Source organism: Mchenga conophoros, linkage group LG16, assembly GCF_057382185.1.
Source record: "Mchenga conophoros isolate Kocher_MC1m ecotype Shallow Benthic linkage group LG16, M_conophoros_male_GT1.1, whole genome shotgun sequence".
Lineage (NCBI taxonomy): Eukaryota > Metazoa > Chordata > Actinopteri > Cichliformes > Cichlidae > Mchenga > Mchenga conophoros.
The window spans coordinates 8,507,116-8,752,449 of NC_140541.1; the positions used below are offsets into that span (position 1 = coordinate 8,507,116).

Here is a 245,334-nt window from a genome sequence, read left to right on the forward strand (position 1 = left end):
TGAGTGCCAAATTTGGCCCTTTTATTTTGAAGACTGCCCGTCATGGCCTAATCTTCATGTTTTGACCCAGTTCTGTTGCTAAAATCACGCTTTAGTTTCACTCTTAAACCGCCCGTGTATATATGCATGTGAGTGTGTTTTCTTTGGCAGTCGGTGCCATATAGAGGACGCCTGTTTCTGCAGTACAGTAATGCAGTTTACAGAGGATCCAGTTCAGGTGTAAGAATGTACTTCCAGGGCCAATAATAATAATAACTGATGAGGAGGAATCTCCACAGTATTTTTTTTTTTTTTTTTAACACAGGCATGACGCTTGACTCATTTGAATTTTAGCTGCAGCTACAGTAAACCTCAGTGGGATACCTTCCTCTGTGGATTGAGAGTGTTTACTTTTAAAAGTCTGAAGTCAATCAAAAAGCACCCAACACCACTGAAGCTAAACTGATTTATTGAGTCTGTGAACTGAATTTTAAGCTCTTGCACATGTCCACTGGTTTCACGGTTAGGACTTACATATACAGGAGAAACCAGGGAGTATAAAATCAACAGCAACATGAGTGTGACCTGATATAAATGATATCTGAATACATCTGTATTTTTGTGCCACTGCGGTGTGTTTCAAAGCTTTAAAAAGCGTTTGGCTCACCTGGAAGAACATGTAGGTACCAAGTCGTCTTTCTTTCTCTTCTTTGCCTTGCTGTCTATGAAATTCCAAAGCTAAAGAACAATAACGGCCCACTGTAGACCATTGTCTCTCCTGCACAAATGTAAAGGTATGCAGTGATTGTTCCATCTTATCTGTCCTGTGAAAAGTGGCATGCATCGAATGATAAGAACACATTGATAGTGTTTGACCATCCTCTTTGATCACGTCACGAGCTACGTGAGACAGCAGCCGGGGAACCTGGATTCTGTCTAGAGAAAATAGCTTGATGCACAAAATGCTGCATTCCTTTATTCTGCCACTAAATCAATGCTTTTATTCCAGAACAGAGTGCGGCCAAGTCATATTTGTCCCTGAACCTAAACTGCACTTTGTGCACTCTATTTTTTAGGGGTTAAATGACTGCCTTTGCTTCCTGCTGTTTGGAGGGACCCAAAGCAAAAAACAAACAAAACAAAGAAAAAAAAAACACCAAAAAAAGAAAGAAAAAGGAAACAAAAAGAAAAAAAGTTAGACTAAATTGAGGGTGTGTCAGAAATGTGGTTGGAAACACCAATGGTTGACCATGACTGCCTCTGCACTGCACTGCACTGCTTTTTCTTTTACCACCTAAATGTTCCACTTTAGATTGCACCAATAAAAAGTGTGCTTTGGATTTTGTTTTTGGTAACCATGGCAAAGCAATACATTTCTGCACGGTAGCTCAAAAAGCACACTTTTAATTCGTGCCAGAAATCCAAATTGGGTCACGAATCTCTGTGTCAGACGGCAGCCCCAAACTCCAACCAAGCTGAACCAAGTTTGCCCAAATGGCTTCAGGTCAGAAGAAACAACTGGGAGCTTAATCTGCTCTAGGGATTCTGTCCTGGCATGAAACACAGACCTTCAATACGTGTCCTTGAGAATTTCATCTGACGTTTTCTTTGAAGTGTGGGAAGAGGGAATGTCTCTGTCACACCCAGGAAGCTGGGCTATTGAAAACCTGAAGGCGAGGAGAGTATTGACTTGGACAACAAACAGTAGATTCCTGAGAGAGACAGTGAGCTGGAGAGAGTCCAGGGTTTTGACAGGAGCTGTTTATGAAAGATTCATTCATGTCTTTGGAGGGTTATGGTGTTAGGCTTTCACTTTGCATTTTAAACACATAGCAGAGTGTCTATTTAAAGAGCTCACTTACAAACACACATATTCGTGTACGGGGAGGGGTTGATGACAGGCTCTAGTGGATAAACGGATAGACGGATTCAGGGACAGATAGATGTGTGTTAGATGACGGAGACACTTCAGGCAGACAGGGAGTAACTGTGACCCAAAACGGCATCCACCACCGTAGCCTCGACCGCCACTGCAGCAGCCACTGTCGCTGCTGCTACTTTAAAAAGCCAGACTTCCACGTGGCTGGAATCTTTCTTGAATAATCAATTATTAGTGAAAAGGAAAGTTTTCACAAAAATCTATTCAGTTATGTGAGAAACTAAGTAAAACCTTACAGCTTCTATAGGAATTAAGAGGGTAAGTAGCAGCCAAGTGCAGCAAATCAAATTCGCTCAGTTAACTGATTACCAGTAGGTGTGAGCACCGCTATAAAAGCAGAAATGTTGACAGTTTGTTGCTCTGGAACATTGTGTGTGACTTAAAAGATTGTGCATTGCTCATAGAAATTGTAAAAACAAAAAACATAAGAGCTACAGCTCAGACTCTGCAGACCTCATTTAGCATGTGAAGTGTTAAAGTTAATAATAGTACAATTAAAAAAATACTGAACAAGTATGGCTTGTTTGAAAGGGTTGTCAGCACAAAACCTCTTCTCTCTAAACAGAACATAGTAGCACAGCTTACTGTAGGTCTGCAAAGTTGCACCTGATCAAACCAAAGGACTTCAGGAACAATGTCCTTTGGACAGACGAGACCAAAGTGACGAATTTTGACGATAATGTGCAGCATGACGTTTGGTGAAAACCGAATACAGCATATCAGCACAGAGACCTCAAAACACGTGGTAAAAAGGGTGATGATTTGGGTTTGTTTTGCAGCCACAGGACCTTGGGCACCTTGCAGTCGTGACTGACCATGAACTCCTCTGTATGCCAAAGTTTTCTAGAGTCAAATGTGAGGCCATCTGTCCTAAAAAGCTAATGCTTGGCTGATACTGGGTCATGCAACACAAACACAGCAGTAAATCTACAACAGAATAGCTGAAAAAATAAGGAATCAAAGTGTTGCAATTGTCCAATCAAAGTCCCGACGTAACCTGATTAAAATGTTGTGGTTGGACCTTAAGAGAGCTGTGCGTTAATGAATACCCACAAACCTCAATGAACTGAAGCAACAATGTTAAGAACAATGGGCCAAAATTCCTCCACATTGATGTTTGAGGGACTGATAAAGAGTGATACAGAAAACAAATATTTCTAATTATTAGTACTAAAGTTGGTACTATGGGCCGGCTGTAGCTCTGGAAGGAGAACAGGTTATCTATCAGTCAGAGGGTCAGTGGCTCAACCCGCGGATACTCCAGTCTGTATTTCATAGTATTAGTAGTAGTTAGGCAAGAAACGGCTTCATTTATGCAGGGAAAATATTGTTCATGGAACAAGAATAAATTTTGCCAGGACACTGGATTCAAACCATTTAAATCAAATGCTTTGCACACCCAGCATTTTCCATAAGGCATGTTTCTTTGTTACAACACTCTTGGTGTTTGGCCTTTTCGTGTTCCTGCTAATATGTATATTAAGTGTTTGAAAAAGAAAATTGTGCTCTCTTTTTTCAGATGAGGACAGGCACAAAGAATTTAAAACCCCTAACTCTATTCTGATTAAACCTTTACGGGGGAATTCCTAATATGTTTATAGTGAAAGCTCATCTACAGCTGAAAGTGAAAGCTAGTTTTCATTTCCACTGTTTGGGTTTTCCCATACTGAGCCCATCATCTGTTTACTCCTATGGGATTTAACCATCCAGTCTTTAAAGCCTCTGAGACCAATATCAGGATTAGTTTCAGAGAAAGAGAAGGCAAGAAATTTTAGCATCTCTCTTTGCCATAGTCAGCGTGTCTCTGTGCCTCTCGGTTTGTCTAAACACTGTGGCGTGGGGAGGCCGAGGCATATCAGACCTCGGAGACATGTGGAGGAGACAGACGGAGGCGGCCTGGGCGAAACAGACTGTGACAAAGCCTGCGGTGAGAGAGTGAGTCAGGTGGAGGAGAGCGAAGAAAGACGTCTAAACAATATTGTGTTGGAGATGGAAATTGTGGGTTAGCTGGCAACTGTTTCTAACAGATCTGTCTCAAGTGGTGCGCCATTTTCAGGGCTGATTTTAAGCTTTTTTAAATTACATAACAGTCAGGTCTCAATCACGTTAAGGCCACGTTAAAGCAGACTATGCCCCACAAGTTGTACACCAAAAGGCTGTTTGTTTTCTTTGTTTCAGGCCAAACTGAGAACTTCCTTTGGTTTTCTATTTGCCTGTTTACTAGATAAAAGACAGGGTTTTTTAATCATAGCACTTTCACATTACGGCACAAAATTAGCTGTTTTTTAGGACAGTATTTAGTATATATATCCAGCCTATAATCCTGGAGAAATTGTTCTAAAAGTTACTTATGCTTTCTATAATTATCTTGTGTGTTGTGGTTCATACGTCACATTTCTTCTCGTTTGGAGTAAAGCTGTTATGCTCAGTTCTGCCACATGCGTATGTTCAAGGGCTCTACCAGAGTAAAATTCACAGTAACTGACCTTGATGTAGATCCTCAGTTCACACTCCATCCACTGTCTTAAACATATTGTTTCAGCTCTCGGATTGGCTGCCTCTTGCGAATGAAAGGTTGGTCCAGCAGGTGGGTGGAGCTGCCAAGTTCACAACCTGAAGCCTAATATTTTGTTGGTCCCCCTTTTACTGCCAGAACAGCCCCGACCCATCGAGACATGGACTCCACTAGGCCCCTGAAGGCATGTTGTGTGTATCAGACTAGGCCACCTTCTCCCATTGCTCTCTGCTCCAGTTCTGATGCTCACTTTTCTATTGTTGGTGCTTTTGGCAATGGACAGGGGTCAGGATGAGCACCCTGACTGATCTGCAGCTATGCATCCTTACATGCAATTGAACCCTTTGTCAAACATGCTCCAATCCTTATACGTGCCTGTTTTTCCTGCTTCCAACACACCAACTTTAAGAATAAAATGTTCATTTGTTTCCTAAAACCTCTGTCAGTGCGCCCCAGGGTGGCTGTGGCTACAATGTAGCTTGCCATCACCAGTGTGTGAATGTGTGTGTGAATGGGTGGATGACTGGATATGTAAAGCGCTTTGGGGTCCTTAGGGACTAGTAAAGCGCTATATAAATACAGGCCATTTACCATTTACCATTTAAAACATCCCACCAACCAACAGGTGTCATGATAAGAGAATAAGATTTATTCATGTCACCTGTCAGTAGTCAAAATGCTATCTCTGATCGGTGTATAGCTTCAAAAACAGAAGTTGCTCAACTTTATTTATACGTTATTACATACATTCCCTGTGTAGGCACCTCTTAAACTGTTTTTCCCCTTCTAAAGCCACATTAATGTAAAAATCTACATGCTGCTAATGGAGAGATGCCAAACCCATTGTTTTTGTAACAGTGAAAATAAAGATCTATTCTGTTCTATTCTTTATTAATGAAAAGAGGAAGAGTTTAACTAATCTAGTAGAGGTATGGTGAGTGCTGTAGAGAGACTGTGGAAGCAGCCATTTATAAAAAAATTTTTTGCCTCACTCCCTTTAAGCCAGCTTTCTTCTTACTGGCGGCTCTTTGCAAACAGAGGGTCTAAGGACTGCCTCTCCAACTTGTAAAGCTGTTTTCAGTACATTAAAAAAGGTCAAACAATCCATTTTGTTGCCCTGTCCTGGGAACAAGCATAAAACTCTGAGACAGAAAGCAAAAACAACCCAAAAAACAATTTCAATTGATTGTTGAAACAAGGAGGATGTGTGAAAAATGCATTTTTTTTAATGGCCATTTTGAATTGTGTGAAACCTTCTGTTGTCTAAAACGTTGCTGTCTGAGAAAAACAGACAGACAGACAGACTGTCATTCACTCAGTCAGAGATACTGAGACTGAAATCAGAGAAACAGACGGTCTAAGCCTGGCTGCTGGCCTGCTACATCTGCTCTCTAGTTAGGTGCGCGCACACACACACACACACACACACACACACACACACACACACACACACACACACACACACACACACACACACCCTCCTGCCTTCAAACCCTCTAGCCCTTGTAATCTGATTAGCACAGTATCCCTACAGAGTGAAAGATGCTACTGATGCACTGAAGGTTTGTGCTTTATAGTTGTTGTGACGGACTCTCTGTCACTATATCACTCGCTTAGTTTGCAGTGTGCATTGCATCCAGTATCTTAACAATACGAAATATATCAAGCTAAACTCAGATCCAGAACAAAGAAGCCATTTAGAATACATTCATTACGCTTTAATTTAATTCCGTTTATTTTCCGCAATTTGGACTCATTTAGCTTTTGAGACTTGGCTCATAATCAGGGATTCCTTTTTCCTGCGTATATGGGAGAGTGTGCACATGTTTTGCTTACATGTGTTTACGCGTGCTCGCCCACAGATATCTTAAGGATGCAGCAACACGGGTTAGGTTATTTAATCAGAACTCAGAACTTGTGCGTGGTGCAGATTCAACCACACCACATTTCTGTGTTACAGAGCCAGAGATCCTCTGTGCACTGGCGCTGTGGATCAGCCAATGTGGTACTGGGATGTTGTGGCACACGTGCGCCTATCCCTGGATATCCCCCGTTTCTATAAAATCAAGTATTAAGGGGCACTATCTATGTGCACCTGTGTCTTAAAGTCAGCTAATTTAAGTAAGTTGGTGTGGCTTCATCACATTCCTCCAAACTTAGAAAAGGCGCGTATTCCTCTTTTAAACGTCTCCAGGGTGTGAGTGACATTCTCTAGTGTGAGCTATTCGAGGTATGCAGCTGTTTCAGATGAAGCCTACCTGAAAATTTGCACGTTGCGCTGCACCCCACCCATCTGCTGCTCCTAGCATCTCGAAAATTCTCGCTCTGGAGAACGCAAACTATAGCCTCAAAACGCTGGTGAATTTTTAAAACCCGCTTTCTATTGAATGATGGATAAAATCGGAACGGATTACAACACGCATTGTGCTGTCAGAGGCGCACACAGAACTGCTTTTATAGGTACCGAGTCTCCAGCATCGCCGATATCGATACCGACACTGATGTGTTTTTAACGTATAGAGGTAGCTCATGTAGGGGACAGCAGAGTGCCGTAATTTATGAGGTGAATCATTCTGAACACATTTTAATGACTATTAAATCACATAGATTTTTTATATCACATTGATTTTTTATGTCCACAATAATGACTTAACACAAGAAATACACCTTTCAGCTTTTCATGTATTTGAAAAAAACTGTCGCTTTTGTGTGTCTGTCTCTAAAGCATCACTGGTCAGTGCCTGCTGTATAAATGTGACAGGGGCTATAAAAAAAAACGCAGATGTGTCGATCAGTACAAAAAGGTTCAGACACTTTTCATTGTGAATGATTGAGTTATATTTGTTCATTAAAGAAATAAAATAATTTAACACAATTTGTGGATGACATGCTAAAATTAGAGGATAAAAAAATATGATTGTGTCCTATTGTGCTGGTATAGCTCTGATACCAATACCTGCATGGATATTAATACTATGGATATTTGGATCAATCCACACACCTCTAATTCACTGTTCTCTTCAGTTTTATGTGCTTTACACATTATTTTTTCAATTAAATTGCAGCTTCAGGATACCACCTGTAGGCAGTGAATGATCAGTTTTGGCTAAAATGCCAAAGAAGGCTAAAAATCACCTTTTTCCAGATGTTTATAGCACTGTTTAATTTGAGTGTTTTACATACCTGCAGCATCAGGCACCAGCAGAACCTTTCCACAGGCTTCTCCAAAGTAGGAGAGTTGTGCACATTTACGCCCGCAGTCTGGGTCAAAGATTAAATATTTATAAATTATACTGAACTTGGAGAACTTTTGATCACAGTGTAATATAAAAATGTCTGATGGTTATACTGAAGCTTCCAAAGTGTTGATTAATCCATAGAGTGGAAAACCTGAAAGCGTACTGTTCTTATTATTCCAGGATCGCTGCAAATTCATGGTCTGCACAGTTTGATACACACCAGTAATACAACCAATAACACTTTAATCATACATGTTTAATAAAAATATTAGCTCTATCAATTACTGCTCTTCCACTCTTAAAGTAATGAAACCATTGCACTTACTCAGCAGTCTGTTTCGGAAGCACATACTGGAGCTACAGGCTCAGATCCCTGCAGGCTGACCCTCACGACCCCATCCACTGAGCAATGACATCTTCAAACAAAGGTAATCTTTTAACTGCACTTTGCAGCCATATTCTTCCATAAACAGTGAAAAAATGCTTCAGTGTAAAATCCATATCTGATTCTTTTCTTTCTCAGTCAAGAAAAGGAAAAGGAGTTACTTCAGAATTGTTGATACAATATATCACGAAGCTGCCAGGAAATGTTGCATCTATTTTTGGCAGTTTCTGACTGTAATGTTTTGAAACTTTGTCATCTAAACAACACGGGAAACATCACTTCAACATGTCTTTTTTTAGTATTTTTTTAGGGAAAAATGTAGGAACAAATCCCTCCGGGAAATGACTATGACGGGTATGCGCAGAGGTCACCCTTAAATCAGCTGAGCAGCATATTTTCCCAAAGTAAACACGATCACGTTTGACCCGTTTGCACAGCAACACAAAGAAAGGATAATGTACAATCAAAGACAGCAGATAGGATTCTGGATAATTCCTAAAATGTGAACTGTTTAAGTAAAAACGTGGTCATGTTTACCCCCGTAAGTTATGGCACTCCCAAAATATGAGAGCCTAAAGCAAGAATTGCACTCAAGCAGTTTGACCTTGGTGCAGAGGATCAGCTGGCCAGAGATAATGTGCATGAGATAATTCAGTGCACGACTTTTTCAGGTTGCTGCACGTTTTCTTAAAACCTGTATATGACGAGTGGATTGCCAGTAAAGAGCAAGCAGAACAACTTTTTGGGCAGATCTGCTGGAAAACAGCATGTACAAGCACGTGTCTTTGTCCATGTCAGAATTGTCCAGAACTTGATGTCAAACCCTATTTGCTAGTTATTCTTGAGCCTGAGGGTCTCTGTGCCACTGAAAATGTATTATCTTTGCATGCTAGACTATGGATAGTTAGATAGTTAACTTGGGTTACCACCCGTTCTTATTCTACCAGCTAGGATTGCAGTCAGTCTGCCCCACCCCCTGCAAGCCAACACTGTCGCTCATCAGGCATTTAATATCTGTTCCCATCCGGTCCATCAGCTGAGCCCTCTCAGCAGGACTTGAAGTGCTGACCCCATCAGCCCTGCCAGCGACTTGTCTGACAGCTTGATGAGGTGGAGCGAATAATACAAACTCATTGGAAAATCTCTCTCACTTCAGTATAATAGCTCCTCTGGTCACATTTGAGTGTTAACAGCAATTTGTGTCATTTCCTTTTTAATCTGACAACTTTGCTGTATTTCAGTTCTCCATCCACATTGTTTTAATGCAGCGGCTGTGTGTTCTGTTTATGCAGAAACTATACAACACTATACACACTGCAGGTATCCATCATTTCCTTCCACTTCTAACGATTTTAATTGTCATCTGATATGCTTTAATTGAGTTAATAACAACAACAATAGATGGAAAACTTTCCTGAACTGGTACCCAGCTAGATACTAATTTGCATAAAAGATCTGAGCATCTTCTTTTGAAGGGCAGTGAACAGTGCTGACTCACATTAGATTGTGAATAATGTGTCTGGAAGCTCAGCCGGGAGACAGGAGGAGACAGAGAGTCACTCAGGGATTCATAACACTGGTTGCTCTCTCCTGGAGGAGTCAGACAGGCAGCAGAGAAGGAAGCGCTAATCAATCAGACACTTTCAACTGTGTTTATGTACACTTCAGTCAGCAGCCTCATCCTTTTATCACCAGAGGCGTATGTGTGTGTGTGTGTGTGTGTGTGTGTGTGTGTGTGTGTGTGTGTGTGTGTGTGTGTGTGAGATTGTAAAGTCCGTCTCCCAGAGTTTGGATGGATTTGTGCACATTGCTTGTGTGTGAGAGTCACGTCAATCAGCGCATGCTTTCACAGCATAAGCCAGGATCAGTGTGTGAGCCCCTATCACTACCAGCCGAGTCTTATCAGCCTCGGCAGGGGTTAAAGGTCAGGAGGTCAAAGTCTGCATTCCTATGTCCAGGATCCTAAACTCATAATGAAAAATGAAATCGGAGGAGGGTTCCTCTGGGCCTTGAAAGTTTCACATTTACGGACAGTTAAGTGTTCCCCAGAGGAAAATTTAACAGACTGAGTTTCCTTTTGAGGTTGAGGAACATCAGGTCAAAGGTCACTGGAAAACAGCAAAAGACTGTGTGCTGAATATGAATGTGAATCAGGGCTTATGTAAGTGCTAATCAGTCACTGGTTGAAGAATTGAAATCTTCACCTTGGAAAGTGTCGATAAGGTATTAACTGAAGTATTGTAGCTACAGTAAGATTACAGTGTTATATTTATGATATAGACTTGCTAATAGGTTATACGGCATAACTAGACTAATCCAGTAATGTGTTAGCAAGATTTTCAAATTAGCATTATCAAACTTTTGGTCAAATACACCTAAAACAATGTCTAGAATGTGAAATGTTGGTATAATGGTGCTACTTGAAGCCTGAAAATGATCGCCCATAAAAAAAACCCAAAAAAACGAGCAAACAGCAGTAGCAGGCGTCCTGACTGGATTCTACGTTAGCATAGATCCCTCCAGAGTTTTGTGCACACGGTTTAGGTAAAAATTAAAAAGGTTGAGGTTTTACATTTAGTTCAGTATTACCTGTTGCCTGTGTCCTTGTCTTTTGGGAAAATACTTTACACAAGTAATGGCTCAAAAAGGATTCCTTTTTTTATTTTACTGAGCTGCAATTGTTTACTGGATTATTTGTGCCATTAATTAGTGTCAAATAATTTTTTATTCAATCTCCACACAGGATATGCTTGTGAAGATGGAATATGGGGGAGAGCAGAAGTGCGTTGAAGTTCCACAAAGAGATGAATGAAGGACATGCATATTGTATTGAAGAAATAAGTGTTGAGAATGCTGTTATTTGCATTTACCAGCTCACCTATGTCAGACCTTTTGATAAACAAAATTCTAATGAAAGTGAGAACATGTATACTGTTACATCTTTCAGAAATTGTGGTGCACAGTTCAGAATAAATGTTTTTCAAAAACCATTGCATCTTTTTAGTAAATGTTTATTCCCAAAAGAAATTTCTAGAAGTTCAGAACAGTAAAATTCCCGCTTTTTTAGAATGAATTAGAAGATCACTCTTACGTAGTTAAACTAAAATACTCTTTGAGAGTTTATATATTAACTCTTAACACCAAGTGTTAAATTATCAACTCCAGACAGATTTGGTGTTTAACACTAAATCAGAGTTAACGTACCAACTCTCCAAAAAGAGTTAAATTAACACTCTCTGGTGTGGACCCATATAGACACTTTAATAGTGTTGAAATCAAATCCGACAGTGTTGATTTGGACATGCTGGATTTGCTGTGTAGACAGAGCACTTTTATAATAGTTTGTATGTGTGGAAAACAATTTGACTGGACAGAGAAGGAACGGCTCCGTACATCTCTGTTGGAATTTGATGGGATTTCACCCCAGTGTGGCTTCACTAACCCTGCAATAACCAGCAAAGCAAGGCCTGGATTTTATTAAAAGGCACGATTGTGTGTGTGTGTGTGTGGTTGTGTGTGCATTTCTTAATTAGACTAGATGGCACGCCTTGGCTATGCAATGCCAGAAATAAACCAGGATCAGGACCAGAATTATAATGTTGAACTTTTTCCAGTTTCCAGCCACAATTAACCCGCCCTAATTTAAGAGCACTCTTCAAACACACACACACACACACACACACACACACACACACACACACACACACACACTATGCAGACAGATGCTTATTAGTCACATGCTAACTTACACACAATCACAAAAATGTGTTGGTTGGACTTTGACAGACACACGGAGCTTTCTCCCTTCTGCTTGCAGGGAACGCCTGTTGCTATTTTTAAGCGGGCAGCGGAGCTGCTGCGAGCCACAAGCACTGGAATAGCTTCTTGCTGCACATTCAGTCACGTGCTCTGTCAAAACAAAGCCTGAGAGAAACGTGTGCATGTGGCCAGGATCCCACTGTAGATAGAACTCTGGACTGATCCCTGAAACACAACCACCCCACTGTATCAACATCTGTTGGAATATACAGAGTTTTATGTCTGTGAAGGTTCTCAGTCATCCAGGTCATCGTAGTCAAAGGAGCTTGCAAAGAAAAGCGTCTGGACTTCTTTAAGTTACTTGAAGACGTTTCACCTCTCATCCGAGAAGCTTCTTCAGTTCTAAGGTCAAATGGTGGAGAGTCCCAGATATAAACCTAGTGGGAGTTTCCCCCCACAGAGGGACAAAAGGACCCCCTGATGATCCTCTAATCGCCTGAGCCAAGGTGTGAAACTGGGTGTGGGTCCCAATCAGCCATCTGCTTCTGTCTGTGATAATTTATTAATCCGTATGGCAGATTCTGTGGCTGTGATGAGGTCCACTATGGGCAACTGTTGTGGAGAAATGGCAAAATTGAGTCCTTTGGCTAATACTCTCTTTTCAGGTTCAGTGAGAATCCTGTCTGAAAAGTTCTTAACCCATTTCTCCTGACTGACTTCAGGTGTGTTTTCTTCTCTGGGTTGTGTAGGTTCAGGATGAGGAGTGTGTGTTTTTGGAAGCAAGGTGTGAAATTTCCTGCGTTGTCTTTCTTTTCCATTAGAGTGTTGGGCACAGAATCTGCCATACGGATTAATAAATTATCACAGACAGAAGCAGAGCAAATCAGGATGAAAGTCTCAGCCACGCTCTCCAGTGCCAAAGTCCCTCCATCCAACCTCACGATACAGGAAAAGAAGGCCGTCGCTTCCCTGAGCAAAGACCACAACATCACTGTTTTACCAGCTGATAAGACCTGACATGGGCTGCCCACATTCAGGTCCAGACCAAAAAGGCTAGGCAGCGCCTGTATCACCTACGACAACTGAGGAAGTTCAGGGTCTCTCCAAAGATCCTCAGGATTTTCTATACAGGCGCTGTGGAGAGCATCCTCACACAGAACATGACATCGTGGTTTGGGAACAGCTGTGTGAAGGACCAAAAAGCTCTCCAGAGAGTGATCCGTACAGCAGAACGCTGCTGCAGGATTGCTCTCCCCCCGCTTCAGGACACCTACACCAGGAGATGCCGGACTAGAGCAGCGCAGATACTGAAGGACCCGTCCCATCCTGGCAACAAACTGTTCCAACTTCTGCAATCTGGTAGAAGGTTCCGCATCTTCCGGGCAAGGACAGAGAGACTCAAGAGGAGCTTCTATCCCCAAGCCATCCATGCTCTAAACACACACACCCGCCCTCTCACATCATCTATAATTGACTGAATCAGGACTCTTCCAGACACTAAACCAAGGCACAATGTACATGTCATGATCCTGGGTCCTTTTGACCCAGCGTTTTGTGTTTTCTCTTCGCGATTTTGGTTCTGTTCTCTAATTGGTGTTTACCCTGTTCCCCCCCGTGTGTTCCTGTTTTATTGTGAAGGTCTGCGTCTTATGTGAGTGTTTTCAGTTTGCCTCCCTGGTCTCGTCATGTTAATCACTCCCAGCTGTGTCTCCCACCTGTGTGTAATCTCCCTGTGTTCTGAGTGTATTTAAGTTGTATTTTCTGTCTTAGTAATTGTTAACTCAAAAGACACGACGTCGTACTCTCATTCACAGCGCTTTATTCGTTCCGCCATTTTACATACGGACCACAACAACAACACTTCGCGGGCAACCGTACTCTCGCGATAAAACAGAAAATAACAAGTTAACAATCTCCCTCTTTCTTAAAAAAATAAAATAAGAGTATAAACACACCCCTGTAAACATTTGTATACATATATGTATATATTTATATAAACAAAAAAAAAATTTCAAAAGTGCTTTGCTTTACTTAAAGCATACTATCATTGCACACAATAAACAATGGTACATTTGAATGCAAAGACAACTTTGTAGACAAAGGATTACAGTATCCAGAGTCCTTCATCTAGCGCCTTTAGAAGGGTTAAAGGTGAAACTCCCTTTTTCGTCAGACAATCAGCAAGTTGAGATTTTGAATCTGACCAACAAACCTGTCTGATTTTCTTGGCTTGTATGAGCTCTTTAATGCTGCTCATTTCTAGCCTCAGTCTCTTCTCTGTAACCTGCTTAGTAGACTTGAGTGCATCAAACAAGGAATGATTATCAGTCACACAGATCAAAGGAAGAGCGTTTAGACCAGTGTTACCAGTTGTAAGCTCAGAAAAAAGTGTTGCCAGGAAGACAGCACTGTCTATTCCATCTGACATGGCAAGAGTTTCTCCTGCCAGTGTACTTCTGACCACGCGCCTGATTTTTTTAGACTGCCAGAAGAGAGGACAAAACTTTCCTCCTTTACCCATAAGGACGATTAATGCCCCTCCTTGAGTACCGCCATCAGGAAGGTTGCCAAATGAAGCATCACTGAAAACAACCAATGCCAGATCCTCACTGTTACCCAAGTGCTGAAACTTAAGAGTCACTTTCTCTGCCTTAAGTTTACGGATAATTTTGTTCACTTCATGAATAGACTGTACAGTTGCATCTTTGATATTAGATCCAAGGCTACATGTGTCAAACATAACATCAGGCCTTGTTTGTTTGGCAACCCACAAAATCTGTCCTATTTTTGACCTGAGTTGCTCACGTTCTGTTTCACTTAAGGAAGCCTCCCTCTGTACAGCCCGTGCTGCTTGTAGCTGAACCGGTTGTAGGTTGTCAATGTAAAGTTGTTGATGCACCTCTATTACATCATTAACTGTACAAATGTCCATACCAACATAAGAAAAGCTGTCATGTTCTTCACGGCCCACAAGGAAGGTAGATTTCAGTACAGGAATGATATGAGTTGCAAAGTGACTTGAACCAGCCCAAAGGAAATCATCAACGTGACATGCAAGCACTCCTGTAACCTCAGATTGTTCATTCTGCCAATAGAACACTGCAGGATCATCCTGTGATATTTTACCACCAGTTTTGAGCATAATGTCTTTGACCTTATTGTACCAATAAAGTGAAGCATCTGCAAGTCCATAAACACACTTTTTCAGTTTCCATAGAACATTGTCCTTGCCAGCTTCAGGTGGGGGACGAAGATAGATGCCTCTTGACAGTTCCATTCCCTGCAAGAAGGCAGATTTAATGTCCATTGAATTTACTCTCCACTTGTTTTGACATATCACAGCTAGCACCAGTCTGAGGGACTCAGACGCACATGTTGGAGAGTCTTTCTGTAGTTCTTTAGTATTTACCTCTTCAAACCCCCGTGCCACAAGTCGAGCCTTTGGGACAACACCATTAGTAGTTTCTTTGAGTGTACAGACCCATCTAGTAGACACACATTTTTGACCCAGGTCTTTCACTTCATCAAACACACCATTACTTTGCCAGCTCTCAATCTCCTGCTGCTTAGCAGAATCAAAGGAAATATCTTTTGTTATGAGTACATCTGCATCTCTGTTTTCAGCTTCAGTGCAAAGACCATCAACAAGTGACATGTCTACAGCTTTCTTTTCACTTTCACTACCATCATGCTCAAGATATTGCACATTGTACCAGTTTTTGTATTGCCCTTTTGCTTTTCCCGCTCTGCCTAGCACTCTGGCTGTGTGTTGAACACCGTTGTCTCTGTTGGTAAAAGCAATCAGCTGTCCTGATCTTAACTTTACATTTGCAGAGACATGATCAGTGGGTGTAGAGGGCTCATTTGCAGTTTGTGTGACAGACATGTTTTCTGTAGTGTGTGTGACAGACATGTTTTCTGTAGTGTTAGTTTCTCTGTCAATAGTGATGTCTTCTTCCTCACTAATACTCTGTTCCCCATCGGGTGTGTCAGTGTCATCATTTTCAACTGCGTCTTTGTTGTCATCATCAGTAGTACTGTGTGGTATTTGTTTATCTCCAGTCCGTGAATCCACTTTAGTCAATCTTGACTGGTGTACTCTTACAAGAGTCCCCCCATGTCTTACAAATACAACAGTTCCATCCTGCCCAATAACTACACCTGGACCCTTCCACTCTGTACAGTCGACTCGTTTGTAGTATACTTTATCTCCTGCCTCATATTTGTCATCTGTAGGCCTAAGTTGTTTGCGTAGTGCTCTCCTGATCCTTTCTGAACACTCTGCCTCAGTAAATGCTTTTCTGGAAGCATGTAATGCTGAGATATGTTCAGCTACTCTTGCACTTACAGTTGTGCCCTCTAAGGCAGGTGGCTTATCCATCAACACAGAAGGAAGGTTGGGGTTTTGGCCAAACACAAGTTGATGTGGACTATAACCATGTACATTAAGCATACTGTTTTTGGCCATAAGGGCCCAGTCTAGCGCAGTGTGCCAGTCACATCCTCGTTCCTTTTTTACCTTCAGGAGGATTTCTGTAAGTGTCATGTTATGTCTCTCCAGTAGTCCGTTGCTCCAGGGACTATACCCCGCCGTTGTTTTTACCTCAATGTTGAAGTTTTCAGCCATGTCCCGAATGTCTGTGTTGTTGAACTCTCCGCCGTTGTCTGTGTAGAGCCGTCTGGGGGCACCGTGAATGCTTATCCAGGTGTGAATGAAGGAGTTGACAATCTCTGCAGCTTTCTTTGTCTTTACAATGCTGCCAGCACTGAAGCGTGTGAAGTGGTCGATGATGTGAAGGTACCACACATTGGGCTCCAGCTCATGTAGATCCATCGCTACTGTCTCATTATACTCAGAAGCCAGGGGTAGACCAACAGCAGGTCTCGGCTTGGTTTTGCAATATTTCTGACAAATGTCACAGTTACGAACTATCTCTTGTAGAATAACTGCACATTGTTTATCTGTATTGCCAGAGCTTTGGATGAGCCTCAATAACCTCTCTGCAGATGCATGACCAAACTGCTTATGAAGTTTCACAAGGACTTTCTGTTTCTCTTTTGTAGACATTTCAGCAGTTACCATGAGAACTTCATTTTCATTGCAGCTTTCTGTAGTATTTTCATCTCTAATGTCCACACAATAGTGTCCCGAACTAGTGAGCTCTAGGGGTTATAACGCTGTTCAAAGTCTATAATGTAGTCTGCCATGGACACGCTGTGGTTCTTTGCAATGGAGTCAAAACACGAGTAGGCTTCATAAGCGCGGTCTTTCTCTTCTCTCTGAAACACCGCGTCAAGTTTTGCAAGTAGTATTTCCATACCGTCATCTTTGTCTAAATCTTCCGCGGGTATCTCCATGGCCTGTTTCTTTTTATCCAGCTCCGTAACCCGTCACCAGATATTGACTTCATTCTTCCAGCATTCGTATGGCCTGGCTTCATCAAGCTTTGGTGGTACTTTGTAATTGGAAACCATCCTCTGCTACCAATGTTAACTCAAAAGACACGACGTCGTACTCTCATTCACAGCGCTTTATTCGTTCCGCCATTTTACATACGGACCACAACAACAACACTTCGCGGGCAACCGTACTCTCGCGATAAAACAGAAAATAACAAGTTAACAGTAATCGCTGGTTCGTCTGTGTTGTTTCCCCTCGGTCTCCCTGCGTCTCTTCTTGTGTATTTCCCCGGACCTCCCTGCATCCTCGTTTCTGAGCTGCCGCCTTTTGGGTCCTTTTCTACTACTCCACACGGCTTGCCCCGCAAACCGTGACAGAACGAACCAGCCACCATGGACCCAGCGGCAGTCAATCCATCCGAGGAGCTCCAGGATGACATCGGCTACAATGTGGAGATCCTCCTCGGGCTGTGGCTGGAGAATCCTCCGTACGAGCTTCGCCGCGCCGTGGAAGGTCGGCTACAACGTCTCTTTTCCGGCTACTGAATTCACTTCCTCCGACCATACAGGCTTTTCTCCGGCACACACCTCACCTTCTCTCAGCCACTCCTGCCTCGCTGCCCGACTCGCCGGATGTGATCTTGCCCGGCCCGTCGGAGCCGTCTGCGGGGAGGAAACGCCGATCGCGCCGCAAGCGCGCCACCCCACAGCCGGACGTCCGGGCTTCTAAATCGCCGGCTGTGGTGAGTGAGGACTCTTTTTCATTTTCAGACTGCATGACTGTTCATTCAGGGGCTGCGTTTTGTGTGGCGGATGTCAACGCGAGCTGCTTATCGCCTGTGCAGCTACCGGCAGCTCAGTTAGCTCCCCCGCAGCCACTCTCAGCTCGGTTAGCTCCCCCGCAGCCATTCTCAGCTCAGTTAGCTCCCCCGCAGCCAGTGCTACTCTCAGCTCAGTCTCCTGTGCCTCCTTCAGCTCAGTCTCCTGTGCCTCCTTCAGCTCAGTCTCCTGTGCCCCCTTCAGCTCAGTCTCCTGTGCCCCCTTCAGCTCAGGCCCCAGTAGCTCCAGTGCCGCCTGTAGCGCAGGCCCCAGTAGCTCCAGTGCCGCCTGTAGCGCAGGCCCCAGTAGCGCCAGTGCCGCCTGTAGCGCAGGCCCCAGTAGCTCCAGTGCCGCCTGTAGCGCAGGCCCCAGTAGCTCCAGTGCCCCCGCTACCCGTAGCTCTGGCTCCAGCAGTACTGGTTCCACTCATTCACTCCATGCAGGGAGGAAATTTAAGGTCCAGTCAGGGAGTTTCTCGCGCTTTAGCTGCTTCAGGCACCGTTCTGCACTCCAGGGCTTCCCCAGAGGCTAGGTCTCAGTCCCCAGCTGATTCTGGACCCCTGAAGATTAAGCAGCCCTCAGAGAACAACTCCGTGTCAGTGCTGTCTGAGCAGGGCCAGTGCTCAGCACAGCACCCATTGCCTTCATGTCTGCCAGAGGACTCCATGCCTGCTGGCTTTGTGATGGCTTCTGCTGGAGGGTCCAAGGGGCCCGTCCAGCCTTCGTCTCGTGTCTCCGCTGGAGGGTCCGAGGGACCGCTCCGGCCTTTGTTTCCTGTTTCCGCTGGAGGGTCCGAGGGACCGCTCCGGCCTTTGTTTCCTGTTTCCGCTGGAGGGTCTGAGGGACCGCTCCGGCTGTTGTCTCCAGTCTCCGCTGGGGGGCCCGAGGAGCCCGTTCAGCCACCTGTCTCAGCTGGAGGGCCCGAGGAGCCCGTCCAGCCACCTGCTGCAGCATCATCATCATCAGCCTCGTCTGGTCCAGCCTCAGAGCCTTCAGCCTCGTCTGGTCCAGCCTCAGAGCCTTCAGCCTCGCCTGGTCCAGCTTCATCCGAGTCTTCGTCCTCGCCTGGTCCAGCTTCATCCGAGTCTTCGTCCTCGCCTGGTCCAGCCTCATCCGAGTCTTCGTCCTCGCCTGCTCCAGCCTCTGCAGCCTCGCCTGGTCCAGATCACCTTCGCCTGAGTGGCCGCCGTTGCCTTCCGCACGGCCGGCCCCCGGACCGCCATCGCCTGAGTGGCCGCCGTTGCCTTCCGCACGGCCGGCCCCCGGACCGCCATCGCCTTAGTGGCCGCCGTTGCCGTCCGCATGGTCGGTCCCCCGAACTGTGTCCACGTCGCCGCCGTTGCCGTCCGCACGGTCGGCCCCCTGAACTGTTTGGACTCCTGTGCTGTCGGCCCCCTGGACTCTTCTGTTTTGGGCTCTGTTTTTTCCTTTGTTCTGGTGTGCTTCGTTTCTTTTGGTTTTGGGCTCGTTTTTTGTTTTAGTCTTTTGGCCTTCTGGTGCTCCGGTTTTGTTTTGCTTCGAAGAAGATTAGATAACCTCATCCTCAGCATGTAACTGCTCTTAGTAATGTCAGAGTATGATTTTTAAATACAGTCGTCAATGTTTTAAAAGTAGTTTAATCGTCCATTTAACGTGTACTTCATGGTAAACAGGTGGACCAGTGAGTGTGCATTTTTATATGACACTTTGACATCACACACATTAAGTAACGCATGTCAAGGGGAGTTTTGGGGATTTGGTATCTTGTTCGAGGATACTTTGACATGTGAAGCTGACCTTACAATTAACCTGCTCTGCCTCATGACTAGGGCTGCCACGATTAGTCGACTAATCACGATTACGTCGATTATCAAAATCGTCGACGACTAATTTAATAGTCAACGTGTCGTTTGAAGCTTTGTAAGATCCCAAAAGACGCAGGAATAAGTAGCAGGATTTAAGAGTGTAATAACAGACTGAAACAGAAGATGGCAGCATTGCATGTACAAAGATGCCAGCTGCCGTTAAACCCCGAAGAAGAAGAAGTTGTGTCCCATAATTCATAGCGCAGCCCAGCTCAGTTTCCAACAACGGCGGCAGCTAGTTAGTTTTAATATTACTCTTATTATTCTTTCTGGGTCACAAAATAAACGTTTAACATGTTTTCAGGCGAGAATGTAGCTGTGTAAACCTCAAATATCTGCTCAGTTTATCAAGACATCACATATTTTCAAAAGCGCTCCGACGTTTTCGGAGACGTCTGTTACCCACTAGCTCGATAGCTAGCCGGGGTTCCAGGCTCACTAGAGCCAGTGAGAACACCGGACTCCCGGCAAATCGTTTTCAAATCCACCGCCGTCTTTCACTACTCAGGTTAAACATGATATATAAATCACTTGGATAACTTTAAAATGTTATTGTTTGGCTTTTTTTTATTATTTTATTTGTTCCTGAGTAAATCGGTTTGGCTGAGATTAAAGAGATGCTCGAGAATATACTCCGGTGTCCTGTTATATTTTAGATAGCAAGGAGTTTATTAAACTTCACCGAAACAATCTGCAAATTTCATTAAAATTTAATAAACTATCATCTTGTCTTTATTTTTAGTTAGCACATACCTTAAACACTTCAAGCTGTAAGATAATAATACTTATATAAGAGCAGATGCATGCTGGTGCAATAATCTGTACGTTTATGTCCAATGGATGATGATCTGATTAGTCGACTAATCGCAAAAATAATCGGTGACTAGTCGACTATCAAAATAATCGTTTGTGGCAGCCCTACTCATGACTGAGAACCTCATGAACCAAAAGTTATCAGCACTGATAACTGAGCAGCACTAATAGAATCCTTTACACTCCGTGATGTTTCACCTGTTAATAAAATCAATAAAAAATGGTTCTGCTTGGTTGGCACTGTGCTGTTTCCCACTTCAAAAAAACGGTCCTGTATCAGTTTCAGCTCAGCTTGAATGGCTCTGATCAAGGATGTCAAACATAAGGTCCAGGGGCTAAGATCAGCCCTGCAAAGACTCTAATAAAGTCCACTGGACAGCTTCGGAAAATAAGACAGACCATTCTCACTTCGTTATATACCGACGATTTGTCACGTCCCGATGCGCTTCATGGGAACGCAAAAAGTGACCTTCTGCGTTCCTATGCTACGCGCCGATTTGTGGATGAAATCCAGTAGAACAACGGTCCTGCAGTAATAGACATTCCAGCCATGTATTCAAGCCCTAACCATAACCGCCACTCTAATGACGTTAGTGTTTTCCAAAGCGATTTAAGTAAAATAAACGTACATGTGTAGATTCATTCCAAATGGTTCTCATGTGTCCTCATTTTTCCAATCTCACAATAAAGGGACGTGTTGGGTGCCTGAAAGCGTGATATACTGACAATTTGTCACAGAGCGTAAAATGTTACGCTTTGGGAGTGAGAACGTGTTGAATATGAAGGTTATAATTTTTAGACTTTTAATTGTATTTTATAAGTTTTAAATTTTTTTCCATGATAACGACCTTTCACACGGACACTCATATGACGCCATAGTAAAAAAAACTAACAAACAAAAAACAAATAAGAGGAATTGTCCTGAATTATTAATTTTTTTTACTACTATAGAAATTTCCATTGTTGTTGTTGTATTTTAGTCCACAGCAATTTAAAAATAGGACATTTTCTGTGAATTAACAAAAAATTTTATGTTTTGTACTAATAGTGAAGTCTGAGCAATGAGTTACCAGAACTATTTCTGTAATGTTACACATTTATTTCCTAAGATTTAAGGCCCGAGAGTTGTGGTGACAGATTTCTTTCCTTTACTGGAGTTGAACTTTCCTGTTATGCAGAAAACATGAGGTTTACTGTTGAAACTGAACATATTTTTCTAATATTCAGATATTCCTGGGATTAAGTGTGCAAGATCAAAGTGTACAGGGAGTGCAGAATTATTAGGCAAGTTGTATTTTTGAGGAATAATTTTATTATTGAACAACAACCATGTTCTCAATGAACCCAAAAAACTCATTAATATCAAAGCTGAATGTTTTTGGAAGTAGTTTTTAGTTTGTTCTTAGTTTTAGCTATTTTAGGGGGATATCTGTGTGTGCAGGTGACTATTACTGTGCATAATTATTAGGCAACTTAACAAAAAACAAATATATTCCCATTTCACTTATTTATTTTTACCAGTGACACCAATATAACATCTCCACATTCACAAATATACATTTCTGACATTCAAAAACAAAACAAAAACAAATCAGCGACCAATATAGCCACCTTTCTTTGCAAGGACACTCAAAAGCCTGCCATCCATGGGTTCTGTCAGTGTTTTGATCTGTTCACCATCAACATTGCGTGCAGCAGCAACCACAGCTTCCCAGACACTGTTCAGAGAGGTGTACTGTTTTCCCTCCTTGTAAATCTCACATTTGATGATGGACCACAGGTTCTCAATGGGGTTCAGATCAGGTGAACAAGGAGGCCCTGTCATTAGTTTTTCTTCTTTTATACCCTTTCTTGCCAGCCACGCTGTGGAGTACTTGGACGTGTGTGATGGAGCATTGTCCTGCATGAAAATCATGTTTTTCTTGAAGGATGCAGACTTCTTCCTGTACCACTGCTTGAAGAAGGTGTCTTCCAGAAACTGGCAGTAGGACTGGGAGTTGAGCTCGACTCCATCCTCAACCCGAAAAGGCCCCACAAGCTCATCTTTGATGATACCAGCCCAAACCAGTACTCCACCTCCACCTTGCTGGCGTCTGAGTCGGACTGGAGCTCTCTGCCCTTTACCAATCCAGCCACGGGCCCATCCATCTGGCCCATCAAGACTCACTCTCGTTTCATCAGTCCATAAAACCTTAGAAAAACCAGTCTTGAGATATTTCTTGGCCCAGTCTTGACGTTTCAGCTTGTGGGTCTTGTTCAGTGGTGGTCGTCTTTCAGCCTTTCTTACCTTGGCCATGTCTCTGAGTATTGCACACCTTGTGCTTTTGGGCACTCCAGTGATGTTGCAGCTCTGAAATATGGCCAAACTGGTGGCAAGTGGCATCTTGGCAGCTGCACGCTTGACTTTTCTCAGCTCATGGGCAGTTATTTTGCGCCTTGGTTTTTCCACACGCTTCTTGCGACCCTGTTGACTATTTTGAATGAAACGCTTGATTGTTCGATGATCACGCTTCAGAAGCTTTGCAATTTTGAGACTGCTGCATCCCTCTGCAAGATATCTCACTATTTTTGACTTTTCTGAGCCTGTCAAGTCCTTCTTTTGACCCATTTTGCCAAAGGAAAGGACGTTGCCTAATAATTATGCACACCTGATATAAGGTGTTGATGTCATTAGACCACACCCCTTCTCATTACAGAGTTGCACATCACCTAATATGCTTAATTGGTAGTAGGCTTTCAAGCCTATACAGCTTGGAGTAAGACAACATGCATGAAGAGGATGATGTGGACAAAATACTCATTTGCCTAATAATTCTGCACTCCCTGTATGTAGCCTAAAAGTAAAATGAATTTGACGATTCTTCATTAGATTTTTTTCAATCATAGCATATAATCCAACAAATAAAAGAATCTGCACCATTTTCAGATTCTAGTTTTCATGATGCATTTTCAACATGGAGAAAAATGGCACGCTCCATCAAGGCTAACATCCCATCTATCACTTTTTAAAATGTAAAATAAGGAGAGTGATAAACATCTCTGTCACACTTTTAATAGTTTAACATAGGGCTGTTTTTCAGTGTTTTTTGACCTGTCTTTCTATCAGAGAGAAGACAAGACTGAAAACACACCTTCACCTCAGCTCTCACCTTGGACACATCACTGGGACATTAACAGTGGAAGCTCTAAAACTTTGCTTGATATATAAAGTTGCTGAAGTTTGATGTTGTAACATCAGGGTAACCCTTGGGCAAAGTTGCATTTTTAATAGTAAGCAAAAGGCAATTTTGTCTGATGTCCACATTTCTGGTCTGGGTGGAGAAACTTTTGTTTAACTGATTCCTGTTTTCTTTCAATTGCACATTTGGAAATATGTCGCAATGACAGAAATAGCACTGAGGCAAAGTCTCATGATTTATACAGTGTGCAAATCTTTTTGCTCATCATGTTCTGATAGACATAAAGGGGCACAGCAAGTAATTGAACTCTTGTAAAAGTCCTGAATATTGTTCAGCTCATTTATATTGCATGATTTTATGTGTGTCCTTTTGAATTTCCACTTATAATATTGATATTTGGATCTATGTTTTTTTTAGTTTTGGTCCTCTGGGAGTGTGACTAGAACACAGAAGCTATTTTGGCTCATTAACAGTGAACAGCTGAATGTTTAGAAGAGATATGAAAGAAGACTTTGTTATTATCGTGTTAGAAAGAGTGCATTTGTTTCACTTTTTGTTCTGAGAAGCTGATGTTAAAATACAGTGTTGCTATGCATTGTGGTTTGAGCACAGTCCTGCTTGATATGGTGCTGAAGGTTTTGTGCTTTGCACCAAGTCATCTTCAACACCACAAGACCTTTGAAGATCATTTGTGGTTATTAGCAGCAAAGTTTGTGTTGTGTCATAAAAGTGCAACATTATTAGTCATCCCCTTCCTCTGACTGGTCGTAATGTTTTCATGGACGATTTTTGTCTCATGCAAATGCGTGTGTGTGTGTGTGTGTGTGTGCGTGCGTGCGTGCGTGTGTGTGTGAGGAAGAGAAAGCGAAAGCTTGTCTGATTCTTTTAAGATGGTCACACAGAAACTAGCAGACAGTTCTGTTTACTTCTTAGCAGAGTACCATAAAGGAGCAAAAACACACACACACACACACACACACACACACACACACACATTCACTTAAGTCATTAAAGCCTTTGTTGCCATAGCAGTGCTCCAACTACTGTGGAAGAGAAATAGTGGTATCGGATAATGAGCACAGAACTAAAATTAGCTCAGTTTTCGATCTTTGTCTTTTTGTTTCTCACTGAGTGTTATCAACACATTGAGAGTCATACTGTCTTAGTCTTCATATGTGAAAAGTCTTATCTGAAGTTCTTACAAGTCTAGCTGAAATGCATATGAGCGAAGTAGCAGATTGCGTTCTGGAGATGAGATTGAAGTATTGATAAATGGGCATACAGAATAGATGTGTGCAGACGTGAATGCACAGCTTTCGTCAAACTACGTCAAACTGAGTAACTGAGAGAGTTATATATGATTTCTATATTTTTAAGTCAGTTTGGGATCAAAAAATAATTGATTTCAAGTCCAGTTTGACCTCAGTTCTGCTTTTCAACATGTTAATCCGCACTGCCTCTGACATCTTGCCCACAACAAAGATAAGTGCAATGCATTTGCTGCTTTATTCCCGTTATTCCCTTCTTGCAGCTGCATTGCAGGGCATCTTTCTGCAAAAGAAAAGATGCCTTCCTGTCACTAAAACAATTAACCACGATTTATCTGCTGCAGCAACCGCAAACCGTGACCCAAACTCATATCAGCCGCCGCTGCTCTCTACTCACCCACAGTGCCAAGAGCTGTCAGGGCTGTGGCGTTTCGCAGAGCGTGGCTATCTGTCTGATCTTCACCTAGAAAGTATCGGATAAGATTTAAAAGGCACGGTGACGATTGCTGGTTAAAACACCGGCTCTCATCGAGCAAGTAACACAGGAAGCTTTATGTGATATCAGAAATTATGCATGTCTCATCTTTGCACTGTAATTTGCTGAAGTTTCAAAATGTTGAGCAAGTGCAGAGTTTTGGCCCGCATTTAACTTTTTAAGATTCACGAGGTCAGAGACGTAAATGAGAGGAGAAAACAACCTAATTAGAGCCGGAATCCAACAAAAACATGCAGCCAGAGTCATAATAGCCTTGTTCCAAATACAGTATTTGTATTTTACTTATCATAAACCTCTAGGAGGTTGAAAGTTTGGAAGTCACCATTTCAGCACACTGTAATCATTATGAAGCTTGTACAACTTTAACAGAAACCAAAAAGCTTTATGGCAATTAAAGCAGACTAAACACTACAGAGCAGCTGAGACTGTTTTACCTTTACATATTGCAATCACAACACATGCGAGTTTGACATGGTTACAGTGCCCCTGCATCAAAGTCTGTGCACTTGTATAGAGCACCAAGGAAATAATTAGCGGAAAGCTGACCTAAAATGTTTCTACCACATTTTCTTGCGTGCAGTATATATATATCAATCCACTCTTAGTTTTTTTTTTCAGTTTCTTTTCCCTTTATAATCCACCAATCAGCTGACGTGCTGATGAATCACAGATTGTTTTCTTTTCTTCTTTTTTTCTCTTTGTTTTTGTCAGCCTGTCCACGTTTCCTTCCTGCTAGCTGTGTTTTTTTCTCTATACAACTCTTTCCCATCTGTATCTCTGTTAGCCTTTCTGTCTTTTCTGAGTGTTTGCAGCGTGTGCAATAAGTGTGCGGACAGACCCGTGCATATTTTGCACTAGGTCACCCTCAGAAACCCATAATAATAAGCCAACATAATGACCAAATTGCTTGATGGATGGCTTGGGAGAGCAAACCACTTGTACGTGCACAAACATACACATTTGTGCACACACTAAAACAACAAAGCAACAAAAAAAAAAGCCCAGTCTAGGCTTTTATCTCCTTTAATGCTCTGGAAACCATCTGGAGAAGCTCCGAGGCTTTCTATCAGCAGATCGAGGGAAAGCTGTGTTTGATGGTTGCTATAGAAATGCAATGACTGCTGAGTTGTTTCCATGCACACATTGATTCTTCACTTCTCCTTCCTTAGCTTCTTTGTCATTTTAAAAGCTTTTTAGTGCTGAAGTGTTGGTCCTGTCATACCTCGGACTCTAAGAAGAGTTTCAGGGTTAGCCACTATATTTGATAGATGAATTCAAGTCTATTATTCAGTCCCTTCAGGAGCATGTTGTTACTGAACTAGCAGCTTTTGCATTTGAAGGTTGATGGCCGATGCATGTTATTATTAACATGCATGCAAATTATTGTTATTATTTAAGTTCATTTATGTCCTCAGCAGCCCCGGACACAGCAAAAGCTGTCATCCCCCTGCTTTCTGCTTTCAAGGTTTTTATTGGTTAAATATCTTCACACTGCAGACGCTTCATGTCACAGCGGAAGATGCTTGTATCTAAAAGCGCATGCTATTAAACATGTCTGCTATCTGACATCACAGAAACAGTAACAGTGCCTACTGATTCACGATACTGAGGCTAATGGATGGTCTGTTTTTGCCAACACGTTGTGGACTTTTCTATCATTTTTTTTCTTTATTTCTTTTTTAATAGAAATAGAGAAAATCTTTAGAAAAGACTGTGGCACTGCAAGCATGTAGGATGCCCTGTAGACAAGGTCTCAGATAAGGTAACCATTATCAGAAAACTAAGTAAAAGCTGCACTAATATTTATATCAAAGCATGAGTACATTAGAATCTTTGTCTAGAATCACCTTATTTGCAACTAATGCGCTGTGTTTACATTTTTATTCACATTATAGAAAGGTTCAAAGTTCTGCGTATTCTCTCTGGATTTCACACTAGATACTTGTTGCCATCCTGCAGCCACAGACCACATGACCTGGTGACAGGGGGTCATTTTCTGGCGACTAAAGGCACAGTGCGTCTATTTTTGTCAGTTTATTCTCGGTGCATTCAGCAGAGGGAGCTGCCTCGTTCACTGTAGCTGTAAAAGTTTTTCGAGTAGCTGCCAAGACCTACGAGGTGCCATTTCATCAAAAACTTTATTCCCTTTCTCCTTGGATCCTCTCCTTTCTACCTTTCATCTTCCGTCTCTTTTCCTCCCTCTTTAATTACCGACGGCTTCTTTTCTTTCCGCCCTGGTCCCCATTACCCGTCACCTTCTCCCCCCCTCCTCTCTCTGCTCTCTAACCTCGGAATGCAGGGTCGGTGAGACATAATCCACCCTCCCCCTATGTGCGTCTAGCCTAATGCCTCCTGCTACCACCATGACGTTTCAGACTTCACAACCTTCAGTGTCATGCCGACTTTCTGAAGCTAACAGGAGGTAATGCAAGCTGACGTTCAGTCGCATATTCTTGCTGCTTTTAGAGAAGCAAAGGCCTGATGATGGCGTATAAGGAGGCCTCACCAAGCCATAATGGACCCCCATGATCAGGTGAGGCTTGAAAAGAAATCAGGCAACTCCTTGGATCTGAAATGCTTCCTCTGTTGAATGCCTCACACAGAGTCTCAAACACTACATCACAACATTAGCGCTCACAATATTAGATCCAAGTCAAGTCATAAGTAAATCGATTCAAAAATCTTCTCTGCAAGTCAAAGATCAGCCTCTTCAGTTAAATGTATGCTTTTAGGACAGACTCTTGTCTAGTCTCAGGTCTTTGGTAACAACGTTTGCCTTCCTGACCCTGTTTTGTTTTGACACTTGAATGTTATTGTTCTCACGTCTCAGGTCTTCAGAGAGCTGAGTTCTCAAAAGGTCACGGTGTACAGCAGTCTAGCACATGGAAGGTCTTAAAGGCTTTTTTCTTTCATTTTAAACACACTGTCTAAAGTCTGAAATTTGCATGTCTCTTTTTGCAGTTTTGTTCTAACACATTTAGCTCAAGTTGTTAAGCATGTGTGGGTCACTTCACAGAAATACTGCGCTCATATATCAGTTGGTGCAGTTACTTGTATTTTCTTTACTCTTTTCAGCTAAACATGCTAGGGGCGATCGTGGCTCAAGAGTTGGGTGTTTGTCTTGTAATCGGAAGGTTGCCGGTTCGAGCCCCGGCTCGGACCGTCTCGGTTGGGCAAGACATTTCACCTACCGCCTACTGGTGATGGCCAGAGGGGCTGGTGGTGCGATATGGCAGCCTCGCCTCTGTCAGTCTACCCCAAGGCAGCTGTGGCTACAACTGTAGCTTGCCTTCACCAGTGTGTGAATGTGAGAGTGAATGAATAGTGGTATTGTAAAGCGCTTTGAGGGGTCCCGAAAAGCACTATATAAATGCAATCCATTATTAAAATGCCAAAACTAGTCCACCAGCACCACTCTATTTTTCTAAGTTTGCTTGCTCTCTAGAAGACTCTGGGAAGATTCTCTTGCAAAATAAGAAAACTAGAGGAATATATATTTGTATTACTATTCCTTCTAAACTTATTTCATTTTCAAGCCACTTACTCCCACCTTAATAAATACTTCTGTTTGCCCCATAATAATTCCTATCCGGTCTTTAAGGCTACGTCCACACGTACACGGGTATTTTTGAAAACTGAGATTTTCCGTTTTCGTTTTAAAAAATAATCCCGTCCACACATAAAGGCAGAAATGAAGGAAAACGCTGCTATGAACATGCCAAAGCAACAGGTGGCGATATATTCCTAACCGTGTAGAAATGTTGGCCAATCAGAAGTCTAGAAGCCTTGGTGGCAAATAGTAAACAAAGCTGGGGCATAGAAGCAGAACCGAGTCGTATGTGTGGAGGGACAGTAACTGTGTGTGTATATGTAAGCATTTAAACACTGCAGAGAGTACAATTAACAGTAACAGTATTGTAGAAATTCATTTCACCGAAACAATAACGTGGCGCATAGTGTGACGTCAAAAAAGGCGCACACCTTTGACGCTGCGTTTTCTGCGTTTTTCTCGTCCACACGTAAATGCAAAAACGGAGTTTTCAAAAATATCCACCCTGGCCGGAGTTTTTAAAGATCTGCGTTTTCAGTGACCAAAAACGCCGTTTACGTGTGGACGAAAGGTGCAAACGCATAGAAAAATCTGCGTTTTCAAAAATACCTAGGTACGTGTGGACGTAGCCTAAGTCTGACGTCATTAGCTGTGCCTGGGCCTAAACTCTGCTGCAGGTCCCTAAGTCACACAATCACTGCAGCATCACTGAGAGTTTAAAAAAAAATGTCTAAAATAAAATGATCAATGTCGCTGCTCTACCAGGTGTAACAATTAAGTTTAAAATACAAGCATCCATGAAAATGTATGAATCAAATGTATGAAATTTAACGGAGTTAGACATTAGCAGGGAGTTAGCTCACTAGTTTCCATATAAATATAATATACCATGTTCTGACTGAGGCATTTCTGAAAAAAAGTTAAGACGTACAGCTCTGCTATCACTTCCGACATAAATAAAGACAGAAAACTAAACAGCAGTGACTTTTGTAGAGTTACTGAGGTTTGGCTAGCTGCTGATCTGCTACGTGATCGCTAGCAACACAGCTAAGTTAGCATAATATAAACAGTGAAGCTGGAGGATGAACGCTAACTTTTTCCACTCGATAAAAGTTAACTTGAGGGTTCCCGAAGGTTAGGGACAAATGCAATCGCATGGCAGGATGCTGTAAATGGACCAAACTTCAGTCAGGAGAACAACTGAGATAATCCATCCATTCATAATATGAGGTTAGTCATTCATATACTGCTGCATGGGTTGGGCTGTAGTTGCATCATAAGGTTTTAAAAACTGAGCTTTAAAATGATCAGCGGTAATAAAAACCGAGAGAGGCCGACAGTGATCATTGACTGTTTTTAGGGGCTTTTTGAGATTAAACAGAACAAGAAACAAAGCATTAAAACATGCTGCCTTGTCATGGCTACACAAGATGGTACTTGTGATTCCCCCAGGCACAACACAGCACCTGTCAGAAGTGTCCCAGAATCAGCTATCTGCTTCATGAAAAAAATATTACTGATGGAAGATTCAGTAAAATTATGAGTAAATCAGTAATACAGATGAGATGCATCCCCGGGGTGATTCCAAGCTCAAAACAAATCTCAACTATCAACCAACCATTTGAAGGTCTGCTCCTCACTGAGGACAAACCAATAACTTTCCATAAATGCCCTCACTCACTTCCAAGGCCTTAAATTCAGATGAGTCTTCACAAATAAACCACACACAGAAAAACACTTAGATGTTGGACTTATTCACTCAAGAGAAATTAGATATTTTCATATACTATGATTGCTAACTCCCCCTGAATCCTCACATGGACACTCAGGACTGAACATATACACAGGCACCATACACGTCTAAATGCATATACAGTGCATCAGTAAGGCCTGATTTGTTATGACTTAAGGGCAGTAATGATATACCTGGAAGAGTCAAGAGATAACTTTAATAATACACTGGACTTCATGGCTACTGAACTTCAAACTCACTGTATGTGTGTATGCGTGTGCGCATGCTGATGCCTGCATAACTGATGTAGCATCAGACAGCTCACTCATGGTATGAGCGGGCTGTGTTGAACACAAACAGATCGCCCCCTGGCCTCTGCATCACGCAGCTTTGCTCATGGCTTTCCTCCTCTACCAGAGCAAACGTGTTGATGTTTCGAAGCGTATTTTGGAAAATGTATTTAACCTCCCGCTGGAAGGACTGCGTGTTTGCAAACTTTAGCTCCTTATCTGCAAATCACGTATACGCTCCCTTCTTTCAAACTTTTTTGTTTTGAATGCATGTTTTAGTTTTTTTTTTTCTTGTATTTCGTCAAATGCGCAGGAAACCGTTCGCTCAGTAATTGCCGTGCAATGTTACAACGAGCCTCTTAAAAACGCGCCTAAGCTGTGTCATCCATCATCGTGAACATTAAGCCTGTGCTCCTTTTTTTTCAGTATTACTTCATTGTTGGACGCTAAATGCTCTGTGAGTGGCTGATTTAAAAACTCGACACTGTGTTCACTTGTAATAACATAAGATTTGACAAACTGCAGACTGGATATTTACTGTAATGGTTTGTACAGCTGATGTAAGTTTCAAAAGCACACTAATTATTTTTTCACATTGTACTAAAAGACAGAATTAAAACTGAGTAACATTGTTCATAAAACTGTTCCCTGCAATATAAAGTTTATGTGACTTGCAGTATATGAAGGAAGCTTTTAAGCACCCACCAGCCCAAAGCACTTTTTCCATGCATTACGACAGTTGGTAATCACCTGTATACTTTATAATCTAAAAATCCTGTCTATGAAGTTGATGTAAAGTAAACAATATCCCATAAACTCTCATGCTGTTGCATGGCCCTTTAGCCATAAGGTATTACACTCTATTATATTCTACTACATCTGTAAAGAATGATTTATTATAACAGCTCAGGGCTCATGTGGGGTTTTTGTTGCAGCATGTTGCACTTTTTTAATCATTATATAATACTGTACAGTTTAGTTTTCACTGGGCTGGCACTGTAGTACACTGTTGGGCAATGAGCATCCACACATTGTGAAGATACACAAATTCTAAACCCATAAGTCTGGGATAAACCAATGTTTTCTTACCAATAACGAAGCCCAGATTTCACAGAAAATGCAAATATACATACATTTATTAAATGCTAAGCAAATTAAAGCAATATTTACTTACATAGGACATCAATATTTAACACAGCTGATTTTACACATTGGCTAAATATATAAAATAACCCTGAAACTGATGGCCTGTCATGCTTTAAGCCTCATTTCTTACCAATGGGCTGTATCACTTAGGGATGTTTGTCCAATAACTTCAGCAGGTTTAATGCAGCTTAAAGACCATTAGTGTGCTCTGTTTCACTGAAAAAGCTGCCAATTTGTTGGGCTTTGTTTCTGTTTTGGTAGAATTACTGTCAAATGTTATTTTAAAGTTCAATTGCATCAGAGTTACTAGATTAACGTTCATGGCTATTATTGATGCTTTTATTTACTATATTAGAAAAGATAAAGGTAAAATATTTAAGTCTAAATACTTTGTGCAGTTTTTCAAATAAAATGCTTTTATTATTATTTTTGAAATAATAACTGTTTTCAACACTTGGATGAAAATTCTTTCCAGTCAATGGCTCCCTGAAGTCTAGATTCATGGGCATCACCACATGCTGTTTCCTCCATTGAGATGGTCTGCTAGGCCTTTATGGCAGCCACCTTCAGTCGTTGCCTGTTTGTGGGTCCTTCTGCCTTCAGTTTTGAATTAAACAACTTTAAATCACTGGACTGAGATCAGATCACTGACCTTGCCATTGAGGAATATCCAATTTATTTGCCTTGCATAATTCTTTCAACGCTTGCTTTGGGTCATTATCTGTTTGCACTGTGAGGTTCTGTCTGATCAGCTGAATCTCACAGTGAACACTTCATAATTCATTCAACACTCACATCATCAATAAACAACAGTGGTCCAGTATCACTGGCAGCCATACCACACCCATGTCGTAACATTGTTTCCACCATGTCTGATAGATGTGTTATGTTTGGATCATGAGCAGTTTTTCTTCTTCTCCATATTTTTCTCTTTGAAATTTTTGTAGTTCAAGTACATCTTGATTCCATGTTTTTTTCCTAACCGTGCAGATTCTTATAGATCTTACAGAACTTAGTGTAACCAGTGGTTTGCACCTATTTCTAAACCATCTGTATTTCCACTGATCTCATGTTGTAGACAATGATCAGACTACCACTTCGAGAGTGTTCTTCACTTGCTGTGAAGTAGAGCTGGGCGATATGAGATTTTTTCATATCACGATATGTTTTTTTCATTTCAGGCGATAACGATATCTATCACGATATAAGCCAAATAACTATATTTGTAAGATTTAAATGTGCCGTTGCTCACAAGTAAAATGTGAAATAATCAGCAGCTTGTTTTTATTTAAATATTTATTTCCCATAATAAGTTCAACAGGGTAGATGTACTTAAGGAACATGAGACTTTTTCAGATAAATAAAGGCAAATATTGCAAACTACACAAAAGGCAGCCGCTAAAGCGTTTAAGTTTCAAAACAGAACAAACGAAACAGACTAAATTGTCAATTCCACTTAGAAACAAAATATTAATTCTAAAAATAAATCTTAGTTTGTTTTACAGAAGAACAGACAAAACTGACTAACTTTTGTCAGTATCAAATAAACTGAGAACTAAAAGGAAATTCTCAATCTCTCCTTGTTGTATAGCTGAGCTTTTCAAACAGTTGTAACAGTTACTTTAGTCTGACAAAAGCCGAATGACGAATTAGCGCTTCCAGTCAGAGACTGAGGCTACATCCACACGTACACGGGTATTTTTGAAAACGGAGATTTTCCGTTTTCGTTTTAAAAAATAATCCCGTCCACACATAAAGGCAGAAATGAAGGAAAACGCTGCTATGAACATGCCAAAGCAGCAGGTGGCGCTAGATTCCTAACCGTGCAGAAATGTTGGCCAATCAGAAGTCTAGAAGCCTCGGTGGGAAAAAGTAAACAAAGCTGGGGCATAGAAGCAGAACCGAGTCGTATGTGTGGAGGGACAGTAACTGTGTGTATATGTAAGCATTTAAACACTGCAGAGAGTAGAATTAACAGTAACAGTATTGTAGAAATTCATTTCACCGAAACAATAACGTGGCGCACAGTGTGACGCATGCACCAGTTTATTGTATTTCCAGACTTGCTTTCGGCACAATTTACAGTGCACGCTACTCTGTTTTTTGTCAGACTTGAAATAGCCGAAATACCTTCACACTACGGAACTTCTATGGCTCTTCCGTTCGACAATCTCTCCGGCATTGGAACCATCATCTGTTTTCTCTTCGGTCACGCTCGGTTGATTTTTCTAGTCGGCACACTCATTTCCTCCATTACCCGCTGGCTGCTTCCCAAACAAACACACGTGCGCCTTGGCACTTGTGCTGTACGTAACAAGTCACGCGACATGACGCTGCGGCTGTGATTGGTTCGGCTCTGCGCTACTTAATTTAGATTGGCTGACCTTTTTTTTTTTTTTTTTTTAAGAGGACAAGAGCGGCGAGGTCTATCGCGATACATATCGTTATCGTTCTATCGCCCAGCTCTACTGTGAAGTTGTTTTTTTGTAACCATGATGTAACCCAATGATGGCCTTGCTCACCTACTCTGAAATCTCTTTGGGCCGAATATTTCAAATTACAGTGGAAAGCTATGTGTTACAGTTCAGCACTTTGAATAAGTTTCAGATTTTATGTCTGCTTCATTTGTCCCAGAATATCAAGAAAGCAGGTTTCAACCGACCATGCAACTGCTTTCAGTGAATTGTCCAATTACTTTTGAACTTTTGGCGGAGGGGGGGGTTCAACATATTATTTTGCTTTTTATCTTACTTTTATCTCACTCAGAATGACATACAGAAAATAGTGTCAGAAGAAAATGTTTGTGTCTGAGCACTTGTTATACACGCAAATTAAGAACATTTCTATGCACATAATAATTAATGAGTCCTGATGTTTGTGTTCCCAGTGCTTACAGAGATCATTCAAACACAAAGTTTCTGTTCAATTCTTATTGGCCCGAAATGTGACGACTTTACATTAGGCTACACTATGCTAATTTATCTCATTTTGCATTTGTAAAATCAAACCCATACATAATCCATATATATATAAAAGTTGAGCTGCTAAAACCAGCTCTATTATCTGTAGGGGGATACAATAGGACTCCTCTCAGCCAGGTTTCTGAACAAAGAGCAGGTGGTCTCACAACACACAAAAACAGCATTCCTCTGTGTCTGCCCAGTCTGTGGGCCTCACATGATGCCACCTGACCTTCTACTGTACACACTAACTCACATTTACACTGCTGTAATCCCATACACGCAAATGAGTGTGTGTGTGTGTGTGTGTGTGTGTGTGTGTGTGTGTGTGTGTGTGTGTGTGTGTGTGTGTGTGAACACAACACAGTTAGAAATTAAGGGCAACCAGCATAACAATGGTAAATGTAACTTTTTTTTTACAGCACAGTAAAATAAAGGAAGAAATAAGAATGAAAAAGGCAGGCTTCCTGTGCAACATTTCATTGCTGTGTTTCAATGCTATCCACGTGACCCTTCTTAAATTGCAAGTTTATTTACTGCACGGTAATAGAATGAGAGAGATTCCTAGGTGTGCAGCAGACCTGCTGTTGAGTCAGTGAGGACAGGGCTGAGGCCAGCGAATGACACCTGGATAGTGCTACATTAAGTTATAGTACAATATTAGTAATCCTTGAGAAAGCTTGCAGGGTTTCAGCCAGGATTCAGGTTTAGATGTGTTCCATGTGTGCAATTTATCAAAGGTAAGGTGGAGTCATAAATGACATTTAAATGCAGTACTAAAAGGGTAACATATATACATAGTCATTGTTTCTTTCCAAAAGGATTAAGACTGACAAATGCAGCAAAGTTAGAAGCCTGACTAATTTCTGCCAGAGCTGATCTAAAGCAGACCTCACCGTGGTTATTCAGGCTCTCCGTATGTTCCAGCCTGTTATCATTTCCAGGGTGTCAAAGACTGTAGTTTTTGTTTAAAAAGGTGCTGGTGTTTCAAATGTATGCAGATGTGCTTTGGCATCTGTGTTGTCTCTAATTTGCATTTGGCATTATGCTGTGGTTCTGGGAACTCCCTACTCTAACATGTGCATACATGAAAAGCCAAACACTGAAGAGAGGCATTATTAACTACAGACATGTCACAGACAAATGGTGAGGTGGTGCACTGGTCAGCATTGTTGTCACAGCAAAAAGGTCCTGGGTTTGAATCCAGTCGGGAATCTTTCTTTGCAAATTCTCGGCTTGGGTTCTCTCTGGGTACTCCAGCTTCCAGGAGGTACCTTACTTCTTGTCCTATGGCATCTGGGATACGGTCTGAATTAGATAACTGGAAGAAAATGGATTGCTGACACTGATTAAGTCAGAGACAGAGCTAGAAGGAGAAGCTTGAATTGACATGGATTGGCGCAACAGTGGGCAAGCTAAAACAGCTTAATGCAGATGTGCCTATCTGAGACATAGATTGATATCAGCTGATGTAGGCCGGCACTGAGATCAGCTGACTTCACTGGACTGCAGCTAAAAGATGTCATGGCTTGCAAGAAAATTTTTTTTTCTTGATTTTATAACCCAATATTTTTTTTCAAACCATGATGTTTATCCAAATCCAAACAGGTTTAGTGCCTAAACTGTAAATAAAGGTGAAACTAAAAATGTTTAAAATGTGCTTGTAACTTTCAGTACTGCCAGGCTTTCAACATCCAGAACATTTTTCTGTCTAAATAAGAGAGATTTACATTTCACATGATGGAATTGGGAAGAACTGTGGTAGTTGACATCTTGGGATGAGTCAAGTTCAGTATTGCCAAAAACATCCTTCAAACTAAATCAGGCATCTCGTATTTTGAGAGTAAAAACATGTAAATGGTAAGTGTCCTTGGTGTACAAAAGTCTTTATTTTAACTCTTTTTAGCTTAAACTTTTTCAGCTTGCTATATTAAATCTAAATTTTATTGACCTTCCTTAAAATAGAAAGTTGTTTAGATGTAAGCTGCAGAGAAATCTTAAAGTGTCAAAAGGTGCCATTAAATAAAAACTGAATTTACTGTTTTACCAGCTGCTGTAAGACTTTGAGGCCATTAATGCAGTGTAGAGCTGTGCAAATATATTTACATATATATATATATATATATATATATATATATATATATATATATATATATATATATATATATATATATATGTCATGTTCGGCTGCATTTACTGACAAAGAATCTGGCAACATGTTCCAGACCCTCCCCAAACCGCTCACCTCTTTCCAATCATATACAGATCTGTTCTGGTCTGCTGGCTTTAACAGAGGCAAAGAGAAGTAGCTGCAATAACGACCAAACATCCTTCTAAAGACTGAAAATGTTGTGTGTACTTTACTGAGCTGCAGAGATTCAAATCTGCATTAAAACACATGGTTATGAAACAAAACACTTTTGGAGAAGTTTTCGGCATGTGTTCCCCCACTACACCTGCAGCAAACATACAGACTGATCAAAGGGTTTTAGTGTGTTGGGCTGTTAGAATAGATTCAGTCCTCCTCAGCACTGATTCTCCAAAGGTGAAAACAGGTAAAACATTCTTATTTATTCCTGTGACAAGACCTGTGAAATTCCCAAACACAAAATATGCATTACCCACTGTGGTGTGTTATTTTCGCAGTGTCATCATAATCTACAAATACAATTTTCTGGAAAGGCTGTTGATCCCAGAGAGCTTGAAAGCAAAAGGAAAACTTACCTTGATACTGTGAAACTCCACACAGCTCCCAGCCCTGCTCCTTGTAGTGTCAACCTGCTCATCCTCCATCCCCACTAACATCTCCATGTCAGTAAACCTCTGTGCTCCTGCTGGCATTGTGCATCTCTGCTGACAGAGTGAACCAGCTAAACCGACGTCGACCCTTAATTTTCCTCCTCCTTAAACTTTAATATTTGTGTCTTCCGTTTTATTCTTTGTCCTGCGGTCTTTCTCACAAGTCTCAGTCTCCACCCCTGCAGCATGCATGTAGATCCACTGAGATATACCAACAAGAAGACAAGCTTTAATTACAAAATGCCCATTAAATAATAAGAAAAGCCAAATTTTCTTAAACTAAGTTTCAACCCACTACTCTCAGGCTCTCTACTTGTCTGTCTGGCGGGCAGGGTGTTTGGTCCTGCCTGGTCAGTCATTCCCACCCCTCCTTTTGGCCGTTCATTCCATACCCAGACTAGTCCGTCTGGTGCCATTGGCTAGTCAGGTGGAAAGGGCCAAACGGGAGGAGGGGCTGAGGGCAAAAGGAGGAGAATGATAGAAGAAAAAGATGACTGGGGGTCATAAAGAAGACTGATAGTGTCATCCAAACTGTCACCAGTGGTGGAAAAGAAGGAAAAACACCACTGGTGTGCAGACAAGGAAGTGTAATTGACACATCCTTGTTTTCTTTTTAAATAGGACTAATTTCCACTGCCTCCTAATCTCTATGATTCCAAGGTTTAGGGGTCAGCAAGAGAAGGGAGAGAAGAGGGGGTAGCAGATCATCATAAGCCTCTTTATTGGTCCTGAGGCTTATCAGAACAACCTGTCAAAGACAGTTTAAGTAGCAAAATGACAAAAACAAAAAGAAGAGTGTGAGAACCAAAGATAGCAAACAAACTAAGGCAAAGGATCAAATAAACCGTGCTTCATATGTGTGTGTTTCTGTCTGTCTGAATGGGTGTGTGTCAGTGTCACCCACTGCTCTTCCCACAGACAGACCGCACACTGGTGTTCTTAACCTCTACCCTCTGCTGCCACAGCAGACTGTGCTATTCAAATACACTATGCTGAAGTGATAATAGGCACCATTATAAAGAGATATTTAAGCCTTGTATGGAGGGATGCTGTACACACACTCATGTATTTAAATAGAGAGCACTCACATGTTTAATAACGCAGAGAACCGTTGTGCTACGTACATATACATATATACATATATATAAAACTGTGGGTGGGGCTTAACAAGTTGCACATATAAAATGTGTTCTCCCAGCAGAAGCATTTTTTACTATTTTAAACCGAAACTCTGAACATAACTTCCTCTCAACCAACATAGATTGTGAGTCTAATCCAGCCAGGTAAGCAGAGAGTCACTTTTGTGCCAGAAAACTGTCTTTAAGTTGGCTCAATAAACCACGAAGCCTTCCTAGAAACATTACAGGCTCTACAGAGGTTTAGGCGTAAGTACTCCAACAGCACACCAAACAGGAATCTCTATGAAGGAGGAAACGGAGAGGTAAATACAGGTACGCAAATACAGAGCAGGCAGTTTAACATATCATTAATCAAAACTGCAAGGTTACCCGCGCTACGCTACCATGTTTGGTAGGTTAACACCCTGACAACAAGCGGAGATGAGAGCCAGGTTTAAACGCTGCCACTGACTGGAGATAAAAAACAGTTTGTGTGCCTGGGTCCTCGCTGGACCACGACTACACTGAGAAGAGAGTTGTTAGTTTCACCCACAAACTCATCCACACACAGAGAGAGAAAGAGCGACCAAAAGACCTGCAAACTAAGGCAGGTCTGCACAAAATGGCTTTTTTTCTTTTTTCTCCCACAGTGAACAGCACCCATCTGTGTAACAGCATAAACTGACTAATCTGCTAAGCAGCAAAGGTTTGTTCCAAAAGCTCTAGATTTGTCACTCGGTCCGTTTTTGGTTTTTTTTGTTATTGTTGTTGTTGTTTTGTTTTGGCAAAGAAAAAAATGTTGAAACAGTCAGAAAGTTCACAGCATTAAAAGTTGAGGACAGGGTTTGTGTTACAGTCCTTTCAGTCAGCAGTAGAAATGAATCAACTCAGTCAATGTTTGCTGTGGATGTTCATCAGCAGTTTGTCACTGTGAGATGCGGCTACATTCAGTCTCCATAACAGGCTTTCCACTCATTTTTGTCTTCCTCTCATTTCCCTTCCTCCTCAGATGTGGTCCCAACTCTGCCAAGTTCAAACTGCCCCACTGACATCCTGAAATATCCATGAAAGCAACCACGATACAGCTTCAACACCTGGATGAAACCATGAAAAGCTCCCTGCACCCAGAATCTTGTTTTTTTCACAGTGAATTTTCCACAAAAACACAATGTGTTCAGTAAGAAAAATTTGGAAATTTGCATCACTTTTTCGCAACATGCTTAGTGTGAATCAGCCTTTAGTATAATTATGTGTAGAGGATAGTTTTTGTTTGTTTGTTTTTAGATGTTTTGTTAATTCATTATCAGGGAAGAACTGGGACACAGCCTTTAGGAGGACCTTAGATTTGAAATGGGTTGCAAAGTGGCCTGCAGACGTTCATTCACTGTAATCAGGTCGATTTACTAGTGAAGCCTCTGTTAGATCTGATAATGAGACGTATAGAAGGCAGGTCATAACACGAGCCAGCTGAGCTTCATGACCCGCTTGAACCAAGAGCATACTCCAGTCTACAATGATACTGCAGTTTCCTAAAGTAAACGTGTGAGGTACTCTACATCTGTCTCTGGGTTCCTTGCTCATCCCGTGACTGGCAGGGTGTACATGCTGAGTTATTTAGAATGCAGCATATTTGGCAAAGCTGTCCATCTGTCTGTGTGTTTCTGAATGTCACAGCAGGATTATCATTGCTCACACTGCCACGGTTTAGCCTTGGTTACAGGTTTAGGTGCGTGGAAACCAAAACAGAAGGATGCCCGACACAAAAAAAAAAAATCTTTCCACCGCTCCGGGAAGGACATTAGATGCTGTTCCCGGTAAAGGCATGGTTGAAAGGATTATGGTCTTCTGAGAATGTTTTAATGGGTTCAGTCAAAAATCCAGAATAAAAGAAAAACAGACATGATAAATAGCATGGCAAACCATAACAGTTGTAAGACCCAGACCTGGTGAGTGATTATCAGGCTTCAGTTACAGTTTTGTTCTTGTGTTACTTTCATCCTTCAGACATGACTTCAGCAGGCCCGGAGCAGTGTTTGTTCACTATGACAATCATCAGTGCCATAAAGGGTTCAGTCACAAAAAGACCCCCCACTAAAAAGACTCAAATTATTAACCTTGTTAAGATGCTGATATGGCTGACAGAACGATTTAAAGTCATGAAGCTTTAGTGTATCACTGACACTCAAAAACACAGATTTAAACAGCCAGGGTTTCACATGTTAAAAACATGAAGAGGGTAGAAGTCAAATCAGGTCAAAAGTTCGTGTTATATTTGTGCACTTATATTTCAACTGATTGTGAGATAATCTACAACTAAGAGGCCATTCTCTGTGTGCAAAACAGAAATAAGTGAAGATAATGTTGCTTGACTTTACAGCAACCTTTTGTATCACTGAAAGTGCAATTAAAGCTCCTCCAATAACAACTAATCAGTCTAAATGCTTCGTTAGGAACGACAGTTTTGTGTAACAGCATATGTTGTTTGATTTTGTTAAAGGTTAATCATATAAACAGTGATCCTCCTACGTTTTTCTATACTATTACTTCTAGTAAGGAAGAAAGAAGTACAGTCATCTGAAAAAGAAACTTTTCACATGACTCTGTGCAGTACAGAAAAACTAAGTACAGCTCATGATTTAATAGCTTGCGGAACCACCTTTAGCAGCTATAGCTTGAAGTAATAATTTCAGTATGACTTTATCAGTCTCTTACATCGTTGTGGTAGAAATTTTGGCCCACTCTTATTTTCAGCGTTGCCTCAATTCCTTGAGGATTGCATTTTTTTAAGCACAACTCTCTAAGGCAGCGGTGGGGAACTCCAGGCCTCAAGAGCCGGTGTCCTGCAGGTTTTAGATATCACCCTGGGTCACCACACCTGAATCAAATGATTAGTTTATTATCAGCCCTCTGGGGAACTTCAAGACATGTTGATGAGTTCATTTAGCCATTTAAATAAGCTGTGTTGGATCAAGGACACATCTAAAACCTGCAGGACACTGGCCCTTGAGGCCTGAAGTTCCCCACCCCTGCTCTAAGTCTTGCTGCAAGACCCATTTTTTGACCAGTCTTGGGTTGTTGGACGATAGCCTCACATTTGACTCTAGAATACTTTGGTCGATGTTCGTTTTAGAGAGAAGAGACCTGGAAACTTTCCTAAACAAGCCACACCTGTTCAGGCTTTTTCTAATTGTACTCTCATAGATTTTAACATTTAACATTAACTAACAGAGGCCTGTAGAGTCTAAGATGTAGCCCTTCAAATTATAGACATAAACACACTGAGAATTATGGTGTCTGTCATGCTGCCCTATTTTATTTGATAAATTTGTGAAAGGAGACAGAGCCTTAGATGTTCTTTAGGCGTTTAAATTATGGTGAAAACATATGAAAGTAGTAGTGTGAGTTTAAAAAAAGGATTTTCTGTGATTCTATTAAACCTGTGTTGACACTCTGCCCCCCACCACTCCCCAGAAATCCAACCGCTTGTTGTGATAAGCTGTGAACTGCAGGAATCTGGCATTAAGATAAGATAAGATATTTTGACGGCACATGATCACTTATTTGGACTCCTTCTCTCTCTCTGTCTGTTTAGATCTGGCTTGACTCCATTTTCAGCAGTTTATATAAGCAATACGTATGTATATGAAAGGATTATATTCTGATGTCATGGTAGAAAAACTATCTTTCTATAAGATATTTAAGGACATTTATTTTTAATAGATATGTTCATGTTTTCTATATTTGGCATTTTCATTTTGATGTTGCAAATGACATAAATAGCCTAAATATTTTACAATTTTTCACATTTAATGCAACCTGAGCAAAAATGTGCTGAAAAAATGAATCCTGCACTCACCATACAGACCATACACCATTAGAGGCCAACACATCTACTGTTTATCTTGGAACTCTTGAACTTTGATGCAGATAGCCCCTAGCCTTTATGATGATGAATAGATATTTAATGTATAAAACGCCAGCTGTCACATCACACTGGATGACTGTGTACAAAGATGGCAAAGTTGCATAAGTCCAACTTCTTAAACACTGGCCAATTTTAGGTCTGGGCTTAGATTTGTCTAATTGGATCATGACTCACTCAAGCTTGCATAATGCCAGACAGACAACTGACAAAGACAAGCAGACAAAGAGTTTTTAAGAAGGTAGAGTTATACAAGCGTCTGCTTTGTTCTGTCCACAATGAAGTGTCTGAGCATTTGAGACATCATCTGCATGGACTTTTAAAAATGTGAGTCTAGGACTACTCCCCTTTATCTCATTTTGACGGATATTTTAAACATTTTTCTATAAGGAATAATATCGTCATCGAGGTAAAGTCCCTACAATATTCTGGAGAAAACTGCAACGATCAAGCAACCCATGTTGAGGAAGCGCTTTGCAACAGTGGGAAGGAAGAACCCCCTTTTAACAGCAGAACCAGACTGTTGTGGCAAATGCTAACGTTTGTTTGACGCTCTGTAAACAGATGCACAGGCTGAGGTGCTTATTTTTTCCTTCCACTAAGCGTTTGTACACATATTGCTGTGATATCAATAGAAAATAGACCCCCATCATAAAAGGATTTTGAAAACTGATACTGATACCAATATTTTGCGATTTAAAAATCTGATAATCCAATGTATTGGCTAATATTTTTTATTTTCTTTCACACAAAACATAAACCAATTTCCCCTCACATTTGTTATATTTAGTTATTTCTTTCCATGTTTATGCTCTGCTGAGCTCTGCCCAGATAAGCTGGCCATGTAGCTACATCAGCGGTTCAGTGTCAGCACTCATAACATTTTTAAGACTGTTATAAATGAGGATAATTAAGTATTTTTCTCAATCTTGTTCTCTAGTTTATTTAAGTCTTATTTTCTATTAGGGCTGTGCATGGCAACTACAGAAGGGTTATGTTTATGGAAAGTTACACTTTATGGATATGTTGTGAAAAGCATGGTCCAGGTTGCAGAAGAAAAAAAAAGGTGACATTAATTGCAGTGTGTGATTTGGTGTGACAATGAGTTTCCCTCACATCCATCTGCATGCATACTTTCTTCTTTTGCTCATTTTGCATAAATCATGAAGGAATCATCCCACATCTGACAGACAACCATTCACACTCACACCTATGGGCAATTTAGATTAATCAATTAACCTATCCCCACTTCTGCCTGACAGAAATCAACAAATGGTTAAATAACAATTTTCTCCAACTAAACTCTGATAAAACAGAAACTCTAATTATTGCTCCAGACCACATGGTCCCAGAAATTAGACAGCATATCAGCTTCTTAGACCCTTATGTAAAGTCAAGCCTTAGAAACCCCGGTGTCATATTTGACAGCTCGATGTCGCTCGAGCAGCAGTCTAAGCAGCTGGTCCGAAACTGTTTTTATCATTTACGGAATATTTCTAAACTCAGACTAATGATATCAAAGCTTGAACTTGAGATGATTATTCATGCTTTTATTTCTTCTCGTTTAGACTATTGTAATGGACTTTTTACTTGTTTTCACAAATCAGCCTTAAAGCACGTCTCTTAACAGGCACCAAGAGAAGATCGCATATCACTCCAGTCTTGGCCTCCCTTCACTGGTTGCCTGTAAATTTTAGGTTTCATTTTAAAATTTTAGTTCTAACCTTTAGGGCCCTACATGGTCAAGCTCCTCAATATTTATCTGACCTGCTGAAACCACATACATCTTCTCGGGCTTTAAGGTCATTAGATCAGAGACTGCTGGTGGTACCGCGCACTCGTTTTAAAACTCGTGGTGATCGGGCCTTTCAGACTGTGGCACCACGGTTGTGGAATTCTCTCCCACTGTCTCTTCGCTGCACGGACTCCATTGATTCTTTTAAGAAACAGCTGAAGACATTTTTATTTAGAAAAGCATTTGATTAATTTCTTCTTATGCTATTTTTATAGTTTTATTGTTTTATATTGTTTTATTTACTGTTATATTGTTTTTATATTTCCATTTCCTGTGTTGTAAAGCACTTTGTCATTTTTTTATCTGTGAAAAGCGCTATATAAATAAATTTTACTTACTTAAGTGCATGTCTTTGGATGGTGGGAGGAAGCCGGAGTACCCAGAGAGAACCCACGCAAACAGAACATGCAAACTGAACACAGAAAGATCCCAGCCTGATGGTGAAATTGAACTCAGGACCTTGTGCGGCAACAGTGCTAACCACCGTGCCCAGTCCAGTTTATTGTCTATGTGTACTCCAAGGTATTTATAGTCCTCCACAATTTCCACATTGACCCCGTGGATTGAAACAGGGGTCAAGGGTTTCCTAGTCTTCCTAAAATCCACAATCAGTTCCTTGGTCTTTGCCACGTTGAGCTGCATATAAGTGGTCGAAACAATATATACTCAGCTCACCCCAGTCTTACAGGATAAAACTGAAAAGTTCACTGTAGCGTTTTGTGTACGGAGTGCCTCACAACCATGTTTTCCCCCGTGTTCAAAAATAATACAAGCATACATTTTCAGGAGATATGTGAAAGATTTATTAAGCTCCACTCCCATCACAAGTTTTTCTTATTAAATTCAGACCAAACCGAATTTATCAAACAAAGTGCTGCATCCTCATGAGTGAAGGATTTGCAAACATGGGTCCGAGATGTTTGTGTAGAATGCAGTAGTGACTGACAGCTGATATCACAGAGCGCTCGAGGCTCTGCCAAGTAGCTAAATGTGCAATCGGACATCTGGCAGGAAGCCTAAGGACTCTAAACCTGCACCCTCTCCATCTCTCTTATTCCACCTCTTCATGTCTTTTCACCCTCTTCATCTAGTCTCTCTCAGATTTCTTTGAAGCAGAGATCTATTTTTGTTTCTGTGAGCAGTGTTTAGCCATGAGATGTTTCACGCTCACTCCAATGAGCACTGTAAATCACAAAATAATAAAGCACGGAGGAGTCTTGGTCAGATGGTTTCAAATTTTGTCACTATGGTGCATCATGTCAGTTTCCATAAGCACTGAACTAGCCCAGTCTACAAACTGAAATACCACCAACCCATCCACACTCACAGATATGCAGAGTGTGCACTCCTTAAATACATTTTTCAATAAGTCAGTTTAGAAAAACAAATATCAGTCTTCTTGTTTTTTCTCTCATGAAGCTGTGGCGTGCAATATAATGTGTCACGTTGTTTTATCAGAATTAATAACCTTACAGCACAACTGGCCCTCACAAACTAAACAGGACTTGAAAAACGAGCAATCTCATTCCAAAAGTGTCACGAAGCTGCGTGATTAATGTCTCAGATTTTACAGGTTAGAGGATAAATTGGTTGTTTGCAAACTAAAGAAGACAGCCAGGTTTGATTTATACTGAGACAGTCAACAATTAAACCTCTCCTTAAAGTACTTTCACATATGGCTCTTAAATAATATAGGGCAAATTATTTATCTGTTCAGGAAAGCATCAACAGCTTTCGGGTTAATATTGCCACTGCAGCTACTTATTTAAACAAAATTGAAATTTTATTGAAAACCATAAAATGTAGTGAGTTTATTTTGTATTGCTGATTTCTTATGTTATGATATCTCTCTTGGTCGTAGTCTAGGTTTTGCCAGTTTAGGTTTTAGTTTTCACTCTGTTCGCTATGTTTTGTTTTGTACTCATGTTTTTCAGCCTAATAAACGACTCGCCTTTTTTTAAAGTTCAGTTCTGCCTCTTCTGTGTCTGGACTTCCACACCACAAACACACTAGCTACATAGTTGTGACAACACTGATGGTTTAAAAAAAGACAAGAGAAGATTGAAGCTTTGAAGACAAGATGACAAATACTTAATGTGAATCAAACAGCAGGTACAACAGAAAAGACACAGCCTGGGGGAGTAGAGTGCTCAAAGGTAATCCTAATCAACTGTGTTTGTGTGTGAGCCTGAGGGACAGAGAACAGTTACTGAGCTTCATGATGAAAGACCACAACACATTCAGAGTTTTTAAATTTGATCGGATGGATTTTTTTGGTTGTTTTTCACAGCTGCAAAAGTGTCAGTCACAAAGTTGTTGCTTGGAAAGCATTTCTGGCAAAAGAGACGTATACAAGTATACTTTGTCAGCTTTTATTAAAGGGAATGTGGACCTTTGCTCGGGAAATCTGTAAACATATTTATTCGTTGTTCTGATATCTGCTTGTTTAAAAAAACTAGCTTAGCAAATTATGTTTCTCGGTAAGAGGATCCCAAATGCAGGGCTTGAAACAATAAACATATGAAGAATACAAAGAACCAGGATGGATGTAGTTATTATATACAGTGAAAGGAATATATTTCTAAATTAATCTGGCTCAGAGACCTGATATGTAAGACAGTGGTCACCTGGTTTAATGACCAAAAGGATGGAAAGAAATGTCTCCCAGCATGTTTGTTCAAATTGCATTATGTCGCTTGTTAAAGAGTTCCTGAATTTCTTTTTCCATTTTTATTTCTTAATTCATGTGATCATTTTCAGTTTTTATAATTTGTGTTGTTTTTAGATGATATGAGAATGCACGGGTTTCTAATTAGTCACAGACTAACTTCTAATGCTCTCTCCAAATGTGAAATTATTTCAGTGATGAGCTAAATAAAACGCTGGGGAATTTTGGACAGCCAAATGAAATACAAAGAGCTTGTTGTATTCCCAACTTCAGAGATAAAATTCCAGCTCACCCTTTCAGGCTTTAGCGATTGGGCACTTACTTGTGCTTTCTACCAAGCCTACATCGACTTGTTTGTTTGACCTTCACATCCAGGATGCAATAAAGTGGTAGAGAAATGATAGTGGAAAAAAATCAAGATCATTAAGTGCAAACCGCAGAAAGATAACAGAGAAAGAGCTGAACGTTTAACCAAAAAGACAAAGAGGGGATTTTGTGCCAACACAGACGTGGCATTGGATTTTTTGACCCATATTTGAATGCACCGACACACATGGTTGCCTCTTTCTTAATAGTTCTATAGAAGATAATGCTTCACCCAACACAGTCCATCAGAGAGATATAAGAACACTTTAAGCTTCCCAGAAATCATTGCAGCATCATTCTTCTCCAGCCTGCAATTCCCAGTTAGTTTTGGAAGATGCTGTTGGGTCCAGAAACAGACATGCCCATAAGACTCCAGACTTATCTGTTATTTTCAAATCAATGCAAAAGCTCATTTTGGACGTGAGATGAACTCCTGATTGTGCACGAATGCAAGACAGAGATGGTCTGACAAGCAAAACTCAAGCCCTCCCAGTAGATACACATTCCTCTGCGGTGATCCAGCCGATGTCTGTCCTCTGAGTGTGCGTGGAAGGGAGGCGGATGTAGGAGTCAGGAAAGCATTCATCCATTCAGTTGAGTAAGTACGCTGCAATCAGATGTGTACAAGTGAAAGCAGAACCGTAGATGTGAACAAGCAGAAAAAGCTCTTTAGCCTACCATCGATTACCCTTTGTGGACTGCAGGACCACAGACACATTTCACCCAATCTTTAGCTGCATATAGGCTTGTGCATTTACTCAAGTCTTTTTTGGGGTGTGTGTGATTTTTTTGTTCTCCTTGCAAGAAAAGGCAAACGCACAGGTGATATATCTAAAGAATTTGTTTTCATCCCAGTCACCATTATCACAAATCTCCTCACAAATACTAACTAATCCCACTGCTTCGGGCACAGCACGATCTAAACCACAGCAACTCAGCTGCCAAGTCTGCGGTTAGTGTCACAATGCTGCAGCTGAAAGATTTCACCCAGAACATCTTTATGCGGGGGTTCAATTCAGAACCCATCTAAGAAAAGGAATTTAATCCCACTGCATAGGTGCATGTGCAGGGCAAACTGGGGTGCAGATGAGATACATGTTATTGCTACATTGTTGTTAGCACTGAAAGCACTTTACATTGTTCTGTTGAGCAACAATTAGTACAGTAAGTATTCAGTATTTACCATGTGACTATGTAGCATTCCATGGATTAGCAAACCTGATTGTTCATATTTCTATAGTTGATTCGTTTCTTTTTCTTGTTTTTCTTTTGTTGTGCTAGACACCGAATGGTAGACATGTAAACATCGACTTAGTTTTCAAGACTAGGAGGCAGATACTTATCATGGTAGAGAGGCTTTTTGTTATTTTAGGGGGCATTCTTGTGATGCCAATGAAGGGCATTGCAAGAAAGCCTTTGGTCCTGGTCAGACTGCAGGTTGCTGCCATTCAAGTCGTGTCTGTGGAGTAGGGCATTTAAGGAAACGTTTTCAGGATGCAACAACATGCCTCTTCCTGGTAAAGGGGAGTTTTTCCTTCCCACTGTCACCAAGTGCTCGCTGATACGGGGTTGTCTGATTGTTGGGGCTTTCTCGGTCTTATTTATGTTTTACCATACAATATTAACCTCCTGGGACCTGGCGTCCACATATGTGGACATCACATTTTGGGTTATTTAGACCAAAATACTCAATTTTGCTCTACAAGGGGCTGATATCCACTTACGAGGACATTATACTGCCTCTGTTCTATCAAAATTTTAAACGAATATCCTCATATGTGGCTCTGATTTTTCATAAAAACAAAAATAAGGTAAAAAAAAATATCTGGAAATTCTTTGTTTTTACATTCATCGGGCCCCAATATGCCCAAATATCAAAGAGAAATTAAAAATGCATGCTCTGGAAGAGTTCGGGTCTTAGGAGGTTAAGCACCTTGCGGTTATGATTTGACATTATATAAATAAAACTGAATTCAATTCAGTTAAAGACGTTGCTAGAATTTACATATATACTGGTTTCTATTAAAGATTATGTCTCAGTTATTATGCAACACCCTATAAATATTTCAACATAAAGAGAACTCGACAGGTGGACAAGAAACCTGAGGCACCATCCCCCCAACCCTCATTACGTAAGTGGCTTCTTCCTTCATTACTGCCACAATACCCATGACGCTGTTGATATAGCAATGGCTGTTTCTGACATACCACACATCTTACCAGCTTGTGACTGGTTTTTGTAGAACCGTAAAGTCAGTGTTATACTTGGAAATAAATGAGGTTGGGCTCAGTTCATATTGAGCTACACTGAGCATTTTTATAGAAAAGGAGACTAATCTTACATTCATATCTTGGCTTGTAACAGAAGGCAAGCACTGACATTGCCAAGTTTCGTTTTTCTTACGTTGACATGCCTACAAGCAAAATGTGCACGCACAAACAAGAAAATTATAAGTTACATATCAGCTCAACCCTCAAGTTGTTTCTAACTGCAGGACATAAATTGCGCAAACTGAGAGTTGAATTTAATTGTTCTCAGGAGAACTTACCATGGAAATGTAGGTCCTTAATCATACAGTGACATCCAAGACGGATCTATACAGCCAATCAGTGATCGGTCTTTGGCTTTTACAAGTTCTGGCCCTACAGCTGATCAGTCCTGATGTCAAAATTCAAGTACGTTATAAAAGTGGCTTGTAGGAAGTTGAGCTGAGGCCTCCATCCTGAATTTGTTCTGCTGTGTGGTTTTCAGGTGTGATAAGATACAGGACAGATGCTGTTAGCAAGGCTTTGATATTTGATTTGTACCTTTTCATTTTCCTGTCATTTTGGGGGGAAATGTGCGCTTCTTATCTTATCTGAGTTTTACTGCTCTTGAGTTTTCTACAGCCAGAATAAAAACAAGCTGGAAAGACGAATGAAATGAGAGAGAATCGGCGTCTCTACTGCTTTGACTCTTGGGAGGACTGAAAATGTGACTATTGCTGTATCATTTACCAACAGCTTGCTACAGCTGGCAACCATCAATGGGAAAAACTCATCTGAATGTCCTTCAGACAGCTGCAGAGTGATAACAGTACAGAGCAGTAACTCAATACTTACTAAGTCCGATACGCAGCAATCAGTTACGCTGATGTGCCTGCGTTTCAGGAATGGAAACGAAAACATTTTTTTCAATGATCGAGGCTGTTTTCCTGAGAGTAAGAGAAAAGATGAGAAACATGGGGAAATAAGGGTCTGATATGCACAGAGCTGAGGATGTTGATTGTTCATGTTGTGAACCATCGAGTGCTATATTTGAGCGCTCAAAGCACTTTCTTACTACAAGCATCATCAAGATATACAAGCTCTCTCAACCCAAAGATCACACGGTCACACTTGGTTGCACTGGGGTAGAAAAACAGACAGTCGAGTCATGGATTGGCCTCCTCGGACCGCTGAACTCAACATTATTGAAGCAGAGTGGGATCATTTGGACAGAGAGGAGAACCAAGATCCAAAGAAGAGTTTTCAGTGTCCTTTAGGAAGCCTAGAGAACTATTCCTGAAGACTACTTGGAGAAATTGCTGGCTTTGTTGAAGAATAAAGGTGATCATACTGTGTCAATTTCTGACTTCAACCCTGTTAGAATTTTAAAAACTCTGTTTTTTTGTCTTATATTCTGTATTTTTATGGATGTTTCTCTTCTCTTGATCTTATTCTCTCTCCTACCAGCTTTGAGTTTTCCACTGTTGAACACGCTGCTTCTAGTTTCATCTCAATGTTTTTAGAGCAGTGGCCATTAAAAGCTGATTAAAAGTGTCTTTAATCTAATTTACAGTGACAATCATTACACAGAATGTTTATTTGGATCTGACTGATTAGTATTACCTGGTCCTCTGTGCCAATAAGGAACAGTGGAGCAAGTATTGCAAATGCATATTATTCAATTAGTAAGAGGAAAATTGAACTTTGCCACAGTTGTCTTGGTTACTGTTATGCTCTCTATTTCTCTCTGTTTTTTCTTTTGTGTGTTGTCTTTATGCGGCACATGCTGTTCATTTAGTGTGTCTCTGTTTGGTTTTGCTTCCTGTCATTGTGGTTTTCCCCCCGTTTTGGTTGTCTTCCCTGATTTCTTTAGTTTCAGATCTTTTCACTCAGCTCCTCATGTACCTGTAGGCCTGGAAATTCTTCGTCATTCAACTTAACTCCTTGTGCTACAGTATTGTTCCCACTGGTCCTATTGTGAAGCCTTCAGATCAGAACCGTTGCCATTTCGCTTTTGCTGAGTGAGATTTCATGAGCAAGAGCTCCAGCTGACTGAGATAATGTTTCGTGCTCATAGGCAACGTAGGCCATCTCAAAAGCCAAGAAAATTTACAATATGCAATGTGTTTATATAGCTCTTCCTTAGTCTTAATGACCAACTAAAGCACTTCATACTACAAGATGTATTTACACTTACAGCACCTACTTCTTTACACTTAGAAATACTTTGTTCTGTACACTTAGAAATACTATGTAATCTAATGTAGGAGTACTTAGAGAGAACCCTTCCAGACATAAATTTCACAGTGAAAGGCTGAAGTCAACCAGGACATTAGAACCAAGAACCCTCTGACTGTGAAACAACAACACTAACCATGCACCATGTGTCACCACAAATGGATACTATAGCTTGACACCAGAGGCGGTTTCAAGTATATTTACTGAATATTGCCTCTAGAGCATAGGTGTCAAACTCTGGCCTGCTGCCTAATTACATTTGGCCTGCAAAGCCATACCAAATTATTATTAGAGCTGGCCTACTGGTATTATACAGCTAATATATATATCGTTTAGTATTAAGCTTTGCTTGTTCCATATTCAGTTTTTCAGCAAAACGTGTTTGCGTCCAGAAAAGATTCATTCTTATATCTGGAGGAAGATTTTTTTTTCAATAAATATTAACGTTAGCCCGCAACTTTGTTCCAGTTTTGAATTTTGGCCCACTGTGTATTTGAGTTTGACTCTAGACACTAGGCTGCTCTAGAGGAAGAGCGCCTGTTGGCTCTTAAAAAGGATTAAGGTCTAATGCAGTCACAAAAACTACATCCATTCATACGTGGTCTTTGGTCACTTTCTGGATTCACCCCTGACTTCCTGTTCTTCTTTGTTTTGACTTCTTTGTTACCATTTTCCATCTTACCTTGCAGCCACCCATAGTTACTGAAGTGTCTAGTAAAGCTCCACCTCCTTGTTGGTGATTAAAAATATTTTCACACATGAACTCCAAAATATGTTGGGACAATCAGGTCAGGCAATTTTCTAAAGTAGTGTTTTTTTCACATGTGAAACATCTCTTTCATAGGTGGCAGAAGAAAGGCCACGTGATGTTTGCTTCCTAGCTCACAGTTACCTGCTCGATTTCCACACGAGCACAGCTGGACGTCACACAGACTATCAACAATAGAGCCAAGACCATTTGATGTTTGACATGACACACGGTAGGTCAACTGATCCTGAAAAAATTCCTCTTCAAGTTTTCTTGGACAGTTTCTGTCAAGCTATGTTTGGGAGGTGGTCGGTTGTTATCGGGTATTTTGATGAAGTATTCCATTACACTAGCATTAGCTGTGACCTGAAGGCAAGAAGCAAGTCTAAATTAAAAACAAACAGTGAAAAAACAAGAATGCAAAGGATAACAAAGCATCATTTCAGAGAAAAGCTGTGTTAAGCTGTTGGGAGGGGCCATAGTTGCTTTTGGCAGAGGTGCAGCAATCCGCCCATGTTGCCTGTTAATAAACATCTGGTTTATCACTGAGATATAAAGCATCCAGTAAAGTGTATGAAAAAATGGCTATCTTAAACCTACCTGATGCTTAAGAGCACCAGAGAGCTGTAAAAAGACACTTGGAAATCCAATTGTGGCCAGTGTTCTGTATTTTGTTGTGATTGTCTTGTTTTGTGCTTGTTTGTACACTACCAGCAGGATGTTGTAAATTATTTTTTAATTTTTTCGATACTTGACTTCGACTTTTTTCCCCCTTTTTATTTCCCCGATACTGACTGAACTGAGGAAAGACGACACAATGAACCCAAAATTGAAAAACAAAACTAAAAAAATTATTAACTGTGTTGTCTTTCTTTTGCTTTTATTACGTTGGTCAACTTTTATCATGCATGTATTTGCTTAATCAAACTATTACTTTTCTAAAGTTCCACTCACTGTTGCTTTTTTGCTTTAGATGTTTCTTTGGTCTGTTGTGCTCTCTTATCTGTGCCTCCCCTCTTTGTTTTGTGACAGTTTGTAGTCACTGCCTGTTTTAATTTGGAGTCAGTTTAGGTTCTCTTTTCTTTATCGTGTAGCAAACCCGAGATGGTGAAATTGCAGATATTTTTCTTATACTAAGAAATATGAGGAATTAAATGTGTAGTCAAGCTTCTTTACTCTAACAGAAGTGGACGTTTCACTGATCCGGGTCACTTAAGATCACAGTGGGTCTCTCGTGCTATCCTTTTACCCAGTTTGCATGAAGGCGAGTTTTGGATTTTGCAAACAATTCTTGCTTTAAGTTTTTAGTTTTTATTTCTCATGTTTGCACTCTGAGCCTCTTGAACCACACACAGCATTTTCAGTCTTTCTTATAAACATAACCGGCTCATCTAAAACTATGAAAACGTATGATGCTGCAACTTTTTCAGTGTTTCAGTAATCACACCCACAGAAGTCAAAGTCACAGTCAAAGCTCTGACCGATTATGATGGCTTGTAGCACTGGACAAATCTCTGAGAACAGTTGGTCACGTCTGTCATGTTCATCCATTCTTGCAGTACTGGATTATTGTAATTCTCAATCCTATTTGGTTAATTAGACAGCTTAGTATGTGTAACCCCAATTTCCTGGTTTCGCTCAAGCTAAAAGTTCATGTTCGTTATATCCTGTTCCACTCCACCCAGACTCGATGAGTCTCTGTTCTCTGTTGGGCATTTGATCATCTGAAAGTAGAATTAGACTTTTCTTTTAGTGCAGCTGGTCTTCCAGCTCATTCTCTACGCTCTTTATGATTTACAGTGAAGTAAAGAGAAAGTGAAGCTGTGGAACAAAGAGACCTCCACTAAGGAATACGCTGAGCTCACACTCCCACACCTGAATCTGAGTTGGCTTCAAGCTGGCAATGCGCACACTTTGTACACATTTGTGATGACATGTGTGTGCGTCTGCTGTTGCATTATCAGGGTAAAGTGCACACAGTTTCTGTGTGCAGTGAGGTGTTAAGCTGATGACTCAACAGCTACTGTCAGCTATCATCGTCTTCTGCTTATTTACCTTCTTCTTTGTAGTCTTGAACTTACCCTCACATGCTTATACAGACTTCCTGATGGGTGCAATAAGCAGTAAGCCCAGTTATCTTCTAGAACTACAGAACAATGGCTCTCTCATAAGTATGGTAATGACATTCATTCATTCATCTTTTATTCTGACTTTCTCCACACGTGGAAGAAATATCCAGTTATTTATTACAAACATCTCTAACTGCTCACACACAATTGGTTGTGATGGAGCATTAGAGTTGATAAAATAGCTAAACATTTAAAAGACTGATTTTGCTTCTTTATGCTACAGTCCCATTAAAAGAAAAGTGGTTGAAGGCTGTGAGATACTCACAATTATTACAAACTGTGCAATTAACTTTAAAATGGTTCCTCTGCAGATGGAGACAAGGTCTGTTACCACTCACAGGCAGTTGCCATCTTCAAAGTGTCTGAAATTATACTTTTGATTGTCCTCCAACCCAGAGGTTCATTTCTGCAAGCTCATACTCTGAGAAACCAGCTGATCACCAGTCATGCAATCGGCAATCTTTCATAATCACAAGAAGGTTGCCGTCCCTTTTTTGTTGTGGTGTGATTGATCCATTAATGCTGTAAGCAATCCAGTTTTAGCCACACCTGGAAAGGTTAAGATATTCTATTCCATTTTTCCTGGAATTACATACGTAAGTCAACTCTTCAGAAAACCAGCAGTTTTATGGCACACTGTTGTAACGTGCTTTTTCTGTTTGCAGTTCAAGATTGTCTTACAGTCAAGCAGGAGATGTGTCATGGGCATCTGTTAATTCATAAATGTTTGTAGAAGATCCAGTATGCACAAGTACAACATCTCCAAATAACAGGATGCTAGGACGCTGCTGTGCGTGCCAAACAAAATCAAACTTCCAGGGTGGTGGAGATGAGTTTGAAATAACAAATAAAACTGTGTTTACATTCTGCAATTATTTGCCATGCCAACCTCTTCGAATGGCATTTCAACCTTTTACAGAAGCATGTTCAAGCAGAGACCTCAGCCACCAATAAATGTCCTTTTAAATAAAAAAGTAAGTCTTTGAAAACACACTGCTCCTCTTTAATCTTACTGAAAGCCCACAGTGATTATCACACCCAGGAAAATACTGCTACAGAGAATGTTTCCCTAAGAAGAAAGGTAAGGTCTTGGGCTAATCTCGGTCCAAACAACTCCATTTGTATTGAGACCAACTCTTCAACCAAAATAAAAATTTCAAATATGTGTTTATAGTTCTTGGAAGCTCCTCCGAAAAGATGTGAACTTTTGTACTTGAGAAGAGAAATGACGCAGAGAAATTTGGAGTTTCATATAAACCACTCAGAAAAAGATATCATCCAAAATCAATAGTTTCCTCTGTGATGTATATGTGCTCTGTAATTACTTTATGCTGTGCAGAACCCCATGACTCGAACATGCTGGGATGAGATTAATTAGCCACAGTTACTGATGTTTGCTTTATGAAATTAAACTTGAAACTCTGACTCTGTTACACATGAAATGTTTTCATGTTAAACTTAAGTGGAACCCATAACACGCACAAAAAAACTGGATTTATTATAGTTTACTATCAGCACTACTCAGAAGAATGCGTAAAGAAACGATGCAAAGGTAACAAATCACTGAACGCAATGATTGCACTTTCAAAGCAAACCATCTTTCATCAGTAAGAATAAACTCCAGGTCACCAGCTGTCCTCATGGTTACAACACCTTCTGACCAGCAGACCAAGATCTGAAGTTTCAGTGGATGTTCCTGCACTGCGCTGATCGCTCCTTGAGGGAAAATTTTAAATTCAACCAACTTACAGTGGCAGTGTTGCTGCTCTGCAGCTGACATGTGAATCCACCAGAGAAAAAGACACTAGAGAGATCAGGAATTCTCTTCAGGATCCAAAACTGCAACTACAAAATTTACATTTGTCCCACATTCCTGAAATTATTAGCTTTTGGTGATCATAAAAAACTGTGTAAAGACTGATAAACAAGCCGGATTCCTGTGGAAAACTTGGTGGGAGAGGTTTCTGAGAGCTCTTCAAACAAGTGACTAAGACAATGTGGTCGTTGCCAGAATATTTAATTTATTTAAGATGGATCTCGAAAGCAAAGATGATCATGCACACATCCCCCTCGCTCATCTGTAACGCTGCTGACAGTAATTTGTGTGTGTGTGTGCGCGTGTGTTTAAAACATGTATCTGTTCTTCGTTTAACGCCCCCAAAAAGCATGTACAGTAAGAAATGTTCACTCGTAGTTGAAGCACTTCGATGTCTGCTCTGTAGCTAATAAATATCAGCGCACACACTCACATAAACATATGCAGGTTCCACTTTTAAATACACACATGTATAAACATTTACTTACTCATCTGCCACAGAATACAGTGCTTCAAAAGGGTGTCTGCAACAAAACTGCACACACACACTGACTCACATGCTCAGAGGCCAAGTCTCACACACAGGCAATGAAAAGCAGAAGTCTCAGATCTGGATGGAGTTTGGAGGAATGAAGGACAGAGCAGAACCACAGTCAATCCCCCTGGGTGCTCAGCTGAAATCTCTCTGTGACTGGCACAAAGCTCTGGTGGCACTAAGCTTTACTCCGCTAACCTTCCACTTGAAAGCATTTCCCCCAACGTGAACGCTTGGGTATCCGTCATGCTCACTCTACTCCTCCTCCAAGTGACCTTTATGAGCTGATGTTTTACTTGAAGCCTAATTTTCTGTTTGTCAAAAAAAAAGGTTATTGCAGTTCCAAACAACTGATCCTTGATGTCAAGGTTAAATTAAATAAATATTTAAATGTTACTGGGAAAGTTGCCCTCTAATTTTGTTGCCTTTGAAATGGCTGATTCGGAGTCGATGACAGCAAGTCCTCCTCATTCCTAAAATTGATTGCAACATATTGTCAATTTGTATGGATTTAGAAATTAGACAGTAATTGTTTGCTAGCAATCCTTTGCCAGTTTGTCAAAGAGTAACTGTTTAGACCAGGGGTCTCAAACTCCAGGCCTCGAGGGCCGGTGTCCTGCAGGTTTTAGATCTCATCAGGGTCAGCACACCTGAATCAAATGATTAGTTCATTAACAGGCTTCTGGAGAACTTCAAGACATGTTGAGGAGGTAATTTAACCATTTAAATCAGTTGTCTTGGATCAAGGACACATCTAAAACCTGCAGGACCCTCGAGCCCTGGAGTTCGACACCTGTGGTTTAGACAGAGGTCGCCTCCCAGGTGGTGATCTGTGGAATTGCATTAGCATAACAACACCCGGAGGTTTAGCTGTGTTTCACACTTAAGCTCTGGGTGTGCAGCTGGCCACTTCAAGAACTTATAATCAGAAATTTAATGTGGAAACATTTTATGCAATTACCGAGCAGCCACTGATTATTTCTTGTCGCGAGGAAGTTGTTGTTCTATTTTTACTGCAGAATAACTGAGGCTTTATGGAAAACTGACTGGATGCAGTATCTGTGCTGTCAATCATTTTAGGTAAGAAATGATCCATGAATAATGTGGTATAGCGGTTAATACATAGAAAAAATAGAAAAACGTGTTACTTGTTTTCAAACACATGCATTCACTTATTGTGGTGATCCACTGTGAAGAAAGGAGACGCTGAAAGAAGCTTTTACATAGCGATCGTATCTTCAGCAGATAGCTTGTCAAAAGTAGAGCAAGCACTTTCTAAAGTTTTCTGATAGGCATAATAATGATGTGCACAGATTCAGTAGATTTTTTGTACACCATGTTGTTCTCAAACAATGTTTATTTTTAATTTTTTTCTCTATTTATTTGATATTTCATGTGGCTCCATCAACAAAGTCGTTCACTCAACTGAGGAAAGTACTTCATGGACTCAAACGACAACAGAAAACAAATAAATCAAAAAGTTCTCAAGATTTTCGATTTATTTTTTGATTAATGGTTATAGGTTTGCACACAGGCAAAGCAATTACTATTATTTATGGTAATGAAAAAAAGGAATTTACCCAATAGGCAATATTTTCAAAATCAAAATCTTCCCCTCTTGCTGAGTGTATACAGAAACTCTTTTTATTTTAAATATTCTGCACACATTGATAACAGAAAGTAAAATTTCAGATGCTTTAGCATCTTAGTGTGTCAAGGAGTAGGAGTGTTCATTTCTGACTATGTTTTAATCTCGTAAGCACGACCCAGATGTGCCTCAGCAGATCTAGTTTAAAGTGAAGACTGAGAACGACACAGCAGGGAATCTGGTCAAATTTTCTAAATGGGGTTAGTTTATTCTAAATTGGCTCTAGGTGTGAATCTGAGTGGTTCCATGTCTTCGTGTGTTGACCCTGCAGGAGACTGGCGACGTGTCCAAGGTGTGCTCTGCCTTTCATCTGTCGTCCCATGGAAAGCTGGAATACACTCCAGCCCACCTCTAAGACCGTGAAATGAATAACTAGAAGAAAATAGATGGCTTAGGAGTTGGAAAGAGTTTCATTTTGATCATGTTTCACTTTGCACTAACAATTAAACTACTCGGGGCCACAGCTTGATTCATTCATCGCCAACTTAAACTAGTAGGACCAAAAGCTGTAAACCTGCAGAAAACTATAAGGAAGAAGAGAAAAGTCAGCAGAGGCGATCCACGCCCACATCCACTTACACTTTAGTCTTATCTAATTATTTTAATCAGTGTGTTATTATCTTTCCCTGTGTGATAGAGAAGCAGCTTAGAAACAACTAGATGAGTTTTTAATGGTATTTTAAGTTTCTTAATTTCTAAATTTAATAGAGACACATGACAACATCTATTTAGGACAACACTCCAAGTCTTTGAATTTATTATCAGGTAAATGCAGCTTGTTTTGTTTTTTGACCTCACACTCTCATCTTCTCTTCATTTGAGATGTTCTCTGTCTTTACTAATACTAAGGCAAAAGCACTGCCATATGGTTTCTATTTCATGGTGGTTTCTCCTCTTATTATTCAGCTCTGAGAAAATGATAACAAAACAAAACCTACCCCTGAGATGACAAACACGTATCAGATATGCTTGGAAATTACCCCTTAGCACAAACATTAGTCTCACAACTAAAATGACTGGCACTGATTGTTATCATCTTTGAGAAATGATGCTCAGTCTGTCACTTGTCTTTCACCTTGCTTTGGTTTCAGCCTTCGCGTTAATAAAGTATTCTGTCTGTAAAAGGATTCTTAGTAGTTCAGTGACAAAAAAGAGAGTGTGTGTGTATGTGTGTGTGTTTTGTCGTTGCTTTTTTTCCCCTTTTAGCCATATCTTAATTATGATTTCAACCTCTTTTAATCTCTAGATTTCTAGTTTAGCATCCAAAAGTTACTATGGTTACAATAATCCTTCAGAGACTGCCACATTAGTCCTCTTTGTACTTGCTGTAAGTGATTTGCATGTTATTTTACAACTTTTGTACTGAATGTAACCAAGTAATTTGTGCAAAAATAATAACAATTTCGCTTAAAACACATATTTAATGAATTCACGTTGAAACACTTGACATTTGGAATCCTTTGAACAATGTCTCCTGTCACTCACAACCTAAAAACAGGTAATTCTTTCTCCATTTCAATCCACACATGATGTTGTGTTTCAGTGTTTCCAGTTTGCTAAGTTTTTCCAGTAAACACACATCTGGAAAACATAAATTCAATCATACAACAAATAAAAAAAACATTATGGAAGAAATAAATGGAGACACTCAGTCCAAGACATTGTTCTCAGATGTCAAATGTATTAGTTTATGAATATAAATCAGCTGCTTCTCTATTTACACATATTTGCAGGCTGGATTCATATTTTTGATTAATTCCAGGATATGTCTCAAGTTGTGTCTAAGGCAGTTTTAAGTCTTTGAGGGAATGTTAGTGTCAGCATATTGCAAGTCGGTTTTAAGGGCTCATCTCATCTATGTTGTTAAAGTGACATCAAATGAGTGAAGGGCTGGTTTCTTATAGACAAACTATGACTCAGGGCTGGAGCAGAGTAATAGGCTTCCATTAGATGAGGTGATCAGCAGGTATGATGGTCACGGTTATAAGTTACCCTTAGAATATCAGGTGTTATGACGACACATGTCATCACCCAAGTCTTTATAAGGAAATTATAAGTTGGTTGATTTCTTTCTTAATATTTTTGAACTTTATACATATATATAGAGGAGCAGGTAAATTCAATGATGGGTCAAAACATCAATCTCTAACTGAATATATATTCCCATTAAGGATAACGTACTTCAGTCCCCACAGCACCATCTTGGGCCACAGCCCTGAGCTGAAGCTTATTTCAAAAATTGAAAGTAAACTCCAGCACCTAGAGGACACTAGATGTCTGTAAACTGTGACTGTTTTTTTTTTAAAGCATACAACAAGCACGTTATGAAGCACCTTTTCTTACAGTTTTCTGCTGATCGAATGTTTTGTAGAAACATCTGAGGCATGCTGGGCATATTTGGCTGCTCTCCCTTTCTTTTCCTACCTCTGTGTCCTGGCCTCACTGCTTTTCCTGTATTTTGGGTGTTTCCACTAATCAGCATAACCACAAACCAGGACTTCTTCAGGAAATCCTGCATATGGTGGCACTCTGATTGCTTAAATAAAAATAACCCTCAGATTAGTAAAAATAAAAGTACTTATAAATGGAGAAACAGCTATGTTTCTGGGTGACACTGTGGCCTCAAACGATGTCTGAAAAGTTTTAAACTCAGTTGCATTGCATGAGTCTGCTCCTCTGCTTCCTGTACAAACGGGACTGCAAGGCCAAGCCCAGCTCCAGAGTCTTAACAAAATATGTGGAAGATGCGACTGAGCTCTCGTCATCATCGTGGATGAAAACACTGCTTATATAGTCAAGATCAGCCGTTTGACACGGTGCTGTCAGGATAACAACGTTGCCCTCAATGTCAACAACACCAAAGAGCTGATTGTGCACTTCAGGCAGTCAAGCAGAGATCGTGCACCCATTTACATCAACAGAACCCCAGCTGAGCAGGTCAGTGAGTTTAATTTTTTTGGCATCACCATTGCAGAGGACCTGAAATGGTCCAGATAAACCACAAATGTGGTGATGAAGGCCCAACGACACCTGTTCAACCTCTGTTATCTGATGGAATTCACTGGATCAACAAAGACACTCACCACCCCAACGGCAACCACACCTGTAAGAACTCGTGAAAAATGCTGCAAATGCATTCTCAGTCAAACTTGAACAACAGAATGAAATTATTTTTAAACTGACATTCCATGTTTGTGGAAGAAATAAAGCCTTTGTTTATGAATTATGAACCATCTCAATATTAAAATCATCTGACTCCAAAGCCGCCTTTGCCAGTGAACCGTTACAGTCAGAGATGGGACCACAAAGCAAATGAACATAATAAGACAATTTACGCACTGACACTATGTGACTCATGTGCTGAACTTTCAAAGATGAGGTCAACCGCTACATTATTCAGACACAACAAAAGAGCATTTGAATATTTGGGGGGGGGCTGAGAAAGGGGAACGGTTTTCCATGAATCTTCTTGTGCAATCAGGCTGTACATAGGGCACATATAATCATTCATTATTAGCAGCAGATGGAAGCAAGGATTCATGAACATACAACACAATTACTGTATTTACACGCATGGTAAACAGATACAGTGGGGCAAAAAAGTATTTAGTCAGCCACCGATTGTGCAAGTTCCCCCACCTAAAATGATGACAGAGGTCAGTAATTTGCACCAGAGGTACACTTCAACTGTGAGAGACAGAATGTGAAAAAAAAAAATCCATGAATCCACATGGTAGGATTTGTAAAGAATTTATTCGTAAATCAGGGTGGAAAATAAGTATTTGGTCACCTCAAACAAGGAAAATCTCTGGCTCTCACAGGCCTGTAACGTCTTCTGTAAGAAGCTTTTCTGTCCCCCACTCGTTACCTGTATGAATGGCACCTGTTTGAACTCATCATCTGTATAAAAGACACCTGTCCACAGCCTCAAACAGTCAGACTCCAAACTCCGCCATGGCCAAGACCAAAGAGCTTTCGAAGGACATCAGGAAAAGTATTGTAGACCTGCACCAGACTGGGAAGAGTGAATCTACAATAGGCAAGCAGCTTGATGTGAAAAAATCAACTGTGGGAGCAATCATCAGAAAATGGAAGATATACAAGACCACTGATAATCTCCCTCAATCTGGGGCTCCACGCGAGATCTCATCCCGTGGGGTCAAAATGATCATGAGAACGGTGAGCAAAGATCCCAGAACCACACGGGGGGACCTGGTGAATGACCTGCAGAGAGCTGGGACCAAAGTAACAAAGGTCACCATCAGTAACACACTACAACGGCAGGGAATCAAATCCCGCAGTGCCAGACGTGTTCCGCTGCTGAAGCCAGTGCATGTCCAGGCCCGTCTGAAGTTTGCCAGAGAGCACATGGATGATACAGCAGAGGATTGGGAGAATGTCATGTGGTCAGATGAAACCAAAGTAGAACTTTTTGGTATAAACTCAACTCGTCATGTTTGGAGGACGAAGAATACTGAGTTGCATCCCAAGAACACCATACCTACTGTGAAGCATGGGGGTGGAAACATCATGCTATGGGGCTGTTTTTCTGCCAAGGGGACAGGACGACTGATCCGTGTTAAGGACAGAATGAATGGGGCCATGTATCGTGAGATTTTGAGCCAAAACCTCCTTCCATCAGTGAGAACTTTGAAGATGAAACAAGGCTGGGTCTTCCAACATGACAATGATCCAAAACACACCGCCCGGGCAACAAAGGAGTGGCTCCGTAAGAAGCATTTGAAAGTCCTGGAGTGGCCTAGCCAGTCTCCAGACCTCAACCCCATAGAAAATCTGTGGCGGGAGTTGAAAGTCCGTGTTTCTCGTCGACAGCCCCAAAACATCACTGCTCTCGAGAAGATCTGCATGGAGGAATGGGCCAAAATACCAGCTACTGTGTGTGCAAACCTGGTAAAGACCTATAGTAAACGTTTGACCTCTGTTATTGCCAACAAAGGTTATGTTACAAAGTATTGAGTTGTATTTTTGTTATTGACCAAATACTTATTTTCCACCCTGATTTACGAATAAATTCTTTACAAATCCTACCATGTGGATTCATGGATTTTTTTTTCACATTCTGTCTCTCACAGTTGAAGTGTACCTCTGGTGCAAATTACTGACCTCTGTCATCATTTTAGGTGGGGGAACTTGCACAATCGGTGGCTGACTAAATACTTTTTTGCCCTACTGTAAGTAAACCATTTAATCTTGCTGTGCACAGGCAGACTTCTTCCATTCACTTAAGCTTAATTTAGTACATAACATCAAACTTTGTGCTTAGCAAAGCTTGCTTTGAAAAAAGGAGATCATGTTGTGGGTGTGCACTATAAAACTTTTTTTCCACTGTGACACAGATGTTCCCTCTCTGCTGTATACTTAACAAATATAACCTAAAATTAGCTGAACTGTGACGTCAATGCATTCCTCCCTGCATTTTTTTATAGCTTAGTGCGTGCACGCTGAGCATGTGCTCAGGTTCACTATTTTAATCATTCGCATTCTGACATAATTAGTGCTTTCACACACGAGTCCCTCTGAGCTGTGGACGGACGGTTCAGAGAGAATATCATCTCATGTGTCACGTCAGTTTGCATGCATGCTCTGCAAACTCTGCAACAGACTTCCTTGCAAGCTTAATGCTGCTACTAATCATATTGTCATAATTTGCATATGAAAAATTGTAAAAAGTCATCTTTGGATCTCTGGGAGATCATGGATCAGCTGCACCTTCGACCAATGTATATAATTTACAGTCTCAGTACAGACCTTTTGGAACAACTAGGTCTCCTTGTAAAATGTCCTGTGTGAGAATCTCTTCAATCAGCTACATGTGATCACCTTTCTGAATATTAATAAAATACATTTGGACACATTTAGATACATTTAAATACATTTTGAGTGAAAAACAAAGGGGTAAAAGAGATGATTTCTCACAAAATGTAGAGAATTCACAATCTTAAAGGTCATGTGACATGAAACCTTTAGAAACACCTTTTAGGATGGACTCTCATGGTCTTGACTACTCTTAAATTCATCATTTACATGTAGAAATGTTGTGCATATTCCCAAACACAGGGACAGCACAAATATAGTGACAGTGGCAGCCTGTTTCCTGTTTCATGCTGTCTCTTTCCCCTTGAGCATTGCTGGATGGTCACCAGTTGGTGATGTTTCCCTTGTATGTATGTCTGCCATTGTTTCAGTCAGAACTCTCAGCATCAACAGCTAAAAATGGACTCCAGGGTAAAATATCCTCCCATGCCCTCTTCCATGTCCCAGTTACATAAACCTCATGCCCTCCAAGAAACCCTTCCATAGTTGGCCGAGCAGGGATCGCACTCAGACGTACATCCTGCAGTTACGCAACCAGGCAGCTTGGCAGGAGCGACTAAGAGAAGCCCTTGGCCAGGCTCAAACGTATAAAGATACTATTCCTTTCTTTACTAAATGAAATCTAAAAGCCGAGGCTCAGTGGCTAAAGCTAGCCTCGGGGGGTGAGGAATAAGCTGAGCATTTAAACCTCACAAGTTAACTACCGCTCACAAACAAAGTCTATGCCTCATTGTCTTTGCATCATGACATCAAAATCAGCTTTTTAGACATTTATGAGATGTGTCTAGTTTGCAAAAAAGCACTTAAGATGAAGTAGTTTCTGTGCATGAGCCAACAATAAGTTTCAATGGATTGAACAACCAGACAATGATCCGGAGACCTAAATACAGCAGCAGCTTTTTAATATATATATATATTGTTAAAACTGACATGTACCTCAACCTTATACAACACACAATCCTCATATTGTTTTTTTTGTATTTGGTTGTTTACATGTTATTGATGACCTTATGTGTGGAAAATATATGTTGTGTACTTTCAGGAATTGCTAACAAACATCTAGAGTCATGAATGAAGAAAGAACCGGATATTTTAATTTAAAGGTTCTGGTTGCACTGCCATGCTTCACACCAACAACCTTTGGTACAAAACTAAAATTAAAGATTAGAAAAGGTTTTGTCTGATTACATCACTTTCTGATAGAATCACTGCTTTAGTGCCTTGTTTTCACAACATAGACTGTCACGCATGGATTTTAGCAGCATCCTAATGGTTGTTAGTTAATACAAGATTCCTAGCAGGGCTGACCATATTAAAAACAGATCCAATTACAGTACTGTAAGGCACCGAGGATCAAAGCATCCACAACATGGCAAGTGTTATGTGGTGCTCATGTTGTATAATATTATTATGAAACTCTTGTAGAAAGCAAACAAAGGACATTCTTTGGGTTTATCTGTGAGGCCCGTGCTGGAGAACTAAATGCTGTTATTGTGTTATTGATCTAGTTATGGACCTGAAGGATGAACCATTTTTCAGGTATGTTTCCAGAAGAGAGGCAGTAAATGAACTGGGAAGAGTTCAACGGTTGGACAAAGGAACAATGACCTGAGAATGTGCTGTAATGTCAGGGAGTCAGGAGATCCATCCTGCCTTGCATCAGTGGTTCTTGGCACTCTTAAGAGAGCAACCTGGGGCTAGAATCTTACCCAAGGACATTTAACATGCAGACTGGGATCGAACCAACAACCTTCCGATTAGGATGTGACCAACTCTATAACCTGAGCTAGGGCCACCCCGCAAACAATCGGTAGTAGCGACAGGCGGTGTGTACAAAGGGCAGAGACTGAGTCAATGTGAGCTTACTGGGAATTCCTTGTTCATGGGTAATAATTGCAATCCCCAATCCCTGTCACGAGTGGGGTTCAACGGGTTACCCACGCATCTCGGCGAAGGGTAGACACACGCTGATCCACTCAGTGTGGCGTGCGTGCACCCCTGGATATCTAAGGGCATCACAGACCTGTTATTGCTCAATCTCACGTGGCTAAACGCCACTTGTCCCTCTAAGAAGTTGAACTGGGACCGCACGGGGTCGAGTAACTAGTTAGCATGTCGGAGTCTCGATCGTTATCGGAATTAACCAGACAAATCACTTCACCCACTAAGAACGGCCATGCACCACCACCCACCACCCACAAGTGCTTTGTACTGTACGGTAAAACCCTACAATAATAGAGAGAAAACCCCAGCAATCAAATGACCAGTTTGAGCAAGCTGTTGGAGACAGTGGGAAAAAACTTATTTTTAACAGGAAGAAACCTCCACCAGAACCAGGTTTAGCTATTACAATATGCATATTGCTATCTGCCATACCGGAGGGAGCGACAGGGGGAAGACGTGATTATGTGAGTATTGACCGAACTCTCTGACGAGCGTTTCAAGCACCTTTGCTGAAAACATGACCTCAAGAACTGAAGCAGTTCTGAAAGCCGGTGGCGGTCCAATCTGGTACCAGCAGTGTTGGGAAGGTTACTTTTAAAATGTATTCCACTACAGATTACAGAATACATGCCCCAAAATGTATTCTGTAACATATTCCGTTACGTTACTCAATGAGAGTAACGTATTCTGAATACTTTGGATTACTTAATATATTATCATGCTGTTTACAACTACGTTAATGTACTATTGCTGTGATATTTATTACTATTACTGAAGGTCCGCGGCTCTGAATCATAGCAAAGGGACCTCTGGCTAATACATCGGGTTCCGTGTTGGGCTCGTAGCTGAAAACTAGCTTTACTTTGTTGTCTGGGTCAAGTTTGGTAGCGAGAGACAGAGAGAGGCGTTGAAAGGCTGCTGAAACGGAACTTATTGTTTCGGAGGAAAACACGAACACGGTGTACAGTCGAGTCTTAATAGCTTACTTACAACTGGGCTCGTCAGGCACTCTTCTTGGCTGCAGTGGTTATTATTATATTTACATGCTTCCAGCTCCCGTTTTTGCTCGGTGACAGCTCGGACTTTTCCACTCCCCTTTTTCTCCCTCCCTCGCTCACAGACACATAACGTGTATGGAAGTCCATTCTCCCTGCAGCACGGACTACACTGCCTATGATGCTACGTTCTTTAGGGCTATAGCTAGTCTGTAGCATTCTGCCTATTAGCTTAGCATAACAACAACAACAAAAAGGCGCTCTCTCACCCAGGAAACACGAAGAGAGAGAGCGTCACCCTGTAACCATGGCAACCTTAGTGCTGCCGCCTGGAACAACAGAACGTAGCTGTCAAACAAAACCCAAACAGTCCTGACCCGCGACAATATGAAACAGGAAAGTACTGCTGTGTAATCCATTTATTTCAACAAAGTAACTGTATTCTAAATACCACCTTTTTAAACGGTAACTGTAACGGAATACAGTTACTCATATTTTGTATTTTAAATACGTAACGGCGGTACATGTATTCCGTTACTCCCCAACACTGGGTACCAGCAAGGTGCAACTAATAAAGTGTCTGGTGTGTGTCGAGTTTGCATGTTTGGCTGTTATAAATGGAATACATTCATGGCTACAATTTTTAAGGAGCCTTCTGATGGCATACCTTTGGCTGCCTGATATGGTTTGTTGAAACACTTTGAAATATTCTGCTTTTCCTGCTTTTACAATTTAAAATCTCTGCTCTGAAATAGGATGTTTAGTGAGCTGCTGACATCTATTTTAACTTTTAAAACACAAATCAACAAATTCACTTCAACATCTTAAGCAACTGAAGGTGTGAAAGAGGAATTGAAGCATTTAGAGATATAGATAAGGGTAGTTGTACGTGTTGGCTTTAATATTAGACAGTGGATGTGGCTTTTGTTCACCATGAGGAAAGGAGTGAATAAAGGTGGCAGAAACCTCAGACACCACTTGTTTTAACTAAACAACTGTAATCACCTCAAAGTTATGACTAATCGCTCTGCATACAAAAGGTCTTGGTGAATTCAATCAACAAATGACATAAAAATGAGTGCCACTTACTGATCTACAGCAGATGTTTTAAGCCACAAACCACATTGTGTCAGAAGTTCACCACAGTAGAAGGTTTTAATGTGTTTCTGATGCTTGATTTCCCAATCAGCCTTCACTACAGGGAATCTAAAAGGACAACACACAGCCATGTTTTCATGTTCACTTCCATTCAGCTTGTACTGGTTTAAACTTTATGCCAAGATGCTCATATTTGTCCGACAGGTCCCTGCTGTTAGCAGATGCTGCCTCAAAAAAGTATTAGCTTGAATCTGCCAGAAATGTGTGATGAAAAGAAAAATCTAAAGTTTCTACTGTAGTATTAGTAAGTATTAGCCTTACAACACATATTATTAGCAAGCAATTTTTTGACAGCCATAGCAATAGTTTCATTTACGATCACCACAAACCTGCCATTTTCATCTGAAAATCAGTTTTTATTTAATTGATCAAAAGATGCCCAGAAATACAGGTTTGGGTTGTTTTTTATAGCTTGGCCCTATAATTATATATATTATATATTAATATATCATTAATATAAATTTAGCCCACGTCGACCGCATGGCACATGCTTAACGTGTTTAGATAAAACAGTAACATCAAGCAAGTGTGTTCAGCTTCAGTAATAGTGAATTGGAGATGAATTGTTAATGGGCTATATTAGACATAGCCTGACCACAGTTGTTAAGGGGGGAAAATGTTCAGTTTGTCGGTTTGTCAGTGTCGGCTAAAATAGATCTGACATTAAGATGTTTAAAAGGTTAAACGCCTCAGAGTAATATTAAAGTGTTGCATAACAATCTTAACAATACACTTTATTGTGTATTTAAAAGTGAAACTGCAGCAATACTTGTAATTTAGTAAAAGTTTTCATAATATCAGCCTTTTTTTTACATTTTTGTCCTGAAAAGCCATTTAATATCTGTACCTAATACAGTTGCAGAAAATAGAGAAATGAAAATTTTAACACCCTGATACAAATGTGGTTTTGTTTTCTAGATAAGTTCCATATTTATGACAACTTTACCTACTACCACTAATAACAATAATACCTAAAGTTTGCATGGTAAAGAGGGCCCTTGTTGACTGAGCTATAGCTGTCTGTTATCACCTTTAAGATGTGCCTTTGCTAAGCTAGGTAGCTAATGATACATCATAACTTAAAACTCAAGAAAAAAAATATATGATCTAATTTGATCTAATTTCCAAACTCAAGGTTTCAAAATACAAACCACTATGTGGTGTGTCATAATGGCTTTTTCTGTTTTTTTATATTAAGTCTATGCCGATTACCCATGGTGCAACACTGATATTGAAGATATTCCGATGTTTCTTGCTTGTAGTGCTGAATGCAGCATTTACCCAGCCTCAGGCACAATCCTTGGGTTGCAGAGGTCTTGGAAAGGGCAACGTTTTAAATTTTAGTACATTAAACAGGGCAACTATGTGCGAATGCTGTTTGTTGATTACAGTTCAGCGTTTAACACAATAGTGCCCTGCAGACTGTTTACAAAGCTCAGGGATCTGGGACTTAACAGCCGTCTGTGTGCATGGGTGTTGGACTTCCTCACTGGCAGAACTCAGGTGGTGAGGGAGGGCAGGTGCTTCTCCAACAGCATCACCATCAACACAGGAGCACCTCAGGGATGTGTCCTCTCGCCACTGCTCTACTCCCTCTACACTTCAGACTGTGTGGCCAACGATGGCTCCAACACCATTGTGAAGTTTGCTGACGACACAGTGGTGTTGGGTGCCATCTCCAACAACGATGAGGCGGCCTACATGGATGAAGTGAAGAATCTGGCATCGTGGTGCCAGGACAACCACCTCCAGCTGAACGTCAGCAAGACCAAGGAGCTGGTGGTGGACTTCAGAAGGGGTCAGCACAGAGACTACAAGCTCATTATCATCAATGGAGCTCCAGTGGAGAGGGTGCAGTCCTTCAAGTATCTTGGTGTCCACATCTCCTCAGACCTGACATGGGCTGCCCACATTCAGGTCCAGACCAAAAAGGCTAGGCAGCGCCTGTATCACCTACGACAACTGAGGAAGTTCAGGGTCTCTCCAAAGATCCTCAGGATTTTCTATACAGGCGCTGTGGAGAGCATCCTCACACAGAACATGACATCGTGGTTTGGGAACAGCTGTGTGAAGGACCAAAAAGCTCTCCAGAGAGTGATCCGTACAGCAGAACGCTGCTGCAGGATTGCTCTCCCCCCGCTTCAGGACACCTACACCAGGAGATGCCGGACTAGAGCAGCGCAGATACTGAAGGACCCGTCCCATCCTGGCAACAAACTGTTCCAACTTCTGCAATCTGGTAGAAGGTTCCGCATCTTCCGGGCAAGGACAGAGAGACTCAAGAGGAGCTTCTATCCCCAAGCCATCCGTGCCCTAAACACACACACCCGCCCTCTCACATCATCTATAATTGACTGAGACAGGACTCTTCCAGACACTAAACCAAGGAACAATGTACATTTCAAATTCCTTTAATTTTAAATATGTTTACATTGTCTATCCTGTAAAATAGTCAGATGTCTATTCTTATTAATGTACAGAATTCACCTGCTTGCTGCTACTACTGCACATTCACCCAATGTATATACTATATATATATATATATAATGTTCTTCCTCTACAGCCCCCCCCCCCCCTTTTTGCACATGTCGAGGAGCGTGTCAGGCTACATTTCACTGTGTGTTATACTTGTATAACTATGCATGTGACAAATAAAGAACCTTGAACCTTGAACCTAAAGGTTTGGGAAAAGCTTTAGTTTGCAAGTTGAGGTCTTCCATGATTCTTGCAGCATCATTTATGATTCTGATCGCACCCTGATGCCACCCTTTTCTCCAGTGAGGCTAGGGAACAGGGCTCTCCTGTGAGGAAATTTGGAGGTGTTTAGGGTCAGGAACATTTTTTTCTCCCAAAACAGGTTCACCTGACTTCTTTGATTTCTCACCACATTACATCATGAGATGTTCAGACATCTCTCATACACTTGCATGAGTCTTGTATAACCAAGAATTAATTAAGTTGATTCTGTTCATCTGGACGTAGCCTTTTCACCACTGAAAAATGAAAAATGAACAGAATCAACTTTTGGAGATTTACTTATCTGGATGATTGAGAATACATTACATTTTGTACAGCTCACCTCTGCCTTCTGGACCTGTGATAAACCAGGAAGTGGGCAGAAGTTTGCTTTTGTAAAATATTATAAGAGCATACACACATGGGTGTGTGTATTTTTTCATTTATTTGTATTGTTTAAGGTTTTTATCATCTAAAGAAATCTAAATTGCTAGAGGTCAGCTGACCTGTTCATAATTGGGCTGCAGTATAGCCTGCAATTATTTTGCACCAGTTTAACCTCCTTAGTATTATTCACCCTCTTTATCTTGCTTATTCAGTTTCTCTTTATCTATCCAGCTCATAAAATAAATAAATAGATAAAATGCTCTCAGTATAAAACATCTACATGACCTGATACTTTCCCCTCAAGCCAGAATTTCTGCTGTTTTTTTCGCTTTTGTCTTCACAGCACAGAAGCTGTGGTATGTCAGACCTAATCAAGTCATGTGGATGTTTGCTGTTAGATGTCCACTTGTACATAAACATGAAATGTGGGGTTGGTCCTTGTAGGTTGCATTTTGTGGTTAAATTAAATAACAATACAATCATATGATGGTGACCTGGGTATGCAAAGTCTTCACAGAGTAAAATGGGAGATATTTCAGGCTACTGTTTTTTTAAAGGTTAGGGTTTGGTTAGGGCATGTACTGGTCAGGTAGGTCCTCCAGGGAATGTAAGTCAATGCAATGTCCTCTGTGTGCATGTGTGACTGTGTGATAAATGTGTGCTGACAACATCAGCAGCCCCGCAGTGTGTGGGGGCTTTACATGTGTGCTGAAAACACACATATACTGTATACACAGACAGACAGGAGTTGCTGCAGGGTGAGTGTGGCAACATACAGTATGACGTCTTCATTAAAGGCATTTCACAGGTGTCAGCGAGCATCGGCTCATCTGTCATCATCCATCTACATTTTGTGTTTGGTGTTTTCTCTGTTCGCCTGCATAAGGTGTGTTACATTACTACACGTATGAGCGAAGGTGTGCTAACCAAAGGAAGATGTGCGATTGCACTTTGCTCTTACTTAAAGGTCCATAATAAACATGTGGTTTAGAAAAGATATTAAGTTTAAATATTATTTTTTTATTTTGATAAGCAACTGGAATTATAAATGTTCACCAAGAAGCTCTCCAGCTATGCTTTGTATGCACATACAGTCACAGACATGATCTTATCTCTTGCACATTTTCGTTGATAAGATGCATTCATACTCTTTGCTTTTTTCCATGAATTTTTTCTCATTCAACACTGTTTTGTACCAAACATCCTCACAAACACGTACACCCTAATTCCTTGCGCTGTCCTGAAACCACATTCCCTCGTTTACTTCCTGTCTTGAGTCTTTTACTCTTTCAGACGCATGTCTTTGCACCTTTGCATGGTTTTACTGTTGTTGGCAGTACAATAAGTAGACGAGTAATTGCACGCATCTGTCTCTAACCAGCTTCACGTGCTGCGTCTTATTGTAATGCACATGCCTAAAAGGGTCAGATTTGACATGGAGATTGGTGGATGAAGGGGAAAAAAAGAGTATTTTGTCCCTTCATTTAACTGACAGATTTAATAAGAGGGATATATTTCAGTTTCCCCTGAATCTTTTGGTACACCATGAGGCTAGATTTCGTCTTTTAACCTTAATCCTGTGGGTAATTACACCTATACGTTTCACTGTCTAACCTAAATGCTGCAGCTAATTACAGGGATATATTTCATAATTTGCTTTAACAAGCAGAATGTCCTCTCAGCGGCTCTCAAATTGGCTCTTTCAGCAAACATGTTACAACTGTTACAAGAGGGAGGGAATGCCACAACAGCTTTAAAAACACACTGTAAAATAGTAAGTGTCTGAACTTTTCAGACTTGACAAGTAAGAAAAATGTCACGGGAAAACACTCTCCTATGACCCTAACAGAGTGACGAGTTTGTTAGCACTCCCTTGCTGCAAAAAAAAGAAGAAGTTTGCATCTTTTTTCATCTCATGTGGGGCAATATGTTGTGTTTCGATCATGGTCACGGTAGCAGAAATTTACATTAAGCATCTTTTCTACCATGTATAGTTTAGATTTATTTAGTTATTACCAATGATCACATTTGTAGAAAGGTAAGTGGAGTTATCTCTAACAAATTCAAGCATTTTAATTATTTCCTTAAAACATTAAATATTCACCATTTAACAACTTGCTGCAAACCAAATAGCAGCAATAACATTTGCTCCTCTTTTACATACATTTAGGTGTTGTCCAGCACTCCTCAACTTTGCTAGCTCACTTTTACTTTATTGAATGATCTTGTCATTCAATACCAAGATTATTTGATCAAATAAACATCAAAATAAGATATTATTCTGAATTCCCCTTGTTTTTGCAACACGTTCTCATCCCAGCGCGTAACATACCGACGCATGTGACAAATCGTTGGTATGTTACGCGTTCAGAGGCATGAGAGCCGGTTGGAAGGAATCTATACTTGTAAATGTGTTTTACATTCTGATCATGAATCACTTTGGAAAATAGTATGTGATAGGGTTAACGTTATGATTGGGGCTGGAATGGACGGCTGGAGCCTCTGCTCTAAGCGTGTCTTAGCACTGCGAGCGGCATTCAGTTGAGAACCTCACAAGAACGTGGAACCTTGGGCCGTGATAAATTGTCGGTATGTTACGTGTTGGGAATGATAATGCTTTTTGAGTGGTGAGGGTTTCATTTCCTAAACTGTTATAGCTTTATGTAATATACAAAGAAAACTAACATCATTACACATCTAAATGGGTTTTATTCTTTATGGGATCTTTTTGACTCACATTTGTTTTACAAGAAAATGTTTAGAAATCAGCTTCACAGTATAATTTGGTGCATAAATAAAAGCATGAACTTTGCAGCCAGTGGCTCAGCAGCTTGGTGCTCTCTGACATATGGACTTGTGTGTTGGCTGCTCACCCATTGCAGCTTTTTGGCTGTCATGTGCAGTACACTCGTGTCATGTGTTTGCACTTAAATATAACTTTGTCTTTGCCAACCAGAGACATCAAGCCATGGTAAAGCCGCTTTAGCAATGTGATTAATGTTTTAGGGCCATGCCAATGGCTTCAAAAAAATCAGAACAGGTAAGGAGCTCATTTATTTGAAATTGAATGTAAAAAAAAATAAATCATTAGAAATCTAAAAACAAATGTTGGTGAAGATTTAATAAAATGTAAGTATGAGACTTGCCAAATTACTTTTGGCAAGCGCAAAATAATTTTAAATGTTCAAGATTGTAAAACTAGGCTACAAAATTATCTTTGGTGTTTTTGTTCCTCCTTAGTTGCAACTGGACTGTGCAGGTTTAGTTTTCCAAGATACACTGACACTGGTTGCAAGGTATGCAAACATGTTTTGAAGCATTTTTGGCTGCTGGACTGTCAGGCTGACAAACAGTTCCCACATTGCTTGGTTGATAATCAAGCTTGGCAACTTCCACGGCTTCTATTGAAGCCAGTGGGCCATAAGTATTTAGTTATCAAAAGATAGATTTTCCTCTAAACCACCTGGAGAGCATTAAGACGGCTGTGGCAGCATGCAGAAAAAACACAGCTTCAAGCAGAATCACTGTGCAATATCGAGCATGTTGTTACAGAGTAATGTTCTTCTGGGGAACTTTGGGTTCTGGTATTCATATGGACATTACTTTAATGGGCCCTGTCACCTAAACATTGTTACAGTCCAAGCACTCCCACACCCCTGACATCAGTGGTCTCCCAGCAGAATCCCCTGCTCTACCAAAATGAGCCCAAGTCCTCTAAACTCCCTGGAACTTACTCCTATTATTGATACTTGAGAACAAAATAATACTCCCACAGCTTAATGGGTGGGACGTGTTCTCCAGAACTTCAGAAAGATGGTTTTAATGCAGAGGCAGATCAGACAAGAATATGTTGTCTATAAGCTGCTCTTCCACTATCTTTTAAACTGTTAACTTGCTCATTGCTAAGGTAGATTGTAAAAAAGTAAACTTGAAAAGTTTCTGGGGTTTTTTGGACAGGCTAGAGAATGGCAGCCTTTCCTGGGCGTTCAGCACCTGTGGGATTTTCTTGGCCCTGCTGATGTGCAGTGGTGAGCAATGATTTTGGTTATCTGTGAGGAATTACAAAAAGTAGCCAACCACAGCATGATTAGTCATCGAGAGAAATGTTAACGAGACACATTATAATACATCTTGGTGCGGTGTCTTATTTATCATCCGTCAAATTCTTATTTGTTTTACTTTCACTGCCAGATGTACATCAGATATGAGAGTGACCCTCCCACCGATGGCAACACGTCTCATAATTCTCTCCTTGTGCTTTAGTCCATTTATTTTAGGGAGCATATTTTTTTAACCGGTGTGTTGACTCCAGGCAGTGGCCACAAACACATTCTGACAGTGGAAGAAACCTACGATATATTTTCGACTACAACACTGTGTTTGTAGGAAAGGGAACATGACAAATGAGCTCTACACAGACAATTTAACGTGTCCATTTCACCTGAACTCACCCACTCAAAAAGAGGCCCGTCTGAGAGCGCTAATCACTGAAGTCTGGCCACCAGTGGTGGATGATGCACTCTTTTTAATATTATCTCCATGTGATGGGGAAACAATCCACAGCAATCCATCGTCTTTGCAGTGAAATGGAGGCCAGCAAGGCCTGCCAAGAGGAATGCTTCTTTTTTTATGAGAAAACCTGTTTTGCCAGCTGACCGTGTGAGAGAGCCCCACACTGTTGGATTTTATGTTCAGAGCAACTATTTAATTAAGTAGTTCTATTTTTATTAATCAGATCAGTAAAAAATATTACTCAGTGGCAATTTCCAGCAAAAGGAAGTATTCAGCCAGAATAAAAATAAAAAGAGGTGCAGGGATCACATTCTGTTATTTAAAAACTATGAAAGATGCTCCAAACCATCAGCTGACAGTCCCGTCCCATTCTGTGAGGGTTGTATAACAATGATGTAACTTTGTGTGATAGAGCGTTAGATAACCATTTAGAAAAAGTGGACTTGATGGTTTCTGTGTTGACTGCAAACACAAGCGGTCACTGTGTTTATCAAACATGTGGCTCCCTGGGGAATTTGTGTATTACCTAACCTGCAGGTGGTTTTAACACTTCCGTATGACCCCCAGATTAACTCAATAATGTCTTCTTCTTCTGCTGCTCACAAACAGCAGATTGTTGAATATAATAAGATCAGAGTAAAACATGAACTCTCTGTAAACGTGTCAGTTAGTTGACACATGAATCACGTTGGTTGTTATTTGTTCTGTAACCATTTTGCGTGGCCTGTTTCTGTGACAGGGAGGGAGAGGGTTTGGTGTCTCACTATGACTTCTGAAAATCATCCATCAGTTTTATAGGATCAAGTCTATGCTATTTTTATGTGTTCTAAATAAATCAGTGAGAACACTTTCAATCACGAGGCACCTATATCCTAGTTTGTGCCCATACCTTGATTTCCTGTCAGGAGCATGACAGGGATAGGTAAAGGTGCTGCTGGCATGTGCAGTCTTTCTATTCCAATTATAGTAATCTGTGAAGTAATCTATAGTAATCTTTTGTCAGGCAGAAAATACAGGGGGGGAAAAACAAAATCAAAAACTATTCTGCACAACATAAAGAAAAAACCACAAATTAAATTTAGCTGTCTACATGTTGGGAGTTGTTCTAGTGCTCCTATTATGGTTGGATCGAGCCCTTGAAGTCACGTTCAAAGTATACTGCCCCTTTGTTATTTTTACTATATCACCACTGTGTTACAAAAGCAACAGCAAAAAATATATTGAATGTCATTTTGTCAGGGAGGGAAAAACTTTAGGCTCACGTGGAGCCAAATCCGGTCAGCAGTGCAGGAAGTGAGCAAACATTGTTTTGATGTGGCCACAGAACTCCTATCTTGTGCGTACACTTGCAAACACCAGTTCCGGTCATTTCCACTTAATCTTCTTCCTTAGGTGCCTTGGGCAAAAGTGACAGTCTGACACAGGGGGATAACCTCATGACTGCCCCTCCAAAAAAAATCCCTTCCACAGAGAATTTAACCCTGTCTGCGCCGTCCCTCACAGGATGCCAGAGGCTCTTCTGAGAATTGTTCTCACATAAAAGCTAAATATTTGACATCTTGATGTCATAGTAGCTTATTAGCATACTAATATTATTATATTAAAAGAAGACTAAAAGTAGAGGTGAAGCTAATGAGGATTTCATGTGTTGGTTAACCAGTCATAATCCTTAGTGATAGTGACGCTATAAAAGTCAGAGGGCCCCAAAGTGATGTCATTTATCTCAAGGAGTTGTTACATCGTGACACAAAAGCCATCTTTCATTCAGTTAAAATCATGAAAACTAATCCTGTCATGATATTTCATCCTGTACCAACATGCCTAACCAACGAACTCTTACCATGGCTCCCCCAGAGGTTGTTGACTGAATTGCAAGCTGATAGTTGTCCCCAAAACCAAAATTATCCAAGCCTAATTTTTAAATTCTGGAGATTTTTAAGCATTTTAAGGATATCAAATATCTCAAGCTTGATTTAAAAAGAGATTTTAAGACAGTTATAATATCAGAATCAGAAATTCTTTATTAATGCAACAGGAAATTATCTAAGTCTTTGTATGTGATGAATAACAATTTGAAAAAAAAGGAAAACCCTGGCCCGGGGTCAGCAGAACCTTGAACACAGAGAATCTCTGTCAGCATGTAAAAGAGTCCTTTGATTACACTCAAAACTACTGATATTAACCTCTGTCTCTCTTCCACAGCATGTCTTTTATCCTGTCTTCCTTCTCTCACCCCAACCGGTCGCAGCAGATGGCCCCCCCTCCCTGAGCCTGGTTCTGCTGGAGGTTTCTTCCTGTTAAAAGGGAGTTTTTCCTTCCCACTGTCGTCAAAGTGCTTGCTCATAGGGGGTCATATGATTGTTGGGTTTTTCTCTGTATCTATGAAGCGCCTTGAGGCGACTTTTGTTGTGATTTGGCGCTATATAAATAAAATTGAATTGAATTGAATTGAATTGAACTGAATTGAATTGAATATTAAATTTAAATTTTTGTGAGCTTTTTTCTGTTTCTCATTTTCTTTTTGTTATCAATTAAAACTCATGTGTGGCTTTTTTTTTCTTGCAATTGTTTCAGCATTTTTTAATTACTATGTATAAAACACGCAACTGAAACTAAGTCACCATACATTGCTTTCTGCTGTGCTGGGCTCATAAAATCGGATTAATTTAAACAGGACAGGTCAGAGCAAACCGTGTGACAGTAAAAGATCACGGAAATGCTGGGAATAAATGCAGCATACAGTTTAAAAATGGAAGTCACGCACAGGAGCAGTGGGTTTGTGGTTGTTTTTTATGGAAAGGGTTGTTTTTTTATTTTAAGAAAGACAGAAAAGGGGGTTTATGAATATAAAAGGAGGGAAGAAATGGGAGTGATAAATATGAAAGGGGTGGCAAAAAGGGGGATTAAAAGGAAGAATAGTGCAGAAACTAGGCTGAGAGTAAGGAGAGAAAAAATAGACCTGAAAGGAAAAAGTGGCCAGGTTCTGTTTTGAGCAACACTTGATTTAAACTCAGATCCAGTCATCTCCAGTTAGTGATCATTCATCTGGACACGGCATTTGGAAAGGCCTGGAAGCAATCTTTCCTGGTCCAGTGATCTGTCCACCCACTACTCCCCACCTTCTGTACCCTGAAAAATGGGCAGTTGTACCAACCAGTCTTCAGGGTTGAGTCATCCAGGTCTTCATCCACACGGCATTAACATCACAAGACCGTACTGTAGCCCTGTCACAGTGCAGTGACTCAGCAGGCACGGCACTGTCCCTTTTAAATTGATCAACATCATTCTTCTAACAGCAAAGTTAAGTATTAAACACAAAAAGGGTCAGCTAAGGAATGTTCATTGTGTTCCTCTTAATCAGCTATGTTGTAATCCTAATCTATCAACAGTCAGACCCACTTCTAAATGTTTGCTTTTCACAGAGCTTAAAACCAAAGTCAACTCCTTTTGTGTGTAAAATTCCTCAATGTGCAGCAGCTACTCGTTACAGTTGCATCATTTCTTCGCACACATAGCAAAGATTCTTCTAACAGAAGAAGTCACGTATCATTTTGTCTTTATTTTGAAAGGCATGTGAAGTATGCTGGACGTGCAAGGGTTAATTATAGTTTGGGGCTTCATTGTCATCTTGAGTTTGAAATAGGGGATTACAGGATATTCTGGTTGAAGAATGTGTTCGCACAGGCACAGAGTGGGGCAAAAGTTTTCATATGACACGAGTTCTGTTAGTTTGGCAGCCAGCCCGACCTAGATTTTAGCAGGACGGTACTATAATGTGACATTATTCACACAGTAAAGCAGGGTTAAAACACACACACTTTGCTCAAATATTTACAGTCTTGTTCAAGTCGCTTCAACAAAACATCGTGAGATCATATGGTTGCACCCACGCAGGGCTTTTCAAAGGCTATTCTTTTTTTTCTCGCCTCTGATAGTTGTTGCCTTTGTAAACAAACTAATCCATTTCAGCGATCTTGCAGCACTAGTTTGACAGGAATGCTCCGATTGAGTTTTAACACGCATTAATACCTTAAGCTCATTAAATCTTTTTTTTAAACAGTTTTCTTGGCATGTGCAAGATGATATCTGCAACATATCACATTTTGACACAGCCTTAGTAACTGCAGAGAGGCGGGCCAAGACAAACACAGTGACTCTATTTCTAGATCATGTGCATGTGCGGACACTGATGTCATCCTTACTGTGTTTCCCTAAAGCTCTGCTTTGCCCATAAACTCAACTTTCTGTGACTGGTCACTTAAACTCCTGCTCTTTGTTAAATTGTGGATGTCTCCAACAGCACCTGTTGCCGTAGTAACAGATTGCTTTACAGGATGATGCTGCTGGAGCGATCCGGCAGCCTTTCGTGGTGTTGTGCACAGATAGAATGAGTTCCATGTGTGGACGGCCGTGGCGGGGCCGGAGCTAGGGGCAAGTCATCATTGTCAGTATAAACAGGGAGGGTGTGGGCCTGATGTGACTGGCTCGTGTTTATCCTCAGACTAACAGACAGTGAAGGCTCTGGAAGAAAATGAAGGCAAATACATAAGGAATTAACTAATGCAAGAATTCCAGCTGATTCTCCACGCTGGGTTTCATTAATCCAGAAATGACAGAGCGCTAGTATTGACGTTCCCTACTTTGTGCAAATTCAACATCTGAGTACATCAAAGAATCCCGTGGTTATTAGGACGACAGTGTGTCATTGAACTTAAGGCAAAACTTTGGAGCTCAATAATGCACAGACAAAGAACCATCTATAAAATCCAGTAAGAGCTCACATCAAATAAGAAAATCTGTTCAAATAAATCACAGTCACTTGTGTCTGCAAAAAAGAAATATGTACGGTGGCCCTGGGAGGTCAAACGCACTGAAACTTAAGAATACACCAGCGAACAAAAGAAAAGGTGAATAAAACATAATGAAAGCTGAATAAAACACAGTCTAAGCAAAAAAAAAAAAAGAAAGAAAAAAACTCAAAAAGCCACAACTGAAGGTAATTACAGAACAGTTGGAAAGGCGACCAAATCCAGTATCACAGCAAAGCGTGTAATAGACATTCCAGTCCACCGTGTGGATGTCACGCTTTGTCTATATAAGCGTGAAGTTGCAGCAAACTGCAGTACCAGCAGAGGTAGATAATTTATTTCAAGCCAACGTGAAAATAATTACAGGACAGTGTTTAAATAGACTTTTCTAACACATTTACATCTAAGTACATATTAGCCACTTAGCTTGAGATAGTTTAAAAGGTTTCTAGCATTGAAGGATGCTGCCACTTCATACCTTTCTTGGTCACTGCTGACTTCTTGCCTTATATTAATATATTAAATGCAGTATCTTAAGCATACGTGGAGAGGCAAAGTGTGTCTCTTACATGCTTTGCCTCGCACTGAGACACGCTAAAAAGAAGCGGAGGAATCGTCTGTATTGTGAGGAAGGAAAAAGATGCAGGTAATGTGTGTTTTGATTACATGATTCATATAATACTGTAGATACATGTCTATTTTTTAGCTATTTACAGTTAGCTTATTGCGTGCACAACTGTCCAGTCCAGTTAGCACCCAAAAACACTTTTGGGGTTTTAGTTTTGGGGGTTTTTTGGAAGCTTTTGCAGCATTTTTCCTATTTGTGGGTGTGTGGGTTTTGTTTGTTTGTTTGTTTTTTACTTTGCAGTGCATTTGACCTCTCAGGGCCACTGTAAATATGTAGCTCTACTTGGTTCAGTAAGTAACCACTGCTTCTAAAAGTATCTAATACTCACCCAGTGTAGGCTTGAGTCTGCAAAAGGTGTAAGGTGATAAGTTTTATAGCAGCTGCACTGAGCTGGATTGACAACATTGTATTTGAATGCTGACCTAAATTCGCAGGATGGAAAATATGAGCACATTAAAAATATTAGCATATTTGGAACAGATTTTGGAGCATGCCGCAGGCAGCGGGGAATCTGATAATGTAGCAGGACTTACTCGGCAGGTTTTAGTGGCGATCTGAATTCACGTGTTTTTGAAGCTCAAAAGTATAGTATTTCAAGTTAGTCACAGGTTTTCCCGAATCCTCTTCTTTTGATGCAATGAGAAGTAAAAGCATTTTAGTAATGTGTCTGTTTTCCCCACTAAGTATCTTGGTGTTGATCTTTTCATTATACTGACATCCATCCCTCTGAGTCATATTTACAATATGCTTGGCTGTGTGTATCTGCATGTCCATGCGTATTAATGCATGCATTAGTGTCACACAGCAAAGCATTGTGTCTCCCATCCTCTGTGCTTTAGTCAGTGTTGAGTGTGGAGCCTGGAGCCTGGAGCGGGCAAGCAATAAATTGTACACTGAATTTAACATGAGGGGACGTCTAGTGGCATCATATTAGGCATGTTAGCTGTTACACCCGTGTCAGTGGGTGATGTGGACCCATTTATGGGAACATATGAATCATAAAAGGCATGGAAGAAAGAAATAACTGTGAGCTGCAAAGTAAGATGGAGCTCTTTTATTGAGTTTTAGGGTGTCTGACATTCCTAGCTTTCACCAAGAACAATACCTTATGTCTGATCACCTTGGTGACTTAAGCAAATTTACAAAAGAATACTTAAGGAGGTAAATATGGTATTATAATGACACAACCATTGGCAAAAGCTAAGAAAACAAACCCCATATTCTGTTCCTAATACAATAGATAAATGAATACATGGACTAATGGTGTCAGTCAAAACTACAATGGAAAAAAAAACAAGTTCGACTTTCTACCTTTCCAACTTTTAAATGATATTTGTAAAAAAAAAAAAAAAAAATTAAATAAATAAATACAATTATTAGCCATTCTTTTATAACATTACACTGATTTAGTGAAGGTTTATTATTTATTTATTCTCCTATAAATTGATGTATGATGGTTTACTGTTATTCTTGGAACATTCTAGGAAACCTGAAAGAGTTCATTCCATAAAAGAAATTTTACATTTGTATGTATAGCATTCAAAGAAGTTTACAGCCTTCTTTGAATGCTATAATGTTTGTTACAGCATTCAGTGTTTTGTTTGTTTTTTACATTGTTTGACCCAAGAGGACAGGAGAGGAGAAAACACTGAGTACAAGAATATAAAACCACAAAGCTGACATTTCAGGAAGTCATCCTGCCGCCCATTTCCTTCAGATTACAAGGCCATGAGTGTGCCCGCGGCGTGGCGCCACACTTCACTGCCACATTAGTCTTTCTTCACCTCCGAGTCATTCATGCAGGTGTTTCGCTGCAGTCACTGTCACGGTTTATCGTGGCCCTGACTGACAAGAGGCGGGTCGGCTCTGTGTTAGAGGTGTAATTATTGCTGTGGGTTTAGGGGCTGATGGCATTGTTGTCATCATCTGTCTGCAGTGACACAGACGGATGAAGGGCAATAACAAAGACTCACTGTCTACCAAAGTGAAGAGGGGAGAAGAGGACAACTGTACGGTATTTTAGAAGGATGTTTGTGGTGACAGCAAGAAAACAAGTGAATTCCAGCTGTACTTTGTTACATACAGAGTTGTTGTTGTTTGTGTGTGTGTGTTTGTGTGTAACTGCTGTTGTGCACACGGTCACGAGGACCTGCCTTCCTTACTGGAACACAAAGCAAATGTGGCAAGCAGTTATAGCAAGAGTTATAAGTGGGAAATAAATGGAGGTCGAGAAAATTTCTTCTGAAGTTATGGAGACACGAATGTGTGTGTCCTCGACCTCATTTGTGCTTTGATACTTTTTTTGAATTACTAACATGCCAACACTGATCTCACCTAATCTTTATTCAGTTCCACTTAAACCCACAACAAATCCAACACCGTTCACACTACCCAAATTATCCTATTGGGATAATCTATATAATATTAATATTATTAATATAGACCAAGCTCTATCAGATTTATGCTCTTCATACTGGACTCTGTGCTTTCCACTAAGCAGTATTTACATGTGTCATTAGTGAGTAATGACAGAAAAATGTGCGAGGTCAGTGGTGAAAAAGTGTAGTTATTAATCAGTGAACATAAAGCATGAATACAGTGAAGCCTATTTCACAGTCCCCCCCTGCACACAACATATTTCATGTTGCTACATAGGAACCAGAATAGATGCATTAATTACCTTCTTAGGCTTTTTGTCTTTATGCGCTCACAACGCCAACTTTCCTCTCATTTGTCTTCAACACTCCCAATTCTGGCCCAGGTGAGTGTGTGTGTGTTTTCTGTAAGTCCCAGGCTATTTAAAGCAACAGTTTGATGATTAACAGAGTTTCATGTGCTTTCAGTATACACTATAGTGACAAATAGTGGTTTTAACAGGCAATTCTAACCTGATCCTTTTAGGCTTTTCCAAGCAGTGCTTTGAAGCAGCTCACCACTTCATAGGAAAATAAATGGTGATGGTAAATGCCTGCCAACAAGCCCAGGTGTGTGTCATCTACCCCAATTCTGCCAAGTAAGGGAGATGTGTGTGAGTCACGACTGCGATGTGCGAGAGCATTAGTAACTCAATTTTCGTTGCCAGCAGTAGTTAGTTTGAAGTGCAGCTCTTTCAGCACTCTTAAGCCAACTTCTGCAAAAATTAGATGAGGTTGAGGAGCTTCCTTATATGAGACCTGGTGTTCTTGTCGGTTCAGATGATTTAATTTTTACATCCTTAAAAAGAACATTTGGAAGACTCGATGTACTGTTAAAAACTATGTTTGAAAATCAGAAGTGAATACATGAAGCACAGTCCCCTTTATTTGTTACACTTAAAGACATACACGCACATGAAGAACCTGATTTGCTGAGTCAAAGCATTTTAACTGTATCAGGCAGGCATGAAACAAAATCACAGTTCATCAGCGCAGTATGTCTCGCTGTTTCCTGCCAAAGTATTTCTGTTTTAAATTCTCTTGGAGTCACCCGAGCAGCTGTTCCTCCATCTGATTCATGCAGGAATAATGAAGGTGGAAGAGCAGCACTTCTGTGTATGCCAAAGACCTGAATGTGGAATGCATCCTGGCTGAATCATGTCTCCTGACAGATGTCACCTCTTGAAAAACAAAAATCTGTCAGCACTACATCAACCAGAAGGCAAAACCGATGACGTTAAGCTTTACATTGGGACCAGATTTTTCTTTTCCTTTTGTCTTTTGTATCCTTGAGAGTCCTTTGGGTCCTGAGGTCATTCATCTCTTTGCCCTTGAATGCTTTGCTTCTTATATTGATTTTTATTGATTTTTATGCTGATTTTTTCCCTTTTTTCCGTGTGAGCTTACCTGCGATAACTTCTGGACACTTGTAGATCATTAGGACTAGAGTGTTCTTAACAGAAACAGCAACATTTTATGGTTACCTTATCCTCAGCGCTCCGTGTGTCTGTGGCCTAGACACAGCTGAAGCCTGATTACAGCGTCTGGGCACCGAGCAGCCTCAATAGCCTGGAAAGGTGCTAACCGCTAGGCTAACTAGCAACAAGATGCCTTCCCTCTCCACAGATGACTACCACAGCCTCCTGCAGAAGATTGCAGTACTGGAGACAAAAATTCAGAAGTAAACGTGGAGGTAAATGGACTGTGTGGAAATGAAACAACCTTGCCTTTGATTCAAAACAATGGCGATGAGCAAGCTAGTACACAGCTAAGGAGCACAGATAACATGACCAAGAAAGTAGACTCTGTGCATTATTATAAATCCTCAAGTGATAATCCCCCCCTAGACTGTCTTGGTGCAAAACCAAGACATAAATCATGTCTCCTGGAAGGGGGAGGACGTATCACAGGCAGGGCACAGCGAGCTGAAATCTCTGAAACCGACTGGCCTTCACTTCCTACGAGACAGAGAAGCTCTTCTACCCCTGTATACGGGAGGAAACAGGACTGGACAACCATGAATAGGAAGGTTAACAACAAACCTCCAAAACAACTGAATGTGAAACTGCAGAACAGATTTGCTCCACTATCAAAGGACCCTGGATCTATATCGGACAACCATCCATCTAAAAGCAGCGAAATAAGGTCTGAAAATCTGTTGAAAAGTGAAAGGCCACAGGGAAAGCTAAAGGCTAGGCCTGAAACTCTGATTGTGGGTGACTCTGCCGTAAAGGATGTACAAAGGATGTGCGGTAAGAACACTAAAGTCCTCTGCTTTCCTAACGATATGGTCAACAACCTGAAGGAGAGAATTCTTCAAATTGCAGATGAATATCCAACTGTGACAAACATTGTTCTGCATACAGGGTCAAACGATGTGTCCAAACAACAGTCGGAGGTTCTGAAACGGGACTTTACTGGATTATTAAATACTGTAAACTCTCTGAATGCAGCTGTATTCATCAGTGGACCTGTACCGCCGGTCAGAGGAGGAGACGAGAGATTCAGCAGGTTGTTTACACTGAATAAATGGCTTATATCAGCATGTGCTGACCACTCAGTGCACTTTATCGACAACTTTAATATTTTTTGGGAACGCAGGCATCTGTTCAAAGCAAATGGATTTAATTTTAACAAGTCAGGGGTGAAACTGTTCACCTCCAACTTGTTTTATTCCATACGTCATCCATCCGTGCTTGGTGCCAAGGCTGAGATAAACGAGGAGTTATCTCATAAAGAGGAACAAACAGTACTCCAAGAACAGACAAAGCCCAGCAGAAACCTTGAGGAGGAGCTCCATTTGCCCCCACCCGGGAAGAGCCTCAGAAAGGAGAGACATCCATGGCATCTGAGGAAGAGCCTCAGAAAGGAGAGACATCTAAGGCAAGAAGAGGGGTCCCTATTTGCCTCCAACTCTCTCAACAACACCAACGACCAGGACAAGGGACCACGACCTTCCCCAGTCCCCCAAACCCCTGACAGGCCATCACCCTCCTCCCCCTCCCTTTCTCCCTCCTCCCCACACCTGAAATTCACTGAGGAGATGATGGAGCGGGTCAATGCTGGGCTCAGATCTACCCCCCGTCCCAATCCCTTTTTGTCCCCCATAAACCCCCCACCAGAGCGGCCAAAGGTTCGCCATCGAGCCCCACCCTCAACAGAGCAATCGAAGTCACATTGCCCAGCCTCGCCCCCCTTAGTTCCTCTTCATGCCCTGTCTCCGCAGTCTGATGCGTGATGTGTGGAGGGTCCGGGCTGTGAGGATTATGGCAGTGATGACTTTTCCCAGGAGAAGCTGGGACCCTGTTTACTAGAAGGTTTTAAAATTTCTGTACTTTTAGGTGACAGGAGACATGTGGCCTGGTCAAAACACAGAGAGCTGCACTCTAAAAGATCTTTAAACATAGTAAACATACCTTGTGTGCCACAGACTGCTCCCAAACACGAGGGGACAAGTAATACCTCTAAAACACTTAAGTTGGCTTTATTAAACATTAGATCTCTAGCTGGGAAAACATTTTTAATTAATGATTTAATCACTGAGCACAGCCTTGATTTTATGTTTTTAACTGAAACTTGGTTGGACCAAAGTAACAGTGGAGCTGTTCTCATCGAGTTACTTCTTAAAACAGAATAATTGCTACGATGCCTTCCAGTCAGGTTTTAGACAGAACCACAGCACTGAAACCGCTCTGACCAAAGTGTTTAATGACATATGTCTGAATACAGACAGTGGAAAAATGTCAGTCCTAGTTTTACTGGATCTCAGTGCAGCATTTGATACAGTTGACCACAACATATTACTCAAACGACTGGAGAACTGGACAGGTCTTTCAGGAACTGTACTAAACTGGTTCAAAACATACGTAGAAAACAGGAAATACTTTGTATCAATAGGTAACTTCACATCTGAGCAGACAAGTATCACATGTGGAGTTCCCCAAGGTTCCATCTTGGGACCCCTTCTGTTTAACATCTACATGCTCCCACTGGCACAGATTATAAACAACAACAAAATAAACTATCACAGCTATGCAGATGACACACAAATATATATCACAATGTCACCAGGAGACCGAGGCCCTGTACAGGCTCTTGGTAAATGCATTGAGGAAATCAATGACTGGTTGTGCCACAATTTTCTCCAGCTAAACAAAAACAAAACTGAGGTAATAGTCTTTGGCGCCAAAGAAAAACGATTACAGGTCACCAGAGAACTTCAATCTATACATCTAAAAACCACAAACCAGGCGAGAAATTTGGGTGTAGTGATGGATGCAGACCTAAACTTAGAAAAACACATTAAGACAATAACAAAGTCAGCTTACTATCACCTCAAGAATATATCAAGGATAAAAGATCTGATGTCTCAACAGGACCTGGAAAAACTAGTCCATGCATTCATCTTTAGTAGGCTTGATTACTGTAACAGCATCTTTACAGGTCTACCTAAAAAATCAGTCAGACAACTACAGCTCATTCAGAACTCTGCTGCTCGAGTCCTCACTAAGACCAAAAAAGTGGACCACATCAGTCCAGCTCTGAGGTCCTTACACTGGCTGCCTGTCCGTCAGAGGATAGACTTTAAAGTTCTGATGCTGGCCTATAAAGCTCTGAATGGTTTAGGACCAAAATACATCAATGACCTCCTGACCCAGTATGAACCATCCAGATCCCTCAGGTCATCTGGATCCGGTCTTTTATCAGTTCCCAGAGTCAGAACCAGACACGGAGAAGCTGCATTCAGCTTTTATGCTCCTTATATCTGGAACAAACTCCCAGAAAGCCTCAGATCAGCTGAAACACTCAGTTTATTTAAATCCAGGTTGAAGACTCACCTGTTCTCAGCTGCATTTGAATAAAGCACCAAATCCACACTTTAAGCTTAAATTTCAAAACTTACATTTAACTACTGATTTTATCTACTGTTCTGATTTTATCTGTTTTGATTTTATATACTGTTGTTTGTTTGTTTGTTTGTTTGTTTGTTTGTTTGTTTGTTTGTTTGTTAATTAGTTAGTTTATTTGCTTGTTTTAATCAATTTTAAATCATGCTTTTTATTTGTTCTTGTTTCTAATGTCTCTGTAAAGCACTTTGAATCACCTTGTTGTTGAATTGTGCTATACAAATAAACTTGCCTTGCCTTGCCTTTCAAAGCAGGATTATAATACTGTGTTAAAACCTAGGGACCACTGGCAGGAAGATCGGAGCAGATTTTTTATTATGCAGAGAGACGAAGCTTGACAAATTAAATATACCCCTTTCATAGCAGGCTTCTTGATTTGTCAGAGCAGTAAACGCGCAGGTGAAACCAATTTTGTTAATTATTCCATCAAGCGTCCCAGTGAGCCAGCGTTTACAACACAGAAACCTGGAAGCAACCCAGCTCAAAGGAATGCAGTAATTTTAATGTCATTAGTATCACCTCTTCCTGCTGTGACAAATCGAGAGCACATTCCATTAACTGTACTACCATATTATTTACTGTGCCAGAAATGATTTAATGTGTCCCAACATTTAGTGTGTCAAACGTAGTATGCTAAAAGTGCGGAATGTCCAACTTCATTGGGTCATATTTTGTTGCAGCACACCAGAGCACTTTTTATGCATTCTGCCCAAGTATCATTTGCAACAGCTATATGTCTAGTAGGGCTCAAAGTTAATGGTACGATGTTATGATGAAGTAGTGTGTCCTAACTTTAGCAATACTGTTAGTACAGCAGTACTTTTCAAGGGCAGCTGCATCATCATCATCATCTTTATTTATAAAGCACTTTAAAACAACCACAGCTGACACAAAGTGTTGTATATTGGAACTGTAAAATAAAATTACATGAGATATAAGTAAAAACCAAATAAAAGAAGAGTGAAATCATTAATTAAATAACTGGTTAGTTTATTTTCACCACATTTTACTTAAATTTAAATTTAACTAACTCAAGCAAACAGCTGGAAAAGTCAAAAATCATGTATAAAGATTTCTGTGATGTCATCTATTGTTTTCTGGGCTATTGTTTTAAATCAATCTTAGTCTTTTAAGCAGACATCAAAATGTATTTTGTAATGTGTTATAGATTACTATTCTAAAAGAAATGCAAGTTACCTTTCTTTTCACCTGTAACATGTCCTGAAATGCACTGTCAGATAATTACCAGTTAACAGTATAAACCTCATGCTACAGTCACACACACTGGCACAAATCCCTGTACGACCGAGGACGCATGTACCATTTTTACAGTGTTTCAATTTAAACACAGAGCCAACAACACAAAGCAAAGCTGAGAACCTGCCTAAAGAGACTGATGCATTCACCACACTGATTCAACAATACAAACATGTAGAGTAAATATATACAGTCCAAATAAAAACACTCGTTAGGCTACATTTAAAGACATGCAAGCAAGGAAAAGCATTTGTATTACATCAGACATTCATAAAATATTTTATCAGCATAGTGTGTTTAAATAGAAAAACAGATCTTTACTACTCCCCACCATAAGGTGGGAGGGGTAAAGTGGCAAAAGTGGGGCATGAAACCTGAAAAGAATTAATGTTACATGGTAAGTGTAAGAATTGACTAAAAACCTTAATATTACCTTAACTAAACTTTAATGTGTATAATTCTATTTTACATTTATTTTTGACCAATTTAAGGACCTGTTGCCTGATTTGAGCCTAGTTCTGCCTCTTGCCTCACAAGAGTAAAAAGTAAATATGAAATAATCGTTGTGCATCATTTAGCAAACATTTGTTTCAATTGTTGATGAAATCTTTGCATTATGGCTGATGGGTGTAACTGTTTGAGTGCTTCATTAATGGTTTATTGCTTATAGTTGTATGCTCCAACAAATATCTCAAACAGGTATATTTGGTGGGCTAAACGTTGTACAGTTTATGTGCTGCAAACCAGACGTTGTTTGGAGGATCCCCAAAACTTATTCCCATAACATACATTAATCCAGTAATTAACTTTGTAGCATTTTCTTTTCAATTTGGGTCTTGTGATAAGGCAAATCACACAACACTTTGATATCTTTCCAACTTCTTCACCCCTTCTATCGCCCACCCATGAAGACCAAGACTCTCAGAGCCTCTGTCACACCCAGGGCAGCCGAAGCACACCATCACACTTACACATGTTCTCACTCACACAAAAAACATTTCTCCTTCATGCAAACTCCCACATAGATCCAAATCCTGTGTGCCAACTGTCCCGAATTCCAAATATTGAGGATGAGTCCAAAGCAACAATGGTCCAAAAGAGTTTGGTCAAACAATGATTTTATTGAACACACGCGTGGGGAGAGGTACACTGCAACACACTCAGCATAGGTCTCCGCCCAAAAATACACTTCAGAATGCTTTTAATATATCAGGGTTCCGCCCCTTCATGCGTCAGATAAGAATATGACATGCATCAGTTACAGTTAATGATTACTAGAAAGCTAAAAACAGACAGAGAAGTTCCTCTTTTCATCACATTCTTCCATACATTGCAGTTTGTTTCGCCCTTCAGATGGTCCCTGGGGACTTACAATTTTCTTGACTCTTCTTCTGTCACTCGTTACTAGGCAAACTCAAATGCAGTTAGAAGCTAAATGAATTCCAGGCCTTCAGCCTGGCCTATCTTTTAAAATCATTTGTGTTTGTAAGCGTGTATGCTTTTAACCTTCTGCTGCTCCAAGTCACTTACACAATAGATCGTCGCGCCAAAGAAGCTTAAGACCTTAAATAGACTGAGCATCAACTCTTCATGAGCACTATTTGCAATGTGTGTATAAGATGATTATAGCCGCACCTTTAATAAAAGTTTTAGTCTAATGCCAGTGGCTTTAATAAACATTTTAATGCAATGCTATTGATGAAAGCTGTTTAGCAGTTAAATATTTTCTTTATTCCCACACAACCCTATCCTCACCCTGACAAATGTGCCATATCAATGCTGAGAAGCAGGTCAAGCATTCTGTAAGTGCAGCAAAGTGAGATAATTACAACACAGACTGCTCACAGCTTCCTATTAAAGCACGCGGCCCCATCCGCACCCAAAATGATACAGCCCCCTCCACCCACCACACACACACACCATCCCGCAACTTAAAACATCCTGTTTTGCAGAGGACAGTGGCCTCTGGTGCAAAAAGCTAAGTGGCAGAGGTGCTGAGCTCTTGTTTTTCTTTTTCCTTTTTTTCTTAGGATGGACAGGTCATGAAATGCTTAATGACAGACCAGTAAGTCAGTATGGCTAACGAGATGATCTTTCATTTTCCCTCCCTCTCCCAAATCCTTCTCCTTGATGTGATTTTTAGCTGGTCTAAAAACTATGCCAGCTTTCCAAGTCACTCCCAATGACTGGTACCCATTCATCCACCGCCTACACCTCCTAACTACGTCTTTGAGCATAAAGGATTAAGGTTTGAGTGTGAAGAGAGCATGACCAAGTGTACATGTGAACGAGTGCAGGTGATCATGTGTATGAGTAAGGAGGATGGAAGAAATAGGGAGAGGCAGCAAGACTGAGGTAGGGTGACTAAGGGTTCATAGACATAGACACTAAGCCTGACTTTGAGTTGTTTTTAACAAGGGCTTTTTGGGATTATCTGGTTCTCTCTTAAGAATAGCTGTGCACTGCTGACACTAGTGTTATAGTACAACACCGCAGATTCTACTGTGCGCAGTGTGAACAGAAAAACGAATTCTGCAGAACAATCCTGTAATAAAAACTACCTAGTTTATTTAAATCATGATTGATTATGATCAAATTTTAAAAGCTATACCAAATATACCAGTTGGTTTTCAGTCACTGAGCCTTTAGACTGTGCTTCACATCAGAAGCATCTTTTTTCTACATTTAAAGGGTTGCGCATTGTGAATTTGTGGGCTGAAACTGACTGTCGGTAAAGAGTTCTACTGTAAAATCCGGACAAAATTTATGACAAAAAGTGGCCTGTGGCCTGTATCAGTATTACATATGTACCTGCAAATCATTATGCCGTCATGTCCTGAAGCACAGTGCACACTTTAACAGAAACGTTCCTGCAAATTTGTCCACCTTCCACTAAAGAAAAGTCAAATTAGAGGGTTGTTGCTTTGATACAATGCCGAAGCAAAGTTATTAGTAAATAATGTCGAATTAGAGCAAGTTTCGGATACAAAATTTCTGGGTGTGATAATAGATAACAAAATCTGCTGGAAACCTCATATAAAGTATGTACAAGCTAAACTGTCAAGAAGTGTCTCCATACTGAGTAAAGTTAAATATTTTTTGCCTTCCAAATCACTCCGGGTACTTTACTGTTCACTTATATTGCCATATTTGGAATACTGTGCGGAAATTTGGGGAAACACATATAAAACTTCACTTCAACCAATATGTAAAATAAAAAAAAAAGCAATCAGGATGATTAGTAAAGCTGGATATAGAGACCATACTAACGCCATGTTTTTGAAATTAAAAATATTGAAGTTTATGGATCTTATAAAATACAAAACGGCAAAAATTATGTATAAAGCTAGATACAATATGTTACCAAGAAATATACAGAGGATGTTCTATGACAGAGAAGGAGACTATGAACTAAGGGGTAAATTGAATCTGAAGATTCTTAAAGCACGGTCAAATGTTAAAACCTTTTGCGTAACTATTTATGGAGTAAAACTGTGGAATAGCTTTACTGCAGAATTACAGCAATGCTCAGGAATTGGCAAGTTCATAAAGACACTTCGAAAATTACTCTTGGAAGGATATGATATTGAAAAAGACAATCACCCATTGTATGTATAAATATGTCAACTCGTATTTAAATTATAAATATCGTGCCACCCTTGTTGATATAAGTTTTCTTGTGTATTGTGTGGAATATGTGATGAGGAGAATTAGGTAAATATGTGGGATTAATAAGATGTTGAGCAGGGGTAGGAGTTAATAAGTATGTGCATACTTCTTCCTACTCCTTTTCAGACCAGACAACTGTTATCTCATGTTAGACGAATGTGTTTTATTTTATTATATTTTTCTTGTTTGTCTGTACAAATACGTGTGTGTGTGTATATCTACACATATATTCATATTCGTAAATGAAAATACATGTAGACGAGTATATATTGGTTTTTTTGTTTGTTTTATTATGTCTGAAATAAATAAAGATACAAATACAAATACAAATTACAATCACAGAAGCAACTCTTCAGAACAGCTCTTAAGTAGAGCGATCTAAAAAACACAACAGTGGCAGAAGTAGTACAGAGGGGTGCAAGGACAATACATAAAAGGGAAGATATGTCCACAGTTATGGGTTTTAGTTTTAAAGGTCAGAGTCATGAAATACACCTTGTAAATATAGCTGATAAATGGAAAGAACAGTCTTCATGTCTCCTAATGAGTATGAACTCTACAAATACACAGATCAGCCCAAAGAAAAAGGCTAAAGACTAATGTTTGTTGTCTATAGTTCTGGTCAAAGTTTGTGGATCAGAGAAAATCCAAAATAAATCAAAACTTGTTTTGGGGTTTTTTGGTCACAAAAGGTGTATTGTGTGCAATCATTCCACCCTGGAAAAATGTCTGATGGGCTGGTCTTAGCATTTCAGAAACTACTGAGCTACTGGGATTTTCCCAATCTCCAGAGTTTGCAGAGAACGGTCGGCAAAAAAAAAAAATCCAGTGGGCAACAGATCTCTTGGCAAAAATTGCCTTGTTGATGTCAGAAGAGGGAGAATGGCAAGACTGCTTCAGGCTGATAGGGGAGCAACTTAATAACCAGGGTATGAAAAAGATCATCTCCAAATGCACAACAACGTTAAACCTTGAAACAGATGGGCTACAGCAGCAGAAGACAGCACTTGGTGCCACTCCTGTTAGCTAAGAACAGGCAACTCAGGCTACAGTTTGCATGGGCATACCAGAACTGGACAATAGAAGATTAACAAGACATTACCTGGTCTGATGAGTCTTGACTTCTGCAGCAACATGTTAATGGCAGTATCAGAATCTGGTTTGACCCATCCTGCCTTGTATCAAAAGCTCAGGCTGTTGTTGGTATAATAGTGTGGGCAATATCCTCGGCATACTTTGGTCCCATTAGTACCAGTTGAGCATCATCTAAACACCACAGCTTGCCTTGATGCATGCGCAATCATCCAGGTAAGTAAATCCCAAAAGGTTGATCCTGTTTATGTGGATGTCGCATTTTCAGTGGGAGAAAACGTTTTGTTACTCATGACTTGTTCAGTCTCAGCTGACTGCAGCTTTCCCCAACCTTATAAACAGTACATTTGCACAATGACTGAAACCAGCCCACTGACAGAACAATTGTCTGTGAGGTAAGTACCTATCATTAATTATACCATTATACCTGAGTATTGGTGATGACCATGTCTATCCCTTTATGACCACAGTGTGCACATATCCTGATGGTTTGCTTTTTTGTTGTTTTTTTCTGGTTATTCAGCATACATCTAACTACTTATGAAAAACTTAGTAATGCTAGATTAAAAGGGAGAAGTCAAAGTGTTCCTGCAGTAGCTTAGACGATGACCTTAAAAGGTTGCTACTGAAAGTCTCTGGAAGCTGTCAATTGGAAATCTGTAAGCGATGGATATAATGTGTCCATTTTGAGAGTATTGTGAACAAATGTGAAACACTCCCCACCCCCTGTATCATCATCATTATGTGAATTTCTGCGGTCACTACACATAAAAAAGAGCAGCCCTATTTCTGTTTGTTTCAGCTGACCTGAATCTAATTGTAACAGCTATATTCAGGCATATATCTGCCAGTCAAAAACAGAAATGGACTTTGTCAAGGCCAAAAAACATTATGCACATGTAAAAAAAAATGTGCATATCAAAATACATAAAGCAGTATAACCTTTCAATAATTAAAGCATATCTCTTGGAGTATTATTCTACCTAATGGGATAGCCGGTCTTTCTGTGGCCAGACAAAGAAATTACAGGAGGTACAAGGAAGCGACTGTCATTTGGCATCGCCTATGCTCTTTTCATGCTTTGACCAAGTGGCCTGCGGGGGTCAACCACTTAAATCCTTGCTTTGGATGTCTACTGACCTTTCCTTGTTTTCTTTTCTTTTTTTTACTCAGTCGGTCAGGACCCAAGTGGAGGGGGTAGTCGGGGTAGGGGGGGTGGAAATTAATGGTTCAGTGGGGCTTCCTCAAAGATTAAAAAAAGATAAGAGGTTCCTTGGTAGAAAAAAAATCTATGATACTTCCTTAAAAAAAAATCTATATGCCAGATGACTGCATCAAGATCAATGGTTTTGTTTGTTTCGACCGACTGATTTTTAAAGTACACGTTCTGAGTCCAGTAACATCAATACTCTGACCCGGTTTACCCTTAGAATGAAAGACACAAGCAGGATGGGGTGGTTTGTGTTTTCTTTTAATAAGACCTTTGAAGTACACACAAATAGACTGCTTTCTATAGACATCATCTTCTGTCGCATGAAGTGACCCACAATAACCGATTTGGGAAATAGCCGAATAACAACAATAAAGTGAGCTGATGGTTGTTCAAGGCTTGTTTGAGGCATCTCGCTAGAGCTAATAAGACAGCAAAGCTTAATTAAGAGCATCATTAATGAGTGAGTGATTTGATAAGGTTTTGGGGGTGCAAAAGGGTTATTGTTCCTAAAGAAACACGAGGAAAATCACCCGAGGACGGGAAGTGACCCACATTTAGGAAGAGGAGCGATGGGGGGACAACCCCCATTCCCCTATCTGGCGCCCCTACATCCTCCCCTGGGCAGCCTGCTGATTGGTTCATTACTTGCGGTAAACACAGTTACAACCCCCCCGCCACAGTACATACACATATATGCACATATAGCCGTCCCTGCCCCCTTCCAGTCTGCCTATTATCATCCTGACCGATGTTCAGATTCCTTCAGTCGTCAAATCAGACTCATCATATTCTCTCTTTTTTTTTTTCTTTTTTTTTTTTTCTTTTTTTTTGGCCTGTCCCGTTTGGCTCTTTTACCATCAGAATTGTTGTCTAAAGGCAAAGAAAGATGCCCAACGGATTTACTTTACCAAACTGACCATCCCAGCCTTGCCGTAATGGTCCATTTGATTCACCTTTTATTGTTTATTTTATTTTCACTTAATGAATACGGGACAGACTTGACTGGGGGAAAGAAGGGGAGAAAGAAAGAGGGAAAGAGAAACAGCTGAGAAGAGGGACGGGGGAGAAGGGCAAAAGACAAAAACCAACAGAACGGGCAGAGAAAAAAAAATCATCATATTCTCTTCATCGATTCAAAGTGCAGAAAGGTAGAAATATTTATTTGTTTGGTAGAAAGTTTTGAAAACCTGCTTGCAGACAAAGAAACAATGTAAAAAAAAAAGAAAGAAAAAAAAGATTCTTTCAAAGAAAAAGAGATTTCATTTTTCTTTGGTCACTCTTGTAAAATGAAAGAAAAATAATGAAGTACAAATAACTTTGCAAAGAAATGCAGAGTTACTACAAACACTGACCATTAAAAATGCAATTTCTTTCTTTTCTAGAGTGTCTCTTTTGTTTTCTTAATTTAAGCAATATTTAAACACTATGTCAGATGCACTTGTAGTGCTACACATCCTTGAGCCAGTGTTAACTGATCTTGGATCTTGGATATTCTCCTGACTCCAGGTGTTTTTATATCCCTGCAGGCTTGTGACACCTCAAAGGTGATCTGCTTTGACTTGAGATCAAAGTTAGGAGATGCATTAATTCAGACACTTACAGAGGTGGGAGTTATGCTAATAAAAAACATGTATTTCATGTTGTTGTTTGGAGGTGAATCCTGCCAGCTCGTGATGAAAAGTCCCTCTTCATGCGCTGCCATTTTATTCCGCCCTTAATGGACCTGGAAGGATACTCTCTGAAGGTTACATTTTGGCAGTGTTGCATACCAGATGATTTACCTTTACCATCTGATGTCTCTGCCTCTCTGCTCTCCACTGCCTTGTCACTCCCAGTTACTGCTGCTTCACTGAGTAGCTTGCCATTGTCCTCGGGCAGCGGTGCTGCTGGCAGCTGTGCTCAGATGGAAGAAGGGGCAAAGTGCTGCCATTAGAATTGCTGTGAAGACTTGAAAATCGGTTCAAGAGAAAACAAAAGAATACATAATACAGCAAATAAGAGGAATACATATTGTGAGAGAAAATACAGAGAAAATACAAAGAAAATACAAGAGATGGGTGAGAAATTCAAAACATTAAAAACAAAATTATACAGATTCATATTATTCCAACTTATGCAGTTTGTACATTCAGACCTGTGAAACACATCTGAGCTTCCAGTGGGTATTTAAGCATTTTTCAAAACATCCACACACACCAGAGATGGGAGATGATGAGGTAACTTCACTAAGAAAGACAAGGCAGGAGAGGAAGAATAGAGTCTGCCCAGTGGCATTTGATAAACCAGAAATTTTAAGCCTACATGTAATTAATTCATATTATTTTAATATAATAAGATTATTATTTGCTTGACCAGAGTGAAGATGCTAAATCAGTACAATTTTTTTAACACAAGCATTTGTCCTTATAATTAAGCGAGAAATCTCCCCAATGTTGCCACCTATGACACACACTTATCTGTAATGTTTAACCTAGAGGGATGACTAAAGGGATAAGAGCAGATCTATGGGGATATTCACAAGGGTGAAATGCAAATGGTCATTCCATAATCAGTCTTTTTAAATTACTTTAGATAAGAAGAAGAAAGAATGTCAAAGAGTGTATCTGCGCAAACACAAGAATATATTTTTCCAACTCGTCCGTTACGACTCTGCCTTAATCTTTGGTGCCCCCAAGTGTTCACAAAAAGTGTACAAAATCAGGACTCAATTTTTCAGCCTTATTGCCTCAAATTGTATGTCTAAGGTTTATATTTCAGTAGTTGCTGATTAAATAGCCAGTGAGTGAATCCGATCTCTATTTTCTCATCTATGGTTTAGATTTGATTTCACAAAATTATACAGTTTTTATAAATATTTACTTTTCCTAGAATGGATGTGAACTTGTAAGGTAATTTTGACTCAGGCTTGGAACAATAAGGGTTAAGTAGATAGTTTTACAAAAATTTGGCAGGAAGTTTGGCACTAGGTTGGTTTTACTGCTAATGATTTGAAGAAAATTGAAGTTTCAGCTATTTAGCAATTACTTTTGGCTATCGTTTTGCTTCTTTGTAATTATTATTATTATTATTTTATATTTACTCTATATGACTCTAAAAAGTGACTGCCTGTCTTATATAATGGATATTGATGCAACAGAGCATTAAAGCAATGTAGTAAATTAATAACGGTTCTGTAAATAAAAGTGTTTCATCACTCAATGACGCAATGAACATGCCTGGGCAGTAAACGCACCTGCACCGTCACGTGACAAAGAAAAACTGGAGAACCTTCTCGATAAATCAGTTTAGGGAAGGCAGTTCAACAAGGATGGACAGAGGCGAAAACCACAGCGCTGCAATTTGCAAGTTATGTGGGGAGGCCTTCACGCTTCCTGGTAGGGGTTTTAAAATGTTTTTCTTACAATTTAATACTCGTTAACACACGTTATACCGTCTTACATGACGGTATAACTTACTTCTGTTCGCTAGCTAGCAGCGGTATCAGTTAGCTAAGTTAGCTAATTATGCAAATTTGTTCATATCAAACTTTGCCGAAAACCGCTAACTGCAAACTTATGAATTTTTCAGAATGTGTATTCTTCTGTCATGTAGCGACCTAAGAAAGAACTAAAATTGTCAAGTATATTGACCGAGCCCGTAAAATTTTTTTAATTGGGACAAGAGAAAAACATGTCTCAAATTTTAAATTTTAATAAGTTAAAGTTCGTAGTTACGTTTTCCATATGGCGTTATAAAAACCGGTATAGAAACCGGTACAGAAACGCCCTTCAAATATGCTATGACTGTTGGTGTTGCATAGCTTGTCCACCAGATGGCACTTTGCAATCCTGTTGGCAGTATTTCATTACTGTAATGGTCATGACACATACAGCTTCTATGTTTTTTAAAAAACAGTATTATTATACATAATAATTCGTTTGATTTCATATTCAATGCGATGTTTCACTCTCCATTTGCTGTTGTTTCACGTGTCATAATCGACCTACGTTGCCCATAAATAACTTCATCGTCACCAAAATATGTATCCGCAACGTAATTTTGTTCGAACTTTGTTGAAAAGGGCCACACTAGTTGTTGTACTAGTGTAATGTCACAAGTACAACAACCTGCTGAGCAGAGCTGACAGAAAAAGAAAATCAGCTGATATATCAGATTTTTTAATATATTTCGGTATCTGTCTTAGTCGACCACACGTAGTTTGTCAAAATTGGTATTACTCCCAGATCACGTTACAAGTGTTGGTGTGTCCTAGCACAGAATAGCTCTAAATTCATTTAGACCAATACAAAGTTTTAGGTCATAAATCAGCTGCAGTTGTCCATATTTAACCTCTGGATTAGTTGCATGTCATTTAGCTAAACATTGTCTTAAAAAAACTTAACTACAATGTTTCCTGTTTCATTCATTTTTGAAGTACTGTGTCCAGAACAACTAAGCTAAATTTGGGTAAATTACAGACTAATGTATTCAACCAGTGATAACATTTTGTTATGATAAGATCTCTGTATTTTGATAATATATCTTTTTAAGATCAAAGATCAGGGGAACAAAAACAAAGTTTATCCCTTTTTTTTTCTTTTTTCTTTTTTCTTACAGAGGATGATATCCCCGGCAATCTCCCCCGTGTGCTTTTATGTGGCCACATCTATTGCACATTTTGCCTGCAGTCTCTTGAATGTGACAGTGTCATCAGATGTCCGGAGTGTGAGGTAAAAATTGTCTTTCCATTCAGTGGAGGCCACAACTCAGTTGTTGACAGTAGCAAATTTAAAAGGATCACTTTCATCATAGATTACTAAATTAGTGGCTTATTAATTTGTAAAGCACTTCACGTATAAATGTGAAATGATTACTTTCCTTAAGGGTAGGTGTAGATGTGCAAGAAATGCTAGAAACACATGGCTGTTGTCTGTTGTAATGTCACTGGATATTTTAGTAGTTTTACATAACACACATTGTGTTCGAACAGACCGAAAGTAGCTTTTTCTTTATTTTTTTTTTTTTCAAGCTAAATCAGCAACAGTTGCTATTGATGTGGTTTTGCATCAAAGTTCTTCATTGCAGAAAAAGTCAAAGGGTGATTGTAAGCTATCAAATTGATCCTCCCTGCAGGTTGTGTCCACTCTTCCCGAAGGGCAAGTGTATGGTCTGCAGGAAGACAGCAGAATCATAGGCCTTATCTACACTACTAAAATGAATAAGATGAAAAGGTAAGATGCATCTCTGACTATTGAGCTAACCCACTGCTGTATCAGAAGTTGAATGCTAGATTAGATGAAACTTTATTAATCCCTCGGGTGGGTTCCTCCGGGAAATTCAGTGCTGTTAAGAATTTTGCCTCCTCTGCATGTAATGAATGTGCCATAGATTTTACAGTATCATTAGAGAGTCTTTATTCTCCCCCTGAAGGGAGGGAGTATGTTGTCAGTTCAGTTTGTTTGTCTGGTTGTTAGTAGCCTAGCTCCCACAGTTTTCAGTTGCCCCACCCTGGGGCGCCTCTGTCAGTGTGCCCCAGGGTGACTGTGGCTACAGTGTAGCTTGTCATCACCAGTGTGTGAATGGGTGGATGACTGGATGTGTAAAGCGCTTTGGGGTCCTTAGGGACTAGTAAAGCGCTATACAAATACAGGCCATTTACCATATTATTTTCAAATTTTGTGTGACGGTAGATACCAATACCAGTTCAAGCTGATTTATTTTGGTGAAAATCAGGTGAAGGGCACACCAAATGTGAAAATCAGTAAAAACTTTATATTACCCACAGTTTTTAATAGATCATCTTCAAATTTCACATCAATATAATAGGACTTAGGTGACATAAGTACCTAGGTTGACAGGGCATGGAGAGAGCTGTACAACACTTTTTTTTTGTTTTTTTTCTTCAATACAATGTCACAATGATGCCATAAAAGGCTGATGTCATCATTTTGTAAAAACAACATCATAAAATATGAAGTTGAGCTCTCTGCGTACTCTTGTTATGATAAATTTTCTGGTATTTCTCTTCTTAAACCTCAGATGTGACAAATCAAAGAATCGCAAAAAGAACAAGGCATCACCATCCACAGACACTCATGTCAGCTCTGATATGGAGCAGGTAAGTTTGGGTGAGGTTAGTAGTGGAGAAAGAAAGTTGTTTTCTCATCGCACATTGACACATTGACTGTGTTAATGCAGCATGTTATGTGAGATGACATTCAAGCATAGCACTACATGTTTCTTTCTCAGGTTACTGGCATAAATATTTGATTTATTCTCATTAGTACATGCTTTTAGTACTAACCACGAATGACTGGGAAATATTTAATAATTGTTGAATTAAAATTTCTGATGCTGATCTTTTCTAGCCAGCTGATATTGAGAAGATTCAGAAGACTGTAGATGAGGCATTGGCTCAGGCTGCAGAAACTCTTGCCCAGCTTGTGCACATCCATGAGGTAAAAGCTGCATTCCATACTTGTCTTTTTAAAAGTGGAAGCTGTCTTAAATGAAAACATCCAAAAATCCCTTTCTTATATACCACACCTGAAACTGATTTCATAGTTGACAGTTGCAAAAGACACCCCCCCCCCCCCCCCAAAAAAAAAAGGAAAAAACAAATGTAATGCTTAAAAGCTCACAACTGATAGAGCAAATCATAACTAATAAGGTTTATTAGCAATAGGTCCTTAACATTGATTTTGTGGGTTAAGTGTTGCTCCCAAGTCTTTGAATGATAACTTAGGCAAATTGTGTTTTTTATCTTTTATACGCCGCCTTTATATTTTAACAGTGTCGTACAACAAGATAAAAACAACCTGAACACATGTTGTAGAATATTATCACTAACTGTTTGTTATTTAACATAACATTAATTATAATACAAAAAATGTTCTTTGAGACTGTTGTTGGATTTGCAAATAAATGTTTTTCATTTGTGCAGACACTGACGACTGGTCTGGAAGAACAAGTGAAGAGAGAGGTAGCTCGGCTGGAGATGGAGATCAAGCAAGCTGCAGACAAGGCTTTACATGCTGTTCAAAACTGGTATGGATGTTAAAGTCTCAAAATGTAGTTCAATAGAAAGGCTTTGTAATGATATCCTGTGTTCACCTTTGGAAAAGTGGTTTATCAGAGTTTCTTAAGAGCTTGAAGAGAAGGGGACTGGACTTCTTTAAAAAGAATTTTTTTTTGTTGTTTTTTAGTTTTTTTTTTGAAGGTTTTTCATCCAAGAAACATCTTTAGGTTTTTTTTGTTGTTGTTGTTTTTACTTGCTTTAAAAAAAAAAAAAACAGGAAAGACTCACAGATGAGCCAGCTGACAGAACTGGAGACAAAATTCTCATCCAGCCAAGCAGCAGTGCGCCACATCCAGGAGCGAATAAAGGCATTGGAGATTGCCATGCAGATGGCCAGAAAAGTGCGCTGTGTCCCCTTTTTGGAGCAGTACTGCATACTAAATAAGGTTTGTTATTCTTACATACATCCTGACAGATTCCTCCTCACACAGTATATGTCAAATTCTGTAAAATTTGTAACAAATTGATGTGACTTCACCTGCTGCTTTAATAATTTATAGTAAAGAAGACAATATAGTGAATTCTGAAATATGCTGATTCTCTTTGAATAATAGGTATTAGAGACACTGCAGGCTCCAGTGGATGACCAGTTGATTGATATGAAATGCATTACCATGGGGACTGGAATGAGGTTTGTTATTGTTTGGTTTGTAGGGGACATATATAGAACACTTCGGTCGTGTCCAAATTCATGGGCTGCATCCTCCTGAGGACGCATTTGTTGACCGATTACGTCACAGCGACACGCCGAAGGCTGTCCAAATTCGTAGACTCCTCCGAATGTAGCCGACAAATGCGTCCTCCTTTTCTCCTAATTTGAAGGATGGGTCGGGTGTGTCCTTCGTGGCCCACCATATCCCAGAATTCATAGCGTGGCTCAGCCAATTCCAGTTTTCAACAATGGCGGCCGCTACTAAGTTTTAAAATTACTCTTATTAATCTTTCTGGGTCACAAAATAAGCTTTTAACATATTTTCAGGTGAGAATGTGGGTGTGTAAACTTCAAATATCTGCTCTGTTTATCAAGACATCGCATATTTGCAAAAGTGCGGCAACGTTTTTGGAGACGTATGTTACCCACCAGCTCGATAGCTAGCCGGGAGCTCAGGGGTCACTGAAGCTGCCGAGAACGGCACAACTCCCGGCACATCATTTTCAGATCACTGCGGACTTTCGCAACTCAGGTTAAACGTAATATAAAAGTCACTTAGACAACCTAAAAATGTTATTGTTTGGCTTTTTTCAGTGTTTTGTTTGTTCGTGAGTAAATCGGTTTGGCTGAGATTAAAGTTATTAAATTAGATAAAATAAACGTTTATTAATCCCCCGGGTGGGTTCCTCCTTGGTTTTCACACAGCTGAATAAACGTCAAACAGAAAACTGATCAAACAGAAGTGTGAGATGGTTGAGAATTTACGCCAGTGTCCTGTCATATTTTAGATAGCAAGGAGCAGACGGCTGAGTTTATTAAACTCCACCGAGACAGCGGAGTTTAATAATCAGAAGGCTAGACCGTCCAATTCCACAGCCGTTTACTTCCGGCCTACCAGATCTTCTGAGGACCTGGCCCACGTAGACCGCGAAGGCCCCTCAGCAGGATGCAGCCCATGAATTTGGACATGACCTTTATACATGAAACAAGTTCTTTACTGTCTTCCCAATAGTATATTGACATATTAAAATAGTAACAATAATGTGTGCAGGAAAGTGCGGGAGTCTGAGTGCATGAGTGATATACTTTTATCTCTACATATTTTAAAACTGGGATATCTATGTATGTGTTGCAGCTGTGTTTTCCAGTTAGAGTGTCTGAATGGGAATTTAGCATTGTCCTTGAAGATGGAAGTCAGCGACCCAAAAGAGTGAGTGTTTAATTTATCCCTTATAGATTTCCACTTGTATTCATTATTCCCTTTCAAGTGATTTAAGATTTGTCTTACCTTTTTTGTTTGTTTGTTTGAGCAGTTGAGAAAAGAATTGTGCCATAGACTTCTATATGCAGAATATGCATTAATTACAGCTAATGGTCTTGTACTTACTAACTTGTACTTTACCATACATAACTGTGCAAGTCTTAAGTCACCCTTCATCTTTTAAAAATATTTTTATTAGGGAAAAAATGGGGAAATGGTTGCAGAGATTTATTAAGATGTGTAAACATGTGCAAATACAGTAAGCCCAAAACTGAGTTCCTACAATTTTAACGAGTTTGAAAGTCAACATTTGGTTCAACCCCCTTTATTCTTTGACACTGCCTAAGCTATTCTAGGCAGCTTTCTGGTTATACCTTTAAGTAGTCTTCAGGAATAGTTCTTCAGGCTTCTGGAAAGACATCCAAAGCTCTTCTTTGGATTTTGGCTGCCTTACTTCTACTTTCTGTCAATTCTGCCTCTGGTCAGGCCAAATTCATGACTCATTCGTGGTGGGCTGAAATGTATTCTTTTCCACACTGGCAATGTGTTTAGGGTTATTGTTATGCTTTTAAATGCCAATCAGAAGCTTTCCCAATGGTATTACGTGATGGTGGCATTTATAATAGACCTGTTGCCGCTGATTTTCTGTCCAGTTTTTGGTTAATTTGGCATACCCCAGCTTTTTCTCAGTTTCCTTCACTTAAAAAATGGTTCTTGACACCCACACTTCAACTGAGACCATTTTTGATGAGTCTTTGGTGAACAGTAGATGGGTGAACTGGAAGCCTAGATGCCTTTCTCCAGTCCTTTTTCAAATAATTGCTGGATTTTTTTCCCCCTATTTTATAAGGACGTGACTTTCAGATACTGTTCATCTGCTGTACACTTTTTTTCCTAAGGTCTCACGCATGTCTTGGTCCCTCCAGTGATGCATAGAACATATTATACTACAACCTGGTATATACCAGGTTAGGGCTGGGCGATATATCGAGTTTTTTTAAAATATCGATATATTTTCATGCGAGATATAAGATGTGACAATATCGTTTATATCGATATAGTCTATGTTACGTTATAATTATACTTGTGGAGCCGCAGGTTTGCCTCTTTCGTCCACTTTTGTCTCTACGCTGCGTTACTCGGCCTCGCCTCTCCTTCACTAAACACAACTCCCCCTCCTCCCCCATAGCTTCACCTGCAGGCAATGACAAGATGAAAGCGGAAAATCTCCGTTAGCGAGTTACCGCGGATCGCTCCGTGCGTGGGGCTGGACGGCGTCAACGTGTTAGCGAGCTAACCGCGCTAACGAGCTAACCGCGCCAACGACATGCAGCCCACAGGGGCTGCACGGCCTAAAATCCTTTCATTTTCTCAAAAATCGACAGTGCGCCTTATGTATGAATTCTGGTTGTGCTTACTGACCGCGAACCGATTTTATGTGGAACACAGCGCTCAGCAATCTGTCAAAAAAATGTTTTAATATGACTTTGCTAAGCTACGGAGCTGCATCGCTTGATGGATTATCGGAGGATTACGGCTACCGAGGAGGAGCCTCGCGGAGTGATACGTACTGTGCTTCAACATAATATTACCGTACTGTGTGTGTATAAGGACCACAAATGGCACCTGTTCAGAGACGTGGTGCAGCTGTGAAATCTGTCTCTTTGTTGTTATGCTCAGCGTTTATTAGTTTGCATTTTGACTGCACAATTGTGAGCTTTTTGTTATGCACAAAAACAACATTGTTTTCTTTTATTTATGGACCATGATTATTTAATAAATGCTGATAATTTATTTTTGAGTAATTTCTTCATGTACATCCACGCTGTATGTAAATAAAAGTGCCTGTGTGACATCTGGGACACAGTGTGACTAAGAACTCTCTTTTTGTTCTTAACTTATGGCTTTAAAAAAAAAATATCGAGATGTATATCTTATATCGCCATCCAGGTAAAAAATACCGAGATATGAATTTTGGGTCATATCGCCCAGCCCTATACCAGGTTGTAGTATAGTATTTTTACAATAATAGCATTTTAGGACTTGCCTTGTTATCTTTGGCATTTCTTTTCATAGATTCAGTTAAAGAAATAAAGAAATACAATTGTTCAACAGGTAACAAAGTCCCTAAAGATACAACTTCAAATCGGTTCTTTGCTAACTGCTATCTGTTATGTATGGACACAACACTGGTTCATCTCTCTTTAGTTAGGTGCTTTTTTTCCTTTATTTTTTTCTTTTTATCTTTTAAATGGTTGGTTCATAGGTTTAATGTTAAGTTGCTCAAGCAAAAAATTTACCCTGAAAATAGGCAAGTAGAAGGACTGGGCTGAAACTAAGCAAAGAGTGGACAATGTTCAAAGAAAACCTGTGAAAAACCTTCACAAAGCCTGGAGAACTACTGCTGAATACTTAAAACCCTACATGAAAATCTGGCTGTTTGAAAGCAAAGCATTACTGTAGTAATGCTCTGTGAGTTTTATTTGCAGCACAATGTATTAGTAAAGGGGTGGTAATGTGCTACAATAGGATTGTGTTGAAATACGTGGTTGTTCTGTTGTCAAAGCCCTTTGAGGTAACTGTTGTTGTGATTTGGGTGCAATATAAATAGAATTTATATGGCATTAAAACATATACACATTGTGGTTACACATATGTAAGTACACATATATCCTGAAATATGGGCAAAAGAAGATTCAATAGAGATTCATTAATTTTCAGTGCACTGCTGGTGCCATCTGTATTGCCTTTAATTTTTGAAGGCATGTTAACTTGTGACATTTGTTGTAGCCTGGCTCAGTCCCCACCCAAAAGCTACCAGCCAGGCAGGTTTGGTAGAAAGTCTCACTTGAAACGTCCAGATGGCAGAAACAGCAGGTGTATTCCACGCAGTGACAAAATCCACACCCCACCAAAGCAGCGCCAGCAGAGTCCAAGAGCTAACAGTCCATCATCACGAGGCTCCTCTCCAAGCCCAAGATCTCGTTGCAGGTTCAACCTTTCTCGCCACAGCTCAGCTTCAGACCTTGGAAGCCCAGATGTGATTATTGAGGACTTTTTAGATGAGGGACAAGGTGTGTTGCTTTGTTGTTAGTACATTCTTTACATTGATTTTCTTAAATGATGTTTGAGCCAAATAGAATCTTAAAATGGAGGCAAAAGAGAAGCTTTAATCTATTTTGAAATGTTTCCTGTAGCCCTCCCTCCAACTGGGCCTGAACTGGCCAGTGACAAACTAAGAATTAACAGGAGAAGAAAACATCAGTTCTCTGCTACTAAGAGAAGTGGTAAGGAATTGTTATATAGTGTTATATCGTTATAAAGATAAAGTCAATATAAGTAGATCAATAAGCATAATGTCAACCAGCAAAAAAACAGTTGTCCTACCACACATCATTTAAAATTAACTGGTACATGCTCTAAATTAGACAAACCATTTGTTGTCTGTTTTTAGCAGTCACACAGTGGGTGGTGGTAACCCACATTGTGAATCCAAGTCAGTTCTATGTCCAGTCTGTGGCTGAGAGGAGAGAAAGTGAGATCCTTTCAGACAAAATCAACCAACTCTGCAGTGGAGATGGTTGCAGCTTCACTGCAAAGGACACAGTGGAAACAGGTTTGTGTATGTGTGTGTGTGCACTTCGGTTTGTGTGAAAATTTTACATTTCAGTTTAAACATATTTGAGCTGTGCTATATTATAGTGTTTGTAATAATAGCAGTATAAATTTTTTACACGATATAAGAATGCCATATTGTTTTTCTATCACAATGCCATTTTACGTGCCTTAGTGCAAACAACAACAATATATGCTCAGACAGTAGTGTGGAGCTTATATAGGAGAGAGCAGCGTGTCAGGATTTATGAAGTGAATGGTTCATGAGAATACTTTTTAATCAAAGCTAGATAATGTAAATTGTTCCGTAAACTGTTAATGAGTTAAGGTAACAAAGTGGCATTGAATTTAATTGTGCTCCCTTGGAAAATGTTTGTACTGTAAGAATAAAAATGACTTGACAGTTAATGCAATAATTTAGGAATTTTGTAATTTGTGAACTAATTACTATTGGTTTGATATTGGGTGGAGAAAAATACATTGCAAATCATTTTATTATACTTCGGTGGTAAAAGACTAATGTCGTCACCCTGCCAGGAGAATGAACAGCTGGGAGAAAATTTGAGAACGAGGCAACATTGGATTTTCAAATTGGTACCATTAGTGCATCTCTTAAAAATCTTGGATGAGTTCAAATCTCAGTTAGTTCGACTTCAAGGTCGGAGGTCATCTGCATGTGATAACTCACGGAAGTCACCTAGGATTTTCAAATTTATGCCATCAATGCACCTACTAGTAGGCAGAGGGGTTGCACTGGCAGCTTTCAATATTTTTTTTTTTATCTTGCTTCCTTGTTCCCTTTTTGATTATGCTTGAGTTTTCCATATACTGAGAATTAGGGCTGGGCCATATCATACCGTTCACGGTAATACCGGTGTAATGTTGGGCAACGATAGGAAAATGAAATATCGCGATAGAATATGGGTAAAACACACATATGCATTGCCTTTGTTTACATACGCACATGGCTGCGATGCAGAATGAGAAGAGCAAAAGTGGATCGTTAAATGAAACGGATGAACCAGAATTGGTTTGTAAAAATGCTGCAACTTCAGTGGTGTGGAACTGGTTTGGCTTTCATCCGTCAGATACACAACAAAGCACTATTTTTGGTAGAGCATGCTAGCGGGCCGTCGTTATTACCGTGTTGTTTTTTTTTTTTTTGGAAAATACGGCACACTTAAAATCAATCCTTTGATTTTTCTGAAAATTGACAGTGTCCTTTATAATCTCGTGTGCCTTATGTATGAATTCTGGTTGTGTTTACTGACCTGGAAACGATTTTATGTGCTACACGGCACTTGAAAATCTGTCAAATGTTTCAGTACAACTTTGCTAAGCTACGAAGCCGGACCGCTTGATGGATTGTCGGAGCATTACGGTTACTGTAATCAGGCGCCTCGCGGAGTGATACGTACTTCGCTTCAACATAATATTACCGTATTGTGTGTGTGTGTGTGTATAACCCGTTTTTAAGTTTTGTGGATATTATACATGGTTATGCTGAGGATATGTTGGCCAGTTTCCACTGGAAATGCCTTTTGGTTAAACTGTCGGCAAGGAATTTGCATTTGCACTGTTAATTTTTATATAACTTTAATGCACTTAAAAAAGCTTTAAAAAAAGCTGCTTGTTTAAGTGAAAATACATTGATGTTCTTCTTTTTTTTGGACTAATAAAGTTGTGTAGTTGTAAAGTATTTTGTCTAGTGTCAATTATATCATCAGTTATATCGTTATCGCAAATTTTCAAATGTATATCGTGATAAATATTTTTGGTCATATCGCCGTGCTCTACTGAGAATGCATCAAGCCATACTTTTAATTCAGAATGGCTATAGAAATCGTCATGTTTGTTTGTTTTCTTTGATTTACGGTTTCTCTGCAGAATCCTTGATCTGTGTAAAGTGGAACGAGGGCCACTGGTGTCGGGCTAGAGTGGTCGAAGTCTTGCAGAAAGGCTCTTTAGAGCCTGTGAAAACCTGTGCAGTCACCCAGCTGGCTAGTATCCGAGTTTTCTTCCTTGATCATGGACTCACAAAAAGCATCACCATAAATAGGTACACACACACGCACTGCAGTAAACGTAGAACCCCAATTCCCCCAAGAAACTGGGACATTGTAGAAGATTATTTTGACTCTGTGTGTTGTTCATTTCTTTTTCATCAGAGAAGTGGCACATAAGTATACTATGTTTGAAGTTGTCTGTTCTTAGCTTTAGTTAATTCTGTATTGTTTGGATGAATTTACCAGCGAAGACGAGGCTACTGAGGCTTCACTGAGTGCTGTGAACAACCAGCTGAGAAAAGTGGGTAGAGCCGTAAAAAATGACTTGGCTCACTTTGCCCCAATGGTCATCAGATGTTCACTCAAGGACCTGGTGCCTTATGATGTGGTAAGACTGCGGAAATTTATAGACGGATATAGAATTTGTATTTTGAAGAATACTTTCTTGGAAGGTCGATATAGTAAAAGCTCCTTTTTCTTAAGTTTCACGTGCCAGTATTTCAAAAAGTACAAGAAAGAACCTAAATATGCTTTTTATGAGATATTTCTAATGAAGGAAAACAGTGAGTGTTTATTATCATTATTATTATTAAAAGTTCTATTCCCAGTGAAAGATGATACTAGTTTTTCATTGCTTCTTGAAATGTTAGTTGTATTTTTTATTGTGGATAAATAGTGTGTGTGTGTGTGTGTGTGTGTGTGTGTGTGTGTGTGTGGCACAGACAAAGGGCTGGAGTAAAGAGGCACAGGTTGAATTCCGCAATGTGGTTGGCTCTGCAGCAGTGGAGATGCGGCCTTTGGGTCAGGACCGAGAGTCTTTGTTGGTAGACCTGCGGAAAGCTCCCGTGGAACAGTTCAGCTCCAGTGTATTCATCTCTATCAGAGAGTATCTTGTTTTCATTGAAGTAGCCAGGTACCCATAAATGTCATATAACCCAAACCCATAAGAATTAAATGTTATTCATTAGGACTGAATATAAATTTATTTTGAAGCTCTGTCACCAAAATGGCCTAAACTTGTCTATGTTTCCCCCAAAAACTGCTCATAGGTTTTATTCTCCAGTGACGCTGAGCAGGAAGCCTCTGCTGTACTACCCTCCTGTATATCCCAAGATTAACAGCGAGATCAGTGCTATGGTGTGCCATATCAACAACCCTGCTAACTTCTACATCAACCTGGTACTACACATGAACATGAATAAATATGTAATGTCCTCCAATTAATTCCAGATGCCAGCAATATAATTTAAATAAAAAAAATACACAAATTGCATTGCGTGGGGGGGGGGAAAATTATTAGGGGTGCAACAATACACGTATCGATATTGAACCGTTCGATATGGTGCTTTCGGTTCGGTACGCATATGTATCGAACAATACAAAATTTTTTATTTATTTCATCAACTTTCTTCTGACGATGCTGTCTGTGTTGAGCGCTCAGTGGATCTGCACTGTTGGGTGCAGATCCACTGAGCGCAGCGCAAGCTAGCAAGACAGAAGCTAAGCCCGTTGCAACATGCCAACTGCCTCAACGCTACCCAAAATTGAACCTCCCCCACCCTCATTCAGATCTGGCCTTTGGACCTATTTTGGTTTTCATGTGAAGTATGACCCTGATGGTAAGCGCGTCATGGACAAAAGTAAAACAGTATGTTGGATGTGCCACGCAATGCTCAATAGCTAGGTTTCATTTGACGTAGACGTGACGTCGACGTAAAGCGCGAAATTTGACTGGCGGTCGGAAGTGAAAAAGATAAGCGCAAAATCACAGACAGACAGTACGCAAAATGCCTATGTCCTGTTGTGTTTACGGATGCTCCAGTAGGTCGACCAGAGAAACTGATAAACGGTATTTTAGGGTACCAAAAATAGCCCAACGAAGAGGAGAAAAATGGAAAATTCTAACCGAAAAACGTAGGAAAAAATGGATTTTAAATTTACGTTTACAGTCGGGAGGAGCAGAGTCTGCCAATGCCCGTGTCTGCAGCGACCACTTCGTCAGAGGTAATGTTATGTTTGCAAACGAACTTATTAGCATTAGGTTGTCGTTAAATTCTTGTTTACTTAGTGCTTTTAAGTTAGTAGTCTAATATTGACTTGATTGGGACTATAGGCTGCCCAAGTGCTTTGGATGACGAAGAGTCGGAGGACTGGGCTCCGACGGTCAATCTCGGCTACGAACGAAAACCCAGATCGGAATCAGTTCTCAAACGAGAGAAAAGAATGAAGCTTAAGGCAGAACAGCATCGATGTGCAGAGGCGATTTTGGATATGCAACAGACGGCTGAGAGCCCGGATTTGAGCCTAGTGACAGTGGAGAACAGGCTACTAACCCTGCCATACAATTGCAATGAGCTGCAATCACTTCTCCATCCTCCTTTGCAATTACCCAAGTCTTCAGAGGTGTCTCGTTAGACCGCTGAGAATGGTTTACCTTGAAACAAACAACTGTCACTCTAACGAAGTCCTAAGGATGTGGCATGTTTGTTGACGTTAAAGCCGCTACCGCTAACTGTTAGCGTGTTTAAGATAAAGCAATATAAGAACAAACACTCACCCTTGCAAACACCAAACTGTATCCATCACGGAGACGTTTTGTTCCAAGGTTGTGGACCCACCCGCTGACAAAAAAATTGTACGCCTCCAGACTCTTGAAAGCTTTCATTTGCTGCCTAGTGTAGTAAGAAGTCTGGAGGACCAAGTAGTTGGTGATATCCACAGCCTCGATAGTAGGCAAATCCTTTACTTCTGTGGTGTATTCGGACATTTTCAAAGAATACGGATCACGTCCGATATATTTTTTAACTATCTGTTTATATCTCTCCCGAGAAACGGGGTCTAAAGTTGCACAATAGCTGCTCTCCTGACTCTCCACAGTGTCCTCCATGTTTACTTCCGCCCTCCACTCAAAAATCGCGCTGCCTCCGCACGTCATCAGAACCACGTGACCGCAACCCAACTATTGGTGGGAACTAGTGCGTCAGCGCAGTTAGCTTGTTAACGTGTTGATGCCGCCCAGACCCACGCACGGGGCGATCCGCGGTAACTCATTAACGGAGATTTGCCACGTTATGGCGTTAATGTAATTTTAATGAGATTAACGCTGACAGAACTAGTGGGAACACAACGAATATGACTGCGCATATACGCCAACATCATCCTAGTGCAAAGACAAGTGGAAGCAGACCAAAACAACAAACACGCATGCTACAAACTTTACCCGAGTCATTTAGACAGCCGTTAGCACAGGATTCTCCTTATGGGGGACCTGATATGTTTAATATGCTGCTGAGAATATAGCCCAGAAGAAGCGGATAGTATAGCTTTTATTTTGGAAAGAGCCATTTCTCTGTAATAAACTCTCTTTTCCAAAGATGAGTGATTTTTCGATCAGATAGATTTATTTTATAGAGACAGAGATAGCATTTTGAATTTTTCCCACACTTATTGGTTAACTGAATCTATCTTCCAACATCGCCACCAGGTTGACAACATGGAGTTCATGTTGCTCTCAGCCAAGCTTCAAGAGTTCTACAATGATCTTGCATTGCTTGAAGAAGACAAGCTCAGCATCTACTGCCCTGTGATTGGACAATCCTGTGTTGCCCGTTTAGATGATAAGCTGTGGTACAGAGCTCAGGTGACAGGTAAGTGTGTGGGTGAGCATGTCAAAGATTGAATAAATGTTTTTACCTGTTTACCATACCTATTATTTAGCACTTCTTAGTGGTCTGATATAATAATGTAGTAGGAAGTAGTAATTTTCCCAATATCTCATTTGATATTACTGTGTTGCTTCCACAGTCCGCCTGCTAGAATGCAGGTTGCATTACCACACAGTTGGTAAGAGAAGAGAGAGACCAATAAGTTTATGTCCCTCTTCTCAGCTGTACAAGTAAAATGGCAGAAAATCGTACTAAACCCTGTCCCACACAGCATTAAATTATTTGGGCTTTTGTAATCTGTAATTAGTGGACATAAGTGTTTGAAAAGCAGCTGAACAGATAAAATGGTGCTAAATCTACATTTTCTATTTTTCATAATTTGTTAAACAGCTGCATAGTTAAAACATGCACTGTTACAAGTTTTAAAAAAATGACAACTGAATGTTAATCAGAAAGACTTGTTTATTTAACAGCAGCAGCATTTTTGTTAGCAAAACAAAAACAATTCCGTGGTTCTCATCCTCGACTGGAGTTAATTTAGGTTAGGTTAAAACTTTGGAACTATTCGGTTGAGTCAGTAAGCATTTGGCTTTGTTAAAACAACGGAAACATTTACAGAAAATGATTATAAGTGTGCATGCTACTAGTTAAGGCTGTCGAGGTTGTGGGTTTTCATTTTAGGCTGTTGGTATTGGGGTTTGCCATGTAACATCATGCAAAAATGACTCAAGATTGATCTCACATTGGATGTGTTCTAAGCATCGGTTGCTACAGGAAAATGGCTGGCAGTGGTTTCTGGCTCTTCCTTAGTTGCATAGAAAATGCTGCACCAAAGACTTGTGATTCTTTGGTTGTTAGCAGATTGCCATGCAATTTTTCAGGCTGCAAATACTTGTTATCGACTAGCAGAGCCATTGTTTTCTCATGAAGATATTTCTTCATACATAATTTTTTTTTTCACTTAATCTTCAACCTTTTCTTAAACCTTTGTTCAGCAAAACATTTTTATTTATTTTTTTGCTGTACACTATTGTAACTGTTTGTCTGTGTGTGTCTGTGTAGGGCATCCAGGAGGAAGAAAAGTGGAGGTTCAGTTTGTTGACTTAGGCAACAGGAAAATCTTGTCAGTCAGCGACTTGAGGAAGATCAAAGATGAGTTCTTTGCCCTTCCTGCAAGGGTGAGACCACAGAATTTTATGTATTTTTTGTTTTTTAATTATTATTCATTATCGGAATTTATTGCATGTAAACAGAATCTACAGTATCTGTAAGTTGTGAACAAAAGTAACATACCTAAAAATCATCCAGTAAAATGAGTTCATTTCTTGACTCCAGTTCAGTTCAATTAAAATGGTCTAACATGAGGGTGTGTGCTCACTCCTTGATAAGGTTGAAAGTTATCAGTGTTTCCCACATATAGAGTTTAGTTATAATAATAATAATAATAATAATAATAATAATAATAATGGATTGCATTTATATAGCGCTTTTCGAGACCCTCAAAGCGCTTTGGGTGGGCTGGTCTGGTGTATTTGCCACCTTATTTTGGCATTTTGTTTAATATTTTATCATAAAATGAAAATGTACGTGTATTTGTTTATATTGTGTTAAAATTTTGAATAGCGTTGGGTTAAGTCAACAGGAAATGACTTCCTGTGTGCAGGCAATCAACTGCTGTTTGTCTGATGTGATTCCTGTGGATGGAGAGTCTTGGACCGATGCGTGTACTAACAGATTCATCAGCCTAGCCAACCAAAAACTGGTTACTATTATAGCTACAGGTACTGTTAATTGAAGTGTAAAACATAAGTTCCTCTGTAAACATAGCACACAAAAAAGCCATTTATGTCATCTTTTGTTGTGTGTATGCTCCTTCCAGGACAAGGCCCTAAGTCTGAGCCTCTCCCAGTCAAACTGTTTCAAGGTGAAGTGAATGAGCCACTAACCAGCATTGCTGAACTGCTGGTCAAAGAGGAGCTGGCCTGCTTCAAAGAGAGGTTAGTTCTCCCAAGTTTGATATAGAACTTGCAATAGAAAGTGTTCATGATAAATAAGGGCATTCATTTGATTAGCGGGTAAATGTTTCCAACAAATTGCTCATAATGAAATGATTGTAAACTTAGAATTAATCAATTAAAAATGGGTACTGGGTAGTCGAAGCTGCCATGTTAACCCAAATCTTGAATACAGTGGCTTAGATGGACATCACCATTGCCCCTAATCATGGCTCATGTATGTGGCTACAGACCAGCCACATAGCACGCCAAAGGCAGAGAAAAAGAGAGCTTGTAGACATTCACTTGCTGTGGAAGCAGATTTTAATTAGAGATATGAGGGATCTATGTTTTACCATCTGAGAAGGGGCGCCCTTCACCAAAGAAGTGAAAAGGAAAAGAGGCAATGTTACCAGTATCTGGATATAAGGTTATCCTCTTCCTCCTCACCTCTAGCCTCATCTCATGACCTAACGTCAGAAAAGTTCCATAAATATGCAAATTTATTCCTGATATTGTCTCAATTACTTCATGTCAGCAGAATAAACATGTCTCTCCTATCTCTGTGCAACTGACAATGAGGTATAACTATAGCTGGTTAGAAGCTAACATTATGCAAGCTAAAGGTCACACTTCTCATCATTACATTCTCACACCGCATTAGAGTTTATTCGCTTTCAGTCCAACAACTTTAGATCAAGTTCAAAGAAAGTTTCAGTAACTCCGGCTAAAACTATCAGTAAACGTTACAGTTCTTTGCTGGAGTTCAGGATATCATCAGCAACTCACCTCAGTATTGCTGTTATTGGACAGAGGTGAGCTGCACAGACTCGTTGACTCACCCCGGGCTCTTCTCACAAAGTTTTATAGCCTCCCCCACAGTAAATAGACATGAACACATATTGGCAGATGCGAGGTAAACAGGGGACTGACATTCAACATTCACTAAAGATGAACAGCAGCCACCGTAGCTAGGATTATGTTCTTGAGTTCGGAGGGGTAAGAAAACAAACTCAATTAACTGCAGTCAAATGATGCAGTATTTTTCATGCTCTAACTTTAAGAATTTAATGTATCTTGTGCTTGTTGTGCCTCTTTATTTATATTTTTTTGGGGGGGTGGGGGGGTTTGTTCTTTGTTTTGTTCCTTACAATCAATCATTGCACTTTTCTGCCAATTTAATGTACATTGTTTCCAGTTCACTTAATTTTCTTCTGTCACTGTCCACTTACGTCCCTTCTGATGTAGCCTGAACCCTAAGAATGCCTGGCCCTCTGGTGATGATTCAGCCATATGGGACCCTCCACTTGAGGTTGGATTAGCAACAGGGCTAGTTGATGTCCCAGACCAAATAATCTCTGGAAACCAAAAAGAGGACCCAATTGAGCCTCAGCTGAAGCTCCCTGCCCAACTCAAAGACCTGAAAGTGAGAGTCTGCCATGTCAACTCTCCAAGCAGCTTCTATGTCCGCTTCGCCCAGTACGACTCTCAGCTCAAAAGGTCAGCTTTGAAAAAGCAAGACGGTCATTATGATTATATCATTTTCTTGAATGAAATATTTATACAGATAGGTCATTCATCCAAGAATTATCTGTACTTTTCTATACTCATACAAGAGTATGAGTATAGAAAAGTACAGATAATTTTTTTTTTTTTTGCCTGTCCCGTTTGGTTCTTTTGCCATCAGAATTATTGTCTAAAGGCGAAGAAAGATACCCAACGGATTTACTTTACCAAATTGACCATCCCAGACTTGCCGTAATGGTCTATTTGATTCACCTTTTATTTCTATACTCATACTCAAAATGCTCATTCTTTACTACTTAGTCCTGTTAGCAGTTATTAGTACAATACAAATAAAACAAAGTACTACATTTGTCATCAGGTTGAGGGCACTAATTATACAGCAATAAAAGGGAATATAAGAACAAAGTTACTAAGAACAGATATAGCTAAAAGATGAAGTACATAAATGAAATATTGAACCACATATAAAATGGGGACACTAACTACAGTGGGGCAAAAAAAGTATTTAGTCAGCCACCGATTGTGCAAGTTCCCCCACTTAAAATGATGACAGAGGTCAGTAATTTGCACCAGAGGTACACTTCAACTGTGAGAGACAGAATGTGAAAAAAAAAATCCATGAATTCACATGGTAGGATTTGTAAAGAATTTATTCGTAAATTAGGGTGGAAAATAAGTATTTGGTCACCTCAAACAAGGAAAATCTCTGGCTCTCACAGACCTGTAACGTCTTCTGTAAGAAGCTTTTCTGTCCCCACTCGTTACCTGTATGAATGGCACCTGTTTGAACTCATCATCTGTATAAAAGACACCTGTCCACAGCCTCAAACAGTCAGACTCCAAACTCCGCCATGGCCAAGACCAAAGAGCTTTCGAAGGACATCAGGAAAAGTATTGTAGACCTGCACCAGACTGGGAAGAGTGAATCTACAATAGGCAAGCAGCTTGGTGTGAAAAAATCAACTGTGGGAGCAATCATCAGAAAATGGAAGACATACAAGACCACTGATAATCTCCCTCGATCTGGGGCTCCACGCAAGATCTCATCCCGTGGGGTCAAAATGATCATGAGAACGGTGAGCAAAGATCCCAGAACCACACGGGGGGACCTGGTGAATGACCTGCAGAGAGCTGGGACCAAAGTAACAAAGGTCACCATCAGTAACACACTACAACGGCAGGGAATCAAATCCCGCAGTGCCAGACGTGTTCCGCTGCTGAAGCCAGTGCATGTCCAGGCCCGTCTGAAGTTTGCCAGAGAGCACATGGATGATACAGCAGAGGATTGGGAGAATGTCATGTGGTCAGATGAAACCAAAGTAGAACTTTTTGGTATAAACTCAACTCGTCGTGTTTGGAGGAAGAAGAATACTGAGTTGCATCCCAAGAACACCATACCTACTGTGAAGCATGGGGGTGGAAACATCATGCTATGGGGCTGTTTTTCTGCCAAGGGGACAGGACGACTGATCCGTGTTAAGGACAGAATGAATGGGGCCATGTATCGTGAGATTTTGAGCCAAAACCTCCTTCCATCAGTGAGAACTTTGAAGATGAAACGAGGCTGGGTCTTCCAACACGACAATGATCCAAAACACACCGCCCGGGCAACAAAGGAGTGGCTCCGTAAGAAGCATTTGAAAGTCCTGGAGTGGCCTAGCCAGTCTCCAGACCTCAACCCCATAGAAAATCTGTGGCGGGAGTTGAAACTCCGTGTTGCTCGGCGACAGCCCCAAAACATCACTGCTCTCGAGAAGATCTGCATGGAGGAATGGGCCAAAATACCAGCTACTGTGTGTGCAAACCTGGTAAAGACCTATAGTAAACGTTTGACCTCTGTTATTGCCAACAAAGGTTATGTAACAAAGTATTGAGTTGTATTTTTGTTATTGACCAAATACTTATTTTCCACCCTGATTTACGAATAAATTCTTTACAAATCCTACCATGTGAATTCATGGATTTTTTTTTTCACATTCTGTCTCTCACAGTTGAAGTGTACCTCTGGTGCAAATTACTGACCTCTGTCATCATTTTAGGTGGGGGAACTTGCACAATTGGTGGCTGACTAAATACTTTTTTGCCCCACTGTAGATGGAAAAGCTATGTTGAATAAGTGAGTTTTTAAATGGGATTTAAAAGATAAAATGGAGTCTGACGCATGGATAGCAATGGGAAGGTTGTTCCACAGATTAGGTGCAACCAGGGCAAAAGCGCGGTCACCCCTAGATTTAAGTCTGGATCTAGGCTGAGCCAATTAGTATCTTGACAAGTAATTTAGGTTGTAGATTAATTAGATTTAGCTGTTTTATTGTATGATAGGTTGGCTGGCTGACTTAGATTAGATTAGATTAGATAGAACTTTATTAATCCCTCGGGTGGGTTCCTCTGGGAAATTCGATTTCCAAAAAAGCACAGCACCGACAGAAGTTACAGAGTTACAGAATATTATATATATATATACACACACACACACACACACACACACACACGTATATAAATACAGAGACAATATAAATAAAATATACGAAGGGGATAAATAGAATAAATAGGAATAAAAAATAAAAATACAAGTCTATTGCACTGTTGACTATTTACAAAAGTATTGCACAAAAGGTATTGCACAGTGAGGTGAAGAGGCACTACAGCTTAGTTGTTCCCCCCTCCTTTGTCCTCCTGTTTCCCCTCCCTCTCCCCTCCAGAGAGGAGTTAAACAGTCTGATGGCGTGTGGGACAAAGGAGACTTGAAATGCAAGTCAAGAACTGAACTGGGTTTTTTTGTTTTGTTTTGTTTTTTCCTCCCTCTTCTTATTGAGCACCAACACACAAATCACAACATATAAAGTAGTTGGTTGTTACTCCCATAATATAATACTGTGTAAATGTTTTGACCCTCTTCTTGTTTCTTTCTATTTTACTTCCAGACATTCTTGTCATTTTTAAGTGGTCTTGGGTTCTCCAGTCCGCTCTTTGTACCTTATCATTTTCATTGTAATGTTTTTTGCTTAAGTCACTTAAAACTGATCTCTGAATCATTCAAGCATTAAAAAAATGGCCAACTCAAGGCATGAAAAGCAAATAATTAATTTTAAATTGTATCAGAACTTTTATAGTAGCAGCCAAAACACATCGTTTGTTCCATTTCTTTAGTTGGATGTATGAAAAACACTAAAGATGTAATACTATTTTTGCACAACCATGTTTTTTCAAATAGTCGACAGATATAAATAGAAAATTAATAGAATTAATATTAATAGAAAAATTGACATATCTTGCCATTGTGTGCAGCATGTTCATTTAAAAATTGAGGAAACTGTGTGGAGGAAAAAAGAACAGGTGTTGGGCCTCAAGGCACTTTATGTTGTAAATTCATAAAGTTACTCTACAGTTGTTAAGGAGGTCCTGACACCCCTTTGGAGTTATATATACTGTCATGTTGCTTGTTTTTTCAGGATATGTGAACTGGTAAAGCAGGAGTGTGCACGAATAGAGCCCCAGGATGTGGAATGGAAGGCAGACATGTACTGTGCTGCACTCTTCAATGGAGTTTGGGAGAGAGCACAGATATGCTCTGACGTCACATCTAGCGACAGTGCAGAGGTAAAACAAGTGTTGCTCCCAAAAAACACCATCAAACTATTTTCTTTTAATCCAAGAGTTAAATGGCACTGAAAGTCAGTATTACATGTAAATAATCTTTTTTTTTAAATCCAACAAACTGCATGTTGGCAGAGATGTATATCATTTGCAGTTGAATATAATAGTAACTGTAGCTTGATACTTTCAGATAATAAAGATTTGTTGATTTTTTTAATTTATTTATTTTTTAATGGGAAGGTTGTAGGACTCCTCTGATTTACATTGTTATGCATGACTTTTTCTGTTACCTCTAAGGGTGCAAAATGAGGTCAAACCATTGATTCATAACAGCTGTCCAGACATACTAGAATTTCTCTTTAAATGCATAATTATAGCATTATCAACACTGATTATGTCTTTGCTGGCTGGTACCAGGTGAGACTGTGTGATCACGGAAAGATGATGAAGATCGATGTCAGTAACCTGCGACCGTTGCCATCTTCCTTGATTGGCTCCCTAGCACTTGAGTGCACTCTTAACGACATCAGGTTACACACACACAGACACTCACAGAGTTTAATTACAAACAAGGACACGTATAATATATTTGCCAATAAGAAGTAGGGCCAGGTTGTTTAATTTAAATGTAATGTCACAGTATGACAATTTGACAGTAGTAATAATAATAATAATCATAGTAGTTATGTTAACCAGTAAACCTCTGATTTTTTTTAAAGTTTTTAATCAGTTAATGTGCTGTTACAGTTTTGTGATGGTGTATATAGATGTGTCCCCATTAGTTTTACTATAATGTGACAGCTTGATTTTGCTGCCATACAGTTTCAGTACTCTGGTTTGGATAAAAGGTGTACTACTCCAGTTTGTGTTTCTTTCTCACTTTTTCTTTTTATTTGCTCTTTGTCCCTTTTAGGCCCACGGGAGGCCGATCTACCTGGACAAATACAGCCTGTGACTCATTCTCCTACTACTTGACAGGAGCCTCGGCTGTTATGACGATCAAGGTCTTCCTGTCTTTTCCACCCGTTATCACCCTGTCACTACCCGATCCGTACCGGAAACCCGATCGGTACCCCGCATGCGCAAATCTTACGTCACTTCCTCTCTTTGCCAACATTGCGACATTCAATACATTTGAATGATACGGTTAGCGCCCAGTTAGCTCCTAGCATTTCTCGGCAGCTCTGCCTCCTTTTCGACTACCAGGACATTTAAACAATGAATAATCCGTATCCGCAACAAATTTTTGCTTTTCTCCTCAACAGAAAGCGTTCCCCGATTGAACAACAGCGTCGTAAAATAAGAAGAATGGTGCCTAATGACAGAGTTAATAATACAGACTTTATAATATGTCACGTGAAGATTCAGCAGCCAGATGAAGTGTTTACTGGCAATTGACAGTGATAGCGGACATTATCATCACTTTTCCAACAATCCTCTCCACACAGACAAGCATAAACACACTCGATTATCACTAAATCAAATTTAACACACGTTTGTAATGACGCTAATTCAGTTTACAATAGGGTTCATTCGCTCAGTCAGCAGGTGGCGGTATCCTCGTACACTGGGGAGTACACTGCCATTAAACGAACAGAAGAAGAAGAAAACCCCTGCACATGCGCGGTACGGATTGGGTAGACCCGATTTGTACGGTCTGACTTTGCACATGCGCAGTAAGGATCGGGAGTCCCGATCTGTCACTATCTTTTAATTTTTTTATTTTTGTCTACATTATATTAAATGTTTCATTATCGGAAACATGTTAAGAGATACTTGTTATTCTTAACATCTTAACAGATACTCTGACCTGTAACTATCGTAAAATGCTTCGACCGGAAGTAGACACCTTTCATGCATGCGGGGTACCGATCGGGTTTCCGGTACGGATCGGGTAGTGACACGCCCAGTTTCTTTCTACTTTGATTTTTGCCTGTTTTTTTGGGTGGGGGTGTTTGTTTGTTTGTTTTTCTGCTTTTCAAAGTATGTTTCTCTCTACTACTTTCTCATTTTCAAGGAGTTAACAGATGAGCGTCCAGTACCTGTCACTTTGTTCTGCTCCAATAGAATGGGAGAGTTTATCAGCATTGCAGATTTTCTGGTTAGTGAAGGCCTCGCGCTCAGGCAAAGAAAACCAAGGTGTGTGAGTGCATGTTCCACATGCATTGTGGGGTCAGGTGTGTTGGTGTGCACAGGCTTATTCTCCTTCTCCAAATAATCTCTCTTAACCTCTTCTGAATCCCTGTACTTCTGGTAGACATTGCAAAACATCAGAAATATTGTAAATATAAGAAAACCAGACACAGCAGAGTTTATTTATTTATTTTATAACCACTAGTTGATATTCCAGTTTAAGCAAATGTTTCTAATGTATATCCTGTCTTTTGTTTGTGGCTTTGCCCTGTTGCAGCAATATTAATGTTCAGCAACCCAAAGACATGGATCCACCATCTACAGTGAGAGAGGTACAAAACAAGAGTGAGACAGAAACCAGTTCCCCATCTGTTCCTGTTATTTCCTTCCCCTTCCAGTCATCCACTGTCAGTGGTCACATGCCTCCAAAACCAGCCCCTCGCTCCATTATGACAGCTGAGAAGGTGATTATGCACACACCAAGATTTTGTGTTATAAAAATAGACAATAATGTCATTAATGATAATGTGGTATATAATAATTCTCCAAGCCAATATTTGTGTGTGTCTGTGTATGCAGGTAAAGACTTCATTGTACCAACCCCCAGAGCTGCCATGTCTTGGTCACATTCAGATAAGCATTTCTGCTGTTGGAGAGGACGGTCTCATTTATGTGAGAACACAAAATGCAGGTACACAAAAGATCACGCCATTATTTTTATTTATATTTTTTTACCTCTACATACTTGCATAGCTTACATCTTATCATAGAAAGGAAATTGGGCTTAAAATATATTAACTGCGCTGCATATGCTTTAAGGAGAAGTAACTGTCAAAGTTAGCTGTCAGGGCTGGACCTTAAGAACAGTCCTGTTGTTAAAAACAGTCATTAATAGGCCTGGAAAGTGCTGCTGTTTGTATCTGTTCTATTGTATTAGGTTGATTAAGTGTACCTGTCTAAAGTGAAAGTTAAAGTATATTTTGTCATCTGTCAGGTTATCAGCTGGAGCAGCTTAAGGAGAGGATTCAGCAGAGCATGAAGGCATTGCCCAGACAGAAGCCCTACACCTGGAAATCAGTCTTGGGCTGTGCTGTCATTGGACCTGACATGTTGTGGTACCGAGGACAGCTGTTGGAAGTGCTGGGAGGGCATGTTAAGGTCCATTTTTTTATTTCCTTTAGTGCTTTTAAAGTAAATGCATTTTGCATTTAATAATAATAAATAATACATTTTATTTGAAAGCGCCTTTCAAAACACTCAAGGTCGCTGTACACAGTAGAATAAAAGCGACATAAAAGCAAGAAGTTTACAGAATCACAAAAGCATAAGACATAAACAAATGAAATAGGAGAGTGGAAAGGTTATGTGGGATAAGCTATTTTGTACAAGTGGGTTCTGAGTTTGGACTTAAAGAGAGAGAAGGAAGAGATGTTTCTTAAATCAGGAGGTCGGGAATTCCATTTAAACAAGAGAAAAGCTAAAACCAAGGCCAGACAATGGATAGATTTCTGTAAGATACTGAGTATAAATTGACTGTATTTTTAGCTTTAGTGATATAAAAAGTAATATATGTTGCTTATTTAGTATTACCATCAATAGTTACACTTGATGGAATAATCTCTGATATTCCAACTTCAATATGTCATCAATGGCAGCTGTAGCTCAGGTAGTAGAGCGGGTCACTAAATGGAAGGTTGTTGGTTCGATCCCAGTCTGCTCCAGTCTCCATGCCAAATATCCTTGGGAAGATACCAACCCCAGGTTGCTCTCCGATGCATGCATCAGAGTGTGAATGTGTATGAATGTTAGTTAGGTAGCACTGACAACTTAGAAAAGTGCTTGTGTGAATGGGTCTGATTGGGTGAATGAACAAGTTGTATAAAGCACTATATAAGAACCAGTCCATTTACCAATATTATATGCTAAACTGCATATAACATTTAAAAACATTCATTTGATGGTACGTTAATACAACTTTTGTTCATGTTTATATTACCAGGTGCAGTATGTCGATTATGGTCTGGTGGAGAACATCCCGGTGGTTCATGTGTACCCCATCCTCCTGTGTGACGATGTACCTCAGCTCTGCATGATCTGCCAGCTGCTTGGCATCAACCCTGTAAGGAAGAGATTGTGTCTGTCACTCCATCCATCTTTTATTTTTTTTTAAAAAGACTGCTGATGTCACGTGATGCGTCGAGCTGAGCAGACGTGAGTTTATGAGCTCTGCACTGGACAGCTGTAAAATATTGGTATTTTAGCTCATTTTTGCCAACAAGTTGCCTCGAATATCTATATAATGTCTCTAGACGAGTTTTTCGCACACCCTGGATCAAGCAAAAAGAGAGAAATGGGCAAACGTGGAGTCAAAGCAAAAGCTAGCAGTGACCTGGTAGCTAGCACTTGCCCCGAAAAGGAGACCATGTGCGACGCTGAGGATGCACTAAGTACACTGCGGGATGACGTGATTGTGGACAAGGTGACTTCTAACATATCCAAGTATATGGATATCAAGATATCCGAAGTCATAAATCCAATAAACGAGCTCACCGAGAAATTCGACAATCTGATAGAAAGAATGGAAACCGTGGAGCAGCGGGTCTCGGACTTGGAAGATGTCACGGCTACAAATGAGCCACGTATTGCCGCTCTCGAGACCCAGCTTAAGAAGGCCATGGAGCGTCTGGAAAGCTTTGAGAATCAGAGCCGGCGGCAGAACGTGAGGATTGTCGGGATAAAGGAAGGCGCGGAGGGCAGAGCACCAGTGGACTTTTTAAAAAAATGGATACCAGAAGTCCTGGGCCTTCAACAGGGTGCCATTACAGTCGACAGAGCCCATCACACTGGACCACCTATGAGGCTTACCGGCACGGAGGGACCGCGTGCAGTACTGGTCCGGCTTCATTACTACACCGATACACAGAGGATTCTCCAGGCTGCCAGGGCTAAAGGTACCGTAAACACAGAGGCAGGAAAAGTATCCTTCTATCAGGATTTCTCCGCCGAGGTGGCTCGAAAGAGAAAGGAGTCGGCGAATGCGCGTAAAGCTCTCCGAGAGGCGGGGATCAAATATTCCTTCCTTTATCCAGCCATCATTAAAATATTTAACCCGATGGCACCAGCATCTCCCTCGCGACCACCCAGGACGTCAAGGACTATATGAGCAAATTGCCAAGACCTAAATAAACTGTTGGTGCACGACAGCGTCATTGTAACGTAGGTTACAAACTCAAGGCTTACAGCATTATAGTATTGATAACGAGCTACGGTATAGAGTATACTTTGATTTTTGACATACACTCCAGTGCAGGGATGTTACGCGTTTGTGGCCCCCCACAGCTGTACTTTAGAGTAGGGTACATCTAGATGTGTAATTTATTTTTTGTTATTTTGTGTTATTTGTGTTGGGGAGGCTTGAGGTTTCCAGGCTTTGTGTTCAGGTTTTGCTGGGAACCAGTGTTCTTGTTTTATGCTCAATTATTTTGGTTAATAGGCTCAGACTGGTCAAATGTAGATTTGGTTAAATATGTAAACAGCACAATATATACATTACTTTTCCTATATGTCAGTTAAGATAAGTACTTGGAATGTTAAAGGGTCCAACAATGTGGTGAAAAAAAAGTCCATTTTAAATTCTCTGAAGAAAGATTTGACTCACATTGCTTTTTTGCAAGAAACCCATTTGACAGATGATGAACACAGAAAATACTGTAGAGAATGGGTTGGTCAAATTTTTTTCTCATCCTACTCCACAAATAAAAGGGGGGTTATTACCCTTATACACAAAAATCTTCCCTTCAATGTTACAGCCACTCACAAGGACAATGAAGGAAGATATATATTGGTTAAAGGGATGTTGCATGGGGAAACTGTTCTCCTAGGTAATATATATGCGCCGAATGCACAGGATGGCGAATTTTATACGGTATTATTTAGTCAATTAGTGGACATGGACTGTGCTAATATAATATTAGCGGGTGACTTTAACTGTGTTTTATGCCCTAAAATGGATAAATTTCCCCCACAATCTATCTTGACCAAAAACTCCAAAGCCCTTTGGCAAATTATAAATGAGCTTGACCTTATAGATGTCTGGCGACACTATAATCCACTATCTAAGGAGTACACTTTCCATTCTAACCCTCACTTGTCAGCATCTCGTATAGATTATATTTTTATGTCCAAGTGTATCAGTCAGTTAGTTCAGCAGGTAAATATTGGTCATATAGGTCTCTCTGACCATGCTCCTGTTGTCTTAACCATTCAACCCATGAGACATATTGAGCGCTCTAGGTCTTGGAAGATGAGCACACTGTCTCTTTTGGATGAGAAATTTATACATTTCACAACAGAGCAAACAACAGTATTCTTAGAAATAAATGATAAAGAGGAGATAGACACGAGAACTTTATGGGATAGCTATAAGGCTTACATGAGAGGGATGATTATTTCATACACAAGTCATAAAAGGAAGCAACGATTAATAAGGCAGTTAGAGATCGAGAATAATATAAAAAAAGCTGGAGAAACAATACTATGTAACAAAATCAGCTGAAACATTAAGTGAGCTTAATATTGCCAGGACATCTTTTCGTAATTTGATAATGCGAAAGGCTGAAAGAGATGTCCTTCTTGCCAGACAACAGCTTTTTGAATCAGCTAGTAAGCCTAACCGCTTTCTGGCTCGTCTTGCAAGGAATACTCCATCAAGTTCCTTTATCACAGCTATTGTGGATGTGAATGGTGAAAGACAAGTAGGAAACCGTCAGATTAATGAGTGCTTCAGAGAATTCTATACAAACTTATATCAATCTGAGATGGACATAACAAGGCTTAACTCAGGCTTCTTCCTAAACGACTTAGTATTCCCTCAGCTTTCTGAAGATCAGGTAAGCCTGCTGGAGTCACCCATAACAATGATAGAGGTGGATAAAGCACTCAAGTCAGGGAAATGTCCTGGGGCAGATGGTTTCCCAGTAGAATTTTTTAAGGTAATGAAAATGAAGTTAAATAGTTTATTATTAAGGGTTTTTAATAAAGCATTTGAAGAATCGAAACTCCCAGAATCTATGTACCAGGCTAATATAACATTGATAGCTAAAAAAGATAAAAATCCAGAGTCATGCTCATCTTACAGGCCTATTTGTCACGGCTGCCGAGGCGAGCCGTGTGGAGTTGGAAAAAGGACCCAAGAGCAAGCAGTGTATGAAAAGATTAGTGGAGTTTATTTACAAGGTGTCAGTGGCAGGAACAGAAAACGAATAATGAGACAAACTAACGGAAACCTAAACTGGGAAAACTAAAGAGCAACTAGAAATCCACAGGACACTGGGTGAAAGGCAGAGAGACGCAGACTGACGGAGGATACAAAAACGCAGAGAGACACAGATGAATGCAGAAAAGCGCGGACTTACATGGAGTAATACAGACGAACCGGCAACAGGCAGGAGAACACACAGGGCTTAAATACACACACCAGTAATCAGGGGATAAGAGACAGGAGGGCAACACAGCTGGGAGAAATCAGAGCTGACGGGACAGGGGAAATGTAAACTGAACACACTCACATCAGACATGAACCTTCAGAATAAAACAGGAAATTAACAGACAGAGAACCAGACAGGACACTGAACTTGACAGGCAGACTCATGAGCAGACACAATAACACCATGGACAGACAGAGGGAACACAGAGAAGTGGGAGCAGGCAGGCAAAGAACAGAAACCTAACAAATGGCAAAATAACAACAGAATACACACTCTGAATGAACAAAAGCATAAGGAAACACAAAACACTGAGTCCTCAGACTCAGGACCATGACACTATTAGCCTTCTTGGTGCTGATAATAAGATACTTTCAAAGATACTGGCTCTTAGGCTAGAAAAAGTAATGTGCTCTATCGTGCATGCTGATCAGACAGGCTTTATTAAGGGGAGGAATTCTTATAATAATACTCTACGCCTATTTAATACTATTCATTTTTTAAATTTTCATCAGATCCCTGGGGTTGTTGTCTCTATGGATGCCGAAAAGGCATTCGATAGAATTAAATGGGAATATATGTTTGAAATAATGAGAAGATTTGGGTTTGGAAAAAACTTTCTGGGGTGGATCAAAATTATATACAAATCACCAATAGCATCTGTGTTAACTAACGGCTTGTTATCTTCCCCATTTTCACTGAGCAGAGGTACAGCACAAGGTAGCCCATTGTCACCACTATTATTTGCTTTGGCCATCGAGCCCTTGGCCATGGCCATTAGACAAAATCCAAGTGTTCTTGGAGTTAAAATTGGGGATAGACAACATAAAATTCTGCTTTATGCAGACGATATTCTTCTGACACTGACTGACCCGGTTAACTCTTTACCCGTTCTTATTAGGTGTATCAAGGACTTTGGTCTTATATCTGGATACAAAGTAAATTTTGATAAATCTGTTATAATGACTTTGTGTAGTGGAGGGGATAATGAACCTTTATATGTTAAACCTTTTCATTGGGCACCATCAGGTTTTGTATATTTGGGAGTTAAAGTTACACCAAATGTTGGACACTTGTATAGAGAAAATATTAATGGAATGGTTCAAGATCTTTGGGAGATGCTGACAAGATGGAGGTCACTTCCGATATCATTTTTGGGAAGAATAAATCTCATTAAAATGGTAATCCTACCGAAAATATTATATCCCACAGGCATGTTGTTTGCAATCTTGAAATCAGAAGATATTAAAGTAATTAACAAGGCTATAGTGGATTTCATTTGGGCAGGAAGAAAACCCAAAATTAAATTGGAGACACTACAGTTACCGAAAGATCTGGGCGGGTGGGGAGTGCCAAACATAGAAAATTATGTCCTCTCAACACAAGCGAGGGTTCTTTCTTCCTGGATACATGAACATTCTGATCTGCCATGGCTAAATATTGAGGAAGTATTATGTAAACCATCCTCACCTGTTAACTTCTTAGGGAAACGTCTAAATGACTTACCTCACGTAATAAAGCATAACCCACTGATATATAATGCTATGTGGACGTGGGGAAAACGGAGAAAAATTTTTAACAGTAGTCTTCTGTTTAATATCTTGTCAACGTTTATAAATAATCCAGACCTTCTGCCACAAAACATAGGGTCAAGCTTTGTGGGATGGCATAAAGTAGGTGTAAAGAGGTTTTATGACGTCTTTAAACATGGTGAGTTTAAATCATTTGAATCCTTGAAGTCCCAGTATTCTATGTCAAAGACTGAGTTTTATAAGTATTTGCAATTGAGAAATTATGTGTTAAAAAATGCTAAATCATTACAAATCTCAACTGCCTCTTTTCAGTTGGAGAAATTTTTTCTGGATAATAGGGAGCATAAACATTTTGTATCAAAGTTTTATTCCGAGATTTATGCCCTAATTGTGGATAAACTGGCATGGTTGAGAAAATCTTGGGGGACGCTGCTTAAATGTGAAATAGATATACAGGCATGGGACAAAATTTTGCTCCTTCCATCCAAAATCTCTGTTTGTAACCGATTTAAAGAACTGCAGTACAAAATTTTGCACAATGTGTATATTTCTCCGTATATTCATAGTAAGTATAATATGGGAATATCTCCAAACTGTCTCAAGTGTAAGGTCAGAGTGGGCACTAGATTCCACTGCTTGTGGGAATGTGCTATTATTCAGTCATTTTGGAGGTCTGCGCCAATATTAGTACAGCCATTGGTCATCAGGTGACAGAAAACCCATTAATGTGTATATTGGGATATATTCCTGTCTCACTGGTACAACATGAGCATGTAATTCAGTCACTGTTGATGTTGGCCAGGAAAAGCATTATGTTGAGATGGGTGGGGGCTGAGCCTCCCTCCATTTCTCTATGGAAGTCGCTCATCATTGAAGTTATGACTCTGATCAGGCTGGGACATTATATTGATGGGAGCTCCCGAATTTTTGTGGACAAATGGAAGAGACCACTGGAAGCACTGGGAGTAACCTATAAACTGGATCCTAGAGGACAACAGTTATGGACATAATGTTGTAATATTCTAGTGCTGTGTAGTGTTATTATTTTGGATGTGAACCAGTCTTATATTTGTTGGGGGAAAAAGTTAAATAAAAAAAAAAAATAAAAAAAAAAAGACTGCTGATGGAATAAATGTTTATCCCTGAAGAGCAGCAGAAGATTACCTCCTCCATAAAGCCAGTTATAGTTTCTAAAATGAGAGCCTAATTACAATGTTTTTCTTGAATACAATAGAATCAAAGTGGAAATAATTCTACTTTTGTGCCTCTGTTTCTTCAGGTTGGTGGTAAATGGCAGCAGGATGCAGTGGCCTTGATGAGAGAGGTGTTACTAAACCGCAGTGTGGATATGAACGTTGTGGTAAAAATGCACAAATGAGTCATTGTTTATAAACATATGTGGACAATTATATGTATATGATCCCTTGTGTGCATTTGTTTTCGTGTGGTAGGAGCTGCCAGCTGATCCAAGAGGACCTGTCACTGTTGAGCTCTTCATAGATGGTTTGAGCCTCAGCAGGATCCTCTGCCAACATGAACATGCCTCCATGGATCGGACTGTGTCGCCAGATAAGGTCTCTGTGTGTGATAGACTGTTTTTTCCGAAATTAAGCAATGCCAGTAATTTACTCAGGAGTATGTGTGCTTCTCTGCAGCACCTCACAGTGATGCCTACTGCTCCCGTCTTTGACGTCTGGGATATTAACACTGAGGTATTATAATAAGACTGAAGAAATGTGTAAATTTGGCTGATCTCACCATCAAGGTCATCTTCTCATGTACCTGGGGGCAGTTTTCATTGATATTATAAGACCTATAATATTACTCAAGCTGTAAGCTTTTTACAGTAATTAAAGCAAGTTATGCTTTAAATCTGTTTCCTGTGTTATAGTGTGCATAAATAGATCCTATGTAGATGCATCAGAGTCTCTACTCCACCTAGTGTGCAGATGGGGTATAGGACCAATAATGATGATGTGTTTTCAGGGTTTGAGAGACCCGGAGGAGCTAATGCTGGGGTCCTTTACCTACCCGAACTTGCAACAGGAGGGGGAGCACTTTAAAGTTGTGGTCAAGCATATGTGTACCCCCAATGAGGTAGCGACTCTCTACATTATAAATTATATACATAATTCCTGTTGTCATATTAAAAAATGTTTATAATAAACAAAGCGGATAAGAATAATGTTGTTAATAAGAGATTGTTCTGTTTCCCCTGCAGCTCTTCCTGTGGCCTTTGGAAGGAACGGCTGATGTAAAGGTTAACGGAGAGTCTCTAGATGAAGCTTTGACCAGAATCAATAGAAACATTGACACGCTGCCACGACTTAGCAACTTCCCCGAGGGTAATGTTTCACTTTATCCAGACACAGATTTAAAAGATTTAAGCAAGTAACATCTTTGGGATATATCTGAAATGAACAGAGATATTAGAAGCACAGATATTCTTTACTTAAGCAGATGTGGAGATTCATTCACACTGCAAAGTCTTTGCCTCCAGTTTTGACTTCTTACCTTCCTGTAATAGCGATTATGTGGCAGTGCTGTCTAAGCAGCGACACCTATCGTTCAGGAGAATACTGCAGCAGCTTCCTGTGCCTTAATGGTGGGCATAAATAGTAGTGACTGTGTGATGATGTTACAGAGGTGCGCAACGTGACCAATGCAGAGGGTATTCTGACCCCTTTAGAAATGTCAAAATATTGAAATTACTTGTCACCTAAAATAAGTCCTACACTCTTTATGTGCATTAGCTAGATGATGACCATGACCACAACTTGTGGACTTCAACACCAAAAACACTGTTGTAGCTCATTAGGGCTCATTTTAACCTCTGAGTTTAGTGCTGTCAATGATGTATAAATCGTATGATTTTTGCCTCTTTCTTCGCTGACAGAAGGCAACAGTGATGGATACACCAGTAGGATGTGTTAATGTTTCCTTCATTTAGATTTAAATCTATTAGAATTGTCAAGATGTGCAGTCACAGAAAATAACAAACCTTAATGAGTTAGTAATGTACCCATTTTGAAAATGTAGAGTTTTAAGAAGAGAGATTTGTTTAAAAAAGTAAAAGGTTGTCAGAAAAATAAATACTCCAGTTAAGTACAGATACTTGAAAATTCTACATCTTAACTACAATAACAAAGTATTTGTACTTGGTGGTCCCCATCTTTGGAAATATACGCAATGTTTACCATGCATGTAGCATTTCATCAAATGTTAATGTGGCTTTTCGTGTTTCAGTGACATGCTTGATTTCCCCCTCCTCTCCCTCCTCTATTCATGTATCTGTTCACACACTGAAGATGGCTTAAAGTAGAGCTGGGCGATATAAGATTTTTTCATATCACGATGTTTTTTTCATTTCAGGCGATAACGATATCTATCACGATATAAGCCAAATAACTATATTTGTAAGATTTAAATGTGCCGTTGCTCACAAGTAAAATGTGAAATAATCAGCAGCTTGTTTTTATTTAAATATTTATTTCCCATAATAAGTTCAACAGGGTAGATGTACTTAAGGAACATGAGACTTTTTCAGATAAATAAAGGCAAATATTGCAAACTACACAAAAGGCAGCCGCTAAAGCGTTTAAGTTTCAAAACAGAACAAACGAAACAGACTAAATTGTCAATTCCACTTAGAAACAAAATATTAATTCTAAAAATAAATCTTAGTTTGTTTTACAGAAGAACAGACAAAACTGACTAACTTTTGTCAATATCAAATAAACTGAGAACTAAAAGGAAATTCTCAATCTCTCCTTGTTGTATAGCTGAGCTTTTCAAACAGTTTTAACAGTTACTTTAGTCTGACAAGCCGAATGACGAATTAGCGCTTCCAGTCAGAGATTGAGCTGCACCGCTTTATTGTATTACCAGACTTGCTTTCGGCACAATTTACAGTGCACGCTACTCTGTTTTTTGTCAGACTTGAAATAGCCGAAATACTGTCACACTACAGAACTTCTATGGCTCTTCCGCTCGACAATCTCTCCTGCATTGGAACCATCATCTGTTTTCTCTTCGGTAACCTTCGGTCACGCTCTCAGTTGATTTTTCTCTAGTCGGCACACTCATTTCCTCCATTACCCGGGCGGCACGGCGGCTGGCTGCTTGCCAAACAAATACGTGCGGCGCCGGTGTTCTGGGAATCCATCCTACCTGGCAAACCATCCTTCGCGTTGTTTCTGCGCACAACACGAAATTCAGTGGCAAATTGTCCTACCTTTTGTGAATATTAGCTAGAAAATACTCTGACCGGTAAAATTAACTGCCAAACCCACCTACCTTTGTGAATGTCACCTACAAGCATACTTAAACTGCTAAAATTTTGTGGCAAATCGTGCTACTTTTGTTAATCTGAGCTAGAAGCATACTTTAATAGCTACATTTCAGTGGCGAACCATCCTACCTTTCTGAATATGAGCTAGGAGCGTACTTTAACAGCTAAAATTCAGTGGCAAATCATCCTACCTTTGTTAATAACAGCTACACACATACTCTGACTGGTAAAATTAAGTGCCAAACCATGCTACCTTTGTGAATGTTACCTACAAGCATACTTTAACGGGTAAAATGAAGTGGCAAACCATTCTGGCTGTATGCATATGAGCTACAAGCATACTCTGATGGGCAAAGTTAAGTGGCAAACCGTCATACCTACTTAAATTGATGCTGGAATGACTCTGTGACAGCAGAAATGTGCATAAACTACTTACGGTAGCACGTTTTGCCAAAGTAGGATGGTTTGTCAGAACACCGGCTTGGGACTTGTGCTGTACATAACAAGTCACGTGACGCGACGCTGCGGCTGTGATTGGTTCGGCTCTGCGCTACTTAATTTGGATTGGCTGGTTTTTTTTTTTGTTGGTTTTTTTTTAAAGAGGACAAGAGGGATGAGGCCTATCGCAATAGTTTAATTTTTCTATCGAGAAAGTTATTTCGCAATACATATCGTTATCGTTCTATCGCCCAGCTCTAGCTTAAAGCAAGGAATACTGTTGCTTTTTACCGGATGACAAGCAGTCACCAAGTCGCAGCCGATTCTGTGCAAGACTCACTAAGTTGGGGCCTCCCAACACTCTGTGGTTTCCAGGTGGTCCATGTCTCGCTGAGTACAGTGATGGAAAGTACTATCGAGCCAGGTTGATGAAGTTCATCAGTGCAGAACCTGTCACGCTCCTGGTACAACACGTCGATTTTGGCTCTGATGACACTCTACCTACCAGCAAGTATGAATCTTATCATCCTACTAGCACACTTCCTCTGAAAAATATGAGAAAATGTAGAAACATGCTACAGACCAAGTGTTGGAAAACTTTATAGGCATTAAATTTGTGGCTTGTCGTAGAAAAATGACGTGGAGAAGAAGTGAGAGGGATATATCTTCTGGTGACAATGCTGACACAAAATCACTGGGTTAAACTGGGTTTTCAGTATTACATAGGTGGTTCACTTACTGGGTAAATCATCATGGTAATTAATTAATCAGCAAGTAGAGATTTGAGCATATGCTGCCATTCCTTTCTGTTTTATGTGAACACACTCGCAGCTAGTTTGAGAAACCCTAGGGTGACTTAATCCAGCTGATAAACACCATCATGTGACCGCTTAGCCTGACTGCTGATGTTGGTGTAAGTGAAGCCAGATAAGAAAAAGATATCCTGGCTTTTAATGTAGGCTCCAGTCTTAAGCTGCTGTTTGTTTAACTTTGAATTTCTTTGAGACCCACCCTGAATGGGGTTTATCTACTGATAAACAGATGATGTGGACATGCGGATGTGTTGAGTGGCGTTCTCATAATGTGTTGCTTCCTGGCAGGCTGCGCCAAATGCCAGCTGAGCTGCTGGAGTTTCCATGTAGGGCACTAAAAGTCAAAGTCGCTGGCTTCAAAGCTCCGAGTGTCACAAGGGAGGAAAATGTGCTGCCCTACAGCCCCAAATGGAGCATGAAGGCTGCAATGGAAATGATCGACCTGTTACACAAAAACATCACAGCCTCTGTTGTGGTATGAAACACACACAACATAACTGTTTTTAAAACTAAGAATTTACATTCAAAAGACATAAGTTTCATTTATTAAAGAAATGTCATTAAAAATGTGCCATGATAGGTTTTTGGAAACAGTACTAAACTAAACTAGCTGTGTTATCTTTCACTGTGAGCTCTAAGATAACACAACAAACATAAATGTTGTTGCTGAAAATGTTTTCTCAGCAGATGGAAACCTGCTTTCCTTAAGTCAGTTTTTACTAGCAGACCTATTTACGGCCTTCATGGCCCTTTTATTCTGTGTGGCACTTCTGATTTTTTTTTGTAAATACAAACAAATTTTTCATACGTTTATATATAAAGGTCAAGAGCAAATGTAATATCAGTAATTCACTTTTCATACAGAAGAAAACAAACATATGGGGATCATAGTTATTCTCTGCCAAGCCCTGGAGTTATATGTAACAAAACAGGTTAATGATTCAGTCAAAGACAAAGAGGCCGTGAAAATACTGCCTCGTCTTCAAGGACATCAAGCTGCAGTTTTGTTCTGAATGCACAAATCCTCACAGTATTTTGTTTACCACTGTAGAATAGGGCTAGCTCCCATCATGTTGATGTGGTGCCAAATGTGTTGAAGATTTCCAGCATCTTAATGAATCTTTACCATAACTTTTGACTTAAAGGATCCACCAACGGACACTGCCATTGTGTAACTAATAAATAATAAATGTGTATGTAAACAAGACTACCTAATAACTTCAAATCAGGCAGAATAAGTCCTGTGTTGCACTCTTTATACTGTCAAATCTTTGGTCTCACAGCCTGAGAATTTTTTTGTTTGCTTCCAGTCAGTATCTCACTGTCCTCCTCGGTTTAGGCTCAAGAACCAGAGCTCACAGTGCTGCTGTACAGCGAGGATGGAGAGTTGGTCCATCTGCCTCTGGTGACCAAAGGACTGGCAGAACTTGAGTAAAGTGGAAAGACACCCTCCAAACACTGTTCAGGTAAGTTTTTAGCATTTTATTTCAAGCACCAAAATTTCTTTAGAAAGAATGCTTTCTGAAATGTCTGCATCTGTATGATTCGAGTTGTCCACAGTCATTCTTAACTTTACCAAAGAGAGTGAGTAGCATCCAGGACACAGTTAAATACAGACCCCATTAGACTGTGGCTGATGAACCAATGCTGTTTAAATGTGTTGTGGAGATTTGTGATTCAACGTTTTGTTGTGGCTCTAAAGTCAAACAGGATCAGATACTAAATGTTGCAAAGAAATAAAAGTAACCAGCAGAATCTTTTGAACTGTATATTTAAGTGACTTAATAGTAGCTTGCTATTAATAAACAGAACAGCAAGCTAATAATAAATGTATCATCTTTTTCAGGCTTCCTGGCTCAGTTTGTTTTCAGTTCAGGTTTTGTGTTCTTCTGGTTTTCTTTGTGTTCCTAGTTTTTATATAGTACAGAAATGTTCTATTTATTTTCATTGTTCCTGTACAGCAGAGATGTTCATGTAGCACTTTGTTTTCTCTTTTCTTTTACTGTATGAAGGTGCTAAGTAAAATATTCCCATTTTCACTGACCTCTGCAGTGTGTTTTTACTAAGGTGCAATGAAAAGGACGATGTGATACGGCCTCTACAAACACTCAAAGATTTAAAAAAAATTTTTTTTTAAAAAGAAAATGTATTTTACAAAAAAATATGTACAGCCAGCTAGGGAAATAAATATGCATTTAACATTTTTACAAATAAAAATAGTTGCAAACACGAGAAAACTACAAATGTTCATCCACAGCAGACGAAAGCAGGTCGTGGTTTGGATATTAAGCAGGAATATCCTGGGACAAACAGACAGGCTGTCTTGCAAGACAAAACTAGGATAGTAGGAGAAAGTTTAACCCTCTGGGCTCTATCGTGGCCATTCTTGGCCTGTTGAAACCTGTTATAATAACATTTGATTCCTTGTTATTGACAGTACTAAATCATGCAATTTAGGTAAAATTGCTTTCATTCTAAACTCAACAAATGAATTGTAGTTTTTAATGTTTTTTACCAAATTACATAATTTACCAATTTTTGGCCAAACAAGCAATTTCATGTAATATTCCTAGTTTCCAATAGGGGTGTTTGATGGCTTACCGCACTCCCAATGGACCAAAATAATGACACAATTTTGACGTAGGTTTGATCTCAAGGATCTAACAGTTTGTGCTGCAATGTCATGCACAAACACAAACATGTATTTGCAAGATAGACTGGAATAAATGATGACACATCACATATTAAATAGGCTGCAGTGAATTTCTGTTGATGCAGGCTATTGAGCTTTGAAGCACATGCTGAAAGCACTTTTACTTCTGGAGATCCTTTTACCTGCTGTGCACCCTTACAACACTGGAAGTTCTCAGGAAGTAAAAAAGGGAAAGGAGTGCAGACTCCAACTGACAGAGGAGCTCAAAGGACAACGTCTTTACTATGGTCACCTTGGCAGAGGAACTCCTCAGATGAAAACTGGCACAGGGGAAACAACCTAGAGCTACCTCCCCGGCTCCTCCAGTTGCAACAGAGGAAGATTTTTATTGTTCGTCTGTGGCGTCACCAAACCTACCACAGCAATATCCCACATAGAATCGGAGGAATGTGTGTCTTTTGAGCACAATCCATAATAATCAATGTTAATGTAAATCAATTAGATTTCCCAGACTCTACTATTAATAATACAAGAAGTTCCAGTAGCACTGCAAATATATGAAATTGAGTTCTGAGGTTGTCTTCCAACAAGTGCATTGTACAAACAAACTGGTGTTTAACGGGTTAAAAATGTAAAAAGTAATGACTATCTAATATTTATGGAAAGAACTAATGTTAGTTCAAAACTTTATGCAGAAAAAATTGCAAAAAAAAAAAAAAAACCATAAAAATAATAAAAATTACAGACATAATCTGTTGGTGAACACTTTTGGCCATGAACAAGCTGACTGGGTGGTTACTTTGAACAAACCCAGAGGGTCAAGTCAAAACATTGTTGGACTTGCTGAATTATTAAAAAGTATCCCAGATTTTTGTGCAAAAGAAGGTCCTGTTAGGAATCATTGTGAATCTAAGACTGAGGTGTATTGTGTTGCATTCCTTTTGTCTCCTCTATAACGCCAAGTCTACTCAGTGTGTTAAACCGGCATTTATTTATTGGTCTGTTTTTCATTTTTACACCCATGGGTAGTGCTTGTTGAGCCTGTGCCACTGCCAGTTGTGCTTTAGTGGGTGGGCTTAAAACCACTGGCACAAAAGTGTGTCACATAACTCTATTTGCTACATATAGACAGAAGTATTTAAAAACAACAAGCTGATTTGTGAATCTCAGAAGCAAGGAGTGTCAACTCAAGAATATCAAAGCAGGTTGAACTGTTGATTATGTCACATCGTTAAAACAAAATGTCCAAAGCTCACCTGTATCTGTTATCACATGTGAAGAAAATAAATAAAGACAAAGCACCAAATTCTCCAGACATCCTTCTCTGATGTCCTGGATTTTTTTCACAGTTTGAACAATAGCTGCAATAATAAAAATGCTTCAAGTTTCAGTCACTGAGATTCACCACCTTTCTACACCTTGGTGTCCAGGATGACGTTTCCATCTTTGTCTTTGATCCTGAGCCGCCCGGTGGGGTAGCGGGTTTCTTGCCTCCCATCTGGGTAGACGGTCTTCACTGTGCCATCTGGATACTCTCGCCTCTTGTACTCTGCTGTGTGGATCTCCTTCTGGCCTGTGTTAAAAAGGATCTCTTTGGTGCCGTCCCTGAGAGAAACGGCATGTATAGATGCCCAGTTAGTCTTGAGTGGTGGTAATACTCAATTTCTTTAACCACTAGTCAGTTGTTTGATGTATTAACACATAATAGACTGAAAATTGTAGCACCACCTGTTATCATCACTCTTTTATGAAGTATTTGCTATTTCCTTCTCCAACATTCACAATATCTGACTTTCCCATATGATGGAAAAATTAGTCTTATTTTCTACTAGCTGTCTTTTTTTTTTTTTCCTTGTCATTTTAAATATACCACTCATGGGGCCCAGTGCAGAAGTGGAAAGGGGTACGGAAGTCCTACAAAAATTAAGTTATGAGTACATGTCTGGTAAGGGATATTGTGCAAAAAAAACATTTTGTTATAAAGGTAGTAAGGGAAATTGATTAAAGGTAAATATAAGGTCGACTTACGAGTTAACCTGGATGATGGTCCCGTCTGTCAGTACGCTCTCCTCCCTGCCATTAGGGAAAAGGTTCTTTACTGTCTGGTCTGGGAAGGTGATTTCCTTACGGCCGTCGGGAAAATGCTTTTCTGAAGCAGGAATAAAAATTAATGTAGAATATGAGTTGGTACACATGTCCAAAGTCCACAAGACAAGCATGAGAAAGGAAGTTCCTTTCCTACACTTACCTCGTGGACTTTTACTCCTAAGTACTGTTGTGTTAAAATTACTTTATTTTATCCTTCTTCTTACAGTAAAGTGAATATCTGACTTTTGTAGTACTAACAATTTTTTTTGATGGGACAGAAAACCCAATTTGCTTCCAACAGTGCATTTCAAGATTGCTACTTTGGAAAACTCATGATGCAGTAAACCAGGTGTGGGGAACTCCAGGCCTCGAGGGCCGGTGTCCTGCAGGTTTTAGATGTGTCCTTGATCCAACACAGGTGATTCAAATGGCTAAATTACCTCCTCAACATGTCTCGAAGTTCTCCAGAGGCCTGGTGATTAACTAATCATTTGATTCAGGTGTGGTGACCCAGGGTGAGATCTAAAACCTGCAGGACACCGACCCTTGAGGCCTGGAGTTCCCCACCCAACCAATTTCTGACGCAGATCTTGTTTATCACTCCTGTTATATCATTTTAGAATTACTCTGCACTCAGATGAGATGGGAATATTACCTCACTAATGCAAAAAGCCCAGCAGCTTTTGTCTCCTGGCAATTTCACTGCTTCATCATCTGCTCTCACCTGTTTGGTTGTTGGCGAAGTGCAGCACCTCCATGCCATCTGGGTAGGTGATGTGTGTTGTCTGGGTTTCAGCATAGTAGTAGACCTGAGCACAAGGGGCAGCACCATTAGTTATCAACAGGTAAGATAAAGAGAAGAACCATGCAAAGGTCTGTGTAGCTCTTTCTCTGGTTCTGTGATTCGGGAAGGCTAACGGATTCAAAAGGCCTCCCCGGTCTGTCTGCCTGCATCACTTTGTTTGTCCTGATCTCGTTTATTTCTCAATTTTGAATCTGTCAGATGTTTTCATATCTTCACGTTGATTCCCTCTGAACAGCTGTTCTACTCAATACGTCAGAATGAGTCTGCTAGACACCCCCTCCCTAAGGCTACGTTCACACTGAAAAATCAGATTTGATCAAAAAAATCGGATTTGAGCATTAAGACCTGCAGTGTGAACGTAGCCTGACACAGTGGTGTACGCCTGACAGAGCCACCCATCCCCTCCTTCCTCACATCCTGCCTTTAAGTAGGAGGAAACAGTCCAACATTTCTCCTCACACACAGCACATGTCCAGGAGACCAGCGTACATGTATTTACTGAAAATATGAGTATAAAGCAACGCAAGCATCTCACCACTCTTTGGTCGGCCGTGACTTGTTTAGTATCTCCGTTGAAGAAGATGACCTTGACCGTCAGTCCGTCTGCTGAAACCTCCTTCCTGGTCCCGTTGGGGTAAACTATGAGACGATCACCGCTGACCAAAACCTTCTCTAACTGGAAACATCAGGACAGCTCCATCAACAGCCTCTACTGAATATCAACAATAAAAGCTAATGCTAATGTAAGTTTGAGGTTATTCCACAATGACTCAATTACTCACACTTAGTAGTGCAACCTTCCTGTTTAAATAACTCACTGTTGAAAACAGGGCCAAACTCAGCTGTATGTAACTGCTGCTACCACGATTATAAAGCAGACGCACTTCTTTAGAAAGCAAAATCAATTCTTCAGCACATCTCTTGTCTGGTGGCTCACATTAGTATTTAATATCAGGATGAATGTACATCTTATTTTCTCACCTTGCCATCAGGATGTGTGATAACCTCCCTGGTTGATTCGGTCTCTTCAGCCTTACTTAGCTCAAGTTCATTTGTCGGAGAATCAGTGTTCTGCAATACGAAGATTTTAAACATGAGGTCTGTGACAGAGCAGCACATACAGACAAGCTTGTTTTTGTTTGTTTTTTAAACAAGACTTTTAATTGTTCTGTCCCTGATGCAGAATCAGACTAATAAACATCTGACCTTTCAAATGTATCTTAAATTTGTGCCATAAATGTTGCCTCTTCCTCTATCTGGATGTCAGTAGGTGTTTTGCATCATTTACAGGAAACACTGCAGTGTTTGTATGACACTGATGATGCTCTTACTGGAGAGCAGTTGTATAAGTGTTCTTGGTTTGGTGAGTTCTCCTGGCTCCCGGCAGGTGCTGACCTCTCCTCTGACTTCCTGCTGGCTACGGAGGTGGAAGAGGAGCCTGGCCCTGCTGGCTTCCTCAGGCTGCTCTTTATTCCTGCAGAGAATAAAAATATGGACAATAAAGACTCGACCATTCGTGCTTTTCAAGGTGTTTATGAGAATCATTAATGATGATCATTGACAAAAACTCTAAAAATTCCTAAACTTTTACTCTGAGCCAATCCCAGGCTTTTTTGGATGATTAAAATCTATTAATATGGGAAAATTAGCTATTTACAAACCCAGCAGACACAAACATCAATGATTTGGAGTCTGTTTGTGTCCACCTGGCAAATTTAGGTCTAATCACGCTATTAATCCTGTTCTAGTCTCAACTTGAAACAGACATAAAATCTCTCAATATACACATGTCAAATACTCCAATACGTCCACCAGCTACTACGTGCACTGGGTCTGTAGGCCTGCTCTAGCTCAAACTGACATTATAAAAGCTAATAGAGTTAACCACACTACTTATGCTGAGCTGAAAGATGGAAAAAAAAGGTGAGGTTTGTTTGTTTTTTGGCTCAGAGTTGCTAAAGATGACTTATCGCCAGACAACCTCAGCTTCCAAAGTTTTTCTTGAAATGGCTTTGGACACTTATTTGTACAGTTATTTTGAAAGATTAAAAAAACCCTTCCATGGAAACTCTTGACTGTACCTGCAGCACCCTGACTGCCGTCTCTGGAGTTCCCTCTAGTGGCTGGAGCAGAGCTGACATGTGGAGGGCTGCTGTCACTCCCTCTGGAGTCGAGAGGACTCTGGAAACAAAGTGTGATTTTGCAGTTACTCAGCAATGTCGAAATTGGAGAAGAATAATTAGAGTTCCTGCACAGCTAAAGCTCTGAAGACTGCCAAAGCACTGATGATAGTAAAAAAAACAAAATGAAGTGTTGTGGGGCTATAACTTCTCCCATGTTTTCCTCTGCATGTTGATATAAGGTATTTAGTTCAGAACACGGGGTCATCATTTTTAGATAACAATAACAGACTTTATAAATGAGCTTACAGCAAATTTAACTCCTTTGGTCACAGGTGGCGTATTGTTCTCAAACATTCTGGGACTTTCCTTCTCAGCAGCCGCAGGGTTTTTCTTCCAGGCACTCAGACGGAGCTTCTCTAGCACGTGGATCTTCAATTCAAAGACAAACAGGAAGACGCAGGGTTCAGTTTTCAGCCTTCACCCACTCTTTACAATCCAGATAAAGGGTGCATTTTAAAGCTACGCGTGTGTAACCAGAGAAAACGTTAGGGGGGGTCAGGCACCTCATCACGCAGTGAACTGTTCTCTTGTCTGAGGGAGTCGATCTGTTGGCGCAGGCGGCTTTGTGTGGAGGACCAGCGACTCTCCCTTCTCTTCATCTCCTCCTGCAGGGAGCTCAGCTGCTGCTTCAACTCCTGATGTGAGAAGCAAAGGGAGAATAAAGGCAGACACATAAATATCTTCTTCTCAAAACCTTTTTTTAAGCATTAATACCATCACCAAACAATAAGATTTGATATCCTTTATTTAATTATGTTTGAATTTAATTGCTCCACAGTCATGTTTTGATTACTCCTGTATTGCTTTTTTACACATTGAGCACATATTCATGTGGTTATTTTGCGCGTCATGTCCACGCTCACCTGGATCTCTTCTCGTTCCTTCTTATCAGGAATAGCTCTGGCCGCTGACACGTGCTTCTCAAACAATTTGCGCTCCTTCTGCAGCTTCCTCGTCTCCTCTTTCTTGTACTCCTCAAACTTGGCCATCTCCTCTGCTCTCATCTGCTCAAACTCCAAACGCTCTGACCTACAGCACAAACAGCAAAGTACAAACGTGCATTACATGAGGAAGGAGAGGAATAACACATTTTATGAAATTATTTCTCCCAAAAGAAAACAGAGCTGGATTTAACACTGAAGAGGTTACTTCCAAATACCAGATGCAGTGTCTTTATATTTTTATTAAGTTTTTACACTTGCATTCACTCCTTACTGAATTGCTTATGCAAAGAAGACCATATCACCTGAGAGTTTCCTGTTTTTTCTCGTTCTCCTGTCTGAGTTTGGTGAGCGCAACGTTCTCCTTCCTAAATCTCTCAATCTCAATCTCCAGCTCAGCCAGTCTCTCCCTGAGCTGTCTCGACTGGACCTGCTGGCCTGAGGGCAACAACATGCATACACAACTGATAAATAATAAAACCACACACTGAGGAATGTGTGGTTTTTAACTGGCTTTACTATCAATTTTTCATTTAATAAACACATGAACTCATGTAGCTGCAGGGTTATAACACAAAATCAGAGTTGCTGATATTTTGTACTGTAATAAGTTTATTAACATTCAATCAACATTAATTCTACTAATGCAATAATAAACAAAGAAAGTATTTGTCTAACCTGTGTCCTCCTCTGGCTTTTTGGACTCAACAGAAGCAGCTGGAGGAAGACGGAGTGGTGCACTCTGGGCTTTTGGCTTCAGGGAGGGGAATAACTTTGTCATGAGCTGGGAGGCCGGAGGATGATCAGGCTCCAGACTGACTGAACCGATACCTGTGGCCTTCCCCAGCTCCACACCTTTGCTCACAGCCACTTTCCTCAACAAAGTTTTCTGTGGGGGAGAAATTTCTCTGGCTGTCGGCTTGGAAATCGGGCTGAGCTCTTTGCTTTCATCGGCTGTGCCGATGGCAGTGTCCTCCAGGTCGTTCCATGTGTCGTCGTCATCAAACACGACTCTCCCCTGCTCGCCGTCTTTGCCCTCTATCAGAGTGGAGTCCTCGCTATTGCTGTGGACACTCTTACTCTCCACATCATTCTCTTCAGCCACATCTGAAGATGAGTCCCTGAAACTATCCTCATCTTCATACGACCGCTTGTCATATGGTGGGTTAATAGGTGCAGGGAAGCAGAGAGAACTTTTGACCACTTTGTCATCTCCACATTCAGAGCGGCTGCAGGGTGTCGTGTCAGCGATGTCATGTTTGTCCTCTCTCTCAATGCCCTGTGTCTCCTTAATGCTCTCTTTGTTCTCTAGTATATCATTTCTTGTCTTTACAAATGCTTCTGAGTTCAAAGAGTTGCTTTCACATGCTAAGCCACCTGTGTTCCCAACACTATTGCACCTCTGAAATGCACCTTTAGGAGGTGATTTAATGGGAGTTGAAGAGAGGCGTCGCTGGTGGAGCCCCTTTACAGTCTGCAGCTGTCGTTGTTGATCCATCTGAAGAACCTGCAAGCAATGAGCAGAGTATTCGTTTTTTGGGGAGAGAGGGGTTATTGTCTACATAACACACGGCTAACAGTAAAGTCCTGGAGAAAGGCAACCCAATCTGGTAATTTCTTTAGAAATTCAATAGTAGATTTTAACCACTTAAAGGCAGCAGAAATACCGAATCCCAACAACCAGAAACAACACAAACAAGGAAACAGAGACGCTATCAAAACAAAAAACTGTGTGACAAAAAATTGTAACACTAGGCATCGAAACTTTTGAGCATTTGAAGTGCTGAATTAAAGCGTGATGAGTTTGAGAGTGAAATAGAGCACCTTCATGACAAAGGAGGAGTTAGATGAGAAGGACAGCTCTTCAGCCGCTTGCTCCAGCAGCTCAAACTCTCCCAGCTCCATGCTCTCCAGCTGTCGGTCACACTCCCATCGCTGGAGCTTCTTCTGAAAAGACAACTCAAAGGAATCCTGTATAACTGGGTCTCCTCCTTTAGAAACCCCTCCTGCTTCTGCTGATTCCACTTTTGAACCACAGCTTTTTTCATTTTCAGCCGTCCCTGCCTGTCCTAACTTCCCGCCCTGTTTGGTTGTAGGACATGGCTGAATGTTGAGACACGGGACTTTTACGGCCTGAACCGGCAGAACTTTCCCCAACTGATGTTTGGCTGGTCTGCCACCTGGATCAGTTTGGACAGACTCTGGTCCTGTTGTGTTCTGTCTCTGATGACTACCTAAAACCTTTGTCCGTGCTACTTTAGTCACTGCTCGCGTATCGTGAGGAGGTGAACTGAGTCCCTTCAACCGGTTCTCCTTGTTGAGTGTAGCAGTTTTACGCTGGACAGGAAGCCGTGGGGCACTGTTTGCGGCTCCTTTCTGAATATATGCGGGCTCCGAGTTGCTGCGAGAGATTACTCTGGCTTGAGGCGGTGGTGGTCTGGAGTCCTTTACATCCGTTTTTTGGAACATAGCTTTCCGATTATTTGTAAATCTCGAAAGGCCCTCTCCTCGCTTCAAAAAGGCTCTCTTAGGAAGGGCTTGCGCAGCGTTGGCTCCATCTTGACTCTGTTCAAGGAATAGGACAAGATTTGAATTCAATGTAAATTGGAATCTTTTAGTTTTTCCAGTTAAATAGAGTATTTTATTGCAAAATACAGACAGGCTCCATTTGTGCAGACATTACATTCCTATATCAGGTTGTCACCTGCAGAATGCAAAACTCAAATGAATGGTTCATTATTGATACTTTTCAGCACTCGTGACACATCCTCTGACCTGTTGTTGCTGGGCAGACTTTAGCCTCTGCTCCTCCAGCTTCAGCTGCTCCTCCAGCAGCTCTTCAAATGTCTGCTTTTGACCACCAATACCTGGCCTTATAGGTCTGAGGAGGCAAACAAAACCCTACTCAAACACTGATCTGTCGAGACAGTCTGATGTTAATACTACATAAATACAAGACTATGTAATATTTACCTGTCATGAAAGATTTTGTCTTCTGTTCTGCTGTCATCTTCAGTCCTTGCCACAGCATTATGTTGCATCAACATGTCGTCTTCCTCAGAAAAACAGCTCGCATTGACACTGTGCTCCTCCTCATCCTCTCTGGAGTCCAGTGAACCTAAAAAAACAAAGCGGTTAACCATGAAAACATGTGGACCATGTGATGAAAGACAGGGCAGTTCTATAGAAAACAAATACCAAGAAACTGTGCAAGTGTCTTACTCTAAACCAGGGATGTCAAACTTGTTTTACATCATAGGAGACATACAGCCCGCTTTGATCTTAAGTAAACTGAAAGAGTGAAACTATATGACAGATATTTAAAATTAGAGAAAATATTTTGGAAATTTATAGCCCAGACTATCCTGTAGTAATAAAATATCATGTCTAATTTATTCTTTACTGTGGACCACCTGCAAAAAAAAAAAAAGAAAACGCATTTCTATGGTAGATAGTGTCATTTAATTGTTTATCTATTAGTTACCAACTTTTGTGGTGGTGGTAACTTTCTATGTACTCCTTCACATTTCACACATGTGAAGCTGTGCAGTGGGCCGGTTTGGAGTCTTTGGTCAGTCGATTCTGGACCCTGGGCCTTACATTTGAAACTTACATTTAAAATAAATATATCTTACCCTCTTCCTCATGGTCACCCTCCTCAGATGCTTGACCTTTGGGTAGCTGCTCGTGTCTGACAACTAGTGAAAGTTGCTGTTCTGGTTGACGGCCGATCGTAGAGCCCTGTGGGACTCTACGGTGATTTGTATCAGGACTGTATGAGCGCTGTGTGTAACATGACCTGTGGAGCGTGTCCTCAACCCACTCTGGTCCAGACATTTCTGAACTCTCTGTAAGATGGGTTATCATCACTTCAGTTTATAAAGCAGGATAAATACATGCACACCACATTCACCCTGAACGCAAAATGATCACTTTGCAGTTGTTCATGTAATTTCACTCTCTGACCTCCTGTGCAGTGCTCGGATCCATTCAGAGTTCCCAGTAACTTCTGCTGCTCTTCCTGGAGATGAAGCAGCTCCTCCAGCTGATGAGCTTTTAGCTGCTCCTGCATGTGCTGCTGCCATTTCTTTAACTGCACATATATATTACATTCAATTCTAATTAGATATGGTGTAGCTAATATATATGGTATATATGGTAAATGGCCTGTATTTGTATAGCGCTTTACTTGGTCCCTATGGACCCCAAAGCGCTTTACACTACATTCAGTCATCCACCCGTTCACACACTGGTGATGGCAGCTACATTGTAGCCACAGCCGCCCTGGGGCGCACTGACAGAGGCGAGGCTGCCGAACACTGGCACCACCGGGCCCTCTGACCACCACCAGTAGGCAACGGGTGAAGTGTCTTGCCCAAGGACACAACGACCGAGACTGTTGGAGCCGGGGCTCGAACCGCCAACCTTCCGATTACCAGACGAACTGCCAACTCGATCGCCACAATATATGGTATCTGTGTTTTTCAGATGGTTTAAGCTACACTTAACATAGATGTTTCTGAGTAGTTTCAGCTCAGTGTCAATTCACATGCGCTGCACATACTGCCAGTTGACATATAGTCTAAGTGTTTAATTGCATCTGTGTCCCAGCCAACATAATTGCCTTAGGGAAAATTCTATTAATAGCAGAGAAACGTAAAGGAGTGTGTGTGATGGAGGTGCATTAAGTATACAGGAAGCAGTGATGTAATCAACAATGAAGTCCACGCAGGGCCCAAAATTTGCATATATTAGGAGATTAAAGTGGGATTAAAGTGTCCAAATGTTTTTACATTATTAATAAATGAATTACAGGTTCATTTTTTTCTGCTTTGTCTCACCCCTGTATCAGTAAACCAGTAAAACTAAAGATCCTCCCAGTATCTGTGTCATTTATGTTAGGTATTGAAAGTCCATCTCCTCAGATGCACAGCAGCAGGGCGAGTCACATATGCCAAATTTTATACTTTTAACAACTTGATTGTCTCAAGTTACAGGACAAAACAGCTTCTGAAAAGCACCGATGTCCATACCTGTTCAAGCTTCATCATAAGGGGCAGATCCTGTGATTTGCTTGCCATCTCGTCCAAAGTGTCCAGCTGTCCATCTGCAATTCTCGTTGGAACAGAGTTTAGACCGTTCACCGGCCTGTCAGACTCAGTCATCTCTCCTCCTGCTGCCCGTCTAAATGCATCCACACCCAGGCAGCTGCTGTCTGTAGAAGCGGGCAACGGGGCAAAATCGGAAGCGAAGGAATCGTCTGGCAACATGGGCGAAGATCCCACGGCAGAGGTGTGGCCCAAGGGTCCAGCCAAATCCGGAGAGGGACTGAGGATCACTCCGGCTCTGGTGCTACTTGGCATCCACCGGGCCAAGAAGTCTGCCTGGGAGTACTGAAGGCCAGCTGGAGATGACATGATGGCCGCGATGTGGCAGGCAGGATAGTCTAATCCGGGATCTAAGCGAAAGATTATGGTGACAGGTTAAGAGTTAATCACGCCACAAATAAACACCATCCAACATCCTATAGCTGACGCCCAGGTCCAATAAAACCATATATAGAGACGTTATATATAAAAAAAAGACATTGCCTTTTTAATACGAGATTGGTTTCCGTTCTGGTTGCTACATAGAAGCCGTATAGTCAGTTCCAGATATTTGGTTACGAACAATCATCTTAACACTGTCTATTAAAAAACATAGGAGAGAATGGTGGCATTTATGACATGTGGCTCACGTGGAATGTGGAAGTGCTCTTTTCATTTTTGTCAAATGTCGCTTTATTTAAAAGGCTTGGCTTCCTCGTCCACACTCTCCCGTTATTAGCAGGATGCATTTTATTTATTTCATAAAACCTTTTCCCGGATGTTACACCGTAGTGACGACACTACAACATTACCAAGCATCACAAAACACATCGACATTACCTGTTACTCAGGAGAAAAGCAGGTTTACTGTGATGAAATCGGGCCTTATACAAAGGCAACAAACAAAAAATTCGAAGCCTGCCGCCATATCAAAACAAAGCCCGCGAGACCAAAAAAACCCAACGATGAAGTTGTTGTTGCATTGTGGGTAACGTAGTCTTACATCACGCTAGTACTAACTGTTTTTTAATGTCTTTTCATTTCATAGAAATGATAAATAATGCTTTTTATATACAAAACATACGTTTTTTTTAAACTGAAAAGCAGCTTCTGCATACATGTAAAAAAAATCTTTTTACGGAACAGGTTTACGGAAGTTCTCGGAACTAGCTTATATCATATCCGGTTAAAAGTTAAATATATTGCACAATAAGAGTCATCAAGCAAATTCAATTTGGTGTTTGTTGAGTTTGCTTTCTTTAATATTGTTATATATTCAATAGTTATTGGTATTTGATGTTAATACATTATTATATATTATTTCTTTGTCCATCATAATACAATTTTGCTAAATAACTCGGACCTTGACTTTTATACTGACGTTTGAAGAGCGGATGTGTTATCCGAGAGCTGCGATTGGTCTATACAAAATACAGCTCTTCCCTTCACGTTCTAGTAACTGAAACTGAACTAATGTGTTGATAAAATGGAAAAGGTTGTATGTAGTATCCACGGTAAGTGGTAATCGGTCAGTGGTGATTAATTATGTGTTATAAAATGCTAAACTGGATATTGTGTTTGGTTTAAAGAGGTTATATTTGTGTTTTTATCCTGAGATAAAGGTTTGCTGCTTACATAGTTTAATAATTAGTTTAACCATCGGTTTAAATATTCTGCACTTCGAGTTTTTACGTGTTTCTAAAAAGAGACCTTTTTGTCACAGGTGGTGTGTGTATGTTAAAAACCGGATTAAAAGATGGACCAAATAAAGGCAAGAGCTTCTACGTCTGCGTTGACAAGCAAGGATGTGATTTTAGTCAACAAACCAGGTATTCCCACGATGACAATAGGCCACTCTACTGTATTTTCAGACCTGAAGCAGTCATTGTCACTGTGTTTGAACCAAATAATAATCTCTTGACTATTCCTTGACTATATCCTTACATTGCTTTTGTTCCATTCATCTCAGTAGCCAACTTTACTATACTCATCGGCTCTCTCCAAACATCTGAGGTTAAAAGTGTTGGTTATTCAGTGACATATTGTTAAAGTTATTGATAAACAAATGTGTGTGTTGCACAAATATTTGTTTTATTGACATGAATTATCATGTCTCTAGCATTTCACCATCACACTGCCTCCATCATGAAGATTCAATGGTGGAACTCCAGGCTCTCAACTACAGTCAGCAACAGCAGGGCTATAGGTAGGTGTGTGTGTGTGTGTGTGGTGTGTGTGTGTGTGTGTGTGTGTGTGTGTGTGTGTGTGTGTGTGTGTGTGTGAGAAAGAAATCTGAAATCGCATGCTTATACACAGCTTATATGACTAGAAACCAGGTCGGTTAGACTGTGTATTTAACTGCAAATTCCTTCTCGTTTTCCAGGTTGTTCTACCGATGTGCTGTAGGTAAAAAAGCAGGCCAGAGGTGGTGTGGAAATGTACCCTGGACTGCAGTAAGTGCTGTCACAGACTTCCCAACACACACTTGTTTTTTTATATACATTCAATATCTGTATCACCAACGGTTTCTGGCCATCGCATTGAGATATTAATTAAAGATAGTTATTAGTTATTAAAAATGCGGTTAATTAAAGTTTTAAGTTATTATTCTCACTACTCCACTAATAATTAAACTTGTACAAATTAGTCAGTTCATTGGTCAGTCACTCAAAACAAAAGTAATCCTTACCTCTTTTATATTTGTTTTTCTTTTGTTGTTTTTTCTTTAATGCTGTAACTGTAAATTTTTTACGGTTTTCCTGGCGTACACATTGATTAATACATTTATTATGTAAACAATCATAAGTTGCAGCCTTAAATAGGATGTAGCTAAATGGTATGAACAAGTATTTTTCCTATTCTGAACTATTTACTCTTTTTAAACACCACATTAGGGATTAGTTGTTATTAGACACCTTTCTGTAAATCTCTATGATACATTTTTTTTAAAGTGTGTTGTTTTCCATGATTGCAGCCAGAAACAGAAAAGAGAAGCCCTCTGTCTGACACACAGCTACAGCCCTCATGTCTTCCACCTGTACGAAACCCCTTTAAGGCACCAAGCCAGACAGACAAGGACTCTGGGTGGAGAAAGTTGCACAACAATAGACATGAAGAGAGAGAAGCAAGTCACAAGGCTGAAGGAAGAGCAAATTACCAGAAAGAAAATGAAAGGCAACAAGGTGCAGGAGTGGAAGAAAAGGCAGATGATAAGCACAGGTCGTCGGATACTTACCGGGGTAAACAACTTCCACCGGGGATGAAGTTAAAAAAGAGAGTTTCAGATGAGGAGAACAACAGTCCCAAAGAAAACAGTGTTGAAAAAAGAACCGAGAAGATTCAAGACACGCCCGAGCAGAACCGCATCAAGCAAGGAGAAGCAGAAAAGGGCATTTCTTCCTCCAACGTCAAGACTGTTCATTCTGAGTCATCAAACAAACATCAACTCAAAACAATCAATCAAACTGCACCAGTTTCTCACAGGAACTTGACTCAGCAACCATCTGATGCTGAAACCTCTCAGGTGAAAGAAACCAAACAAATACTAGAAAACAGCAGCTGCACCCATGCATCCAGAGACTCTGACAGCAGCAGGAGCCCCATACCTGACAATCCAACTCAGCCAGAGTCCAGTCAGCCCAACAGTCCCGAAAACGATGATGATGATGATGTGGTATTGGTGTCGGTGAAGCCTGCTCCGCAAAAGACTCCTCCTGTTTCTACTGTCCAAAAGACACTGACCAACTTCCCAGGATTCCAGCCAGCTTCTAACATCAAAAAGCCGGTGGAAAACCCCAAAGGGCTGCAGAACCTGCTCACCGTTCAGCTCCAGCAGAAAAAGGTGTCTGCATTAAGAAATCTGTTAATTAACCGCCCTGATATACTCATATCAGTCACTCCTAGCCGGCGTTTCCCAAAACACCGAAGAATATTTGTAGTACTTGTAATTATATCATAGTAAATAATCTGCAAGCTCTCAGAATGTGCTTTTCTCTTTAAATGTTAAAGTTGCCACTGTTAGCTACACTAGCTGACAGAGTAGGCTGAGGTAGCTGTTAAGTACAGTTTAGTTCACAAGTCCAGCAATGTGATTTATGATTAGGCTGATATCTAATTGGCTGGTATTAGCTAACTGCTAATCCTTCAGTTTCAGCATATATAACAGCCCATAAATTACACACTCCAATACTGTATACATCACAACAACAAATACTACAGAGCAGCTGGTTAGTTTAATACTCAGGCTTATGAGAGCTCTTTGTCTTCACTCAGGCCACTCTATCTTCAGTAAACTTGGAGGCGCTACCAGATAAAGGAGAGAGGCTGAGGACACAGGTTAAAGAGCTGGAGGAAGCCCTGGAGTCACTGAGCCTCACTGCTGCTTCTCAGCCTGGTAGGAGTCACACTGCACATGAGAAATAATAGAATAGTGTTTTCAGATGGTTTATTCAAGTGCTTTTTAGTTATTCCACTATGTACCTCAGCTATACTCCCAGTTAAGCCCTTATGCTTACACGGGCAAAACCTTGAGGGACTTTTTTGTCTTAGTAAGCGCTGTGTAATTTGATGTTCTTTAATTTTCTTTCTGTCAAACAAACGTGCAGGTGAAAGTGTAATAATAAAACCAACAAGGTTTTTTAGATTTGGCTGGATGTCTGTGTCTCCCTTTCAGAGTCTGAGGAAGCGTGTAGCAGCACTGATTCTGGTTTCAGCACCACTCAGATGAATCCATTCAGCCGGCAGGGCGGGACCATCCTGCTCCCTGCTCCTCCAGCCCCGGGCCTGCACCATCATCAGGCCTCTGGTGGCTCTCTGGAGCTCCAGCTGAGCCAGGGATACTCTCAGATGTATGGAGGTATGCCATATGGGAAAGAGAAACACTTCTATAAAATGTGTAATTTTTTTTTTTTTTTAACTTGAAATAAATATAGATTGCTAATCATTCATCCTTAATGTTTCCAGCATACCCACAGGCACAGACATTTTATGGGGGTAGAATGACCAACGACCGTCTTCTGGCGGTGAAAAATGCCACCTGTGAGGCCATCGACCATCTCCACAAGTCCCTGGAGTCCTGTCCTGATGCCGAGGCTGAGGCCCCTGATCCCAAGGGTATCAAGGTGTTACACACTGCTTCACTCACTACTGTGGCAAAAAAAAAATCTGACAACAACGACTACATTTTCACAAAAACTTCAAAAATAAAGGAAACTCATAGCAGCACTCAGATATTCTGACTGATTACACAAGGCTTAGTGCTCGGCTCTGTCAGTAAATAGTTACATTTAGAATTTTTAAGCTGTTGTGATATAGAAGATAGTGGATGACAGACAACTCTTAGCAGGAGAGGTTGAAATCTTACACGAATAGTTTCACCGAAAAGCATCATCCAAAATTTCAAGATATGAAAGCCCACTTTTAAATTCATCTATCGGCAATTTTTACATGACACTCAGCGCAGGCGAGCGCCATCTTTACTCTGATTTGACTGCTCAGACTGAGGCTGCACTGCATAAAAAATACCTGGTGTCTGACTGAGTACCATTTATTTACTCTCATTTTGAGGATGGTTTTCTGCTTCTAGTATTGCAGCCACATTTTAAGGTCAGCCTTAGAAATATAGCTTCCGATTGTAGCTCATAGTTTTACATTATTATGCTCTAAGAAATTGCATCTGAATGTAATCTTTATGTGTCCATATATTTTAATTAATTTTCATTTTTGCGTCACAACATTTTCTTTTATTGACAAAACTGTCACAATTTAGAATGGTACAGCCTCTATTTCCTCTTTTGATTGGACGATGATGTTAGGCTAAGATTGCTGCATTGTGATTGGTTGCTCAGGTGCCTCTCCTGCCCCATCAGAGGAGAGCTTTGGCCTGGTTGCTCTGGAGAGAAACGCAGAGTCCTTGTGGAGGAATACTGGGTGAGTGTTTTTGGAAATAAGCCCGTGGGGTCTGTTTGTTACATTTAATTTGCTATTCTATGTACAGAAATGGTCTCCTCAGGCCAGTCAGTTTGCTCACATGACAAAGAGAGGAACACCTCGCTTCTTACCATTTCTTCATCTTTTTTCTACTACATCTCATTTGTATTCTTTTCAATCAGCGGATGACATGGGTCTGGGGAAGACCTTGACCATGATTTCTCTCATACTGGCCATGAAGATGAAAGCAAAAAAGGACAAGGAGGAGATGGAAGAGAAGAAGAAGGATAGCTGGTTATCCAAAACTGGTAACAAGAACCTTTTGTCATTGACTCAGTGGATCAAATAAAATCTAGTTAAATAAAATTATACAGTTCTTCCTGTTTGTTTTTTTTTAGCTATTTCCTTGTTTTTTTGTGTCCAGACTGCATCCCTGTGTTGTCTAAGGGCACTCTTATCATCTGCCCTGCCTCCCTGGTGCACCACTGGAAGAAGGAGATTGACAGACATGTCAAGACGGGCAAGTTGACGGTGTACCTGTACCACGGCCCGAACCGTGAGAGAAGTGCCAGAGTGTAAGAAAGCTGCAAACTTTGTCACACACACATTGCTGTTTATTTCTCCGCTCTGCCTTTATCTCAGTTTGTAATGGTGCAGTCGCATCTTATTCTTTGAGGAGCCACACAAAGTTCCTGCAGTGACAGTTGACCTTTTTTACCTTTGTGCCAAACAATTACATATTAAAATGTTGGTATTAGAGGTCATAGTAAAGCACTGTAGGAACAAGAATGTCCTGCAAATGTTTCATAAAGAGAAAGCTTGGAAAAGCCAAAACTCAGTACAGTCGTAAACATGAGTAAAGCAGACAAAAAGGAGCTCCGCTGTCATAACTGTCGTTATTTTTGCAAAGCACACCTCTCGGGAAAACATGCTTTCACAGACAAAATGAAATGATGCACACGGGGGAATTGATTTGTGTACTGTAAATTTTTGATCTTGTGTTTGTGCAAAGTAGTGGAGAGCAGCTCTGTCATTGTTTCTTTGACATGTCAAAGATCTTCATTACAGCTGTTCTTTTCCCATTTGAAGGACATTTGAGTCACAAAAACTAAATACAGTGTTGTGCATGTGTCCACCAGACTGGCAGATTACGATGTGGTGGTGACTACCTACAGCCTAGTGTCCAAGGAGATCCCGGTCCAAAAAGAAGAGGCCGATAAACCCAACACGGATAAGGACGATGTGGTAAATACTACATATACGACCGGAACCAAAGCCTTCAGTGTTAACACTGAAGATGCTGGCAGCAGCACTAAAAAGGAAAATACTGTTTTCGTGATTTCTTACTAAGATAAGAGCAGTGTTGGAAACATCACTTTCAGCAAAATGAAATAACTTACAAACACACTTCCCATTATTTTTCTTCAGCGTCCAGGCTCAGCTCCTCTCCTGCGAGTGTCCTGGGCCCGCATAATTCTGGATGAAGCCCACAGCATCAAAAACCCAAAAGTGCAGACCTCCATGGCTGTCTGTCAGCTGAGGGCCGGAGCCCGTTGGGCTGTCACTGGTACACCCATTCAGAACAACCTGCTGGACATGTACTCGCTGCTCAAGTAAGACAACAGCACAGTGAATACAAGTTTCTAACCCATCCTGTGTTTTGTTAGCCTGCTGCACATGTGTGGTCCGTTTTTAATATTTGGGACAGTTTTTAAGTATTTTCATAATATGGTGCAGACTGACGAGATAATACGCCTGTTTTTAATAAGTTACATATAAATCATGAAGTCTGGAATATTTGATCACACAGTTGAGCTTCTTAAATAACTAAAACAACGTCTGACAAATCCTCTTCTAACCTTGGCTTGTGTATTTCAGCTGTGTGACATGGATGTTTTATACTTGAAGATAAAAACATGCAAAGGATACACCAGTGCATCCTCGATTACAGCTCCTCTGGAAAGGCTCCTTTCTCCTCTGTCCTCCAGATACAGTTTTCAGTCTGGAGGACTGAGCTTAATATTTGTTTCACAAGCAGAAGGATGTAGGACAGAGGAGACGAGGAAGCACAAATGAAATGAACACATTAGGAATAATAAATGTATTTCATGAATGAGATCCTGTTCTTTCACTGCGTTCCTCTGTCTTTTCAGGTTTCTGCGTTGTTCTCCGTTCGACGAGTACAAACTGTGGAAAGCTCAGGTGGACAACGGCTCCAAGAGAGGCAGAGAGCGACTCAACATCCTGACCAGGACTCTGCTGCTCCGACGAACCAAAGACCAACGGGACAGCACAGGCCAACCACTGGTAGAGAGACACACACACAGACTCCATGAACATCTGTCTTTATGGTAGCACATCAGGAAATACACTCACTATTAGGAGTTTGCCACCATTAAATTAAAAAACATAAACAAGCAAAGTATCTTTTAGCTTCTGGGAGTGTATGTTTAATTACAAAATATAACCAGAAACTAAAGCAGTTTTGTTTCAGGTGTCTCTTCCTGATCGGACTTCCGAGGTGCATCGACTCAAACTTTCTGAGGATGAGCAGGCTGTGTATGATGTGTTATTTGCCCAGTCCAGGTAAAAGTCTATCTTTTCAGAAAGACATGAACCTTTGTGAAATGCAAAGGCAGAGTTACAGTTAGGGGTTTAATTAACATTTTTAAAGCCCAAGACGTTCTGTTTGTATTGTTCATTTCACTATTTTATTTCCTGCATTTTCATCTTTGTTTTTTATTTGGACATCTTGATGTTTTTACCTTTTTGAGGGTTGTGAAACTAGGAATTAAGTCAATTATAAAAAGTCAATTATATATTTTTCTCTCCTCCAGATCTACTCTGCAGAGCTACCTAAAGCAACATGAAGGAAATGATGTGAAGAAAGGAAGCACTTCCAGTTCTAATCCCTTTGAGAAAGGTGAGGCCTCACCAATAAATAAACTTAATCTGAGCAAAGGTTGTTTTGCAGTCACGATTGCATATTATTATACGAGGTGCATAATTACATTTGCGTGTAGAAAACAACAGAAATTAAACTGGAAGCTGGGACGGCACTTTTGCCTTAAGTCAAACTCTTTTAGCAATCAGTGTTTGCTAGTAGCAGTAATGGTGATTTAAAATAGTGTTCACTCTCTCTGTCTCTCCAGTGGCCCAGGAGTTTGGTTTGTCCCAGGCTGATCCTGCTCTGTCGAGCTCCCAGCAGGCTAAGCAGGTGTCCAGCACCGTCCACATCCTGTCCTTGCTGCTGCGCCTCCGACAATGTTGCTGTCACCTCTCACTTCTTAAGAAGGTACACACTTTCACGTGCTGTCATAAGGCTTTCCAGCAATGTCTATAATTTAAAAAGACACACATAATGATACAAACTGAATACTGCACACACCTATTTCACACCTGTCTCCTGTGCTTAGACTCTGGACTCATCGGAGCTGCAGGGTGATGGGATCGTCTTATCTCTGGAGGAGCAGCTCAATGCTCTGTCGCTCTCCTCCAGCCCCTCGCCATCTGGCCCTGATCCCAAAGACTCTGTGGCCCTCAATGGCACACGCTTCCCCTCGCGGCTGTTTGAGGGCACCAGCAGGAGCACCAAGGTGGGCAATAGATCAGCACACTAACATCACAGTTACTGGCAGAATGTGAAAATGTGTGCTGCTGTCTGATATAGAAGGTGAAATAAGATCAGGGTATGATTGTTTTTGTTGATCAAAAGTCACAATAAAGTCACCAATGAAGTCACTGGGTGTGGATTGTTTGCCCTCAGTTGGAGCCTTTGGATCTTTCCCACACAGATTCAGCTCTAAATCGTGATTTGACATGATTGTTTTCATGCTAAATGTTTTAAAATTCATAGCTGACCATTTGTCTTTGTTAGAGGCAGGGAAAATGCACAATGTATGTGATAAGAGCGCATGGTGGTCCAGTTCAAAGTCTGTTAGTTAGTATTAAAAGATCAATTTTCCTTCTAGATCTCTGCTATCATCTCTGAACTGAAGGCGATCAGAGAGAAGAGTAATGATCACAAAAGGTAAAACATTACACATCACAATAATTCAGAGTTCATGTCTTTTTTTTCACAATTAATAACAATTTTCATGTTACCTTCTCATATGTGGTCTTCATGGCGTGTCTCGCCCTTATTGTCCAGTGTGATCGTGTCCCAGTGGACCAGCATGCTCCAAATTGTAGCAGTTCATCTGCAGCTGATGGGGTTAACGTACAGCGTCATCGACGGGACCGTCAACCCTAAACGCCGCATGGACCTGGTGGAAGAATTCAACACTAACCCAAAGGGACCACAGGTAAATGTCTCTATTTTTGTCAAATGGAGCATGTCTGAATGAAGCCGACTGGGGGGGTTGAAGGTTTTTTTTGCATTTATCACATTCCTGGTGAACCCCACTCTCTCCCTTCCCTGTTCCGGTCCACTTCTCAGCTAATCACCTTTCGAACGACTTACATCATCATACACGTCGAGCAATGTGAAGTTTAGATTTTGGAGAACTGCACAGGAGCATGTTTAGACCTCCTCCCTGTAGATAATTACCTTCACAAAGAGACACAGCCGCAGGAGCATAAATTAAGCATAATGAGGCGGCACAATGGTTTCCATACTTCTAACCAACAGGTGGCAGTAATTCACCAAGTAAAGGAGTTGACATGAATGAAAACGATGTAGAACTTAAGATGTTCATAATCTTAATGAGGATTAATCCATTCTGCACATTTAACAGAGTTTCACTAATAAACGTATTCAACTTTTATAAAAAATAAAAACAACTTTTATACAACGAGCTGCAAGGAAAATCCACATGGCATTTTTTACATCAAGAGCAGAGGACCTATATTTAAAATGATAAAATTATCACACCAGTAAGATATCAATGGGAGCTTTAAATATTGGAATGAAATTGGTACCACTTTCTACCGCTCAATCTAAATAAGATTTTGAAATACAAAAGACTCAAATTTACAACAATAAGACAACAACAACAATAAGAAACTTGTTTTATTTATTCTGACGTCCGGCCAGCGAAAATACATTAAAATAATCTAAGCTGGAGGAAGACTCTGGGATCTTCCATTACAGACGACGATTAGCAGAATATCTACCTGTTAAGATATTTTATAACCCCTAAATTAAACTGTGTACAGATAGGAGAAACAAGAACAGATGGACTTTTCTTTCTGTACGATTTATTTATGTAGCACTGCGAGCAACTTATCCGTAAAAGACAAATGCTTATTAAGAAGATTGCTTGCACAGCCAATGGGATAGCAATAACCCGTAAATGATTAAAACATGAACCCCTAATTAAGAATGACTGGATGGCACAGTGAGCAATATCAAAGACATGAAGAGATTTTCTTTTCTTTAAGCTAAAAAACTTATCAGTTTACAAAAAACTGTGAAAACACTGATGCACTATGTAAAACAGCAATAGTGGCTTCTTCTTTTTTTTACTCTTTTTTTTTTTTGTACTTGCACTGATAATCTGTGCATAAATGTAAGGCCAACTGTTCCTGTTTTTGTAATGTTTGCTCCATTTGTGAAGAATGCAGTTAAATAAAAAGTAAACAACAATAAATTATATGTTATAAACAGAAATTGCTGCAACACTGAAATGTAAATAATAATAGTAGTAATAATAATAATGATGATGATGATGATGATGATGGGACTTCTAGATTAGCTGTGATCATTATACCAAGTGTGCTATGCAGCTGAGAACTAAGCTTGAAGTGATAATGATGAAAATGAGTGTAATCAAACTGTTTTGTTGCACAGCTCTAAATGTATAGTGCTGCCTAATTGTTCTGGTTTTTGCTTCAGGTGATGCTGGTTTCTCTTTGTGCCGGGGGGGTTGGACTGAATCTGATCGGTGGGAATCACCTGTTCCTCATTGACATGCACTGGTGAGAGCCACATTGTCATTCAAAGAGCTGGAAAAGTATCACTTCTGTTGTTTGCCGTTCGCCGTTTAATGTAGCAAGCTGCATTTGAAATATATCTGTTGTGCAAATAATTTTTTCAATATTTTATCCTCTCTAATTTAATTTGTATCCTCTAAAGTATCTTGTGCCTTCACATTTCGCATTATAAGGAATGGCAAAGGACAATTTAAAGGCAGTTATAAACAAACATGTGCAGACGTCACACAATGCATTCTGCAGTTTTGCAGAGATTATGTTATTCCAAACTTAAGAAACATTTCTGTAAGGTAGAAGAAAGTTGTTTCAATTTTAACCCTTCAACAGGAACCCAGCTTTGGAGGATCAGGCCTGTGACCGCATCTATAGAGTGGGACAATATAAAGACGTCACCATCCACAGGTGACGCATCAGCTTCTAACTGAATCTCCACAAAATTTCTAGTTTGCATCTTTATTTTTAAGTTTTACTAAGCATGTAATGGTAACAATGATGTGTAAACTGCGTTTCTTTGTGCTAATAGTTTGTGTGTGTGTGTCTATGTGGCATTGTCAATAGGTTTGTGTGTGAAAACACAGTGGAGGAGAAAATTTCCACACTGCAGACAAAGAAGAAGGAGCTGGCACAGAATGTGCTGTCGGGAACCGGAAACACCCTCTCCAAACTCTCTCTGGCAGATCTCAAGATCATTTTTGGAGTCTGAATAAAGAGCTGTACCAGCTGACCAACAGCTATTCAGACATGCATTGTGTGAATGTATTAGGTTGTAACTTTAGAAAATGTTGAAATAACAATAATAATAACAACAACAACAACAACAACAATGGGGTAATGCATTACTTTAAAAGTACCATGTTATTTGTTACACCAAGGCTAAGAATTTTCCTCCAAACACTGAGCCATAACTGAGATGTTTAGATTAGTTACACTAAACAAAATATGTGGGCTTTTTCTAAAACTCTTTTTTGGGTTTGTTTTTGTTTGGGGGGTGGGGTTGTTAGTTTTTATTTGTATTCTTTCTTTTCTTTTTTCTTTTCTTTTTTTTTTGGACTGTTTAAACAGATGGTCAAATGCCACAGCTGACACACAGCTGGACAGTATTTGAAACATATGTGTGTACACATACATTTAAACAGTTTCTTACTATATTTTGTAAAATTACATAATATTTTCCTCCATGTATTTTTGGTCTTCTGTTTCTTCCACCTGATTTATTTCTTTATACTTATATAAAGAAATACATTATATCATTATTATTATTATTGTTATTAATAATAATACTATTATCATCATAATTTTTTACTAGTATTGCTGTATTTGTGTTGTTTGTGATGTAATGTTACAATAAATTTAGGTGATTAAAGTTATTAGAAGTGACTTCTGTTTTAGGCAGTAAACTGAAACGATTATTTAATTTTCTAAAGCTGCTTAAAGTTTACTCAGTTGAAAAACATGTTGCTAATATTGTGGCTTTTAAGGCATTTCAATATTGCACTTGTGATTATTAAAATATTAAACATTGAAGACTAAAAGCATGAGTGGATGACGTGTTTTTTTGTTTTGTTCTGTGCAGGAAGATGTGTGCTATATTTAAATATGTATAATTAGTTAGCAGACGGTCTGTTTTCACCAGGCAACGTGTTTTCAACGCTCGCAAATCACTGACTTTTGATGCCTTTAGTACATTTCGAACTTTTGGGCGTCATCGCCCGAAATAACAGAACAATAAAGAGAAAATTTAAAAATATATATGTTGTTAAAATTATTGTTATTCTTTAAACTTGTAGCAGGGCATAAAAGTCAGAAGTTATGGAAAGCAATGAAATAGTTGTTTGTTGGTTTTAAATCACTTTAGCGTATTATAGCGTAATATATTGTTTCGATTAAAATTAATTATCGCCAAATCGCCTTTTTTTAGTACATCAGCAAAAATAAAATGTTTTATTTTTTGTAAATACTATTTTGGAGTGATACGTTCGACGATTAAGAGCAGCATTTGAACGCCTCTCGTGACTGCGGGCGGTAACTGCCCTGCGTTCAGCGCAGCCCTCTCAGAGCTGCAGAGCTAGTGCAGTCTGTAGTACCACTAGGTACGGCAGCGTCCTACCTCTGTCAACACGGCGGCCTTTTCGAGTGCAAAACCCAAAACAGGCAGATTTTAGGAAACCAACACTACCACACAGCCATGGCGGCTGAAACCGACAAGGTAGAGCCCGCGGACAGCGAACAAGATGAGGAAGAAGACGTGTACGAAGTGGAAAAGATCATTGACATGCGGGTGGAAGAGGTAAAAATAGCTAAGTGCTACGTAGCCGCCTGGCTAGCTTTGCAAACATGGCTGGCATTTCTTTCAGTCCACTTTCACGAGGCATAGCCCACCAACAACGGTGGAAAGACCCTTTGTGTTAGCAGAATCGCGTTTCTGCGGTGCATTTACATGCACAAAATTGCTTGTGTGTTACTTTGTTACATGGGTTTTCTGGTTTTAGTCGTGGGTCGCTGTTCCTCCATACATAGCATCTTTTCCAAGCACAACTTGTCCCATGATGTCCGCTCGGCTCTCCCCTGCTGAGGCCAAGGACGGACCCGTTGCAGGCTTTCACATATTTTCATCGTATTTTGCTAGCTGCAGGGCTACATCGGCTAAATCCCCGAATAATGCAGGACTCGCAGCGTGTGAGAAGATTGGTGGGATTTGCTGTTTGTTAACACTGAATTTACTTATACCAGGTAATAATGGGTGAGCCCTGTGACCGCTGCATTTCTAACTGTATAAAGTAGCGGACAAACATGCTTTAGACCCGTGCACAAACACAGATGACCCCAGCAGCTAACATTAGCTACATTTGCTATCTTTCTTGCTTTTTACCTTTTCTTTTTAAGATTGCCGTGAAGCACATGTAATGTCCGTGGTATTAACTTTGGGGGGGGGTTCCTTTGAGTATCAGGTCTCGTTACAAAGGTTAAATTGCACTCTTTTTAAAGACAGCTATAAATGAATTTGGTTGAATAGCACCAAAAGAAGGGAGAAATCAATATTCATAGTAGAGCAGCGAGACAGTACAGGCTTGATTACTGACCAGTAGAGCTGGGCGATATGAGATTTTTTCATATCACGATATGTTTTTTTTATTTCAGGCGATAACGATATCTATCACGATATAAGCCAAATAACTATATTTGTAAGATTTAAATGTGCCGTTGCTCACAAGTAAAATGTGAAATAATCAGCAGCTTGTTTTTATTTAAATATTTATTTCCCATAATAAGTTCAACAGGGCAGATGTACTTAAGGAACATGAGACTTTTTCAGATAAATAAAGGCAAATATTGCAAACTACACAAAAGGCAGCCGCTAAAGCGTTTAAGTTTCAAAATAGAACAAACGAAACAGACTAAATTGTCAATTCCACTTAGAAACAAAATATTAATTCTAAAAAGAAATCTTAGTTTGTTTTACAGAAGAACAGACAAAACTGACTAACTTTTGTCAATATCAAATAAACTGAGAACTAAAAGGAAATTCTCAATCTCTCCTTGTTGTATAGCTTAGCTTTTCAAACAGTTTTAACAGTTACTTTAGTCTGACAAAAGCCGAATGACGAATTAGCGCTTCCAGTCAGAGACTGAGGCTACGTCCACACGTACACGGGTATTTTTGAAAACGGAGATTTTCCGTTTTCGTTTTAAAAAATAATCCCGTACACACATAAAGGCAGAAATGAAGGAAAACGCTGCTATGAACATGCCAAAGCAGCAGGTGGCGCTAGATTCCTAACCGTGCAGAAATGTTGGCCAATCAGAAGTCTAGAAGCCTCGGTGGGAAAAAGTAAACAAAGCTGGGGCATAGAAGCAGAACCGAGTCGTATGTGTGGAGGGACAGTAACTGTGTGTATATGTAAGCATTTAAACACTGCAGAGAGTAGAATTAACAGTAACAGTATTGTAGAAATTCATTTCACCGAAACAATAACGTGGCGCACAGTGTGACGCATGCACCAGTTTATTGTATTTCCAGACTTGCTTTCGGCACAATTTACAGTGCACGCTACTCTGTTTTTTGTCAGACTTGAAATAGCCGAAATACCTTCACACTACGGAACTTCTTTGGCTCTTCCGTTCGACAATCTCTCCGGCATTGGAACCATCATCTGTTTTCTCTTCGGTCACGCTCGGTTGATTTTTCTAGTCGGCACACTCATTTCCTCCATTACCCGCTGGCTGCTTCCCAAACAAACACACGTGCGGCTTGGCACTTGTGCTGTACGTAACAAGTCACGCGACGTGACGCTGCGGCTGTGATTGGTTCGGCTCTGCGCTACTTAATTTAGATTGGCTGACCTTTTTTTTTTTTTTTTTTTTTTTTTTTTTAAGAGGACGAGAGCGGCGAGGTCTATCGCGATAGCTTAATTTCTCTATCGAGTAAAAGTTATATCGCGATACATATCGTTGTCGTTCTATCGCCCAGCTCTACTGACCAGTTGAGCTCGTGAATCAAATTCTGTGATGTGCACATTGATTGTTGAGGTAGAATGGGAGGTAATACTATCTCTACTAAGATATTTTCAACACCTTGCTTTTTACACTTTTTGCCGTTGGTCTTTGTGAACTCTGGAGTCTCTCTGGGCTGTACCACCTGCGAAGTAAACACATGCACAGGAAGTTAAGCTGTGGTCCTTCTGAGCAGTGCGGAGTGCCCAGTGGGAGCTTCTGCACCTTTTAGATGCTTTAACTTCATATGTGTACAGTCTGATGCAGCGCTGTCAACATCTCCCTGGAAAGATTGAAAATATTCACACTCTCCTCTGCTTTTTACAGGATTTTGCATCTCTCTTGCTCACGTTCAGTCACTCTTAATACACAAAAGTCAGCTGTGAAACTAACAGTTTTTTACAACTCTTACACTTTTTGTTTTGCACACTTTCTTTCAGCAAGTTCTCACTGCAACTTTAAATGTTTTGCCTGTGTCTCCTCAGTAAACCTTTTGATATTAGAACTTTAAAGACAGACAGCATCATTCAAAATACCATAATTAACACTAACTAACTAACAGGGCCTGTCAGCCGTGTTTGCTTGTCTCAGCTGTCATGTGGAAGTCTTCTGTTTTCTATAGATCCTGTTGGCTCGTGATCTCACTGTCAGGTCAGGTCAGTGGGGCAGGTCATGCTAAGCGCTACATCTTCGCTTTCTTGTTCTCAGGGTGAAGTGCTGTACAGAGTTCGGTGGAAGAACTACTGCTCTGACGATGACACATGGGAACCAGAGGCCCATTTGGAAGACTGTCGCGAAGTCCTCTTGGCTTTTAAGAAGTCACAGGCTGAAGCTAAGGCCAAGAAAGAGGCAGAAACCAAGAAATGTGTGGTAAGTCTGATCTTTCAAGCAATGAGGCATGGGCATTATTTACAGGGGAATGAGGCATTGTAACCACCGCCAACACATCAAGCAGCAAATAAAAGTTTTTGCACGCCCCTACTATGTGGGACTTGGTTGGTCTTGGTGCACAGATGTAGCTTTACGCATGTTGAACCCAAAGTTACGCTCTTGGGTTTAGGTATAGTGTTTATGAAGCGCCATAAACGCTATACCTAAAGTTATCGATCTGTCTTCTGTGTCCGGGCCGGGTGAGGTTTCCCGTGTTGGTATAGTTATTCTTTTAAATGTCGCAAGAAAACATCTTTGTTTCTAAGCCAGAAGCAAACTGCCTGTAACTTTGGCTTTAAAGCCTTTTTAATATAAGTAATCTGATCTTTCCTTTCTTGATTATAGAACTAATGCACAACAGATGAACTTAAAACAAATTTTGTCTGTTATTAAGATTATTATCGATGTTATTTTCCCACCTGTCTGAACATCGTTTTGAAAATGAAGGGGCAAAATGTTGTTGGCAGTATTATTGACCTCTAATTACTTATGACAAACTATTATAGAGCCTTAAGTCAGAAGGTCAAAAAGTAATATCTATTACCAAAATGTGATATTTCCCCTCCCGTTCTCTCTTTAGAAACCTCTGCCTCCAAAGAGTGACGTGTTTGATGCTGACTCGGAAAGTGACAGCGACAAAGACCGACCAACGGAGGCACCTGTCAAGAAGAAAAAGAAGAAGAAAGTCCGGGAAGAGGAGGAGGAGGAGGAAGAATCGCATCTTAAGGAAAAAAGGAAAAAGAAGAAGGACAAGCGGAAAGAAGAGTTTAGGCCCCTACCGGCACCAGAAACCGATGAGGAAGAAGGCAGAGCCCCAACCCCAAGCTCTCCACCCAAGGAGAGAAAGACTGAATCAAAAAAACGTGTGGTTGAATCGGAAGAGGATGACCCTGTTCCCTCCAAGAAACACAGGAAGGAAAGAGGAAAAGAGGGAGGGAAGCATAAAAAAGAAAAGGGCGACGATGGGAGGAAAAAGAAGGGGAAGAAAGAGAGGAAGATCGAAACCTCTGAAGACGAGGCCGCTGCTCCGCTGGAAGATGACGTGAGCGAAGGCCCGTCAGAGTCCCAAATGGACGATTCCGCATCAACTGAGACTTTAACAAAATCGGTGGAAAAAGCCAGTTTGGACGACAAGTCCAGACAAAAAAAGGGGAAGTGGGAAGTAAAGCTGCAGGGTATAAAGGACCTTATCCACGACAAAAAGAACAAAAAGACAGATTCTGCTCAGAAAGAAAGCAGCCTCCAAAAACTGAAGAGTCATAGCTCTAAAGCAAAAGAGGATACTGCGCTACAATCAGACTCCAGTGACAACTCCACCCTACATAAGAAAGCAAAGAGCAAAGGGCAGGAGAGCGCGTCTGCACCACCCAAAGTCCCATCTACATCGTCCTCGTCGTCCTCGTCCTCTGTTACAGCTGTTGGTGTCACCAAGAGTAAGGAGGAGGAAGTTACCAAGGACGAGATATTGGGACAGAAGGACACCACAGGTTCAACTAACCTTTTCGAAAAGTTCCTGTTAAACTGCGAGGCCAAGGATCGCGCCCCCCGCAGGAATCAACCCACCACAGAGAAGAGCAGCAGCAAACCCACAAAGGTGTATACTTTATTTCTATTTTAACTTTGTCATCCAGTATTTCATAAATGGAACCAAAAAACACAACGTGATCTTTCAGATGATGTTCTTTGCTATTTTAAACAGGATATGCAGCTCAGAGGTTTTCCTCTAAAAAAGAAATGCAGCGTGTTAACAGTTTGTTGTTGTTGTGTTTTGTCCCAACACTTAGGTATTGGGAAAAATTGAGAAGATTCCCAAAACAACCAAAGAGTCTCCTGTTCAGAAACAAGAGCCGGAGAAGACGGAGAGGCCCAAGCAATCAGATGGTATGCATGAAACTTGAACTTGAATCAGATTAACACAATGTGGCTTCAGACCAATCCCGCTGGGCATAAAGGACCTTATCCATGACAGGAAAAAATACTAGTTGCTATACAGGCTCCAAAAATTGACCTTAAAGGGCCAAGGAGGTTACTGCCCTACAATAAAACTCTAATAACAGCTCTGTCTTCCAGAGGCCTGTGAGGGTTTAACCCAAATAGATGGTTAATTTTTATACCAGGGTATAAAATACCACCATATACCAATCAGTCAGTTCTCCAGAAAACGGTGTCACCATTCCTGCGAGATCGCTGAGACCCCAGTGCACGGATAGTAATCATAGTCTAAAACTTTGTAAGAGCACCTAAAGCGTTTGTCTTTCTGGAATAAAAACTGTAATCTGTCAGATTCTCCCACAGCTGTGATACTCTGTTAAGTTACAAAGTCAGCATTTTTGCTAGCTTTTTTTTTCTCCTGCCTTCAAATAAGCTAAACTTTATCAATATAGTAGCTCCAGTCTTTTCAGGTCTTTGTGACCAAAGCACCTTCAAACAGCGCTTTTAACACTAAACTGCTCCCTTCAAACACACCTCTTATTTATCTACAGCCGCTCTGCTATCAGCAGGCTAATTCGATGCTTGTCATTGGTCCTGTGGTGCCAGCAGCTTCACTTTTATGTGAACATGCTTATAGCCATATTGGGAATCCCCATCGAGTTGATAAGCATCTTCGAGTGAATTCTTAGTGGGATTGCTGATCTTTCTGTTAGTGAAGCCAGATGAGGAAAATAGATCCTGAATATGTTAAACTTGCTTCATAGTACATGCCCCAGATGAGAGCAGATCACAGAAATGTAAACCTAGAGCTCTAATAGACTATGGTGTGTGAAAACAAAGTCTACATGTCTTTGCATCTTTAACCCCTTCCTGCCCGAGTGTTTTATGCCAGGGTGTAGTTTGCCTTTTAATGAACACAAAGAACTGTGCTGTATAAATGGTTATCATAGAAAAAGGGTTTAAATTAGCAGCATTTTGTTATTAAAAAGTATCATCCAGCACCTCCTTGTATTGTAAAAAGATTTAAAGTAAATGTAACAGATTGCTGCATGTCAGGAGCATAACGTGCAGCATTAGAAACGTCTTTTCTTTAAAATCAGATGTGTTGGTCAAATATTTGATCTGTCAAACAATCAAAAGTTATTATTTTATTTATTATTGTGTATTTTATATAGTTCGTCTGCTGACCAGCTCTAATTCAGAAGACAAAATGTGTCAGGAATGTGTGTCGCAGTGATTGACAGGAATCTCAGGACTTGGTGACGATCAGAGTAATCACAAATAGCTTAAAAATAGCTATGTTTAGCTCATTCATTATTAGTATTTTTAATTAAACGTGACAGACTGTAGTTCTTTGTTAGCAAACTTGCATAAAACCAGGAACTGCAACAAGAGCATTTGAGTGTGTGTACACAAACGCGCACACTCTCCATGTTTGCACGTTTTTATTCTTTAAATTGACATGTATGGGCTTCCCTGAGATTTCAAACCTTTTTTTCTTCTATTCCAACATATGGCCAGGGTTATAAGTGAGTATTAGGTCTACTCCTAATAGGAACAATAAAAGAACAAGCTGTTTTTTTTTGATGTCTTAGATTTTTATGACACGTTGTTCAAAAAGTATTTTTATCTTGTCTGCCACCCTCAATGTCAGTTTCGCGACCAGTTCAGAGTTATGGCTTCAGCCTGGACACCGAGGAGCGGGAAGAGGAATCTGTGGCGAAATCGAAGCCTGGAGATGATACCCGGGAGCGTAGGGATAAGACAGATGAACCACAGCGGCAAAGCTGGGAGCGGAGAACCCCTTCTGATGACAGGAGAAAGAAAAGGGAGGACAGTGAGCCTAGACTCTTTATGGCATGTGATGATACCCAGGACCCACCAGAGGGCACTGACAAATCTGGTATGTTTCTGATTGGCTAAACAAATGCCTCCAAATATGACATTCACACTTCACTTGTCAAATGCATTGATTTTAGATTTATTTTCTGAGTGAAATCCCAGTTGATGATCTCTGCATTGTGTGTTTTACAGACAAGGGCCAGGCCACTTTGAGTCTAGGAATGGACCTTAATCTGGACTGGATGACTCTGGATGATTTCCAGAAACATCTTAACGGAGAGGATGAGATCTTGTCAGGTCCACCTTTGTCACCAAGTGAGTGTTTCCTGATGACTATCTTGGTATTTAGAAGACTTTTGCTTTTAGTTGCAACAAGCCATGAGAAAACCACAACTTGTTTACCATCCAAATTATTCGTTCTGAGTGCAGTTTACCAAAAACATGGAGAAAAACGGTTTTATGTCCGTGACTGTAATAAAAAGAATTCTGTGTCCACAGTAGGTCACATCATTTTTAAGGAGGATCTATGAGATTTGAATAAATAGGCATTTAAAAGAAAGAAAAATTAAATGAGCGTGAGATCTTTAAATGTCCACTTTCTCTAAACTTCATTTGTTCCTCACCTGTTTTTGCCAGATGAGTTGCGAGATGCTGTAAAAAGTGGAGATTACATGGCTGTAAAACTGGCACTTAATTCCAAAGAGGACTACAATCTGGACCAAGAGGTATGTTCTAATAAACATTACCCAGCTGTCTGTTTTATTTCCTCGCTAGTTTCTGCCCTACTTCAATATATTTTTGATTTTTATATATCTCAAGACTCTGAGCACTCAAATCTAAGACACAAACACATTTTAAAGAATTCCACAGCTTGCACCTTGGTTGGCCCCAAGAGTGAGTGTGTGCGTGTGTGTTTTGAAGGGATTGCATTGTTATTAAAAATATATATGAATTCAGTTGGTGACTATGGTCTATCACGCTATGTCTGTCACATATGACACTTATAGACATTAATATTTTCCCCTATAGTTCCCCCAGTTACAAATGCATAATTAGCATTGCATCAGAATTACATTTGGTTTTACGAAAGAAGAACCATTGTTTTAAATAAATGGAAAATGGAAAACATTAGGCATAACCATCGTTAAAAGCATATTTGACACTTTAAACAGTGTTTAACATATAAACTAATATTAGCTTTGTTGAGCAGTCTTTACCCTTCTTACAAAAATATCAAAAAGATGTTTATTATGACATAAAACTGCTACTTATAAACTAACAATTTTCCCTGTCTGTTACAATAATGAGTTTGTATCCGATATTTCAAATGTTTTAGTAAATCAGCAGTAAAAGAAAATATTGTTGAGAAAACGTGAAAAAAATAGCTTATCCCAACGCGTCTGAAGCATCCTAATGAGACAACTATACGTCGCTTTTAGATGGAAGAACAATTTTGTTTTTCGTGTTGTGCTCCAAGTAATCTTTTCTTCAAGATGCGCATCCAAAGACTTTACTTTTTACTGTCCACCAATGATCCAACTCCTTGAGATGTTTTCTTGAACTCCAAGCACCTTCTGCAACAAAGCCAGGTAAGGATGTGGTCTCAAAAGCTGTTAAACATAAATATGACTTGTTAGAAATGCTAGTGTAATACTATAAAGTATAATATAAAAGTTTTCTTATATAGCAGAGCCTACACTGTTGTAATTAGTAGGGTTTTAAAGCTGAATTATACTTGTGTAGCTTTGAGTTACAGAGCCATGTTATGTACTTTCAGACTGAACTACAGTATTACAGTAGAAAGAATATGGCAGAGGTGGATGTGATTAAATTAACTCTTATTCCTGGGTATTTTCAGCAAGTTCAGGAGCATTTTTATTTAATTTACCATCTTAATTCAAGGCTCAGTAGGACAGAGAGCCATTATAAGTGTATATAAATTATTGTTATTGTTAATGAAGTTGTATTTTATGTGGTTAAAATCTCGATGCATGCAATCCTATCTACCACCACCCTGCACTATTTTGAATTCTAAAATGGATCTTTAAATTTGTGCTAACTTAGACCTAACAGTCATTAATTGCTATGTAAATTGTAATGTGTGCACCTTAGAGACTGTGATATCATTTTACATTGCAGTGAACAAGCCAGTGATTGAAGACACTGAAGACATGAAGCGCTTGGACAAGATGAACTCTTTGAATCAGGTACATAATGTATGCTTTCAGAATATGTATCATCGTCATTACCATAACACAATATGCACAGCATGCACCTGTAGCCACCGTTTATTACATTTTCTTTTAAATCAAACATTTGAAAGCATAAATGACAAAATTCACAGTGACTGTTATTATGTGAATGGCTGGACATGGTATTAACATATTTTACATGAAGCCATGATGTGTTATATTACGAGTGAGCTCTGTAAAAATACTGGTATGCCCAGCAAAAATTTATCTTTAATTATTTGTTTATTCCAAACCAGGGATGTAGGTCTAGTGTCAGTGCACATTCTGTTTTCTTCATGTAGCATTTCATCAAACACCCCATTACTACATATACTTGGTTAGATATTTATGATGTCGAAACGCTGCTTGATCCAATAAAGCCATTAACTATACTTGAATGGGTCACATGTGGTTTTTGTACGTGAGACTTGAGGTGTCAGGAGGGAGTTTTGTTACTAAACCTTGGGCCATCATATTGACTCGTTTGAATGGGCCTGGATCTTGGTTGGGGGCATTGCCGTGGTGCTGATGTGCTAAAACAGGAGTAAAAAAAATATATGAATGATTAAAAAAATGTCAGAACCATTTATCTACCAAAATTAAAAACAAATTTAAGCATCCCCTTCTACATTTTTTCCAAGAGTCTGTGTTTCAAATTTACCAAAATTATTCATGGGATCTGATTTGGCTCTGAGTCTTACATATACTTGTTCTTTTACAGGCGAGTACTATTGGTGAGAAGAAGTCATTTGAAGGAGAGAGGAACTTGATTGAAGAGAGAAGTTCGAGTGATGCTCTTAGATTGACTTCTAACACTGAAAGTGCAAGAAACGAAGCAGGCACTGCAAAAGAAAATATCCCACAAGATTTGGATGATCAAAAAAATGATAAGGATATTACTGAATCAGAAAACGCAGCATTCGGTTCACCTACCAAGCAGAAAAGTCGAGGAAAGGAAGACCAAAAGGATGGAGAAGACAACGAGACGTCAGATGACACAATGGGTGGTTTGTCAAGTAAAATTAGTTTGAATTTTGATCATTCGGATCAAGTGCTGTCAAATAAACAAAACCCCCTAAAGCAAACAAATGACTCAGGCGATGAGCCAGGAGATGTAGGGGGAGGTATTACAGATATGGTTCTATCTGCATCAAGTACGAAAGAAATGGTTAAAAGATTACGGCGCTGCACAAAAACTGTGGAAAAGAGAGAACCAACAAGATCAAGTCTAAGGACTTGTAAGAAATTGCATCAAATGACACCTTGCGTATTGGATGAAGAGAAGAAAGAGCCATGCAAGAAACACTTCTGTTTATACTGCAAAATGGCTTTCACTCAACTTGCAAAGCATTTGGAAAGGAAACATGCGGAGGAAACGGATGTTGCCCATGCAATACACTTTCCAAAAGGCTCCAAAGTCAGACAGACATTGCTTGATCAAATTCGCAATAGAGGAGATTATGAACATAATTGCCAAGTTCTTAAAAGTGGCGAGGGGGAAATTGTGACCAAGAAACAGGTCAAGAAACCCAGCATATCAGTTCGTGACTTCTTACCTTGTCAACATTGTTTTGCATTTTATCGCAAAACTGATTTATGGAGACACGAAAGGTCATGTAAAGCTAGAAAAGGAGACGATAAATCTACTGAGAAAACAAAAAGAACGAGAGGTCACAGTGCTGCCTCCCGGCTGCTTCCAATGTCAGAGTTCTTAACTGGAGGCTGTGAGGAAATCATCCACATCATGCATCAAGATGACATCTCGAGGCATATCAGAAACGACCCGCTTATTTGTAAATATGGCAATGCATTGTCTGTTAAATATGAGCATGACAAGTCTCAGTTTGCTTACATTGCACAAAAAATGAGGGAACTGGGTAGATTTGTGCTTGCTGTAAATGAGCTGGACAGGAGTGTAAAGTACTTGCATGAAATATGTCTGCCATCCCGATTTGAATTAGCTGTTCAAGGGGTCAAAAGGATTAGTGGATTTGACCCCAGTTCCAGTAAGTTTAAAAGCATTTCCCTTGTCACGAAGATTGGATACTCTTTGAAACGAGCTGCAGAAATTGCGTTTGGTGAGAGTCGCATGACGGAGGACAGTGAATCAGAAAGCGAAGTGAAAAAATTCATACAACTTCTTGATACAAAATGGAATGAGTGTTTTTCTCGCAAAACACTTGCCTCCTCTCTAAAGCAAGAAGTCAAAAAAGTGGAAGTGGACAAATCAACTGTGACAGAAGACTTGATGAAACTTCACAGGTTTATCACAGAGGAAGGAGACGAAACAAGAAAGGAGCTGAAAGAAAGTCCTAGTTTGTCAACGTGGAAAAAGCTCAGTGAAGCAACTTTAGCTGATGTCTGTCTGTTCAACAGAGGAAGGGTAGGAAATATTGGTAGACTGCTTTTGCAAACTTACATTCAGAGAAAGAGCAAAGGAATATTTGTGCCCTCTGCAGATCAAATAAGGAAAAGCACAAAATTGGAGCTAGAACTTGGTTCCGCTTTGACCAGGTTGGAATTAGAAGGTCAGTATGGAAGGAACATGCTGGTTCTTTTAACAGAACGCATGGTTTTGTCTATTGACTTGCTTGTTGAAAATAGAGAACGAGCGGGTGTGTCAAAAACAAACCCATACCTTTTTGCACGGACTGAAGGTCCATCCTTCATCCGAGCGTTGGATTGTTTCCGACGGGTTGCAATGGAATGTGGAGTTAAAAACCCAGAAGCACTTCTTTCCTCGTCATTAAGAGAGCAAATTGCCAGCTCCTGGCAGTTAATGAGCCTTAATGAATATGAACTGGATCAAGTGGCCAACTTGTTGGGAAAGAGCAGCCAGGAGTGTTACAGACTCTTAAAAAACGCATCCCAGCTAGAAGAAGTGAGCAAACAGCTGCTCAAGATGGATCGAACGCTGCCATCACTTCCAGACAGCAGTGCAAAAGATGGTAAGTACCTTTTTGTTCTATCAAAATATAGCTGATAGCTGCTCTCTGAGTCAATTTACTTTGTTCTTGACCTTTGTACAGGGTGGGCCATTTATATGGATACACCGTAATAACATGGGAATGGTTGGTGATATTAAAGTCCTGTTTGTGGCACATTAGTATATGTGAGGGGGCAAACTCCTCAAGATGGGTGGTGACCATGGTGGCCATTTAGAAGTCGGCCATCTTGGATACAACTTTTGTTTTTTCAATAGGAAGAGGGCCATGTGACTAGGGATGGGTATCGTTTAGGTTTTATCCGATACCGGTGCCAAATCGGTACTTTTGAAACGGTGCCGGTGCTTAAACGGTGCTCGAACCGGTGCTTAAAGAATGGAGAACACAAAATTGGTCCAAAAACCTCTCATGTTCAGCTGTTTGTTTGTTTTTTTGTAAAAAGATAACAATGTTAGCCTTTTCTGCAGCTATGGGGCATATATGGTATCACTCTTGGCTGGAAGCAGTGCTTAAACAATGGAAAAAAAACACAAACTTTGTCCAAAAACCTCTCATGTTCAGCTGTTTCCCACTTTTTCTTTGGTCACTTTAGCCTTTTTGTCCAGGGTGAAGGGAGTATCTGCCATCAAACAAGAGGGCAGCCGCATGTAGCTATGATGATGTTTGCTAGTTCACCTTACATGCATTAATGTAATAACGTGGTTAGCCTACTCAACGTAAATTACACTCGAACAACATTAAGCTACTCACGCAGAGAAGAACGGCTGCTGCTGCCATCATCATCCTCATCATTTCTGCTACACTGGTAGGGCTAGGGGCCAGGACTCTATTCTTCGGGTTTTTGGGGGATGTTGCTCCGGGTCCGATAACTGGCAACCCACCCAACGTGCACAGTGTGAGGTCTCGCAGCAAGCTATCAAATACGGCGCATTTCTCGGCTTTTAAAAAAAACGCTATGCGTCGCCAGGTGTTTCATCGGATTTGAGGTGCTACCTCCTTTGACAGTATCACAGTATCAGCTTAAAGCACTTGTTGCAGGCTGCTGAGTTTGCATATTTTGCTGTGAAGTACAGCCAGACTTTTGACCGCTTCGCCTTGGACATTTTTAATCTGTAGCTCTGCTCTAACTGAACGTACGTACCTGGCCCCGCCTACTATCCTGGGAAACGTAAAATGATTGGCTAGAAGTGTATCACAGCTCAGGAAAAAAAAGCACCGAAATAAAGCACCGAAATGTGCGCTGCTTTTCGGTCTGGTTACTACCGTTTATGTCAGAACCGGTGCCATGATGGCACCGGACACCGGTACCCATCCCTACATGTGACACATCAAACTTATTGGTAATGTCACAAGAAAAACAATGGTGTGCTTGGTTTATACGTAACTTTATTCTTTCATGAGTTATTTACAAGTTTCTGACCACTTATAAAATGTGTTCAATGTGCTGCCCATTGTGTTGGATTGTCATTGCAACCCTCTTCTCCCACTCTTCACACACTGATAGCAACACCGCAGGAGAAATGCCAGCACAGGCATCCAGTATCTGTAGTTTCAGGTGCTGCACATCTCGTATCTTCACACCATAGACAACTGCCTTCAGATGACCCCAAAGATAAAAGTCTAAGGGGGTCAGATCGGGAGACCTTGGGGGCCATTCAACTGGCCCACAACGACCAATCCCCTTTCCAGGAAACTGTTCATCTAGGAATGCTCGGACCTGGCACCCATAATGTGGTGGTGCACCATCTTGCTGGAAGAACTCAGGGAACGTGCCAGCTTCAGTGCATAAAGAGGGAAACACATGTAGCAATTTCAAATATCCAGTGGCCTTGAGGTTTCCATTGATGAAGAATGGACCCACTATCGTTGTACCCCATATACCACACCAAACCATCTCTTTTGTTGTTCCAACAGTCTTGGAGGGATCCATCCACTGTGGGTTAGTGTCAGACCAATAGCGGTGGTTTTGTTTGTTAACTTCACCATTCACGAAACTTAGCAAGCAGTTTGTTAACTGTAGCATGGAAGATGGGTGGTCTCGTAGGGTGTCTTGCATTGAAATCTGCTGCAATAACCCGGTTACTGCGTTCACCAGATATCAACACAGTTTCGATCCGCTCCTCACGTGTTAACCTCTTCGACATGTCAATGGCTGTGAACAAAGAGAAACTTGTAAACAACTCATGAAAGAATAAAGTTACGTTGAAACCAAGCACACCATTGTTTTTCTTGTGACATTACCAATACGTTTGATGTGTCACATGGCCCTCTTCCTATTGAAAAAAAACAAAAGTTGTATCCAAGATGGCCGACTTCTAAATGGCCACCATGGTCACCACCCATCTTGAGGAGTTTGCCCCCTCACATATACTAATGTGCCACAAACAAGACTTTAATATCAGCAACCATTCCCATGTTATTACGGTGTATCCATATAAATGGCCCACCCTGTACTCTATTACAAGGTCTTGATCAGAAAATTTACCAGGTTCAATAAAGCAAAAACAAAAAAATTAAAACTGCATTCTAAATTGGATAAAGATTTTATCTCTTGCGTAGCAGTGATTCTCAATATTTGTCATTTTAGGAACTGCACAGAAGCCTGCTTTAAAAAGAAGACCTTGGAGTGAGAATGAGCAGGCTGCAGTGAAACGTTACTTGAGTGAATTTATCACAAGGATGAAGGTTCCGGGCAAAAAGGAGTGCAATGCTTGCATAGCTGCTGAGCCAGATCTCGGAGGAAGATCTTGGACAGACGTTAAAAACTATGTACACAACACACTACAGACAATGCGTAGGAGAAATAACATACAGAAGTCTGAGGGGAACCTTAATGTTTTGAATCCAAAGAGATCAAAAGCTGGAGTCCAAACCACAAAGACAACTTTGGAAGACACAAGCACTGTGTGTACTATGACAACAGTCGACCCAGATAACTTGAGAGAAAGTTCAAATTGTTGCATGACAATGCCGCCGCCGCCACCAGCAACCAACTTGGGAGATGCATCACCATTCTGCCAAGAGATTACTTCAAGTTACGCATCCTTGTGCTCATCTAGTACAGATATGGTCCATACAAGTCCATTGATTTCTACTTTCACACCATTGAATGCTACTGATACGCAAGTTGTTCCTACATTTACTCCACACAACACTACAAATGCCCTAATGCCTCCTCCATACACTTCAGAAAACAGCAGAATTATGCCATTGTCTCCTTCATATACACAGAATGCTACAAACATGCCACCTCCGTCTGTGTATGTACCACAGGACACTACAACGTCACAAATGATTCCTTCGTTTACCTCCCTTAATACTCCAAGTACCTCAATGGTTCCTACATTCACACAGTTAAATACTGTAAGTTCTCCAATGGTCAATCCATTCTCAACACTTAATGATGGAAGTAGGCCTATTATGTCTTCGTTTACACCTCTAAACCATTCAAGTTCACCACCTTACCCCTTAAGCCCATCGAGGGGCCCTGCAGCTGCACAGGTTGTCCCAACAATCCACGGACCCAGTCTTTCTGACAGAAGTCCGGTGGTATCTGAAAATGCGCCTATGTCTTCTGCAGGAAAACAAATCAATCCAGCTGTCAAGCCTCAAAAAAGAAACAAAAGGTTGTGGAGTGAGGAAGAACAGGCAGCAGTGAGGCGACAGCTTGGAGACTTCTCTAAGCTGGTAAAAGTGCCGGGCAAAAAGGACTGCGATGCGTGTTTAGCTGCTGAACCTGCCTTAAGCAGCAGAACATGGAGGGAGGTCAAATATTTTGTACATAATTCTATTCAGTCACTCAAAAGAAGAGGTCATACTGTTGCATCCAAACAAAGTGGAGGACAAGATCCAGAGACTCATAATTCAAACTCTGAGTGGGATGGTCCTGTTTATCTGTCCCTGTAAACGTTATTTGACATGCAGTATAACCACACGTTATCAGCAAGGTCTTAGATGTGAGAGGGACATCACTTTACCTCAATTTGTATAAGGTATAAAAATGAAACTGATGGAAATTAGTGTAACATACCATCGTAGCCACAAGACATTTATAGGCAGCCCTTTTATTCTTCAAATTAAAGACCCCAGAGTATCCCGGATCACGTTCAAGTATAAATTAAGCAATCAATTGCACAAATATACACTAAATGGGTGGAATTAGGGATGTTTGTACTGTAGCTTTGGCTTACAAGAAAATAAGCTTAGAATGCATATACTATCTAACACTGTCAGGTTGTCTCTAGGAAATATTCTAATTGAGTTTTGTGATCGTTTAGCAGACTTGAACCTCATTTTTGCCTGTAATGTTTCACTAGTGAAATCATTTTTGGGTGACAAGTAGTGCCACCCAAATATGCTTTCCCACACTGTAGTTGTAAAAATGATAACACCAAGAGTTGTTTGGAAATCCCACCTCCACTGTGGACAGGGCAGCCCATTTTAGAGCAAAGATGGCCTCTGGGCATTTACAGGGGGATTTTTACTTGTCTTTGACATGTACTTTATGCATCCGTCTTACTGTCTGTATCAATTTTAGTAGCATTTTTTAATGTGTTTTGGTGATTAGAAATCAAAAGCCTACCAGCAACCTTTGCAGTGAAACCGTCCAGCGTGATAGATTTACTTTGCCGTTTACCCAAACAAGCCCAGGTGTACTATATTCCTGCTTTAGCCAGTAGCATATATTGTAGATAGCTTGCAGCAGTAATAATATACCTTCCTTGCTGATAATAGAGAATTAGGAGCTGTGTGTATCTATAGCTGAAATATCAAAAGCACTTTCTTTCTTTAAAGATCCACTTAATACTTATCTATTATTATACTTTGTTATCTTTATCTTTAACAATCTGCCTAAAAGGTGTGTTGTATTTTTGTATACCCATACAGTGACTGTGTATAGCATTTTAGCATTTAATTGTATTTAGTGTACTCTAATTTTAGTTAAAATACACTACATTTGACTCATTTACATTACTTTATAGTATGTTTTTATTTTCTAGATGTTTATAACATTAATATCCAGTTGCCAAGAACAAATTGCCTTATGGCTGGGTTGCTGTCGTTCCCACTGGCTTCCACTTTGTCATAATACCTGCAGAAGCAGCATGCCTAGGTGCTCGTTTTTGCACACCTGTGGCCGTGGAAGTGATTGGAATATTTGGATGGGTAACTGAATACTTTTGGCAATATACTGTATGCATAATTGTCTAGCAGACATTAGACTGAGGATGTTCGTTTCTGTTTACGGTTTCTAAGTATATTTCGCATTTCATTTTAAGGAGGAATTTGTGGCTTGGTTAGTTCAGCCCAGAGTGATGGATACAGGTTTGGAGACTGACTAAACAAAGTGATCACATTTTAGTTAAAAAATGAGTGAAGCACTTCCTCACGTTCAGTGTGTTGCTTCTTTCAGACTGGACATTCAACAAGAGTTGTGGTGTTGATGATCTGTTATTTAGGTCAGTCAACTTTGTAGATGCCATAGTCAGGACATTTGCAAAGAAAATGTAATCTTGAGTCATTTTTACCAGTAAATATTCAAAGACTGGACAGCATTGCTGCTTTCATTCACATTTAAAAGCTTTTCTGTTAAGATCAATAGTAGCTGTAGTGAACCTGTTTTTAAGAAACCAGTGTTCGCCCTTTCATACCAAAGCTATTAGTGTTGGACACACATAAGACTGACTGCAATAGATTACACAGCCAGGTTAGATAGCACATTGCCATGTGATTTTCATCACGTCTTTCCTGTGTTGTTGCCGCCTTGTTAAAAAGGGTACATCTGTGTTACAGTGTATACCAGTAGTTACATATACAGCTGTATTTGGAAGATGAATCTGTGAATGGTATTGATGGTAATGATACAAATGATTGTTCAGGCACTACCATTGTTGTTTAATGTTGCAAAACTAATGTTTTTCCCTGCGTAGAAGTTACATTGTTTTTATTGCTGTTGTATAAGCACTTTATGTATTAGTCTTCATGTTGCCTTCAGTTAATACTTCATATCAAAAATCTGCTTGTACAATAAAATGCTTCTTGGCTTAAAATTTTAAAACTGGTGACAAGTGTTAAATGATTTCCCTTGATTTCCCGTTTTTTGGGTGAAGGTTTGCAGCTGTATTGATTTGATAAACCTGACTATTTTATACTCATGCTAACAGTAAAATTATACTTGGTCACATATTTTGATGTTTAAAGTGGCCGTGCAAACATGTTACACATGTTCAATATCTGAAATCGATATGTCAGCAAAGTAACTATTGCTAAACAGCATTAAAATAGCTGAAACTCCAGGAAATCTCAAGGTGCATGCATTTGTCATAAACCACGTAATAAAATGCTGATTTGATGATAAAATTACCAAAAAAAACCAATGTCAGAACAAGTAAGCCTCACAAGCCAGTTACACTTGTACACATTTCAGTGCCTGACTTTAGGTCGTTGTAGATGTGTGTGGTTGTAGCAGCAGACGAACCCAGATATGGGTCAAAAGAATCTATACTCTGTGCAAAAGTAATGGTATAAAAATGCAAAACATTTCATCGCCCAAAGCAGTGCGATGACAAGTCGACGTATTCCTAGAATCTCAAGGCTACTTTGGTAAACAGGCTGTATTAAGTGTTTTCTAAATACATTTTTTATAGTAAATATTGATTATTATTGTTGTCATGCAGATATGTAAATGTAGTATTTTTTTTATTGTTTAGTTTTTTAATATTGAGACTATATAAGTACATAAAAAAAAAAATCTATTTCTAACCCATATTTTTGTGAAGATGTTCAAGTAAATATATCACAACGTAATACTATATTAGCTTCAGTTTTGCACAAGGAGGTATTGATATTAAACTTGCAAACTGATAAGCAGGTTATTAATCATCTTCAAAAGCTGCCTGTTGAGCAGTTAGTCTTCTGTAAGTAAAATTGTAAACAATCATATCTATGGTACTTCTCAAGACAGCAAGATAGACATGACCACTGTAACGTCATCCATTGTTTAAGGTGGTCGCGTTAGTCATCAAAAAGAATGCAGGTTTAAGATACAACTGTGTTAGGTTTTGTTTTCAGATTAAGAAAACAAGCCGGTGTTATATACAGTTTGTGGTGTATGGTAAATATCTAACTAAAACTATATTGACTGGCTGCACTGGTTAGTATCTAAATTGGGATTGGTAAGTATTTAGCAGGGATATCACCATAACTTTATTATTATACGAATAATGATTTCATTGTGTTTGCAAATGGGGCATTGTACAAGGAGCTTCTCTTCACAGTGTTGTGTACAAATCATGCCCAGAAAACTGCACATGGTAATTCACTTTTTAGGCATTTCTATACAGTGCAATGGACTCCACTGCAGGTCTGTAAAAAGCTTATTGTTTTACAGCCTTTGTTTTAGTTCTGTGTCTATCTGTTTGTGTGCAGGATGGCAGTTGTATGACCCTCACCATGCTGGCAGCAATAGGGGGGCAGGATGACATCCTCAGGTTACTGATTAAAAAGGGGGTGAGAGTGAATAAACGACAGAAGAACGGCACTACAGCCCTGATGCATGCTGCTGAAAAGGTAACTCTATCTTTTATGTAAGTTAATCCTGCAGCCTTTAACTATACTGTGCATACAATTTTAATTCAAATTCTCAGTGAAAGCCAAACCAGTCAAAGACTCTGAAATAAAGGCATCTGCCTCTTTTGTTTTATCTTGTAAACACTTGATTCCCGTTTGTGTCATCCCAGAATTGTTTGACAACTGTTGCAATCCTACTGGAGGCCGGGGCTTATGTAAATGCTCAGACGCTGAGTGGGGAGACGGCGCTGATGAAGGTAACACTAGACAAACACTAACGGTCACTTTGGTTTTAATTAGTGCAAAATTACAGTTTGCATGCAGATTACAAATGGTGCTGTTTCATAGCAGATCAGTCAGAAATTATATATTTACTTTATAGTCCTTACCTGTGGTGTACCAGTATGAGGTTTCTTTAGAGAAGTTCATTACGTCCTTCCTTTTAGGCATGCAAAAGAGGGAACGCTGATGTTGTGCGCCTCCTGCTGGAGTATGGAGCTGACTGCAACATCCTGTCCAAACACCAGAACACAGCTATGTACTTCGCCCAGCAAAGCAAAAACCTGACGGTGTGTGACTTCATCAAGGACCACATCAGCATGTGAGTGCTAACCACATCATCACATCATAGTTTCATCAGTTTGGTGATGTTTTTGGAGACAGCATAGTGTGAATTAATATTTAAAGAGACAAACATTTACTTTGGTTTCTATCCTTAAAAGGAATGTCAGTAAATTTTGTCCTGCACTGTAGTGGTAAAACCAGTTGTACTACCAAATATATTTGGTTACACAGAACTAATTTATGTTGCAGGCTGTCCAGTGTGGCGGAGGACACCATCCGAGCATACTTTGAGTCTCGTCTGGTGCTGTTGGAGCCCGTCTTCCCTCTGGCCTGCCACAGGCTTTGTGAGGGTCCAGACTTCTCTATGGATTTTACCTTCAAGTCACAGCCTCAACCAGAGGGTAACCCCAAATTTTTACATATTTTTACATTACCTGATATGCAAAAACACCACCTCACTCGAGAGGTGGTGTATTTGCTGTTTTTCTGTTGCCAGACAGATTCATGAATTTTGTTTTTATCATGTCTGGCCACGCTTGGCAAGGATGCTACTCTTTTAGTAGCTTTGTGCTACTGATACATTTTTTACAGACTGCATAAAAGGAGGATAACACTGCAGACATCAGATACTGAGTACTGATGAAAAGGATGAACGCTACTTACATTAGAATTCTTAATTGATTCATATTATGTACGTTTTAATATACCATTGAGGTGATTTGTTTTAAACATTTTGCTGATTTGAAGTCTTTCCAAGAACATAAATCTAAAAGCTAAAAACCTTTAGGCTGTTGACATTAATAAAATGTTTTGTAAATGACATCCCGAGAGAAAATAAAACTGCCTTTGAACTGTGATGTTTTATACATATTTATTTGAAAAGGTAATTTACAAACGCTCAATTTTAGCTACAAAACACAAGAAAATATCCAAAGATGAGGGAACTGCGGACAGGACAGTTTTACACCTGCAACAGCTTAGATTAATAGGTACTTGAGCAGATGCTACCAATGAACATACATATCTAAATAGGTGTTGTCAAGATAAAAAGATTACTCAGATTTGTATGTCTCTTTCAATCTTTAAAGTGAAACTTCCACAGTTCATATTACATGAAGGCAAAAGTAAATTGACCAGGAGTTGGGGAACTTCGGGCCTCAAGGGCCAGTTTCCTGCAGGTTTTAGATGTGTCCTTGATCCAACACAGCTGATTTAAATGGCTAAATTACCTCCTCAACATTTTTTTGAAGTTCTCCAGAGGCCTGGTAACGAACTAATCATTTGATTCAGGTGTGGTGACCCAGGGTGAGATCTAAACCCTGCAGGACACTGGCTCTTGAGGCCTGGAGTTTCCCACCCCTGGCATAGACCATACAATGCAGTCCAGCAGACATTATGAGGTATTATGAAATAAAGATGTAAATTCATATTTGGAACATTTTCTTTCCATTAGTCTGTAAGAAGACTTGTTATGGAAGCAAATTAGCCCAAACTCCCAAAATTGACCAGTGTGTGCAGTTTTTAGCTGCACTGTCTCACCTTAAACTGTAAACTGAACCTGCTATTCGGCTAGTACAAAGTGTAATGATGGATTGTGTTGCTGTGTGACAAGCACTGGTTATAGTGCAGAATGAAATCATTTGAGGTCATGGTCAAAGGCTAAACATCGTACCTCCTGCACATCACTTGTGTCCGGGCCTTCGTATGAGAACGGTCCGAACATTACCCCGACGTTTTCCAGAGTTGATGTGCAAAAATGGCTTCAAATGTCAACGTCATTAGAACGTTATCCCACTAATGTGTTGGCTATAAATTTCTATTCCAATCGAACCTTTCTGTGAAGTTTTATCATCCCTCCTACTTCCAGGTTCAGGTATCCTCCTCTTCATCTTCCACGCCAACTTCCTGAATGAGATCACAGCCAGGCTATGCGGACCTTGCAGTGTGCACGCCGTGGTGCTCAACGATAAGTTCCAGCTGCCCATTTTCCTGGTTGGTTGAAATGATGATTACACAACAGTTGGTTAAAAACAAAATGTGCCAAGTGATTAATGAAAGATAAAATTGAGAAATTTGATAAACTATAAAACAAATCGACAAAAATAAAACTGAAAAACGATTTTAATCCATCGGAATTTTATTATATTAAATCCTCCTTTGATATCATTCAGAGTGGTCGTTTGTCTATTGTTTACCCTCACTCTCTCTTTACAGTGTTTTTCACTATTGCTGCTTTGAGCAAATGAACAAGCAGTTCACAGGAGACCATGCAGCCATGTTTAATGTCACTGTGTGGATTCAATGTACTTCACCTCATTAAATCGTTTAAATTTAGGCCACAGTGCTAATTTTTGCTTATTTTTTTCTACTTTTTGCCTTCAACGTTTCAGGATAGTCACTTCATCTACTCTTTCAGCCCGAATCCAGGCGTCAACAAGCTCTTCATTCGCCTTGCAGAGGCGCCAGCAGCCAAGGTGACACACACACACACACACACACACACACACACACACACACACACACACACACACACACACACACACACACACACACACACACAGTGAGACACAAACATATGAAACATCTTAATCAGGCATACAAAGGTCACTGCTTCTAACCAGCCCATTGGGAAATCTGACTAAATGTTTTTGAAACTGAGGAATGCGATTTTATTTTTCATGATTTAAAAGAAGAATAAATAATACCACAAATGGTCATTATTAATGATTTACGTGTAGAACTAGGCATGTCCATTATCTTAAAGGCAACCCAAAGAAATATACAAAGTTGTTTTTTTGTTTTTTTACAGAAACCTTTCAATGCAATCTTTGGTTTTTGGCTGCAACATCAATCTAAGTTTAGCCAGCTACCACAAATAACAAAGCTTCTATGTTTGTGTCAGAGTTGATCTTGTCAAGCATCCAGAATCCTGTAACGTTTGCTCTCACGCTCCGATTTTACCGTTTTTAAAAAGACACTGCATGCAGCTGAGTGGGTTTGTCTTTTTCAGTCATGACAGAAGACACTTCATCCTCAAAGATGATACCTGGGCCTGTCTGTGTGCTACTCTCACTGGCATTCAATCCAAACCCAGTTTGTCCCCAGAACATGTATACATTTTTAAAGTGGGTCATCGATATATAGTTTCATTATAAGTAAGTTAATAAATGAACTGGATGCTCTGGGTTTCATTTGTAGTTGTTACTCTCAGTTCATTTCATTGTTTTCTTCAGTCTGTCCTCAGCTATTGTTGACTTCCATATTGATGATCTATCATATCTGCTACAGAATTTCTTAACGTTGGAAAATCTTTTAGTCTAATATAACACACCTAACCACAGGCCCAACCTATTTTTACTCCTGGTTTATGTATAGACCCCCCACACAGCCCTCTGTCCTAGTGTCTAACCGCCAATGCGTCATTTTTGACACAGTTTTACAGGCACGGCTTTCTTCTCCGAAGCAAACTACACAGACAGCTATCTTTAATGTGCAGCCAGGTTTTCAGATCTCTTCTCTGTTTTTTTTCCTGTATCAGCACCTACATTTTCAATATCGATGACTTGGTTAATTAGTGCAATAGTATCTGCTCATGAGCTCTTGATAATGTGGCTCCCTTATTAACCCCAACTGCCAGTCCTTCCCTTTGAAATGACAATGATATTCCTCCCCATAGCAGAGAGTGTAGAAATGCTGACATAGCCTCGACTACCTTCATAGGAAGGAGTTTCTCTCCACGCTCAACAAAGTTATAAAAGATGTAAGAGCTTCATTAATGAAAACAGGCACAATCTAAGGCTGCATGCCATTGTTAGGGACTGTTTCCTTACTGTTTTATCTTCCTGTGCCCTCACTGTCAGTGGAGAAACGCGTCACTGTAACCTTGCAGTTGCTTTTGATGTGTTTTAGTAGTTTTGGGGCGAAAAAGTAATATCAGACTTTGGAAACGCACACAGTATTTTTCAATAGGATATCCTCACTGCTGGTTTTCATGTTAATAACTCAAATCATCAGCTTTACTTTTTGTATTTGTTCGAGTCAAAAAAAGTAAAACATTTTGCAGCAGAAAACAGGAAATAGTTTGAATTGTTAGTCATCCAATCATAAAGCTGAATTTCTTTTGATAAGTAGAGAGGATCCAAAAGTCGAAGCATCTCAGCAGCGTTTCCGTCTGATCTTCTCTCCTCAGGTCAAGCTCCTCATCTGCGCGTACAGAGTGCAGCTGCAGTGACGCGCTCTCTGATGATGTTAATGTCATACCAAGCTTGGACAACACATCATTCCACATGCAGATTCTGAGCAGCAGCTGAGATACTTTACCAAGCACGTTACCCTCTGAGAAGGAAAAAAAAAGTTGTTGTTGTGAGGTGAAATTTAAAGCTGGCTTCCCGAGATGGAAGTGCACATTCTTGACAACTGAAGTTCAGCGATGAGATCTGACTCCAGACCAGGCCCGAGCACGGTGAGGGCCAACATATGCAGCATAAATGTGAGGATCTTACAGAGACTTGCGTAACCTTTGAGCAGTCCGTCCTTTGTGGGAGGTGCCATCACTACGCAGTTATCGGCGATCGGAAACTGTTACCGGAGGAGCTTTGAAGACGGACGTCAACCTGTGTCGTGCCTTTCTCCAAGTTCCACCTTCTGTCGGGGTGGATCTGTTAGACATGTGTGTTGATTGTGTCTATTCTGGTGAATTTGAAGAATATGAAGAGGGGATTTTCAATCACTGTTTATTTAGGGGGGGTTTCATGTTTTTAGCATTTTACTTGGACCAATGGAAATCTTTTTCATGCATGTTGTTTTTGGTAACACATTTCTTTATGGATTTTTCTTCATGTTCTAACTCTACCCTTAAATAATATTAACATTTCTGTTCAGTTCTCTTCCCTTAATAATTAACATCTCTTTATTTGTGCTAAGTCTGTGTTGTTTGTTGGTATTTCACTTTAGTAGAGCGGTGTGAGGTTAAACACGGATTCTGGGGAACAGACACAATACATGCATCCATAAATTTTCCATCCACTGGCCCATTGTCTTGTTTACCACTTGTCATTACACTAGTGTGAGGTTGTTTCAAAGTGTGACTTAGAGAGTTTTTAGTGAATGAAGAAGAGTTTTGCCTTCCATGCACAGAGTTGCTGTTTATATTTCCTGCTCTGTACAGACTATATATAATTATATACATATATGCAGTTATAAGGTGTCATGTGATGACCGCTGATGTTTTTGTTCCTTTTTGAGTTAATTTATTTCGTTTGTACAGGAAAACACTCTGGGCTTAAATGTCTCAAACTGCCCGGCTAGTACATTGAAGAACCCCATATTTACCATCTCTATCACTGCTGTGCTGAGCCTACTTACTGCTCCCTTTCAGTCTCCTCAAGCAACCTTCTTTGTTTTTAATCATCTGATATTAAAGGAGCCCAAACTGGAGGATACCAAATCCAAGTATCTGTTATTGACATTCTTCTGCATAAACACACCTAGCTGCGTGATGTTGCCTACAAACCCAGCTCAGGCTAGCAATATGTCTTTAAATTGCAGCAGTGCTGTTTGATTGGATGTCTCCATGCTGCCTTAATGTTCACTTTTTACATTAGTTTGTAGATCTTTGTGGTTCAAGCTGAGTGACTGAAAGTAAAGAAAATATCCAGATTTACATTTTTTTTTTTTTTTTATTGTGTTTTAATTCAACACATTGCATATACTGTAATGGTGACTCCACTTACTGCTATTATCTCTCATTCCTATAGGTAACTACCAGTTTTGTGGACTAAGTTAACAATGGTACAAAAAGCATTAGTGATGATGTTGTAGCTACGAGAGAACAAAAGAGATTTGCTGTATTTGCACTGTAACAGGCTTTGTAAGAAAAGAGGGTTGGCATGGTAACGTCTTAGTAGTGAAACTTACCTTTAAGTTGCATGTTAACATTCATGGTGGCGCGGTGTTGGTGGTGCGGTTAGTGAAGGTTGTGGGTTTGACAGCCGCCTGGGGCGTTCCTGTCTCTCGGATTTTCTCCAGTTGCTCCGGCCTCTTCCCAGAGATATGCATGTTAGGTTAAATGGTGATTCTAAATTTGCTGTAGGTGTGAATGTGAGATGCCTGGTTCTCTCTTTGCCGTGTGAGATACCGGCAACCGCTCGCCTTATGACAGCAGCGATAGGCTCCAGTTCTCCCGGCAATCCTGAACTGGGTAAACAGTTCAGAAAACAGATGTTCACAATCAGCTGCTCATCCCACTGGCTACAGTTTGATCTGCGGTTTTAAAGAAACTTAGGTCTGCTCTGTGTTTCTGTCACTTTATGACCATATACTTGTCAGGTGTAGTGTTTTTTAAATCGCGCTGCATACTTCTGGCTCCTGTGGTGTCACAGCTTTCAGACTCCCTATATTTTTTTAATAGGCATCCAGATGCTTCAAAAATCAAGCGCAGCCTTACAGCAAGCTGACACTCTGTAATAAGATTTCAAATTTGACTACTTTCGCTTTGCTCAGCACATGCATGCAGTGCATTTCACCTTACGGCATTAAAAGGGAGCAAATCTGAAACCCTGTCTTAAGACACCTGTAGCCTGTTCTTATCTCAGTACAGCGTGAGGAATCGGTACATGGAGTAGGTGTTTTGGTGTCGGATACCAGAGACGAGCACGATACGAAGGAAGACGTGAAACTGGAATATCTGAAAAGCCAAAGACAGATCTAGCTCAGATATCACCGCTGAGGTTTTCTGTTTTACAATTTCAGCTAAACGGTTTGAAATGCATTCTGTTTTGTGTTACTTGATATATTTTTTTCCAGCTTCCCACATTGTGATTGGTTTCCACTTATTGCAAATTGGAGTAAAAAAACAAACAGCCTCCATAAACTCGCTTCTGACGTGTAAAGCATCTCCGTGAAGTCCACCATCACTTAAGTTACATAAGGACAAAATACATGTATTGCTATTACTGTGACTGTGACCACTATGATTGTTTGTGAGTCAGTCAGTGTTAGAGCAGAAGTGTTCACTTTAATGTATTACACATTTGTGGTCAGTTTCAGGAGTGCTAAATTACTTTCACATAACAGATGAAAGGAAGGATTCAGACCATTAAAGATGTTTTAAACTACAGCAGTAATGATTAAACCGCAGAGTTGTTTTTTTTTTAGTTGTTTCAGAGCAATGGGAAGCTTGTTTTTAATGATGAGAACTGTCTCCTGATTCTGTATAACAGTTTCTCACCGCCTTGTCGGCACCTTCCTTTACCCGTACAGTCGCTTCACTTTGACTTTGACTTTTTTATTTGGCTCTGAATGTTTGCGCAGATAGATGCACTGTTTGTGTGAAAGAGTTCACTGTTGTTTGTAGAGGTGCTGCTTACCTGAGGCCGTCTCTCTGCCCTAAATAAAATGTGTGCATATATTTGCACACACTGCTGGGTTTCATTCATTATATGGAAAGTTGTTTTTTTTTATTATTATTATTATTATTCAGTCTGAAAAATAAGGTTGTTGTACATGATAAGTCATCTGCTTAATACATGTTTTTGCCTAGTTTTTGTACAATATTTAGTATAAAAGCTCCTCTATAAAAGATAAGCAATGTTCTCCTGCCTTTCATACTTCTCTTACTTTTCCATGGACTTGCATTATTTGCACTTTTTTTTTTTTTTTTTTTTGATTCGTCATCTCAATTATGATTTTTATTCATAAGTATTGAGCAGTTGAAGGTATATGGATGATAGAGGTTTGCCATTGGGAGGTATAAACGCATGCAGCTAATATCAGTGCTGTAAAACTAAAACCTAGCATGATTAAACATTTCTACAAATTGATCTAATTCACACTTGATGACAGTTTGTTTGTTTTAGCTCAAATGTGTGTCATTTTTGGTCAGAGACACCTGGAATCTCCACCAAATTCCTTTTTTTTTTTTAAAATCCAAGATGGCAGTACATTGAAACAGCACCACTCAGAGGACGGATAGAAAAAAATCCCTGAGAGTTTTAAAAGAAGATGCATGAAGCTAAACCTGTCTTGGAAAGGCAGTCTTTAAACAAAAATATTAAAAACAAAAAAAACAAACATCTGTGTGAAGGAAATTTATTTAGCAAGTAAAAGTTACATTTTCATATTCTACTATGCTACATTCAGACAGAAATACTGTACTTTGTATTTTCCACAATTATCTGATAATTTAGTTAGTGGTTACTTTACAGATGTAAAAAATAAATAAAATTACATGCTGAAGAGAGCATAGATGATTTTTAAGGCCGATACCAATACCGATATTTGGTGACTTAAAAATCAAATATTCCAACATACTAGCCAATGTTACTATGATGCCGATTTTTCAGGCAAATTAAACCTAAACCGATTTCCCTAACATTTTTTTTTTTTTTATGTTTCGTTAATTATTTACTAATTTATGATCTGACTGGCTTTGCTCGAATCAGCTAGTTATTGCTTGTGGCATTCCAAACACCTCGCCAATAGGAAAGTTGCAGAGTGCCCTCTGGTGGCCAAACTATGCAACATCAACACATATTTGTTTTAAACAAATAAATAAACAAATAATATGGCTGAAGGGTGTTTTTGCTGTCTCGCTAGACCTTCTACTTTGTCCTGCTACGTATTAATATGATATGCATCATTATGGTTGAGCTGTTGCTCATTTAAATAATGTAGAGTCCTCAACATTTTAATAAATCGAGTAAGATAATTCCAACTAAACAAAATCTAAGAGTATTGTAGTGTAGCAAAGAACAGCTCCCACTTTTAAAGAGACTGAATATTGTAAGATCATTTTATTGGTCATTACGTGTAAATCATTTTAAAGCTTCGCAAGGAAAAATGACAGGTGAAAAGTGTATATTGAACTGCTAATCTGTTTGTCAATACATTTCTGGAATCCCTCTTTGGCACACAGACAGAAGTAGAAGAGAAACTCATCCTTTACCTAAATAATGTGTAAGTAATGCTTACACCAGAATAACTTTCATTGGAAAGCATTACAAGTTTCTCTCCTACTGTTTTGAATGTTACTGAGAATGGGTAAAATCACAACTTCATCATTTATTACTTGTGACATTTCTATATGCATCTCCATAGTAGAAACTATATTTTTCATCCACCTGCTTCCGCTTATCCTTTCCAGGGTTGCAGGAGCCTATCCCAGCTCGCCAGTCTGTCGCAGGGCTAACACATACAGGCAGACAACCATTCGCTCTCACATTCACACCTATGGGCAATTTAGATTAACCAGTTAACCTATTCCCATTAACTGCATGTCTTTGGACTGTGGGAGGAAGCCAGAGTACCTGGGAGGAACCCATGCAAACTCCACGCAGAAAGACCCAGGCCTGATGGTGGAATTGAACTCAGGACTTTCTTGCTGTGCAGCAACAGTGCTAACCACAGTAGCTCAGATGTATTTAAGTTTATATGGTTAAATGCTTTAATGTTCTGGTGGGGATGATAAGATTGGAAAGTTGCTAAACAAAAACAGGCAGCTAATGAAACATCTCACAGAGTAAATGATGGCATGTATAAACAGCATACTAGTCGAGCTGAGTGTTTCAGAGGTCATGATGGCGAGGGCCTCACTGCTCAGTCAGAGAATTCTTGGAAAACTAGGCAAGCTTTCGGGCAGCACTTTAAAAACAGACTTAATTCAGTTGTAGAAATCACAGCAGGGGCTCAGCAACGCTTGTGAAAAGGATCCTCAGCGACCACAGTTCATCCCAAACCCACAGTTCAATTTGGGGGACAAAAATAACATTTAAACAATGTTACGTTCCCCCCGAAGGGGTCTAGGCATGTGAGTGAGGGGACCAGTAACAAATGAGTCCGGAATCAGAATGAAAAGGAAAACAGACAGAGTTGTTCTGTATTAATAGAACTTTATTACGAAATGGTACAGGTGGATTACAAACGACATTAACATTAACTTAAAGGGCCGGCAACGCCGTCTTACCAACAACGCCAAAGAAACAAAGAAAACACTCGCAGCCACAAAAGGCAGGAAGACTACCAAACAAACACAATAAAAAAGGAGCCACTTCCCACACTTCCTACCCTACTCCCCACCACGGGGAGACACTCTCAGGGCCCACAAGCCCGTCTGCTCACTGGTCAGAAAGAGGCTGTCTGTCCAAAATCTAGCACAGAAACGCGTAGAGCCACCGAGGAAAAAGCCACCCTGCTCACAGCTCATCCCCAGTTTAAATAGCCTCAGAGGATGATTGCTGACTGGAGTCAGGTGGCAAACGAGGCTAATCAGCAGCAGCTGTGTCCTGGGGAGAGAGGAGAGTGAGAGAGACAGAGAGGGGTAGGAGTGGCAAGAGGGGTGGAGGCGGGGAGAGTGGGCAAACACCCCACCCACACACTCCCACAGCCTCACAGAACGTAACATTCCCCCCCCCCCCCTTACATTGAAGCCCTACCAAAACAACAACAACAACAACAACAACACCCTATTGCGAGCTGCGTGAGAGTGCATCAGCCACTATATTGTCAGTACCTTTCTTGTGTATGATCATCAGATTGTAATCCTGGGCCAGGAGTGCCCAGCGCATCAGTCGCTGGTTGTGATTGTACATCCGGTTCAGAAAAACAAGGGGGTTGTGGTCTGTGAACACGGTCACCGGGGAAGCGCTGGAGCCCACATACACTTCAAAGTGCTGCAGAGCTAGAAGCAGAGCTAAGGCTTCCTTCTCTATGGTAGAGTAGTTCAGTTGATGGGGTTTGAACTTTGCAGAGAAATAACAGACCGGATGGCACACACCTTCCTCATCATCCTGCAGCAGGACTGCCCCGACTCCGGTGGCACTGGCATCGACCTCTAGCTTAAAGGGGCGAGAGAAGTTTGGAGCTGCCAATACAGGGGTGCTGCACAGAAGAGATTTTGCCGACTCAAAGGCATGCTGGCATTCAACTGACCATTCAAAAGGCACCTTTGGGCTACACAGTTTGGTTAGCGGGGTCACAACCACAGAAAAGTTCTTACAGAAACACCGGTAATATCCGGTCATCCCTAGGAACCGCCTTAGTTCCCGTCTGGTGGCTGGACTCGGGTAGTCCAGGATTGCAGCAGCCTTCGCCTCCACTGGGCGGACCTGCCCAAACCCCACCTGCTTACCTAGGTAAGTGACGGTTGCCTTACCAAACTCACACTTAGCGAGATTGAGGGTCAACGAGGCCTCGGCTAGCCGCTGAAACACTGTCCTCAGAAGGGACATATGATCTGCCCATGTGTCTGTGTATAGCACCATGTCATCTAGATACACATTGCACTGGGGCACATCTCCCAACACCAACTGCATCAGTCGTTGAAAAGTAGCTGGGGCATTTTTCATGCCAAAGGCCATTACTGTGTATTGCATGAAGTGGTCAGGGGTGACAAATGCAGAAATCTCTGAAGGTCTGGGAGTGAGAGGCACCTGCCAGTAGCCTTTAAGGAGATCGAGTTTGGTGATGAATTTGGCAGGGCCGATGCTGTCAATGCAGTCTTCCATACGAGGAAGCGGAAAAGAGTCAGAGACCGTTACAGCGTTTACCTTCCGATAATCTGTGCAGAAACGGGGTGTGCCATCAGACTTAGGTGTTAGTAGACATGGGGAGCTCCAGGGGCTACAACTAGGTTGTGCCAAGCCGTTTTCTACTAAGTACTCAACTTCTTCTTTCATGACCTCACGTTTGGTGAAGGGGCAATGATATGCATGCTGCTTGATTGGGACTGCGTCTCCAACGTCAATGTCATGCTCACAAACGTGGGTACGCGAGGGTACGTCACTAAAAAGAGACAGGTAGGAGTGCAGCAAGTCAAGTACCTCTTTACACTGGGACGGAGGAAGGTGAGATAGGTTGGCCTCGGCCTTAGCTAAAAAAACAGAATTTGACAACCGCCCACATTGCTGTCCCTCAGAAAGGGTACCCAGATCATCATCACCCTTAACTTCAACACTTAGCAGGGCAACAGGGACTGAACCGGGGACAGCCGTCCCAGCAGTGTCTGATGATTCTGTCATGCTGGTGTCTCTGGTATGGTATGGTTTCAACATGTTGACATGGCATAGGCGAGTCTTCCTTCTGCGTTCTGGGGTGTTGAGAATATAGTTGGTGTCAGACACTTTTTTCACTATCACATAGGGGCCTGAGAAACGAGCCATGAGGGCAGAACTGGGCACGGGCAACAACACAAGAACTTTGTCCCCAGGCTGGAACTGTCTTTCCACTGCTTTTTGATCACATCGTTTTTTCATGTTTGCCTGGGATACACAGAGAGCCTCTTTTGCTAACAAAGTAGCCCGTTGCCACCTGTCCTTGCATGTTTTTACAAACTCCACCACAGTAGTTTTAGGCACACAACCACTGAGAAAACTCTCCTTCAGCACCTTTAGCGGACCCCGCACGTCATGTCCAAACACCAGGGTAGCTGGGCTGAACCCCAAAGACTCCTGCTTCGCATCACGTATAGCGAACAATACAAAAGGGACCCCTTCATCCCAGCTTTTTCCGGTGTCGTGGCAATACTTACTCAACATCGCCTTGAGAGTTTGATGCCACCGCTCCAGTGCACCTTGTGACTCTGGGTGATAAGCACTAGACACAGAATGAGAAACTCCAAAGGACCGTAGAGTCCGATTAAAATCCCTGGACATGAAATTGGTACCCTGATCTGTCTGCACGGTTTTCGGGAGGCCAAAGGTGGTAAAGAATTTGACTAGTGCTTTGGTAATGCTTGCTGTCGTGATTTTCCGCAGAGGAATCGCCTCTGGGTATCGAGTGGACACACACATTATGGTTAACAAGAACTGATTCCCTGCCCGCGTCTTTGGTAAGGGGCCAACACAGTCTACCAGGATATGCTCAAAAGGTTCACCGACAGCAGGGATAGGACGTAGGGGGGCGGGGGGCACCGCCTGGTTCGGTTTACCCACAAGCTGGCAAGTGTGACAGGTGTTACAAAACTGCACTACATCTGCTTTCATTGCCGGCCAAAAGAAATGCTGCAGTATACGGTCATATGTTTTAGTGACACCCAAATGCCCTGACCATGCGTGATCATGTGCTAACTGCAGCACATGCCACCGCAGACTGGTCGGAACCACCAACTGCCGCACTACGCTCCAGTCTTCTCCAGGCCTTGGGGTCCACTTGCGCATCAATAAACCTTCCCAAACGAAAAATGTCTGCCTCTTGCTCCCCTCACCTCCCTTATCCTGAGCTGCTGCGGTAAAACACTGAACTAATGAAGGGTCTTCTTTCTGAGCCTTCACAAGTGCTTCCCGGGTGAGCAGAAAAGGAGCTCCAGACACAGGAGCTGGCTCAACCACACTGTGAGCTAACTCTAAGGCTCCATTATCTCCCTCATCGGTGCAGGGCATCACATCCTTCTCTAGAATAGAGCCGATCACTGATTCTGACAAATCAACCCCCCCACCTTGTTGCTGGGCACGTGAACGAGTCAGAACGCTCACCGGGAACACATCCGGGTGCTGCAGGCTGAGGGCATCTAACACAGGCTCTATAACAGGATTGTTGGTCACCTCAGGGGTAGGGTAAACTTTCCCACCCGCGATATCATTTCCCATTATAAAATCCACCCCATTAATCGGGAGAGAAGGCCGCACACCCACTGAGAAGAAACCACTCACCAGCTCACTCTGTACCCAGATACGATGGAGGGGAGCAGGCACAAAATTCATCCCAACACCTCTTACAATGATGCTAGAGTCACAGTCAGACTTCTCATTAAATTCTTTTTTTTTTTTTCCCCCCCGATATTTTTATTAAAGTTTTTGCATCGACTTTTACAAAAGACAAATTGAACAATATGCCGTTTTCTTTTTAAAGAACATAAAGCAATATAAGACATACACTCCCACCTCATAATTATAGCAGTACCAGTGGGTGTACAAACAGAAAAAGGAAAAAATCCAATCTAATAATACTAGTAACAAACCCTAGGGTACAAGACAACAGTTCCTGAGTGTACAAGGGAGATGTGGAGAGTATCCAAAACCCCCACCTCCACACAGACACATAAAAACCAAAACACACAAAAAAAAAAACCAAAAAAAAAAAAACCACACACATGATAAATGGTCAGCTTAGTTATAGGGATAAATCAATTCTGTTAGAGAAAAGATGGTATTAAATAAATACCATCATAGAACGCAGGCACAATAGAATCCATATACTTAAACTTAGGCCTCTTACTTGAACATAAGATAAGAAAAAATAAAATATGATAGAGTCTGAGCTGGCTAATTGGGAGCATTGCGAGACCGCAAAGTCTGAACATGATCAAAAAAGGGTTGCCAGGTCTTAAAAAAAATTTGGCCGTAGACCCGCGCAGGGTGAATTTAATCTTTTCAAGTTTGCTAAAATGCAGAACGTCTCTGATCCAGATTTCCCAGGATGGGGCAGAAGGGGACTTCCAACATAGCAATATTCTGCGTCTTGCCAATAAGGTGAGAAATGCGACCAGATCCGCTTGAGGCGTCGGCAAGGCAACTGAATCAGGAAGAACCCCAAACAAAGCAGTTAAGGGCACAGGTTGGAGGGTTAGCTGGATGATCTTAGATAAAATCAAGAAAATATTAATCCAGTATTGTTTGAGGGATGAACATGACCAAAACATATGCATTAAAGAGGCAGGTGTTTGATGACAACGGTCGCAGTCAGGGCTAAGATTGGGGTATATTTGAGCTAGTCTGGCCTTAGTCCAATGTACACGGTGCAGAATCTTACATTGAATCAGCCCATGTTTGGCACAGAATGAGGAGCCATGGACCCGGTAAAGAATTTTATCCCAAGAGTCATCCTGAATCACACACCCCAGATCCTGCTCCCATGCCAATTTAATAGCCGAGATTGAAGAGTTGCCAAAGGAACATATTCTCCCATACAAACAGGAGACATGATAAGAAGGTCTAGATGGGAACTGAGAGGATTTCTGCTTAACAAAACTCTGGATTTGTAAATAGCGAAAAAAGTGACTTTTTGGAAGGCCAAATTTCAATGAGAGCTGTTCAAAGGAGGCAAATGTATTCTGAATGTACAGATCAGAAAAAGACCTGATACCCAAAGAGGCCCACAAATAAAAAGCACCATCAGCTAACGAAGGCTGAAAAGAGGGATTTTTCAAGATGGGTGATTGAAGGGGAAAAAAGGTCAACTTAAAATAACGACGAAATTGATACCATATTTTCAAGGTAACTTTGACAATAGAGTTATTATAAGAGCCTGTACTCGAAGGCTGCTTTTGGGCATAAATCAGGGCTGGTAAAGAGGCTGAGACACAGGAAGAAGTCTCCAAACTGAGCCAGGCCGGGGCATTATTCGTGTCTTCCCCCTGTAGCCAATACCTGAGAATACGAATATTACATGCCCAATAATAGAACATAAAGTTTGGTAAAGCCATCCCCCCCATCTTTTTCGGTCTTTGAAGATATGTCTTGCGTATTCTGGGTGTTTTTTTCACTCTTTGGGTGCTCACAGAACGTAACAAACAAAAATCCAGAAATACCACAGGCTGGACCCAAGATCACTATAGGCAAGGAGTTTTATTGCTGCACATATAACTTGTACACCCATGATCATTACTATCATATGAACATGCTTTAAAGTAAAACATCAAACATCTGTTTCAAACAGTGTCTTGCATCTTTAAGCAAGACCATGCCAAACCACCAGCAGCATGAATCACAGCAGCATGATGGATTTTACTTCTCTGGGAAGCTATTTGAGCGAATCCATATAAGAAGGAAGGACCAACAACACTGCACGCGTATGAAAGAGATCTCAAGCCAAGAGCCCCGGAAAAGACATGGAGCCTTTCTTTTAATTTGTCCTTTTTAAATAAAGTAGATGTTTTAAGGAGGGAGTTTGCTAACAGTTGTTGTTAATTAATGCAGTTTTTACAAAATGTGTTCATAAGTAGTGGAGCAGTAGGGACATAAAATCCTACAGCTAAAATGCAGCATGTATTCACACTGCACAACAAAGTTTAACTTCCAAACTGATGGTTTCCAGTCGCCACTGTATCCTAACAATGTTATCAGCGTCATTTCCTCTGTGTTAGTGGTAATAAACTGCTGCTTGGTCAGTGTAACTCAGGGCAAAAAACAACAACAAAAAAACGCACAATTGTTTATTAAAACCGCGTGAATTACAGAGAGGCTGATTACATAAACACTGTGAGTTCATAATAGCCAGTGTGGCACATCATCTTCGATCTTTATCCAGGATCGTATTTAAAAAGAGATTTCAGTGTGATTTGCGCCTGTGAGAAACTGAAATCTCCGACATTTTGTGCAGCGGCGCACAGCCAGAGGATCTGGCAACCAGACACTCAGCCTCATCAGACTGACTTAGAAATAAATCCGTGTATCTTCCATCCATTGCTACCCCTCATCTCGTGAGTTCAGAGATAGCCTGCGCGTAAGGAGGGTAAGGAGGTGGCGGTCCTTTTGTAATTGTTCTCTTTGATCTCTTTGGGCAGCCGACCCTTTAAGTGAATCTGATCCGCACGTTTCAGTGTGACATTTGAACGCACCTGATCCGCCATATTTAACAAACGTGATCACGGGCTCATTCCACCTTTGAGCCACCCCGATTTTTTTTTAAGTAATAACAAAATTACTATTAAACTATAGATTACCCACCTCTACATGTAATAATTTGCACATCTGCCTACTGAAATCAGTAGTTACTTAAAGCAGTGCAATTTGATATGGGCTTAATTTTGCTTTGTAAAGGTGTGTGCGGCATTTTTCTAACACTTTCTGGTGGGCGTCATTAATTTCCCGCCGCCGTTTGGTTTCTGGTGAGTCTCTGGGTGAAATTATGAGAGGAAACCCATGTTGAGCCGACACAGCTGAGAACATGAACTCTCTCAACCCGGATCCTTGTTCCTGATTGGATCCGAGCTGTGTACTTCAATGCAGCTTGTTAAGCTTCGAGAAAGGGGACCCAAAATAAAAAATCAAGAATAACTAAGGTGCATTTCTAGCAGGACTGGCCACACTTGACCTGGGATACATGCTATATATCGAGGATAAGGTGCGAGCATCTTAATGGATTTTTAATTGCTTGCAATGCAGCCACTGATTGGACCTCCTGCGCAGGCGCAAGAGGAAAAGAAAAGAGGGTGAATCGTAGAGGAGCTCTCACTCCGTAGTTACTTCCGGTTACAATAAAAATAAGAGGAAGTAGTTGTTTTGTTTTGTTTTTTAGGAAATTTGAGCTCCTCGCGGTGTATCATTTTTATTTCAGTCGTTAATTTCTATCAGCTGTGTTTTAGATATCGGAGAGTAACCTCAATATAAAACGTAATAACTGTTAATAATGAAAATTACAGATTCAGACCGATTGAATATAAAATTTATAATTACATAAACGGCTAGCTGTGAAGGTTAGCAGCGGGGCAAAAACTAAGGGGTGATTTGCGCGGGACAAATTATGCAATTTGTACTCTTATTTGAGGTTTTACCAGCAACTGTTTACCTGTAGTTTCAGTTTATGTCCATTTTCAGTGTTGAAAATGTGCCAAACAAAAAAATCGTTTGGCCTTTTTAAAATGTATGTTAACATTACATTTCAGAGCAGCTTACATATTCTGTCCAAAATTGAAGGATGCCCCAACAACCTACTTGCTACATCACAATGGACTATGATGGAAGGACATTGTGTAATAAAGTACAAAAAACAAAAATCAACAGCATTATAATAGACAACATTCGGCCTCCCTCACATTTATCATGAGTCCACAGAGTAACAATTACTGACTTAATAAAATCACTCCTCCGAATCCCGTCTCACTGAGAACTGTGAATAGATATGTTGCAGGTAAACACAAACCATAAATGAGTTCTCAGAAATTCATATCTGTTTTTGTACGCGAGTGAACGTGCTGTTGACGCGTAGTGAGTGCTCTGCTCAGTAGATGATCTTGGATATAAACTTGTGCGCACGCGCTTCCGCGGATTAATGTCAAGGCACAAAAGTGGCGCTACACCGTTTTGAGCTCTACTCCGGTAAGCGAATTTCACAGACGTTTTTCGTATTCTACTTTTACGCCTAATTGGCCAAAGTTTGGGGAACTTGTGCGGGGGGGTTAGCCGGATGCCCGGAGAGTTTCACAGTACTCACACTGGGGCGTGAAGACTCATTAAGGGATGAATAAACAGTTAATTTTAACAGATTTGGTCCTCTCCGTCTCTGCGTGCTGTAGCTACTGCCGCCTCTAGTCTTCAGTATTGTTCAGTTGGCTAATGGCGGACGGCAGGCAGTGCTGTTTTCCGCTGGGGGAGGAGGGAGGTGTGTGGTGGGGGGGTGGGGACAAAATTACTCTGGTTGTTATAGTAATGGGTTCATACCTAGTTACAGTTTAGGTAACTCACAGGATGCTCACGTAAAACACGATAAGAGAATTTCTCCGGGTCTTGTTTACCACCGCATGACACAAATGAAGCCAGTTCATGTGATATATGAGAGTAGGGCGCCCCTTGCGGTTGCCGAGTATATTTTGCCAGTGATTGCGCCAGGGTGGACTCCGCGTAGGGTAACTTTCCAATTAAAACCCCCATCGTCACAGGTATCGCAGAAATCGGGCTTTTTATTCGAAACCCGGGTCTGTTTCGCTGGCACCGGCATGTGTGCGCCTATAGAGCAGATAATCTGGACAAGAACAGGGGTTGTGGAAGGGGGGAAACACGTTTTCTTTTTCCTTTTTTTAGGTGTTGGGGACTGTGCTTGTCAGTGGCACACTGCATTAGCCCATCTTGATAAACATTTGCTTCTATTTTAATCTGTTATATGCGAGCAAGTTGCAATGATTTTTGTTGGTATTTTAACAATGGCGCAGTCTGTGTCTGCTCTCCTCCCCTCGATCTGCCGCTAATCCAATGGCTGTTTGCGGCAGGAAGGGGCAGGGGAGGGAGCGGAACGGAACACCCTGAACCACGTTTCTCCTGGACCCCAACTTGGAAGCCAGTCTAGCCTCTCCTTTTTCCCAGGTTATTTATGGAAGAGCTGCGCAGCTCAGGTAGTGCTGGTTCCGTTTATTCTCACTGATCAAAGTTTTGGATCTGCTTTTTATTGCCAAGTTTGTTAAATATAAATGCCGGGGAAGAGAAATGGAAGCTATTTCGGGGTCGAGTGATAGTCGCCGCTGTAGCCGGGGGCACGGGCCGGATTTTGTGCTGTGGTGGTCCTTCCAAGCGGTGTTGATAATCAAGGGCACGACCAGTGGGACTCCGGCGGCCCCCGAAGGCTTCGTACAGCCTGTCCTTCATTGGGTGTTTTCTAATAATTCACAGGAGGTCTCTACAGCTGTGTATAGCAGGGTTTAGTTTTGCATTCAGGTAAACGGAATGGACCATTTGATTTTGTGTTGTGTATTTTTTTTAGCCCATCAGCTGGCTTGGGGATGCTCTGATGGCTGCGCATTACGCATCACTTCTCAGTGACATAAGTCTTATATAATAATCCCAGGCGTTTAATTTGAATATTTTATTAATCGGCTGTTGTCTGCGCAAATACTGGCGCAAACAGCTATCACATCTCCACCTTGTGACCTGCTTGGGGGGAGAGACGGGGAAAAATGTCAACTTCTGTGGCTTCATGCGCAAACTGATGCAGTTGGAAAGGTAGACGAGCACCTCTGTGGGGTGGTGATGTGGCGCAGGCGTTGCTTTAAACTGCTAGTCTTGTTGAGGTGTGTGTGTGTGTGTTGCATGGAGGCAGGCTCGGCCACAGCGCCATCCCACCTCTCCGTTCACCTGGTGTTGACGTTGGGAGTCAAGGTTGCATGTCAGAGCTCATTAATGCTGGGTCCTCGTTTTCATCTCATCCACGTGAATGCAGGCTGTCTCGTAGCTCTGCATTGCAGTCTGAACTGAGTCTAGACCAGGCTATCCCCCCCCCCTATTGAGTTGCTTTGCACATAGATTTCTCTGTTGGTGGAATATCAGGCCAGAAAAGCATGAAGCATCTATCTGCAGCTCAGCTTTGCTTTGCTTTTGGGAGGTCTTGCAAATGGGGGAGTGGGTTCCTTTGGGTCTCCTGGCTAGTATTTGGACTCCAGTTAACACCATGGTTACGGACATGTTATTGCCTTAGCGCAGGTTGTGTTTATATACATTAGCTTGGGTTGTCGCTTCTAAAGGAAGAACCTAATTATAGTAAGTCAGTGACTTGGAATTCAATCCTTCTTTTGAACAGTCAAGCATATTGTATTGATCTTGAATGTCATTCTGTTTTGCCTTGTACTTCCTGTCACATGGTCACAGCAAGTAAGTGTTCCTTATTCGGCACTAGTGCTCTACAGTGGAGCAGCTCTTTATTAGCAGCAAACATACACCTCTGATATAATGACTGCTGAGTTTGCAGCCGTGGCATTTAACAATGTGAACTCCTATATTTCTCTACCAAGCATACAGTTATCAGAGAGTCTTTGTACTTTGATAAAAAGTATAGGACAGATATGCAGCCCATTTTTGCATATTGAAATTTTTCTTCGTCTTCTCTCTGCTTGGAAAATACCTGCAATGAAGAAGTACAGTTTAAATAAGCATGAAATCGCTTTAGTCATTTGTAACGCAAAATAGCAGTCTGGCTGGAAAAAAACGGGTATTTGAAAGCATCAGAGCAGACTGAGAATTTGTAGCGGGAATGTTTTAACTTTTTTTATTATTCATTTTGTCACTTTTTAGTTATGAAGAAATTTGGCAAAAGAAAATGATTTTTTGTTTTTTGTTTTTTTGCTAGTAATCTGCTTAAAAATCTTGGGAAGACATGGGATGGGGTCAGTCTTTGTTAATTATCCTGCAGCCGATTTCCTGACTTAGTTGGAAACTTGACGTGAGCGCACTGCTTGACTCCACATCACGACCATGTGTCTCACGTGCTGGATATGGTGCTAAGAGAATTGAAAACGATAGTTAAATTAACTTTATTTGAAAATCAGGTCAAACATTTTTTTTAATTTCAGCACCAATATACTGTTGAGGCCCTTAATATTTGACCAAATTTAATAATTCAACTTTCATAGAGATGTGTTGTCAATGTAAAATGTGGTAGAGGCAGGATATTCTATGAGCATGCATGGCTCCCAGTAGCAATGGATGACTAGTCTTTCCTTACAATGTGACAGAAGCCCAACACATTTTCTCTGGCTCAAATGTAAGTGGAAAATTAAAGGAAACCCCGGCTATTAAGACATGTTTGCACTAAAATATGTACTGTGCTTTCAATAAAACATATGTGGTATTAAAATACACCAAATGTTTTCCTTTTAAGCACATTTTATATAAAACCGATTTACCAGTAGGTTGCCATTGTTATTTATTTCTCAATGCACTCTGGGTAGTGAGGTCATACGGTTGCACCGCATCCAGTTCACAGTTAGCAGCGCACTGGAAATGGCTTCTGTTCAGCCTTTCCAGTTTGAACCAGAGCAAACCGAGAGAGAGCATGAAAATAGTCAACCACCACTTAGTTTAGGTGAAGATGAAAACAATCCGTCAGACGAGGACGAGAGAGTGAGGGAAAACTACTGGTGTCTATGTGGCTACTGCTTGCCAATGGCAACGGCGACTGAGAGCGTTTGTTGTAAAGTACCAAAACCTTTTGAAGCCGTATGTCTTAATCCAGATGTTCTTTGGGCAGCACTTGTCAGCCTCCATGACCGGTATCCGGTCTTTAAGTGATAACATTGTGAATCCTGCTTGCGGGCCCAAAGTAGTCTGCATTTAATAAGACTGTGTTTTTAACATGTTTTAATGCCTTGTTGAGATTAAATCGAACAAGATACAATCTCCTAAAAACAGTCAGTGATCACTGCCGGCTTCTCACGGTTTTTATTACTGCTAATCATTTTAAAGCTCAGTTTTTAAACCCTTACGATGTAACTAGCCCAGCCCTTATATTGTGGATGGATTATCTCAGTGGTTCTCCTGACTGACATTTGGTCCATTTACAGGATCTTGCCATTTACCCCTAACCATTGGGAACCCTCATATTAACTTTTATCGAGTGGAAAAAAGTCTTCCATTCGTTAGCGTTCGTCCTCCAGCTTTACTGTTTATGTTATGCTAACATAGCTTGTCGTGCTAGCGATCACGTAGCACATCATTATATACAAGCTAGCCCAACTTCAGTAACTCTACAAACGTCACTGCTGTTTACTTTCCTGTCATTATTTATGTTGGAAGTGATAGCAGAGCTGTACGTTTTAATTTGATAAAAAAATCTCTCAGTCAGAACATGGTAAATTATATTTAGATGGAAGCTAGCAAGCTAACTCCCTGCTAGCTTCTAACTCAGTTAAATGTCATAAATCCCATTTTCATGGATGCCACGTAATTGTTACACCTGGCAGAGCAGCCACACTGATCATTTTATTACAGATGAACAAATTTAGATAGTTTTTCAACTCTTAGTAATGCTGCAGTGATCCTTTGACTTTTGCAGCGGAGTTTGGGCTCAGATATGGCTAATAACGCCAGACCAAAAGACCAGATAGTGCTGGTCTACCAAGTCGTAACCAGGTCACTAATAGGCAAGTTAATTAATACGGTTGCTACACTTTAAAAACCAAAACAGGTTAGCTGAACGAAAGCACCTATACTACCGACAACCAATACACGTCATCGTCCCAGAATGCATTGTGTGCGAAAAAACATGGCTACTCCCATGGCTCCAAAATAGTTTTAAACACCAAAGATTTAATGAATAACAAAAATAATTTGTAACATATTTAGAGTAACTTGTCATAATAGTCGGGGTTCCCTTTAAACATAACCCCACAGATGGGTTTCATGTTTGATACTTTGAGTATCCTTTGCAGAGAGAAACCACCTGAATTCTGGAGCCATCACCAAACAAGAAGTTTCCTCCTCCTCTATCGTGGCCTTTGCTGCAGCTGTCTTCAGTTCCTGTTTGTTCGTAGAGCGTTCCACCTTTAGTTTTGTCTACAGCAAGTTGAAGTACAGCTTGCTTGGGTTGACATCAGGTGAATGAATTGGTTATTACAGAATATTCCACATCCATAACTCCAGCTTTCTTAGTATGTCTTGGGTCATTGGAGAGTGTTACTGTGAAGCACTATCCATCAACTTTACTGAATTTGGCTGAATCTGAGCAGCACTGTATCCCAGTAAACGTCATCTGGCTGCTTCTGTGTTCTGTCACATCTTCAGGGAAGACTGGTCACACATTGCTACTGAAAGCCGTGCATGCTCTTACATTACACTGCCTCCACCATTTTTCACTTCAGATTGTCATCTGTTCCGTGGCTTCTCACTACTTTTATCTGCCATCATTCTAGTACAGGTTGATCTTAATTTCATCGATGTGTTCTTGAGTCTGGTCACTGGTTTGGTGACCCTTGTGATATGTCCCTGATCAGAAATCACATTGTGTCTTCCAGCCAATGCTACCCTTGCATTTGTGCATCTATTAGTGGGCTTCTTATTGATAAGAAGCTTTTCTGGGCCTAAACTACAACCACCTTCAGTAGCTTCTGTTATTTTGGCCTTCCTCAAATAATTTTCATCTTCAGTATGTTAACAGCCGGCTGAGATGGGTAAAGGTCAGAGGACTAACTCATTTGAGAAAATTTTACATCTTTGTCTTATGCAGCTTTTGGATCCTTCTTGTATATTTTGTGTCATCGTACTTCTTTATCGTGATTCTTTGTCCAATCAGTTTTGGAGCATTTGATCAATTGTTTAACTCAATGACACATCTGCTAATTGGGCCTCTTGAAGCAGCAGCCAATTTTTGGGGGAGGGGGGCTTCTGGTGTAGCCAGCTAATACCCAGTACCAGGGGTTCCTACGTTCACTACAAATGGATATCAGAAAGCTTCAAACACCCAGTAGTCCTCTTCCCTTTTCCTACTTTTTCTGCACATGAATTCAACCAAATGCAAATCTTATTACAGAGATTAGCATTTGGTTGAAACGGAGCAGGCTTATAGCATTGTACACTGTTACTTCTATCAGTAGTCACATCATCAGTAAGAACTGGTGACCCGGTTCCATTCGTGACATGCATGCCCAAACGCTATAATTGGAATTCTACAAATTTACACTGCTGAACAGCCTCTTGTGCAACGCCAGCTAACCAGATAGCAAGTAGGCCTGCAGTGATTTGTCGGCATAATTGCTGACTTTTATTGTCAACCCGTCGTATACTAATACCACGTAAATGCGTTTTTGTAACTGCAGTCAACTACAGGAACATATGGGGGCAGTAACGCCTCTATTGTCTGTCGAGACTGGAGTCAGAGCTAATGGAGAAGAAGAACGTAGTGCGACCCACAAAACGGGAGGATGGAAGAAAATGGAAACTGATTTTATTAAAAAATGTGAAAGCATTTCAAAGAAAACAAAGTTGAATGCAGACTGTGGAAAGCAGAGCATTCCTTCCACGACAGCATTAATGCAACGCAAAAGCATTTAAAACGCCGGCACCCTAGAGCTGTGACGTCAGCTCTGGATGGGTCAGTTTTAGAGAGTTAAGTCAGGGCGCGCATTGATACCATGTTTATGATAATGTCTGAATAGTAATATTTATGTTTGTAAAGTAATTTTTATGTTAGCTTGCCTGTTGAAAACCTCTCAGGATGATACTTGCTAAGCAAACACCTTTTTAGTTTTGTTAACTAATGAGTCAAATGCAATATCAAACCATTAATCAGGAGTAGCTACACTGCCTCCTAGTTTTTATATATTTCTATATAAAATATAAAACCAAATTTGTGATTAGTAACTGTCTTTTCTCATTCTGTTTTGTTCTGTTTTACTAGTATTAAGCACAGGTGTATAGATGAGTTTGTCCTGTAAAGAGGCAAATGCACCTTTCAAATGGCTAAAGTCATGACAGAGTCATCTTTAGCATGGTTATCAGCAGCTGGGAACATCATCTCAAGGATAAGAGAAAGCCTTACTCCAGAGGATGTTCACTGCAATCATGAATTCATGAACTGAATCATCTGTAAACTTTGGAAACTTGTTATTTTGGAATGGAAAATAAAATATTTTTGATTTCATTTGAAGCTTTACTTCAACTTATGGACAGAAGCCTTTTTTAGTTTCCTATTTGAAATTTTCTTTATTTTAAGTACTACTAACACTTGTGTGACTTAATATTTCTTATTTATTTAATTTTTATTCTGATGGTTTGAGTATTATTAAACAGACATTTGATTATTTTCAAATTCATGTTTCCTGGGTCATTATTTTAATTTCCTATGGGATGAGACTACATGGTGATATTCACAGGTGGGCAGACTTGAGCAGATGTGGCACTGGAGCCTAGAATAGGAGGTTTGCCCACAGGAAGCCGAGAGGAGTTATTGAAGTAGTTATTGACTAATGGAGGAAAAATTGGCAGAGTAGTTACCTACCAAAATAATCTTTAGTTGCAGCCAACAACAGCCTTTTAATGGCTGGGATAAGCTCATCACTGCAATAGATATATGAACAAATAAAGCACCAGAAGCACTTTTGCCAACCAGAAGTCTGCAGTTTGGAAGTTGTTTAGTTTTGCTTTTGTCTGTCTCTTGGGCAGGACATAACTGCAGCCACAAACTTTGGAAGATATGTCCAAATGGAGTGCTTTACTTCACAGCTGTCCTGTGGGAACATTAAAGCCAAGGAGCTGGTATGTTGACTGAAAAACTGTGTGAAAAGTGACACAACCTGAAAACATAACATGTTAAAGTGTTAATGACTCCACCGCTGTGCCAAACACTTATTTAAAAGGTGTTTTTTCTTAACAAGGCCACAGAGTTTGAGTTTTGTTGTTTTATTTATCTAATTATATTTTTTCTTCCTAATGTTCTGTCCACTTCCGAACATACACACATGTTTTCTGCGGTGGCCTCTTAGGTCTCAGGTCTTCGCTTAAGTGTCTTACTGTTTGTAAGAATGAACCATGCCTTTTGTTGAATCTACACCTGTTGCTCTCCAAGTTGAGAGCACCCATGAATCGTTGTTAAAAACTAATTCAACATTTGCGGTATATTTATGACCTTTTGTCACCTTAAGCTGACATCAAATAACAAGGAAAAAAGCCACACATTGCAGTGAAAGAGTTTTCAGTGCCAATATTTAAAAATTGGATATTGGTGATTTATCAATACATCTGTACTGGTATTTATAACTGTGGATAAAACCACTCTTTAACCATGTCATGAGTGTTCATGTTGCATAGTTTGTCCATCAGAGAGGTATACAATGAAGCAAGTTTAACTCTAATAACAAATATTTATGTTTCATGTGTCTGAAAGAAAACTCTTGACTGATATATCAGATTTTAAAATCTGTATTGGTGTTGGTGTTAAAAGGCCTATATTGATCTGGATCCATTCAAACAGTTAAAGCGGTAATTATGAGCACGTTTTCTATACAAAGCCGTGAGATGTCACTGGTTTTTAGGTGCATGTTTGGAGGTCAGGGTGACCTTGACACACAGCTAAGCACCTTTGCTATTTCTGATACTGGGCTTAAAATCTGGAAAACCAGGGTAAATATATATGGGCCGAATCTGCTCATGCTGAAGTCTTGCTAAACCAGTTTGTTCATTAAGCTAACGAGGCAACAGCTAAAGTTCTCTTCATATGTACTGTAATAACCCAGTCATTTACCTGCATCCTTAAAGATGCTTGTGTACTGCTGCGAGTTTTATTTGATGCGCCCCACAGTGCTGAGACCAAAATGGCCACCACAGTGATGTCTGGCTTCCTCTGTAGCTCTTTTACAACTCAGATCGTGTGTTCAGGTGCTTTCAGGCGCTTCCTCTTCTGGGCAACTGTTGGCGTAATTAGCAGAGCTACAAAGATCATTGTCACCATAGAAGTGTGTCTATGAGCGAGCATCTGTTAGTGTCGTGTGTGTGTGTGTGTGTGTGTGCTGCAGCTGTCAGCAGTGATGTGATATGTGGCTTACAGCCACCCTCACTGCTGTGTTACATGAAAAGGAGATTTTGACAGAGAGGGATCAACAGACTGCTGACTTCCCCAAAAGTGCCTTGAATATTATTTGATTCAGAATGTGGCACTCATTCAGATCACTCCATTTTCTGTCCTATTTCTTCTCTTTTGGATCGGGTAAGATGGTTAACAAATTAACTTGTTTGTATGTTTTTACACTACGTGCACGTACATCACTGCCGTTTAGTTTACGAGACACACACATGAACCGCACAACCATTTAAACGTTGTGTTGGTCAACTCAAGAGCACCCAGATGTAGTGCACAAAACAAGTCCCTGTGGTGGTGGTGGTGGGCTTTACCATCACCACGGCAACCAAGGTGTAGCTTCGCTGGTTGCCAAGGACAACAAGAGAGTAGCTGTGTTGAGTGATACACAGGCGTAAGAAGCAGGGAGGGCGGAAGAGACGTGAAAGGCAGCAGGTGAAAACGAGGAGTAGAGTTGCCTGTAGTTGGGTAAGGAGCTTAAGGGAACGGGAAGAGAGAAGAAGAGGATGAAAGGAAGAGGCGTGATGGTGAGGAGGAGGGGCCCCCGTTGCTGGGCAGGCACATATGCTCACCCATGGAGACGTCACCTCTGCCGTTGCATGTGTTGAACATTAGATTCCCGCTTTCTTGTGGTAAATGCAACCAGAGAGGTTTATCTGTAGAGAACAAAGCCCTTCACCGGCCTACATCCCTATCATTTAAATACTCTTCTGACAGTATTAGAATCATTAGGAAAAAATGTAGTAGATTAAGACCAAGAAAGACTGCTCTGTTTACATGCTTTGTTAAACTATGAACAGATTTTTAATGAATCTGAGTGGAGAGAAAAGTCATGGGAGTTATCATATTGTTAGACTGATCGATAAATTTGAACCTCTGTGTTTAGTACAGCTGAAGAGCTCTGAAATGAACTCCTTGACCTGTTCTTTCAGGAGCAATGTGAGTCATTGTTGAGGAAAACCCAGTTAACGGAAAGTCTTAACCAGGTCCATTATTGATTGAAATGTTTTTGTCATTAATTTTTGTGTTCTTGCAGTTATTTTATTCTATTTTATGTTTTCTTGGAGTAGCAGTTTTTCCATCTTGATGGCAAATGTGCTCACAGACATTCTTGACCTAAATGAAGTAACACAGCGGAAACATTCACATCACTGCCCCAGCATCAGCAAGGCATCCAATTTTGCTGTGGATGTAAGCAGAGCATCAAAGTTATGGCTGTATTTGTGAAATGAAGGCCTCACATCTGGAAGTGGTTGACATTTAGGCGGGCATTTCAAAGAGTGAGCTCACCTAAAATGCCCCACAGAAGGGAAAATCTGGTCGGACTTTTTTCTTTTTATTAGATGATGTGAATGGTGAAGTAGCCATTAAATATAACTGCCAAAAGCAAGCCAGTAAAGACAGGCAGGGTGGTGATTGTAACAATGACTATTACAGCTGTAGGGCATCAGTTGGCTGTGTGGGGGAAGCTTGCGTCTAGGGACACCTGAACTACCTGTAATGCTGTCAGACGTCATTAAACTAATTAGTAACGCCAACTTTGCATAGCTGTTTCCTAACTGGCTTTTTGTGTGCGTTGTCAGGTGGTTGCCTTTGTGATGGACGGGGAGTCGGAACCAAACCCTGTCGTGGCAGAAGATGTAGGGGAGCGGGTGGAGCCCATGGATGCCACTCCCTCTCCCCAGCAAAACCCCACGCCTCCTTCCGAAGAGTCTAGTGAGGCAGTTTCCATGGTAACGGAAGATGGAGCCACAAAGGAGGGTGGCACAGAGGACAATGATGATGATGTGGTTCTTGTAGGGGAGGAAGCTCCCCAGCCTTCTGCCACAACCCTCTCCCAAGACACGCCCAGCACAGACTGCCCAGAGCTGGCAGCTGCTGTGGCAACTGTAGACACGTCCACAGCAGCAAAGACCCCCGGCTCTCCTGCGTCTTCCAACGCATCTACAGCAGCAGCACCGCCGAAGCCTCCAACCACAACAACCGAGCCTATTGTCATTGACGACGAGGAGGACTCTGAACAGAGAGACACATCCTCGTCCACTCCGGTGCCTCCTGAAGGCACATCTGCATCCCACTCCCCAGGTGCACTCAGTAGCACTGAGCCAGATTCTGAGATCAGGATAGCCAGTGTCACTACATTAGGGTCTGCTAGCCAGAAAGGAGGCTCCACAGTAAATTCCCCTCCACATCCAGAGGATGCTCAGCCAGACATGAACCTGATGATAACCTCTGTGACATCACTGCAAGGAGGAGCAGCAGCTGTCGCAGCAGTAAGAACACCCACAACTTTTTTTTTTTTTTCGTTGCTGTCGAAGTTTTCATTATGTTTTCATGTTTTGTTTTTTAAATATTTAGTATAATTCAGTTTTATTTATTTTTTTGCTTCCACCTAATTTTTAGTGCCGACTTTTTATGATGTCTACTAGTAAATGTTGGTGAAGGCAGGTGTTTGTTTTTTTTCCTTTTTGGCACAGCGGTTTTATTCTTGGCAAAGAAAATAATGATTTCTTTGTAATGACACCTGAGCGAGCTGCTATGCCAGTATCTACTTATCAGATGCATCAGCAGTTACTCTAGTTGATGTAGTTGGATTCAGTTTTGGTTTTGTGTATCGCAGTGAATATGACACCCGCGTGTGTTAAGTTTTCCCTCCTCATCACCTTGTTTCTAATATTTTGACACTAACATAACTAACTTGTGTTTTTAGGCAGGTGAGGGCCAGGTGGAAGAAAATGGTCTACAGATCCACAATACGTTCAGCCTGAATCCTGACACCCCATCTGGTCGACCAACTGCCTCCTTTAACCCTGGGCGGGGCTCAGGTCCCATGGGCCAACTGGTACAGAATGGGGACATGGGCACACACAATAGAGCAGGTAGGAACATAACATTTTTCTCATGTTAAAATGCTGAAATTGGCATAAAAGGAATGTGATGTTTGGATTTGGTTACGACATGGTGTGTGTGTGTGTGTGGGGGGGGGGTTTGGAGAAGTTGTTGTGTTTCAATACTTTGCCTTGAAATCGCTCTTTAGCTCTGTTCTTAATGACCAACTCATTTTGAATGGAGGGTTGCTCATACTAATTCAAATAAAAAAAGAAAATGGGTGCTGGATGTCTCGTTGACAATTAATATAATCACAATCCTAGAGTCAGTCAGGTGCAGATTAATATCTTTGGCCAGAAACTTTAGACAACTTTTGTGTTCAGGTGGATTTTATTCAGATTGGTGATGCTGTTTTCTGTTTCTGTAGTCATTTTAACTCCTAACTTAAGAGATCGTCGATCTCTTAACTAATGATGGAATTAAATAATACATAGGTGGGAGAAAAATGTCCTTATCTGTTTAGACGGGTCACAGGATAATGTCAGGTCAACAGCCACAACGAATCTTTCTAATTAAATGGTTCCATGAATGTCATGGTGTGGATTTTGTGTTTAAGTTTTGCAGACACCAGCACATGCGGCAGACAGTAGTCATACCCATACAACAGCTTGATAACCTGGATAACAGTGTCCATGTGAACACACTCACTGTGTTTTCATATGTAAACCTTATGTAAATTAGCATCAAACCTTTCTCAGTTGGAATTACCAGAAAGACAGTTAGATTGTTGGTCAGCCTGCATTTCTTTATGTATTGTCTAATATGATTTCCTCAAACTCAGATCCGTCTGACTGAAAGTTTAACACAGCTCGACTTCTGTAACAGCACAGTGTGTCATTCAGCAAAGCATTGATTTGACCAATCAAAAGCATGCTTTTGATGGAATCTTTGTTTAGGCTGTGATTGTAAGAATTGATTAAATTAGTTTTAAAATCCTTGACTAACAGCTCCCCCTCCACTCTTTTACTTTTTGAAAAATTTGGTGCTTAAACAAAATGTGCGATATTGCAGATCTACAGGAAGTTTGGTGTTTGCTCATCATACACTTTCTGGACTTGAGTTTATATGCCAGCCTTTTGGCAGTTCCTGTCAACCTCCATGTAGACTCTAGATGGTGCTGTTGTCAGGAGCTAGTCCTCTAAATATGACTTCTGGAGGTTTATTTCTTTATTTACTTAAAATTATTGTTGTCATTGTTTCATGTCTGTATAGCAGATCAATGTTTAGTGCAGACATAGCATTATATATATTTATATACAATTTTAAAAAACATTCCAGGTAACTTTCTTTCCATCTTTCCCTGCAGATTCTTGGATTTCTCAGTCAGCTTCAGTCCCCCGCAACCAAAAACAGACAGGGGTGGACTCTCCATCACCAGCCACTTCGCTGCCCAAACCTCCAGGCCAGTCTTCCTCAACTACTTCCTCCTCAGGCTCCCAGCCACAGCCCAGGACAGTCAAGGTGATCCACTGTGGTCATTCAAGTCCTGTGTAATTGCGTTAGTTATAGTGCAAACGATCTGGAAAATTTTACATTTCAGAATTTAAATCCAGGGTTGAAGCAGAGTGTTTACTTTTTGTGTCTACCCTTTTTATATTTTTAGTAAAAGTATGATTTAAGTATAAACATATTTAAGTATGTTAATCTAATCTGCTACCCACTTCCTACTACATGCTGTACATAATTTATGCAAACAGTGCACTGAAACTTTCTTTAGAAATTTTTAAGACCCTTTCCCTGTATTCGTTACTTCCTGCAGCTCAATCATTACTATGTTTGCTCGTTCCAGGTGACCTGTGCAAACTGTAAAAAGCCTCTGAAAAAAGGCCAAACAGCCTACCAGCGTAAAGGCTCCACACACCTTTTCTGCTCCACCACCTGTCTGTCTGCCTTCTCACACAAACCTGCCCCCAAGAAGAGCTGCACCATGTGCAAAAAGTAAGTCTGACGTTGAAGGAGATATTTTATATTTAGGATTTACGATTATACAGTGCATTTGGAGTTCATTAAAAAAGAGTAAAGTTGCAACAACAGAGTTTATTGAAAGCGAAGGTTTAAAAAAAAAAATAAAAAATCTTATTTCCAGTTGTCATAAACATGAATGAGCACAGCTTTTATTATGCTATCTAATCCACATTCTCTGGAGATGTTTTCCTCACAAAGCCTCTGTGTTTGTTTTCCAGGGACATCACAAACATGAAGGGTACCATTGTGGCCCAGGTCGACTCCAGCGAGTCTTTCCAGGAGTTCTGCAGCACTGGCTGCTTAGGCGCATATGAGAACAAGCAAAATCCTCCCAAATCAAACCTCAAAACCAAATGCACCGTCTGCGGCAAGCACACGGAGGTCAGTCTGTCTAACTTTCTTAGCACTGGGTTCTGATGACAACAATGGAATAAATAATTCAGTGGCAATGAGTAAAACCAAAGTAACACTGGGGTTAAACACATGAATTTTACACTGACTCAGCAGTGTTAGGTACACCTGCACAGTGGAAAGGTTCAGGTCTGTGTGTGTGTTTTGTAGTATCCATGGTCTGTAAATTTCATCATCATTTACCTAAATAGATGATGGACTCTCAACTCCACAAGCAAGCTCCTGCAGCATGCAAAAGGGAAAAAAAGCATCAGAAAACCAAACGCCTTTGACCGTAATGTGGTGCTAACACACACACGGAGCCTCAGGGCTCGGCTCTTGTTGTGCTGGGCTTCAACATCCCTTCATTATTTACATCCTTGGCTTGGGTGTTTGTTTTGAATAAATAAATATTTCATGCTTGAATCCTGTTGCACTTTATCAGCCCCCCCTCTTCCTCGACTCTTAATAAACATAGTCAGAAATGGTGGTATGACAATTTCGCTCTCCCTCGTTATCTGATTTATTATGTTTCTCCTAACCACACTTTCATTAAGTATTTTTCTCTTGCCTGGCTTCGCTGTTTGTGAGCTTAGCCTTTCACATCTTGCTTTCTTTTCTGCACCCCTCTCTTAGTCTCGTAACGATCACATCCAAAAAACAAACTTTTCGGTTAAAAATATTTTTAAAAATGTCTTTCTGGATTGTTTTTGAACGCTCTACCATCATTGTCTGTTGTTAGTTTAACAGTAGTCCACTAGATTTTATAGTCTGCATTCAGGATTTATCATATCTTTTTGTTGATTATTTCAACAACACAAGTTGGAGATCTTAGTTGTGTATTTTTTTTAAATTTTGTTTATTTTATTTTTATTTTATTTTATTTATTTTTTTACTGTTGGATGTTTTCAGCAAAGCTAGAACTCCATTAGAATTAGTTGAAACAAAGTATGACCCACACCAACCAGGAGAAATGTCATTTAAAATGTGAACATCTCTTCTTGATCCTTCTGATGTTTTGCTGTCTGCAGATCCGGCATGAGGTTAGCTTTAAGACTGTGACCCATAAGATCTGCAGCGACGCATGTTTCAACGTTTACCGCAGGGCCAATGGTCTGATCATGAACTGCTGTGAGCAATGTGGTGACTACCTTCCCAGCCGGGCATCAGCCAATCACTCGCTTCTGGTCGACGGTCAGCAGAAACGCTTCTGCTGCCAGAACTGCATCAGGGAGTACAAGCAGGTGAGCCAGTGGGAAAGCTGTGATCCTTTTATTTTATTCAGTGGATTTTAGGACATCATGGTGCTGCTTTGATGGCCAGAACTTTGAGGAATTTTAATTTATCTGTGGTGAAACTCTTACTTGTACAACACACACATGCACACAGATAAACAGGAAGCTGTTCTCTTTTTGAGTTGATCCATTCTCTTCTTGGAGATTTTAAAAAATGGCACCAAGAGAAGTATAACTGTAAATGTAAAAATGGCAGAGAATACTTTGAGTCATTGCAGGCTGATTCAGTGTGCTGTATGTGTGCTACATTTCTAGGATGGTGCACGTAAAGTCACGGTGTTGGGTTTCAGAAGCGTTTTCAGTCATGACGTACATCTGTCGCAGATTCCATGTAAAAGTATAAATCCTGCATTACTCATCCACCTTTTTTAAAGAAGAAGTTGGTATTTAAGTAACACTGCTGTGCTGTCAGCAATACATATTCAAGTGAGGCACAAAATGAATGAAAGCTGGAGTGAGTCAGTCCTACAAATTTTGTACAGAAAGCAAAATGGCTGCTTGAATGATCAAATGTTTCACATATGGCTTGAAGGAGGAGTGCAGACAGAAGCAACGCTGGTGCTTTTAGTTTGTCTTACACCACCAGCCCTTTTAGAGATTTCTGAATTTTATGAAGTCATGTCACAATTATTTCTAGAGTACATTTCAAAAGTTCTACTATATTTATTTTACATACTTAGGAGGATATTTTTTGAGTTTCTGTCTTTGTGTTGTTTTGTAGAGTTAGAAAATTCAGGAACTGCTGTCATTGTTTGCCTGTCACCCGTTAACCAAATGGCAGGTCAGAGATGTAGGTCTGTCCTTCTTGCAGTTGTGTTGTATGTTAGTATCCAAGCAGAGCATGCCAGTGCTCGGCCCACCTGTTTTTTTCTCCTCAAGCTTTCAAAATTATTAATACATTTTTCCTGAACATTGTACAGCTGAATTATGTTGGAGAGAAATGTTTGTGAAAAATTGCAGGTTGAAATTTAATTTGTTGCTTGGCAACGGCAACCTATTGGACGTTCCTCTAGTAATTGCAGGAAACCACTTGGACACTGTCAGTGTTAGAAAGCATGCAGATAACAGGCCTGTGTGTCCAATTCTGGGCTGTACTGTTTCTTTATCAGACAGATTGTGAATTTTCTTATGCAACTAAGAAGTCTGTTTTAGAGTAAAAATTGAAGTCCATATTTTCAGTTCTTTGAAACTGTGGAATATAATCCACTAAAGCTTTGTTTACACATGCAGGTAGGGATGGGTATTGATAAGATTTTCACGATTCCGATTCCATTTTCGATTCTGTTTAACGATTCGATTCTTTATCGATTCTTTTTAAAAAAAGGAGAACACTAAGGTCGATTAGCTTAGAACTTTGTTTTATCTTCTCTTTGAACAAGATAGAAATTTAGGAGTAACATGGCCTTACAAACCCAACAGTGAGATCTTAAGAGATCCAGCCTACGGCTCTTCAATGGGGTGTCACAGGGTCCCCAGGGAAAAAAATTGTAAATGTAAAATAATAAAATCAATATTCTTCTGTAGCAATAACAAAGTGTAATATAAAATATTCTATAGCAATGACACAAGAATATCCAGTAATGTCCCTGCCTACAATTAAACGCATTCACTTACTGAAAATCATCTGCTGTGGCAAACAGGTGCAAGCCTTTTACCACAAACTTAGGCAAGGCAAGTTTATTTGTATAGCACAATTCAACAACAAGGTGATTCAAAGTGCTTTACAGAGACATTAGAAACAAAAACAAATAAAAAGCATGATTTAAAATTGATTAAAGCAAACAAACTAACTAACTAACTAATAAACAAACAAACAAAACAGTATATAAAATCAGTAGTTAAATGCAAGTTTTGAAATTTAAGCTTAAGTGTGGATTTGAATAGAATAGAATTCAACTTTATTGTCATTGCACATGCACAGGTACAGGGCAACGAAATGCAGTTTGCATCCATCCAGAAGTGCTTTAGTGATATAGATATATTACAATATATATTAGCAATAATATAGATATGTGAGTATATTACAGAAATGGGTCTATTATGGTATGTTATAATGTACACGGTATGAAGTATGTTGTGAATATTCTATAACTATAGGTATGTACAGGCTGTAGTGAGTACAAGCTATGTACAGGATATAAATATGAAAAACTATACAGAATATGAAATAAATAACTTTACAGAATCTGAGATATACAGCTATACAGAAATATGAACTATGCAAGTTATAAACAGTTGTAGAATTAAAATTATCGTATTGTACAGAATGATTATTTATACAGAACTATACAGTAGTGCAGGTAAGATAAGTGAGATGTGTGGATAATTTCTACAGAGGCTATATAAAGTGCTGGTGGTTGTGAGTGGTGGTTCAGTCCATGTTATTATTGTGTGTTTGAGGGTACAGTTGTCCATTGTGGGTGTGTGTATGTTCAGTCCATGAGTTTAACGTGGGTCAGATGTCAGGAGGCAGAGTTCAGGAGTCTGACAGCTGTGAGGAAGAAGCTGTTCCGGTACCTGGTGGTCTTAGTCCGGAGGCTCCTGTAGCGCCTCCCAGAGGGCAGGAGGGTGAAGAGTCCATGTGATGGGTGACTGGGGTCTTTGATGATTTTCCCAGCCCTTTTCAGACACCGCTTCCCGTAGATGTCATTTATGGCAGGAAGTGGTGCTCCGGCGATGCGCTGGGCAGTTTTCACGGCCCTCTGCAACGCCTTCCGGTCCGAGGCAGAGCAGTTCCCGTACCAGACTGTTATACAGTTGGTCAGGATGCTCTCGATGGTGCAGCGATAGAAGTTCACCAGGATGTCTGAGGACAGGTGGTTCTTCCTCAGAGTCCTCAAGAAGAAGAGGCGCTGGTGAGCCTTCCTTACCAGCTTGGAGCAGTTGGTCGTCCAGATGAGATCCTCGGAGATGTGGACTCCCAGGAACTTGAAGCTGCTCACACGCTCCACAGCCGTCCCCTTAATGTGGATGAGTGGATGTGGGTCAGCATTCCTCCTGTAGTCCACGATGAGCTCCTTGGTCTTCTCGGTGTTAAGCAGCAGGTTGTTTCTGTCGCACCACTCAGCCAGACGATCCACCTCCTCCCTGTAGGCGGCCTCATCGTTGTCACTGATGAGGCCAATCACCGTGGTGTCATCTGCAAACTTAATGATGGTGTTGGAACCATCAGCAGGTCTGCAGTCGTGGGTGAAGAGGGAGTAGAGGAAAGGGCTCATCACACAGCCTTGTGGTACACCGGTGTTCATCGTGATTGTAGATGAACAGTGGTTTGGTGCTTTATTCAAATGCAGCTGAGAACAGGTGAGTCTTCAACCTGGATTTAAATAAACTGAGTGTTTCAGCTGATCTGAGGCTTTCTGGGAGTTTGTTCCAGATATAAGGAGCATAAAAGCTGAATGCAGCTTCTCCGTGTCTGGTTCTGACTCTGGGAACTGATAAAAGACCGGATCCAGATGACCTGAGGGATCTGGAAGGTTCATACTGGGTCAGGAGGTCATTGATGTATTTTGGTCCTAAACCATTTAGAGCTTTATAGGCCAGCATCAGAACTTTAAAGTCTATCCTCTGACGGACAGGCAGCCAGTGTAAGGACCTCAGAGCTGGACTGATGTGGTCCACTTTTTTGGTCTTAGTGAGGACTCGAGCAGCAGAGTTCTGAATGAGCTGTAGTTGTCTGACTGATTTTTTAGGTAGACCTGTAAAGATGCTGTTACAGTAATCAAGCCTACTAAAGATGAATGCATGGACTAGTTTTTCCAGGTCCTGTTGAGACATCAGATCTTTTATCCTTGAAATATTCTTGAGGTGATTAGTCACTGATCGGTGACTTTCGTCTATCCTGGCCTGAAAGGAGACGCTACCAGTAGACTGCAGCAAGAACTGCCAGCATGTGAGCCAGACTCTGTCTCTCTCATCATGGTCACCTAAATGCACAGTAATGGCAGGTTTAGTAATAAGGCAGATCGCGCTAACATAATATGCACTGTTAGTTGATTATTTACCTGCCGAGTTAACGGGAGAGGACGTACAAACGTTACCGCTGCTGCTGGGTTGAGATTCACGAACCCGGAGCGGAATTAAAAACACGACATTCATTTAAGGTCATCGTGTGTTTTGTGAGCAAATGCTTTTGCATATTCGTAGTGTTTCCTCCCTTAAATGAAATATCTACTTTGCAAGTATTGCAAGTTGTCCTGTTGTTATCCGTTCTCGTAAAGTATAACCAAACTTTTGAGTGTTTGAGCCGCTTAGGTACCATGTTTCCTGCCAGGTAAATGACGCTCCGCAACGTGGTGACGTCATTTGGGGCGACTGGAATCGATAAGGGAATAGTTTGCAAAAATGGCAAACAATTCCAAGGAATTGAAACAGTGGGAACCCATCCCTACATGCAGGGGATTCCTGAACCAGCTGAGCTGTGTATATAGCAAATATTTAAACAGATTTTAATTTTCCAACTCCTTAATACAAAGTGTGTGATGTCCAGTTAATCTTGCAGAAGATTTGTGCGTCCTGCCTCCTACATGCCTTTACTCAGGCAGCATCCCCACCTGAGGCCTGATTTAGACTCCTTTGGGGAATCTTTGTGAGTCTATGATTTAACCCACGTAAGTGGTGGACGTTTATTTATGCTTGTGCTGGTGCATTATGTGTTAATTACCATATGATTGTGTCCCAGTGTTTTTACATGCGGTGCCACACAATAGAAACAAATAAAATGCCCGGTCTTCTTTCCCCCCTGGATCCTTGCTCCTTGTTTTCCATCATTTTTTTGGGTCCTAAAGTTTTTTGGGTTTTTTTTTCACTTCTTTTTTCCCTCATGTTCATTCTGAGTTTCTGATTTTGTTGACATTTGTGAGTGTATATTAATGCTATGATTAGCATGAGATGATTGTGATATTCTCTTATTGATAAAATCAAAAACTGTGGCAAAAAAGTAGCTGGAAAAGCACCCAAGGACTCAACAGTACTGAACCAACCAGTCACAATCGTTGCAGGCTGCGTCAACGCCGTGCGTAGTTATTGTTCTAGGGAGGTGCAAGTCAGATTACACTATAGATTACATTGTAGGGGTTCAGTGTTGGTGTCCCACTGAAGGATAAATCCACAACAAATGAGTGAATGAGAATGACCCTGAGATCTGCCAAACCTTACTATTCTGCCATTGTGTTAATGTTTGTTTTTGTTTGTTTTTTCAAAAAATGTCAAACTTTTCTTACAAATGAATAACAAGGCAAATGGCATAGTCTCAAGTATTCAGTTCCATTTTCACAACATTTGTGAACATATTGTTCTTTTTGTCTTTCAAAGGTTAAACATTCATTTTATTAAGAAAACCAGTGAGTAGTTTTACAGCCTGAGGTCATCACTGCAAGTTTCAGTAATAGTTCTAATCTCTGGGCCAAACGGTGGGAAATGGATCTCAAAACAAACATGTGGACTGTTGAAAGCGTTCATCAGAAGTCTAAGATGCTAGCTTCCCAGAAGGTTTACAAACATTCAAAACATTTTGTTGTTGCCACATTTTGTATCTGTTAGCATGATCAGTTAGCGATGTCTTGTTAAGTTGTGGTGCTTTCCCTGTCTCTCTCAGGCTCACAGTAAACTTGAGAGCTGCCTGTCTTGCAAAACACTGATTAAGACGGGAGAGGTACTCCATAGCGTCGGGGCAGGTGGCACCATGGTCTCCTACTGCTCTGTTAATTGTATGAACAAGGGCAAGCTGACAACAACATCCATCATCAGTGAGTAACCACAATACACAAGCAGCAACTTTGAAACAGCTCTCTCATAATTTAGCTTTCACTTTCAGCCTTTTTTTAGTCCAGAGACTTAACCTAGAGATCCATATTTCTGCACAGGTACCATAAGATGTTGAGCTGGCATTAGGATAATTAACACTGCAAGTGGGGAGCAACATAATAGGCATTTAGTTTGAAAAGTGCTGGGTTGCTTATTGTTTGTGTTCACAATCAAATGATCTCCCTGTGTGAGTGCATTTAGGTTGACTGGTTTGCCGGAAGCAGAAAATGGCTCCTTTGAACTAGTATATCCACACCTGCTCATTAGTTTTTAGAAAACCGAATCACTTTACCAACAAAATGAATTGAGTATGAGAGTTACTTAGAAAGACCTGCGTTTCAGATATGCTTTTATTTCTGTGTTTTAATGCCTAACACCTGTGTGTGCAGGCACAGAGCCCACCTGTCATTTCTGTAAGAGGAATTCTTTACCACAGTATCAGGCCACGCTACCAGAGGGAAATGTCCTTAACTTCTGCAGCTCACAGTGTGTAACCAAGTTCCAGGTGAGACTCATTTCAAACAAATCTGGGCTCTTTAGAAGACATGTTGGCACAGTAGCTGTTTGATGTATCTGAATGAAACCCCTTATTGTTATGTGTTTGATGATGAAGCAGGATGCTGCTGAAATGAGGTAAACGGGTATATTAATACCATTCTGTAAATATTTCAATAACCTGATTAAATTCTGCTCTGATGCCTGTGATACTTATGCCTGTGTTCATACTTATCTATAGGAAGATTGAATACATGTGGGATCTTAATCATAACAGTGGAGATGAGAATCATCAAAGTTGCAGAAAATAAAACCAAGATTATTTTTTCATTGAGCTCAGCAGCTCAAATACTGCAGGTTTCCTCTGTGGCGTCTATGGCCTGATTAGTTTTTAAGACTCATGTTGCATTCATTTACATATCAACGAGGAAACAGATTTTGTACAAACTACTGTGACTTCATGTATTTTTATAATATAAAATTTTCTGTAATACCAAACACGTGTAGAGATGAGCTTGTGGATCTAGCTGAAGCTGGTGATGTGTTTGGATATACCATCAGGATGTTTGTGAAAGCATGCATGTTTAAAACTTTTTGTTTTTAAACAGAATGCTACTCTTCAGACAGCCACCAATGGACAGGCACCTTTGTCCACCACAAACAGCACAGTCAAGCTGAAATGTAACTACTGTCGAGGAGTGTTCAGCTTAAAGCCTGAAATACTGGAGTGGGAGGTGAGACCATCCTTGAAGTGAATCAACGTTCATAAAGATGGAACACGGAGTGCCTCTTGTTTTCTACAAATATCACTCTAAAGCAGTGTAAACTATTTTAAAATCTGCTAAGCTTGTCTGAGAACTGAACTTTTCTTTGCCTGTTGTGCTGCACAATTCCTTTTAAAGGTCTGCACAAGAGGAATGTACGGTTTACGTTAAATTTTGTGCAAATTCACGTCTATATTTTGCATTAGAAAGCATGATGTAGAAAGATAAGTTCCTAATACTGCCTCCTGTGATACAGTGAGTGATGTCATGTGCAGTGAAAAAAGATGGAGAGGTGCAGAAGCCATGGGAGCATTTCTACTGTGTGAAGATGTAATTTTGATGTATCTTAAAACAGAACGGCTGCAGTACGTTTCTCTGAATGTGTGTGCCTTCAGGATAAGGTCTACCAGTTCTGTAGCAAAACGTGTTGTGAAGACTACAAGAAGCTTCACTGTATTGTGACATTTTGCGAGTACTGCCAAGAGGAGAAGACACTACATGAGATGGTCAAGTTCTCGGGGGTCAAGAGACCATTCTGCAGCGAAGGTACTCATCGCCTGTCCTCTTCTCTGCTTGAAGTAGAATTGGCAATTTGATGTCATCCCATGCTGGCTGTTGGCCCATTTAGACATTCATAGTTGTCATTTGAACCCTGTCTCATTTATCTGAAGTCATATATATCCTGTTTGTAAGCTTTAATTCATTTTCTGTTTGTTTGTTTTCTTCCCTCCTTAGGTTGCAAGTTGTTATTCAAGCAGGATTTTATTAAGCGTTTGGGTCTGAAATGTGTGAGCTGTAACCACTGCAACCAACTCTGTAAGAGAGGTGTAACCCGACCGCTCGGAGGTATGACCCGGGACTTCTGCAGCGAGGCGTGTGCCAAGAAGTTCAACGACTGGTACTATAAGGTCTGCTGACACGCACTCCATGAAATACATGTTTTTTCTATGTGGAAAAACAGTGCGAGAACATTAACGAGAGCTATGTCGTCATGTCCACTAGGCGGCGAGGTGTGACTGTTGTAAGGTGCAGGGTAACCTGACAGAGTCTGTGATGTGGAGGTCAGAGGTGAAGCAGTTCTGTGATCAAGAGTGCCTGTTAAGGTTCTACTGCCAGCAGAATGAGCCCATCATGGTCACACAGAAGGGCCCTGAGAATACGACCCTAGGTAAAAACTGTGTGTGTGTCTCTTTGTGTCCCTGAAAGAACCAGGTTTTTGCTTCAAAGTCTCGCTCTTGGACATATCTACATCCTTGTAACAGAAGTTGGTTTTGTCAAATATCAGGAAATGTTATCCAGTGCCAAAAAATGGAAATAAAGTCATGCTTATATGTGAATGTTAGTTGACATATATTCCATTTCTGTCTTACAGGGATTGATGTGCCAGGGGCCAAACTTGGGGTAAGTAAGAATATTTAAAAGGTGACTTGATCAAAGCACTTGTTTTTAAATCATGTAGCACTAGTTGCCTTTTGAAAGCGTTTTTAGCTCATGTAGCAAAAAGGACCTGTGAGTTTTTGTCATGGCGAGATATCCATCTGTCCACGACAACTGATACTCCTCCTAGGGTATTGGTCAAAGTTTAATCAAACCTATACTCACTGACCACCTATTAGGTCTTAACCCAAACTGTGGTCAAGCTCATGTTTGCTGCTTTATGGGCAATAACCTGCGAAATGGGATGAATTGTAAGCTTGATGAGCAGCTACGTTATTAATGTTCTGGCTCATGTATTTACTACCTAATAGTTTTGAAATGTAGCCTGTGGAACTGATTTACTTCCTGGAAAAACACAGATCTTATTAGTTCATCTAAAATCAATTATTCTTCTGTTGATTTATTTTGTCTTCTATGTTGCAGCTGGTAAACCAGAGCACTGCGGCATACACTGGCGGAGGTTTGGTGAGAGATGTAAAGAACAAGGCGGTGCTCTGCAAACCACTCACACTGACCAAGGCTACCTACTGCAAGCCACACATGCAGAGCAAACTCTTACAGACAGGTAAAAACACAATCGTTAACAAATTCCTGGCACTCATAATTTTAAAATCATTTCTTTGTGTCCCATTAATACAGTCGACCCCATGAAATTTGCAGGGTTTACGATTCTAGAGCATTCAAAAAATGAATATAAATGCCTGTTGTTATAATATAATAAATATGCATTTGGGTGGCACCCTTAGGGCTTTAAGAAGAACAAAACAGGAGAGACAAGAACACTCAGCAAAGCATGCCGGGAATGCAGAAAGGAGAGACGAATAATGTTCTTGGATTGGCTACTTTCAAACCTCCTACCTCTCGGTACAGGGATATTTTGCCATCCCAAGCCGTGGTTTCCTCTTTGAAACAATTGGAGGATATTTGTGCTTTATGCAAAATTGTGGTGGAACAAATATTTGGTAGATTTTAAGGAAAATACGTGAACGACCGAGGACGTGAACTGTGAAACGCAACTTCAGAGGTACGCTGTACGAGTTTGCTTATGGCAGATATGTATAGCTCATTTTAGTTCTAAGATCTTATACAGTCCAGTTTGATCTCAGGCTGATAATAAAAACATTGGATTCAATTGAATTTTGTCTTCCAATAATTTTTACCCCTCCGTCATAAAAGGCTGATGGGATTTTGTAGTCACGCCACCAGGATGGTGGGTGGCGCAGACACCCAAGTTTGTAAATGTGATAATTGAAAAACGTGGTGACGTAGGATGTTCAGGTTGATAACACTGCTGCATCTACTAAAAAAATCCGATTAGTGTGAATGCCGGTGTCCTTGACCTTAAGGTCAGACAGAGCAAGTTGTTTTGTGGTTTTGTTTTGTTTTTAAATCTTGTGAATGCAATAACTTGAGAACAAGGTGATTTAGGATTTTGGAAATTGGTGTGTCTGCTTGGAGGCTGAGAGGAATCACTGGTTGAAGATTAGACCCTCTGGGTGCCCAGCTCTGGTCCACAAGCCATATGTTTGAAACACCCGGCTTACATAATGATTTGACGTGTGTGTTCCCACAGATGTAGATGATGGTGTGAAGAGGGAGTACGTGCCTGTACCTATACCTGTGCCCGTGTTCATTCCCATGCCTATGAATATGTATTCACAGGTCACTCCCACTCCTCTCTCTCTGCCTGTACCGGTAAGACTTGAGCATACTGCATATGATTTATCCTTGCTTAAAATTAAACTTATAAAATTTTAGAAGGAAAAAAATAATTAAACACAAATTTGCGCAAGCTATAAAGATAAACTTGCAAGTCGGTGATCTGATTACTAATTAATTTGATACCCTGTCCCCTCCAGGTTCCTGTGCCTGTGTTCTTGCCCACTACCCTGCAGGGGGCAGAAGAGATCGTCCAGACCATCAACGAACTGAAAACCAAGGTGCCCTCTGATCCTCTGGAGGACGACCTGATCACCATGGCTGAGGTGATAATAGAGGATCGGAAGCCAGGTGAGCCCACGCCAGGATTGAATATACGGGTTAAAAGATTGCTTATCAGAGAGGTGCCGAACACAGCCCTTATACTAGCTTCTGACGGTTTCTTTATATATGCTGATAAAAAGAGAGAAGTGGAAGAAAGCTGCAGCAAACCATGACAGTGAGGATCTACCCTTCTTTATGATTCAGATGTAAAACCTGTGAAGGTGAAGAGGGAGCCTGAAGGCCAGGAGTCTTCCAGCAGCACCAGCAGCAGCTCTGAGGAAGAAGAGGAGGAGAAGTATGAGCCCGACCTGGACTTGGAGGCAGACTTTCCTCAAGGTAAACGTCTTCTGAGCATGTAGCTGTAAACCTGAGAATACTGGATAAGAGGCACAGAGTCAGGAGCAAGCTGTTTTAAAAGCAGTTTTATAGTATTTTGTGCATTAACAATAACTGCAGTTTTTTTTCTTAACTGTAGTTTTCATCGCTTGCTAAGAATTACTGATCCCCAAAAAAAATAAAATCATACAATTCCTAAGGATAATTTCTAATAATGGCTGTTCATAGCTTGAGCAAACTATTTTTATTAGATCAATTGTTAAGAGCCACCTCTAGTCCTCTAATGAACCTTATTTCAGGTGTTCAGATTACCGATTTTAAGACTTCGTATATTTAATACTGTGCCTTTGTTGCCCACTCTGACCTGCTCACTCGTCCTCTGTGTTCATCTTCCCATTTGATTTCTTGTCTTATGTAACAACATCTGACTGCATGGGGTTTTTAATGGATCAGTAGAGTAATTGAGATTAAAATTCTTCCCTCTGGTTATTTCTGGAGCTGCTGTCATCACGCCTATCGGTGTAGAGGTTTTAAGCTTTGGCTTACTGTTCAAAGGAGTATGAAGTCATCAACTGGCCCTGCAATCCAAGTTTTATTTTCCTTCTTTCTTCCTTTTTCTGTGCCTCATTGACATCGATGGTTTTAATGTAAGGTTTTTAAAGTGTTAATAAGTCGTTACACCATTTTCTGGACACAGTTTGGATCGATGAATCTGTCCGATTTATGTAAACCTGCGTATTGGGTGAATTCCACGTTTTCCAGCTTTAGTTTGCTTGATTGGTTGATTTGCTTTGATTTCCTGGATGTACTTTTTTTTTTTTTTTTTTTTTTTTTTTTTTAAAACCATATTACATGAAGGCGTGTTATTTCCTCTCTCAACCTCAGACCCCGCTCGTGTTCCAGAGGGAAATGATGAGGATATGGGCTTTGCTTTACCTCCAGTTCTGGCAGAAGAGAAGGAGGAACTGAAGGAAGAACCAAAGGAGGAACTGAAGGAGGAACCGAAGGAAGAACCAAAGGAGGAACCGAAGGAGTCAGCACCTCGACCGCAATCCAGGAGAAAAGTAATAACACGTGTGTGCCAGAATATTTTCAATGGCAAACTTAGTTTGATTGTGTTAGTAATGGGTTTGTTTGCCTTGAAGGGGAACAAGAAGCTGGCAGTGGAGGAGAAGCCAGATGTAGCGTCGTCCTCTTCTTCAAATGTAACAAACAGAACCTCAGAAGGACGATCACTGCCTCTCAAAGCTCGCTACGGTATCAATGCCTGGAAACGCTGGGCACTGTCTCCTCCTGATCAGTCGGATGACACCAAAGCACAGGAAAGCTCCAAAGCAGGTACACTGAACCCCTTCATTTCCCACCTGCCCTGTTCAGTAGTTACACTAAGAGAGTCCAGGTGCATTCCTTTGCTGGAAAAGAAAAATTGATTGTCCTGTTGGGAAACATAAAAAAAACACTGCATGTTTGCTAACATCAGTTGGTGATTGTTCCTGTCTCCTGCAGCCCGGCCAAAAAGGAACCTCTTGTCAGTGAGTTCAGAGGAGCTGAACGTGGCTCTGTCCCGTTTTGTCAGGGAGGTCTGCAGGCCCAGTGGGGAGCGCTACTCTCCAGACAGCATCCTCTACCTCTGTTTGGGGATCCAGCAGGTTAGTATGAAACGGCTACCCCTCTCGAGAAGGCAGCAAATCATCAACTGTAAAATTCAACTGAGCATTTTATTTAAATTTTTTTTTAATGTTCATGTCTTGTAGATGTTAGCAGTAGGTTTGTCACAGTAATAGTTTTAACTTGTCTGTCATTACCACATTTCATTAAAAAAATGTGGCCAAACAGAATTCAAAAGCAGGTAAAAAAAAAAAATCTAAATACTTAAATTATATACACAAAATAAGAATCGGCTTATTAACCTTTTTAAATTCTAGTGTCATTCCATCTGTAGTAATTTTTTTAGTAGGAACTAATTTTCGAGTGAGGGTTTCCAGTAGGACCCTTAGTACTGGTGCACATTCTTTTCCCCCCTCCTCTCACATGCCAGTAGTCATCGAGCATGGCTGCTGTGTGGAGAGCGGGGTCATTCAGAGAGCTCTGGAGTGTGATTTTTCTGCCACAGAAGTGTAAGGCTGACTTTATCTGTTTGTGGAAACGGATTAATCGGGTTACTTATCGTTGTGTTGGGATATTTGGCTTCAAATGGTTGAAAATGTCTGCCCCTCTTTCCAGGCCTCTTCTTTGTCGATGTTCCTCCCTCCTTTAAAATCGTCACTGTTCAAAAAGGGAATTTAAGGATTTTCTGTGCTCACTACATCTTTGCGGTCATTTTCTTTCGTTTTTTTTTATATTTATTATATTATTCCTTTTCCTTTCCCTCAGTCTGACTTTATAGATTAGTGTGTCCATTGATTATAACCATTTGCTGTTCACATCCTGAAAAGCAGTGATGAGCTTTTGAATATGAGGACACGGTTTTAAACTATGTGAGCAACCACAGACTGAAGCTCTGTGATCCTTTCATTTTCTTCATTTTTTTTTTTTTTTTAACTGATAGTTTTGTTTTGTTTTTTGTTTAAAGCATCTTCACTCCAAAGGCCGGAAGGATGACCTGTTCAGTGATCCATGCTACCAGCAGTTTGGAGAGGAGCTTAACAAGGTCCTGAAGGACTGGCAGCCCAGTGTACTTCCTGATGGTGAGTGTAATCCTTAGTAAGACCCTCCTTGTGTGCCTGCTCCACTTGGAATTAGCACAGTTTTGAGTACTTTGTCAGATTTTAATATTTCTTTCTGGAAACAATTTGATTAACACGATATTGCTTTATCATGAAACTGTACAGATTTGAGTACTGAATAAAGACTGCAAATCCCAACTTTATCCTCATCATGCAGTCTTTCTCATTCTTTATGTATTCATGAAGTTTCTATAACTCTTTCATGGACATGACCATGGTCAGAAAGCTCATTAATTTTGCCACTTTCACAGCAAGATGGTCTTAGTTTTTCAGGTGACTTTACATACTGTATTTTGACATAAACTCATGTCCTAAATTCCTCATTTTTCAGCAGCAACAATGTGGATGAAAAAGGCAAAAACAGATCGTCTCAGATGTGAGACAGTATCTCATTGCAGTGTGGAATGTGGAAGCTATGATACTTGCTAAGAAACTCATCCCACACTGATAACGATGACACTGGAAAGTGTGTTTGAATATATTCTTGTTATCACCAGCTAGTGGCACGGTGCTGTTAAACAACCTGTTGTGTTTCTCGATATTCTGAGCCGTGTCCAGTGATTATAACTCTTCTGCTGTTCACATCCTGACACGTTGTGATTGCACTATGATATAATATGAGGACACCGCTCCAACACGAACAGGTTCCATGTCTGCACAAGTAGTACCCAGGTAGAAAATTATATTTGGCAGATGTAAATGGTGGATAAAGACAAGAAAGAACTGATGAGTGTTGTAGATGTTGACTGTGGAATTGGATCGTCTCTCTTTAGGCTCGCTGTGGGGTCGAGTGGAGGAGCAGAGCTTGTGGAGCAGTCGTCATCTCGGGGAGCAGAGTCCCGCCGCTCTGCTGCGCTCGCTCGTTTACCTGAACACCAAATACTTTGGCCTGCGCACCGTGGAGCAGCACCTGCGCCTCTCCTTCTCTAACGTCTACGGCCCAGACACACTCCATCCTGTTACCAAGGAGACCACAATCTGCATCCGCGTGCCTTCCGTCTCTCAGGATCACCATGGTGAGGCTGGAAAATGCATCATGTTGATATGCTTCGTATATATTGGCCATAGAAATTCTCATCTAGCTGTGATGGACGATTGAACTTCCTGTTTGTGAAATTCACACATGCACATTATCACAAGATGTATAATTTAGCATTCAGTGATTCATAGTTTTTATGTCCACATTAGATGCTGAAACATTTCTGATTTCATATCCAGTTTGTTAACATTCAGAGCCAAACAATTCAAAACCATAAATGCCCGTGGACCTCTGTTTGTGTCTTTCAACTTGATTTTCCATCATCTACAGTTCAAAACAAGTGTTAGTGGTTTCTGCATATGTTAGTTTTAGACGCAGAACCTTGAGGAAAATTTTACAAAAATTTCCTTTCTGTCTGTTGGACGATCAGTGCAAACAGAGTCGAGGAAGAGAAAACGAAAGGTCGAGGACGACGAGCAGGAGGAACGCGACAGCAACTCTGGCGGCTCCGCCCAACGCTGCCCGGCTAAGAAGCACGAGTGTCACCTCTATGAACTCTACAGATCCAAGTGGTGGGTTCAGTGTTTTTACTGGAATAAATCTTAAGAGTGGCTGTAAAGTAAAGGCTTGAGTCCTGTGATTAGAACTCATTGCTGTTCACATCCTGAACTTCAGTGCTGACTCTTTAAAGATGAGGACTTGCTATAAATTAATGTCATCAAAATTTCTCCTAACTGTTCAAGAGGAAACTGAAACCAATACATGCATTCATTTTCTCCCTCCCCTGTGCTCTTTTCCCTGCACTTTTCTCCCTTTTTCTACAATACCTCCTTTTTGCTTGTTTCTAATACTTTTCTTTTTTTGTTCCTTCCGCTTGCCTTTTTTTTTTTTTTTTTTTCCCCTCCTCCTTACCTACCTCCCTGCAGTCCTCTCCCGTTGCAGAAAAGCCTAGATGTGTTTTATGTTCAGCCGGATCCGGACTGCAGCCCAGATGACCCGCTGTGGTTCAGCTCCACACCGCTGGACCGACGAATCCTGGAGAGCCTCCTCATCAGAATCCTCCTCGTCAGGGACATTTACTCAGACAAACAACTTCTGGAGGAAAACACGGAAGAAAACACGGAGGAAGAGGGTGGGGGTGAAACAGTTGGAGGGGAGTAGCAGTTGCTTGGACTTCTGTTCGTAGAGTCTGCAAAGACAGGAGAGGAGGGGGACACGTAGGGTATATAGTAGAATGTCCTCTTCACCTGTCTTATCTTGTAGTCCTCGTTTCCCTCTTCACTGACTTGCTGTTTCCTCCAGGTGAGGAACATTTACAACAGAAAAAGCAGAGGCTGATTAAAAGTAGTGGTCAACAAGCAGCCCAAACTTTTACTTCTGCCTCAGAGAAGAAGCTTGAGGAGGACAGGCATAGAGATGAACTCCGATAAATATGAGGATGAGAGGGGATGAAGAGCTTACTGTCACAATTAAATCAGGTAGAAAACGTGTATTGACAGTTATATTTTCATGACAGAATTTTCTGTTGTGCATTTCCATGGAGTCTGAGTGTGTCCATTATGCTCAAGCAGCGTAAAAACATTAAAGATTCGACAGAATCCCACTTTTTAAGAAGTTATAGCAGCCACTGGGAGACCACAGGGCAGTACCAAGCATCACAGAGGCAAAGGGACACAGTTGAAACCAAAATTACCACCCAGAATGGGAAGACAGCAGGAAGAAGTGCTCCCCAGCTGTGCTGTTCAGAATCCCATCGTTGAAGCAATTGGCAGTTCAGCTTTAAAACAAACAAACAATAAACACTCCTGGTTCCAGTTTAGCATGTCCATGTCTGACAGAAAGATCGCAGCTTTGGCCGCAGACATCTTTTCAGTGAACGTAAGGGTGTCATTTTTGTGTTCAAGTAACATTTGGTTTAGACCTGAGATTCATGCTTAAGTAGAAATTTGGTGTTAAAGTGCAGTCAGACTGCTTTTAGCCTTGTGACATTTTCACTCATTCAGTCACATCGCTAATGGCAGCAGTTGGGTGGAGAGCGCTGACGTTTATCCCCACTGCTGCTCGAGCTGTTTACACACACAAGTTGTAAAACAAGAAGACACAGAATCGCCAACAACCTTGAGATTTTGTGCAAAACACAAACACCGGGTAAAAATTGGAAGTTGGAGCAAATGTCTCTCGATTCATTCTGAAAATGAACATTGACTAATTAGTGTCTGACTGCACTTCTGTGTCAGTTTCCTTTCTTGTATTTAAGTTGGCATCACACAAGAATCACTTTCCTGCTTTCCACCTCTGGTCAGACTTAACCTTTGACAGGGCAGATGTGTTTGAGTGTGTTTTTTTTTTTTTTTTTATTTGTTTTTGTCGGTATTGTAAATGTGTGCCACCAATGATGTCAAAGTCAAACTTTAGGTGTGAGAAATTTTCCCTGCATTAAAGTGGAATTTTAGAATTTCCAGTACATGTGAGAATGCAGCACAAGATCAGCACCCTTTTTGTCCCATTAACTGCGACCTGTTGTATCCCACATGTTCATTATGGGCCGCTTTCATTCTCCCATGAACCCACACGCTGCTCTTCCTTTGTCAGTACTGCTCTCAGGCTAAAACCGCTGCACCACAGGGGGACTTCAGCTCACAAGGGAAAGGAGTCAGGACTGATCCCAGGACAGGAAAGGGTCTGACTCACTGCGGTGCGGTGGAAAGGCTCCCTGCCAACATGCTGCGTTTCTTTATTGGACATTAGGGAAACCTCCATTCATGCAATGTAGCATTACATGCTTACTAAGCCCAAATTGGGTTGCTTTGACGTGTAAATATCTCAAAGGCGAGGCGCTTGTTTGAGATGGAGACGACACAGAGGAACACTGTAGTTTGGGATAAAGAAAACGAATTTGAAAACCCGCCTCCTGAGAAGCCTTGTTCTGTTTTTTGTTTTTTTTAAATACAGCTGATTATTTATTTCTCATTTTATTAGTTTGACTGTATCCTCTTTACACATGGGTTTGATTTTCTTGTTTTTAAGTGGGGATCATTTCCTCCTCTTGCCGTTCATTGAAAATTTGCTGCAGACCTGCACCCTCCCTGCTCCTTCTCGCCCGTTAAAAGAATTCTGGTGAATGATGAAGGCCGTGGATTATACAAAGTTTAGCAACCCACTGTTTGCCCCTGTGTTTGTATTTGTAGTTTACTTTCAATTTAACTTAGTTTAAGTACTGAGCATGTGTTAAGTGTCCTGTTCTTTGCTTTTGTAGAGCGGTAACACTGCAATGCAAAAGCTTGCTTCATGACATGTAATTGGTTAATTTTTTTCTTTGGTGAACTGAACTTGTTTTTTAAGTTACACTATTTTTTTTTTCTTTTTTTTTTTTAAACTTGTTCTCCCTTTTTACGATTTAAAGTTTGATTAAATTTCATCAAGTAAAAATTACATTTAAAATTCCAGGTAATATAAGATTTGGAGTTGAAAATGAGATCGTGTAAAAGCTTCCACAGCCATTCCTCAAAATATAAGGAATGTCCTTTTAATGCTGAGTTTGACGTTTCCATGAATGCAATCAACATCTCAAATATATCGCTAACCTAAAACTTGTCCTCGTGCACAATCCACATCACACCCACCTGACTGAAGAGGATTTAACTGGTGAACAAAGTCAGGGAATACACTTCCAGAGTTTTATTTTCCCAAAAGAGTAGGTGTTCCTGTTCATTTGTACAACTGTTTGCATTTATTGGGCTGAAACTGCAGCATGACATTTCAGGAAGAACCGTTTGTATTTGGATGGAGAACACTGGTCACAATTTCTGACTCCAGATCAGTGTGCTTAGAACATTAATTTCGTCTGTGAAAGTTTGAAACAGACCTTGGATCAGAGGACCCCAATTAAGATGGCTGACTCATAGGCAGCAGCCAAATATGCCACAGGTTTGGACCTACAGAAGATGCTGTGGCTGGCTTTAATGCCTAATGTGAATGTGCCTATCTGTATATACTGAAAGTGAGTGACTGTGACTTGAGTCTGATGCTATGTGTGTGGGCTGATATGCTGATACGGTCATGTTAAATAAAGAAGTCATTTTCTAACCAGCTTCTTGATTGTGTTTGGATTTATACACACAGATGCTAAATGTAGAAAGCTTATTATACTGTTTTTATAAACTGTATTTAAAATTGTTATGCAAAGTCCTTTTACTAGAGGTGAGTAAAACATTTGTTCTTTTCTAAGTATAAATAACTAGCATCTTTATTCTAAACTAGAAAGGTCAAGTGTTTAATTTAATACACTTTGCAGTATACCACAAAGTCTGGAGCTGTGGCTTCAAGGCGCTTGGTGCCTGTCGCGGTGCTAACCCCAAACCAGATCATGGACACCAGAGGGGGAGGGGGCTGTGAAGCTCATGGAGTCCTATTAGGCATAGTTAGCTTGTGGGACTAGAGGCAGCTGACAGGTAAGGTCAAGGAAAAAGTGCTTTGGTCAACACTGATTCTGTTGATAACTTTAATGGGTAAAATGTCTAGACGAAGCCAAGTGGCAGAGGATTTCCAGTTTGCTGACCTCAGAATCCCATCTCTGCTCTTCACAGACGATGTGGTTCTTCTGGCCTCCTCAGGCAGTTGACTTCCAACAGGCTTTAGGGCAGTTTGCAGCTGAGATAAAAATCCGTACCAGTCTGAAGCCATGGTCCTCAGCCGGAAAAGGGTGGAGTGCTCATTTAGGGTAAGTTGTTGCCCAAAGTGAAGTATTTTAAGTATCTCGGGGTCTTGTTCACTACTGAGAAAAGAGGGCAGGAGATTTACAGATTAGTGCAGCATCTGCAGTTACCCTGTTGTGGTAAAGAAAGAACTGAGTGTAAAAGAAAAGCTGTGGACTTTTACCAGTCAATCTACCTTTACTTATCTCCACAAGGTTTGGGTAGTCACTGAAAAAGAATGAGACTGAGTATGCAAGCAGCGGAAATGACTTTCCTCTGAAGGAAGTTTCCTGGGCTGGGCTGGCCTCTCCCTTAGAGATAAGATGAGTTCAGTCATTCAGGAGGGGCTCAGAGCAGAGCCACTGCTCTTCCACATTGAAAGGAGCCAGTTGAGATGGTTCAGGGATCTGACCAACGATGCCTCGTGGAAACATCCTAGATAAGGTTTTTCAATTCAATTTTATTTATATAGCGCCAAATCACAACAGCAGTCGCCTCAAGGCGCTTTATATTGTACAGTAGCTTGTACAATAATACATACAGAGAAAAACCCAACAATCATATGACCCCCTATGAGCAAGCACTTTGGCGACAGTGGGAAGGAAAAACTCCCTTTTAACAGGAAGAAACCTCCGGCAGAGCCAGGATGTATCTGCTGCTGTCCCCACAGTCCAAATCTAGATAAGCAGGAGAAAATAGATCTGATGTGTGATTAAAGTTATCCTTTAATGTCTTTGAGAAGTGTATATCATATTATATTTTAACTTGATGAACTGACCTATTAAAGAATCAGGGTTACCTGCGAAATCTGCAAAATAGAAGCAAGTAGTGAGCAAAGGGGAGTGAAAATCAGACAAACCTTTTGACTATACACACTACAGGGTCACAAATATGTGGGTATCTTGAATCTTGTATGCAGGATGTTACTCTTTCGTAACATAATCCTTTAAATATCTATCATGGTCACCTAAACCTGAAGTCTGTTGAAAGGAACTACTGTTTCCAGTTTGAAAAAGTTAGACATTTTTACTTTTAAGACTTCTTTAACAGTTTCGACAGAGCTAATCTGAGAGCTACTCCAACAGTTGTTGAGAGGTCTTCTGATTTGGTTCGTTCTCCTAAAAATCCGTCTCTTTTCAGTTTCTTCCGCAGCTGGATGACTTTTCCATCCAGAAAATCTTGATATTCAGGGGGTTGGGAAGCGTATCTGTAACCGCAAGGTCGCCGGTTCGATCCCCGGGCTTTCTGTCCTGGTCGTTGTGTCCTTGGGCAAGACACTTTACCCTACCGCCTACTGGTGTTGGCCAGAGGGGCCGATGGCACGATATGGCAGCCTCGCTTCTGTCAGTCTGCCCCAGGGCAGCTGTGGCTACAACCAGTGTGTGAATGCGAGAGTGAATGAATAGTGGCATTGTAAAGCGCTTTGGGTGCCTTGAAAAGCGCTATATAAATCCAATCCATTATTATTATTATTATTAATTCATTCTCACTTTCTCCTGTGCCGCTAGCCGGCACTCAAACCAAATATTACCAACATACCTTTGGTTTGTGGTTAAAGAGCAGAATATATCCACAGCATTTGTTTCCAAATAACTTTAGCCTGCCTGTATGTTGCTTCGAACATTCTCAGGTTTGATATCTTTGTATAATCATCAGTCACCTACAAACCATAGTTAGTTTGATTTTTACCCACAGTTTAGAGAGTTGTGCTCTGGAAATGTCAGCCAAACAATTACTGACCTGCATTACAAATCCTAATGAGCTATTAAGGCCTAAGAAATGAAAGCACTTGGACATTTTTGTGGAGGAGCCACACAAAAATGTAACACACTGCATGTCGACCGAGAGACCCTCTTCCTCCATAAACAAGTGTAACGTTGCCTCCACACACTCCCTAGAAATGCTATTATCTAGAGCCGTAGTTTGTGCTCAACAGACAGCTCTACACGGGGGCCTCTTCACCGTGTTCTGACCTTTTTCGCTATCATGTCCCATTTTTACAAGGTGCCAGGTGGACATGACACTGAGGCAGGGAGAGTTATCTGCAAGATGACAGACAGCAGAGGAGGAGGAGGTGTGGCTTGTCAGCACCCGGGGTCAGCGTAGGGGCCGGGGAGATGAGCCTCAGGGTCATAAGACAAACTGGCCAGCACTCTGTGCGCAGCTTTTTAGGGTACTTGAAAGGTCGGATGTACCAAGCATGCTGGATAACCTGCCTGGAGATTTAGGCTGTCCCAGTGTCTCCTGTCTCAGGTCTGACTTTGATGTTAAAGTCTGTCTCTGTGGGAACTTGTTATTCCTTGTTTACTTACTTTGTTTTGAATAAGACCACCCATTAAAAATAAGACAGGATTTTATGACTCAGGGTGTATGTTTGAGCCTATTTTTACTAGTGTAGAATATAACTGCGACTGTCCATATGATACAAAACTATACTAAAATGTAATAGAACAGTCATATGCCAACAGATCATGCATTAATCTAAAATAAAATAATTTTAATAGAAAAATGCAGGAACATACACCTTGAGAAACTCTTGGGTTGCTTTTCCAGTTTCCTTTGGATCATTAACCATGCGTACTGTGACTCGCTGAGCACAGAATATAGTCGTGTACACTTCAGATTACATCCTGCGACTTCTATCAGCAGTGATATCACAAATAAACAGAGGTGACCCAGCTCCGGTCGCTGTAGCTATACATATCCATGCCACAACATAGTCTCCACCATGTTTGATAGATAACATGTGCTTCAGATCATGACCTGTTTCTCTTCTTCTACATACTGTTCTCTTCTTATCATGCTATTTTTTCAGACCCATCCAGATTTTTTTTTAGCTCTTTTCTCCAAAGTCTAATCCAGAGGTGTGAAACATAAGGTTTGTGGGGCCAGAATCGGCCAAAGATTCCAGTGTGCTCACTGGATTAGTTTATAAAATGTAAAGGAGGGTTTACATTTTTGGACTGTTAAATGTGTTTTAATACGTTTTACAGCATTTTCTGCTGATTAAGACAGCCCTCGTTATGAGGGATCAAAACTTCTGGAGTGTAACCAGTGGTTTGCACTTTGTTCTAAAGGCTCTATATTTCCATTCATGAAGGCGTCTCTTGTTATTAGACGGTGACAACGACACGCCGACCTCCTCGAGAATTTTCTTGACTAGTTTAGATATTTTGAAGCTGATTTTCTTAACCATGAAAACTTTAGTTGTCATCTGTGGTGTCGCTAAGCTGACCAATGCATTCCTTCTTTTTAAGAATGAACCCGATTATTAATTTGGCCACTGTTAAAGGTTTTTGCAGCCTAACCTTGGCCTTGTTCGCTTGCACTGACATCACTTTGGATGTCATATTGAGAATTTCAAAACACAGCTATCAAATACAAGTTTAACACATGAATCAACTTCAGATCTTTTATCTACTTATTTTGTCAGGGAACAATCAGGGAACCAGCCATTAAACTGTTTATTGGTCATCTGTCCAATCCCTTTTAAGCCTCTGAAAATGGAGGACTGTGTACAAAAACATCAGGTTGAACCCTTTTTCATTAAAGTTCAAATTCTGCACTTCATTCTTGATTTTAAATCAATAAATTGGTTCAAAATGCACTGTGGTTGTGTAACTGTCCAAATACTTATGGAAATGATTGCATATGAATATAATAAAAGTGCCAAATGTACTACTAGTTTAATTTTGTGCAGTTCAGTAATTTCCAATATCACCCACATAGTGTACTAAATTATCAGCAGCACTCTGAAGTCTGAGTAGAAAAGAGCAATGCGTTTTCTACTCCAATGGGGGGCACTGCGCTCTCGTTGTGAACCCGTCCCCAGAGACTGCTGCGTATCCCATGGCTCCTGGTTCATCAGCAGACCCATAATCACCAGACTTTTGTTAAATTATAACACCCATCATTAGCTGTGGGACGAGCTGCTGCTTTGTCCAGCTTCCATGTCAGGAACCCACGTCCGACAAGAGGTTCATCTGCTGTGGATGACGCAAAGCAGCCTTCCCTCTGCCCACCTCTTCCTCTTGTTCCTCCACCCACAGCCTCGCCTTCTCACCCTCCGCACAGAAAACTCTAATCTTTAAGGGAAAATAAAAGAAGCATTCCCTCATTTCACCTTGCATTTTTCTTCTTCTTTTTTTTTTTTTTTTTTTGAAGTGAGGATGGGTGGAGGTACAAAACACAGTGACAAAAAACCAAAATTTTTGAAGAGGCATGCTTTTTTCTTTCTGTGCTATCTGTCAGAGTTGGCCAGACTCCAGTAACTTGCCCCATTGATCGAAAGCTAAAAGGGTTCGGTGAGCCCACACAGCCAGGCCTGCGAGGGAGCGTGGTGGGTGTAAAAACATTTTTTCACCCTCGTGTTTTTTTTTTGTTTGGGCTCAATCCCCAGCTCTGTCAGGGGGCATAAAGAAAACGCTGTGCTCAGCAGGGTCATGTAGGCGAGGCCCGGGGGGTAGACTATAGGCGGCGATTAGGGCCTCTAATGTGCAACGAATCCTCTTCGAATCACATGATATGAACTAATGTCGCCATTTATTGATAAAACAACAGCGCCTGGGAGGCAAGAGCTGCTGCTCTGTGTGTGTGCGTGTGTGTATGTGTGTGTAGTATACAGCTGCAAAGAGGACAAGAGAGAAGGAATGGATGACAACTGCATTTCTCAGGTTGTGTGCCTCAACACATGGCACAGGACTGGCTGAGGGATGGGCAAGAGTTTAGCTGCGAACGCTTGGATGTGGGTTAAAGGGCAGCACAAATATTTTACTCACACACCTACAAAAGACGTCTACTGATTCTTTTTTTACTTAAATGTTATACAAATTTCCAAACTATGGCTGGGAATGTTTGGAGTACATTTGATAGACAACAGCTTCAGACATACACACAGACACAGGTTAGTGTAATTATGGCTCCGACTGCTGCTGTGGGTGAGTCGGAGGCTCGGATGAGGTTAAAATTCAGATGGCTCAATCCTATTTGGTAAGTCATGGTGGGCATTGACTGCACAATCCCCTCAGTGCAGTCACCAAACTCCTCTTTTTCCAAATGCCCACTGGATGACACAGTCAGTGTAGGGTTTAGCCTTAAAACCGCCTCCCAACAGCCCCAGAATGTCCTGACTGTACATATGAACAGTTTTGCGTCTTTTTCTTCAAAAATTACTAAACTTATTTGTGTCCACCTTCTAGAACCCACCTTGGAAGTGCCAATAACTGCAGTTCTTTGAATGGCGGCTTGAGGCTGACTTCAAAACGAAATCATTCCCTGTCCCTGTGTTAAAATGTCCAACTTTAGAGAAGAAATAAACATGTTTACAGCCCTGTACAAGAAATGGTTTTTGCTTTTATGGTGAAGTTCTCTCTTCTCTTTAGGTATTCAAGCTTAAAGTTATCATTATTAGAATCATGACTACTTTGACTGCCTGCTTCTAGTCTGCTTCTAATAATGCAGCGTAGGCAGCTGTCCACAAGGCTTCTCCACAATTCAGCCCACAGATAATATATATTACTGTGTAAAAGTCTTTAGGCACCACTTATTTCTTCGTATTTAACTAGGAAAATGTGAGGATAGGTGTAGCCATTCATTGAAACAGGTGCAAATATTCATGGAAATACAGGATGTAAGGCAAAAATGGAGTTTGAAAACTCTAACTCTGGTTTGAGCTCCTTTATTTTTCAGCACTGTCTCAACTTAGGGAGCTTTCCTGTAATTTATTTAAGTAATCTTCAGAAATATTCAGATTTTCTGAAAGATACATGGATGTTGGCTGCCTTTTGTCTCATTTACTTCGTCAATATTGTTGAGGTCTCTGGGGAGGCCAGTTAAGGACTGATTTGTCACTTGTGTGTTTTTCTATCCAGGTGTTTTTGGAATCATTATCATGCTGAAAAATGAAGCCGCGGCCAATCAGATGCTTTCCAGATGGTTTTGTACGGTGGATCAAAAATCATCTGGATTCGTAATGTAATCAACTTTACATTTCATGATCACCAACACCACGTGGGTGAAATGCAGCCCCAAACTATGACAGAGCCTCCACCATATTTATGGATGGTTTCAGACACTCACTGTTGTACCTCTCTTTTGACCTCCCTCATACATAGTGATTTCACATTTAGATTCATTACTCCACAAGACCTGTTGACCTGATTTGTTTCTATTTTATGTTCATGAAACTATGTTAGCTCTAGCATTTTTTGTTGAATCACCTAAAGAAATAGAAACAAATGACATGTTTTTACGACAGGCTGTTAGTGACAAAGTGTTTAAAGATACAAAGTAAAATTAGCTCTTTGCTAAGTTGTCTGTTATGTGTTGAAACAACACTTGCTCATCCTTTGAGTTAGCTATCTTTTCACCCTTGATTGATTTACTGGCCATTGTTGTTGGTTTAACAACCAAAAAACATTCCTCTGAAAATGTTAATATAGAAGACTGGACTGAAAATGAGTGAAAAAGCAGCAAATGCCCAACTTAAAACTTAAAAAGACCTTTGGAAAATTCCTGGGTTGCTAAATATACCAGCAGCTCATCGGTGGTGAACTTCAGATTTGATTTTGTACATTAGTTCAGGTATCAGACACATGTATTCTTTGAAAACACCTCGTCTGCTACATTTATTGGACACTTTCTCTCTCAACCCTCTCATCTCTAAAGTCATTTGTGGAACAACAAAAAGAAGAAGAAGAAGATTTATTTTATGGGGACTTGCTTTTTGTCCACAAAAGGTAGCCCAGTCTCCACTATGTCACTGTGTAAACAGATTTAAGTTCTCATAACATGAGTAATGCAGTACGCCACTGTCCTTTGAAGCCAAGATCACTTTCACCTCTCCCATATCGTCACCAGGAGCAACTCTCCTTTTCCTCACAGTAAAAGTTGATATGAAACAGGTCTGTTGATCATGTAAATTGTTCTTGTGACTTTAGTGTAGTTTGATGCTAGCTGAAAGTCTAAATGCATAAGTATCCTGGACAATATTCAATTCAATTCAATTCAATTCAATTTTATTTATATAGCGCCAAATCACAACAAAAGTCGCCTCAAGGCGCTTCATAGATACAGAGAAAAACCCAACAATCATATGACCCCCTATGAGCAAGCACTTTGGCGACAGTGGGAAGGAAAAACTCCCTTTTAACAGGAAGAAACCTCCGGCAGAACCAGGCTCAGGGAGGGGCGGGGCCATCTGCTGCGACCGGTTGGGGTAAGAGAAGGAAGACAGGATAAAGACATGCTGTGGAATCACCTTTCTTTCCAATTTTAATACTGGGTTTAAATATCTGCACAACTTTTTATTATTCTTGACACACCAACGGGGCAAATCTTCCACAAAACAAATGATAAATTCATGACAGAAAATATTTTTATAGTTGAAAATCCTCAGGACACGCCATATAAATAATCTGCTGTGGTCTCAAATGACGCCACTCAGTCACTGAAGGTTAAACATTTGACTTTTTGTCAAAAATGGGAGTCTATGTAGCCATTTGAGGGAAACT

At 40.5% G+C, this 245,334-nt stretch overlaps 5 protein-coding genes across 8 annotated transcripts; 4 read left to right on the forward strand and 1 right to left on the reverse strand.

The window, feature by feature from the left end:
• The first annotated feature begins 100,189 nt into the window (after positions 1-100,189).
• On the forward strand, positions 100,190-139,003 carry rnf17 (ring finger protein 17). Its single transcript, XM_085248472.1, has 38 exons — positions 100,190-100,271; positions 101,494-101,606; positions 102,010-102,107; positions 102,916-102,994; positions 103,245-103,334; positions 103,820-103,923; positions 104,172-104,340; positions 104,509-104,585; positions 105,742-105,816; positions 108,658-108,941; positions 109,065-109,154; positions 109,322-109,483; positions 111,370-111,541; positions 111,735-111,876; positions 112,211-112,401; positions 112,538-112,667; positions 114,973-115,135; positions 116,216-116,331; positions 116,817-116,934; positions 117,033-117,150; positions 118,396-118,647; positions 122,127-122,274; positions 122,689-122,801; positions 123,185-123,275; positions 124,289-124,410; positions 124,682-124,868; positions 124,984-125,095; positions 125,399-125,562; positions 126,404-126,523; positions 132,699-132,779; positions 132,871-132,993; positions 133,075-133,131; positions 133,406-133,516; positions 133,641-133,764; positions 136,524-136,659; positions 137,249-137,435; positions 138,300-138,426; positions 138,807-139,003. The coding sequence occupies exons 1-37, from the start codon at positions 100,205-100,207 to the stop codon at positions 138,393-138,395; spliced, it is 4,782 nt and encodes a 1,593-aa protein (XP_085104598.1). The 5' UTR covers positions 100,190-100,204; the 3' UTR covers positions 138,396-138,426; positions 138,807-139,003.
• A 13-nt stretch (positions 139,004-139,016) lies between these two features.
• Positions 139,017-151,712, reverse strand: cpap (centrosome assembly and centriole elongation protein). Its single transcript, XM_085248473.1, has 19 exons — positions 151,558-151,712; positions 150,664-151,088; positions 149,597-149,723; positions 149,266-149,478; positions 148,604-148,748; positions 148,406-148,511; positions 147,455-148,195; positions 146,309-147,137; positions 145,936-146,068; positions 145,553-145,718; positions 145,193-145,324; positions 144,936-145,058; positions 144,588-144,687; positions 143,838-143,980; positions 143,488-143,577; positions 143,042-143,182; positions 142,426-142,510; positions 141,642-141,762; positions 139,017-141,218 (listed from the first exon to the last, which is right to left on the reverse strand). Exons 2-19 carry the CDS (start codon positions 151,045-151,047, stop codon positions 141,026-141,028), a joined length of 3,972 nt encoding a protein of 1,323 aa, XP_085104599.1. The 5' UTR covers positions 151,048-151,088; positions 151,558-151,712; the 3' UTR covers positions 139,017-141,025.
• A 415-nt stretch (positions 151,713-152,127) lies between these two features.
• ttf2 (transcription termination factor, RNA polymerase II) lies at positions 152,128-164,111 on the forward strand. The gene is made up of 23 exons (XM_085249993.1): positions 152,128-152,231; positions 152,441-152,546; positions 152,837-152,923; positions 153,101-153,170; positions 153,692-154,558; positions 154,990-155,110; positions 155,390-155,572; positions 155,680-155,837; positions 156,564-156,645; positions 156,828-156,953; positions 157,070-157,220; positions 157,785-157,890; positions 158,074-158,258; positions 158,799-158,952; positions 159,140-159,231; positions 159,483-159,568; positions 159,798-159,940; positions 160,062-160,241; positions 160,617-160,675; positions 160,796-160,949; positions 162,482-162,564; positions 162,907-162,981; positions 163,138-164,111. The coding sequence occupies exons 1-23, from the start codon at positions 152,204-152,206 to the stop codon at positions 163,280-163,282; spliced, it is 3,441 nt and encodes a 1,146-aa protein (XP_085106119.1). The 5' UTR covers positions 152,128-152,203; the 3' UTR covers positions 163,283-164,111.
• Positions 164,112-164,576: 465 nt separating this feature from the next.
• On the forward strand, positions 164,577-193,153 carry mphosph8 (M-phase phosphoprotein 8). Of its 2 annotated transcripts, XM_085248674.1 has the most exons (14): positions 164,587-164,866; positions 167,779-167,940; positions 168,581-169,594; positions 169,785-169,881; positions 171,587-171,835; positions 171,967-172,089; positions 172,411-172,499; positions 184,379-184,519; positions 184,690-184,776; positions 184,966-185,120; positions 185,333-185,484; positions 186,951-187,075; positions 187,474-187,557; positions 189,273-193,153. In XM_085248674.1, the coding sequence occupies exons 1-14, from the start codon at positions 164,765-164,767 to the stop codon at positions 189,312-189,314; spliced, it is 2,622 nt and encodes an 873-aa protein (XP_085104800.1). In that variant the 5' UTR covers positions 164,587-164,764; the 3' UTR covers positions 189,315-193,153. The 2 variants fall into 2 exon arrangements, with proteins under 2 accessions (XP_085104799.1, XP_085104800.1); XM_085248673.1 differs by lacking the exons at positions 184,379-184,519; positions 184,690-184,776; positions 184,966-185,120; ... (2 more) ...; positions 187,474-187,557; positions 189,273-193,153 and adding exons at positions 174,727-176,953; positions 179,538-183,006 and having other exon boundaries at positions 164,577-164,866.
• A 9,927-nt stretch (positions 193,154-203,080) lies between these two features.
• On the forward strand, positions 203,081-237,219 carry zmym2 (zinc finger, MYM-type 2). 3 transcript variants are annotated; one of them, XM_085249281.1, is made up of 25 exons: positions 203,081-203,112; positions 213,649-214,338; positions 214,776-214,944; positions 216,261-216,415; positions 216,744-216,892; positions 217,138-217,300; positions 218,341-218,553; positions 224,201-224,351; positions 224,799-224,914; positions 225,513-225,638; positions 226,064-226,214; positions 226,404-226,576; positions 226,671-226,836; positions 227,041-227,069; positions 227,529-227,670; positions 228,679-228,800; positions 228,965-229,115; positions 229,293-229,424; positions 230,310-230,488; positions 230,570-230,762; positions 230,931-231,073; positions 231,997-232,111; positions 232,924-233,166; positions 233,560-233,701; positions 234,056-237,219. In XM_085249281.1, exons 2-25 carry the CDS (start codon positions 213,664-213,666, stop codon positions 234,288-234,290), a joined length of 4,233 nt encoding a protein of 1,410 aa, XP_085105407.1. In that variant the 5' UTR covers positions 203,081-203,112; positions 213,649-213,663; the 3' UTR covers positions 234,291-237,219. The 3 variants fall into 3 exon arrangements, with proteins under 3 accessions (XP_085105407.1, XP_085105408.1, XP_085105406.1); XM_085249282.1 differs by lacking the exon at positions 203,081-203,112 and adding an exon at positions 203,554-204,122; XM_085249280.1 differs by lacking the exon at positions 203,081-203,112 and adding an exon at positions 210,678-210,747.
• The last annotated feature ends 8,115 nt before the right edge of the window (positions 237,220-245,334 follow it).

Excerpts from the sequence above, each read along its gene's own strand:
- rnf17 (XM_085248472.1), top strand. The coding sequence starts at position 100,205 with ATGGACAGAGGCGAAAACCACAGCGCTGCAATTTGCAAGTTATGTGGG. Across the intron at positions 116,935-117,032 it reads GGTTACTATTATAGCTACAG|GACAAGGCCCTAAGTCTGAG; the intron begins GTACTGTTAATT and ends TGCTCCTTCCAG. Across the intron at positions 132,994-133,074 it reads GGACTGTGTCGCCAGATAAG|CACCTCACAGTGATGCCTAC; the intron begins GTCTCTGTGTGT and ends GCTTCTCTGCAG.
- cpap (XM_085248473.1), bottom strand. The coding sequence starts at position 151,047 with ATGTCATCTCCAGCTGGCCTTCAGTACTCCCAGGCAGACTTCTTGGCC. Across the intron at positions 146,069-146,308 it reads AAAGCCAGAGGAGGACACAG|GCCAGCAGGTCCAGTCGAGA; the intron begins GTTAGACAAATA and ends TGTTGCCCTCAG. Across the intron at positions 141,763-142,425 it reads CTTCGCCAACAACCAAACAG|AAAAGCATTTTCCCGACGGC; the intron begins GTGAGAGCAGAT and ends TTCCTGCTTCAG.
- ttf2 (XM_085249993.1), top strand. The coding sequence starts at position 152,204 with ATGGAAAAGGTTGTATGTAGTATCCACG. Across the intron at positions 152,547-152,836 it reads GATTTTAGTCAACAAACCAG|CATTTCACCATCACACTGCC; the intron begins GTATTCCCACGA and ends TCATGTCTCTAG. Across the intron at positions 156,954-157,069 it reads TAGCTGGTTATCCAAAACTG|ACTGCATCCCTGTGTTGTCT; the intron begins GTAACAAGAACC and ends TTTTGTGTCCAG.
- mphosph8 (XM_085248673.1), top strand. The coding sequence starts at position 164,765 with ATGGCGGCTGAAACCGACAAGGTAGAGCCCGCGGACAGCGAACAAGAT. Across the intron at positions 172,500-174,726 it reads ACTACAATCTGGACCAAGAG|GCGAGTACTATTGGTGAGAA; the intron begins GTATGTTCTAAT and ends GTTCTTTTACAG. Across the intron at positions 176,954-179,537 it reads AGACAGCAGTGCAAAAGATG|GAACTGCACAGAAGCCTGCT; the intron begins GTAAGTACCTTT and ends TTGTCATTTTAG.
- zmym2 (XM_085249280.1), top strand. The coding sequence starts at position 210,694 with ATGGAGTGCTTTACTTCACAGCTGTCCTGTGGGAACATTAAAGCCAAG. Across the intron at positions 224,915-225,512 it reads AGTGTGTAACCAAGTTCCAG|AATGCTACTCTTCAGACAGC; the intron begins GTGAGACTCATT and ends GTTTTTAAACAG. Across the intron at positions 227,070-227,528 it reads TGCCAGGGGCCAAACTTGGG|CTGGTAAACCAGAGCACTGC; the intron begins GTAAGTAAGAAT and ends TCTATGTTGCAG.